This window comes from Leuresthes tenuis, unplaced genomic scaffold (assembly GCF_036924035.1).
Source record: "Leuresthes tenuis unplaced genomic scaffold, fLeuTen1.0.hap1 SCAF_6, whole genome shotgun sequence".
NCBI lineage: Eukaryota > Metazoa > Chordata > Actinopteri > Atheriniformes > Atherinopsidae > Leuresthes > Leuresthes tenuis.
The window spans coordinates 11,725,041-11,984,062 of NW_027325360.1; the positions used below are offsets into that span (position 1 = coordinate 11,725,041).

The following is a 259,022-nucleotide window of genomic DNA, read 5'->3' on the forward strand; positions in this document are numbered from 1 at the left end:
AAAATACCTGAAATCCTAATATCAGTCAGTAACTGGAATACGTATCTCTTTCAGAGGAGTGTGTTAAAAGAAGAAACTTTACAGTGGTAAAAATGCTCCTCTATAAACTTTTTTTCAAACTTGTTGTTGATATTGAATTCAAAGTAAGGAACTTGATTTTTTATAGTGTTCTAACTTGTTAGAAAATGGGGTTGTATCATTTTTTTTCGTGTTTTTCATCAGATGCCATCATCAGGTCAGTTATCTTTATCAAAATGATCTAATATTACATGATAACTTGTTAACATGATGTCAGCATACTGACATTAGCATGTAGCTGAAACAACCAAAAATGGCATAAATAGATGTTTTATACGCTCAGTAAAAGCCCCATTGTGCGACAAAGATATCTTCAGAGTTGGACTTTTACTGGTGCAACCAGTGTTACTGATATGGAAATATACTGTTATTATTGTAAGGAGGCTACTATACCCCAATGTATTGATTATTATTAACTTTTTGGCATTAATGTGAGGTCTTAATCCAGCCATGATTGCCTTTCATTTGTGAAAAAAGATATGATGTGCGTATGGACGCACTGAATAATTTGTCACTGGCAGTTTCCATCAACTCAGTGAATGCATTGATGCACAAAGGAAAGCTCTTGCTAGCACCCGCAACTGCTTATTTTCTGTCCCACAGCTTTCTCAAAGCATCACAAAAGCATGACGCAGCTAGAGTACTGCTCAGAGCTTTTTTTCTTTGCTGAGGAGTGCTGAGGAGTGTGGTTGACTCATTAGAGTCAACCACACAAATAAATAGTTTAATGAAATAGTTTTAATCTGTAAAGTAAGCTTTGGTTTGTAATGATTTCATTGTTACGGGTCTCGGTCTGTGGCCAGATCTAAAGGAAATATTCAGCTTGTAGCAGAGGTAAGACTGGGTTTTTCCCCAACTGGCATTATGACTGAGGTGCTGGAGCCTTGTGATGATCTTGTGATTTTTGAAAAACTTTGAATTAAAAATAACAAATGTGCCCACAACAGCCACATAGTAACAGTCCAATATATCCATCCCTCGTTTCTTTATATCTTTCATGTGACTTTCATGTAATCTTTAAAACTGGAATTGAGAAATAGTTTCACAGACTCTTTGAAGGTCTTTTTAAAGTGTTTCGATCAATATTGGCTGCTTTTACACTTTTTTTTTAGTCTGGTTCCTGTATCTTTAAGAAGTGCTTTTTTTCCCCTGTAACCACTTAACACTGACCTGTGAATCATTAAAGCATACAAAAGCACCTGACTGTAGGGATGAGCCAGTGTTGTGTCTACACATGACAGACAACTTAGCAAAGAATGCGTCATTAATTGTGACTGTAGGTATAGCAAACACAAATAGTTCTTAACCATTTCTTTAAGAAAAGTGAAAAAGTTACCACAACTTGACAGACATGAAACTATCATTGCACCAAAAAGATGATCCCCAAAAAGCTATTAGTTGTAAACTCGGTGTAGCTCAGCGTGGTGTGCAGTGTGTCCTTTTGAGGAAAAGAATTAGAGGAAATGCAAATGACTGGTCCAACAAAACTATCTCCAATAGATGAATAATATCTGAAATGATGACCTTAAGAAAGAGGAAACAGTCCAGCAAAGACCTGACACAGGACCTGAGAGATTAATCTGGTCCATCGGTTGATCCATCTCTCTACCAAATGGCACAAGAACTGGACTGAAAATCAGTGGCAACATGTTTTATGGAGGGATGTATGCCCCCCAGAGCCCAGACCTCAACATTATTGAAGCAGTGTTGGATCATCTTGACAGAGAACGGAACAAAAGGCAGCTGACAACCAAGGAAGAGCTTTGGGAAGTCCTTAAAGCCTGGAGAAAGATTCCTGAAGACTACTTAAAGAAATGACTAGAAAGCTCGTCTAAGAGGATTCAGGCTGTGTTGAAAAATAAAGGTGATCATACCAAATATTGACTTCAAAGCTTGTTAGAACTGCAAAATCTCTGCTTTTGTATTTTTATTCATATGTGCATGTTTCAATAAATTGCTGCACCCATTTAACATTTTCCTGGCAGTAAATGAGAAACGATGCCAGCCTAAGGACTTGTACATAGTTTTGTATACTGCTGGACGTTTAATGAGTAAGTAAGAAACACATTTAAATGTGATATAACCTTAAAAAAAATTGATTTGGAAGAGAGAATGATATGGTTCTGTTCTGAGTGAGGATTTAAATGTGTTTCACTGTATTTCATGTATAAGGTAAAAAGAAAGTGACACAGCAAAATAACACGAGTAAACCCGCTTTACTTTCCCCTCATAGTACCACTGTTTATGGGTTGTGATTTTCCACATCAAACATGCATGATCACATGGCTCGAGCAGCAGGGTTATGAGTCAAATCAAGCCCCGCCCCAGTCCTCTGTTTCCAGGCGACCGACATTTCGGCTTTACGTCAGTCAAGCAGCTGAGTCCAGACGGTGGAAACGTTTACATCAACTCCGAGGAGGTAAACAGTCACCTGGAGGCTCTCAGAGACAAAATAAGGCGAAAAGTGGACAACCGACAGACATTACTCAAGGTAAGGTTGCATTCAAAGTGGCCGCATCTTTCCATTTGGCAAATAAAACGCACTCTGTTCAGTCCTCGAGCGATCACCTCTTTATCATAAAATATAATGGATATGACCTCAGCGGGGGTAATGTAATAGTTACCTGGTATGCTCCATCTTCTAATTGAACGCAGAAGTTTTGTAGCGGTCATACATTGAAGCCCTGTGCTTAATAGGTTACACTATTACCTCCAAAGAGCTATTATGAATATAAAGGCAATCTTTAGAGCTGCTTTTTTCATTCTTAATCTTATTCAGATCAAAGGGTGACGCATCAGATGTTCTCACAAGACCTCCCGGGCTCTGTTAGGGTGAACTGTCGATGCCACACCTAGCCTGCACTGCTTTGACTGGTTTACCTTCAGAGGAGAGAGTCAGTCATTTAAAAGCCAGACCCTGGCCTTATGTCCTAATGTTTTTTCATGAGATCATAGGTGGATATTTACCCGACAAGTCAGCTTTGACCTTCGTGAGAGCGGAGTGGTTCAAGTGTACATTCATCAGCTCCTGGGCAAAGATCTGCGGCTACATCAGGACTAAACTTAAAGTCACAGATGGTTTCTTTTCTGATTATGTTTCTGTGGACACTGCCTTGTGTTTAACTGCCACATCTGCTTGACGGCAAACATTGAACCATTCATAGACCAACAGATTACACAATGGAAACACCTGCTGACTGACCCACAGCCAACAGCTTTCTCACTTTTCTTAGTATTTCAAATATTGACATCAATGCAACTCATTGTGCCTTACGGTGTAGCGTTATAATGGTCATGACCACCGACACTTTTCATAATTATAGATGAAGGAGGAAAAATAAGTTAGAAAAAAAGAGATTTTGCTGGATATATGGATGATTGAATCAGTATTTCAGCGAGTCAGTTTGTGTTTTTATGTTGCTTTGACTCTGGGATATGATAATAACCATGAGATAAGTGATTTAACAGGGTAAATATTTTCCTGAAAGTCCTTACTTATAAATATAAAAAGGATGAAAATGATTACTGCTTTGAAAACTATTGCAAAATATTGATTTATATAACTGAACCATACACTCTATGCAGTGATGAAAAAATTTATATTAATTTTTATCTCATAAACAATATGCATTATAAAAGAAAATTGATTTACAAGCCAGACACTCGGACACAGGCGCCTGAGTAATGGAACAAGTGGAGAAAAAGCCTCTACATAATTTAATCACAGGAAGCAAAGTTCTTGTTCTGCTTCCGCCATTTTGTCTCCACTTAGTGAGCACCAACCAGGACGGTTGATAATTGAAGAGCAAGTAATGTCCTTTCTTCAAGGCATCTTTTAACCCCCTTTTCAGCCAGCTAAAATGTGGCAGCCACTTCAACGTGTCACAAACACCAAATTTTTCCATCATTTTCGGAATCAGGCACTGTGTGTCAGGGTCAGTGGTGAAATGAGGACCCGAATGCTGACACGGATTCAGACAGGAGGCTGTTGAAGAACTTGATTTATTTTGAAGCTGTGACAAAATGCGCTGCCAAGCTGGAACACTGTGAACCTGAACTGATCAAACAAAAGCCTAAGAGGCAACAAAACCTGACTGACCAAGACCTGACAGGGAAAACAAGGTGGTAACGGCGAGGATCTGACAGTGACTCTGATTCATGAGTGGTAGCAGCTGAGGATAATAGTTAGGTGGCAGGTGTGGCAGTGGAGCTATTGACCAGAACGGGAAGGAACTGAGGAAAACTATTGGAGGAAAAGAGAAACAATTCCTTTGATTCCTAGTAAAAAACACTTCCAGTGAGTTGTTTGGCAGGACCTTCAACTTCCAGTTCAGGTCAAATGAATATTCATCTTCTCAGAATTATTGTTTTCTTTACCTTAAATATATAACTTTTATTTACAGGAGATGCAGGTCCTCCTACACAACCTCTGCCAACATTGCACTACCATGTTCATAGTCGGCAATTTCGCTGTTATGGAACAAAATCCCTCATACTAGACTTTAAATCGCCCAAAAATAGTTTGCGAAGGAAATGTGAAGCTATTTTTTTCTCTGAATTCAATATTAATTGTGTATCTCTCCAAGTTTGCCCCACCACTTAATGAAATAACCTGCCACCCATGCATCCAGAGTAATGCATAGCTGCTTGCAATGGTATCAAGGTCCTAAGTGAACAATGTTATTTCAGCTCAACCTTACAGCCAACAGCTATGTGTTGAAACATTATGGTGAATTGGGTGGGAAAAGCTGCATGATGCAAAATTGTATTGATGCTCCGAGTAAATGCTTGGCTTAACAGAACAAGTTCATGGAATACATGACTGAACAACAGCACACAGCAGCCCATACGTTTATTATTGTAAAATAATGCTGTCCAAGTATTATTAACATATATTTTAACCTGTCTCCTTCCTTACAGAGTGAAGATGATGCTGAATTTCCCGTCTGTGCTGTGTCTTTCACTTCTTTTGTTTCATACCCCTTTTTTACTTGCTAAGAAAGGAGGAGGGCTCGGGAAAAGCTTCAGCACAAAAAAGTTCCCTACATCCAACCGAGGTAACACCCACACCAATACAGGCAACAAACATAACCAGGGCTCTACCTCTCATGGTGGATATCCTAAACAGCCCACACAAAATAACCAAGGAGGCAATCAAGGCTACCCCAGGCAGCAGGGTGGAGGTGGCTACTATAACCAGTATCCTGCAAGAGGGTCCCCATATGGAGGAGGTTATGGTAGCTATGGTAGTAATGGGGGTTACCCAGGTGGATACATCAACAATAACCCAAGAAACAAAGTCTTGAGCCCTCGCTATGGTGGTTCCTTTGGTTATGGGGGCTATGGTGCCAGGGGTGGCTCTCCATTTTCCCAATCAGTCCAGGCAATGGGAGTTTATCCCAACGCCCAATCCAAAGGGTTTGGACGCAGTGCAGTAATGGCAGCAGGTGGAGGGGCTGTAGCAGGAATGGCAGTGGGCTATGGATTAGGAAGGTTCCAACGTCCTAATTTCCACTTCCGCAATCCCCAGGAGGAGTACTACTATAACAACTACATGTACAAGAAATATGGTACTCAGTCGTCTGACACTAACGACTACAGCAGAGACTATCACTACATCCCACCCCCTCAGACATATGAAAACTACATGGTCTCCTGCATGAAGAGGACAGACATCCTGCAACCATCCAGTCACAAGCCAAGAGACAAACCAGTCAGTTCCACAACTACAGTTAAGACTACTAACTCTAATACAGTCCCCTCATCTTCAGACAGTGACACAGGCAGCAACTCAACAAAGACCGAAACCTTGTTGACTTCTGCACCTTCAACGCCGCATCCTTTAAATCATCCTGAAGCAGGTTCTGTACCACGAGCTTCACAGACCATTAGCAGCGCTGAAGATGATACAGTCAGCATTGTGGAAATCGGCTACCCGGCTCTGATCGAGCAGCTGAAGGCCAAGAAATGCGTGGAGTTGTACATGGTTTACTCGGAAAAGTACTTGGTGAGACAGACTGGAGAGGCTCAAGGACTGAAGATGGGTTTCCAGGGGCTTTTAGCTGTGGTTATCAGTACTATATTGACGGTAATTAATAGCAACATCCTAATGTTACTGCATTAAAGTCTTGATTTGCAGGGGAAGTGTCCGGGAATGTGCCTCTGGAAAGAAAATGTGAAAGATGATGGGAATTAATTAGAGAGAAATCTCTTACAACTAAGGCTCCTTTTAAAGATCCAACACAGTTTCACACAAAGAATCGGAAAAACTTTAAGTGACTTTTCAAGGACCAGTAATATAGTTTTCACAACCGGGGCAGTCCAGTGAATTATTGTAATATTGGAAAGAAAACCATTATTCAGTCTCTAATGTTTTGGTCATTACATAGCACACAACGAAGGTTGGCATTCGCTGTCAGATGACAGGGAGAAGTAGACTTTTTTCCTAATGCTGAGCTGAAGTCCAATTGTTAGCTTTTTATCAGCTTAATCGTGCTATAATGCATCACAGATAAGTACTGTACTGGCACCCCTAAATTTATAATAAACTGTTTGGGACAGAAAGGCTGAGTACACTGCCGGCACAAATTTATAAAAGACTAAATGACCTTCATGGTATATTCCATGAGGGACATGCGTCCTGTGACAGCCACCAGAAAACAGTGTGACGTTACATTCAAGCAAACCGCTGACATTTTTATTTTATTAATTTATTATTCAGAATTCTTAGCCGGCCCTTTTTGTTTTAATACTGACTATTAAGATTGATGCTGGGATCCACAGTGGACCGCATGGCACAGAAATGTGTATTAAAGATCAGGAAGAAAACAAAGAGAAACGATCGATAACGGTACACCAACATTCACTATACACCTGTAACATTTTTATGATTACAAGGAATTCAAGGCCTCTTGAGTCAAATTACTGTAAATCTACTTATTTATATTTATAACTTTCTGAGTCTATTCTAATTTATGTTCAAAGGAAAAAAGAAGGGGTGACGTTGGTCTTTGTCTTTTTGGCTATGTTCATACTGCAGTTGCAAGTGACCTGAATCCGATTTTTTTTCGCTAATATGTGACCCATATTGCTTTTGACTGAGTGAACAGCACGAGTCACATTGAATCTGACATTTTCGAATAAGAATTGGGCCACTTTTAAATGTGGTACTGAATTGGATACATATCAGACTTTTTTGAATGCGACCGCAATCTGAGCAGCCAGGTCGCATTTAATGCGACTTTGACATCATTCTGACCCGCGCTGCACTGTTTTGTAAATGAATGACAAATAAAGTTAATTGAAAAAAGAAAATAAAGCGTGCCACAGGCGGGAGCCACAATAGTGCAAACTCAGGACTTTGCGATGCCAAACAGGTCGACCAAGGTGTGGTAACCCACCCCCGTTGTGACCCAATATAGCCCCACTCCCACTCGCTTTCTCAAGGAGATGGATCTCCTGAGCGTCTCCTCTTGAAAGTCTCGGGGGAGAGGCGCTGACAAATGTGATGAAAGGTATTCCTCGACATTCTAAAGTTCTGGAAGAATTCTTGCTCCGTGTAACCAGCCACAACCTGATCTCACCACTCCTGGCTCCGACGCCGCATCCAAATACTTCTCTGTGCGGATGTTTCGGTTATTGCTTAGAGCATAGAGCCATCATTAACATGACCGCCAGACAATATTTTTCGCATTAAGCCATACAACACCATTTGCCGTTGCCATGGTCGCTTCCGTAAACACAATATTGGCGTGGTCTATGGGCGTGATGTCATCAATGATCAACTACGCATGCGGGCCACTTGAGGAGCGTGTGCTGTTCACACAGCAATCCGTAGACAGGCCACATTTAAAGACGTAAGGTGAACAGCCAAACAAAAAAATCGGATTTGAGCAAGAAATCAGAATTGTGCATTAAGACCTGCAGTGTGATCGTAGCCTTAGTCTCCATATAAGAAGCATTTCATAGGGTTGGCTTGAGCCTGTGGGGCTGGCGTCTCGGTGAAGGTCTGTAAATATACCGCTTTGGAATAAGGGACGTTTTTCAAGTGCGAGGTGACTGCTTTAACTGTGTGGGCAGTCCAAAGAATCGGAAAGCAGCATGTTCTGAAATGATCAGGTATTACAGGGCTCTTACGTGTCTGTTAATCTTTAACTATTATATCAGTGATGTAGACAGAAATGTTACGCTGTAAGCATTATTATTTGCAACAGATAATATTTACTCATGTATTCACAACAAAACATAAGCGGACTATAATCATATCCAGATCTCACATAAATCTTTTTGTCCTTGTTTGATTAAGGTAACTGTGAGCAAAGAGTGTTTTGGGTTTTTTTTTTGCTCCACTCTTTTTCTGCCATTTCTACTCATGTCCCATCTCTTCTTTGTACAGTGTGTTGGGTCTTTCCTGATCTTTTCCTCTACTCGTCTCTATTTTTCCTGCTCTCCACTCTTTTGCCTCTTTTCTCCACTTTCTGGAGTAGTTTGAGATCACAGAAGTGCTCTTAAATTGTAACATCTCGCATGTCCAAACTCAACTGAATGTTATCCCACACTGCCAGCTGTGTTTATGTGCAGTGTGCTGCATTCATACTGGTACAGGAATGTTTTTAGTCATAGCAGCTGATTACGCTCTAAAGGCGCTCTCTGGAGTTTTTGCTGTAAACAAACTGTTAATTTTCTTTCTTTCTTTTTTTATTTTTACAACACATTTGATGGACATATGCCAAAACATTTGGCATGGTCATTGTTTGATTGAGAATGATCTATACCAAATAAGATGTAGCAGCTATCCGGGCAGTGAGCGAGTAAATGTGAATTCTAATTTGATAGAAATATTAGTTGTTTCACCACTGTTTTTCTGTGCAGCTGGCAAGAATGAATTATCTTGACGCCTTCTCCATCTTTTTCTCTCAGATGTCATCGTGACCGACTCTTTCTTTCATGCTTTTGCTACATCTAAAATATTTGCTTGTCAGTTTAATGGAAACACAAAGCACTTTATGTAACAGGGCAGTGCTTACCGTGTTGCTTGAGAGAGGGCGTACCTGATGTTTGTCAGCATTGTAAAACAGTCAAATTAAAAAGAACTGGACATTGTCACTTGCTGTCAAAAGTCATGTGGAAGTCCACATAAGTTCAACTCATGGCTCCTGCACATCTCTGGCTTGAACATCGACATCTCATATGTAATACTAAGTACTGATGGTTCCACAATTAACTAGACATTAAAACTATCACTGACTATTAAAAAATATCACTCTCCAGCTGCACTAAATAATGATCACTTATGGTTTCAAGAAGAGCAATTCGCTGATGGTCAAATGCCAAATTGAGGCTTCAGAACAGCATTCCACAGCTGACATCATGATGATTCCTTTCTCTTCTTATATGCAGTCTATGCTTTGTTCTTGCAGTTTGCACTGAAATGTGTTTGACTACCTACGTGATTTTATTTTATTTTTATTTCCACAGCAGGCAGTTAAAAGGAATATAAAGCAAAATACCCAGAACTCATTTCAATACTGCATGACTTTGCATTGAAATGTTTACACGCACATTCATGTAAGCTCTGACCATTCACTCTGAAAGTTTTTTTTAAAAAGCAAACAAAAAAAACCTCCTATGTGTCTTTGATGTGTCTGTATGTAGTTGAAATGATCTTTGGTCTGGTCTTAAATGTATTTGAAAAGGCACATGTCTCAATAATCCTAAACCCACAGGACTATGTCCTGAATAAGTGAATTTAGACTGCTGGATACTGTGGGTTTTGGAAAAGTTCAGGATTTGTGTGACTGTCATTGTCGATGTTACAACATTAACTGTGCAGTTAAAGAAGAAAATATCTTTGGGTTGTAACAAGTTGTTGATACAAATGACCTACTGAGTTGTTTCCTATCGGAGGACATATTTACTGTACTAATGGACGTTCTGCTGACTACTGGGGATTGTTTTGCACTTTTTGCTTGTCTGATAAATTTGTCTAATAAACTTTACAAACCCACTTTTGAGTATATTTGCTTTATTACGCGATGAGTTAAGTTTTGCCTTTAGTTTAACGTTTGCAGTGAAAACTGACGATGAAATAGTCAATAGGTGGATGTTTTTTAGTTTTCGTATGAATTAGACCACAAACAATAATAACTAGAAAAAACTAGTTGTTTTCGGCTGCAGAGGACTGGAAGTTTATCCCAACGGGTAAGAAATAAGTTTTATTTGGACATGGTGTAGCTTCCGGGTAATGTTTATTTAAAAAAGGCGTTTTTTTCTGGTAAAGCTGCGTGTGCTCACAGACAGGTTTGAGCGAGCTGGAGAGGGCCACAATCCACCTCTAATTCAGCAGCTTTAAGGCCGCAAAATGCGTAAATGCGCCTGTTTGTTACGGAGAAGCCGATAAATTTGAAGTTTATGGAACTAATTATTCCAGGTTACAAAGATAAACTTATTTTTCATTCACAAAGGAAACCGAGTACAGAAATTAAAACTTTTTCCCTCCATAATCTGTTCCCACAGATTGTTGCCTGATTTCCAATGAGCCGGCAGGTGTGCCTCATCTTTCACTTATTCTCTCTTATAAATCCAGTTTACATGTAAACATTCTTAAAATGGTCATGTAAAAATACGGCCTGCCTTCTTAACTTCTGACATCCTAGATGAGATTTGAAGAGCTTCCATGTTGAGTGCACAGGATACAACTGCGCTGTAAGAAGAATCAGAAGACTGTGAACAAAATGGAGCTTCAAAACCAATGAAAAGATGAAAAACTCTTATGTCTCATTTTAAATTAATATCTGAACCCAGCTGAGCTTCTGTAATACTTAACACCTTTTTTTCCCCTTCTTCCATAGGTAGAACGTCTGAAGATTAACAAACAATAAGTTCCATTTTTCTTCTGACTTTTTTTTTTTTTTTTTTTTTTTACAAGTTTGCTGTGATCCAAAAATAGCTATCGGTCGTCTCAAAATGGTTTAGTTGCCATGGATGACTAGAAATTAACTTTTTATAATAAGCCAGTTACTGCTTTGAATCCCTTCTATGTTTGTTCTGTATTTGGTACAAATATAATTTGGAACAGCCTATTTAGAATGGAATCTTTCTCATGTAGGCTACCTTAAGAATAGCTTAACCTGTTTTACATGCATGACCACACACTTATCCTGAATTTGGAAAGAAAAAGGGGTTGGGTTGTCAAACTTTGTAAAGAAGTAAAGATATCCAGGATATATTGAAACTCCCACGCATGCTTTACAGCATTCTCACAATAAAGCTTTTCATGATCAAGTGGAAACCAAAAGATTTTATATAATGTAGCATCTCTTGTATCCAAAATCTCTTGAATTTGGATACAAGGAGATATTTACATGAAGGATGAAAATAATACGATGCTTAAAGAAGTTAATTTACGTGTGGATGTCTTTTGCCCTTTACTGTGTAGCACTTTATGTTAAATGTACTTTGGAATATCGACATAAAACTCAAGGCAGATGAACAAATGGAGGGAACTGAGAAGGATTGTTATCCTGACCAGCAGTGGTTGAAGGTCTTCTGTAAGGTCACAGAGGAACTCGGTGTAACTCCTGAACAGCTGTAGCCTCCAATCAGTTCACCAAACAGGCAAACACTGAACCAAAATGGTGTGCATGACAGGGCTGCAAAGAGAAAGCCACTGTGTAATATTGTATCACTTAAAAAATAACCAGATATAATATTGTCTAATTTATTCACCTGAGTTGATTTTTCAACTTGTGTGGAAAATGTTTTGATAGTTTAGGTCAAGTTGTGGGGGAAAAAAAAAATCAACACAAATGTTTTTTGTTTTTATTGAAATAAAATTAAACATGGAAGCACATTTATCTCTCCCTTTTAACATGAAAACCTACAAAACCTTAATTCAGTAAAGCTGTGTGCATACGAGCCAAATATTTCAAACATAAACCTTTGAATATGCAAAGTAGGCTTTAAATCATAACAGACAAAAAAAAGTGTTAAAATAATGTCAGTTGATGCGATATATTAAGAAATGGCATTATGTTAAATATGAAGATGCTTTTAAACCTTATCCCAACTTAATTTCTCGAGGTAGATTTAATCTGATTACACACACAGTATAATTTATAATCTACTGGTCCATCTTCTTTCACTACTATTAACAGAATCATTATCACATGTGCAAAAACAGTGGCCACATTCAGGAAGACCCGAGAGAGTGGCCTATAATGCACATAGTAGTTCAATAAATCAAATGATGTAATCTCTCAAGTGTAATCTCTCATCTTGCTTTCTTGTTCAGCAGAAAAAACCTGCAGACTGAAGGATGATGTCATGTTGCCTATTCCTATTCCAGTCCTCACAGAGGGTCACTAAAATAAGACAATAATTAAAGTCAGATGACCTGTGACTTTAAAAATCCTCTTTACCGTCAGGTCACGAGTTATTTTTGGACATGGGTTGGTTCGGAGTCTATTTTTGGGATCTCAGCTCTGTCTCCAGCTCTACACGAGTGCCACCCAGTGGCCCATGAGCAGGGACACGAGGGAGCCAATGACAACCACGATACTGTTGTAAATGGGGCCACTGGAAGCGCCTGTGTAGTACTCCAAATCTCCAGAGCCCTCAGGCTCATAGGCAGGCCTTGAACCATAGCCACCTCCATATCGTGGGGGGCCATATCCCCCCCCATAGCCCCCGTATCCCCCATAACCTCCATAACCACCATATCCTCCATATCCTCCACCATATCCAGGCCCATACCCAGGGCGACTCAGTGCAGATCCCAGCATAGCTCCTCCTATCGCCCCTGCAGCGGCTGCCCCAGCTACTTTTCCCGCACTGGGACCGCTGCTCTGTACAGGTGCCGGTCTGTAGGACTGACCGCCCCACCCCCGGCCGTAACCACCTCCACCTCCTCCTCCTCGGCCGAAGCCGCCTCCTCCTCGGCCGAAGCCACCTCCTCCACGCCGGGCCTCAGAGCTTGGCAGCAGTGTGGCAAGAAGAAGCAAACAGAGGGCCACTGTGATGGGAAGTTTCTGAAGCCCCAACATGACTTTTAACCTGTAAAAAGAGAAGGAAATCACTGAGGTGAGAAGTGAGTTTGGTGTTCAGGTGCATGCAGCTTAATATCAAACACAATACCATCCATTTTCTATACCTCGCCAGCCCATCACAGGGGCTTCTTAAGTAATATGTTAATTATAAATGGTTTGTTTCATGATTAAAAGCCTAAAATCATTTTAGATATACATACATACACAAAACACTTTTACATTTCTAAACTTTTAGAATATGCACTAAGCATTCAGAATATGAGTAACTATGAAATGGTCAAAAGGAAAAAGTTCAGAGGATTCAGTCTGTATTGATAGAAAATCCAGATTTTAAGCATTAATGTAACTGTCAAATTAAGGTGGGCCAACTTCAGTTAAAAGAATGAAAATAAATAAATAAATATGAACAAACTAAAAAGTTAAGCACCTCTAAATTGTACTTCCACTGCACAAGCCTCAAAATCCAATCATCCTCCGACTGAAAAGTGCTTTTAGTTAATATATTCATATCTATATTAGCCAGTTCCTTTAGGAGGAAAACCATTCTGACAAATCAAGGCAACTCTGCCTTTGAGTTATTCTTATCATGATATTAGACTTTCTGAGTCTTTCTTTATAACTCATAACAACACACATCTTAACGTATTCTAATAGATCTTAACCTGTATGTTTCTCTTCCTGAACTACAAACTACAAAGTATGCTTGCATGTAAAAGTAAAATCTCTGTAAAAACCTTCGTTGGCTCTTGCAGATGCAAAGTTCTTACACAGACTAATGAGATGTCCCCAGCACTGTTTTAGTCCCTGTGTGGTATTTTTACATCGCTGTTTTATCAAGAGTGGTAAAGAATACTCCTCTTAATCCAGCTTTGAAAAGCCCATCTTACACAAGCAGTACAGTGTCGTAACAATGAAGCTGACATAAGATCAGATAGCTTTCATAATCTCCAAGTCCTTTTAATTAGGATTTGGCCGACTGGATCTGAGGACAAGGCCTGCTAGATGGATATTTTTATCCTAAGTTAAACCCAGACTCTTTGTGACCTAACCGTAACTTTATTAATACCAAGAGGGGAAAGGATAAGGAGACACATTTGGATTAAATGAATAAAATCCAAAATACAGAAACAATTGAAACGGTGAACGGTTACATAAACACATATTTGTGCTGGGAAAATTAACCTAAAGATCTGACTATAATCTGGGCAAATAGCACCGTTGTATGAGTAAAAACAGCAGGTGAATACTGAGGTTCTTGTGTAATATTTGAGTGCTTCTTTTCAAGGAGAAATACCATAATTTTACCCGTGACGGTAACTGCTGCTCTTACAGTGCAGTAATACAATGTTCACGTGAATAAACCTGTTTTCATATCATCTATCTATGACCAACAGGCTGCCGGACATCATTTACTGTGCTGTCAACAAACTGCACACGCTAATCTGTGTCCTGTCACGATGTGATCCAGCTATAATTACACTGGGTCACTTGAGAATAATCCAGTGACTCCGAGATTAGCTACCACAGGCCGGATTCACATGGATGATAAAATAGTTTTTTGTGTGTTTTATTAATCAGGTTTTCTACAGATAGGCTTTTATTTGTGCCAATAGTATCACAAAAGCGTTATTTTAACTGGCTAAATACAAAATAAAAGTCTAGACTTGCTTACATTAATGAGGTAACATGATAACTTCAGAAAATGACTTTGATTTTCAAAGAATAATCAGTCTCACCTGTAGAGTGACAGGAACACAGAAGCTCCTCTTCTTTCAGCAAAAGCCAAAGTGTGTTAGCAGCTCGCGGGTCTTCAGCCTGTCTGTGCTGCAGGAAACTATGTGTCAGCTTGTTATCCTCCAGACAATCTCAATCAGGTGGAGCGGCTTCACAATGCTCATTGGCTGGGTGGTAAAGTAAGCTGCCGATGCCGCCGAAGTCGCCCTTAAATACCTGCAAGCGTGAGCGCGGCCACGTTTGTGTTTCTAATTCTGTCTCAATTATTTAACCACTTACTGATTAGAAGAAACCAGGACACTTCACAAGCTCTCTGGAAGCTTCCACAGTGACTTGTTTTCTTGTCCGTCTTAGGAGGCGGTGTTGATTTTTCATTTTAAAAGGAAGGATGGAAGATTTCAACGTTGTGCGTTACTGACCAGAACACAACAGACGGACTTTACACATACTCTTTAAGACAATCTTTTATTAAATAACAATCACTGCATGAAAAGAAAAAAAAAAAAAACCTTCATTCTCAAGAGTTGTGGCAGGAGTTCTTCACATTTTAGGGCCTGATAATCCCTCAGTATGTTGTAAAAGACAATACAAAAAAGCAGGCAAGAGTTAAGGGGTAATTAAAAATATAACATGCACACCCTCAGAGTCAAGCAGACAGTCTTAAGGATGCAGTCCACGGTGAGAAGAACAAAAATACTGAACCGATGGGAGGTACGCACAGTCTAAAGCAGACAGATGCAAAGTGCTGTACATGTGGAGACATACTGTGCTGCTTTGAAATGCTCATTCATACGTTTAAAACATTCCTCTGAAACGATCATCAGCATCATTCACTGTGTGTGTGTGTGTGTGTGTGTGGTGGGGGGGTAACGTCTGTGTTTGTGCTTCTTGTGTCACTGTTGGACGTAAAGAATTTATTTTTTCCCCCTTCGATTAAGACATTTCTTTTCAATCTTAAGACGATGATGCATTAACACAAAAGGATAAAGGCTTCAAACATTTGTGTTTGCTTATTTATGTTGTGCTTAAGAGTTTGATGGGAAGCTTGGAAATAATCTCATGTCTGTGTGACGCTCCAGCGAGCAACCGGCTCGTTCATCGTCCCACACAAACCGCAGAGAGCTGGTCTGGATCTGTCTGAAGAGAAGAAGATCTGCCTGCGAGCACACGCGCTTAATAATTAACACGTCATATCTCCTTTAAGTGTAAATGCAATGCATTGCATCTGAACAGTAAGTAGTCCAGAACATAAACCCCCAGCAAAAGCACAAATTTACACTGAGATGATAAATGTGTTAATAAGTGAACTTTACAGGTGCCTGCGGGAGTGTTTTGTCACTTTTTGGCCATTTCCGAGCCCATTAAAGAGTAGAAACGCCAGTAATGACCATCAGACCGACAACAGAAGGATGGTAACAGCATATTTTAAAACTTCTCTGCTGCAGTGAAAAAAAGAGCATCAGTTAATACATTTTTAATCTAATTAATGCAGTGCATTATGGGACTAACTGGTGTCTGCATTTGGGGCTATAAGCAGTTGCTTGTGCTCCGGTGTCACGTCCATAAAAACTGTGTTGTTCCCTTGTTAAGATGCACATTCTGACTATCTGCCTAAAATCTTAAACCCGACATTAAAGTTTGTTAAGTTGACATTAAGTTTGTGTGTTTTGTGCTTTAATAAACCTTCAAACAGGCACTTTGCTCGGACCATACGACAGTACATCTGCGCTTTAAAATGATATGAATACTGTTGGAGGGAGGACAGAAGGCGGGACGTTTCATTTCAGGCTCATTTTGCTCCTTTAAAAAGGTTCAAATCACTCAGAGGAAGAGGAATGTCATTCTGTGAACACTGTGCCTTACAGAAAGGAAGCAGAGAGATGAGGAACAGTGGGTCTCTGATGCTTAGAGAGTCACACTTTGACATGCAGACAATTTAGCATGTTACAAACGTGACTGCAGGTTGACAGATTGGCAGGAATTGTCAGCTGATTCTCAGTCACTCTGTGGGTCACAGCAGGGAGGAAGTGACACTCTTGGTGTGTTGGAGGAAAAGCTCACCATGAGGAGATCACATACACTTTGCACCTTCTGGAAGACAATGGAGCTGCTTTTCAATGATACACCGCAGGTAATTGTACCTATGAGAATGGAGACAGAAGGATAGAAACTTTTCTGTACACTCGTTGTAGTTGATGATAATGCGGAGATTATGCAGAATATGGTATTTCTGTCACCTTCTCCTGAGTTTCTGCACCTCCCTGTCCTCCTCTTCCTTCAACTTGGTGATGAAACTCTGCAGGACAGGCATCTCAAACTTGATATACTGCGCCACCTGGTGGAAGAAAATAACTTTCATGATAAAGCTCACGAGAGACAAATGCGAGGTTAACGCAAAGATTTTGCAGATGCAGGGTGAAGCACAAAAGGAGGAGGAAATGAGGCTCTCTGTATCGAGTGAAAAAGTTACAGTGAACATGTTGATTTACATCATATGTGACTTCTTCACCCAAGTCTTCTTCCATGAGGAAAACTTTGCAGATCTGCTCACATGGACCCTGCATTACTCTCAGGACCAGAGGATAGTCAGTCCGCTTGAGTTTCACACGCTCTGGAACACAAACACAAAGATATTGGTTAACAAAATTAGATTATATAAGATAAATGCAATCAATCACCACTGCTGCTACTGACCCTGTGATACTGCGACCCTGACACATAGAAATCCTCATCTTTATTTATGTCTCATCTTATATTTGGTATCTTGTTTATTCTGCGACTTTAACACCGCAGAGTCCAAAACTAAATGGCAAAAATCTGCGCCGACGTGTGCGTCTTACCACGAAGCTTCAGCTAAGATAGCAAACGTTACAACTCCAGTGACATTTGCATTAATAGTGGAATGAATGCTGGTAACTTTACTGCGCTCAGCCTTAATCTTCACACTCTGGAGCAGCCAGTAAAACTCATAATGACCCACACTCACCTCCGCTCACGTGGACAAGATAGAGTGCGAAATCGTCTGGGCTGTTTTCTATTTTAAACTTGTTGAGGAGAACTCGCAGCACCTGAGGCGTGGTCATGCAGCTGTTGATCCGAACATTAGTGACAGAACCATAAGCAGGTGTGAACACCGATGTCTGAAACAAATAGATGAAAATAACAGCTATAATTTAGTCCAGGCCTGTGAAACTTCAAGAAAGTGCGAGATGACATCATTTGCATTATTTTCAAAGGGTCCAACGACAATGCCACCTTATGGTTGTAAAAGTGGCCGTTGATGGAGAATCGATGGCGTCTGATTTTTCTCTGGTCGCTCGGGGACCTTCGCTGGCCTCGTCTTAAAACTCCGGCATCACTCTTTGTCCGTAGGAGCTGAGCGGCGCTCTCACTGTCCTCTGTGCAATAAATAGGCAGAATCGTACCGGTGCCGTCACCACAACAAGGAATTCTAAACATCTCACAATGCTTTGTAGTCTTTAGTGAAAACCAGACGTACGGCAGAGTACCCAGAGAGAACCGGAACATAAGTAAAAGTTGTGTTACCCACTGTGTACAAGTTTTACGTTTAAACTGAAAGAAAAAAACATTTCGACCAATTTTAACAGAGATTTCTTTCTCACAATAAATTACCAGTTTGGAGAAGAGAGCTTACATAAAGTAGCCGATGATGGGTTAAATATCCAGTGCTTATAAAACAATGATGTATGATGTTGGCGGGGTCATGGAGCACTCATCGCCATGGGAGTAATAGCCTTTATGTGTCAGTATTCATTCATTCTTCAAAGCCATTCACCTTCCAGGTCTTCCTCCGTCACACCATTGTCTTCAGGCTGACAGGCAGGAGGCGTCACCTCCACGGCGGGCGGACTCATCTGCGTCATCTGCTGGCCCTCCGTGTTGCCGGGGGAGCTGCAGAAGGGAAACAGGAGAAAGAGTTTTCATGACAGCTGCAAAAATATCTTCTAAATGAAAGCAGTTAACTCATGTTGAATGTTTCTTCCAACCAAATGTGAGGGAGGTTTCAGCGCAGAACTTTTCACGGTTAGTGGACAGACTTAAACTTTGAAGTAACCATCACTCTTACAGATGTGGATGTCATACACATGCTGGTACCGTCCAGCTGTTTGTTTGCTCTCTTTTTTTATTTATTTTTTTAATTATGAGTTCTGACCACATTTCTTTCAAGTTTTCAACACGTGTGCCTTTTCTTGGAATTATTCAACTGTGCTCTTTTGACCTTGTTCTGTATGCTTTTTATAACAAAATGTCAGCTGAGGCCTGCCATTCTTAATAAGACTAACGTCACTTGATAAAAGGGATTACAGAGCTGATTAAGGGCCTTTGAGTTTATTGACAAAGACAGATGTGTTATAGCTTGGGGCAAAATCCAAGACGGAGCCAATACTAGAGCTTAAAAGGTTTCCTATACATATATGTTTATCTATCTATCTATTAAAAATGTTAAATACAATCTGATCTCTTTAGACAAACTGGATATAATCTATATCTGCTCTCACTGACCTTCCATGTATCACCATTTCCGGTCACTGAGGTGTAACTGGATCTTTTTGGACCACTTACCCTTGACTATCCAGATTGCAACCAGAGTGCCAGGATGTGGAGGAAGGGGGTGGTCGAATTCGCTCGTGGTCATCCTGCATCTGGAGCCTGATAGGTCGCCGCAGGCCCCAAAAGATATTTAGCAAGCCCTCAACGATCAGCTCCTCCTCTTCCTGTTAGGAGGCACAAGCTATGATCAATGCACACACACAAATATAGACACACAATGGACAGTTATTAACCTCACAGAGTCAGACGGTGTAACGGGTAATGTATATTATGTTGCAAATGACCAAGAGCAAAAGAGAAAAGGTCAAAGTCACAGGGATTCTTCAGTTGAAAATGAAACATTAAAGGGATGAACAGACAGGCAGCTGTATCTACTCACTTCTCTGTGGCGTAGTTGCAGATTCTGTCCCTCATAATAGAGGTTGTATGTTTTAAGATGCGAGAGGACTGTTGCCCTGAAGACAGAGAAGAGAGAATCACTGAGGAGAAAATGTTATACCATCGCTTTTGGCTGGAGTCAAGAAAAACACATCACTGGTAACTGTTTTACAAAACATGGCACAGGTGGTTGAACTGATTCGCTCTACGTGTATAATTTGAAATGAATGAATGGCTTTAATTCAATTTCACATGAATATTACAAGAGTAAATTGAATTCATTTTGCAGAAGCTTCTCCCCAAATGAGAACAAACACGCCATTCACAGAGTGGTCAGTAAGTGATTGAACCCTAACCCTGTAATATAACTTACTTATTCAGCTTCCAATGTCTCCTGTTGCCCTTCTGGCTCTGATTTTTATTATGAAGGGATCTTATGAAAGCACCAGCTCTTTGGCAATTACCTAATGTATTTTGGATAATTAGTACCAATGCCAAAATCTGAAAACATTTGGCAAAGAACCCTGATTTGTTTTGGCCTCCTGAATGACCTGCTGATGCCAAAGTCTCTAATTTTCTTTCGAGGACGGCGTACGTTTTCTTTTAACTGTGCATAAAACTGTAATAAACACCAACTACAACTTCGGTCACCGTTCAAAATCCAGCAGAAATAAAACTTAAATCAATAAATAAAAACCCGTAAAATAAAGCTCTGCATTTGTAGTTTTATTGACCAGAAAATGATGATTCCTCAGCTCGGTGCTAGCGGAGAGGACGGTGCATTTACTGACCTTAAATTATGACTTGTGTTATGTGTGCGCTGTGTTTACCGACTGTACAAAATCAAATCAATTCAATAGATAAAACGTACATAAATGAAAAAAGTTGCCGGGGTAACCAACTTCCTCAAAAGACAGAGAAAAACTGGAGCATCTTTGGAAAAGACTTTGACTCTGACGAGATGTCTTGAGCTGCACAGCAGCCACAACAAAGAAGCTTTTTATCGAGACATTTCTATAAATACATTCTTTACAAATGCTCTCTCTTTCTGAACTTTCAGTCTGATTTGTGTGTCATGATTCATTTTACTTACTTATGCTGGTCTCGCATAAATCTGAGCATTTACATCACGTATGCATGAAAAAAACAGTGAAAAATAGCCAACGGACAGAAAACTGTGTGACCACGAACATGTTTTGATGACGCTGACTATGTGTCGATGTGAGAAACCGTCTGGAATCGAAACCTTACTTGCTGATGAACTTGTTCTCTCCGATCTGGACCCCGTCCTGTGTATCATCCATTTTTAGGAAGCATGAGAGGAGCTGAGGAACAAAGATGCATCACAGAGTTAATTTTCATCCATCGGATTGAGTCTCATGACTCCTCATGACAGCCAGACACGAAGAGTACGGCCCTGGGGGGAAAAAACGACTGAAGGAAGAGGAGGAGAAAAAGCTCCAGACCGTAAACAATAACACTAGATCATATCTAATTTCCCCCAGATCCTAGTTAAACCACCTCTGAGTCCCTCAACAAAATCAGAACATTCAGCATGTCATGAAGCAGCTGCTCTGCCCATTTTTAATCTTTGCCTTGCAGTGTTTTTTTCTGTCCTGTCACCACTTTAATTCAAATGTCTACCTCTTCTACACATAAACACACAGCACATTCACACACGCAGCTGTTTAAAAGGGCACTCTGCCACCACCGTGTAGACTTTTCCTTCCTGCTTTGTTGATTCAGTGTGTGACTGTGTGAATTTGGCAGGACAGAATCCTCCGGAAGGAGATGGACAGGTGCGGGACACATGGGCCACCTGCTGCTGATAATGATTTCAGCTGCTTAAAGATTATCTCCAAGCATTCTTCTGACAAAACACATCATATTACCCGTGACTCATGTCTCTACATACAGACACACTGGTCGACCTCCGTCTGGTTGACGTTTCGCCAACAAATCACTCACATTTTTGCTGAGCTCACTGGATTTAACCATTTAACTTTTATTTTCAGGAAGTGAAGAGGACAAAATTGCTGCTACTAGTGTTGGTGGCACCACCAACTGTTCCAGAGTGAAATAACTCAATCCTTAACTGAAGCATAGAACAAATTATTTGTGACAAACAGGCTTTTAGAGTCAGACACAGAGCAAATATAACATAAATATGCATTGCGAGAGCTTATGAGATCTTACCGTAGTGAAGACTGTTGATTTTTTTTGAGTCACCAAAGAGAAGGAGCCGCCTGTGAGGAGAGAGTAAAACGTTAGTCAGGTCGATGCTATACGTTGTCCTCGGGTAGTGAGTAAGTATCAGGGGTCAGTTTCAAACAGCCCACGAGGGTCTTTTCTCTCGATTGTGACAGCGAACAGACGGTGAAGAGCGGGGGTGTTTAAAGGAAGTGCTCCCCTTCCGTCAAATCGCTTCCTCCTTTGCTCAGTCAGTGACACAGGAAGCTGACACTACCCCTTATACAGCCCAAAACTTCCTCAATTCAAACAGCACGAAGGAGCTATCGTGAGCTAAAAAATAAAGCTTAGCCACGTACCATCTCTCCCCGTTATCAAACACATACCTCAGCAGTTCAAAAGATGCTAACAGGCAGCCTTAAACGCAGTGGTGATAAACGACCGCAGGCTGTCAATCTCTGAAATAAATGTGGACAGATTAAATATTAAACACCAATCAGCCAAGTCTCATGCCAGGGCCGTTAATATTTCATCACCTATATCATGCCTGTCATGCAGCCAAACGCTCACCATTGACTCACACAATAAAAGTCATTAGTGTTTAATATCACAGTCGTGATCAAAGGCAGCTGGGCTCGAAGTCTAATTAGCTGGTGATGCCAGTAGTCTGAGACGGACATGTGGCCAGCTGTCAAACCAAAACAATTCAGACGTGACCGCAGGCTCCAGATAAATCGAATAAGACACTTCTCCTTTAAGGCTGCTGCCGGAGCATTCTTATATATAGGGAATGTTTTCCGAAACCTCAAAGCAAGGTTTGACATTAACACAGGGCAGAAAGGATGGTGTTATACGAGGTCACACTATCCAGGGTTCGTTTAGTCACAAAGCACTTTTTCCTGGATGGAAAGTCGACACTGCTGTTCGATAACTGTGAACATTCAGTGCTCATAATTTACAAAAACATGTATTTAATGCCACAGTGTGAGAATGGATCAATGTGTAATCTAGTGAGATCACAAACAAATAAACTAGAAAAATGCATCCAAGCCTCCAGCATCTTAGAAACGCACCGAGGACGTGGCCTGAGAAGTCAAAAGATTTGTGATGCACCTACAGCTCAGTGGAAGTACCACAAGCTACCCCAAAAACATTTTTGTGTCAATATTTGCTACAAGAGATGACAAATTAACAGAATTGAACAAGTGAAAACTGAGAAATAATCACTTCCGAAGCGTTGCTTTTATAAAGCCACATAAATACAAACTTCCACCCACAACATGTTCGGGATTTGAATTATTACACATTTAGATTTCTCTTGATAAAAGCCATGAAAAAAAAACTTTATAAATCACTTTGATGTTTAACTGAAAGTGCTCCAAACTACTGATGGATGGCTTTTGCCTGCTATAACCATAAACGTCTGTGTAGAAATAACCAGTGTAAGATACTGCAGTAGCAGAGCCAACATCAACATATAAATGCAGCCAGACTGACCCATGGCTGACCCAGTCATGTTTCAAATCAGAGCGCTCTTGTCTGTGCTGGAAAATGGTCCAAATGTAGAACTCATTGACTGCCTGAATTCCCCTGTGCCCCATTACAATGTCAGCCAATACCCAGTCTCCATCTTCCCCTCTTATGTCTCATTCGCCATCTATAGCCCAGTTGTTTCGGACCACAATAACTCAGTTCATGAGTGTCCATCCAATTTTTCTGATCAGGAAATAAGGTCTGTCCCCCCACTTTTGTCTTTCTACCTCCTTTTTTGCTCCCTTATGAACGAAGCCGTCCAACTTGTTTTTGAAACTCATGACCACAACTTCCTGACTTTTCTCCCCCGACTCTCTCTCTCATTGATACACTTGCCCCTTGTTTTCTGCCCTGCTGCCTCTGGACCTCCTCCGTCAATGTCTTTGGCTGCCACAGCAGATGAATAGCTCCAAAACTCCGCTTGTCCTCTCACCAACACCACCTCCCCTGGCTTCCTTTCAGCCTCCACATTACTATTGCTCTGCCTCACTATTGTCACTATTGTCATAGCAACACCAAAAACAACCGAGCTCCAGAAACTGGCCCACAACACTGAGCCAAAAATAGTGTTTGTCTCTCCTGTTCCTTACTGGGGTTGTCAAAAATGCTGCGAAGCTCAAGTTCAATCCAAATACAGGTCCTCCAGTAGCTGAACATAGAGCTGAAACAACCGTTTTGTTAAGCAGAAGTAAATCTCAAGCAAAAACTAAAGTCTAAATCTTTGCTCTCCATTTACTCTTTTTATGAGCCACTGGGTAAGAAGATATCAGCTTCACATATCTGAAATCAACCCAAACAAAAGAATATATAATAGAAATAACCCTGTCTACATTGCTCAGACTAGGATTTAGAAGTGCTGGTCAGTGGCGTTTTATGATACTCTTCAACATGGCCATTAAGGTGAATCCCTTGCATGCCTAAAACATTTAAACTAAAACCCATGGAAGGATCTAATGTTGAAATTAAGTGGAGATTAAAATAAACTGAAAATCAAATGTGAATTGCACGCAACAGCATTCACTTTGTCTCTTGTAGCTGGCCATCTGTGTGCTGAGAGGAATCTCTATTACTTGTTATGTAACCTGTTTTAGTAATACATGGCTCTGTGGGCTCCCTGGTAGGAACCACGTGTGATAAGAAAAGCAGTTTATATCGTTTTCTGCTCATGATTTTCGTCGAGGCGTCGCATAACATGACGAAATGAGGTTATGTCTGTTAAACGTTGGGAATTAAACACACCATTAATGACTCGTATCAAAGCTTTGTTTAGTCTATGGGTGTTGTTAAGACTCTTATTAGAAAAATAGCTGCAACTGTTTTGTATTCAACGTTGTAAAATCAATGTAAAGCTCTCTTTTTTTAACAAATATTTAAACTACACCATGAGCGTATCGCTACATCTCCCCTTAGACATCATCACGATAAGCTGACTTAGCTACACCGACCCCAGTGTTTGATTCTTGCCGACTTTAGGAGGTACTCCCCCGGCTTACCTTCAGCGTTTCTCCTCGGTCCCTCTCCTCCGCCTTCCTTCCTCCCTCCGCCTTCGTCTTCGCGTTGCTACTCAACTGTCCGTTAACGACAGACTTCTCGTTCGAATCGCTCGTTCTCCTATCGTTCGAAACAATCAGTAGAGCGCGAGCAGCAGTGCATCCGACGGCTGGTAGAAGCAGCAGGAGGAGGAGGAGGAGGAGAGCACGAGAAGTCCATCTGTTGTGGTGGAGCTCGCGGCACAGCAGCGTCTCGGGGCCCCCGCTTAGCAGCCAATCGGAGACCGAGACTGACGCGCCTTTGTTAGCGCTGCGTGCGGAGATGAATGAAAACATGGCAACAATAGGACAGCCGAGCACGCGCACCCAGCAGGAATAATCATTGTTGTTAATGAACGCCCACATTTATTAAAGGTGAATTCAAGTACAATGTCCGATCAAACTCTGCCCGCACATTTACATCTTAAATAACTGTTTTCTTCCCTTTTATATTCAGGCGTTTTTTTTTGTTTTAAATCGCAGTTCTCCAACAAGAAGAGGAAAATAATTCAGCTCAACTTCAATGAGTCATGACTTAAATGTTGTGACACTTAGACATACCATTTGCACATTTACAATTTGGTATCAGCTTTGTACAGAAATATGCCTCACTATGACACATTTGTATTCGGAAAACATCTATAAATGGAGGCAGCTGCATTCCAGTGCATTAGGAGATTTGTATACCAATGGTAATTTAATGAAGAGCCGACTTGTCTTTAAATCTTAGGGGCAGTTAGAAGTGTCCAGCTACACACCCAGTAATGTTAGAATCTTTCAGTGTAAAATTGTAATGTAACAGATTTCTGTCGAGGGAGATGACTCAATATTCATGTAAGAAACAATTAAGAACAGCAACAGAAACACATAATGTAAGATTTTACACATATCTTCTCATGTGAACAAGACTCAGTAGAATTAAGCTAAAGGACATCCTAAATTAGACATATAAAACGGAGGTGGGAACTTTTCCTGTATTGTCCTGTCCTTAAGTTTCAGTCGACTGGGTCATAGCTCTGGAGGATGTGGAATGGTTCCCTTGTTAGTCCCTTTCCTTCTGTTCTATATCTGTTAGGAGACGTATCACAAATGCACAACATGTTTCAAAAGGTCCAGACGCTGACCTGACCCCTACTTATTTTGAGAAACTGAAAAAGTAGCTAAACAGTAGCATAGGACTGTCTCTTATTTGACTGAAAAGCAAAAGATAGGTTGGGACTACTTCTACTGTTGGCAGTTTTTACTACAAAGTCTGGCAAAAGAACAAGTCTTCCACTTAGGTAGGTTGTCTGATTTTGATTGTATTATACTAGCGATGAGACCGTCTCAATTATTTGCAATAACTTTGAAGGGTTCCATCTAGTTTTGTTGACAACATTGAAAAACATTCTAAATATATGGTGTAAATAAATGTTTGGTATAAGGTGAAGCGTTCACAACGGCCTTTCTATATAATACATGAGTATGTGTCACAGTTTAATATTGAAGCCCATCACAAATATCAGTTTTATGCTGACATAACCAGCAACAAACTGCAGAGCCACCTGAAGCATACTTAGCTTTATTTAAATGTGCCAGAATTTTCAATATGAATCTCATGCCTGAAGAACAGTTTATTAACTAAAAACAGGACTAATTGGGTAAGCATTAACTAAGGTAACTAATAAAGTTTTTCTCACAAACTTCACCCCTGCTGGCTATTTTTCACTGGCTTCATTTTTAGGAGGGTGTATCCACCTCTTCTCTGCATTTCATGGATTCATGATGTGTGGGGAAAAATGATAACGATAAAAAAATAAAAGCTCAGTTGTCACCACCAGGATTGATGACAAAAAAGACAAAAGACCGAATTACTTCTATAACATCTTATTAAATAGTTTTAAGAACAAAGAATAAAACATTTTGATGCTACAATTAGTTTACACAATTTATCTTCCAGAATGTTTAGCAAACATTAAATATACATTTTTTTTAACATCTATTTAAAGTTTCTTAGCTTGTTCTTTGATTTGAACTGGTAATGTGTAACATGGACAGAAAGCAATGTTAGAGTAAAAAAATACAATATGAAAAGGTCCTAACAAACAAAAGGATTCCACCAAACCACAGTTTCAAAATAGGGTCAAAAATGTATTTACTTTTTAAATAAAAAGTACAACAAGATGGTGCGTTTTCCAGCATGATTTAAGATTTAAAGTTATGATTCGTTTCTTACAAATATCTGCTTGCAAAAACATAAAAATGATGTATAAAAAAAAACATTGAAAAAGATAAAACACTTTACACAGAAGTATAATCTTCAGGTAGCGTCCCCTTCAAAATAACTGAAAGGGATCGATGTCTTTGTGTTACAAACCGTATGGTCACCTTTTTAAGAGCCATCTGTTGGTTAAACTGCCTTGAATGTACTTCAAGGCCAGAAAGCCAGGTGTTTTTTTCTCTGTAATCGACGTATGTAACTACGCTGTGAGAAATGCACACAGTCGTTCAATCAACAGGAAGCCGCTTTTAGGCACGCAGAAAACCAATGTTCACCTTGACTTGATGTTGAGCGATAAAGCAGGTTCACTGAGATGCCAATGAACAACAGGCTCTTAATAAGGTGACCAGCAGGTGTCTCCTCCTGTGACCAGAAACATGAACAGTAAGAATTCCCGGGGAGAAAACCAGGTACACCAAACATGACAGCACGTCAATATATTTTCACTGCAGGAACAGAGGGTTGAAACGGAGGGTATATGTAGGGAGATGAGAGACAATGTGATGGAAGAAGTTGCATGAACATATGAGATAGAAAACAAGGTCACATGTTGTACAGGTTATCATCATGTGTGCATGCCGTGTACTGAAATATTCTCTACAACAGGTGCCAAAAACACCAAACCAGCCTCCATCTCTCAGAGATAAGAAACAGGCGATGGCTTCTCCGATTTCTGCTCCATCACCACCAGCTCCCGGAGCAACGCTACAGTGTGGGACAGGATGTCAGAAACATCACCTGGTGTGTCGATATCACACTGATTGTATCTTCAAGGCTGTTTTGTGATTAGTTCCAAGCACAGCCAACATCTGGATGAGGATGGTGAGGTTTCAGATTTATAGTCCTCACCCGGCTCAGCTTCTGTTGTGACTTCAGCACTTGTTATATTCACGTTTCTTACTCTCCATCAAAAATCAAGTACATCAAATATTTGACAAGGAAAATGTTCAAATCCAACATTTTTACAGACCCCGCTTGTTGTCTCCTCATTAGGAGTGTTGGCCATGTAAGACATGGATTAATTTATCTCTCAGATCACTTTACTGCATGTTGAAAAGTACAAGAGTTTGATAGCTGTGGGGGAACCTGAAGGTGAGCTCTGTGTGATGCTACAGAATCAACAGTACTTTTAATGTTTTCGTAAGCCTGTATATTCAAGTTGTTGTCCATCTATTCATTACGATGTTTAATGCCAATTATTCACTCTTCTTCTTCAGGCGAATGTAGATCATTAACAATTGGGCTTATGTCCTACTTAAATACTTACATAAAAATGAACAAAATAAGACAAATTGTTCAATGCTACTGTGAAAATTTGGAGTTTTAATTGGAGGAAAGTGACAACCCTATTTGAGACACTGACTTTGGTCTCTGTAAGTCTGGCACATCAAGCAAAGAAAATGAGCACCAGTCTGTGAACATGTTGGACTTTAACACTAGTTTCTGCGAGGTAAAAAAAAAAAATACATATATATATATATATATATATATATATATATATGACTGTATCAGTGCTGAAGTCACAAAGGGAGCTATAACTACAATCAGATACCAAATACCAAGAATAGTCTCACAAAGCAGTTCAGTCACTTGTCTTCAGGTTGCTGACCAAAAAAAAAAAAAAAATGTCCATGCCAGCTGAATTAGCACTCTGGTGACATTTTAGGGTCCCAGGTTAGTGAGAATTACTCACTCGGACCCTGAACCCTTTGGCACCAGTCCATGTGTGAACAGTACTTGCAACAAAAGGCCGGACTCTGTAGTTTAAAGTGTTTTCCTTATGCTTTTAAATACAACATGCCATGAATGGAATGAAACGGAAGCAACTCAAATCTTCCAACAGAAGTGCCTCTTAAAGCGCTGACTAACTGAGGCAGAGGAGTAGCGGTCAATCGTGGTTTTTACAGGGGATCAACATGTAAACTGATGAGTATACTTCAACACTGCGCCATACTGGGACACAATCCTGCTGCAAAAACATCTGTCAACCACTTTCTCTCTCATAAATAAATAGCTTAAACAAGAGAAGAGTGCGTTTCTCAGTAGCAACAAATGCCAAATGATTCAAATTTTGGTATATGCAAACAGAACAGTAGGAGAAATACAAATAAAGAACGTCTCGCATTTTGGTTCAGTAAAATCTCAGTTCAGTTAAAATTTATTTTGTAGCAGAGCTTCTCTCTGTTGCTACAAACCCTTCCAAAAAGTTATTTTCTAAAATGCTTCGTTTCATCTGAAGGTACACAATAGTCACTCCTTGGGGTCACACCTTGGTTTATAAGGTGAAGCTTTAAATAGCTGTGCCACAGTCTGAGCAACATCAGATGTCAGCAGTAACACATATCAGCAGTTAACTAACTACGGGTTGGGTGAGAGCGAGCAGTGTGCAGATGACCGAGGACAGGGGGAGGAATGTGAGGGAAAGTCATCAACACCATTTAAAATAGTGAAAACTGTCATGAGTGGACGCAGAGAAGGAAAGAAAAGACTTCTAAAATTAAACAAAAAACAACCTTCCTTAATTTTTAGGACAATTATGCTGGACACTGATAGAAACACAAAGTAAGCTTGGATAGCGGCACATTACTGCTAAAAAGATATCCCAAGTGACCCCTAAAAGTGCGAGAGAAGATCCAAATAGAGGATCAGATATCTCTCCAGTCACTGGGTAAAGAGCATTCAACTTTCCTGTCATCATTTACCCACTTTTTTAACGAGCCTTACGTACACAAAGTGTCTCGAACAAGGCCACGTCTATTACGGTGTGCGTCACTGTAGCTTTAATAAATGTACTGCTGTCACCATGACAGTTTAAAAGCTTGTTTCATTCTGCACGAGCCAACATGAAAAGCAAATAAAGGTTATCAAGTCTAAATGTTAGCTCCAGATTAACATAAATCAACCTAAATCCCATTTAACAGCTCAATGAGACAAGCGTGTTGACGTAATGTCGTAACTCCTGCATAATACTGACATGGTAAGGTGATGTAAAGGGGGGGGGGGGGGGTGTTAGTGATCTTTTTGCCCAGACATTTGGGAGATCTTGTGAATATTAGCACTCTCTACATTTAAAGCAGGGAAGCGAGGTTGTTTAGTGTGAGTGGAGCAGATGTGATGCGCTGCTTCATGGGAACAGAGGAAAAGGGGGGGGAGGGCTCTGAAGTGACATTCTAGTTTTGAAATCAAGAGGCAGATAGTGCAAAAATAAATTACACATTCACTCTGCGTGGCTAAGGGCACCTGACAAACTACTACCACCAGTCTGCATGACCCCATGTTGTGCATTGAAGCGCTCAAACTACTTCTACTGAGGCTGTTGGTGTGTGTGCGTGTATCTCGAATGTTGTTGCATAACAAGTTTAGAGGCAAATGATTTAGAACATGTTCCTCAATTGACATAATCCACTCTACTGTGCTTTTAGTAGAAGGTGTCTTATAAAATGACTTGGGGAGCACAAGTTAGCAGCAATTTTGAGACAGTGAATCATCAAACATTCAGCTCTGATTGTCCGACGTCCACCCGTCTTCTTCAGGAAGTAAATTAAAGCACAAACCCGTTTTCTCTTGCTGCATACTGAACGCACATGCACGCACACCGACTAACCTCCACATGGTGACATCTTTTATAGCATGCTGTGACTTGCTATAGCATGCTTAAAAATAGCATAGTGGGAAGTGGGAAAAGACAGACACAAGCTTAAGAAAACACATACTGACAGGGGAGTTGGTGCAACACATTTTCTTCCACACAATCCTGCGCCGCTTCTGTGCATCATTCTCCCATCATTTCATTTTAGTGTACCATCCCTCACTCCCCACAATCAGCCACGTTTAAGATCACTCCAGCCCGTTGGCTATACCCGACTCTCCCCTGGTGCGGTGCCTCCCTCCCCTCCCGCTCCTCCTCCCTTCACCACATCCCCATGTCTCATCCTGCACCTAGTGGCCTCCCGTAGCCTTTCCCAGTGGTAGCCTGTGAACGCAGGGCTGATGGGGATGTACTTGAAGATTGAGTGCCTGCGGATGAAGTCCATTCCAAATGGTAGATCATACGATCTCATCCCTTCCAGCTCTGCTGCACTGAGACCCGAACCACGTTTCAGTTTCCTGATGCCTCGCTCTTCAGGGGTACCTGAGATTAGAGGAAGAGACATTAATCAGGAGTTTCTTAAAATCCACAGTTTAATATTTACACTAAATATGATCACAGAGTCTTCTTGAGTTGTCATAGAAGTCTAAACAAGGTGTCGATGTTGCTGTGGAGAAATTATGACTGAATGCATCTTCTGGTGCTGTAGCCTCTATTTAGTCTTTATCAACAACATGTGGCCATCATTAAAAAAAAAAAAAAAAAAAGACCTAGGAAACACCATCCATCTAATGTCTTCTTTATCTAGACTGCTTAACACAGACATTTCCATGAGAAGATGATCCACTTCAAGCAGCTACAATGAACTGGCAGAAAAATTAATTGTTTAATTAACCACAAGATGGATACTAGTTACCTATTATATATGCCATGCCTTGATATTCATTCAAACCCAAATTTTGTTATTTGCGGTAGATTTTTGACACACATTAAGACTCATGAAACCCGAGCATGTTTTTGTATTAACAAATGCACTGCATTGTATTTTGAATTTCAGGGTTAACGACTGACTCAACTTGTTACGCCGTTCTATGCAAACCTGTACCTGCTTAGGGGTCATAGCCAGATAAGATAGAATTTTCTTCTTTTTGCAAAGTTTTGCATGACCCAAACTGCAATTAGGTTGTCACAATATCACACAGCCATCACATACAGACTTTATCATGGTCCAAAAAGAAAATTAATGTCTACAAGACCTTACCGGGGATAGTATTGTCCAAAATAAAGGCAACCGATCCCCCAACAAACATAGCAGTGGTGAGGAGCACGTTCAGCACTTGATCGACTTCAACTATGCCTGAGAGAGAGAAAGAGACAGAAGATCAGCATTTGACTGTGATAGGCTTGTATCGGTATCTATACTGAAATAATTCATCCCTAACTAACCTTACTGATCTGAAATGTCTTGTTTGTATTCATGTGAAACTCACCGGTGACCAGCGGGTTTTGTTTGAGGTAGCTCGGCAGCATCAGACCGAAGAAGATTGAGAAACCCAAGACAAACAGGTTTCTGGAAGAGTTGAGGTCGACAAATTGCAGGTTGGATAGTCCCACCGCTGTAATCATTCCAAACAAGGTGCAGAACAGGGCTCCCAGGACAGGGTCAGGCAGAGAGGCGAACAGGGCGCTGAATTTACCCACGAGCCCAAGCAGCAGCATCATGGCGGCACCATACTGAATAACACGTCTGCTGCCCACCTGGAGGACCAGTCAGAGGAGAGAATTAAACACTTCAGATCTTTCTGGTACAGAGACTGTAAGAACCTGTTGAGGCTAGAAAATGCACACTTTTGACACGCTTCCTGCTGAATAACACTGATCCTGACATTTGCCTTCACATACAACTCCACTTTGTAATGCAGTGCATGTCAGTAAAGCTGAAATAAAGGCAGCTGTGTGTTACCTTTGTAATTCCCAGGACGCCTATATTCGGACTGGAGGAGGTAGAGCCATTTCCTGTCCCAAAAAGACCATCCAGCACACAGGAAATACCCTCGACAAATATCCCCCTACAAAGGCAGAAGAAGCGCTGCATAATTAACACATTTACAGTGAATTACTCATGAGTTGATGAGCAACAAAAGTATTCGAAAAAGGAGGCAGATGAATGACTGTTACCGGTTAATGGCATGGATGGGAGGTGGAGGAGCACAAGAAAGGCGAGCACAGGCATAGTAATCTCCGATTGACTCGATGATGCTGGCCACTACAGCGCTCATCATCCCGATCACACCTGCGGCTGTTACAGTGGGAGTGCCCCACTGGACTGTGGAGGTGAGAACACAGAGTGGGTCAGGGCTAAGACATGCTTGCTTTCCAACAGGCAGCATCTCTATAAAAGCAGCACTAACCCTTCAGCATGCAACACAACCAGACTCTGTATGCATCCTTTTTCATTATTAGGGCTGAACTGCACTGAAAAAACACACAACTGTCACCTCAGTGAAATTATTTTTCCTATTCATTATCAAATGAATGGAGAATTCAGAGGCAGAGTATCCCCAGCCCTTTTCAAAAACCTTCATCGTTCAGGGATTCAGACTACGACCATTTAGACCCATTTTATTGAGAAGGTGCGGCTAGATTTTCAAACCAGTGAGATTTGAAAATATGTCCGATTGTTTTTGTCTGTTAGCATATATCCACTGAAACATCAGAACAAAAGAGCTGAATAACAAAGTGCAGAGCTGACTTTAGGCTCTCAAGATTGGGCGAGGTACGTGGAAAAATAGGAAACAAAACCTCTTTCAATCGTGAAATGCTCAAGGAGCTTATGAGGTAAGGATATTGCAAAGAAAGTCATGTCATGTATTTTAGGCAGCGTTCACTCTGTGGCCCAACATTTGGGGGGGTAAGAACTAGTTCACTGAACCGTAAACTTTAATTTTCATGAAGACAGCTTGACACAAATTATTCAGGAGCAGATTCACTGAACAGCAGATATGTCTGCCTCTCAAATTGCTGTCGGTACTGTAAATACAATAAAGTTCAATAAAGCCGTCATTCATGTGAAGGAAGCGCTGCCAAGGCCTCTTCAGAAAAGCGGTCAAGATTAAAAATAAAAAAATCATAAAATTGTTGGATTAAACTGCGTCTAAGTTTTGCTTCTGAAATGTTAACTAGTAGCAACAGATAGTTGGTCAGGAGCCCTTCTTAACACACTTACAAGGATAGGGGACTTTGAACCACGGTGCAGCCGAAAGGATCCCCTGACGAGCATCTGTCCGGGCGTAGAAACCGTACTTGCTCTTCTCTGGCGGGAAAACATCAGTCACAGTGAAAATGAAACACAACAGCCACGACACCAGGATGGCCATTATGATCTGTGTGCGAGAGACATGAGAGCATTTATTAGGCATTCATAAAAGAAAAACACATTTACCTGGTTTTCAGTCCTGAATGCTCATTTCACTTTAGCTCAGTTATTCTATATCATGAAAAGGATAAAAAATACATCATCAACTCGAATCAAATGAGCCTGAGGATGCACTGAAAACTCAACCAGAGCAGAAAACAGAGCAATATTCTGTTAGAAAATTAGCGTTTGAATCTTAGCTGGTTATCAAGGTTGTTTACACATTAAAATATTTCCTTTGTGTGTCACCTTTTGGTCAAACAACACAAGTGGCAGTCAGCATCATTACCTACTGCTAAATACTCGACTTCACAGAATATAAGACACTAAATTCTGCATCACTGTGATTTTAATTGTCATTCAAGACATTTTTTGACAGAAAACTAGAGAAGTTAAGGAGCTTTTTCAGAAAAGCTTGTTGTCAGCTTCCAAGGCAGCACTGATTTATTTCAAATAGAAAGATCCCAGCAGAGGGAGGCCTTTTGATGAGACTGATATACGGCTGACTGTTCAGGTAACTGTGGTGTTTTTAATTATTTGACCAGCAGAGGGTAGAAAAAGACTGATTTACACACTACTCAGACACTTCCCAGGGAGAATGAGATTAGCTGTGTTGAATCATTTGACTTAAACGGGCACCGAGCTGTAAAGAAACCAAAGATAATTCTTTACAAGAAAAAGGAAGGTTAGGATATCAAAAGAAAAAAAGAAACCCCTAAAAGGGAGTCCAGACATGGTTTGTGTAAAAGGCAGAAAGCCGGTACTTACTGGAAACATTTTGAAGACCTGCAGCCTATAGGAGGTCCAGCCTTTCTTAGCCCTGTAGACCGGCAGGGGGAAGTGAACGTTCCTGGCATACTGAGAGAAGAGGAGTACCAAGAAGATAGTCCTGCAGACACAAAAAAGCCTCCTCAGTTGGGTGGATCATGACTAACAGCATCTTATTATTTCTTATCCTTTAAAATGGCCCCTGTGAGAAAACTAATCCTGTACGACCATTTTCCATTTAGTCCTTTCTGTGTGACTACAACTCAAGAGGCTTAAGAGGCAATCAATTATCCTAACTGCCTGAGAATTCAGTGGCAATTACGGGCACAAACCCTGTCCCTGTGGAGCGAGAGGAGATGGCAATGACTCAGTAGGAGCTGATGTCATACTACCCGAATATGACAACAGTCTACATGATCTAATGTGTTCTCGTTCTGTTACATTTTCTGCAGCGGAGGACACCCAGAAAGCTTTCTAGTTTTAATGCAGTCACTGCACTTCAGTTAAAGTATGACTACTTCATTTTGTACAAAAGCTATAGATGATAATCAAAGCCTGAAGTCTTCTCATTATGAAACATGCAGCTTTTAAAGACAGGTGGTTGGTGGTTTCCTATGGAAACAGCTTTCATGGAAGACTAAAATAGTGTCAAACAGATAAGAGCATGACATTGATAAAGCTGTAACACCTGTAGGCTCAGACCATTGCCTGGTCCCCCCCCCCCCCCCTTTTCTCATAACGGCGTAATGCCCTGCTGCACTCCAGCATTCAAGCAGAACGACAGAGACATGAGTTCTAGGTGAAATGTCCCTTCAAACAGGTCTTTACTGACACATCAGTGCGTTACTTTGCACGAGAGGCTGTACTCACAGCATAGCAATGCCCCAGTGCTTTCCAGCCCTCTCCCCAGCAGCCTGGAAGCCTGACAGCCCGATGAGGGCCACGGTTGGGGTGATGGTCAGAGGTCCGATGTACTTCAGCAGCATCCCGGGCAGACCCAGCGCTCCGATGCACACCTCGATGAGGGATGACACGATGATAGCCCCTTGTATCTGATGGAACAAAGCAGTTGGAGAGACTCAACTTTCCAGTTTTACACCATGCCGTCTTTGAACTAAACCCACCAAGTACAGAAGCAGACTCTGAGGGTTATAAGGTGTGAGAAATCTGACCTGGATATGAAGTTACCTGACTTAACTCCAGCTGTGAAGAGTCAAGTTACCTTCTAGCTACCTTTGCTTTAGACAGTGGACCTCTATTAGAAAAAACAAAGGCACTTCTAAGCAGCTTTTTTCTTTTAAGACCAAGAAACAAATTCTTTAGGATGAATATCAGCTGATAAAGCTTGGAGCATCATTACTTTTCCATTACTCACCACTGTTGTTTTTACACGGTAAAGCTTTTGATTTTCATGTTGTGCTTTAATCATCTGCAACATTGTTGCTATACACCGTTGTTATATTGATATATTTCCATTCATTGCTCCTAACAGAAAGATCTCTGGGTCAACTTCTATTGTTTTGCACGTGTCATTTAAATAAAGGTAACCTGAGCTGTGGCAGTCTGCAGCATCATATTGACCAAGTGGATGAGGATACTGAGGCTGGTTTAAAAATCCTGCTTGTCCATTTCAAGCCCTGCACAACATCAAAACCTCATGCGGCTGCACTCAGGACAGATCCGTAGACGGTTCTCAAAATGACAAAGCAGACGAATGACAATTTTTTTGTTTGTTTTTATTGGTTTAAATTATTAACTATTTTTTTTAAATACTGAATATTTCCAATATCAGAAAACATCTACAAATTGTATCCCCAAAAACAGCCACGCCAATAGCTTATTAAAGAGAAACTCCAGAATCTGTAACAATATGAAATTACCTGTTTGACACTACAGAAAAAAATAATAATTATTTCTTTAAAGTTAAAGACTAACTCCTGAAAGCCTGCATAGGGATAGCACCCATTGCATGTAAGCACAGCCCAATTATCTTGTCAGTTTGGAAGGCAAACTGCAAACCTACAAAGTATCATTACTTATTTTATTGTCTGGCAGTTAAAAAACCTGCTCGTTAGTGGCTTATTGAGTACGTATCAATTCTTTTCTATTAATAAGCACAAGTGTGAGCACAAATGTGCTGAAAGGACGAAGTGAAAAACAGCTATGGTCAGGAAAAAAAAAGAAAGAAAAACACCTGTAAAGTAGCAAAAAAACTGTCTGTTATTCTGTCAAAGTGCATTAAATGTCTTTTATGGTACTAAAGAAGACTAAGAACATTGTAGCTGGACTTTATGCGCTTTGCTGGAGTAAATAACTATATAATGAGATCTGTAACGAGCAGATAAAATAAAAAATAAATAAAATAAAACATTCAGAAAAAGAATAAAAAAAACGATTTAGAGTTGCTTAAGCCTGGCGTTTTGGCGACATGAATTACTTTTTAAAGTGATAAATAAAGAACTGACCCAGGCAAAAGGAGCAGTGGCACTAAGTCACAACAGAAAGAGTGCTCGCTATAAACGAGGCAATTTTTTCTCAGAGGGGTAGCAACACAGGTCACAGGAGACAAAACATGTCAGTTTAGGCTCAGCACTGATCCATCATGCTGAACATTTGCCTCTGCTAACCAACTGCCTGAGGAGAAAACTGCACGGAACCGTGTTTTTCTTTTCCTTCAGTTAAACAACATTTGAAATCAGTTGTAAGAATCAGAAACAAGCATGTTGTACCATGTCAGCACCACGGTTGACTGAGATGCGGTAACAGGATCAGCGCTCCGAGTGATGACTGGGTTCGTGCTCTCCGCTGTCGACTTTCATCACATGCACTTTCCCCCCATTTTACAATTTGATTCAGTCTGATTGAGTTTTGGCTCATTCACGTCACATAAAAGACAATTACTCAACAGGCTTACGCAAACTGAAAAGGTTAACACAAATTTACAGCATCTGCTATATAAAGCAGACATGCAGAAACAGTCATTTCTCTGTCGTGCAACTGCAGAAATATTAGGTTAAGAAATTACCCAGATGTAAAAATTGTTGTGTAAAACGTTGCATAAGGAGTTTCTAAGGTTAATTTGAATAATCTGTCATGTACTTTTTTTTTTTTATAGTAAACCCTTTACAGAAGAATAGAATTTCGTATTTGCCGTTTTGACTTACCTCTCGTATCCTGGGGTGCCAGATGTGCTCTGTATGAAAAAGCTCCGTCCCATTCAGTACTGGAAGCCCTGTTCATGGAAAAAGATGAGGAAAATAGTCAGAAGATGACAATTTTTTTTTTTTTTTAAGCATACAGATAAACTCTCTTGATCTGAGAACATATGGAGTTAGAATGATAACAGCAGTCTTTATCACGCCTTATTTGATGAGCATCCATATTGATCATGTCAGGTAGAGGAGAAGTATTACCTGTGTTGTTACACTTCCATTTGTCAAGTGACAGGATGGCTCTGGCTGGTGCAAGGAAGGCAAATGCACTGGCCTGGAACAAAGGCAACCTAAACACAAGAAACAATCTGCTCACATATGACTTTTAAAGGCTGAAATACTTAAGTCGTTTCTGTGTAGAAAGGCTGCATCCCATCATTGTGGGAGATACAGAGTTTGTACCATCTTGTTAGCCATTATTCCCGTTTTTAACGCTATTCACAGAAGCAAATCTTCCTGGAGTCCGTTTTACGAAGTAGGATTTAGGGATTTATAATTCATTAAAGCCCTGCCGACTGACCAATCAGTTCTTCTGGACAACACCACCATCATTCCTACAATATCAAGTGGATCCATCTTTATGAAAGAGGCAGATTCTAGACTGTACAGGACACTAAGGCGTGCATTTGTTGACATTAAGAGATTTTAAGAGTAATGCTACTGGGTTGCAGTGAAAAAGCTAAATCTGACAAGTCAACCAAAGACGCATACATGCATGCAAACATATTCAGATTCACTTGTGCCTCAATGATAGGGATAAAATGGATAAAAATCTTAACTCTCACATTATTTTTTCCAAGCCTGCCTCCCTTCATGACTTCTTTACTGCAGCAACTGTGTTGCTTTCAGCATGGATCATGTTCTTAAATTCCTGACATTTATTTAGGATCATAGTTTGCTCAGGTTGCCATGATTTCCATCATTTCTATTCATCCACTTTATGCAGTTTAGGCAACTGGGAGCTACATTTTCTATTGGTACAGTGCGCAAGTGAAAACAAGCCGGAAAAGGAATGTTACTTTCTAAAAATGAGGAAGAGGGCACCGGTGTGCTATTGAGTTATAAAAGTTTGTTATCAATTTGGGTTGAACAAAGAGTTTCACAAATTTACGTCATGCCACCCCTGATTATGTTGCAAGGGTCAGATTGCGGTTGAGCCACTGTTCGGGTGCTGTTTTTCAATAACTCTACACCTACATACGGTGCTTGTATAACTTCCTTCTTTGTAAAGCTGCTCGCTTTCAAAGCAATATAAAAATGAACGGCAGAGACAGTCTGGAGACTTTAGGGTAAAAACCTTAAGAGCGGTGCTATGACAACGTACTAAGCTGGTGCTTTACTGAAAAGCAAACAGAAACTCTACTTCACTTTCATAACCAAAATGTAAAAAAAAAAAAAAAAAAAGAAAAAAAAACTGACAAAAGGAGAGTAAAAAAGAAGAGAAACATCCAAGTGTACTACACATTTCACGTGTGCAGCTAACACATCCATACATAAGCAGGTTACGTAGGTGTAATGCACATGTGCGCCCCACCTTTCCAGGGAAAGCGGCCTCACTTGGCACCATGACTAATCAAACCACAATGCATGTCCCCGCCTCCCTCCACCTCTTTAACAGCTCAGCACACGCTTCAATGCGCCTCACTTTTACATGTCCACACCACTCTTATGTGGCTCAAGAGTCCATCTTGTGATCAAACGGAAAATATACAACTTAAGAGCAGTTTTATGTGTAAATCCTGAGGCAATTACTATGCAACTGAGCTGGTCTCTACAGCAGTGAATACACAAACTCTTATTCTTAAGTGGCAATGATAATACAAGTAGATGTGTGCGATAGTTCTAAGGCCAAAAATATAACGGGGATGTCAAATTGAAGAGATTTGCACGCACCGACAGTCCAAATCATCTGGGAACAGGTGAAATCTGGTCTATTACAGACAGCAAGGATTAATAAGTACATGTCAGATGGGGCACATTTCCCACACGGTTCTGCATTAATTGATGTAAACTAAAAAGGAGAAAGAAAAAAAAGCCAGGGCTTTGCACTTGAATACATTATCTTATGCCAAATTGAATATGTGGAAGGTAAAAGCACAAAAAACAAATACCTATGATCTGTGTGAACACAAACTACGAAAGCAGCATATTCTGTGGTTTTTAATGATGCCATCATCCTGCTCTTTTCCCCACTTTCTCCTTTCCCTCCCTCCCTCAGTCGTTTCCATTCAGTGACATTTCTCTGGAGACAGTAATCCACAGAGAGATGGACAGATAGGCACTGTGTCACCTCAGCTCAGCCCTGCCTCAGAGAGTGGGCTGCTGGTGTGACAGGAATGCCTCTCACGTTGAAGCCAAGACCAGACTCTCGTGCGTCTTTGTTTGTTTCAGAGAACAAGAAAGAACTAGGTTAGACAGGGAGAAGGATAACAACTTACATAACTTCTTAACTTGAGAGCCAACACCCTCCATCAGCGTTTTTATTCTGCCTTTTCATTTCTTTTTAAATGTCCTTGTTATTGTACATCACAGGGCAGGAACTTTTTATATCAACATTTTCTAAAGACTATAACCTTAAATAAGTCATCTTGATTGTTTTCAGTTCTTTTTTGCAGCATATCTGAGCAAAGCATATCTACATCATTCAAGTTAGATAACAAATAAAATGTAAAACTACATGTCAGCTTTTCACTTTTTATATTCTGTGGCATTACAGCAGAATACATATTCAAATAACCCACTTTGTGTTGTCAAATTATGCAAGTTTGTTTCTCAAATGTGAGGAGATCAAAGGCTGCAGAGAGACACCCAATACTGGTGCTGCTATTCATATTATATCATTACCACGTGTATCAAAAGGCCTGAAACTCAATATGTTGCAACAGTTTTAATGCATTATTTATCTAAGAAGTCAAATATTCCTCCAACTCCGTCAGTTTTTAAAGTAATTAAGTCAACTACTTTGCCCATTTTAAAACAAATACGAACATCTTTATTGTACAATCAGGTGTTAAGCACAACAGGGGTTAAAGCCCAGTGTCCAACAGAGGGCGCCATCTTCACTACCAGCTTGACCTGTTACATGTTCCTCTGACATGATGGAAAAACAAGCTGATGAACAAAAAGACTACACGTGATCTTCGAGGAATCACGACGCCAAAGTATCTTAAAAATAAATAAATAAAAAATTGCGAATGAAGGCGGAAATGACTTCAGAGCTTAAGCACAATAGAGACAAATCTGAAACAATTCGACTATGATTTTTGAAAGCATGACAGCCTTCACACCCTGAGACAGTGATGATGCATTTTATGGAGACATGTTGAGCTGTGTTCACAAACAAGGATTTTCCTGAGCTCATGCAGTGCTTTTCATGGCATGCCCACTTATAATACAGTAAATACTGATTATTGTTTTCCAGATGTGAAGATATTATGTTTGTATGATGGAATATTCAAAGTAAACTCTTTTCCCAGGAGGAACACTATCCTGCAGATCGCTCAATAATTTAAAGATGCAGTTTTTTTTGTTTTTTTACAGACTGATGATCCTTTGCTCCTTCTGAGATGCTCAATCAAATTGTTGCATTCTGTTTTTATTACATTTCCTGCATCATCTCAGCTTTTTTGGACTTACAGGTTATAGATAAGTAAAGCTCGATAGCATTGAAAATGATTTTCAAGGCATCCTGGACAGCCGATTTCAATCCTAGCACAGAGTTTCCTGATATATTTGTTCCTTACTTTGACATTATAAGTACGTACATTTCACTTTCGTAACCCTGGAAAAAAACCACAAAAACAAAAAAACAAGTTTCTTTGGGCTTCCCACTGAATGATTGGGAGGTGCGGAGGGAGGGAAGTAGGACGCGACTTGCACACTATTTTTGTAATGACATGAGTCAAAAGCCTCAGAGTTGATCTAAGAAAGAACAACAAGTTACTGTCTGCCTCCGTTAGAATTATGTGACTTTGTTGGCAGGCCCGCTGCACCTCAGCAACGATAATGACCCACAAAGAATCTGTTATGACAAGATGGAAAGATTACGTTTATTAACGAGAATGAAATGGGGCAGTTTACCTCTTGGAACTGATCTCCTTTTATGAAAGAAAAACAACAACTACTGCCAGCCGGACCTGGCTTTCATTAAAACATCTCCCCCTAATAGACTGGATAATATCCATGGCAACTGGTAATGTCTCATGACAGTTGTTCCTCTATTGGTGAAAAGTAGGAGTGATAAAGCCAGAGCGGTTACAAAAATTACACATCAGATTTTATACAAGCAACTTTAAGGTTGCATAAGTGGATTCATGAATAAATAAGACGACCAGCGGATGAGCAGGTTCCTGATTTTTACGATGACAGAGGAATGTAAGACACACATAATGAGGAAGGAAAAGTGTTTGTCAGCAGAGAGCAATGTGACACAAGCTGAAAAATATGTATTAAATGTGTATTCAATGTGGACAACAAGTTTGTGAGAACTAGGTCGAATCGGTTATTCTTGACATGTGTGTACTGGCATGTCTGAAAGTAGGTCTTCCAACTACACAAGCTTCTCAAAAACAAATGCCTGTGGATTTAATCAATTATAGCTTCAGAGTATTCGAATCACTTGCCCAGAAGTGATGCAACACTTGACCAACATGAAGTTCCCTCCTCTGCAGTAAATTTCTCAATTTGTTTAGGTTTTTTTTTTCAGAACTTTTCTTTGCCCTTGTTTTCCCCATCTAAATTTAAAAAGCACGGACTACTTCTGAATAGCCTACTTTCTACTCTTACCAAGGAAAGGTTCAGTCTCAACCGAGAGCAGCGGTTACATGAAAAGAGAAAGAATGCTGATACTTAAAAGGCATGCTCACGCTCAAACACACTCACGAGGTGACATTAAGAGGAAGGATAGAGAAAGAGGAACGACATGCTGGTATGAATGGCCCTCATCTGTCAGTGGCACTCAGTGATGAGAGAAAGAGCAATAAAAAGGATATGAAAACAATGCCCGAATAAAGCAGAAACCTAACCTAACCTAACCTAAACCTAAGTGCAAACACTACAGGTGTCAGTATAGATTAGATGTATTCAAGAAAAGCATTTCCATTCTGTGTTGTCGTTTACCTGCAGCCCAGTGTGGTCTGCAGCAGGGTGGTGATCCCCACGCAGAAGAAGATGGTCCCTATGAGCTGACTGGTGGCCCACTGATCAAAGCCGACGCACATCGCTTCAACGAGGAGGAACGGCACCGCAATAGTTCCACTGAAACATGTCAAGTAGTGCTGGAAAGACAAGAGGCTTCAGAGTCAGAGTGCATATATGCATGTGTGTCTCTTGCTTTGGCATGGCACGATTCTACCGTCAAAACTTGACCCGACTGTAAACCACCTCAATGAAATTAGAATATGATAACACATTTTTTACTACATCTGATTGTCATTTAAAACTTTCTGCATCTTTTATTCTCTCGCCACAACATTAAAACCACTGACAGACACATGGGGTTTTACATAAATACTCGCAAACTAAAACATTTACTTTTATTAGAGTAACAGCCTCCCCCAGCAGGACAGCAGAGAGCCCTGCAAAGACTGCTTTGAAGGGCTTAAGAGTACCTTTTCAAGCAAAGCAGTGCCAAAGTCGATTTATGACTGGTACTAGAGTCCCTTCTAAGTTTGTTCTAGCCGGGAGCCACTCCATCGTTAGGTCAATCTAACAGTCTCTTAAATACATGTTTGGGCAGGCAGTCTACCTTCACAAAAACAGAAAGAGATTATAGTGTTTGTCACATTTTCCCAACATACTGATGCCTCAATATAATTAGTGTAGTTTATAAATGAGTGTTTTAAACAGTGGGTGGTAGTGAGCTTAGGAACAGTAATACAAGCAGGATTTATAAATCCCTTCTCCAGTGGGATCTATAAAACTGGTTTTATAAAAAAAAAAATACGGAAAGAACTAGTTCCCAGTTAGGCTCTGGGTGCGAACCTGAACTTGCACCACAAAAGTGAAAAAAAAACAGGTGTTCATACATCTTCCAAATTCCCCTGTTACTAATCTGATGGCATCTGTGGGAATCCACACACATTCCCAACCCACAACCCACAGGGCCCAAAGGATCTATTGCGAACATATTGCTACAAAAGGCATCAGGACACCTAAAGATGTTCTTTGTCCACGTCCCATATGAGCCGAGGTGTTCAGGCAACTAAGGAGGACCTCCTCAATATCAGGTATGTGGTCCTAATGTTATAACTGATCTGTGGATCTTTGCTTTTCCATTACTTTTTGCTGTTAAAGTCTGTCTGATGTAATAAAACACCTCTTGAGTAAACTCTTGAGTGCAAGCTAATTCACAAAAGCATCATGGAAATTTTGACAGCATTTCACCTTTAGATGAAATCACCTTTTAAATGGCTGTAACGGTCCCTAGACTCATTGTGCCTATAAGCCAAAGAGCAGCTATGGAAAATTAAGTCGCACTCTAACCTTGCAACACCTGGTTTGGATTTCTATCCCATGTGGGAGTAACTTCTGTTTCTATAGGAAGCCAAACCCTTTTTAAACAAAGAGAACAAAATCCTTCTTAAAGACTTGTGTATGTAGCTTAGATGTAAATGACGGTTTATCTTGCTTGGTGGTTTAGAGATTCATTTCTTCATCTTTACCCGGCAGCATTTGCCGTTTCCTCGACACAAATGTTTGTTTCTCCTCCACAGTTTTGATAAATTTATGCATTTAGCGTCAGGAACTGAGATAAAAGTTTAAATTACAGAGTGGCGTTTGTAGGGCTTTGTGTTTGCATCGTTTTTTAGACTTGATGACTTCTATAATACACTTTAGATATACGCTCTTTCATGCTGTGACTAAGGGATTGAGGGAGTTGACACATCTCAAAAGTCCAGTGTCAGACACAAACACAGAGTGTTTCACCATAATGACCACACAGTGAGGGCATTATCCTCAAGAACCACCAGCATGATGACTACTGGGAGCAAAATCCTATTTTTGTGTCTGCTGTCCATCTGTGTAAGGAGTACTGTGAATGATGGGAGGAAAAATACTGAACCGAGGGTGCATAGAAAACAACAATCTACACACCCGAGTTACAATGGACTTGTGTAGGTGGTCTTTTTTCAGTTAATCCATGTGTTGAATTACCTGTAAGCCTAAGAACACACACAGGTACCAGGGCGGGGTGTCCTCAATGGTATAGATCATATCCATCCTCCTTGCATCGATACTGTCTGTGCTGTCAAGCGTCTCAGATATTGAGCTCTATACACACAAAGACATTAAAAACAACACAAATTATATTTTTATCATTTTTTATAACTTGTTTATCTTGTCTTGTACACTTTGCTTTGTGTAAACAGTAAGGCATCACAGACGGATTAAATCATAGAAAGAAATCAAAGTAGGAAAAGAATGTTAAATACGCATGTTGGAACGACATGTTTGAGCTGTCGTGATGAGGCCTGAATTCAAGGAATGAATAGATAGAAGATTATAAGTTAAGAAAGAAAAATGCACCGTCATAGTGACAGCGAGAAAAGAGCACAAAAGAGGAAGATTGTTCAGTCAGTCTCCGACTCACAGCTCATCAGCACCTTTCTGCACACGTTTCTTGTCTTTTCAAATAGAGAGAATGAGGCGAGCTGAGAGACCATGAACAAAAACCACCTCATAAAAATCTGGGATTTCTTTTGTGGCCAAAAGCTTCATGATGTTACCAACTGGATGTGGTGAAATTTTACTGCTAATTTACAAACCCACTCATAAACATACTGACTAAGTCACTGCACATCTACTTAAACTATGCTCGACACCTTTGTGGCTTTGTCCGTACCCTGCTGTAGCTCCAACATGTACCCCCCATGTCTTTTTTTTAATTTACCCAGTTTAACAGACCGTGATTGGTATTTTTAAACTGTTGTGGTTAATCATCAGAACCAGTTAATCAGTGGGCAAAATATTTCAAACAAGCTTGAACAAAGGAAACGAACGACTGGAAGAGTTGCGTTTAACCCTGTAAGACCCACCATTGCAAATTTACAACATCACTTTTAACAATTCTGAAAAAAGGTCTGCAAATGTTTTTTTTTCTTTTCTCAAGACCACATTTCCATAGTCAGCTGGGTCCTATTGTTTGTCCTCACAACGCTATTGGACAGAAGAAGTGTTTACGCACGACTGAATTTATCTGGATTAAAGTAAGTAAAATTCTTTACATTTTTTTTGTGTTTATTACAGTGTGTAGAACATGTACACATTTAATTATCTTGAAAAACGTTCATCAAACTTGATTTAGAGCTTGTTATGTCTATGTTGTAATTCTACAACGTTGGGCCAGAGTGGTAGTCAAAACGGCCTGTGCTCCGTACAAATTGCATAAGGACACTTCTCACATGATCACAGATTGAAAAAAGTAGAAATTTAAAGTGATGATTCATTGTAACTGTGGTATCATCTGCTGGGTTTCGACTCCTTACATAAAATTAAAAAGAAATAGTGCAGCATGGCAGCGTAGTTCACTTTTAAACGTCAATGACTCATTTCACAGAGGCACATTTTATGCTCCCTCTCAGCTGGGAACATACAGGGTGGCTTTTCTTGTCATAGGGGAGAGCCAAGACCACATCTGACACAATCATTTGAGACAACATGCTTTGACAAATTGTTATGGTACCAAACCACTCTTAAATAAGTTAAAGGATGTGGGGAAAAGGCAAAAAGAAAAGAAGAAAAAAAAGACACTTAAAGTATTGCGAAGACTGCGGTTTACGACATAAGTGTCATAACAAGTACAAGCCTGTAAATATGGGCTTAAGCATTTTTAACCATGTGACTTTGTCTCAGTCAGTTCTTTTTAAACTTTGAAACCAACACTTGTCTGGTCACTTTGGATTGTGTTTCACTTCCATGTTTTTACTCTGACGTTACCTTTTCAGCAACTTGATTTTCCTTAGTGTAGATGGCCATCAGCTCGGTGTTCTCAGTGTCTTGGTCTCCACTGGCACTGCTAACTCCATTTACTACCACCTAAAGACACACAATTCAGATTTTTAAAGTTGGCAGTTTGTGCAATTACAGCTACCACTGTGAGCACCTGTAGGGCAGAATGAGGATGTAAGCTCTGACAAGTTATCAGCTGACAAAGCCAGAAGAAAAGGCAGACATGCTGACAGCATCTAAAAGTGTACAAGTCTAAGCAGAATGCTGTGTGAAAGAACAAATACAATGCCAAATCTAAGACAATTTGTTAAAAAAAAAAAAGTAAACACCCTGGACATGAACATGTGCTTCCTGATATATGCAAACTTGTCACCAAGCAAACAAATTTCTTTGCGAGTGTAAGCATGGGCCACGTGCGAGTGTGTGTTTCTCCAAAATGTGTTTTCAGAAAGAGAAGCCCACCATGGAAAAAAACTGATGATAGCACAGTCATCCATCCGCCCACCCGACTCTGCCGCTACGCTGCAGTTCAGAAGAGGGTTTCGAAGACAAATCTTTGCAGCTCAGTCCCGCAGTTACCTCTACGCAAAACACTTTTCGCACGGAAACAAACAAACTGATTCCAATCGTTTAGCAAAAGTAAAAGCAGCAGAGAAGGCACGTCTCAGCAGGGAAACAAGTATAGCCTCACAATGACTTAATGGGACAATTAAATTCAAAGGAAATTTTTGACTCATAATCTAATTTCTTTTGTGTTCAACTAAACTGCATAAAATCTGTAACTTTGCCATTTATGTTTCTAAAGGAAACCAGCAGACTTTAAAAGATCAGCATCTTTTGAAAACAGTGCCGTAGGCATATTCTTTACTTCGGTTTGCATTCACGTAGTCTGTGTTTCCAGAAGGCTGATGAGTGCAAGTTAGCTGGCTTGTTGGATCTGTTTGGATGTACATCAGCCTCTGAGGATGTTCTCAGGCTCTTAGGCTGCTAAATGTCCCACTGTGTCAATCATTTGGTTGTGAGTGACGTTCTTAAGAGTGGCGACAGTGACAAAACGGAAATTGCGACTCCAGAAAAATCCAGCTGATGAGCCTTGTAAAACTGCAGGACCCAGATTTGTTTTCTCTGTGGATTCACTGCTTTGATAAAAATCAATAATAGCACCTCAACCTGACATAATTATAAAACAGGACACATATTTGGCATCTAAAACATTAATCTGCAAAGTACCATAAATTAGAGCACTTCACTTCTTTAATGTTGTACAACTTCACTAGCAGGTCACAACTTCTCTTGGGAAGTCACAAGGTGTTTCCTGGCCAGATGAGATCTATAATCTACCCCTATTGGCAAGTACTACCTCAGAAATCTTCCATAATGGAAGATGTTCAGGTGCCTAAACAAATTCTGTTTTAAACAACAAGGACCAGCAGTTCTACTCGCAGATCCCTCTCAATACTATCCTGCTCTAGGAGAGAGCCCCACCATCCTCTCCGCTGCTGCAGCGATCCTGCTTGTGCTCCATTTCCTCCCTAATACCTCAGCTCATTTGCACCACTGGATTTGTAAAAAAATAAATCAGAGCTGTGTGTTTGTGTGATTTGACTCAGATAAGTTAGCTCTGTTACCAACCTGCCTATTGAGCCACATGAAGCAGCAGCCTAGTGTCAAGAAGACAAACAAAGGAAATGGACGGGACACTAAATGTGTATGTAGAGGACCGCTCGGTGTGGTGGACTCAAACAAATACAGTAACAAAGGCAACGAAAATCCGGTTCAAGTATGTGCACATGAGTCAAAGATCAGAAGAGGGTTTCTGAGCGTTGGGAAAAGAGGACAGTTATTAGGCTGTGTACAAACCTGTCTTTGTCATTTCTCTTGTACGAGCTTGTTGTTTTTAATTGTCTGGTTTCATCTCTATTACAGCTTTCTTCAAATGTGAAAGAGGACATCAAACAGAGCTACGTACCGGAATAGGGTAGAAGTCTGCGCCATGTTTGCTCTCCTCCTCATACTTTCCACCCTCGCTGCTGCTGTCCATTGATTTGGTGGTGGTGTTCTTCCCCACGCCCATCTTTGCGTCTGTAATGTCGTCCTCTTGCTCAGTCCCTCCTGGGTCTTGCTCTGATGTTAACACTGCAGATGAATCCTTCAGTCCAATGACATCATCCAGGAGTGTCTCACCTGCTTAGAGAAAAATAAACACACAGACAAACAGATTCATATATTGACCCTTGTAAAGGCTTCCAATATCCTAATCTCACTGTGAAGGTCTGAGAACATCAGAGAGGCAGCCAGGTCGTACTTCTTGTTGATCAGTGCACACAAGAACTTATTTATCAGCTAAAAAAAAAAAAAAAAAAAAAAAGTATTCAATGTGTGGAATAGGATTGTACAAATAGCTACATTTGCCTTTTTATTCCACACCACACGCTTTCAGTTCTCTTTTCAGCAGATGCAGGTGTTCTTGGTTGCTATAGATAAAAAAAAATCCCCTTGAAAGAGTCTTGATCAGCTAATCACGTAGTCATTGAGTATCCTAATTTCTGCCCAACTGCTCAAGTCGTTTTTCAGATGAAAATGTCAGGAAAGAACAGATTCCAACATTTTAATTATGAGGATTTGCTGATTTTCTTTGTCTATATGCTTCTTTCGACCGTCAGTCAGACAAAAACAACAGTCAAAAGATGCTACAACGATATTAAAGGTCATCTAACATTATCTGTGAACTAACTGTCCAGACTGTTAAGAAATTGTTCAAGATATGAATCAGTGAATAAAATGATCATTTGTTGCAACGTGAACCATTTGAGAAATGATTTGGGCACTAAAATGAGCTCAGCTGGGAAGTTCAACACTGTTGCCAACCGATCACTGACTGATAGACACAAAAAGAGGGGAAGGCATAGAGAGAGGAGAGATTATGAAAAGGGTCGTGAGAGAGGAGGGTCTGAGAGAAAGAAAGCAAAGAGAAATAACAGTTGGGAGATGATTTAAAAAAAAAAAAAAAAAAAAAAAGCAGCAGAGGCAGAAAGAGGAATGTCAGTTTGTTCTATCAGGCGTGGGGAGGTTGTTTCTAAGTCCTGGAGTTGTGTCAACTTCAGTGAAGTTCATCCACCACCCTTTTTCTCACCGTTTTGACTCACGCTCACATACCTCAGTCGGTTTCTTCTGTTAAATTTGCCGTCATTTGACCAAAGTCATAAACGGTTCGTTTCTGTTGGACTATCTATTCAACCAATTCGAATGGCATACAAATATTCAGCGTTTTCAACTGAAGTTCATTGTATATCTTATAAAAAAAGATCTTGAGGTTCTTGTTCATGATCAAATAAAGCTGGACTTGTATCAAAGCGAGAGATTCTTTTGTGCACATTATGTGAAAAGAAAACACTTTCCCTACAAATGATGGACAGTAAATGGAGCTCTGGGCTTCAGATAAACACGATACTGCAAGAGAAATCTTCAATCCTACTGTTGGCATTTCAGAAAACTGGTTTAAACTTGTTTACAAAAACTAGCAGCATCTTCGCGTTGAACTCATTAACCAAATAGAGCGAGTATACAAACCACATCCCATGGAATTAAACTGCATAATGCATGAATGCTCGGGGTCAGCTGAGTGCTGCAACACTCCTTTGGAGCCACCTATAAATATTGATCCAGGCCTCCAAACAAATTATAGTCAGAGGATTGTGTTTCCTTCTTCTCGCTCAACTCCAACACAAAGCTGCTTTATCATTCAAAGGGTTATTCAATTCACTTCACTTTGAAAACAAGTTACCATACCAACTTTGCCCTTCTTGATAAAAACATTGTTTTACCATTACAGCAAATTAACCCAAATCCATTTAAAAACGTTTCATCCTTTCCTATGACTGATATTTTCCATGAGGGGTCGAGAGGCTGATGCTCTTCGTACTCACAGACCCAAACGCTCCAATTTATAAGGTAAATCAAGACTATCCTTTGGACAAGTTTTCTCACAAACTTAACATTCAAAACTACGGTAAGCCTGAGAGTTTACAGTCCTGTATTAAATCTACACAGAGCCTACATTAATGCAGGTGTAATGGTTTGTCTGTGTTGCTCATGCAACCATTTAAGTGCCATTTGGCAGCGAGACAAACAAAGGTGAAACCATTCATTAAAGGATGCAGCTCCTTTTTTTTTTTTTTCCTGTCTTACATGAGTCACTTCGAGTTACTTTAACTAGAAATTACTCCTATGTGCCGTTTGACTTTATTGACTATGAGCTGCACGCTCATAATACTGGTTACTGAGTTTGTACTATGAGCAAGACGAATAAAATACAGCCCATTTTAGATGACTTTAGTATCATCTTTACACGAAAAACACGTTTTCTGCTGCGTTTAAACAGCATACCAAGCAGAAATAAAAGATGATGATCTCATGGCCAATTCATGTCGACCTGGGGAACGCTGCATCCTCCATCTCTCTACACGTTTCATGCCAGCTCTCCCCTGCCAACAAATATAAAAGACTTTCTAAAATTCTAGACCCCCCTGCACCCTCCTAAGCCACTATCCTTGCTTGCAGTGTAAGATGTTGGGACAGGTGTAATACCTAGTTGACACATCCCATCACTCCTGTCAAGCTGGGCGGCTGGGAGCATCTGTGTGGAAGGAGCAAGAGAGAGGGAAAGAAGGAGGCAGTAGAAGAAGAGAGGACGAGAGCAAAGAGAAGAAGAGAAGGGGGAGGAGGCACAGAGGAGAAACACAGAGGGGGGTCAAGGATAAGGAGGGAGGTGAGACAAAAGTTAATTTGACAGATAGCATTTAATCACAAACAAAACGTATTAGTGTGACTGACGTGCTGATTAGAATTCAGATTATAAGGTGGAATCTGGCTGGAGACACCTGTATCAGACAAGTGCCAGACATAAAATAGAGCCTTTCATAAGCGTTAAAGGAGAGAGGACGAGATCCAGGAACGGGCTTCATTTTTTGAGCTGATGTGAGAAATTGATGGATAGACTCATAGCATCAACTTACATTTAACATTTTTTTAGAGCACCAGCTTAACAATAAAAAATAAATCCTCTTTGTAGGGAGATTTGACCAATCAGATGTCATACAGTGATTTAAACAGCAGCTACTCAAATGCAAACTACCAAAGGGCCAGTAGCTGGGCTTTTCTCTAATACTACCAACTCGCATCTTCTTATTTCTTCCTGATAAAACCCTTTTGCATCAGTGGATAATGCCAATGACAGTAGCTGTTACTAAGCTGAAGATGAAACAACTGTCAGGCATCTTAGACAAAATACTTGTTACTCACAAACCTTAAGACCTCACTTAAGAATTCAATCATATTCTGTATACTTTTCTGAAGTATTGTACATGCCGTTTAATCACATCCTGTGGGCTGAATCTGGCCTGAATCCACTCATTTCTTGACTTTTGATCCCAACACACTCCCAAATAATTAACCATTGTCAAATATAATGTTCACGTGTGATAGAAATGATGGCCAGAACTACAAAAATAAGACCCATGTGATAATAAACCACACTCTGTTTATAATGCCATATAATGACAAGTCATCTGTTATACCATTAAAGGAGAAGTTCACCCAAAATCAAACATTTATTCCTCTAGCCTGCCAATAATCCATCTACATTGTTTAGGCGCCAATTGTTTCGTTTTGGAGATTATCGACTGAACTGAACATGATGAACCTGGCTGGTACTTCACTTATGGAGCACTAAAAACAACATTAACATTTACAAAAGTTGTGGTGACCAGTTTTATGAAACATCCATTTTATTTCTACCTGCAAGAAAACAATTTAGCATGAACCACTTTAAAAAAAGGAATTGAACAGTTTTAAAGTATTTCAGCCCCTTCATCACACCACCTTAAAACCATCCTTTTTAGACTTCTGTTACACTTTCATCAACTCAAATTCTTGGCGCTTACACGATCAGGGAAACATCTTTTGTGCCCGACAAAATTTAATAAACAAATCCTATAAGTTTGAGGGCAAAGTCACAACAATATTAGCCATCGAAATCAGTTATTTGTGCATCCCCTGTGAATCACATCTGAAAGAGTACCTTTGTTACTGTTATCTGTAGAGCAGAGGAACATCTCTGGCTGTACTGATGTGACATTTTGCGACATTTGAGTTACTTCACTGCCCTTTTGGAATCGTGGGAGCTTTCTTCTACATAACGAAAAATAGAAAAAAAACAAAACAAAGCAAGTAAATCCTGCAGGACCAATTGGTCAAATATCCACTGATGGAGGAAACACCATCCTGATCGGCAGCTGACAGAAAACAGTCCAAAGGGACAGAAGTCACAGCGACGTTTGTAATTGTTCTTTGACGAGCTGAAACAAAAGAAACTGATGACTCCCCCCCGCCCAATTTTTTTTTGGGACCTTTAAGCACCACCAGAGCCACCGTGTTCAAGTGTATAGGCAAAGGTAGAAATTTCGACTGGTGAATCATCCAAAATGATGGAATTAAAAAATGGTACGGTGCGCCAGAGGAAAAAAGCATATGTCTGATTTGGGTTGAACATTCCCTCTCAGTCGCATTTTAACTGGCAGAATCTGCACAGAGCACATGAAAACTGAGCGAATAATTGACCTCCGTGCTGACCAGCCTCTGGCTCTCACAGCACTGTGCATCAGCTGTGAGATGTGGAGTGTGACAGAAAGTATCCCCGCAGCCTCTGGGTGACTTAAGGTCTGATGAGGCGTGCGCTAACGCCAGAAGAGCAATGCTATTGTAGCATGAAATCCTCAAAGGCCCAGCGTCACTGTTGCCCAAGAGACAAAAACAAAAAACAAAAAAAACACTCACTTTGACTCGTGTGTGATTTCTGTCTGCTGGTGTTGGCTGGGAATACGTCCACATACATAGACACAAACAAAACATCAGACAACCAGCAGAAAACAAGGGAGACATTGGGAACTGGAGCGAGAGAAGGGAGGGTGGAACGTGGTTATGTAACAGAAGAGAAATCTGCAGTTTCATCAAAAATAACTTCACATGTGCGAAAGAAAATGTAGATAAGAAGCAGAGAAGGTGTGTTCGCGTGTAAGAGACAGGAATGAAGAAAGATGGGGGGGGGGGAGGGGGGAAAGCCGTGAAGAAAAAGGAGGAGAAGAGGAACAACGATAACTGCTGTGGTAATTTTAACTCATCCCGGAATACACAGCCTGGTGGACACTTACCGCCTGGATCTATAACCATGGTAACCTGATCTGTGGCTCATTCGCAGGCTTGAGCTGTGATGTGTGGGATTCCACCAGAGAAGGACAAGCCAGATGTTTGCGTTACTGGTTTAATCTAGTACTAAAACACCTTGAGAGTGTGCATCAACGTTTAGACTGTACTGTGCTATCCCTGCAGCGTGACTCCATTCTGCTTCGGGACAAAGATTTACAACAGCTCATTATAAAAAAAGGCATAAGACAGGGATATTTTTTTCAGTTGTAAATCTTCATCACGGACTAAAATCACAGTTGGATAGAAAAGCATATTTGGACAAAGGCTGCGACAAATTAATTTTATTCCATTACAGATTCATCTGCCAATCACCAAAGTGATTGTTTTGTGTCACCACAACCAGATAATATGAACTTTGCTTTGAGCTTCCAACAGAGATTGAGATAAAAATGTAGAAAATAAAATGGTCAATGGACTGTACTTGTATAGCACCACTCATAGCGCTTTCACACTACATGTCACATATTCGCCCAGTCACTGCTTTTTTGTTCATTCACACACATTCATACACCACTGAACACATCGGAAGGCAACGTGGGGTTCATTGTCTTGCCCAAGGACACTTTGACATGCGACCGGAGAAGCCTGGAGTCGAACCACCGACACTTCCGATTGGCAGCTGTAAAAATCAGTTACAGGTTTGAGCTCCTTTTAACAGATTTAAGATTTCAGGCTTTTTAGGATTTCATTTGTCAAACATCAGCTTCTATGCTGCTACTCTTGTGATTTCCTCCAACTTAAGCTAAGTTTATCGTGTATTACTAAAAGCTGTGCAGTTAAAAACAAAAAAAAAACACTGTCCAGGGCTCTAGACTTTAAACTTTTTGCACCGATGAGCCCAAATTTTTTTCTAATTTTTGACTGCATCGCATTCAACACCGCAGTTTTACAAATTCACTCTTTTTTAAAAAACAGCTGCCTGTCTTTTTAGGCAATATTGACTGTTAAATGATTAACGAACAATCTGGTCAACGTAAAGTTCTTTATTTGAAGCACAATTCCACAAGACGGGTAACTAACTGAAAAGTGTTGGTGCTTAAAGTGCTTCACTGAGCTGAAATTCAAACTGAAAACATCTCAAGATAAATGAAATTAAAAAATTGAAAGTGTTTTAAGGACTCCAGTCAGTTACTACACTGGTCACCAAGAGCAGCAAATGCTTTATTTGAGGCAGCATAAATTCCTAAAACAAATACAAAGATAATACCATTTACTTCCCAGATCAAGAGTCTATAATGCTACTTTTTAACCCTTTTTTAAGACTTCAGAACCCTGTTTATGACTTTCGCACGAATCAGGCCTTAATTTAAAATTCTTCACGAAGAAGTTGTCAATCGTTCTTTTCATCTCATCATCTGTAGCTATTTCCACTCTAAAATCTGATGGATCTAGGCCACTCACCTCTCTCTATCTGACCGCAGCACACACATTTTCAAACGTACAGGAATATCCGGACTGCGGCCAATCAGAGGGGGTCCCGTCCTTCACTATCTCTGATTGGTTTAAACCACGTTTTAAGCCTAACGTGTGTCTGTTGTTGAACTAAAGGGAGGCTTTCAGAGACTTTTCTAAAAAATTTTTTTTACTTCAAATGGCTGGTCTCACCAGTGCAACCTCAGATTTTTTTTTTTTTTAATTTTTTGTTTTTTTTAGTCGCACCGTTGAGAAATTAGGTCGCACTCTAGAGCCCTCCTGTGTGAAGTAGTGAAAATTTCCACCATGGACTGAGAGTTAATAAGAACCTAAACTGACAAAACAGCCAAATTAAAAAAAAAAAAAAAAAAAAAAAAAGAAAGACTGAAGACCATAAATTAACTTTATGAATCACTGTACTCTTTGACCTGGACGGATAAAAAAAACAAAACAAACATAGTATAGCGTCTAACATTCTTCTAATCTATAAAATGTTAATAGCTGACGGGTCACATCCTGCTACGAATGCAGTTTATCGGGTTTTGAACGGTTTCACGGATGTCACGTGATGCATACAAACATCCTTTTTAGGATAAGCTGCTTTAAAGTTTCACAATTTACATGTGCTGAACTGCACAATCTGTATTATTCAACCTTGTAAAAGCAGTTACCTTCCTCTGAAGTTTAACAAGCAAATAAATGTCAAGTGACCCGTTACAGTTCAGCTGCAACATCTGACCAAAGGAAATAAAGATAATGCCCTTCAAAGACACGGGCCTATAGTTAAAGGTGTATGAATGTGCAGGTCGCGTGAGACAGCGGGGGGGCAGCGGGAGACACCTTATATGACAGAGTACACGTGAGAGGTTTCCATTTCACCACAGAGGGGAGAGAATGTAAAGCAGCAGCAAGGTCATGTTTACACTGGTGAGCTCCCCGCCAGTCACATAGATAAGATGGGTTTGTCTTAACAGATGTTTCGATACAGAAGGAATGAGAAGGCCCGCCGACCCATATGTGCAGAGTGCGACTGTAAATACTTCTAAATGTGCCAAAGATAGCAACAAATATGCCACCATCACCTTCCAGCTGATTTTTATGAATGAATTCATAAGGAAAACACAAAACAATAAATCAAAAATATAAAATGGTTGTTTTAAAAGCAGTTTTTTCCCCAGTTTTTTTAAATAATTGGAAAAAAGTTATGAATGTGCATTTTCTAATCTGGAAACGGCAAACTGACTTGACTAATGAACAACTATGACCATTATTGCAGATTAATTTTGTTCCTAATTTGAGCTACCACAACAGCGTGAATCATCAGAGTGAAACTAAAATGCTTTTAAAAGGACAAAATTAGTAGCCAAGTAAGCAAAAACACCACAATTCAACCTTAAACTTGGACAGATTTTCTTTTCCCCAGTCGATTTGAATGCTTTGCTTCCATAGTAACCAGCATCCAAACATTCAAATGTTTCAAATCAAATGCAAACCTTTCCTTGACAGCAGTCTGTCTTCAGACCAAACTCACTCCTGACAAAGCAGCAGAATGTTTAGTTCAGCTTCAACCAATTTCATCAACATTGTCTATTCTTATAAAAAAAAAAAAAAGGTCCCTCAGTGACTGAGCAGCCTTATTTTTCAGCATAAAGTATGATTTACCACTACTTCATATAATTTGCTATTCATTTCTGCATAGGCTCTATTAAAAGAAGTGAAGCACTGATGCAGTTTCCACTAAATTTATCAACACTTTCAGAGCAGCATGGTTTTTAGGAGCACATTTTGTGGTTCTAGGGCATAACCCGTCAGCACTACTTTTAAACAGACCAAACTAATCCAAAAAGCTCAGTTGAAACAACCATTTCCTTCTACTTTCCCCTTTGACAAGCCTGTCGGGCCGATGCTGTATTCATTTCAAGGAGAGCATACTTGCTGTGTCATGCTGGCTCTCTGTTGCAAAAACAATTCATTCTTATCAGCCACACACAGATCCTGCCATTGCGTTTGATAACACATGATCAATTACGAAACTTACAAGAAGAATCAAATGTCAGAATGGACATTTTCCAAAAAAAAGAAGAAAAAAAAGAAGAAAAAAAAAGCCCCCTCACATAACCACACGAGCACGTGTTGTGTGAGCTATTCTTGTTTTGTAACCTGAACATGTAATCCAAAGACTTCATTGACTTGCATGTGCAGAGGCACCTCGACTGCTGGACGATTTGTTTTGACGTGTGCTGCTCAAATGTAGGTTAGAACTATAAAAACAGGAATATTTGCCTTTTGGTTTAGCAGCATTTGAGCAGCCAGAAGTGCTGCATCACTTCAGGACTTCTGGGGATCCACTTCAACTCTCTGCCTTCTTTTCCCAATTATGAAGCCCAGAGAGCGATCGGGTCCGGACTATTCAATACACATTTCAAATAGACCACAGCTGCACAAAATTAACTGTGAAAAACTGTTCTTCATCAACAACTTCCAGACTTGGTGTATGTGCAGATACGTTATTCAACATTATGACCGTTCTGAAGCCTTTTAAGGGTTATACACCAAGGAGACGCCCATGGTGGGTTGGACAAACACAGTTCTCAACTAGTGAAACCAAAGAGGACAGAGACTCTCAGCTTTTGGCTGCATTTCCATCCTGTCCTCAAACGGCACCCCCAGACTCGCACAGCGTGCCATCAGCAGCACATGAAAGAGAGAAGTTTCTCACAGTTGTTCTCAGACAAGTTATACTGGAACTGTACACTTTGTATAGGTTGTTCAACCTCCCACAGCCTCAGGCATTTTTCCATTAAGCCCTGCAGGGATATAAGTTGAAAGTATCCATTGTTGCTTGAGGTTGATTGAATCTTTTAAGCCAACGTGAGCCAGACTCCTGCGGCTACTCGCTGTCGAGCAACCAGTTTCACTAATTCGTACAGTTACCGTAGAAACTTCGCTCAGTCCCTTCAACGGTTGGAATTATCAACTGAAAATGCCCAACCCGAGACATCAAACAGACAGAGATTTCAAACAAATAGTTGGAAATTACATAAAAAGTGGGTCACCACAGAGGAAACGTTGCGATTGCACTGCATTACAACACAAGTTAAAGGCTGCATGTGTGCCGACACATTTCAAACGGCAAAACTGGGTTACCTTTCAGTGATGCTCAGCAGCCTGTAATACAGAGTTAAGATACTACACGGTGTAGTGTGCACCTCCAATTCCAGCCGATGTTCACAAACATAATGCAGAGATGCAGCTTCATTTCGTTATTGATTAATCCACAGGTTAGGGTTCATTGGCTTTGTCAGCTCGATGCCAGAAAATATTAGGAAACAGCTCTCAGACGTCTGGACTCTTCCTGGAACACGGGCTGCTAACAGAGGCATTCGGTTTACAAAAAGACAATGTCATACTGGTGAGGCTGCAGTAACCATAGAAAACTTCATGCATAACGGCTCCTCGAATGCTTCAAAGCTTTGACTGTTGCCATGGTAATCAACATTTTGAATCAGAATTTAAATGCTTTGTTTTATAAATGGCGAACAAAATGCAGTAACTAAAATGATTAGCTATACGTCACTATTAATCATTAATCAGGAGTTGTTGTCAGAGGACGTTTAATCTTCGTGTCACAGCTCTTATCCAACGTTCGCAGCACTGACACCATTATGGTGCCAAGTGAGCAACTCAGAAGCAACAGCTGCTCGAGAAAGATGGTAAAAAAGTCAAGCATTTGGATCGAGACAATCATCTGACATAACTCTGAAATATACGAGGTGAAGCCCACAAAGTGGAGGGTCAGACATCCAAACTCAAACACGGTTGCATTTAATGCTGTTGCATTAATGTTGGAGCTATAGAATAAAACACACACACACACACTCTACAGGAGAAGTTTTCAGCCTGACATGAAGCATGAAGGTGTAACAAGGGAGAGGACTGACAAAACAAATAAGGCCAGGAAAGATAAGGAGAGGCACGATATGACGACCATCACCGAGACCCGGGTGGACAGAGCACAGAAACCAGTGACTGACTCACTGAACACAGTCCTCAAACACAAAGTGAGATCATGCTGCTCTACAATGAGGGTGACCACAAGGGACTGGGTTTCCAGACTGACCAAAGAAAAACGACTTAGACAGGACAGCTCTGTGATAATAAATTCAGCGTTTTGGTTTACAGCCTCTTGACCTGGTAACATTAATGTGGACGTACATCATTTTTAACATTAGAGCTCCTAATGAGGATATAGGAGCAGACCTCACGTGGTACACTTCCAGCAGAACGAGACACAGAAAGCCAATTAGTAATCCTCTTTAGTGTGCTGCTACCAGTCCATACATCATCTGTCAGGCTGCTGATTAAATTTTGATGAAACTTAGACATGATGTGGGTCACTGGACGGTTCTGTTTTTTTAACATGTATATATGAATGGCACCAACTGACCTGAAGAAATGTCACGTGACTTAAAAAAAGCTTCAGATGACGCACATTTTTCTTATTACATCATTTATTCAAAAACCAGGCTGCAGCTATTCATCCTGTTCGTCATAAATGCTTTGCGGCATCGATTTCTCGATAACACAGTGAGTCATAGGTGGGCAAGGTCAGAAAAGCTAAAAGATCAGATTTGTTTTCGCTGGCCAACACTTTCTGGCATTTCAAATGTGACGGAGAAACATTGCTGAGAATCTTCCTCAAATTGGCTTGAAGGAAAAAAAAAAAACGCTTTAATCATAACTAATGAACAAAATAGTCACCAAATGCTTTAATCAACAAATCAGTTCAAAGGCTAACTGGTTCAGTTGTGTTGGATCAACTTCTTCTACGAGATGAAGCTTCAGAGTACATAAACAAGTTTATTCTGGATTACTGCCCAATCACCTGTGGTAGATCCACTTGGGTACCTTCAGATAATGCAGACCAGGAGTTAAAAGGTCTTTATGGATCCAGTCGGCGTGACGACCACATTCTGAGACGGGTCTCGCTGTGCTGAAGTCTCCCTCAGATGGGGGAAGTCTTTATTCATGCAGCTTTTCAGGCCTGGGGAAGTCTTCCAGGAGTCTCTTAGGACTTGTGAGAATCACTACAGAAAAAAAAAACTTGAGTGTGCTTCAGAGTGTTTGAGTCTCACTCTGACATAAATGCAAGGTCTTTGAATACTAAGTGAATGAGTAAGAGCGACACAAAGAACCTCTCCTGCACATGTGAAACCAACCAGATTAAAACGACTTGAAATTTACACGGCAAACATTGACGTAAGCACAAAAGTGTGGTTAAGTTGAAATCAACAATAACTCAATGAGTGACCTTTATGGCTTTGTCCACCCACATGTACAGAAACTCTATTAAAAGCTAATTTCGTCCTCTAATGTATTACACCAGGGGAGCCAGATGTGAACCACTAAATCTTAAGTATGTCTTCTCCATTTTAAGAGCGCAGGTTGCCGTAGACAGTAACGGGCAACAGTGACACGATCAAACAGACAGTGGCATTACATTTTTTTTCCTTTGTTAAGCATGGCTGTTTGATATAACAAAGGAGTAATCAGAGAGCATCACCTCACAACCACCACTCACTGGTGCTGAGGGGAATAAATGACTCGATGTTGATTCACAGCTGATTTTAGCTTATGAGGTTAATACAGCTGGACAGTCTGCGTTATGCAACAATCATATGGCATGCTATGCTGCCTTTGGCCCCAAAATCTCCATCTTACTCCATTTCTTTCATCACACAAGCACAACCCGACGCCCAGGAAGAGTGGACGTGCAGTCGCTGATAGTGAAAGTTTCCTTTTCTTTACTCAGCAGCGTGATTGACTAAAACAATGACTTCAAAACAGAAGTGAAAGTTATTTTTGTACAGATGGTTTTTTTTTTCAATAAAAAAAAAAAAAACACCCACATGCTGAACTGTTTACCACACACACACACACACACACACACACCTGCATAGCATGACCCAACACCACAGTGTGATCTTAGTCACGTGTTGCCTACTGCAAACAGGGCAAAGAATGATTTCTACGGCCCTGTTCACCTTAGCTTGGCCCGTCATCCTGTGACGTGAGCCTCTCCTCAAAATGCCTGAGTCAGGGTGACTAGAAGGAATTGTGAAGGATTAAACGTGAAACAATGGCAGTGACGACAGCGGTATTGTGGACAAGACGAACTGATGCTATCTGTCAACCCTCTGATTGCATATTTACGGTCACTATCCATTGAATTTTGTTTTTGTGTCAAACGCCTTTAATGTGTACAAATACCTAGCCAGACATGCCGATTCTAAAGAACTGTAGCAAAGCCTGAGCAGACTGTCGCGTGCACATATAGCTTCTAACTTGTTCTGTGGGAGATCACAGCACATGTTAGTGTAGCTGAACTCATAGCACAGACGGCTTTATGTGACTTGATTGATGCAGATGATGCTGTAGTTGTAAAATCAGGATTTTATTAGAGTTGACTGAGCAACAGTCTTGTGCAGTACAGGCTTAATACAGGCTTAAGTGGAGTCTTAACTGGCTGATTTGCAGTCATAATTCCTGGTACATTAAGAAATAATATATGTGAATGAAACAAGTTTCACTGGCAATTTAGCTGTAATAATATCATACACTACACTATTGTTTTTACAAAATGTTGGACATTTGCATCACCTGAGTGCGTTAGTCTGGTTTTGAGAAATTTGATTTTGAATGATTTAAGTCAGGCTTATATACTGATAACTAGATGTTTTTATACTTTTCTCCTAGTTTCATGAAAACATGCCACTGGAAAAGATACATTTTTCTATCCAATTTTTTATTTTTTATTTTCCGGTTTATGCACAACACTTTTCCTCTTGCAGTTGACAAGGCTGGTTCTAAACCATCTATCCTCCGTGTGACAGTCAGACCACGGGGCTTCGTTGTTTTCGTCATCTGAAATGTTTTGAGGCAAAAAAAAAAAAAAACACATATGTTCAAGAGATCTTCAGATTTAACTCACAACTAAGATGCCCCAATCCACCTTGCAGTCAACCTGTCATTATGACCTCACATCCAGCTCCTGTATAGTCAGCGCTCCCCTCACAGTGATGTGAACTTCGCCAACAGCTCCTCCATTTCTTAGCGATGACACACTTGGGTGGTTTATTGGACAATCCTAAAAACCTGGACATCCTCGATTAGCAAAAGGATTTACCTATCATGGGATTGTACAGGGTGTGTGATTAAATGCACTTTTACAAAAGTTGAGTTACTGCTAACCTGCTAGGGCCACCCTCTCTTTCTAATGTTTCCCCATCCGCAGGCTGGCTATGCCACGGTCATAGTGCTCCTTGATAGTTAAATACACCACCTCCACTGTCCCGGACAGCAGCAAATGACTGTGGTCCTTGTTCTTCTAATGAGCCCAGAGGGTTTCTCCAACCAGAAGCTGCAGCAGGTAAAGATGTGGGTCATGTGCTCAGTGTGGCTGCAGAAGGACACTGCAACAGTCCAATCTGTGGGGAAATCGGTCATCCCCTTCTGCACAAGACGCTGGAGTCCAATCGCAAAAGGAGAGACCACCACAACAGTGACCTGGCAACTTTTTCTGTAAACAGAAGCCCGAGTGGTCAAATGGACAAACATCCTGAAAGAAGCGTCAAAGCAGAGGAAATACACTATTTCCGATCACAAAGCTGCACAAAAACAGGATGCAGAAATCTGTGAGTTGAGCCTTTAGCCTTGAGTTTAAGTGACAGGCGGTGTATCCATGCAAAAATATCCACAACTCATCATGTGATCCCTCAAGTTTACTCTAAAAAGCCTGCTGGAAAACTATGATTCACGCTGAAGATTGTGACTCCCCCTTAATAGATCATGTGCCTGTCTTTAAGTTATACAACAACTTGACTTGTGGCTCGCAATGTAAAAGTAGAGACCCACCGCAGACTGAAATTAAACATCAAATTCCCCTCAGTAAGATAGCTGGACTTGAAATCTTGGAGATGAAATGGTAGTGGTTGAATTCCAACAACAAAAAGGCAAAAAACATCTGTTCAGGTGTGGAAACCAAGATAAAGACTACTGCACAGCCACTGAAAAGATATAAGAGGTGCGGAGGGGGCGTGTTAGCTTGTAAAAAAAACATCTGTCACATCTGAAATGAAAAAGTGAGGAGTCGGAGTACAGAAGAAGATTAGCAGCAGTTGTACTGGGCTATCTGGAGATTATTACCAAGTAAAATCCCAGACCCTCTTATTATGCAGCTGATTACAGTTTGGCTTCATTACAATGTTGTTTTAGTTTTTTTCTTTTTCTATATGAATTTATATTAGTAAACGTTCAGATTTTTATGCCTTTGTTTGTTTTGACTCTCATTTGTATTTAGACCAAAATCAATTGCTTGTGATCTAAAACATCAAAATACCACTTACCCATTCTCAATTTAAAAGAAATAAATTAAATAAAATAATCAGGTTGTAGACATTTGTGGACAGGACATAAAAAATGTGCCACAACCCAGCAGCTTTATAGTTTAAACTAAAACCAAGCACATAGATATTTGCTTATCACACTGCAAAAGGAACTATCACACATTTATTTGAGTATCGTGTCCAACTGATCAGGGATCTTACAGTTTCCTCAGTTTTATGTATGCTGAAGTAAAGGAGAACAAAAAGCCAGTCTTTGGATATAAAAGCCAGTCTTTGGAGTATAATAAATAGCTTTAACGTGCCCTTTCTCTTGTTTCTCATGGTTTAATGACCCTAATTATAAAAGAGACAAAATGAAAAACATCAGTCTCACTATAAAGACGTTTTGTTTCAGCCAGGAATGTGCCATTCATTCCCACACCGAACACACTGAGAATAGCAGTGTCATCCATAAGCTGGTTATATTGAGATCTGTTGGATCTCTCAACAGCTGGGCCCACATCCAAACTTCATAAGGATGCAGCATCTTCAAACACATTTTAGGTGCTGCTACCACAATCTGTTCATTTTACTTTTTTTTTTTTTTTTTTTTTTTGTACCTCATTAGAAATTTGTGTTTAGAGTAACATATACAAACATTACATATTAATTAAGCACAAACTCTAAGCATACATTTGCATTTATCTAACCCCGTCTCCAGGACACTATCATCACCAGGAAACAATAAATCTTAATGGGTAAGTAAGCCTTAATGTCCCAGTCAGTGCCGCCTGGAGACGGTTGTTTCTCAGCAGCTCTACCCTTTCACGTCTGGTTAATCCAAACAAATCATGAAAATGATTTTTACTGGTACATATTTAGCTTTTCAAGACGTGTTTGGCGTTTCAGAGTCACAATAAAGCCCTCCTTATCTGGAAACCTTGAGGCTTCAGGCCTCCGTAACACAGATAAGTGATGGTTCCTGCGTGGAAATTCATTTTCACAATTATTTATCGGGCAGGAGATGAAGGACGAGCTTGACTAATTTGGCCTTGATTTTCACGGTCACGCTAAGAGCATCAGCAGACCCACGGTCACGCCGGCCCACGAAGTCATGTAATCAGCCGGATGAGAGACCCTAAAATCTTTAAGCGTTACGCACTGCCAACCTGACCTCCGGCTGCGACGACGCTCTGACGGCATCCAAAACAAAAGTTTCCAGCCCGCCAGCCTAAAATCCCCATGAATGGAAATTATGTCACCTAGGATTAAAAATGGCACGTTTTGTACTCACCTGCCCGATGAAAGAGAAGACGGAGCCCACTTCCCCTCTTGGGTAACGTTACGTCCGCTGGCTCGTCCCCGTGGTTTGTGTTGCTGAAGCAGGAGGCAGAGACACCTTAAGGCGGAAGGGAGCTCTCACACAACCGCCAGAGATGACGAGAAAAGATCGTCTGCAAGAACCGTTCGTTCAAGGCGAGCTCCTTCCCTTCGGCTATATATTACCTCAATCGTTTTGAAACAGCTGCCAGGCGCGCTATCCAGGGAGTGATATCGGCTTTCATAAAGCCACGGGGGTTGAGCGTCGTCAACACGCATGCCCAAATAACCCGTGACGCTAAGAGCCTGCCTCTTGCCCCGCCTTGGATTCGAGGATCAGCCAATCAAAATTGGCCTTGCCTATGACGCAGTACAGCCTCCCTTCCCAGCAAGATGTGAGGAACAGAGCCTGGAACGGTTTCTGTAATAATAACCTTCCTTGCATAAGCTATTTTTTTAATTTTTTATTTTTAATGCTGGTCCTACAGTTGCTTAACAAGTGAGTTCACTGTATCTTTAACTTATAAAAGAGTGCCTTTCTGTCGGCCTTCTGCTGGGATTTGGGGCATTGTTTTCCACCACAGTGCCACCCGATGGTTATTTATCTGCACTGCCTTGACTGGCCTGCATGCACACGTTTTGGATCAAGTCATTACTGTGGCATAACCTAGTTGAATAACATGGCTCATGCTGCAACCAGTGGTGGAAAGATATAAAGCACGTTTTGTCCAGATTTGCCCTTTTTTAAAATTTAATTTTGTTTATCCATTAATTAATTTATTTAAAATGTTGCATATTTTTTATTATAAGACTTATGCATCTTATAAGGCCGTTTTTTTTCTTATGGTCTTATAAAGCTTGCATATTAAGATGTATTAATGACCAAATACTTTCAAATTTGATTCTTCACATACATTTACTGCTAATATTTACACATTTAACTTTAGCACACATATATTATAACATGAAAAGGGTGTGTGCAAACGCATTGGTTTTTTTTCCACCTCTGTTGAAAGTGATAAACTCATACCACCTGATCTTTAAGAATTTAGAGAAAACATTGCTAGTGATTTCAGGCTAACAGGAGTTACCATATATTCATAAATCGTTCTTTGGTATTTTGAGATGTGATGTCAAATGAACTGAAGTCATACGACAGGTCAACAGCGACCTGCAGGCACATAATCTCCCAACACCACAATTTTTCAGTAAGTGATTAGAAATCAATTTGTTCTGATTCAACAAAGTGCTATCTTCATGTAAGCACAACTGAAACCCAAGTAGTTAAAGCTGTAAGCCCAGAGCGGTTTCTAACTCCTTCATCAACAATTACTATCACTTCTATTTAAATACAGTTCAGTAGTTAATATTGTTGCCACACAGTAGTTTGACACATATGCTGCATACAGTTTGATAATTTATTCACATGTTTAAATAGTCCCCAAGTGAGAGATCATTAATAATAATAATCATTAATAAACACAGGCATCATTTCATGTCATCTCACCTGACCCTCTAAGATCATGACATACATTTTCTTAAAAAAAACTACAACAAAACAGATGTTTAAAATGCCATTAAGTTCAGAGGATCTGGCAAGACTTGTAAGGTCCTCTCTGAATCCTTTGCAGTCATGAAGTTGACTCTTAATGTTAAATTTCATATTTTTGAAAAGCCTCAGAAGTCGCTTCTTCTTTTATTTTTTTTTTAGCTATAAATAAGGTTTTACCTTACAGATGTTATTTGGTTCTTGCTTATCTTTAATATTGTCAATCATTGCTCAGTTGTTCTGTACATTATTTCGCAACTTTAGACTTCCCTGAACTTAGTTCTGATATCATTAGCTGGTAACTTTAGAAGCACTTGTTGTTTTCTTATTATTGTAAAAGTTTAAACTGAAGACAGGACAAATATTTTACCAAGACACATGACGCAGATGCTTTCCTATGGTATGCAACAGGCTCAGTAGGTATCACACAGATAAAAAAAAGCCTTTTACTTAGTACAGTTCAAATAACTTGCTATGAAATTCAGCTCATAAAAAGAGTAAAATTTACCTTATTTTGAAAAAATTACTGCATGATGAATGGGCATATTAACATCTATATTTTTTCTTCTTTTATTTGCAATCAACACTTTTACATAAAGTTTAAAGGAAATTAATACAAACTCTCTAAGAAACTAAGAAGTTCAATACCTATAAAATGTTGGTATTTAAACTTTGGAGCTTTATTTAGGACATTAACGTGAACGTTTTTGCATACAATGCAAAAATGATAGAAGTATATCAAAACAAAGAAAAAATTAACACTAACACTGAAGTTTTTATTTTGGGTAGAAAGTCATCTGTCGTTATTTGTTTAATAACTGCTAAATTTTCAGTAGCATTTGTTCAGTTGCAAATCATTTTTAGGGTGTAATGGCGGTTCCTGCTGGTGGACTCGCTGGTGGAGGCCTCAGACTTTGCAATGATTTCTGCACCAACCACAGGCATAAATACCATGTATACAACTAACTTAACTGCATTAGGCCAGTTACAGGTACATCATGTTTGGTGACAGCCGTGTAGAACCAAACAGCAACCACAGCAGACTGCACAACAGAAACTTACAAAAGTTGTGTGCCAAAGCAAAAGGTTTCAGAAGACGGTTGTAAAGGAGTGAAAAAAGAGTGAGGCCTGCCAACAGGATATCATAGATTTAATAGATGGCTTAGCATTGTAGAAAGCTAGAGGGTAGCACCTGTTATGTACAGTAAGTTTAACTTTTGTTTTGGCCTTGACACAGACAGTTTCACCTGTGTCATGCACTGTCTCTGAGTATGATTTTATCTGCTGCTGCGCTCCCACACCAGATTTTGTCACACAGTTGCTGTTGTTTCCCCTCATTCCTTAAGTTATAGGAAAGAGGCCTCTGCTGACTCATACTTTCAATGGTGTGTGAAAAGGATCCAATAAAGCAGGCACGAGAACATATGTTCTTAATCATACTTTAATTAATTAGGTTTATAATAAAATAGATACATGTAGATATGTGTGTGTATCTGCTCAGATGGCCCATCTTCCAGTAATCCATAACACTATGTACCAAGATTATTTAGAAGCAGTCATAAGAAAGTGATATATTAACACAAACTAGCTAATTCTGAGACTTCAAATTGAACTTTTAACTACTTCTTGTAAAATGTGAACTTGCACAATACTGCTCACTGTGGTCTGAAGTTTGTTACCTGAATTTTGTTTTATTTTTATTCTATTTTGTTAGGTATCAATAAGAGGAACATATCTACAGCAGTTATTTCTATGACAGCAATATAATTTCCCCATAGTGGTTACTGTTGAACTTAACTGAATTTAACTGACTTGTTCACTCACAGTCGAAGATGCTTTGTCACAGAATGCAGAAATAGACACATTAAAAAGAAAAGTCAGGGCAGTTGACAACAACTTTAATGAACCGACATCACAAAGGTCCAGCTCTACTGCACATAATACTGTGGGACTTGAGTCAGCATGCTCACATACACTGAACCAACATGTTAAAGCCTTAATTCAGCATAGAAACACACTTTTAACAGTCCTTTTGCTTCTCCACAGCACTGTACAGATGCACAACTTTTCCAATCTGACCAGGTAACATAATCTTCCAAAACACACACAAAAAAAAGGAAATTTACTTGAACAATCTATTTAAATTACTAAACTTGATAAATATCAAACTGCTGAACACATAAACAAATATTCAGGTCTGGTCCTATTACATTAGTCAGTGCAGCACTGAGAAGACCAACACAATGCAGGATATAATATAACTAATAACTATACATATATACATACACACTGGTTCGCATCAGTAGTGTAACAGGTGCAAGTATCTACAGCGCATTTATTTCAGGCGTGTATAATACATAGTCATAAAATTGTAGTGCAAGCTAATTCACGCCACATATTTCATGACAAACATGCTTTAATTTTTTTTTGTCTTTGTTTGTACTTCATCCAGCGCTCTAAAAGCTCTTGAAGAGACTGCTGGTCCATGTGTGTGTTAGAGCACATTAGTGTTAAAGCTCGTATCCATGTGGGCTCAGGTCAAAGCGTTACTGCAAGCTTGATTCCTTGTTGGTTGCTGATCCTTTTTTCTCTGACTATAAAAGCACAAGGAGCTCTTCTGTTGCACTATCGTGGACACACAGTTTACCCAGGAAGCAGTCCTTTTAATCCACGTTGTAAGATACAGCTACCGGAGCATAGCGGGAAGTAGAAAAACGTCTTGTTTTCTGTATTTTTACAGTACCTACATTATGTACCAGCATGTCCTACAGTATACATTAATGTTAAGTTTGAGGTATGGGCAACGTGGATGAGTGTGCAGCGTTTGTATGTGAGTTGTGCTAATGAACAACTGAGAGCATCCACATTTTTTTATATCACATTTTCAAACAGCTGCATGGAGTTCATGATGTTCTCGTCCTGGAGATAAAGAATATGGAAAAACATCGATCAATGAAAAAGTCTAAAACAAACAAAAGTTCAGTTCACATCTTTTTTTTCTTCTAGTCGATACAGTGACAAAATTCAGGAAAAAACAATTGACTCAGTAATTGTAAATGGAACTATTACAACATGGCCTGTTGTTTGTTTACTGATGCATAAAGTGGTAAAACCCAACCTGATCTATTTCTTTAAAAAAAAAAAAACACACAACAAGAAATAACTTTAAAATGTTCTATTTGTGGCATCTAAATGTGGTGACATTCATTAAGGATTTAGCACACAGACACGATTTAACATTTAAAGAACATTTTACCATCAGTGACATCCTCACCTGAACTTCTTTTCAGCTTGCTCTTATGAGTCCGTTTTCACTGCCCAAAGCTATACTTATGCTCAATTATGTAGTGCTGAAGTCATGTAGTCTCACAAATATATTTTGTTGTTGTTGGGGTTTACTGGTGCCTTTTCTCGTGTATAATCCTTTATAAATGTCAAACTGGTTAAAAACAGCTTTAAAAGAGATAGTTGTGACTGAAGAAAACAGATCTATTAAATTACTTGATGCATGGAAAACAAAACATGCAGTTTGTGGTTTTCTCTTTATTCAAAGCTGTGCTCAAAACTATTTGTTCTGTATCACCTTACTATTTGGATGCATAGATACACTATTATATATACACATATTATACTTTAAGGGCTTTCCTTTTTTAGGAATAGTTTTCTGGTATTGTTACGAAAGAAAAAGCGAATATTAAAGGGAGTTCTTATTCCCTACAGATGATGCTCCTCCCAAACTGCTTGAAACACCTCGTTTGAAGTCCAGACTTCACGTTCAGACGTGCCAAAGTCACTGTGAAACGTGTATTCTCTACCTGGTGTAATATTGGGCACAAAGGAAGAGCACCTGCCTCACACCATCATTTTTTGATCAGTCCGCTGAAAACAAGGCATTATAACCAGAAGGTGAGGCAGCTATGTTTGCCATTTAGAAGACAGTGTTTTATTTTTTTACATAAAGGCATGTAAAACTTTTTTAGTAAATGCTCAAAATAAAACCTGTAACTGAGCCTGATATTGGCTCTTTAAAGTTTTGTTAGTTCTTAAAGGCTAAATTCACTTTATTATCCATATTTTTATTGAAAGATTCTCCAAAATTGCATCAGAGTTATTCAATAATGTTTAGGACTGTGGTAAGTTAGACACACAGACGAATAAACAGAAAATCAGTAATTTACTCATCTACTCATGTATTAAGTGGAAATAAGAGGTGAAAAAGCAGATTTGTTATCTTGTAAAAAATCAACTTGGATCCTTTTTTTTTTTTAAAGTTGTTTCCCAATTTCATCATGAATGATTGATAGCATTTGTGCTGGGGAACTGTTTTCTTTTTCAGTTTCTAAGCAGATGCATGCCAGAGGAAGTTTGAGACCCACTCTACTAATGCCATGTGAGTCAGAGCTCTACGGATGTTTACAGAACAAGCAAACACAACACGAATGAGCCCACATAGTTTAATCTAATCATGAAATGAGGAAGAAAAGTGGTAATCAGAAAATCCTACACAATATGATTCACTTTTTGTGGCCAACAAAAAAAGCCAGTAATCAAACTTCTCTTGTTCTCAATGATAACATCTTCTCCCAGCCTTTCCACCTTTGTCCTCCACTGAGAACCAGTTAACATTTTATAGCTTTCTGCGCTGTAAAAAAATGGTTTTATTATGCTTTTGTTTTTCATCTGCTGCGAAAGACCAGAGACATGATTGCATCAGTGTAGATTCATTGAAGCGACATCAACTGACCTATTAAAAAAAAAAACATCGTGCAGGTTGCATCACTAATGAGCACATCACAAGGAAACGTTGTATTATATAATGACAGCTTATTTGGAGAAGCTGCTAAAACAGCATACGGCACTGTGTAATAACCTTGAGCCACGTCCTCATTTCTTTACATTTTGCTTCCAAGGAGCCAGACTTTATTTGTAGATTTTTAAAGTGATCATGAGCAATAGTTCTCCAGACTTTCTGTGGGTCTTTTCAAGTTTTTCTTTGGATATTGGCTGCCCTACTTTTGAGCACATGGTTTCACTCATTTTCAGTCCAGAGCTTGTATCTGGCCATTTCAAAGGAATAGGTCTTTGATTTTTTTTTAAGACACTTAACTGCAAACTATGAATCATTCAAGCATAAAAAGGCATCTAACTCAACGGATGAACCAGTGTGGTGTCTATACATAGCAGACAACTTAGCAAAGAACCAATTTTGAACTGTATCCTTAGGCACTGTGTTACTAGCAGCCTCTTGCAAAAACACATCGTTTTGTTTTAGTCACACTTATAAAAAATTAAAAGGATAACACAGTTTGACAAATATGAAATATTACTTTTGCACCAACAAGATGATTCCCAAAGAGCTGTTTGCCATAAAGTTGGCATATCTCAGCACAGTGTGCAGTGCATCCTTAAAAATAAGAAGAAACTGGACAAGTGGATGAAAGAAGAAACCTCATCAGAAAGGGTCTCCATGTAAGGGTGGCTGTCAGGAAGCCATTCTTTAGGACGAGAAACAGGGTAAAAAAGGCTGAGGTATGCCCAATGACACAAGAACTGGACCTCAACCTCATTAACAACCTCAACAGATGAATCAGAAATCTTTGAAAAGGCGAACACTGAAGCTGACTGACCATAAAAGGTTATGACTGATACATTTCTGCTTTAACACAGAAAATAGTTTACTTGATAATGTGACGAGTGGAGGTTTACTCTCTTTTCCTTCATGTTGTAGAAATTGTCTTAAAGCACTTCCAGTCTCTCTGGTTTTGGGTCTTGACACAGTACAATGAAAATGACATATTTGGTTTTCATCACTGCCTCGAAAATGGACAGGAATTAATGTTTGCCTGCAGCTGGAGGAAGGGCGTATACAACATGACTGACATATGACAGGTTTTTTTTCCCCTCTGGTGTAGGTGGTTCTGTGTTTAACATACTTTCTGATAAAGTTTATTAGATTTTCTGTCAATCAGTACTGCACAGGCTGTATTTGTCTGGCACATTTTGTGCTTTTTAGAAGCTTTCTGTGTCGTTCTGAGGGGGGGGGGGGGGGGGGGGGTGCTTTTCCCGGACAAGTCTGTGTAGTGTCTGATTAACTACATAAATCCTGCTGTCACTGACACTGAATCAGGGACCCTGAGCTGTTATACACTATTTGTGTTGCTGAGTAACTGTGAGGTGACTTTGATAGTGCAGCAAAGGGCATCTGTTTGTGCGTGGGACTGAGTGAAAAAGCATGAATCACCTTCTGACAAGTCTCTATGAACTCTTCGATAGTCACTACACCATCTCTGTTTCTGTCCATTTTCTGTTGGAAAAAGAAACATCACACGCGTCAGTCAGAGCCTTTTTTCAGAGAAGATGTCTTGTGTATTTGTTGTTGTTTTGTGTGTGTGTGCGCATGTGTGTGTGTGTGTGTGTGTGCATTCGAAACCTGGAAGAACTTGTCAACATGCTCAGAAGGTGCTTCATCCCGCACACAAGGGTAGGTGTACCTCCCCATCATGTCATAGATTGACTTCATGATGGTAAGCATCTCCTGAGGAGAAAAGACAGAAGCAAGTGAAAAAACAATCCGTTTTCATCCACTTTGTCTACCTCGTATCTGACAGACCTCGAGCGAAGTTATGTTTTTCTGGTTTCCCAGTTTGTTTTCCCAAAAATCTCTTGTGATTTGTTGTGTACTCAAATAATCAAACATTATGGCGTCACCTCCTGAGATGGGATAGGTTCAGTTTGAGACTTGTTATCCATTCAACATCTGAGTTTTGAGACTTTTTGCAGACTTTAGTTTGAGAAATATGAACACGTTTTTCAGTTATATCCATTGTAAATTCAACAAGAATTTCCAAAATGTTTGACAGTAAAAAGTTATGTAATAGCAGCTGTGGCACGAAAAAAGTATTCTATTAAAGTTCAATATTGAAATAATAATTTGTTTTATTCTATCAAAGCCATCCACAAGCCCAACCTGGGATAAAGGTGAGGTTATATCAGGGTACCTCAGATGGAGGCAAATATGGAGTGATTCATTAATCAAACCTACATGTCGCTGCACTGCGCAGGAAAACCCACATCAAAGACAAACACTGTCTTCTTAGATATAACAAATGTTTGCACAAAATTGCAACACATCACTTTTAAAAATGGTAGTAGTTTGAATATTGCTATGATCAGAACAAATAAAGAAATTAAATGAAAATCAAATGAAAATCATGGAATGCAAAATCATGAAAAATGATAATCAGCCTTATTCAACATAGAGTGCCCTCTTGTTACCTTGATGTACAGCAAATGCAGAGACTGATAAAGGCATTCACATCACTAACAATGACCAGTAAGTTATTGGTGTCCTGTAAAGTACTGCTGCTACTCACAGCAGGAGTGAAATAAGAGTTATATTAGCTATTAAACATTCTTTTTGAGTCTTTTGAACCGATCGAAACCAAAACTATAATAATGACCAACTTTTTGATTCAGTCAGCAACAGGAACAACACTTTACTGAAGCACTAGTTTTTTTCTGGTGGGGTTTAAACAATGATATTTCTTGGTTGGGTGTATAAAACGATGATGTTTGGGTCTAGAATATATTCTCACTACAATGTAACCATCACCCTCATGGATGGCATTTTGCTAGTTTCCTCACAACAACATTTTGTCACTTTGGTTTGTCTTTAGGCATTAACATAATTTTGTCAAGTTTAGAAATTAAAAAACACTTGGGCTGGTTTAAAAAAATAATTGTGGGTAAGGCTCAAATATGCAGCTGCTAGCACAACCACTAGAGGTCTCAAATATTTTTCAACATGATTAAAGGTCATATCCGACTGCAAGAACAGACAACTCCTGAGCGCGTTTAGGCACGGTGAAAGTCTGCTCAGTTTTCAGGGTCCCTTCAGGCATGGGCAATATGGTAAAAAGCTTTTTTTTTTCTTTTTTTTTTACATGTGTAGCTCGTACTCTAAAAGTAAAACAGTTTAGCATGCCATTCTCCATAAAAGCTTAAAAGCAATGTGTGTGTGTAAGAAGTATAGCTACACTTGGTCTCACAGCTCTGAAGGGTCTCGCAATTCATTTCTTTATTCCCTTCATGGTTACGACCCCAGATGACTCCATGTCAGGCAAGTAAGGAAGAAAGATGACTTCCATGACAGACATGAAAGAGCTTCTGAAATTGCTGTCCAATTGAAATGTATAAAAATGTACTTTTGTTTGCTTTAAATCAACAAGATATAATGTGACTATCATAAAAAAATATTTTTGGTGTCTAAAACTGTTAAAGTTGAGCACAATCTAGTTGGTTGTACATGCTAAATGCAATGAAAGTTTAAACTAGATTGACTAAAACTACTGCACTGTAGTAATGATCAGGGTGTCCTGTCCAAACCTATAGTTTCAGTCAGGAATGAAAACAGAAAGGGGATATCATCTGAATATATTTCAATGGTAATTTTTCATTAACTTTTCATTGTAAAAAGTTATGTGGCCCACTTTCACACACCTCTTTGGTGATGTAGCCATCTTTATTAATGTCGTAGAGGTTAAAGGCCCAGTTGAGCTTCTCTGTGACTGAACCTCTGAGCAACACCGACAGGCCAATGACAAAGTCCTCAAAGCGGATTGAACCATTTCTGTCAATGTCGAAAGCATTGAACAGGAAGTGAGCGTAGGTGGTTGCATCTATGGAAAAAGAAACAGAACATTGATTTAGTCTGCTGCTGAGAAGACAGAGTGAAAGATGCCCTTTACAGCAATCAGCCCCAACATTAAAAGCACTGACAGGTAAAGTGAGTAACACTGCTCGTTGTGTTGCAATGCAATTTTCTTTGGGGAAAACCTGCCCTGGCATTCGCATGGATGTAACTTTGACACTTGCCACCAACCTAAACATTTTTGTAGACCAGTCATTCCCATGACATTGTAATACCTCTCTACTATAACAGCAGGACAGCAGTAAGATGCACAGAAGCTACACTAGGAAGGACCCAGTCTCTGCAGAATTCCATCTGATAGGATTTAATCTGTGTCTGTATCTGTGAGAAGTCCAATTCACAAAGACCCACCCCACAGCCCTCAGGATACTAAGGATCTATTGTTAATGTCTCTGTGTCAGACTCTCCAGCATCCACGATGGTACGCAGGTCTCATAATATGGTTAAAATGCATAATTGTAAAGGTGCCATTATTGCTGAACCGTGCATACAGGTGTTTGAGCATCATATGCTGCCACTCACACCTTCTTTTTTTCAAAGATGGCCTTGTTTAGGTCAATAAGACAAATGACATTCTGCAATGAATATGAAAGCAGACATGAAATAATTAAAGATCTTCCCTTGCACTACTAAATATTTCCCACCAACATCTCTAAGAAAATTAAATGCATCCCTTTATGGTAATCCTTTATGGTAGTCCCTTAAAATACAAGGAAGACAGGAGAGATTGTTTTAATGTCTAACCTCCTTGGGGAAAGAACTGAGAATAGATGGACTTGAATGTCTCCTCATCAACCAGTCCACTGGGACACTCCTGCTCAAGACAGGAAGAGATACATATATATCAGAATAATTCACCTTACAATGGCAATTAAAAGCATCTAGGCAGCATCCACACATACGTTCTTGAAGCCTCGATACAGAGACTGAAGCTCCTTCCTGGTGAACTTGGTCTGTGCCTGCAGCTGATCCAGACCCTCTGGCTGATGACGCACCGTCGACAGTTCCAAATCACTGTCACTGCTATCTGTAGGAGGAAGAGACGGAGCCAGAGAGGGATGTATAGACAGACAGGAAGGGGGGAAGAAAGGAGAGAAAGAGAAATAATGTAGAGAGGGAAAGATAGAGAGAGAAAAAGGAAGGACGAGGCAGACACCGAGTGAATGGTTGCAGGCCAACATTTGGGGGGTGAGGGTGGGTTTACACATTCATCAGGACGGCAGGTGGGGAAAACGTAAGAGTTCAAGAAAAAGAATTTGGAAAACTGTGTGGAAGATCAAAGGGCAGGTGACAAGGAAGTAAAGAAAGAGGAGGGGGTACTTTCTTTAAGGCGGCGGTGTCACCAAACTAGAATCTTTTAATGCATCCTTATTCAAAAAGGCCACTGCAGAAAATCTAAATGTGAGAAGCTCATTTCAATCTGCTTTTAAAATCACAAAGTAATTGTTGCAGCAGTATTGGCCAGCAGTTCACACACGCTAAGAGAAAGCACTGCATAACTGGTAAAAGAAAACTAAAAAAAAAAAAGAGGGGGGCTGTTTTCTCAAAGTAAGCTTGGTTTCTGTTGTTCCATACTCACCATCTTTAGACAAAGAGAACAGAGGAGGAGGGGTGTTGACACCGAGATGAGGTGAAAGAGAGTAAATGGAGAACAGTGGGAGAGTGACAGTAAGAGAAAGAAAGAACAAAAGAAAACAAGTCAAGGCATGTTGGACGCCGAGAGGTTTTTATATTGGTACTGGGGAGTTGAGGGGAAAAGACTGTTGTTATCCAGCAGAGCAGTGAAACATAATTTACACTGGAATGTCAACCAAAAAGCAGCAAGACTGGAACTGAAGCTGGGAGGGGATCCAGTCCGAGGTCACATTATTCCATTAATTTCAGGTTTGTTGACTCCAGTGAAAATTAAGAAAGAGATTACTTCTGAACTCCTAAAACCAGATGATGAAGCTCCTATGACGCTCAACCAATAATTCTGGTTTATTTTCAAAGTAACAAACATTTTTCCTTGAAGCATATAAATGAATTATTAATCTCGGTTCCAGAGTTTCAGCATTAACAACTTTTATCTTTTTCTTCAGAACTTTTGACAACTGCAGACAAAAAAACTAAAGTATGTGGAGACATTTAAATAAATTTTTCATTAACTAAACATTCGTCATCTTGCACTAAAATAATTTGTCCGTTGATCAAAACTCATTACTTTTGATTTATCGTGATTCTGCCTTTTTTTTGCATCTTGGACTTTCCTGTCATGTACATTCTTGTACCAGAATTTTGCCAAGACTTGTGACTCTAAATCTCTTATTTCACTAAAACAGAAATGCCTGAAAACAAACCAAAATAATCCCACACAGCACAATATGTCCACAGATATCAAACATAAACTCAGCAAACACGGTTTATGGTTAATCTTCACAGTCGGTTTCTAAACACTGCTGTGAGCTCTGGGATTACATGATTTTATTCTCTGTTTGCTTGAGCACCGCTGGACTCCAAGCCATAGCTATACTTTGGGAAAACCTTTGGGGAACAGCACCAGACCCTCTCAATTTTAATTTTTTAGTGAAAAAGATTCAAACATAAGAAAGGGTTTGACTAAGTGTTATATTCTACCTAAGATCACAGGAGGGGTGATCCTGTATTTGTATTGCACATGAATTTACTTACAGACTGCACACTACAGACCTGTAAGTTATTGTGTTGTAAGATACATCCACTGACAGTATGGGTTGCATCTGCAAGGATGGTCATGCTCATGTGCCCTGTAATATTAGCTTATAGTAGTAGTTGGAAATAATCACAGTTCAAAAGATCTCAAAATTGTTGCTTACTCCTTCCCCAACTTAACATCTTTCTTGTTGAGTGTGCAAATGCACCATCATCAAATTCCCCTGTATAATGCAGGTTCAGTCAAAGGTTTGAGAAGATATACCCATACCTCCAAAAGAACTTGGGCAGAGCCAAGAGGATCCTACATAAAACCCTGTTGTATGCAAGTCTGTCTCCATTTTATTGTCACGTTTATCAGCCTTTTTTATTTGAACTACAGAATGATTTGATTAGAATCAAGCTTTTCTTTGGCACAAATGATGAGATACTGTCATAAACATGTTTGTATAAGAGTAAAGATAGTCTATAGTCTTTGATAACACAACAGAGAACTGATCACACTATTCATCTTTGAGAAAAGATCCCAGATGCTGTTGTTATCATGAACACAAAAATTTCTTTGGAGTTGATCAATTTCCCACATATTCAGCTTTAGTGCTTTTAAATAATAACTAAAGCAACAAAAGTGTCTTTTTGCACAGCTAAAAACAGACTGCAAGTAATACTCCATTAACTTCTGTTGTGTTCAATCCTAAACATGATCAGCATCTCTGCTTACTTTCATGCTTACTATCATGAATCTTAGTAAGGCAAATGTTTTTTTCTGGCTCAAAATGGCAGTAATTAGCTACAAACAGTTTAAAGACTCCGTGTCATAGGAATGTTACCTGTCTTCTGTTCACTTTTAACATTACTGTCAAAAATGATTGATCACTCTTCTCTGTAACTGCTGGTTATTCAAAATGTTTGTATTTTGAATACAGCTATCAGTATTCAAACAAACTTTCTAATTCTCCCTAATTGGAATCTTAACCTCTGCCAGCATGTGATAATCTACAGCTTTATGAAGTTGCAGGGCTTCTTAAAAAAAACCATTTATTTCTTGCACAGATGGAGCATTCTTGGATTCTGGTTGGTCCACTCCAAAATCCTGTTGCTCTACTTTGTGAATCTTTGTTTTGATTGCACTGACTGTTGGTTTCAGGCCACTGCTACTTGTTATTTTTCTGATATTTTACTCAAAAATCTTACAATAATTCTCTTTTCAAAGGATCAAGGTCCAGTTATCACCACCAAAGCCATCCTGCACAGTAATCTTCACCATATTATATTATATCTTAAGTCTGATAATCCAGTGGACTGTGCACAAGGCAGGTCTTTGAGCAAGGAGGACTCACCTAAACAACTCAGACACACAAAAACTTACCTAGACTAAAAAGACAGGTTTGAGTCATCAGTTCTGTGGACAGATGTGATAAAACAGAGATGGGTGGACACTAGGATGTGGCTATTACTCGTTGAAAGAAACAAAGACCATTCAATTATCATCACAGTTAATCATGGAGATAGGAATGTGATGCTTTGGGCTATTTTCAGCCAGCAGCCTACGCACCCTATATGACGAAAACAGCACCTTGAGGAATGACAGTCCGCAGTAAAAACTGTCCTTGGACAGTTCTGACCAGACAACAATATGATACATAAAGTTAAGAATTGGTAAATATCAACAAATTATGGGTGGTCCATTCAGAGTGCAGACCTGAATTCCATCCAGAATCGGTGGAAGTAACTAAAGACCAGACTGACTGTCTTTACACTTGTAAATCATTACAGAAGTGGTTTCAAAATCCCACCAGAGAAATGCAAAAATGAATAAATAAATTGTTAGCAATTATAACAACAATTTGACGTCTGTGATGGCAAATAAAGTCGAAGAAGAGGTGATTGATAAAACCGTGTGTGACATTTTTAGTAAGACATTTTTATTCAAAGTTTTTCATTTATATTTTAGCTCAGGGTTTTACTGCAATTTCCAGCCAGAAATAGCTCGTTATGCAAATATTTTCACTGTAAATTAAAACTTTGCATGGGGTTAACTCAGTGATCTCAGGGATCACAGACAGGGGTTTTCAATTCTGACACTGCTGGTGTTTTCATGGGATCTGCTGACACCGCAAACTAAAATTAATTTAACCCTTAAAATGACCCTAACGTCAAATCCCACATTATTACTTATCCTTTGTATCCTTCTCATGTCTTTAAAAAAATATCTCTGGGTGGAATAAAATAATCTCTCCAGGCTCTCTCCAGCCCTCTCATTTGACGTCATTCCTCCTTATCCTTACTACCCCGTCCCGTGTTGTCTCACCGGTTTCAGTGATGTCGATCAGGCCCAGCAGGTGCATCAGCTTAAGGAACATGATCACAAGGCAGACGATACCAACTGTCTGAAGTCCCTCCGTCTCCCATCTCACACTCATCTTCACCTCTGCTTCGAGCTTATCTTCCCCGGTCCTTTTCTTTCTTTCTGTCTTCTACATAACTGGACTTAATCTACGCATTCATTGAATCCATTGGTGTCTTCCAGTCTCTCACAGTCTGTTCCTCTTCTTTATCTTTTCTGTCTCTGAAACAGTGTCACTCACTCATCGCTCCTTTTCTGTCACATTTCTATCCCCTGCTAACTCTGTTACTCTATTTAGCCCTCCCCTTCTGCCTTTTTAATTGAGTGTATTTTTTTCTCTGTGCTCTCTTGTGCTCCAAATGGAGCTCACCGGATAACTCCACAACTAAGAGGAAAGTGTGATTGTCCGCCTCCTTCGGTAAGGCCAATTTGTTCAGACGATTGCTGTAAAAATGTCTCAAGGAAGACAGAAAAATTCACCCCAAAATCTAGGAAATCCACAAGAAATGCAAAAAACTCAACCACAAATGTTTTCCTTTCTTTAGTTTGTAGAAGGTAGTTTTGATTCCTCCAAAAGTATCCCTCTTCTGCAGTTGCACACAAAACTCATATCAAAGAGTTCTGTGAGCCATCACAGACCGAACAACTGATCATTTGCTATTTCCTCCCTCCATCACATTAATTTTTCTCGCCTGAAAATTAACCTGTGAACTCCTGCGGAACAGTAGAGAATTCACTCTCATTTTCATCACAAGAACAAAAAACAGACAACAATACCATAACATCACTCTGTATCAGAGCTTTGACAGGTCAAGATGAACAAAGCTTTGAGTTCATTATGCAAAACATGTTATAGAAAATGATCATTTGTCTTTAAGGAACCAGAGAGGGTGCTGACAAAAGGTTAACAGGTGTCCTGAATCTCATTTTCCCTCTCAGCTCCGCGATCCACTTTCTAATTGTTCCCGCATCTCTCTTGGGGTCTGTAGCACAGATATAACGAGTGGAGTCCTGCAACACAGTCATGTAATAAAGAGAGATGGTGAGGAAACGCTCCCTCGGGCCTTGTGACGCTTCTTCAGATCCTATCTCACTGTCTGCCTCCCCCTAGTGGAAACTAATGAAACAGCAGGAACATCTCACATAAACTGAAACAAGAGGCTGTTGTTTAAGGAGGAAACCTCAACCTCCAAAGTGATAGTTTCTCTTTTTATTCATTAAAAATAAAACAGCCAGACTATAGATAGACAACAAACTTCCCTACAGTTAGAATAACTTCAGACTTCTGTAGAAGATCACTGCTGTGAATAAAGTAGTAGAATTCAGGCAAGGCTATCAACATTTCTGTTATCCGGTCTTTGAGCCTCGAGAACACAGAAACTGAAGTAAGCAAATTATATTGCAACAATGAAATAGAAGAAAAAATATAAAAACAGTATTTTAAAAGTTTGAACAAATATGCATTCTATGTCTTATGTTATTTCCTAATAATGATAATAAAAAAAGAGTGACTTTGGAGGCCAGTTTTAATATGCAGCCTTAACTCAGATACCGCCTTATGGAAAATTTTACAAATAACTAGTTTGGCTACAGTTTGGTAATGAGATTAGATTTCTTTAAAAGGAAAAGCATCTTGAAGGGTCTGTCAGACCTAAACGAACAAATGATCGTGTTGGCACGTACTTCAAAGAGTTTAAGATTAAAGAATCTTGACTTATTGCAAACATATAATATTATTAAAAGATTGAGGCTGTCAGGCGACATGGCGAACAAACGCGATTCTGAATTAACTGCAGAGGCTCAGAAACACCAGAAACAAACAGAAACAAAATAATGTAAAAAGTAATAAAATGGATTTGCAAACCACTACATTCTGTTTTTATTTACTTTCCCACAGCATCCAAACTCTATTGGAAGGGATGTTATGCTTAAATGTTTATGTTGAACTGCTGCATCTTTATTTTTGAGTAGAATTAGTAAAATTGTAAGCTTCAATATAAAGTGTTTGTACTGTGTTAAAGAAGCTAAAAGCTATCTAACAGCTGTAAGCAAATTAAACTCATCCCGTTCCTCATTTCTTCTCAGTCTTTCCTTTCAGAGTAGTGATATGACTCATTATTTAAAATATCCACACCCAGAATCAATTGCGGAGTAGAAAATACCAGACATTGGTATCAGAAAGTCTCAAAATAATGCTTGTACATCTCTAATGAGAAGGCTTCCTCTGGCATTGATGTCATCCCAAAATAAACCTGAGCTGGACTGAATCCAAAATCGACATCAGACTGAGACAGCCATCAGCCAGCCAGCAGTTTTGTTTAAGATTAGGTCCCATAAATGGACTTAAAGTATACATACACATACATGCTTAAACATAAACAAGAGTTGATGTGTGCATTTCTAATGGGGCAAATTTAAAAGGATCTTTTGTTTTCATGTTGATAATATGAATATTTTTAAGAAATAATGACCGCAAATGATTAATCTGCTGATTAGTACAATATCTAACCCTACAGCTGATGCTTCCTGTCATTATCAAACATATAATAATGCTTAAATGATCAATCTTCCTGGCATAGAGACTTCACGTGAGTGAGGGGGAACTTTCTCCTTTTGGTGTCCCTCTTTACACAAACTTCCCTCTGCACAGTGAAGCCCAAACCAGGATGTTCAAGAGGGAATCGCTTTGCCTGCATTTTTACCTAAAATGGACTAAAATGTTCTCCAAACACACAGACAGGAAATGAGACAGAGTGAAGCTGATGAAATCTTTGCTTGAATTCCATTAAAAAAATGTTGTTTAGACAAGAACGAACTAAGAATTTTTTTTAAGGAAATAATAACATTTAGTGCTGTAACCATGATGGCAGGAAGGAGCAGAAACCATCTATTAAGTCATAAACTAAACTCTTTTTGCTGTATATTACTATATTATTCTCACATTTCACATTTAAACAAGCAATCGGTGCTTTGAATTCTTCCACAGTGTTACAGCAGGTAAACTGAGAATAAGAAGCCATTTGTTCCCTGTTGAGTTCCTTCCTTCTTTTTTCCTAAAGCAACCACCAGATTTGGACACTACCTTTTAACAGGTCTTATATTCACACATCAGGAACTTTCACACGATTTAAAAGATAAATTTCGAAGCAGTTAAACTTTCCTATGAACATGTGAGTGCAAGTAATATGAAACTAAAGTTATTCAAATTACTAGATCAATGAAAAATGAATCTGTAATTATTCTCAGTGAACTTTAACACCCTACATTTAAAGGTTCCAGTATTTCACTTTCAGCTTTAATTATCTTATATTTTTACACAATAGTAAAATATAACATAAAAAGACTCTTCTTCAGATATATAAGAAACTATTCTTTGATGGAAAAGCTTTCATTAATCAGTAGAAAAATTATTTAAAAAAAAAAAGTGAGATAAAGTGGTAAAATACTTTAAATCTTGAGCTTTGAAAGTTTTTTCTTTTATTAAAGGGAAATTAAATGAAAAGGACAATATATATTGGCTATTGGCCAAATGTTTTTCTTCAACTTTGTTATTGGTTTTGGCTCAGAATGATGTTAATGATACAGTCTCATGATGCTGTAACTTTAATAAAATTCTGTCTCACAGGCTTGTAGGATGAGATAATAGTTATTATCGACTACTTAATTCGCACGTTTGACTAGTGTGAATTTCCTAATGTCCTTACTCCTTCAAGTCAGGGAAAATTTAGTGTAAGTTACAATTTGTTGATAAATTAAAATAGTCCAAGTAGTAGTTTTGGTAGCTTTACACGTCACTGTTTATCTAAAATATAAAAAAATCAGGCAGAAATTACGAGCATATCTAGTACTCGCGGCACCACTACACCTCCCAAATATAAACAATGATGCAAGATGCATAATTCAATATAGCAAAGAATAACCCTAAAAGTCCGAACACAAATTGATTGTGCACAAGAGTGTGACTGTCATCTTTAACAGATCAAAAAATTTTTTAGAACAAAAGTAAATCTGGACCACAATGAGTCTGATAAATCTGTTTCTATCATAAGTCAGTCATCAAGGAGAAAATATCTGCGCCTGTGGATTCTAAAAAGTCAAATGACGCACATGTATAGTGTAATCTTTTTCCTAAATAAAATGCATGTGCATGTAAATCATCAATTCAGTCAGAACCCCTTTCATCAAAAAGATCACTCTAACCATGTATAAGGTAGCAATGTATAGAATTGAATACACTATGTATTTAGTGGTGTGACGTTCCGAAGTACAGTAAGGAGCAGCATCAGTGACGGATGTGCAGGAGCTGTCAGAAGACTCAAAAAAGTACGAGCAACAGCTGGTCAACTACTTGGACTGCCTGAACTATAATGACTCTGGATCTTCCAAACAGTTAAACACGGTGAAGATGATGACCCTGCAGCTGGTAAATTAGTCCCTCTGGGAGATGATGAGGAAAGTGATGAAGAGGCTGGAATGAGGATGAAGAAATATGACGAGAATTTTGGAGGCAACAGACGGATTGCCAGTGTCCTTCAGGATCCTGGAGGAGTAATCTAGGCTCCACATTTAGGTGGCCTCAGAGAAAGCCTGTTCGATACTGCATGTATAATTAATGGGAAGTAATGCTAAACCAGGGTTTAGACAGAGCCACAGTGGGAGGAGGAGGAGGAGGAGGAGAGAGGGGGGAGCTATTGGAAGAATTAAAGATTGGAGAGACTAAGAGGACTGATAAATTATGAAAAGACATTACTGGTGTTTTTGTTGAATTTCTTACTTTATGAAGCAGGGCCAAATAAGAAGCACTAATGTGCTGACTGGAGCCTTCCGGCTGTAATTGTCTTGGCATGCTCACAGCAGGGCACTCTGATTCCCTGGCCCTCAATGTAAAAGTCTAAATCATTCAAAGTATCTGATTTCTCAGATACAGTCAAATGTACACAGACCATCCAGGTTTTTATGCTTATGTTTAAGCAGACTAAAACAACCCATGAACCTTTTCTACACTCTGATGTTGACAGGACAAGGACTGATGCAAAATATTAAGTTTAGAGGTATAAAAACCATACAATTGAAAGGGACTAAACTACAGCTCTGTTTTTATAGAACATTTTTAGAACTTAAAACAAGGATTGAAGGGTAAGACACAGCAGTGATGCCTCTTTTTCTCTTAATAATTGTTATGTTTGTCAGAGCAACTGTACATTGATTGAAATCACTGTAAAAAAACGGTTAGTTGTTCAGATACAAACGATAAGTCTTGTCTTTATCTATTACTATGATTTATCTATCATTGTTGATGGGTTAATGCATAAGCTAAAGTAGTATCAATGAATGTATATTTAAACTTCCTTCTATACATTACTCTGTAATTACAACTAAATTAATAATTGTCTTTCACTATAAAACTTGTATGACTTAAATAGCTTAAAGTAAAACAATGAGGGGTTTTTAAATACTTTATTAAATGTTAAAAACGCAAATGTTGTGTTTTCCACCAAAATTGTGCTAATTTGCACACAATTTCAAGACAAGTATCTGAGCACTGGATCAAACCCGGTTCAAAATTCTTGCTTCATTTTCTTTTAAATTATGCTATAAAAGTTTTTACTATGGGGTTTTTGAAATGTTCTCTTTTACTTTATATTTCAGAAATTACAGGGCAAAGAAATAAGTATCTATTTAAGCATACTGAGTATATCAATATAAAACTGTGATGTTTGGTGAAAATAGATAAATAAATATCTACTGAGGTAAATATTATATTTCTGGGCAAATGAATTTCCGAGACAACAGTCTTTGAAAATACAGATAATAAAAGTCAACATAATTTCACTGGGAAGCTTTATTTTCATGGGAAATGAACTTTAACTAATAGATGTTAACATGAAACATCCCCGGTTGATTTCTTACACTTGAAAGTAATATGTCAAAGGTTTTCAGAAATTATGTGTTTTCATATGAAAATGAGTTATGGTATCATATGCGCACTGATTTCCAAAACAGTGCGATTAACAAAAATCATGTCAATAATTCACTTTCATTAGTCAGAAGAAATCTACAAAGCAAATTAATCCATATCTTAGAGATGATAGGAATAAATACAACAATTACGATTTGATACAATCTCATCATGTATAAAGACGGATCAACCATTTTCAGGTATTATCAGCTAAAATAACATTGAATTTGACCTAGTTTAGAGGTATAAAGCAGATACTGCTTCATTGTCCTTTTTATAAATAATCAGTTTAATTAATATACACCTCCAGCTGTGTTTACTACACTGAGATGTCGGCCATTTTGATAACAGACTTCATCCCAAAAATAACTACGATTTTCCTGACTTTAAAAGCTTACCATAAGGGAACATTTTAGCTGTAATTTTTTTTACTAAATTCAGAAACACAGCAGCATCACTAAATAATTTCTCAGTATTTCCTAAAATTACATGGAACTTTAGAGTTTACAGGAACATTACTTAACACTTTAAAATGTTTCTATATTATCGTGTGGTGCAGAGTATTTATCCCATACATGTGTGGTGTTAAAATGTGGGTTAAAGTGCTGCCCTCGGATGACAATTATCATCAATTATGTGTTGGCCCTTACCTTCAATGGAAATGGGTTCCAGGATGCCAAACTGCTTGAGAACGGCCATAAAAATGATGACAACGACGCCGATGGCAAACAGCTCCATGCCCTGGATCCCCATGACTTCAGTAACCACTTAAGGCCAAGCGTGATCGAGATTATCTAGGACCTGGGCTGGCCCAAGTCACACCGGGTCGTACCAGACAGCAGCAAGTGTTTTCAAAAGAGGTGAGCCAAGAAGTGACAGCAATCAGTCTGGTCGATGGGTGACAGCATGAGTTTGTTTCCAGGCCCAGGACACAGCATGAGAACCAGGCCAGTGAGCTGGACGAAAGCTGTGCTAATGTCAACACTGATGCTGACGTGGAAAATATGTGGAAGCTGACATATATGGAAAATCTCCCCCCGTAGACCCATGAGGGAGAACGGAGGCTGTGTCACAAGCCATTTATCACAGTGGATTAAAGGAGGCGTTTAGAGTCACTTTCCAAATTTTCTTCCTGGACACAAGTTACAGCTCAGCTTTGAATCCAAACAACCACTATCAGTCCTCACAGCATAGTTTGCACTAATAAATCACCCCACAATGTTGGATGAAACCGTCATTAAGAAAGAGAAAAGAATGCAGAGGAGCCTTTGTGTCCATTTCTATGATTTTACTACATGTTATCTGCATGGAGGTCCGAGTAAATGCAAGTGTATCCTTTAACATGAATTACCCAAATCTTTTCATCTTTCATGCCTTATGACAATAAAACAATGCGAACATTCAGAAATAAAGTACCCCATTATAACCACAAACCACATGAGTAACTCATTAAACCTCTGATCTGGAGCAAAAACATTCAGCAAATGCTTCATCTGCAAGCTGAGTGCAGTCGGACTGTTTAGTGTCAGCAGCACTCAATAAAAACACTCTTCTCCACTCTGCTCTGTCCATGCAATCAGTCAAGCTGATCATCAGGCTTACTTTTGAGAGTTGTGATGATCTAAATCATGCACGCAACCATGTTTGCGTCTGTTTTTCTTTCACAGTGAACCTCAGGTAGACCTTTTCAGGATGAACTTGATTGTTCATGATTCAGTTCAGGCTCGGCGCTGCTGTCCAAGTCAAGGTTTACATACGAAAGCTCTGAAGAGAAGACACCTAGTAGCATCCAGGGAAGAAAATCCTGAGAAACTGAGTAAGGAGCTGTAGAGAATAAAACCTCCTCCCTCGGAGTCAACCTCCTCTGCACGTACTTTTCCTCCACTCCCACCTCTCTCTGCAGATTCCTGAATTTTATCTGTTGCTACTTCCAGATAAAACTTCCCCTCGCATTCAGTAAGTGAAGTTTAAAACAGAAGCGCCCTTTCCACATGGAACCTAACATCCATCCTTTTCTTGGTCTCTCTATACTCCACTGCACTTCTCTCTCTTTACCTACTCTGTATCTGATTCGCATCCTGGAGCTTACCCCCTCCTCTTCCTTCCTACACCTCCTCTGTCATAAGTTTGGCCAACCGCAGACTTTCTCTCCTCTTCCTTGCAGCTTGGTCTTTTCATTTTAAACTTTCCCCTCAGTTCTCACATCCACCTCTTAAATTCTTTTACAACCAGAGGCAGCTTAAGAAATATTTATGGTCACTCTGCGGCACAGTTTTAAAGATAGACTCAAATCTGCATAATGAGCAAAAATGGGTGCAAGACTCACATTTTTCCTGCTTTAGAGGAAACCTTTTTTTCTTCTTTTTTACTCTATTTACTGACATATAACTACCAATAAACAGCTGCTACTGACAGCTTGCTGTCGGTCATCTTTTTAAGGTTATTTTGTACCTTTGTTGTTTCATATGTTTTAGCAGTAATCTAAATCTAAATTTAATTGTTGTTTTGCATTTCTTTTAATCAGTTTTGCACCCCTTTGGGGGTCACACTGCGTCTCTGCAATAAATTCACAAAGTCTGAAATAATCTTCCTGACATTTGAAGTCTGTTTGCAACTTTTAGTCATTGTTTTGCAATTTTTAGTGGTCATTTTTGTCATTTTGTTATCTGACCCTGTGATGGGCCACCTCACCTATCATTATCAAAATACATTACTATATTACCTTAATGGTCCCTGAAACATGTGCCACAGGTTCACTACAGACAACTTAGAGAATAACACGCGTGTGCGTTTAACAGGTCAAAAGAGGATACAGTGACTGATGACACAGCATTTTCTAATGCATCAGGTTACAGTGTGTGAATGCATGTTTATAAATTGGCTTGGCCCAAGACAAAGATGGGAGGCCAGAGTGAGAGCGATCAATATCTCTGTGGCGAGGTAGCAGTGGAGCTCCTCCCGCTTCTTCCTCCAAGTTTGTAGACTCTTATTTAGAAATATTGAGGCCACACGCTTAAATCCCAACTCCATCGTTCCCATCACAATGAATTCCTGTGGCTTTCATGTATGTGATCTTCAAATGCTGACTTATGTTTGCATGAGAAATAACTTTGTGTGTGTGTGTGTTTGGTTTATTTTTAGCGTTTAGGTTCATTCTCCTGTATATTGATGCTGTTGACTTTGCATGGTCTTTTGAGTGGGAGTGTTTCTCTGACCAGGCTTCTTTTTTTTTTTAACAGATAGTGCCTGGTGCTGCCTGCTGACACAACAGACTGTAAATAGGGAAAGAGGATCAAGACGGTTTCCTCTCAATCAGACACATCAACAAAGGCCTTCACAGAGAGGAAGAAGACTCTTCTTCACAAGCCACACACACACCTGTGATTTAAACATCATCCCTATGAATCAAATGAATCAGGTGATCTAAAAAATGTTTTGTGGGTAGTTTCTAATACTTAGGGTCTATGAATGTATATATTTTTCAGATAAAATGTTGATATATAGTTAATAATACACGTCATACAAGTTATTGTTTTAGATTACTGAGCGGTGTCACATGGGGATCCTTTAAACAAAACTTTTGTTCATGAAATGCAGTTTCTCATTTAATCTGGTTGCCTTTTCAAAATCTTAAAGTTCGTGGTTACAGAATTATCTCTATATATTTATGTTTGAATGTGGTTCATTTTGTCAAAAGGAGACAAAACACATTCAAAATGTAATATTGCTCAACCTTTAGCTCCAACCCCATAACAAAGTTTAACTTAAAGATCATTTTTCATATAAAACAACAGTCTGCTCATTATAAAGTACTGCTCACACTCGTGAAAATGAGAAATACTTTTGAATCTACAATTATGCTCATGTGATTAAGATTTTTAAAAGAATATTTATTTAATTCTTTTTTTTCTAATATATTTTCTTTAACTATTGATTTTTCCATATGGGAAATGTTTTGTATTTAAAAATTAAATTATTGTCACACTGATTGATATACAATAACTTATCATGATAAAATTTTCGCTTTAAATTGAAAACAGTTACACATCAGTCGATTAAAAGTATTTGTTTTTATCAACAACATGATGTGATGATGCTGCTTTGATAATAATAGACTAGAAGTTGATAAGATAAGAGAATAAGAGAAAGTCACATCCAGTCCAGCCTCTATTAAAGATGAGAAAGCATGAAGAAGTTTTTGACAAACAGATGGGTTGATAAATGATTGTGTAGTTGAAAATGTGGAGACAAAGTAATAACCTGGAGGTGTAACCTAGTGGGCCTACCTGAACGATGGTACCTGGCTGCGCTGTGACCGCAGTGTGAGAGGCAGCTGGGCCGAGAGAGGCGCCTCCTGGCCTCTACAGACAGAGCTGCCATCACAGCTCCCATCCTGCAGCTGAACTACCTCAAGAGAGCCAAATAGGTCTAACAAGGCAACATCCAAACTTTACAGGACTAAATGTAAAAACTTGATGCTTACAAGAGGTTTTAAACAGAAAAGTTCCCCAAGTTTCACACGGAGAACAAAAAAATCTCAGCTGAGGGTAAAAGAAGAGAAGTGAGCGAAGCCGAGAAGTCTGACTCTGACAAACTCTAATAGGCAACTGCTGGCACCGTAAAAGAGGCGACAGCTGAGGGAGAGTTTAGCTGTTGGTGTGTATGTGTGCGAGTGTGTGCATGAGCTTTTATGAGAGGCCACATTTCAAAATCTCTTTGAGTTTGTGACACCACATCAGAGGGTGAGAGAGGGAGGTAAAAAAGAAAAAAATGGACAGGATCAAAAAGCACCTCAGAGCTTCTGACCTTTCACATCACACACGTCGCACACCTCCACATTTCTCTCTTTTTCTGCCCGTCTCACTCCCTTCCTCCCTTCTGATCAAAATACAGAAACATAAATGGGACAACGTCTCCATCTGACAAACCCAGAACAAACAAATTGTTTCACCCCAGACATGTGGATACACTACACTTCAGTAAACTCCATTTATTTCATATGATGTGTATTACAACTTACAGTTAAATGTTGCATTGTTTGCCTTAAAGCTTGCTGGGTGTAATCATTCTCTTTTCTGTCTTTTCAGACTGAAATACTTGTATGATTAACAAACTTTCTGCTGGTGATATTGCCTGAAACTACTATAGCATCAAAATGTAGCCACGAGGTAATGAATTGCAGCAGGATTTTTAGGAGGCAACACGGTACTTCTAACCATCTTGCCTACACTGAGATCTCCCTACATTTTGCTCAAGGCTAAAACTGCAGACTGTGACTCCTTGTTTTGCTTGGATACTTCACAGAACCCAGATTAGGTTAATGCCGCATTTGATTCGCCTTGGAAGTGGGAAGCCACACCTCAAAATTGCATAATTTTTGACCTTTTAATGTTCAATACACAAAGTGTGAAACCATAGCTGCCTCCAGGCTTTGTTGCCTTTTTTATGAACAACAAACACTCAGAGGAGCTTAAGAGGGACAGAAGTTACATTTTTTTATGTTATATTACATAAAGCACATTACCAGAAAGTCTTTGGTTTACTGCCTTCTCTGCCTTTTTGTTTATGGCAGTGATGTTAATGTGTTAGTTAGGAACTCTGACTTGTCATGTCGCTTGCTTTTCTTCATTTCCCTTCGCCAGTTGATAACTTAAAAAACAAAAAACCTGTAGCTTTCTGTCTTGTAAACAAGAACAGATGAAACAGCTAACAACATAAACCATAAATAGACCATATGTATTGTGTATGTATGGTTCAGCTCATGTGATCCAACATTACTATAAAACAGCACCTCTGTATCCAAATGAAAAGTTAATTACATGACTAGAACATAAAAGAAGGCAAAGTTTTTATATGTACTCCTGTGGATTTTGTTTCCTCCTCACATCATGGACATTGCAACTACTTTAAAAAGCCATCTTTATGTTTTTTAAAGCCTGTGCGGTTAATGTAAGATTTAATTTCTGGTCAAACTATTACTCATAATAATGATTCTACTGTAATTCTCTGATCTGTATGATCTAATTTGTTGTCCGATGGTTTTTGCCTATTCATAACTCTTTTGGGCACATTTATTAAAAAAAAAACTGTTCTAAACCTTAGGAGATCAAGGGTAATTCAAGTGTCACTTATTTCACTCATATATTTAAAGAAATAGCAAATTTTCTATATAATGACATGAATTCAGAGCCGTTGCCTCACAGCGAGAAGGTTCCAGCTTCAACTCCCGGCTGGGGCCTTTCTGTGTTGAGTTTGCATATTCTCCCCATGTATGCATGGGTTCTCTCTGGGTACCCCGGCTTCCTCCCACTGCCCAAAAACATGCATGTTAGGTTAATTGGTGACTCTAAATTGTCCCTAGAAGTGAGTGTGAGCGTGCATGGTTGTGTGTCTCGTTGTCTGTGTGGCCCTGTGATGGACTGGTGACTTGTTCAGGGTGTACCCCGCCTCTCGCCCAATGACAGCTGAGATAGACTCCAGCCCCCCTGCGACCCCGAGTTGGATTAAGCGGGTATAGAAAATGGATGAATGAATGATATGAATTCATTGTGGGAACTCCAAAGATTGACGGCAGGGAGCACAGCTGGACATACTACACAAAGCTGGCACCACGCAGCCAGACGCAGAGGAAGACGTCATGTGACACAGAGTGTCCAACGTGTCCTAAGGCGAGCTCAGGGAGGACAGAAACCTCCCGTGGAGCAGAAGGGCAAAAGCTCGCTTGATCTTGATTTTCAGTGTGAATACAGACCGTGAAAGCAGAATTCACCAAGTGTTGGATTGTTCACCCACTAATAGGGAACGTGAGCTGGGATTAGACCGTCGTGAGACAGGTTAGTCTAGGGTCTTCTAGGTCAACAACAGTGACAATAAACCACCAAAAATGAGCTTTTAGTTGTTACAATCTGGTTCTGCATTAAACTGAGAGGGTGGCGATGATCACCGTCGTCGGTACATATCACTTATTGTGATAGAGATGCCTAACTTTGATCTTGAAATAAGTCAAGCTTTAGTCACAAGGACAAATTACTCTGATTATGTGTTGTTAGTTATCAAGTTTAAGTAATTTGTGTGAATTCACACAACAGGAAGAGTCTCGTGCAAACTGCACCATCAGCACTAAAACTAATACACAATTCTGTGCTATGTTTGGTTGAAATCACTGAATGATTTCCCGCTGTGCTTAGCTCACGCACTGCTGCAGTTTTTGATAAAGTGGGAATTAATTCATCTAATTTCCCACATATCCTGCTGTGATCACAACACAAAATGGATGTTGAGGGTTTACTGGATTGCAGTGTGCATTTACAGTAAATCCTACTCAAGTTAATGGAGCATTTATTCCTGGACGGCACAAGCAAAACAACAGCGGACAGAATCTGATTAATATAAAGAGGTTGACAACAGCTCTTCTGCAAGTTAATGTTATCACAAAAGGAAACTTGCTGTGAATGAAGACACCAGTTTATAACACAAAATTAAATTAATTGATAAATTTAGATTTTTAATGGGTTTGAAAACACTTAAAAATCTCTATATCCTTAAACCTAAACCTTAATGATATTATGATTGTATTCATGATGAGTGACAGCTGTTTGGATACAGAAGTCCCTGAATGTCAGATGAAGAATTTTTAGTTTACCCAATACTTTGTTGGTTTTTGAAAACAAGACATCAGTTCAGACATTTACAGGTCACATGGTCAAGTATTATCCTGTCTGTCCACTAGAGGACGTTAGAAACCATACAACATAAAGCCCTGCAGCAGAGCTCTTTGCTAAAGCAATCAGTGAAGAGAGGAAATGTAACATGAGAGAGTGCAGATTATTCTAGGATCAAGTTCACTCTGCTGCAAACCAGTAGGTGGATATTTTATGGAGACAGTTTCTGTGTTTCACAAGAATGTTGTATCAGGAGCAACCAAAGCATACAAGGAAAGACCAAACCATGAAGAATTCTGTGCTAAAAAAGAGGTTCAGAAATGAAAGTTGTGCATGCCAGTGGAAATCTGCTCACTGAGAGTGGATACAGAACCAGCTGCGACTTTAAACACACTGCTGCTACTCCACAGATTAAACTGTCCAACTCTCCCGAACAGCCTACTCCAGGGAATGAAGTGAAGAAGAAAAAAGTGTCTCTATGTTGCATCTGATCTTGACAAGAACTGCCTTCTCCCCACTCAGTAAACAACATCCCAGACCTTAAATCCAGCTCCACAGCAGCTCAAAGCTGTAGAAATAATAATCAGGGAAGAGATGAAAGTGTTTTCAGGCTTTTCTAGCCTCTCCCTCAGCTTATACTGCTCGATGTGTTCCAATTAAAACACAGGCCGGTACCACTTCTATAAGATCTAATCTCCATTTCATGAAATCACCTGATCCAAGGATGTGCAAAGCCTGCCATAGCTGTGTAATTAAAACACAGACTTCATAAGCAAAGCTTATTCCTTCTCTTCTCCCTCTACCAGCTTGTTTTTAACTCATCTGATTTTCTCTTTATTCAGCACCCAAGTATTTATATATTTTTTTCTTTCCTGCTGGGGGAGGAATTAGAATGAATCATCGGAGACCTGAAGCTATCTGAGCTGGGCTCAATTATGACAATTAAAGTGAGGAACTTTCAAAAGGAATAACGATGCAGAGAGGCTAAACAAAGCGGGTAGCAAAATAAAGCCATATTTTGCTAAGCAGGGAGCATCCATCATCAACTCCTGTCTCCCTAAAGAGGATGAGTAAAAACTGCACCCTGAGGTGTGCTCACCTGTCTCCTGCACACACTGCAGGAGAGTCTCTAGAACAAGGGGAACAGCAGGACATTTCCAGCAGACTGGGACACAAGATCAATGTTTAAAAAAAGATAATGAGAAGAAAAATGAGTGTGGATAAGGAGAAGTTTTGATGAAGAGCAAGGGATAACAAGTGCTTATTCAGCTGCTGGTGATATGATGGAGCAGCATGTTTGTTGAACAAAAGGACAAAAGAGGACAAAGAGGTCTTTTGTCTGATCACTGTTGAACAGAAGGACATGAAGATTAACTCGAGAAGGACAGAGTGGAAAAAAGATTAAGAGAACAGTGATAAGACTGCAGGTGCCACTGATTACACACTCCTTTAACTTTAAAATAAAAAGAACCTCCCTGCAGTTAAGAAACAAAATGACTGCGCATCACTTCTTTTAAGTGTCATCTTAACATTTTTGGAGTCCGGCAGGCTCCAAACATTGATGCAGGCAGACATGCAAATTAAGGCAAACTCCAATCACACACTTCAAAATGAACATACTTTACAAGACAAATTGGTCTTCAGTGGAGTGGGTGAAGGACTCAAAAGTTAAGGTTTGTGAAAGTACCAACACATCAGCGTGAAATACTCCATGAAAAGTAAAAGCTGCATGCAAACATGGACTCAAGTACATAAGAATCAGCAGAATGTGCTAAAACGTAAAAGGATATGATGTCTATATGGATATATGAAAGAATATGAATCTCAAGGTTACTACAGGTGCAGGTAGTTTTAACTGCTTATGATCCCAAACTACAGTTCAAAGAAATTTGTCTTTGTTTAGGATAATTTGACATCTTAGGACTTTCTGAGGGGTTCAGAGGAGCAGCGTGTCTTTTAACCCCAAATAGACAATATTTTTGCGTAATGAGTATTGTATATATTTTATAAACTTCACAAGTTATTTAATGTACGCTCTGATAGTAACTTGTAGCCACACATATGAAATAAATCTATGTAGAAGAGTAAAAGCACCATTCTGACAGAGAAAAGCTGAAAGTGTAAAGTAGCATGCGACAGAAATATTCGAGAAAATAACCTAAAATTGAATTTACAGTGAATAAAGGAACTGTACTCTCTACTTTTTAGTGAATACATTCAGCCAACTATTTTTAGAAACATAAATAAAGAGCTTTTACAATGACAGCTATTTGAATTATTTAAAAAATGGTTCAAAGAAAGTACAACAAGCATCAGAATAAAAAGGGAAAATACCTTGAACTACCCTCCCAGTGATGAAGCCAAAGAGGCAACGCAGCAGCTTGCTGATTTCGTTTTCACACTCCGTCCTGCATGAAGTCATCATCTAAAGTTCACCTGCGCCAAAGAGTCTCCAAGAACAATGACAAAAAAACACCCTGAAAATAATATTCAACAAAAAGAACAAAGAGGTCCAAGTTTTAAAACAGGCCAAAAAAAATACTCCTGTTCAATGTTAACTATTAAGGTTGTTGCCTCAGTGTGACGTAGTCCTCTCTGCTTTAGATAAGGGACCTTTTCAAACTGACCTCCCAGTTTGCTAACAGGTGAGGTTCCCTCTGTCTTACTGCTCTTCTTCTTCACCTTTTTCTCCCTCCACTAAACTTGTCCCAGAAGTGGTGACTCACATGAGGCTGCGATGGTCCTGTTGATTCATTTGACCGCAGCAGACAAACCACAACACACTGACACTCATCGACACTTCTGTTCCTGGGGTCATTAGGCCGCAGCGCCGCAGCGGTCACTGTAAAAACGCTTCCCCTTCAAAGTTCATTTCACTTTCTGCTGCAGACAGACGTCATGCAGGCAGAGGCTGGTGTTGTTCAATGAAGAAATCAAATATCTTCTTTGCTCCCTCCCATCTTCTCTCTGCTCCATATCTGACCCAGCTCATATTACACTTTTCATATTACAGTCACTGATATCTCCTTGGTTCATCTCTCGGTTTACTTCATTATCGGACTCTTCTGTTATGCTCTGTGAGTTATTTATGATGCAGACTGAACTTCATGTCTAATTTCAAAAACAAAAAGCACACTGAGCATCTACAGATTTCTGGGTTTGAAGTGAAATCATTAGTGCATGGAAATATAGTTGATAACAGATACAGTTGAAAACTTAATCATTGCAACTATTTTGTTGGCAATCAGTTTGCTAAGTCAACAAACAAATTCAACACGCACAAACAGTACTGACTCTATCACCAAGTGCTGTTCATACTGTATCATATATGTTTACAACTGTTGAGGATATATATATATATATATATATATATATATATATATATATATATATATATATATATATATATATATATATATAATATTTACTGTCCTATTATAGGAAAAAGCTAGGAGACAGCTAAGATCACACCTTCACTCACAGTCAACACCCATTTGAGAGCATCAAGAATGCTGACATGTCCAAATTGACTGCTAAAAGCTTCTTCCACTTAAAGAAGCTGCTGTGCAAACCAGGAGGTCAACTGAGGAGCACAACTCTGTGCTAAAAGACAGTTAACTACCAACGATTGTCTACTACTGTTTGAAAGAACATTAGGAAAACTTTCCTGTGTTTTATTCATATCGTATATATACAGATCATTTAGTAAATATTTGTTACCAGTCAAGAAAGTGAAATTAAATGGTTTTCACAATGAGGTTTCTCAGTTAGTAAAACTGACGGTTAAATCTAACAAATGGAAACAGAAACAGAAACTTGAGAAGGAGGTTATTAGAACAAAACTAATGAAAAAAACAGAACAAACTTAAACCTTCAGACATCCTGCTGAAGATATCTGGTGAGAAGGGTTGAGACAAAGATCTATAAACAACAATGGCTGAAGAACAAGTCCAAATTCTTTCACCCTCTATCATCCCAGTCTTCTAAACATTTTGTCAGAGATTAAAAAAAGGTTTTGCAACATTGAGATTAGGGCATTCATGGAGAACTTCTGGTAGAAGGTATTTCAAGTTCCCTCTCACAGTTTTGGAACATCCTGAATCACTACCATTAATCTCTTTATTTGTCTATTTCCATGTATATAGATAGAAAGAAAAGAAAATTACCGACAGGCACTCTGCATGTATGCACAATGGGAATGTAAGTCCATTAAACCAACATGATTTTTCAATTAACTGAAAAAAAGACTAATTGATTGATATCATCCTTGGCCCAGCCCACAGTTGCAGCCTCCCCATGCTCAGTTTCTCCTTGTGGTTTCTTCACCACATCTATTCTCCACAAACCGTCAGCTGTCGTACTTCCAATCCAGTAGTCCATCAGAGCTGCTCAAACACTGCTCACTGCTCTCAACCTTTTCACACACAAACCAGCACCCACCACCACCCCTACTCTTGCTTGATCACATCCCCATCTCTGTGCTGCTATTTTTAGCTGCTGGCCATTATCGAGGTGAGGGTTTGCCCACTGCCAGTGCTCAATCTCTCTTTCCTCTGCATTGCTGCAATGACACAGATCCCATCGCAAGTATTGTCTTTATTTATCTCCTTCTGACTGCTTGTCTTTTTAAAATTTCTTTATCACTGTTTCATTGTTTTACCCTCCAGAGATATTTCACTGATTCTGCAGGCGGACACATGGGGAAAAAAGGATTACATGAATATATCAAAGACTGAGTATGTGTATTAGGCCACCTTTAAACTGCATTCACACCTTTAAAACAGCACCCCAACCCTCTATGATAAGAAAGTCTGTTTGTAACCAGTTTTTCACATTGTACGACACACGTACCTGACACAAAGTGTGTGTGTGTGTGTGTGTGTGTGTGTGTGTTAAAGATTTTGGTCTGAGTGGAGGCCTCAGATTTAAGTGACCTGTTGTATGATACTCTACATGAGGGTGAAGCTATCCCAGACAGCACACATTCAAGGAAACAAAGGACATAAAATAGATGACAAAGGCAAGAATGGAAAGTAACAAGAAAGGAAAAAAATAAGTGATAATGGGAAGAACGGGTTGGACAGGAAAGGAAAGACTATGCTGGTGAGACTTATAAAGCCAAAAAGAAGTAAATGAACAGTTTGAGATAATACAAATTATACAAAAAAAACCCCACAGGTGAAGTGAAGAAAATGGCAGACAGAAATATACTAGATACAGAGATACATGCTAGGGGAAGAGAAGTAAGGAAATAAGGACACAACAAGAATTACTGAAGGAAACAGAGATGGTGACACAAAGGGGGGGGGGGGGTAGAGGGAAGAAGAAGAAGAGCATTGATTGAAGAACTATGGAAGAAGAGAGGAAAGCTTTTGCACATCTAATAAGTGATAACAAAATGAAAAATAGAATAGAATGAGACTCAGATATTTAACCTACAACTTCAAACCAACATGTGATGATACTGAGAGCAAGCAGGCTGAATATCTTTAGGCTTGAATCTTGTGGGTGAAAGATTAATCGTGTATAATCACACAACCACTAGATGGCGCACTAAGACCCCAAGTCCATGGACACACCAGGACTGGCGCCTCATCCAGGCAACACAATGAATCCACAGAGGTACGGAAAACATTCAAGAAGTCTCAATTAGTCTCTCAGCTGTGGTAATACTTTACAACACGTCGTGCGACTTACTGAGTAATTAGATATGACTGTTTGTTTTTTTTGTTCCTGTAGGCATGTTTGGCTCTGCAGTTGCACTTAACAGGTGTAGTCAAATACAAACACTCAAATACAGCAGTGTGCAGTGCTTCTATTGTCACCTGATGAGGAAAACAGTTTAATCATTTCATTTTCTGAAGCTGTAAGAATATAGTCTGTGGACTATTTAGTTAAGAATAAGTACTGGACCGGTGCCTGATTAATACAGAATGACAGCGTAAGTATGTAAATATGTGTCTGTGTTTGTCAAAGGTAGAAACAATCATTGGGCAGATAAGAAAGAAGCACAGAGGAACTAATGGGAAGAGCAATTTGTGTGAGTAGAGAATATCAATGCTGAACCAAGAGAGTGGACACATTTGATAAATGAGTGTATGTGGTTCAATGAGCTCTTGGTACCTGACCCTGAGGTCAACTGCCCAACATAATGAGTCAGCTGAGCCCTCAGGGACCTCCGCTGGCCAGGAGAGGCCCATCTATTCAAGTCAGCAATCAATTCAAAGATACTTGAGTCACTCGCTGTGGAATCAGACCTCTGGCAGTTTCACCAGCACACGTTACCTGATCCAGACCTCTTTGTTTCTCCTCTCACCTTTGTCCTGTGGCTGCGTGCTGGCGATGATCCATTTCACCAGGCAGCACTTCATCAGAGCTTTTCTTGAGAACCGTGGCTTTTGCCACTTCCCAGAATCCTTCACTCTGCCTGGTGCAGGCTCGACGCCGTTGGCATCTCCCAGCAGGCTGCCATCGACCACCTTGCCATCCGCCTGGAGTGAAGAGAGAGTTCAAGTCATTACGGACACAGGCTGAGATCTTCAAATGATCGAGGAAATTAAATGTGTGCCTGGAAAACACAACTCAGCTTTTGATGTGGAAGTGAGGATGAAAAAGAGCAAAAAATATTGTTTTAATCCAAGTTTTTTGAGCGCTTAGATGCAGGTATCAATCAAAATCCATCAGGATACAAAGAAAGGATGGGAAATATGTGACAGAAACTGAGGAGCTTTGTAAACATTACTCCATCTGTTATTGTCAAATATTGATTCAAGTAGTTGAACTATTGCTTTGTAGTGTCAGATGAGGAAGCCCAATAGATGTTGACAATGTTACTGATGCTATAATTTAGTGTTTGACTGATTATTATAAGTAAATATCATTCCTAATAAAACAAATTACTTTCAAACATGCTGCATTGGCTCTGATGTTATCTCTCCATCAATGTCATACCCAAAGCGTTATTGGATTGGACCTCTTACAAGAAATAACCCATCAACTCTGAAACAAGCTCTGGCACAAATGGGCACATATGAGCAAATCTGCAGACTGAATCGGCTCTAATGGGCAAGGAAAGCTTTGAGAGGAAGGTTATTAGATATCACCAAGGTTGCAAGAAACATCACAATTGCTTGATCTATTTTTGTGATGACAGGCATAAAAAAAGAGCTAGTTACACCCACATCTCATGAATAATATTGCAGGGCAGTAGAAAATTTGAACAAATAGAAGGAAATGCTCACACATTTGCCTCATGATGCAGAGATTTTTTAATGACAAGCCTGGGTTGGGAAACAGGTATCAGTATCAGCCATGAAGAAAAATCAAGTAGGGATGAAACAATAACTGATGCTACAATACCAAGAAGCTCAATCAGAGGCTTACCTATTATATTATTTACAATTATATTTTTATTTGGAATAGAAAAAGTTTTTTTGTTGCTGTATTTGAGTAGGGATCAAACACTGTGTATTACTATTATTGAGGATGAGATACAACAATCTGGCTGCAAACAGCAGCTCCCAACAACCCTCTGACACTGAGTAGATACAGGAAAAAGTCAGGTCATCCAATTGATACAATTTTAAAGGTTATTTGTTCAAAATGTTCCAAAAAGTCATAAAATGCTCATAGGAAGTGGTTTGGATGGCGATTTAACACACAGTGCTTTCAGTCATTCATGTGTTTATAACTTAGTTCAATAAACATATAAAACATATAACAACGGCTTTTTCACCCCTCAGTTACATTCAGTTAAAAACACGACTTCACTTTTATCACTTCCTGGTTGGGTTTAAATAACTTTACTTGGTATGGGTTAGAAAACAGTCGTGGTTAACACAACATGAACAGTGACCCTCACCTTTATTGATGTAAGTCAATAATGCAGATCCAAACACGCAGATGCTCTAATGATCACTGGGGGTCGCATATTTGATAAACATCATTTTAAACCAATGACCTGCAAGAACAAACCAGGAAGGAGTCGCGATGAAGAAAAGAAGCAAGCATTCTCCACATGTATGTAAGTATGCAAGTCACCAGAATTAAGGAAGGGGAAAGCCACTTCTACATTTTGAAATGTCTTCTTTATTTCCAGCTTAACAAGAAGACTGACTCTGTTTGTTTCCATATCCAGCTTCAACTTATCCCCCTGACTCTTACTATGCAAGACCAGCCCCCTCCAACTGATTCACATTCAGCATTTATCCTCTTTCATCAGAGGAGATAAAGTTTTCTGCCCTGATATAATTTTTCATTTTCTCCCCTCCACATCTTGGTAACGCCTCAGTTTGTCATCCAGCAATTGCTGATTTGATTCGATGTGATCTGATTTAGCGAGAATGACTTTTCCTAAACTCTCTAGAAGCTCTATTATGCTGCTTATGCTGGATGCATGCAGAAAACACACAAACACATGTACACACACACAGTCACACGTGGGGAGGAAGATAAAAGAGGTGAACAGAGAACAAACAGCAGCTCTGTTTACTCTGTTGGAAGGAGAGGAGAGGAAAGGATGATGGAGGGGGGGGGGGGGGGGGGGGGTACATACAAACACACACTGTGATGTTTAATGGCTATTTGATCCCATGGGAATCTGATCATGCAAATCCCTCACTGTAAGGCAGAACTCTACCATAGACAGAGAGAAAAAGATGTGAGTAGAACATGGTCTGATCAGGTTCCTGGAAGAACTGAAGTCAATTAGCATAATGAATTGTGGCCTGTATGAGAAAAGGAGCAAAGGACAGCCAGAGGACGTAGGGAAGGAGGATGGGAAGACACAGGGGGGGGGATATATGAAAACGCTTTGCTGAGGAATACATTTGAGGCTATTTCTGTGCAGCTTCCATATGGACAGATGAATAAGAACAGCAAAAGACAAGAGAGGAAAAGGAAGCAAAGAAGACGGACTTCACAGAAAGACAGAACATCTGCAATGATGCAAAGAAACAGAAAGAGCTGAACTGACTTAGAATGTAATAACAGCACACCAAAATGGAAACAAATGACAGAAAAAATTTAATTTACCCCAATATCTATCATATCAAGAAAGGCACAGCAGAGAGGACTAATATGAAAATACCAAACAGCGACTCGTTTCTTTGGAGAAGTCAATTAGAGGTAAGAATGGTTTGCGATGTGGCAGACATAAACTGGAAATAGAGGGCCTCAAGACAAACAGATGCAGACAGACGCAATGTAAACAAAGGAAAATGCAGAGCTACATTAGCTGTTTATTCATGGGCTGCTGGACACACTGGCACGCTCACAATCACAACACATTTTCAACAATATATTCTGCTCCTTAACGCTTCAGCTAGCTTTGTCCTGGGGCAGCACTTCCCTCTGTACAACACCATGTGAAACACACACACACTCATGTCCTGTAAGGCATATTAAAGAGGCATAACTCTCAAAGCAAACACAGAGCAGGGACACTGCATATTACTATGCTCTGCCATAAATGATGAATTATCACTGTGTCACTGTGTCGTTGGTTCAGTGAATGTTGGTTTACACAAAGCATAAATTTTGGCCTCATTAGATGATGTTACCCAACACAGGGACAGTTTGGACAGATCTGTAACAAAAAAAGTTGATTTGTACATCAAAAAAGCCTTCTAAGCAATTTAGCCCCAACAGAAAATAGAAAGAGCCAGATTATCAAAGCTGGCAGAAAATGAGAGAGACATTAACCTCAACTCGCTCATCGAGCTGGATGAAAGCAGACTGGAAGCACAGAGAAAACAGATTTCTGCCAACAACCACGGACGGAGAAAAAGCAACATTTCCTACTATAACCTGTGCAAAGACGGATACATCCTTTACTGAACTATAATTCAAATACCAGGAGTTCAACACACTCTCTGACCAAACCAAAATTCAATATTTACTGAGGGAAAACAGTGATTTGCCACGAGAGCTGCGCAATGTGTCAGAGCCTGAGGGAACGCCACTGGAATAATCCGATAAACCAAATTTGAGCCACTTTTAATTTCTTTGAACTCTTTTTGGCTTCTTTTTTCTTACTATTCCATTCAACTTGTTGCCACCTTGTCAGGCGGCTTCTTTCCTCTTCTCAAAGACAAGTGCCAAAGTATCAAACAACAGTATCAAGCCCAACAGTGTGATGGGAATAGCGCAATGGGGGCTGAAAAAATATGTATTCATAATATTTGCATAGTAAATTAGGCAAAGGAGTAGAGTTAAAGTACATTGGCCACATTGAGGCATCACTGGACTGAATATTTGGATGTATACCAAGAAATGTTTTGAAGTTGTTTTGCTTTGCAAAGTCACTTTTAGTTTCGGTCACGGTAAAAATGTCTTGTTTGAGGTTAAGAAAACATCATGGCTTGTTCCTAATCAGACACTGTAATAACAGGTCACATCAAAATATCCTTTCTCTGGGTTAATGAGTAACAAGTCTCTGTACCCTCAAAAAATGCACAAAAAAAAGGCATAAACAGGTGTCCCCCTGGGGTTAGCTCAATGGCTTGAGCAGGCGTCCCATAAACAGAGGCTTAAGCTCCTCGGCATAGCCGTCCCGCCTCGGGGCCCTTTGCTGCATGTCCGTCAACTTTTTCTCGCTCTCTGTCCCATTAGCTGTCAAGCAACTTTCCAATAAAGGCCACTCATGCTGAAAAAATCAGCTGAAACAGGTTTCCCCTCAAATACATGACTTTAAAAGTGGTACACCACAGTGTCACCAAATGTAGACCATTTAACTAAATTTAATCTTCTAACCTAAAAAAATTACTCAGTGCTTGACCCTTACAGTGAAAGGTTCAAGTGTGCGTTCCTATGATCAGCAGAAATGGTAAGAAACAGCAGTTTTGAACAATAATATTACATGGTAATCAGCCACCACTGCAGCAGCTGCTATGGAATTAGTAACTTTAGAGGTTTTGTGTTCATCCACGTGTAACTGAGTCTGATATCATTCAAAACATAAAGGGATAATTTTCACTCGAGCCTTTGAGTGTCAAAATGTTCTTAATGATGGTTATAATGGGCAATATGGTACGCATACTCCTGGCATACAGCAAGGCTTTACTTCTTGTTTATTTATTGAACCAACAACATCACATTTCATGCATCACTGCTCTCAACATTCTGGTCATTAAAATAAATCTGGGAGAATTAAAGAGGCTCATGAATATATGAAGACACTGATGAAGAGACAACTGACAGAGAGAGAGAGGTGCAATCTTGTAATGTTATACTAGTGAAAGGGAGTCTTCATTAATAAGTGAACAGAGATTAACCAGGCCACAGCAGAGATACATTTATGTCTCTCTCTGATGCTCTGCTTTGATGGCCCTGATCACACGTTCTTGGGTGTTCTCTCTGTAGGAGACAAACTCACCACACAGAGATCCATATGTTCCACGTGGCTACATTTTTCAAGGTCAAAAAGTATTTACAAAACCTGCTTTGCAACTGACAAAAAACCCAAACAAAAAAAAACACTCTGCTCTGATTAAGATAGCTTAAACTTTTGTTGCATGACATCAGTGAACATATGTCAGCATAATACAAGACAACAATCACTGTGTCTGGTCAGAATGATTTTACAGTTATGTACTGTGTGTTTGACTGAGAGGTCAGACTGAGTCTCTGGTACAGATCAAAATGTATCGATCATCAAATGATGTCTCACTCTTATCATTGTATCAGTTTCAGATTGAAACTTTAAACAATTTACTTGCAAATTTAGGGGTTCCAAATGATGGAATATCTTATCCCATCTGGCAAAGAACTGCTTCTATATCAAATGTTTCAAAAGATGTTTAAAAGTCCATTTAACTGCTGTTTTGGAATTCTAATTCATACATGAAACACACTTTTTATCATTACTTATATTTTGGTCTTTACATTGCTATTTTTGTTATTGTCATTATAACTTGTTGTTGATGTTATACATATGATTTTTTTTTCTATTTTCAGTTCGTTATTACTTTATGAAGTTATAATATTCTCTGTATGTTCAATTACTATTCCTTATAATTATGAAATTTTGACTATAGGTGGAGGCTTTGAATAAGCCCATCTGGTTTTTCTGCCTCTCTCTGCACTTTACATTATTTGCTATCTTTGTTATTTCTTTATGTAATTTTAACTGCGCAAAAATGAATAAATGAATAAAAAAAATAAACTGAAATTTTGTTTTAGCCACATATGGTGCCAAGTCCCGTCTACAGATAAAGTAATGAGCACATTATTGATTCTGTAATCAGCCTAATGCCTGACACCTAAAATTAAATCTGTAAATTATGTAAATGATTACTTTAAGTTATTGAGGCTAAAGTTGGTTCAACAGGTTACTGAATCATGGGGAGAGCTCATTTTTTGAAATCCTGTTTTTGACTTTTATTTAATTTATTTGTGGTAGTATTTAATTAATCATGAGTCCTGGTATGAACAACATGTTTTTTTTATTCATTCCTAATACATATCACCTTAGAATTGAAAGAAGGTTTACTTTCTCTTTCATATGACACCTAAACAGGTGACACAACAGGCATGCGCCCACAGTGCTTCAATAGAAAAACATGAAGACAAATATAAAAGTTGACAGAAGAGCACAGACTATGAATACACTAAGATCCAAACACACACACACAATTTCTCTTGTTACGCATATAACAACCACCCACGTATCCATGCTGCAGCTCAGAGATACCATGTTCACACAACAACCCTCAGGGTTGATAACCCCGTGAATCCACAAATATTGGCTAAACTTCCCCCACGAACATCGACTGTCTAATCACATCTTTACTAGATACAAAATATGGTTTCCAATTCAGATTGAATATTTCATTAAAGCAATGTAAAACTGTGTAAGGCTGTGCCACAGATGTTACCTGTCATACGCTGTGTCGGAAATTGTGTAGACATGTTGTGATTACCGCCAATACCCGCCTCTGTAGTAACCATTTATACTGGGGTAGCTTTACAAAGCTTTACCTCATCAAACGGACTCTTAAAAGCGCCACCAGCTGGTGCAGCATCATCAGCAGTACATACCTTCCAATAAGTATCAATTGCCTTGTGTGCTTAGTTTACTATGGTAAGAAATTTAGTCCAAAGCAGTTATGTGACTGAAATATTTCATATCTATAGTGTGAGCACCTGACGCCACATCTAAGCTGTTTTGTTTTGTTAAGATAAGCTGATGAGAGAGCAGTCTCCGAGTGGCAAATTTTATCTTACAAAAACACTTTTTTATGCTTGCATATTTTCTAAAGAATTTAAATTTTGCTTGTTAGTCACAAATTATCCATCACTGCTTTGCAGGCAGATAGATGTTAAAAGTGAAAACACAATGTTTGAAAATGATTTCACAGCTCGAAGCTTCCAAACAATGTTGCACTGAACGTAATATAATAGCCTTCATAATTAAGCATTTACAATAATAAGAATTCATTTTTATTCCGATTCATTGACGTGTGACATGGATCTGTGGACAATATGGATGTTGACCTTTTTATGCCACGGACATGCAGCATTAGCTTCTGTTTCAAGATGTTCTCACAATGTTGCACATGAATATCACACCATTTCTCACACATCTTGTGTGGCAGTTTTCATCATTAATGCGACATATCAGATGGATAAGGAAAGGGTAAAGTACAGGGCAAGGTGCCATCCCTTCACAGCGTGCAATGACACACAAAAAACAAAATGCACAACCATAACACATATGACCTGTTGTGTTACTGGTACAGTGTTTCATGAGACATGGCTGTTTATTCTAAGCAGATGATCATGTATTATCTGCAGTTTATGTCCTCATAAGATTGTTTAAATAACCCACAACACCAAACATTCTTGCTATGCGACTGTTACACATGTCGCTATGTGATGATGCATACTAAGTCTGGGTGTTATATTGATTTTTTAGTTTACTACAACATTGTTTTTGAACTATATGATATCAGATAATCAGATAATACAATTAGACAACTTGTTCTCCCTGAGAGACAGGCCAGTACGTATTTTACCCGCACTCTCAGCGTAGCTACCTCCATACTGGCAACACAGAGAGTTGCAAACTTAACTTCTCCAGATACTTACTGACTTTGCATATTTTGTAAAAAAAAAAAAGGCAGCTAGCCTTAAATCTTGTGACTTGTTGAGCAAACTGTGGATACTTCTTTCTTTGAGAGGTTTGCCGGAACAGCAGGAACACTCACTTATCAAAGCAGCTGCAGGATGATCTCAGCTGTGAGCTGCACATCTAAACAAACTGCTGTTAAGTCAAGCTATCAGTCAAGCTACCACAATCTAAAAATTAAGAATACGAGAGAAGGATTTTGAGTCCAAATTGCATCAAAGAGTTTGAACTATAAATATAAATTCTGAAAGCTATCTTTCTTTGTATGCTAAAGACTGCAAGACTTCATTATGCATTCAGGTGCACCTCATAGACAGAAATGTACACCTAAAAAGCCACGACTGTTGCTCACAACACTGAAATGTATTTCATTAGAAATTTTGTTCTCTTGTTGTTTAAACATTCATTCAGATGAGACATCAAAGGAGTGTTTAAACTGATATGTTTTTTTCACAACTGAAATGATATTTTTGCTACTACAGAGACTGTACACACAAAAAGGACCTGAATGATGGTAAAAATATGTATGAAATATAAAGATTTCTATTATGTACAGCCATTCTGTCTAAAAATACAGAAGTACCTTTTTTTTTGGACATATCACCAAGCTCTAAAGCATAACGTCAGTGTCTTTATCTCACAATTTCAAACTATGGATTGTGATACACCTATGTTTTCGAGATTTGCACCAATGTAACTACAATATGTTGATCTATAAGACATAACAAAACATTTTCTTCTCTCGTCAATCATATCAGATTAACAACACAAGCTTAATATTTCTTTCTGTATTATTTTACTAGTTGCTATTGTTCTTGACTCTTTCATAAGACTCTGATAAGATCTAAATGATCCACAGGGCTACATTTCAAAGACATAACCTGATTTATTTTTATTTGAAACTGAGACTGCATACACAGATACACACACATATGCATAAAACATATGTAACATATGCATGGAAAACAACAGCCATGTCATTAGCCGCTCACATTAGTATTTATGGTGTCTCTTCACCCTGGATGTCTGTCTAAGTCTGTCCTTCACTGCACCATCTTATCACCTCAGCATTCACTTTATTTCACCGTCAATCACTCCTTCTCCATCTCGTCTCCTCAAGCTGAAGCACCTCACCCAACTCTCTCACCATTATGTCCCCTGTCAACCAGCTTCTCTTTAGGTGAGGCATAGCTGCAAACTGGGATCTACTCAGAAAGGAGGTAGATTTAGCCTCTGCAACCCTTTGTGTGCTTGTGCAAAAGAGGAAAATGAGATGAGATACAGAAAGAGAAGCACAGAGACAAGGACTGACAGCGCAAAAGAAGAAGATCACTAAATACCAAACAGATAAATAAACAACAGGATTTCCAGCAGAGTGAAGAGATCACAAATCCCTGTGTTTGCGGGGAGTTTTCTTATTTTGTTTGCATATTGTGCTGACAAGTAACGTGGCAAAGACTTGTTCCTAAGCGAACAACACCTGGAGTTATCAAATAATTGGCAGCGCAAAAATAAAAAAGTGGTGTGCATCTTTAAAAAGATATTCCATAAACTTACTAACGAGTCAGACAGTGAAAACTGTCTTTTATTTGTTTATTCTTTTATTTGTTTATTCCATCAGAGTTTGGTAATAGCGGATTTGTACACACACTCTATGTGGACGTTGAGCATGTGAGTGTTTTGGTCTAATGAGAGTAATCGTCCCAGTTGCATGATGAAAAATGGATCCAAAGAGCCGACCCATAGCAGGGGACAAAAGCTGAACTGTGATTCTTCCAACTCCTTGCAGTGGGATTATCATTTCTTTTGTCAGGATTCATGGAAGAAGTGGACCAAACTACAGACAGCAGGCAGGAGCAAGGCTGATATGGTAACTAACTCTATTCTAATAGATAACAACCGAAGGCGCTGCAGAGCAGGGACACCAAAACAGGACCAAGCAGTAATCCAAAAGACAGGTGAAGAATGTAAATCAAAATGAGATACAAGACCAAACCTGGAGGGAATCTCAGAGACAAAAACAACACGCAATGATCTGGCAACAAAAAAAAAACAATAAATCTAATCAGCAACAGAAACCATGTGCAACACAAGAAGTAAACTAGTAAGCAGGGTAACTAATCTACTGGTCATTGTATATAGATAAAAAGCACTTAACTCACCCATTCAGACAAACACTCACACAGTACTTCTTACATACAAACACACATATATATGTATTTATACATTGATACATATATTTTTATATATATATGCACTCTATATACAGTTCGACTGATGTACATATAGGAGCAATATGGGGCTCAAGGTCTTGCCCAAAGACACTTCAACAAGCATAACTGGAGACTGACCCAGTACGATATAGACAGAGACAGTGTGTCCACTATTCTAGCAAGAACTCGAAACAGTGTTTTGTAATGTGGAAAAATTACCTATATAAAGTCAACTGAAAAAAGTAAGCAGTGATGGAAAACAACAGAATGTATGAACATTTTACGAAAAAATAACAACGTACACAGCAACTGGAAAAGAATTAGGAGCAGAATTACTCATGGCGTCATTAGATTTCCATGTTCTGTGGTCCCATCAACTCAACTTCCTGTTTTATTTTGTAGGTGCTTGTTCAATTTTGCTTGACGCTCTTGTTGCACACCTGGTTTTAGTTACTAATTGCCGCACATCTGTCACACCTGGCTTTCTAGTTGTATTTGCCAGATCACTTTGTGATTTCAAAGTTCTTACTCATCTGTTTCCTGTCCGTTTCAGCATTAAACAAACCTGAAGCCCAGTCATAGGTTGGTGCCTGAACAGTGCAAACACTCACTTTCGCAGCTGGCACTGTTGCAAATGTGTTTTTCAAATGACCTCTTTGAGAGCACATCATTTTGGGAGGAAAATATTGAAATTTATCATACAAAGTAGCTTACAGTAAGCAATTTACTGCAGATTCCACTATTATTTTGCTGCTCCAAAAGAAAAAAAAGTGTTAGATTTTGCTTTTCACATGAGTCAGCAGATCTGGTCCTTCATCTAAAAAAATAATCGTACCAGGAGGGACACAAACCTCTGTTTCCTGTATGAAAGTGCTGAGACTTACTGTACCACCAGTCCTTATCAGTGTTCTTCTACTCTGGTCCTCAGCGGCCGCTGTCTCCTCAACAGCTTGTCCTCAAGTTCTGCACAAGCCTGTCAATGACCCATGAATTTGAGCCCAGTGTATTGAAGCAGAGAAGCATTTAAACATGCAAGGCAGTGATCCCAGAGGACCACAGTCGAGGAACACTGCTGGACTCTTAATGCAGACAAAAACTCCTAGTTTAACAGTAGTTCTGTCACAGCCCATGGTGTGAGGAAGAAGACCCAGGAGGAGAATACAGGACTAAACAGGTAGGAGGCACACAGGTGTCCAAGCTAAAATACTTTATTTTAAACAAACCAAAACCACTGCCATAATAGGAAACCCAAGAAACTGTACTCAAGACAAAGAAAAAACAGAGCTAAGGTGAAACACAAGACCAGCTGACGAGGAGAGATCAAGCAAAGACCAATGAAAACCAAGAAGGGATATACCATGAGAGATGTAAAAACTACTGCAGAGCCGGTGGAGCAAAACAGAAACCAGGTGTGACTCGAAAGCAGGAAGCAAAACTTGGTGCAATGAAAGAAAACAGAAGCACAGACGAATAAAACAGGACATAAACTTAACCAAAACTCAGAACGTGGCAAAAGCTTGAACACAGACAGGAGAAAGGGAAGAGCAAAAACATTTAAATACAACCAAGTCTTATCTATTTAGAAGATATTAACAGAACATGGCATGAATCCAAGAAACCAAAGCATATTAAAACCAAAACTCAATAAAACCCACAGATCGTGACAAAGTTAATTGTGTATCTAGCACATTCTGTTATGAGAATCAGTTGGTGGCAAAGCCTGGTTATTACCTTATTGTGATCAAATGAAACCAAAACCAATCAGTTATACGGTTCACCATCATAAATGTCATGTGGAATGTGTTTGGCACCAACAATGTTGTCATGCCAGTAGAGCTAAAAAAAAATGGTCCAATGTAACATTCTGTTGGGAAATTACTTGATTGTAGTCATTAAAATGTTTGTTTTATTTTCTCTCTTTGTGATTTAAAAACAGCTATATGAGGAGACCCTATTTTTGTGAAGTGCAGTAATATACTTTGCTTAGATTGAAAGAAAAAAATCAAACTCAACAAGTGCGACGTAAAACTGCAAAAACAAACTGCATCCGAAGCAAATCAAGTTTTTTTTTTATGGAAAACAACAACAAATCTGTCACTTGACACCAGAAAAACAGACTCACAGATGCTGGATGGTAGTTAGAGAGCGAGACTGCTAAAGTGTTGGAAATGAGCCACTGTTTGGTTTCAGTCAGCTGAATAAAATCACAATCAGAAATGTCAACTTTACTGTAAAATGATACAAAATATCAGCATAATTGTATGTTCCTGTGACATGGCTCAGTGGGGCTCTACATGTGTAGTCAGCTGCATGACGGTAAAAACATGTGAGCAAGCTGATGGTCGAAAGCTGATACTATTTGTGTCCTGAGAGCTTGAGCCTCTCAGTATGGCTGTCAGTGCAAATCAGTGTGTCTGTGGGAGGATAACACATCCATATGGACTGCTTGCCATGTGTGTATTTGTGTGCGCGTGTGACAGAGAGAGAAAAAGAGAGTGTGTATTATATTGATGTGTGAGCCTTCATGTGGACACAGAATTAATACTCGAGGGAGGCTCTGAGCAATAGAGGAGCTATGTTTCGATTAACAACTCATTCTCCTCCTCTCTCTAACACATGTAGATACACACATCAGATCTTTCTAGCAAGTTTTCCTCTTATATTTAATGTAAATATATAAATGTAGCTGTGTGTGTCTTCGTGCTCACGTCACACTATGTTTTCAACTTGAACAAATAACACTTTTTCTTAAATCAGTGTCTCCACTGTCCGTAATTTCAATCACGTAAATAACTATTCATTGTTAAAATAACCAGCAATAATTGTGTTGCTGCCAACTATCTTTTGGGTTTCATGGATGATTGGGGCAGTTTTCAAAAACCCAACTGGCGTGGATTCTGCCCAGATTATGCACAGCACGTTGGTTATTGCTTGAACGAATTATCACATCCACACAGTGTTATAAATGTTTATACTGCTACTTGAGGCATACTGGACTGAATGCAGTGTTGCATATGAAATTATAATAATAACTTTTTGGTTTCAGTTTTTTGCCATTTCCCTGACCTTTTTCCTCAGTTCCCTCCTGCCTGGTCATCAGCTCCACTCTGTTCACCTGTGTTCAGTTATCCTCAGCTGCTGTCATTCACTAATCACTCTCCCCACAGTATTTTTCGGCACTCTTTGTCAGATCCTCGTCGTCGTTTCATCCATAGTTTCCCTCGGCAGTTCTTGTTCCAGCTCCTGCTTGTTGTTATAGTCTGGTTTGTTATTTATAAGGTGTTTTTGTTTGTACAAATTAAGTTTATGGTGATTTCTTTTGTTTCTCTCCAAACAAACTGAGTTTAGTTTTTTGTTACCTCCTGGCTCCTGCACCGTGTCTGCATTTGGATCCATCTTCCTCACCTCCACAACCGAACCGTGACATTTTGATGAGTCTTATGGTGACAGACCTGCTCGCACACTCTTCCCGACAGCTTTTCCAGTTGATCAAATACAGCACTCGTACAATCTGCATCAGAGATGTGCATGACAGGCTAAAACGACAGTGATGCACCTGATGCACCTGGTATCCTGACTTCAGTTTTGGCACATGCTGCTGTCACAAGGCTGAGGATGGCAAGCGTAAATGAGCCATTAGAAAGAATTGAAAAAAATATGTTTTGCAATGATGAGAGCCCTCTGTTTCACACCCATATCTTGAGAAAATTAAATCATCATAGATATAATGAAAACTCATTTTTTTCTGCAGAACTGTGACGCAAACATCTTTTTCTGTGCTCAGTTTGGAAGTTAGATCAGAAGTGTTCAGTGTCCATCCCTGTTCCCATTTAAGAGGATACAGTTACCAAAACTGTTCAATTATTTAGTGAGTCTTCATCTACCAATCCCTCTACCTAGTTAACAGGTGGGTCCAGACACAATATCAGGTGGAGAACAATGCATGGTGTATGTGTGTGTGTGTTTTTGTGTATGTGTGTGTGTGTGCTGCTGACAGCCTGTCTGGCGTGGCGTCACTGATCCATGGAGGTTGACTGTGTGCAACTGTCCTGGTTGACATGCTGCCCTGTGGAAACCTGTGACATGTATCTTAAAGGAAATGTCATGTAATCTTTAACTTCAGCACAGTCATGAGTGAGATTTATGTTAGATATCCGGAAGTACTGATTAAAGTACAATTATGTAATTGCACAATAAGGCAACATTTCAATCTAACACCAGCTCAATAACTGAATGAATGAAAAAAATCCCATTTGAAAGCCAGTATCAGTTATGCAACAAAGCTACTGCAAGAATTATGACTGTGGTTTTTTCAGAGCAGATAATTCAGCCAGGTAATGTATGTGTGATAGGTAGGATCTCTGGGTGGATGGCTGGCTCAACTAAAACATGGGACTAGACAAAGACTGGAGAAATGTTTCTGACAGACAGCGTTAGAACCAGACTAAAGCCTTTTTTACACTTGTCAAAAAACATGCTCACACCTATTAAATTATGACTTTTGAGTGCAATGAGAGACTTTTTAATCAGCATAAGGTCTTGCATCACATCAAATACTTCTGCAGTAGTCGTGGGTATTGAAGCATCACTAAAGAAGTTATTAATGTAAAATATATGAAGGTTCGTCAACCTATGTTACGCACATTACTGGGCCTGAAACTGCCCTGGACTGCCTAGAAGCTGAGAAACCACAGCCACGACCACACACTTTGGTTTCCTGCCCACAAAAACATTCTTTGGCTTTACAGAACCACCTCACACACCAGCAACTGTATGTATACTTTTTAATGATTTTTTTTTAATTTTCAGACTAAAATCTTGGTAATTTGCAGCCTTTCCAACTGTTCTCTGTTATCCTGTGCATTCTGTTGCACATCACACATACACCATATTCAGATCCTTTAAAAATGTAAATCAGACAAAGTTAACTATGGTAATAACTTATCTATTTGTTTGGTCTTTTTGTGAGCATGTCTGTTAATCACATCAATCATAATACACTAAAATATGCTGTCTTATTCTTGTTAAGTCCTGAAACATTACACTACATTGCCTTTTGACATTTCAGGTAGCTTCTGGAGGTTTTTTTGTCAGCCTCTAAAGCATGACAACAAATTCTCGTGTACAGCTGTGCTTATACAAGGTTCAGACGAAGGCTTCATTTCATGACAATGGTGTTACATGCCACAACTGTAGGGGAGGCCAAAGAGCAAGGGAAAAAAAAGCCAATTTCTGGAGAGATGCTTTAATTGGATTTGGCCACATGCAAATTTTTGCTTGGATTGCTGTACTCAGGGATGCAAGATTAGGCACAGCTTATTTGTTCTTTATAAAAACACGTGTTTACCAACTGCAACGTTTCATATTGATGCTCTTAAGCTAACATCAATAGCCTGCGAAAAGATTGACCAATTTTACTTTTCTGTAGGACAGCTGGCAGCTCGCTCTGAGTCCTTTTGTATGGGATTAACGTTTGTGGTCCACATAATAAATTAGCTTAATCATCTCAGAAAGTTGTGCTCATTAGAAACTGTGGTCCAACAAAGCCTTATTCTGAATGCGCTCTCGACCCCAGAGCTCTGAGCGGAAACGTTACTATTCGCAGTGGGAGAGGATTTGATTGGATTAAAAAAACACACTATTTTAAGTAAAAACATCATTAGCCTGCGTGCACCTTTTTTTTTGTCCAGGTAAACAGTTTTAGCAAATTTAATGTAAATTGCATGGAAACACGCCAATCCAACTGAAATCCTACTAATTTGAACTTTTATCTGGGATTTACATTACTATTGCATGTATATATACTCAGTAGGAGTCGAATGGGCCTTTATGCATCTATTCAAAGAACAGTGAAGTGTAAGCATATCATATCAGTTGGATCTCAACTTTGTATGTTGCCATACAGTAAATGAGTGTAACAGTATTAATTACACTTCCTTAACGCTGGTTTAATACTTCTCTGCCATTAAAAACTGCAGAAGAAAACAGCCAGTTCCCTGCCAAAGCTGCTGCTATCATCATGTGTGGTAACATTTACAGTATGAGGAGGTTCATGTAGCTCAGGTGTCTGCATGTGTATTAAATGCAATTTAATACACACGTGCAAATCAACTTTTAGTCCATCACTCAATATTTGTCAAGTTCCCCAGCCTGTTTGACTGAGGGGTGACTATAACAACAACTACAGCGAGCATGTTCATCATGATGAAGAGTCATTCACACATTGTGGTTCATTGTGTTTCCAACAGTTGTAGAACAACAGATGTTGGTTGGATCATCTTTCTGCTTTTTGTTCTTTCTGTAAAATCTATTGACAACAATAAAAACACTGAACAGAGAGGTGGTTGACATTTGATTTAGTTGTTCAACACAAAGAATTTATGGAAAGAACTGAGTAATCTGCTCTGTAATGATGTTATGAGCTATAAGAGAACACATCAGAGCAGATTCAGCTTCACTTTTTCAGGCAGTCACTCCGATCCTGCCGAACATGACTCAGAGAGGGAAAACAACTAAAAACCCTATTGATCATACAGTCATTCTAGAACAAAATATAAAAAGTGAGTCATCCACTGAAACATCAGGTAACAAGATGCCAGACTGAATTCAAACACCTGCATGTTGATAATCAGAGAAAGGGGGGGAAAGAAATAAATCTATATGTTGAAGGAGAGGTGCTGCAGCAGTCAGCACGATACCAAAGTGATGCTATGAATGATTTCAAACGGAAATAGTTTAATCTGACTTGGATTTAATGTTTCTACTAATGTTGAATTCGACTGCTAAGACAAATCAAAACTAAAGCTCAAATCTATCAGATTAGCTCATTGATAGTAAATGAGTCATTGTGATTTAGCTGTTGGGATTTGTCGCTTTAATCTCTGTCAGCAAATTTGATTATTTGCATTTTCATTCACTTGTTTGCATCATGCAATGAGTTAAGTGGTTTTAGGAGAATTATGTGCATATATTTTTTAACCATTCTCTGAAACCGTCTGCACTGAGTAATTACATGATAAAAATAACATGAAACAACAATTCCAACTCAAAACATCATTGCCATCATGCACGTATATCATTAGAGCTAGATGGAACCACATGAGAAGCTAATATAAAAACAAAAATGCATCCATGGACACTCCAAAAGCCCACAGACCTCAGCCAGCTATTTGAATATGTTTGCCTGATTGATCAACCAGTTTAGTGACTGACTGACTGACCCAAAAATTATTTATGTTGAGCCTAATCAATTTAAAGGAGATTCTGCCTCACTCCTCTTACAGCAACAAACTAGTAAGAACTGTACATGTTCATTCTAATATGAGATAGTTACTTGAACTGAACAGGGCAACTGTGCACAGGGGGCATGAACAACAAAAACAACAATAAAAGAGAGAAGTTAAAGGATCAAAAAAGGGCCATAAAACAGTTATAAAGAGATGCAGAAGGCCCACAAAGACACAAAATTATGTCAAACATCTTTATGACTCAAGTTGGAACTGTGCAACAACCTCAAACTGGCTGTCTTTTTCAGTATGGGTGTCAGTCTCTGGTGAAATTGGGAAGCTTTTTACATGTGTGTCCCCTGGGTTCCTTTTCCTTCGGGAAAACCAACCCCAGGATGTTTGTGTACATCCAGATCACAACCAGTTAATTCAACTGTGGATTTGGAAAAAAGTTTAAGCTTTCAGGGGCTTCTGATGCATTTGTTACAAAAAGGGATTGCCCTGCTTCCTTAAAGGACTTAGTTTGCGTCAGGCCGCCCTTTATTTCAGCCCACCATGAGACAAATTCACACAGAGGGGAATCCATCTGAGAGCATGAATGAGTGAGTCTTTTAAGGTGCTGGGAGTCACTTTATGTTTGCAGGGTTTTCCCTTTCCAGTCTATCACATGCAGACTCAGATGGTGCATGCAATTGATGACTAATCTTTTGAAGTGTTTCTAAGGAAAACACATAGAGGCGCAATCTCAAACATAATCTCACTGCTATTGTTTGGGATGAGAATTTGAGACAAACTGTGAGAATCCGGGGTATTACCAAAACAGAAGTCAAGAGTCAATCACTGAATCACGCACACACGGACAAAAAAAGAGAGAAAAAAATCCCAACGATTGCCTAAAAACCCTGCGCTGAAAACTGATACAACAATAGGGAGGAAAAGTCACGGTGGAGGACGTGATACCCAGTGACACTCGCTGTCGGCAGGATTCCTGCTGCGCGCTAAAAGCGACGCGTCTCATCCATATAGGCAGCTTCCAGCAGAGCTGCAATTACGTAACTTGGGTCCGAAACTCAGCTTTGGGCAAAAGTGGAAGCAAATAAGTCGATAGGGCGCACATAGAAATGTAAAAATAAGCTAAATAAAAATAAAAATAGCAAGTCAGCCAACAAGTCGCCCGACGAGCAGATCCAAGCTTCTTCACTTAACGCCTGTTCGCTTTTTCCACCGGCAATAGTCATCATTTCACTTGTCTGATAAATAAATGTTCGTGTCTTACCTGCATGACTCCCTGTGTTGTAACGGTGATAATGCTGGCTGAGCTCTGCAGAGTGTGTCTTCACTGCGCGGACCCTCAACCTCCGACTGAAGCTTCTCTGGATGCGAAGGAATGTGTGCGCACACACATCCACACACACGGTGACACGGAGGGGTGGGGTGGAGGGAGGGGTGTGCGGCGACCGAGGAAACAAGTAGACATCCATATCTTACAGCCTAATGACACGAGGCTGACGGTGGATTTAATTTGGCTAATGTATTGGTCTGGAACACCCTGACAGATGTTGATGTGAGTTATCAAAAAGCCTCGCAGCTGGTTTTACACATCAGCTCAACGCAATCTGCTGGCTGCGAATAATTCTAACTTATTAGATTGTCATTTTTATTTCTGTGTTTCTGACTTCTCCTCTTAGGAAATGTTAGCTATTCTGATAGTCATTTTCACACTCTCAGCAGCGCCACTTAGTTTAATAAGCTCTCTCTAATGACTTCATTAAGGCTTTTCACAGCTGAGCGGTTTTAAATAATTTTTCAGCTTTTTAGTTTCCCGGCCGTAAAAAATCAGTCAGAAGTGTAAATCCACTTTAGTATAAACGCTAATACAGACCCAACATTTTGTATTTGGACTCATTCGGGTTTTTGTTGTTGTTGTTGTTCCTAGCCTATGATGTGATGTCTCCGTTGTGGAGTTACATAATTGTTTTTTTTCTGAAATGTGATTTCTGTTGTGCTGATATCTTTTCACACCGTTAGCTGTACTGACACTCTTGAAACTAATCAGGAAGACATAGGGTTTTACAACAAAGGGAATAACTAATTATACACAACAGCTGCAGTCATATAAAATGTGTATAATGGTGTCTATCAGTGTGCCAGACTTTGATTTGATTGTTCATATGCTGCTTGTAAATGAGAAATTGGGGTGAATTATTGATTAGAATGCATCTAATAACAACTTAAAGCTGCAGAAGTGGTTAATTATTATAGAACTCTTCATTAACAATTCGTCAATGTCCATAACTGCAGAAAACTCATCAACTTTGCTGATAATTTAAAGAGCTGCCCTGTGACTTGTTGATCCTTTGTAAACAATGTCAAATTTAATCAATATCTGTTCATTAATGCCATATTTCAAACAGCTCCCAGTGTTTGTATATGCATTAAGAGATATTAACAGGATGATAATTCTGGAATATATTAATATGATATAGGTTTTAGATTTACAACTGGGCAAAAATGCAGAATTCAAGCTGCAACATCTGCATTTTTCTTCCACGTTTCATTCATTTCGTTCCTCCTCCATCATCACAGTAGCCAATTAAAACATGTCAAGCCAACAGAGGGAGGTACTTCCTTATGTGTGTATGTGTGAGGGTGAGCAGTGATCATCATGAGAATTATTGATACAGAAATGCAATTAAAGCCCCGCTGGTCAATTCATATGCGCTCCGAGAAGAACTGAATCAACCTTGGCTTTCTGTGAAGCTGCCCGGTGCAGCGAGAAAGAGACTGCAGCATCTTGCCAAATAGCAATCAAGCCAGGTCAAGCATCCTCACACATCACGTTGATTGCATAACGAACAGCCAAGAAACGTAAACAGCCTGTAGGATATATGAGGGTAAGCCATCTGTCCAATTAAACTGACACCTATTAGTCACCAAAGCTGAAGACACATTTCCACGTTTTCACAGGTTCCTGATGGCATCAGAGCTTACATGGAGTTTAATTCTTTACATAACCTACTGTGTATTCACTACTCTTCGAAGAATTTAACCCATGCTTACAGATAATGACCAGTTGGTACAAGTGGTAAAAAGAAAAGCAGCTAATCATCACCAGACAAACTGTGTGGACAAAAATGACTGCCTGCCACTTCTTGAATTCACAAAGATGAGTGAATTTTGTCTTCAAAGCTCAGCCTTATAATTATGTTTTGTTCTTGGTTAGAATTTTGCATCCTTGATACAAAGTATGATTCCACTCAACTCCAGTCTTAATCCAATCTTTTTCTTGTTTCATGTTTTTCCTCTCACCCTTTGTGAATTCATGGCTAACAAATTAAACACCAGATAAATATCCAGTGAGCTGCTGTTTTGTTGGGAAATGTTTGAGATTGTCCAATCAGTCTTTATTTAGTCAGCTGGTAATTTGTACAACAGGTACAAGAAAGTTGTACAATAATTGAATTAAATTCAGAAGACGGTTAGGTATTGAATCTGTACTGTGAATTTCAGATTTCCTTAGCAGAATTGCAAATATTTGTCTGTTTTTGATGTCCTTTTCAGAATATCTCTCTGATCTAATGATGGGGACAAATATTCTTATTGAATTTCAAAATTCTCCCTTGTGTCCCCCATCCTTTTGGTCCCATGGTTGTTCAGTTTGGCCTTGTAACTGTGGCGCTGCACTGACTGATATTTGGGATGTTTTCACTGGGTGGAAGTTGTAAAAGCATGGTTTGATCATTGTATTAATAAAATATTGTAGTCAAAAACTTCAGCTCAGACTCTCTTTGACTCTTTAAATAACACAGAGAACCCCTCTGATTCCTTTTATCTGAGTAAGTATGACCCATGTGAGCTCTACCAGAATATCTTTACATGAAGAACTAAAACTACATCAACAGTTTGAAGGCTGGACTAAAACTGAGCCTGTAGTTAATAGAATTGAGATCCTCTTGTACCAAATTCTGAATCCCGTTACACAGTTCAATTTAACAGCAGGATTTAGTGTTGGCATGCGTCCCTGATCACCAACTCACTTTAAAGGTTTATTCTTGGCTAGTTGACAAAAGCCGTTACACATCGGCTGGACTGATGTGGAGCCTTCCTGTGAGTCACATGATCTTTTCCACTAAAGAAAGTTTTGTCTTCAAGGATTTCTCTCATATTTAAAGAACCCCTCGATTAGCACTCTACTTAAATACATTAATGGGGAATTGTGGAATTTCTTCTTTACAAGAAAATACCTAAACCCCCTACACTGTCAAATACATTTTAATGCATCGCTTACAATGATCCAGTTCTACATGAACTTCACACTGAAAGAGATGATGTGATGAAAGGGATGATGTCAAGGTCTTAACATGTATTTATCTCCAAAATGCAGAGTGATGGTAATAATAAGACATAGAGGGACTTTCTCACATTTTCTTTCAATGTGAAATATTAAAAAATTGTTCAGGGACCACTCATGGACACCTCATTATTTATTTGACTTTTCCTCTCTTGTTCCACTCACATCTCTGTGCAGTGTGTAATAAAGTGGTTTTATGTTATTAATGCTGAAAAATATTTTGAACTGTTCTTCTTTAAAGTGATTTGTTGGGTTTAACTCCTTCTCTCTTCCATAACGTCTCTGGAAAGCAAACCCTGCGAAAATACACATTTGACCATTCTCATTCAACACAACCAACGCTTCTTTTTGTCCATTCAAGAACAGAAACATCTGCGCATTTTCCTGCCGTTTGGTAAGAAAAAATACTCTGCTGACTGTAAATGTTCTCATGATGTCTAACACAGTGCAAATAGTCTGGACCAGAAAGGTCAGGAGAAAGTTATACTTCCTTTAACTGAAGCTCGTATCTCTAAAGTGACTTAAAGTGGATTATTTTTAAATAATCCGAAATCTCCATCTCCAACTCTCTTCTGCTTTATCGTTGCCTTGCTTGCTTTTCATAAATAACAAACAACTGCCCTATCTGTTCACAGCTGATGTCCAATGAATAAGTGCACTGGATGAGCACCATTTAGAGGCCAATGAGGGGTTAACCGTGTGTTAATAACACAAAACCTTTTCAATCTTTTTCACTGCTTTTTCTGTTCTTGTTATACTCAACTTTCTGAGTTGAATATTTTATTCTTTAAGCCTTCAACTTATCTATCAACACACACACACACATTGAGCATTTGTCTTTCTCACAGTGAGAAAGGATAACAGTTATCAGAGGGAACTGCTCAGTAGGACAAACAATCAGTCCAAAGGTCGGCTCCATCTAAACTCCACCAGCTCACACAGAATAAACATGATGAATACAGCTCATGAAGATTGGCAGCAGCCCTCTGATCCTGGTGAGGGGGTTGGGTTTTCCGATGGGTGAGTTGAGCTGTTGAGTTGAGCTGAAGATGTTGCTGATTCCCCCCCAAGAAGCTCTGCAGTCCTCGCTGAGCAGTACAGTTTACATCAGGTACACATGTTTTCATGCAGCACAGATGAGTGAGAGCATGGGATGTACATAAAAACATACACACCTCCTTACCAGGATTCTGAACATGAAATAGTTGTGCAACCAGACATCTCTGACAGTTTCATGTAATGCAAAACCTAAGCCTGTTAGAATTTGCAAAGGTAAATGTAGGTATATAATGTTTTTGGAACTTTATAAATGTAGTAGTTTAACATCTTTTGAGCCATTATTGTGAATATGCTACCATCTGTAGCTTTTACACATTCTTTTGTGAGCTTATACACACTGCGTCAATAAATTCCACTTTACAAGGCTAAAGTAAGAGTGTGTATTTATTAGCTGTTTTGTGAACATAAGAAAAACCTTCTATATCACAGTCAGCTTCTCAAACTGTAGGGCATCTCCATTGCCCTGTCTCACAGACTCTCTTGGGAAATATCAGGCCAGTAAAACAGCTTGTTTCCATCAGCTTCACCTCCATCAAACACTCTCCTTTTATTTCATAGATGACTTTTGACTCATTGTAAAGGTCATATCCATTTATCTCTGCTGCCAGTTTGATCTAAAATTGAGGTCTGCAGGGACCAGCTCACAGAGGGTGTTGGTTGCCTCATAGCATCACGCAGCGCAACTGTTGTAAAGCTAAAGGGTTTTAGAGGTAAAGCTTTTTCTTTTCTTTTTTGTCATCCATTCAGTTTGACAGGAAATGTCATACATGAATGTGTGCACTCATGGTTTTCTGGCAACACATAGTGGAAAGTTATATGCTATATGATATTTCAATCTGAGAAAAATGCAGTTCAAGGAATGACATATGGCACAATATGGCACATCTCACTCACTCCTAGGGTCAAATTTAGAGTCACCAATTAATCTAACATGCATTTTTTTGGGCGGTGGGGGGAAGCCGGAGTACCCACACATACATAAAATATTCACAGCGTAATAAAATATGTACATGTGCTTCCTTGGCAGTTTATTCTGCTTATCATAAATATCATTATTTATCATGTTTTGCAGTTTTGGAGTAAGTATTTTACAGGTGTAAGAGGTGTGAGAACAGCCTTTAGAGAATTAAGCTAGTCTGTTTCAACTGATTCTGAGTTTCGAGTGATCACATGAATGTCCTTAAAATGAACATCAGCCAGACAAGTAAAACACCTGGAATCAACATGACCAAGAGAAGCAGTAGAGATGCTGTGTTATGCAGTTTTACCAGCCCAAGGCTGCACCACAGCACTGGTGTACTGAGCAAAACAATCACCTAAAGAACACAACTCTTCCCAAAGGAAATGTCAGGCATTTTTTCAATGAACTAAAAATAGAAATGAATTCATATCATTGTGCCATTTTTTCCTTTCCACATAAACTAGACAATTGTTTCCTACGGCGGATTAGCCAAATAAAATCCAACAGGTTCCCACAAAACAAGAATCTTCATGAATCTACACCATGCACGGCAGCTTAAAGTCTGTCACCATGAAGGCAGAAAGGGATGGTGAATGTGGGTTGATCATCAAAGTAATGCAAATTTCTTTCAGCTGCAGGCGGAGATTCCCCAAGACAGAGCTTAACAGCTGGAATGACACAGTCAGTAATTTGCCTTCACCTATGGAAGAAACCGAAGAATGACAGAGATTGACACACACATACACATAACAGCAGCAGCTTGAGACTAATTCGTCCCTCTGGATTTCATGTTTCTATGGAGAAGAATGTCTATTTTTAGAAGCGATATAAATAGATTTATCTGTAGCTCCAAAGCTTGGAATCATATCTGATATATACCCAGCAGCCTTTACTAAATGTTTTTTTAGTCTCTGTTGACTTGTTCTTCAAAATCAGACATCAAAAGTTTAATCCGCTGTGATCCTGAGAGTCTATGTGAGTTACATTCAGAAGCATGAATGGTTTACTCTGAAAGTGAGGACAATGAAGTGTAATCTGTCTCAGTGACATTAGTGGTGAGCTGCGTGGTCTCAGAGCACACTGACACTCGAGATGGCTAGAACAACACAAACAAGAGCTTGGGCTCTAATGAGTAAGGAGCTGCGTCCTCCTCGGTCACATGAAACCACAAAAGCTTAGTGATAACAAACATATTTCCACACAGAGGATTAGTGTAGCCGGAGAACAAAGCCCAACCTGTTTTGTTTCCTAATATCTGGATCTTAGATAACTAAATGACAGTGATTAACAACAACCCCTTTAACACACTTTCTTTATCGCCAGGCTTCAGGAAGAGGACACAAAGCAACAGAGGGACACCAGCGACTTACTGTGGAGGCGATGTGGGGGTGACACAGGCACCAACTTTGTAGCCGTGGAAACAGTTGCTAAGTAGCAAACTAAGGCAACCCCAGACGAATGGGTACAAAGATCTGATTGTAATGGGAAGCAAGGAGCTGGAAAAGAGGAGAGAGGACGGTATTCCAACAAGGATGCTCAGAGTTACCGTCATGAACAAAACTCTGAGACTGAAGGAAGTCATAGAGGTGACTGTTTGTCTCTTGCTCAAATAGGAGGACAAAATCATTTGTCCAGCAGCAGTTAGAATGTAAGATAAGTACAGTCTGTCTTACAAAAGATTAATTTCACTTTCCATCACAAATTTTTTTATACAGAATTATTCAAAATGTTCATAAACAATGATGAAAAACAGCTAAATATCCCAGCTGATGCGACAGTATAACACTGTTTGTTTTGCCAAACAGCTTTATGTATCTATTTACAAGGAAGGATGAAACGTGTCTCAGTTTATCAGAAGAATTTTGCTGTCTGATATTTCAATGAGCAGTTCATTTGTGCTGTTAACATCTTTGGCTTTGGTGAGACTATTTGAAACCCTGACACTCAAAGCTGAACTTGTATAATCACAAAGACAAAAAGCTGGCTGTTTTCTTGCTTTGAAGATTGTTGATAATAAGGTGCAAAGCACTGTGAAATCTGGGGAGATGGGAAAAAAACACCAAAGAAAATATACCCAAAAAATGCGAGTTGTTGATGAGTTATATCTTACCAATGAATAATCAAATTTGTTCTTGTTTAAAGGAAACAAATTATGCCCCTATTTAACATGTTGCACAATTTCCTGAGGTCTTACTGAAACTTGTGAGACAGACCAAATTTCACTTGGTTGGAAGCACAGCAGCACTTCTCTCAAACCTCCTGAAGCACCTCTCCAGAGTTTGGCCAAGTGAGCAACTGCTCACCCCTTCTCATATCCTCCCTTCCTGGGGTTGCTCTTGAAAAAGTCACTTCTCCTTACCATGACCACTGCTGAGCAAGCAGCTGTATCAGTTTGAACCAGAGTCAGACCCTGAACATGAAGGAGCTCAACCATCAAGGTTTTAACAGGACGTCAGTGAAGGGTTAGTTTATGTATGACACAAGTTGACATCAGTGTGCTTATGTACCTTACCTGTCATCAATCCTGGGCATCCACAGTGCAATCTAATGCAGAATATGCAAACTCAATAAAGCTATTCCAGTCATGCCATAAACACACTAGCTCTCCATATAGATTATAGATATTTACACTATTGATCCGAGAGGGAACTAGTTTAGTAGTGTAGCAGTAAGTTAGCAATTAATGCTAGTAAACAATGCTTTCTTATCAATAGTAACGGAACAAGCCAGAGACCTACACAGCATAACTTGTGGTAATGTTTGTATACCGTTAATTACTACATTTCAACATTTTCCATAATCATTAAATAATTTACTTGGAGACCTATATCTTTATGAGGGACATGCTGAGGTGCAATGTTAACATACAAAGGGTGGCACATGGTGTTCAATGTAGCAAACGAGTGAGGAGAGGACTGATGTTGTTTCAGAAACACACCTTATTCACACAGCTGCAGGTTGTCTGAATTATAGAACGTCACCAATGAACTAGGACGCATTTACTTGACAAAGTAATGGTGCAACAATAATGTTAATCTTTCAAAAAGTAACACCAGAAGGTTGGTGTTCGTCATCCTCGGTACCTAAGCTGTTAGCATTAGCTACTGGTAAACGGAAAAAAAAGGGAATAAATAAACCCAGAGAAACTATTTCTGAAGTTTTTACATTTCCCTCATCTAAAGTTTGGGCAGTAAGAGTTGATCTGACTGATCCCTCTTTGCGGCACTATTTCTTCAGCCCAGCCTTGGGCTGGACCAAGTTGGTAAATCCATCCAATTAAAAGTGGCTGCTGCACATTCACAGTCTTTTGCTAACTTTTGTTGGAACATTGCCCTCAAATATAATTTATCCACTGGGCTCTTACATCCTCTGAGGCTGGTAGCAGATGTAAAATGCCTGCTCCTCAGTACAACTGAGAGCAGAACATTTCCAAGCAAAGCTGGTTTCTTTTGCCTCACAGGTTGAATACATGCTCTCAAGCACAGGAAAAAGGAACCTCTTTCAACAAAGCAGCCTGATTGTTACTAACCAAATAAAGACATGTATGAGGTGATGTGACACTGGTGTTTACGATTACCTTGATAGTTTCATTACATTATCCAGGGTGGCAAACTTTATCATGTCACCGAACAAACAACACCAAACGAAGGTCACAAAAAAAATGTTTAATAGATTTGTTGATCCACAATGCAAAGTGAATCTTATTATAATAAAGGCTGTAAAACTGTGGGGTGGCTGTGTTTCTTTGAGTGCACTCCTATAGGCCAAATAAAGAACTTTGTAATACACAATACAAGCAGTGAAAGAATATGCTTTCTTTTAACTTTTAAACTAATACTGTTTAAGTCTTACGTACGCCAAACATAATGGAACCACACAGGACACAATCTCTGTCTCCTGGATGAAACTCTGATGCAGTATATCACGACTGAGCATCCAGCCTCCTATTTATTTTGTGACTTTTTATAACTGCAAAGAGAAACTAACTTGACAGCTTGTGACATGAAGGCAGACGAATAGAAAACTAGAGCAAAAATCACAATCTGTTATAATAAAGTATTCATTTTTGTGCTGGAATAATCATAAAAAAGGAATGGCACATTTATTATGGATGTAGGTTGAAGCAAAAGATTTCTTTAAAACTGGACATAGCAGAGTGCTTCATTTGCCTTTATTTTAAAACAAGGAAATTAAACTAAACGTTAAAGTTAAATAAGAAAAAGTCGTGGGGACTGAGATTTAAGTCTCTTGCATCGCCCTTATTCTTTATTAACTCAGGTTTTTGTTTGTTCTTTACTCTCTTTCAGACTATGGGAGGTCTTTATTACCTGTTCCAGGTCTGAAATGAATCATAGGTTTTTAAAAAAAAAAGTATTTTCCTTCATTAACCCTGCACAGCATGCTGAAGGGTATCCAATGTGTTACTGTGTGATGCAAGAGAGCCCTGACAAAGCATTAGTATGTGATATGTTGGGAGTGAGACAGCACTCACCCCTCCATCTTCCTGCCCATATGCATTGCCTTGTCTTCTCCTTTGCTACTGTGAAATGTGAGTGACAGAAAACAGGGACAAGGAGGACATCCCATTAATATGCTAATCCATGCGGGGATGACTTCAACACACGGAGCAGAGTCAGAAATACATGTGTGTCGTCTGTGAGGCAAGCTGTGTAAAATCAAAGCTCAAGAGGAGGAGGAGGAGGAGGAGAGTGATATGAATGAACCTTGGAAAAGGAGCTGATAAAGCTGCATAAAAACTAAACCGGTAGATTTGTGGAGAGGGAATCCTCGCGTCTTGACATAAAAAAAAAAGAAAAGAAAAAGCATCATGCTGCCTCAAAATTTTTTAAATAGAAAGAAAAAATCTGACATATTGAAATAGTGGTTTAGTGTATCATGCACTGTATGTCATTGCCATGTGCGGCTTTGCTCGTTCTTTGCTGGCATCCATAATCTATGTGACCTGCTCTTGTGGGCAGACAGCAAAGCACTGAAGGCTTATATAAGAGTGTCAAGTCTTAGAGTTGGGATTTACCCTTCAGGACTACATTGACTGGCAACAGGAGAAAACCATCAGAAGATAAAGCTGTTTACAGAGAAGAAAACATACTGCTGCATCTATATACTGTACAACAGCTCAAAACAGACATATGATTCCAGTGTGGATGTACTGTAGGTTGGTGGCAGTATGACATGGTTTGGAAAGATGTTGCCGGTGTTTCCAGTCTCACTGACCCAGAGGGATTAACCAGAACAACTTACTCTTACCTCTCTGATGCATCGGTAGACTCCCCCTGCCTCTCAAAGTCAGAGATAGACAGCCAGAGAGACTGTTTCAACCCATTTCCCTTATCTCTCTGGCTAAAATCCCCTGCCTCCAGAAAGCAATTTAAAGCCCAGAGAGAGACAGAAGAGAGAGAGAGAGAGAGAGAGAGAGAGAGAGAGAGAGAGAGAGAGAGAGAGAGAGAGAGAGAGAGAGAGAGCCACAGAGATGCAGGAATGCAGCCTCATGATAACGCTGCAGAATTCAGGTTTAATTCAAATACAACAGGCTACATCCCATACAGATGCACATAACCTAAAGAAGAATGACACTATAAAAGAGGTACAATGGCCAGCACTATTTTGAGCATTTCACATTTATTCTTATTCTATCAACAACAGCAGATTATTTGAATGTATGACAATGGTTGGATGAATCATGGTTTACTTTTTAAGTGTATTATCATTTCCCCACAATCACAGACTAATCTAAAGATAAACCAAAAAGGGGTCTGGACCACCAAAAAACCACAGTCGTTTGTGAGCTGCAGTAAGTTTAAGTGGGCAGACTCTCTGTGACCTGATTTTGTCAAAACTTTCTCTAACCATCAAGTATGACTCAGAATTACAGCCTTAATAGTGTTATAAAGCATGTCTGAGTGTGAAATTGTGGCCAATTAAAAAGTGGAAACCCCAGTCAATTGGAACGCTCTTCACTCTGTTCCAGGGCGTAATTAATCTCAACCTGGATGGCAGTGGTTAATTAAATATTAAGGCATCTTAAATGGCTGCACTGTCTCGTGGCTTTATCGGTCACTTCCTAAGATGACAGTCCCCTCTTGTTTCCCTGCTCTCCATTTGGAGACTCACTCCCTTATCTAAAACAGTGGCTCTATCAGGTGAACCCATGCACAGCTGAATGAGACACATTGTACTTTAGAAAATAAAGTAAAAGAACAGCTTGAGAACATTTCAGTACACAGTAAAACGGTGGGTTGTGAACTGCTCTAAATTTAGACTACAGATATGCCAGTATAAGGAATTCTAAGTATTTATCATAAATAAATCCAAAAAAATAAAATCCTCTTTTCTTTCTGCTAGTGTAAGCTCAGCCCTTTCAGGAAATGTTCCAGAGGTGTCTGGGATTATAATGACGGGCAATCTACTGTGAAGTTCTAATCTGCTCTGCCAGTAGTCTCTATTCAACCTTTTACAACCACGGCCAAAAGGAGAATTTCTTTTCTTTATGGGACTATATTAAAAGAAACTAAATGCATCATCTAAAGGAAAATACTGAGGGATTATTTACCTTTTTGCAGACAGTTGTCGAAGGCTGATTTTTACTGTGAGGTGGCTGTGAAATATGAAACAACCACCTTGCCTGGATTGGCCTGCTTTCACCAGAGGTAAGAAAATCCCTCTATAAGCACCTCTAAAGCTCACTAATTAACACATGACATTTTGTGTAATCCATACAGAAACTGAAGCATAAAAAACAAACAATTTGCAAATGACCAGAAATGTCCTCCAAGCTTGTTGCCAAGCAACTGCCGAACGGGAACCTTCCATAAAATGTTGAATTGCCCTTTCTAAACGTATATTTAATGCACAGTTCTCTGTGTGAATTAAGGGGTGGGGGGTGGGACCATTACAATAAGATAAAACACTATAAGAAGTGAGCCTCAGAGATGTTGGCTTGTTTTTGTTGCATTTGAGTAGAGCAGGCAGCGACTTTAAACTGTTTTCTGTCTGTACGCCAGCTGGATTAAGCTAACTAAGCGTTAAACCTATTGTTTTCCATTCTATATGAAAGAATAAGATGAGTTTATCCTTATCTTCTACATCCCAAATGCAAGACTAAGAAGTTATTACAGCCTAATATTAGACAGTGTCAATGCTAAGTTCACTTTTTGGCCTTAATGTTGTCCTTTGTATATGTTTGGCTAAATTAACTTGTGTCCTTCTCTGGCCTCTCTGTATGTTAACTCTTCAGTGTCCTGCTCTAGTGTTTGGTAAATCACACTTTTCAGTGACTGTACTGTATCTTCATGAAAATTCAGGCGGTTAACCTGTCTGATCCATCTCCACCGCTCTGTTTAGATATGTAACTCTAAGAAACCTTTTTCCATTGCAAGGACACATCAAACTCCCATAAAAACAGTTTTGGACTTTATGACTCAGTTGGCTCATAACAGCAGTCAGTGTAATCTTATAAAAATTGCATTACTAAAGTGTGAGTAAGCAATGGAGGCCAGAGAAAAAACGATGTCTGCATTTAACCAGCAAGGAGGATATTTGTATATTCTTCTGTTTCCTAAAATTGGTGCTTTGCCTGCTTGTACAGCTTTTCTCTTAGGCTGTTTTCACAGATGCATTTCAGCGCTAAAATATTCCGCAGGGGCCTTGTTTGAAGACACAAACGTCTGCAACATCCACTCGTGACTTCTTACTCAGCCAGCCACCTCGTTAGTGTGAAAGGTTTGCGAGTTGGCCCATGTGAGAATATAGAAACATATTTTCCAGCACAGAAATAGTGCGTGAGTGTGCATGTTTTTAGGAGTTGCTGCTTCATACTGTTTTTTACTGACCTGAATTACTTCACAGTAACTCGTTGACATTGTACATATATATATATATATACATATAAGTGCTACTGATGATGAACAGGGATGATCAGGGAGCCTCAGTCACCATTCTCAAAGTGCAATGATGAAATACAAACCCTGGTCAAAATGATGGAAACTCCTGGAGGATGTTCATTCAACTTCTTTAATTAGTAAAAGTCTAAACAAACACAGACATAGCACAAAGCATTTGTATTTAATAGCTGAAAAATTAGGCTTTGTTAGACAAACTTCACAATTCTTTTTCTGTTTAAGTTCCTCCTGCTTTTATGACTGGATTCATGGAGGACTTCACTCTTCTTCACTCATGAAAATGATTATTCTTCATGAATCATGTTCCAACTTTCTTACAAAGTAGCGAACAGATCAGCTCTGCAGGATGAGCCTGCTGTCATGAACCTTTCTTTTTCTGTTTCCACTTAGGCTCGGATGGAGATGTGGACTGTGTGCTGGCCATGTCAATGAGACTTTCCTGAAGAATAGTTTGAATCCTCTTTGCTCTGTGGCAAGAGCCATTATCATCCTGAAAAATGGCTGACTTCCTTTCGATTGATGCAATGAAAAAAGTTTCAATGCTTGTGCATCTACTGCAGAGATAATGACTGCCATCTTCTTTATCTGACATCAACCCCATATCATCAGTGTTTGTGTAAATTTGCCTGTTTTCCCCAGGCAGTTCCGCCATCTTCTCCTCATCCAACAATGCGATTCATCGTTCAACATGTCTTCATCCACAGTCCATGGCTGTGCAAAAATGGTCAAATTAAAATTTTTGGTATGTTTTGCAAGCCAGAATGTTTAGCAATTTTATAACATAGTTTTATGTCATATCTGTTTTCTTTTTAACAAAATAAAAAACACTGAAAAAACATTGTCACAGTGGAGTGAAAGTAAAATCTAAATATATCATCCAAATATAATCTAAATGTAAGCATATTTCATTATTATCATACAAAATGGAACAAAACAATACTTTTATATGTCAACACAACATTAACAACACTTAACACAGTTTACGTCTTGTTAGCATATGAAGATATTCTTTAATCTGAGGTTTTTTTTGGCTTTAATCTTAAGAATCCAACATTTTAGCTGAGTGTACTGCTGCATTATTATTGTACAACCTGTATTATAGTTGATAGCCTCAATGGTGCCCAGTCTAGATGCAACTTAAACTTAAATCATCATTTTGATTATTTCCAGCAACATAGCAAATCTTTGCTTTCATCCATATAGTGACTTTTAAACCCACTAAACATTAAATCAACATACCATTGACTGTATTTGGAAGTATCAAAGTTAATTTTGTGTCATAGAAAAGGCAAATAAAGACAGTTGGATTATACGGAGGGATCAGATTTTGGCATTTCACCTGGTAAGGTCCATCCTTTTCGTGCCTCCTTCTATTTCCTTCATCATATCTGACCATTCTGACCGTCTTTTTACACAAATAAAACAAATCGTGGTCAGGCACAGGGTCGTGCCAGATGTGTCTGTCAGTAAGACTGAAGCTTTGGGAGGATTAAAACTGCCCGGCCAACATTACCCAACCTCCTGCCCTCCAGCATACTGATTAACAACTAGCTGCAGACAAACACATTTGCTTCAGTCAAGTATCTCCGACATTATGTGAGCTCTCAGATTACTCAAATGTTTGTTCATTTTGCTCACAGACCAGCACTGGCAGCCCGGGAACACTGAATGTACCCGACCCCGAGACCCATGGGAACTTTCGTGATGTAATCTCTGAAGCCAGGCTCGATGTCCAAATCCAGATTATTTGGTTGAATAAATGGACAATAGCAGAGCAGATTCTGTCATGAAGGACAGAGTTTACATAAATTCTACTTCAAGATCACGAATATTTTAAATTCGTATAGTTTGTTATACATTGTTTATAACGCAGTTTCACCCACAGAAAACCGAATGCAGGGAAAGATCACCATCTAGTGGCTTTTTTTCAGATTACCACACAAACACAAACCTCTATACATCTTTGCAATGAAAAGATTTCATCTGCTTGAATTCAAATCTAAACCCGGGTTTTGTGGTATATTAAGCACCTTTAGTTTACCCTCATCATAATCTTATAAGCCTCAAAGGAGAGTCACGATCATGTTTTGTAAAACTACATTTAGAAATTCAAACAGGCACTTTTATTGAGATATTTTCTGTTTCTCTCTAGTCGATTAAAATGTATTTTTCCAGCCTACGTCTTTTAGATGTGAATATTAATTATATAGATTAGATTTAAGTCACCTGAAATGGTCTCCTCAGCAGAACCTGGTGACACAAGTTTGGTAGAGATGGAATAGAGCAGGTGATTCTTTTATGTTGTATGTATTCGTGTCCACAAACGTCAAACACAAAAGAGACTTTCAAACAATTTGAATCATTTAATGTGGGCTGATCTCAGGAATACAAAAACATTTGGAGATGACTGACAGTGCGAAACCACAGGAATTATTTACAAATGTGTTATCTACAAAAAAAAAGAAAAAAAAAAAAAGAAAACGACTTGAAAACTGCTTCCAAAAACAGGCAAAAAGAGAGAAACTGAAGGAACAAGTGATCAAGTGCTGGATTTTACTGAGAATGTCGAGAGCAAAGCCAGGAGAACTGACGCTTCCTCGCATTATAACGACGACACAAACCGACTCGCACAAACTGCGATCGTCCTCATCGACAGAAGATCAGAAACCTCAGAGATGGCATCAGATCACTTCAGTTCCACAGTAACCCAGGAAGAGTCCCAGAACATCTGCTGCTCTCCACTCTCCCTTTTTGGTTTATTACAAAAAAAACTTAAGAAGTCTCCTCGTCGATCTTCGGGGCCAAGTAGTATTTGACGTGTCCCATGTCAGCAATCTTGTACTCCACCACTGAGGAAAGGCAAAACAGTTCAGTTTGGGTCTCAGCGGATAAAAATCAAGAACTTGACAGTTGTTCAAGAAGGGCACAAGCACTTACCAAGGGGAATATCAGCGGACATACTAAGGGTGACGGTTTTGGACAGAGGTGTGGCCTTTGTGAAGAAGTTCAGGTAATTCAGGGCAAAGATCAGCTGGACAGGTTCATTCATCTCAATAGTAACCTGCACAAGAGAAAGTGAACGATCAGACTCAACTATAAGCAGGTAAAAAGTTAAAAAAGTATAAATAAATAAATCTCACTGTCAGGTGTCATAAACTTTAACTGACGTTAATGTTGCCGGAAGTTGATGTAAACAATACAAAATAATTTCTACATCCAACATGTGAGCGAACAGTTTTCCTGTGATTTACCCCCAGAGTCTCCTCGACACATTGACAGAAACTTGAAGCTACACCAGTCAGATTGTATAAGATCTACAGCAGTTTCATCTAGTTTCTGTCAGGCTCTGACTAAGTGCTGGGTGCACATCACTGATTTAGTCTTTCATACTCACAGCCTCATCCTCTTTGTCCACGTTGCTGGTCTGGGACAGCTTGACGTTTCCTGTGCCCAGCTCTCCTGAAGCAGAGAACTTCACTCCATCCTTGGCACATGAGATCATGACAGTGTCGCCGATCTGAGACAGGTCACGGCAGATACGTGCGAACTCCCCAGAGGGCATCTTCACCACACAACTGTACTCCTGCTCCTGGTGGGACAGACGGGGGGACGGTCAGAAACAGCACACAGGATGAGCACGACGATCACAACGGTCAAGGGAACAGTCACTGATTACTTACTGGAATACCGAGTTGCTCCACATCCAGGTCCATGAGCTTCATCTCATAATCCGAGACCTTCTCCTGATCTACAGGAACAGAAGCAGAGGTGACGATAGAGCAGAGCAAAAAGCAGCCGAGGAGCGTCAATCAAGCAGAACACTTTTTACGGACTTACTGAGGGTCTCGAAAACGAGGGCGAGCGTGTCGGCGTTGTCTTCTGCCCTGAGAGTGATGATGTCCTCGTTTCCTGCACACTTCAGGATCTTCGACATACTGAAAGAGTCAAAAGTTGGTTACAAACGACAACAGGGGACCAAAACAAGAAATCAAACTTCAGTAGCAAAAGTGAACACTGAAACTTTCACATAAGTAACGGCTCAGTTAAGTTTGTGCAAAAAATACTTCAAAGACTAAAAACTGCATTTTTATGATTACAAAATGCATAAACATTTAGCCTGACATTTAACAGTTTTCTGACTAAATCAACTGATTAAATGTGTGAAAGAATTTACAAAATCATTTATTGTTCAAGTTATAAAACCGTGCAAAAGAGTTTTGGGGAAAACCTAAATTATTCTAAATTTATAAATGAATATTATCTAAACTCTGGACTTTTTAAAAAAAACAAACAACTATTTGAACACATTTGATTGGACATAATGATTATGAGAGGCTTTCATCTAATAAAGTGGTGTAATGTGTAATGTTACACCGCTTTAACGGAAGCGGAAGTGGAGGTTCCCGGGTTTAACAACAATTCCCGCCAAGGCGGCCGGCGCAGCAGTTGGCGCTCAAGTGACGTCACTACACACTTACAAAGTAGATGGTTTTCCAAAACTGCGCCAAATGTCATTTCACCGCTAATTCGTTCCCCTAGTTTGTCGTTCGTGAATAAAACCCATAGGCAGCCGAACTTTAGAAGCTGACAGTAAAGAGTAAATTTGTTTAGTGTTCAGCTCAGTGCAGAAACAAGCCCGGGCAACTCCGCCAAGATGGCCACCTTTTATTTGCTTTACTTTGATTACTATATGATCAAAAAAATTCTGCTGACCAAAGATACTGAGGTGAAGAGCAGATCAGGTGTTTGAAGTTTGTGATGTTTTTAAACAAACAAAGAAAAACTTTTCATAAGAGCCAATCTCGAATGTATTTCCCCTCCTCTTTACATCTGCTTATACAACCCCCAAACTTCAGCAAATCAACCTCCCAAATCAACTGCATCCGTCAGAACACGCGCAATTTGTCTGTCAACCAGCTAAAGATAGACTTTTTTTTCTTCCCCCCCCTATAAAACTGGAAGTTTAGCTGTTTCACCTGCTGAGGTTGACTCCCATGGCGAGGTTTCTGTCGCAGCGGTACGAGTCGAAGCCATCGTGCCGCAGGGTGAGCTGCACCAGAGAGACGTGAGACGAGTCCATGCTCTGCAGAGAGATGCCGGACGAGCTGACATCCCAGCAGGCTTCCGTGATCAGATCCTTCAGGGCTTCAAGCACCTTCTTCAGGATGGAGCCTTGGACCAGGCGAGCCTCAAACATGGTTGCTGTTGAGTGTTACGTCTGCGTAGACCGAAGAGAACAGTTTGCTTTCGACGTAGCGTCACTGCGTCAAAATGGAGGCAGCAAAGTGAAGTTATCACGAAGCAGAAGGGAAAACAAAGTCCTAAGAGTTCGGCCTTTGTCGGTCTTTGTTATACGCTGAAACAGCAGCAGCCTCAGGTTGGTGAGTCTTTCACGTCGGACTGGTCTTTTTGAGCTGTCAGCGCGCGCTAAAGTCCGCTTTTAATAAATTTGCGTCATTACGTCATTTCCGTACGCTTGTGCGTAACATCCAGTTTCTGAAGCGATTTTGGCCGTACAGAGCTCGAGTTTGCAAACCGGACAGAAATGGGCAAAGAGTCTCTTTTCGTACATTAAACAGTCAGGTAAAATTCCTTTTATTTTAAATTTGATTTTAAACAAACGAACAAATACTAAACAAATGAATGAATAAGCCTTAATAAATCTTGAAAAGCATAAATGAATGAACAAATGTCTATAAATGTGCTATAATTCAACAGAATGGTGATAAATGTTTATTGCAAATAAGGAAATGTTTCTATTGATAGTTTGGAACCTTTTCCAAGATATGTTATTTCAAAGGTTGAGGTCAAAACACAATTAAAATGATAATATTGTAGTTTCTTTTTCATGTTTTAACTGACTACAGTAGTGAGCTGGTAAATTGATCCCAGATAACAACCAAATTTGCCTGAAAAGAGCACTGATGGATTAAATATTTTCGGGATGCCATAGGGAAAGTTGTTGGGCCTTTTTTCCACTGAACCCTCATCAAGTAACATGAAATATAAAAAAAAAATAAGTCTCAGACGGAGGTTTATTTGTACGGCAGTAGCATTACATCCTACAACTGTCAATTGTAGCAAAAGCTACATGATGTGTCAGTTAGATTAAGATGAATATATTGTGTTGATTTAGCAGACACTGTCATCCAAAGTTGATTAGGTCTGTATAAAAGCTTTTAAAATGGCAAATTTTTCCTTTTAACACTTTAGTGTGAAAAAAAAAGAAGAAAAAGAAGCTATGTTGAGACAACCGAGTGACTGTAAATTGTTATTTTTTATTGATCAAAGAGCAGTACTCTGACAGACACACAGCCTAAAAATCACACAAACACGTCCCCAGTCTGTCGCACACACACGTAGTCAGCTATTATTTCCAATTCAGTGATTTAAGCCCTGAGAGTTTACTGATTCAGACCAACAAACAGGCTTGTTTGACACTTGATTTAGAATCTTACAAAAGAAAGTCTGACACAAAAGGAGCTGGAGGCATTAAGAAGTGACAGTATTACTTTGTTGTGGCAAGTATTTCACTTATACTTGGACATTTAGAAAGTAGTCTTGTTATGGTATTTCTTTAGAGACTTTCTGACAGGATGTAGTTGGCTGCCATGGCAATGATGGGGGCTCCGGTTGGAACACCAGGGAAAGGACCACTGGACCCAGCGATATCAATGTGGGAGTACGGCAGAGGGAGGTTGGAATCCACACCATGCTGCGATGAAATTTCAGGCAGAAGCGAACGACACAGATTAATCATTGCACTCCCTCCACGTTATAAACATGCAGAGGAAACCATCTGACAGTGTGCGAGCACCTTTTCGAGGCCAGATGCCATGATGAGGAACGCTGCAGGGGTCTGATGTCCTCGGGGCGTAGCGGAGGACGGCAGGTTGTTGCACTGCAGAATGTCCTCGTACTCAGACTTGCCCTTGTGGAAATCGTAGTCCTCTCTCCTGATACTGGACACCTCAAACAAATCTCCCAACACCTCTCCAGCTGTGAGAAAGGAGAGTAATATGGTGGAGATTAAGCACTGTCTGCGTGCACATGCACAGTTACAGTCAGACAATATTCAGGGGGGCTGTACCACAGGAGGTTGAGGGGTCGTTTGTTACTCAGAAGCTCATTGGTTTGACTAACTTCCCCACTCTACGATGTTGAAACCCACAATGCTCCAGTTGTATTTCTCGCTTATACGTTGCTTTGGGAAAAGATGCGTCGACTAAATGAATATAACAAATTCACCATATTCTAACTGAGAGAATGCTCCGTTTATGTTGTGGACATGTCGAGGGATCCCAGTTCGATAAATGAGTCCCACTCACATTTAACATTACATCTCACTGTGCAACTGGAATATTTGTGCCCACACAGTGTCTCCTTATCACTGAAAATGTGGACCATTACTGACATTTCTCCCTTGCCCAAAGAGTGTATTATTATAGCACCGATTCTGCTGCGGGAGCTGTTGTGTTGCCAGATCTTGTGACAGAAACAAGCAACCCAATCGAGGAAAATTTGCCCAAAACAAGTGAGTGGGTTCTGAAAAAATAAACCTGAAGATGGTTCTAATTAATGAAGCTAGCAACAGTGAAGGCAGCGAGATGCGTCGCCAGATGCTGTGAAATAGTACAGACGTAGAATAAATGGTTAAAATGCTTTAGATTTACAGACAATGCATGTCATTAATAATCATATCAAACTGACTGAAAGAAAAAAGCTGTTTGAATTCATTTGTCAACGAAACAAATAAAAAGCTGACTGAATGTGCAAACAATGAACACCAGTTACTACATTAACTGCTCCAGCGCCAGTTAAACTACAACTGAGATGAAGAGAATGATGATCAAACTGCGTCTCACCTTTCTGCCACCGAGCAGCATTCCCGCTGCGATGGGCCGGCCCGTTGTCCATGATGATCTGCAATGACAAGTTTCAAACTGTTCTTATGCGAGGATTCAGTTATGAACTGTAGATCTTTAATTGTCTCTGGTCAGTGAGTTCAAGTTCGTATTTCAGCAGGACTCACAGAGTAGTCGGGTCCCATGGCTCTGATGGCGTGACCCGTCAGAGTTGCAATGGTAAACAGCTGAGGATTAATCTCATTCATTGCCTGGAAAGAGATGGTCACACTCAAAAAAAGGATGCAAATGAGGACCAATCAGTGCAGAAGTGATTTTAATAAGTTGATGCTGACCCTCTCCTTCATCTCACAGAGCAGATCCACCATCACCATACGCCCCTCGGCATCAGTGTTTCCCACTCTCACTCTACGACCCGCACGGGAAACCACCAGTTCATCTGCCACATAGCAATCTAAGAAAACACAAGAGCAGCTGAGAGGAGGCGCAGAAACATGGACCACTCTGAGGGGCAGATACGAGGCGTTCCAAACTGACCTGCGCCCACGCTGTTCCTCACCATGGCCATCGAGCCGACAACCTTCAGATGTTTTGGCTTCAAATAGGCTAAAATCTGTACAGCGAGAGAGGGGAGTGAGAGGTGAGGGTCATTTTAAAATCAATCTTAAAACATCAAGTTGAACTATTCTGAATAAAATTCCCAATTTGCAAAGACAAAAACATTCCTCTCTTTGCACAAAAGAAGTTTTTTGTTCATCATGACACAGGAGCGTCCAGTGTTTCTGTCCTGATGACTCACAACTGTTGAATCTGCATTCCGAGTATGAGGCGTTCCTTGAGGATTTATTATTCAGGCGAGGGGGCGTGTGGGTCAGTTACCTGGAAGAATCCAGCAACAGCAGCAGCTCCGCACTTGTCTCTGTGCATTCCAGCCATGATGCCACCAGCCTTGATGTCTGCTCCACCGGTGTCGTAGGTGATGCCCTGAAATCATCACGCAAGAACCAACCTCAGTTTACAAAGTAGTGACACATGCAACACGTGTTAACAGTCCTTCCTCAAATGTATTCCTAATCGATCTAAAGGCAAGTTTCTTCATCTCATTTCTGTTTCTCTTGTTCTTCCAGAGGGAGCAAAGGAATCACAGACTCACGGAGCAGGCTGACATCCTCAAACAAATTAAGATGGATCGTCAAGATGAGACGGAATTTTACAAGCTTTCCCTTCATTCTGCCCAAGCTCTTTAATGACCTTTATGACACCTTTGATTTTAGTAACTTTTGTTGGCCGGTCTGACTGAAGCCTTTCACTTTTATTTCCCAGGCCTTGGCAGCAAGCTTTGCTTGTCTTTTTAGTTCATCTTTTGCATTAATGTCAGTACTTGAAGATACTCTACTTGGATCCTTTTTCTAGTGCTAAAATATCAAACGTAACGCAAAATCCAATTCATACAGCCCCTTTAACAAAATCACTTTTTAAAGAGTAGCCCAACAGATTTCAGTGCAGTTGCTTCCACGTGTGCAAAGGAAACTGCACAAACAAAAAGAAACATTACGCATGACTTACACTTCATTGCCGTTTATGTTCAACAGAACATTTCACTCCCGAGGTCACCCCACCCCTGCAATCATCAATGTCAGGTGAGGTGAACTGGTATGTGCAACCGTTTATAACCGCGGAGTCAACGCCCAAACTGACACGACCATCACCCGAGTGCCAGCAAACGTGGCTCCTCCACATACCTTTCCCACCAACATGAGGGTCTTTTGGATCGGTCCCTCTCCACAGTACTGCAGCTTTATGACTCGGGCCTGATGACGAGGTACACCTGAGGGAGGAGGAAATGAATATGACTTTTTTTTAAAGAAAAAAATAAATAAAAAAAACATTTGGCAGCATTGGAAATTCATGTTTGGGACAACAAGATGTTGTCTTACAGTTGGCACAGCGGTTGACTGCAGCCAGACAAGGATATTCTTTCTCCAGAGTCTTCAGGTTGCCCACCACTTCCACCTGGAAGTGAACACAGACATGAGGCTTGAAAAGCAACTAAAGAACCAAGTGCTTCTACATCTTGCTTTCTCTCTCTGTTTGCACACAGGATACAACAGCCCTCCTTACGTTTACAGGGCTGTTTTTGAACAGTTCCTGGACGTACTCGGCCACACGAGGAGCAGCCATACGTTCCGGGTCTGAGCCGCCAATGTCCCGACAGGCCAGTCTGAGGAGCAGAAACGAAGACATCCAGTGAGCAAGTGATCAACAACGCCTGAGAAAATTTGGGGAGTGAAGTGAAGTACAGTATTCGGCTCACCTCCCACTCTCTAGAGCATTTGTCAGCTCCACCAGCCTCCTTCCCTGAGCCTCCTGGGTTGCCCACAGCCCCAGAACACACACTTTGTAGTCGGAGGATTTTATCTTTGCCTCTCGGACTTCAAGTGGCTTTTTAGGGAGAATAAATGGAGTAAAAGTAAAAGTGAAAACATGCATTTTTCACGTTTGCAAGTAATTGACCCTGTTCAGACCAAAAAGACTATCTGATTCATGCAACTATGTTTAGTGTGAGCCTTTACAGGGCTATAAAATGTGTCTGGAGTGATCCCACGAATACATTTGATTCTACCAACCAATCAAAAAACACTGATAAACTGGCTAAAATGAGCCTATTTTAAACTGTGCTATTCTCATAAAAATGTATCCTTGTCAGCTTCAACGGTGGCAACGTCAATATATCTGTACCCAAACTAAAAGTGGTACTTCAGATATTCAGTATTGCACTTTCATGAATTTGGGGGACTAAACTTCATAAAACTGGTGCAGCAAAAAATGACACATCCAAACTTTTTGTTTGTAATATTCTCCAAATGTTATATTTCCTATAAAATAACCAAGATGCTCAACTTTTCTGCACAAGAGAATATTTTCTTACCATGTAGAGAGCATGAAGGCTCCCCAGAGCAGCCACCAAGGTGCTGTTCTTATAGTCCTTGTGTGGAGGGCACACCAGCAGGGGGCGCTGCATGCCGGCTTTCAAGGCCCTGAAAGGACAAAGCAGCAACGAAAGCTGGATGTTAAACAGCCATTAAAGACATAGAGATGGGATGTCCACATCTGGTCCTCGAAGGCCACCTTCCTGCAGGTTTTAGAAGTTTCCCCTGCTTCAACACACTTGATTCAGATCAATGTATCATTAGCAGACTTATGCAGAACGTAACAATCTTTTAAAGAGATCCATTTAATCTGAATCAGGTGTGTTGAGGCAGGGAAACATCCAAAAACTGCAGGACAGCAGCCCTGAAAATAATCAGCTTCTGTTAACGGACCGTTTCATGCCGTTGACTGCTGCATCGTTAAAACGTCTGATGTCATCGTAGTCGCGATTTACAGGGCCGGTGGAGGAAAACACCAGCCGGTTACCAGGGAGACCAGGAACCTTAAGGACCACCACCTCATCCCCCAGACCACTGTCCACCTAGATTGTAACGCATCATCACAAACCAAGACAACATCACCAAAGAGCACCAGCATCATCACGTTCAAGTCCTCTAATGCTGTTAGGATGAGGAAATGGCTATTTGATGAGTCAATGCACATTTCTAAATATATATACATTTAAAAAAACAAAACAACTTTATTACAAATGATAGACACTTTACACAATCTTAAAAACATCTTTCTTTAAAACTACAGCCTACATGTGCAACAAATGCACATATTTTTACTGATAGACTTCGCAATTGATAGTTAAAGGGGGGAAAAAGCAGAAGTAAAACTAAATTAAAAGAAGTAATATGAGTGCTTGATTTGTTGCACAAGAGCAGACACTTACAGAGCTGTAGTCCTCCAGTGGAGCTTTCAGACACTCGAGCTCGGGGGGCAGGGTGTCATGGCTCTGGGTCACTAATATGATGCCATCAAAGCTAGAAAGAAGACCAAGCAATCATCTAACGTGACTATATGCAAAGAAAACAACGTACCCACAAGCTGACAGCTACAGAGGAAGTGCAGCATTCCTCTTAATACTCACTTCTGGTTCTTGAGATCAGTAGTCCACTCGGTGGGTTGGACGCTGGACAGAGAAACAAAGTGAAGTGTCAGCAACAATGTTTAACAAACAGTTGACAACATCTCTCAGATCGAGTGATGAAACCAGACTCTTTATCTCTGACTAATGTAGGTTAATGATAAGAGTACATACAACCAGCAGGACCTTTGAGATCTACCCTATAAATAATTTTGAATAACTTCAAAGTCTGAGGTGAGGTTGTGGCAAAAATCTCTGCGTCTGGGTTTAATCTAGTGTCTTTTGACTTTGAACAGAGTATGCACTTTATAGGGTGCAATCACCTCTGAAGGAGATATTTGACAATAAAGCAGATTGGTTTCCCCAACAGGCAGGCGTTTTCGGAATCATATGACACAAAATCGAAAGCGTCGTCTCAGCAAATATGACTGCACTCTTGTACTGGAAACCGAATCCAGATTTGTATAAACCTCTAAAACAAGGAGGGAGATCAGATTCTCCCACTCTGATCTGTGAAAAACTAAACGTGTTGAGTTGGCTGCAGAGCAAGATACATTAAGTAACCCAATCAAAGAAAAACAAGACAAGGGGAAAAAGTAGCATGGACAATGGGAAAAAAATCCTTATTAGGACTCTTCGGTTGTTATTCATTAGCATTACAATCTCACCTAGCGGAAAGCTGCACGTGAGGTAACCGTTTAAACCTGACAAAAATCATTTACAATCGTTTACAATTAAGCAAAGCCGTTAATCCCACCTGGTGCACATCGTTGTCCCTCTTCTCCGGTGTCTTCGGGGTAAAAGAGACAGCAGATAACTGGTGACAACCGTTCTTCCGTTTACGGCTTCACAGTCAATCACGTGATCTAATAATCTAAAACTTGTGCTGCCTTCACGACTAATGTAGATAGTTTTTTACGAGTCTCAGTCGGAAAATGCTGCTTTCGAACAATAATAGTTTTTAAAAATGCCATGCAGCGCGTTAAAAACGTCTTATCAAGAAGCCAAATGGTGCTTTAGAAATTAGTTTATTTAAAAGACGAAATTTTTGTCAGTAGTTTGGTCACGCAAGATGAAGTTCCCACTGCATTTTAATACACACCTAAAGGCATTGCAGGGAATTGTAGTTTCAAAAAAATGTTACACTATTAAAAGCGAGAGGCGGCGTTAAGAGGATTACAATAAAAATAAAGCAGCTATTGGATTGTGTACTTCATAATAATAATATCATAATGTGTTGTCGGTTGCGATATTTTTCTCACTTTTAAATAGAGCGACCGTACGGACTACAAACGCTAACCGGAAGTAGTTAAATGTAGCGTTGTCAGTGCAGAACCGATTCACAGGGGTGAGTATTGACAAGTAAAGTACAAAGGGCAGGCTAGGTGAATCAGGTGTGCTTGTTGGATAATGTGTTGCAGTGGCACATTCGTCTTGTCAGTTCGTTAATCTACAAATAAACTGCGAGTAGCAGGTAGGTCGAGTTTTGCAGCTACTGACACACTGTGGTTGGGATTTATAACATGAAGAGAGTTGTGACAGATGCTGACATTGTTTGCATGGACACCATTTTGGCAGTTTCTTCTTTGCAAACTAGTTTTGGTTCAGGCCACATGTTGCTCAATCTTGACTGATTGTTCTCATCAAAAAGTTTCTATGATTCTATGAGTTTGGCAGGAGTTTTTTTTTTTCTGCTGAAAGCACAATTCACATGTACATATATTACTTATTTATTTGAGCTGCTTTTAATTCACCTACTTCTTCAGCGGCTGCTGTATTTGGGGGGAGTGTGAAGGGGGGGCCCGACACACTGGAACAGAGATTTGTTAAACAGATCGTCTCCAGAGAGGCCGAGTTAAGAATGTATTCTCTGAAGATGTCATCTCAAACACAGGAGCCCCACAGGGCTGTGTTTTATCGCCCATTTTATTAGTAATTTACACAACTGAGATAACAATAATTATGTTGCTCCAGTTTCCAAACTGGAGCAGTGGTGCAAGGTAAGCTCTTTGCTAGATAATGTGGGTAAAAGTAGGGAACTCATTTAAAATCAAATGGATTCACTTTCATCATTGAAACTGTGTTGCCAAACTGGAAACTGTTAAGTGTTTTCAAAGTATTTAGGAAGACATTGAGCCTCACAAGTAGTATAGATGAAATATGTTAGAAAGCCAGCCAAAGGCAGTTTGTGTGAGCTTGAGACAAAGCATTCTAGCTTTGAATACGGACACCTGAAATGGTCAAACGGAAACAAGCTGAACACGATTGTAAAACAGGGGAAAAATAGTTGGCCTCCAGCAAAATACTTATTAACTTTGCTGTTCAGAGCAAAGCATAATGGATCAATAAAGATGACACACAACCCCCCGTCAGGAATTTGAGTTACTGCCTGCAGGGCGGCACTAAAGAGCACCCAGAAAAACGTATACAAAGGTTCTTTTACCTAAAAGATGTGAAACAAGTAACATCAAACACAAAGTGTAGGCTGTACGCATGGGATGGGACGTATGAGGGGACAAGTATGAGCACAAAGTGTGTTCTGTAGTTTTGTATTTATGGATCCATTTTTACAGGTGAGACCAAAGACACATTATCTGCCCTGGCTGGACAATCTAGTTCTTCTATTCTATTCAAGCACCTTAAGTTTGGAGATTTCTAACATTTTAGTTTACCGATTCAGCTCATTGAAGTTGTGGTCAACTGTCGGTAGAAATCTAACAGAAATGTGACATTTATCATATACACAATACGTAGCTCTGCAGGAAAGACAAAAAAAAAGGATTTGTTAAAAGCTGAAACGTGTCTCTTGAAGGTTTTGCTGTAACCCACTGAAACTAAAGCAGTAAACCATAATCTAATTAAACGTTTATCTCCTCTGTTTGTTCCCCTTCCTCCTCTTTTTCAACAGATGAGACTTCCTCTTCGCTCCTTTTGTGTCTTTGGGAATTTGATCACTCAGAAGAAAACAGCAGCGGTACAGTGGAGAGGCTTGAGTGGTGCAGCAATGCGTCTGGTGCAGTTTCGTCGCCTTGGTGATGGAGATGGCATCAGGGTGGGTGTGGAGCAAGGTGAGGGGCTGAGTGTGGTGGACCTAAAGGCCTTTGACCCCTCCATGCCATCGACAATGAGAGAACTACTGGAGCTGGGAGACAAGGGGCTGGAGTGTGCACAGAGGTTTCAAACACATTCCTACTAATTTCTCAAATTGATCTCAATCATCACTTGTCCTTATTATGCTAAATGCGTGTATAATTCCTGTTTCCTGCCTCAGAGCATTGGCTTCCGGTCAGTGTGTGGTGGACCGAACACACATCCAGCTGCTGTCCCCCATTTTGGCCCCTGAAAAAGTGGTGTGTGTGGGTATGAACTACAGGGACCACTGTTTGGAGCAGAACGCCCCCATCCCAGACGAGCCAATCATCTTCAGCAAGTTCCCCAGCGCCATCACTGGGCCATATGATGACATTACTCTGCCCTCAGAGAGCCAGGTGAGAGCAAGCAAGCCTCACATACTAACTGCATATTTTTTAGTATGACTGTATGAAAATAGTTGAGTGTTGTGGATGTTGGGCATTTTAAGATGGCACTTCCTCCCTTTCTAACGCATCGGCTGGCCGACTGCATCCAAACTAAAATCAGAACTGGGACCACTTAGCATTTAGAGAATCCAAGCAGCTCTGATCATGGCTGCCATTTACTTCTGGTCATCATTTCACTCAGTTAGGAACATCACAGGCTGTTACTGTTTGACCAAAGCTAAGGTTTATATTCCACAGGAATAGTAAAGAATAAACCTCTGAGGTCAGAGACCAAAGTAAGTATTCAGTGAAATATCATAATAACAGATGGCTTTTGGTATTTTAAGAACAATGCAGTTGTCTATGAATGAGGATGATAGCGGTTTTTTGTTGTTTTTAATTCCTCTGAATTCTCTCTGTTCAACTGGGAAAGTCTGAGCTACATCATGTGTTAGACTCGTTTGTTGTTGCCACAGCAAGAATCACTTCGCCCTCAGTTAATAACAACTTAGAAACTAAGTCTGGAAGGCTAAGTTTGGGAGGAAAAACTGAGAATCTGGTGCAAAAACAGTATTTTATTCAGCTAGGAAGTGGCAGACATGATGAGAGATGTTTGAGTTCTCTATGAACTTGGATGGAGGCTCAGTACCTCATTTGTTACTTTCTTTAGCACAGGAAACATTGAATCGTCCCTTATTAAGAAAGGAGATAATTCCGCCCCATAATTGGCAGTGATCTGGTTTAAGAAAATATTAGGGATTTCTTTCTTTTTTTTTTCTCACCATACATTGAATAAAATTGAACTAAACTGGATTTCACTCTGACATTAAAGGAAAATGATAAAAGAAGAATATAAGAAGTGATTTCTTAACAGTACCCTATTTAACATGGTAGTAATGCATGTGATTACACATTTGAAAAATGGAGAATTAAATGATTAATTTTCCAAATAAATGAGTAAAAACACGTCCATAACTTCTGATTTGGATACATTAAAACTGAGCGTCCTGCATTACCTTAAATTAAGCATCTAACATAGTCAAGGCCATGTTATATGTATTGATTATGCTGGACCACTAGATGGCACTGTGGTACAACGGCAGCTGGCTGAAGCTTCACATCAGCACGTTTAATAACTCAGTTGTTATCCCAGAACAAAGATGGGTCTATGATTCTACAGATTGACACTTGATTAATGTTACTTCATAATGATTTGAAATGTGTCAGATTCAGGAAAACTGTACGAGGAAATGTTTTCGTCTCTTTCATGGGAGGCTGGGGCAGGGTGTCGGAGAAACAAATGAGGGCAGAATAAGGTTTTGTCGGTGTGGTTGTGATGTGCTGCAGAGAGCATGAAGTACAGACCGTGTCCATAAGAGCCCCTAATTGATCAGTTACTTGGCACTCCGTTCTCTGTTCGAACAGCAAGTAAATGTGTCAAAGAGACAAGATTTCATTGTTTATCGTCCCCCTGTTGAAATCTTCAGCTGGGATGAATCGAAAGGTCATTAAGAGGTTTTGGTTCATTTATCACTCTTGTCAAAGCAGACACACTAGGCAGGACGAGAGATCTGTTTTATGTTTCATTCTGTCAATATAGGGTGATAGCCTGTCTGTAAATCCTGTGAATGTCTCGGTACTTCTTCTCCCTGCGGAGATAAAGTTTGTGGAAGAAAATCTAAAACCCACCCTCATGACTTTGATGAGATCAGACAGCAGAGGTCGAGATGAGGTCCCAGTGAGTGTTTTGTGTTGAAGCTACTGTATTAACAACACACCACATGGGTTCAGCATCACATCTATCAGCCAGCTCGCAGCCATTGGCCACAAACTGTTGGAGATCAGTCCTTTAAATTGGCGAATGAACAGAACGGTGACACATCACCTCTCCCTGTGGGTACAGACTGCTTTATTTTACTGGCAGCATCTTATAACTGGACCGGACACCAGCTGCTAACTTTTTTTTTTGTTTGTTTTGGAAGAAAAATGCAACCAAAAGTGCTTTAGAGGGGAAAATAAAATGGAGAAAACAAAAAAATAGAAGCTGATAAAAAGGATTAGCGAGTTAAACATAAGCTCTTTCAAACAGGTGCGTTCACATCCCAGTCCTGGAGGGAAAAAAATGAAATACCCTGAATGAATGGCTGCTGTGACGTTTAGGCGAGTCTGCCAAGTTGGCATCATTTGATAAATGGTTGCTTCTCTTCCTGGTGCTCTGTTCAGCATTTTTGATTTTTCAATCACAATTTTAGGAAGAGAGAAAAACAAAAAGCAAAGGCCCAATTTAAAAAAAACAGCGTCTCCCAGAGTCCCCGCACGCATGACATCACAGACGCACATTGAAACAGCGGCCAACGAAAGCTGCCCATTCAAACAGAACTTTGGTGTCTGTCAGCCTTACATGGAATTTTAACACATTTTTATGCGTTATACTGTTGCAGCATTTCTTTATTTAACAATAACTGTAATAATCAGCTGCCAGCAGGAATGACCTCTTTGTTGTAACAGAGCTGAAGAAATCTGACTGAAGACACTGATGTTTCAACACTGTTATGTAGTGGGTGGGCAGTATTCTCCAATATGTTAATCAACTTATGCAGCATTCTTCTTTGTACAACCAGGCCCAGGAGCTCTAGGGCAGTCCCCAGCACAGAGCCAACCTACTTTATCAGTTTGTTCAGTCGCTGGTTCTGATGCTGCTTCAAAGCAGACTGCTCTCTCCTCCACATAGATCGAGAGGCAATGCGGCGCCTCAGTGCAGACACTGAAGGAGCTTAAAAAAGTAGCCTGTTCTGTGCCTTGCAGTGTTGCTCTTTCAAACAGTGCCCAACATCAAAGTTCAAACGAATGAGAAACGTAAGAATTTTCATAATTGAAATGCTAACAAACAATGGAAGAAGAAAGCTCAAATGCATTCGTCATAACCAGTGACAGAAAGATTGAATTAAATTCTTTGAATTGGAATTACATGGCAGGATTATACAGCAAAACTGTGGCTGTAATTCAGTTGTGAAATCATTCCCTAATGATTTGCTCTCCAAGTTCAGAAAAAGCGTCCTGCAGAGGTTTGTAAATGTAAATGAGCATAAACGTCAGTTAGCTCACACAAAGACTCGTGGGCCGATCCTCAGTTTATCTGCAGCAGATGAACACGCATCCTGTAAGGTACACAGCTTTATTTGGAGATTATTGTGAAGGAGACAAAGATTTAGTTTCCCGTCGTGAGGATTAAATTGGTCTAAAACAATGTTTTACGACGGGCAGGTCGCCATCTCTGCATCACGTCAGTGTTTTTAGCTCTCAGCCATATGGTGCTCAGCCGCTTCTAATTGGTTGGTGAACGAGCTTAAAAGGCATAAAACAGAGATTATTAAGATGTTTCATTCTGTAAAAAAAGAAAAAGAAAAAGGGAACATTCTTGTTTTCCTTGCCGTATCCATCAGTAAATGCTGTTCAAATCCGTTAAAACCATCAGGCTCTTGCACTTACTTTTTCACAACTCAACCCAATTAAAGCCGGCTTAACGTTCGTTAAGTGTTGTGACACATTTGATGCTTCTGTTTGACCAAAGGAAGTGGACTGGGAGGTGGAGCTTGCCTTTGTGATTGGACGGAGGGGAAAACACATCAAGGTGAGCATCGCATCTCCAGGTCTGACGTGCTTTAGTGAGGACTCTGCTCCGCCTCCATTTATACTCTCTATTTGTGATTCAGGAGGAAGAGGCTCTCTCCTACGTGGCTGGGTTCACTGTGGCCAATGACGTCAGCGCACGCGACTGGCAGATGAGGCGCAACGGGAAGCAGTGGCTGCTGGGAAAGACATTTGACAGCTTCTGTCCGCTCGGCCCTGCCTTAGTAACAACTGATGCAGTGAACGGTGAGAGGAAGGAAGAAGGAGGTGTGAGGCAGAAAGGTGGAATTAACATCAGTCAGATGAGTCATGTAATTATCTCTCATTTCTGTGGTTGCGTTTACGTCTATGAAACCAAGACGATGATAGGACAATGCTGGAATACTCAATATACTTTAATCTGAATATGTCAGGCAATTAGTGATGACTAAGAGATGTCATCACAGAAATGCTAAACAAGGTTTTAAAGTTTTTAAACATTGCAACAACAGTGGACAGACCTAAACTGGTGATCGCAGACACAAAACTCACCTGTGAACTTACCTGTGAGCACCAGAACTGTCTGTTTTAGGCCTTTTCAATTCAATTCAGTTTTATTTATATAGCGCCAAATTACAACAATTGTCATCTCAAGGCACTGAAATAATAGTCCAATTCAAGCCAATCGGAATTCAATTCATTGTAATCATAATCCAATGAAATCCAATAAATTGATTTCAAAACAATCCAATTCATTCATATAGGGCCAATTAAAAAAACAATATCCTAGCTAAGGAAACCAACAGATTGCACCGAAACTTGTCTTCAGTCCAATCTCCCGTCCTGAGCATGCATGAGGCGACTGTGGAAAGGAACGACTCCCTTTTAACAGGAAGAAACCTCTGGCAGAACCAGACTCAGGAAGGGTGGCCATCCGCCTCGACCAGCTGGTGTTTGAGAAGACAGAAAAGAGGGGGAAAAAGTTAATAGCCACAATAATTTGAGCTGCGTTTCCATGCAGGCATTGTTTGTCTTGGCTTTAAATAGTTAATAAATACAACAAAAACATGGTCATCCTAAAAATGACCTCATCAATGATGTGCAATCTAACTTTCTAATCTGTCTGTGTGGCAGCTCTTACTTTCGGCCACTACAGGTGGCATCCATGAAAGAAACAAAACAAAACCAAACGCTGGCTGGACTTTTGGCACCAAACTGGAAAAATAAAGTAAAAACATTCAAAGAAGCCTGATGTTTTGTTTATTTCAAAGCTCAGATGGGGTCCAGCATGTTTGGCATGAGCCTGGCCAGGACCACCACCGACTTTGAATTCAATGTCCTGACAGTGAAGCATGGAGGTGGAAGTGTGGTGATATGTAAAAGCTGTGACCAGGATGATTCTAAAATACAGGCTGTAAAGGCAGCTCCCAGTGTCCTACAGCTTGGCAGTGGAGGAATATTCCAGCATAAGAACGACACATGGATAAAAGTGAAACTGTGAAACACATGACCCGGCCTCACGTGTCACCTGTTGAACATCCTTAGAAAAGTGAAGCAACGCAAAAATAACTGGTCAGACTTTTAGTATTGCAGGTTGAATGATACTGGACAGGGGTGGATACAAATATTTAAAAGGACTCTGGTCTTGTTTGCTCTTATTTATATTTGACATTCTATTCTTTTAATGAGGTATTTTCCAACCGCAAAAATAAACTTTTTTTTTTTAAATGGTAGCAGCACCCGTGCACTATTATCAGGGGTGATCGTCTAAAATAAAGACATCTTTTTTTTTTTAAACTATTGTCTTCCCTACTTCTTGTGACATTTTTCTTCCAGATCCTCACAATCTGGGCATCCGATGCCTGGTTAATGGAGACACAGTCCAGAGCAGCAACACTGATCAGATGATCTTTAAGACAGCAGCACTGGTCGCATGGGTCTCAAAGTAAGTCGACTTGGTGTAAGTGATTCCGAGAACTGTGTGCATGCGGGAGAACTTCTCAGACGTCGCCAGTTTACACAAAAAGGCAAAACTCCCATTTTCAGTAACACAACTTCAGCTGAATTCCTATGAAGGGAAAGTTAAAAATCAAATCATGTCAGAAACAAACACAAAAAAGGAGCAGAATGTGATCGAATGATCATTGTTGATCTCAGACTGAGTTTAAAAATGATCGTCTGGAGCCTTCCTCAGCTGGTTTGAAATGTCAGACTCTGGTCTTTTTCTGCTGCTCCACACTGTTTTTTTCCCTTCTTCTTCTCAGGTTTGTGACGTTAACTCCAGGAGACGTGTTCCTGACAGGCACTCCTCCAGGCGTGGGCGTGTTCAGAAATCCGCCCGCGTTTCTTAAGGTGATTCATGCACGACGAAAACAACAGAACACAGAGCCAACAGAAAGTTCTCCGAAACTGATCCCATGAAACAAAGATTGAATTACTTGGTAACGCATCCTGATTGTGTTAGAGGAGGAAAACAGACACTGATTAACAGTATCTCAGGGGCAAAGATGGTGATTACAGCATCATTCTGTGGAGATGTTTCTCAGTGACAGGGTCTATTTAGGATGTTGGAAAGATGCATGTGGAAAAATGTAGAGCAAAGCTGGGGGTAAAAGCGTTTGCAGACCACTCAGGATTTCAGATGAAGGTGAGATCTACATTTAAACAAAAGTGATCAAGAAAATACATGAGTGCCTTTAGTAAAAGGCTTTCAGTCTGGATCCATTACCTGAAGACTTCTGACAGCAGCTGCGCACCCAACATGGTGGAGCTCGAGCGTTATAACCATAACAATTAGGGGACATTTCCAGAAGAAAAGACGTGGTCATTAATGACTCCAAAAAAATTCCGTTCTTGTTTTGTAATTGTGGAGAAATGCGTCATCTGACTTTCTTTACTGCATAGATTTACAGTAGCTGAGCTACCGTTAGGTCAATTTGGGTAAATCGGGTTCATTTACATTTTCTTTTCAACATTGTGATCGAGATGTTTTTGGGTTTTCTTGTATTGAAGAATTTTAGAGTGGATAAATGAGAAAAAAGAAGCACTGGACACCTTCAAGTAGCTGCGCAGCAGTCTCAATATTCATGCCCAAAGAGCTTAAATTATTCAAATCAAAGCTCCTTCTTTACTGCAAAAGACCTTCAGGAAGACCCAGCACACTTTGTAGAGCGGGTGTGCTGTTTTACTGCTCCCCCCCCACTCGTATGTATATACCAACTTTGAGAAAGAGAAATCAAAGACGACCTTTCCTGCGTCCTTACTTTAAAATTTGTCATCTTTAGTTTGCTAGCGAAACACGTAGAGTCCTGTGAAATGATGAAGATGGAACTTCAAGGTTGCAATCAGCAAAAACCAACTCTTCATCAACTTTGGGACGGGACTGAACATCCTTTTGGATGCAAGGGGGGACAGTTTTCTGGTAAAGGGAAAATTGGAGTGTGTTAAGTAGCAACCCATTCTAAAAGCCAACCTTCAAGCTTTGATCAGGGGTGCTAAGACTTTTGAATGTCACTGTAATAAGGCAGTAGTAAATGCATATTTTAATTAGGTGCTTGTTTTTTTCCCTTTTCCTTTCAGAAAGGAGACGTGGTGGAGTGCCACATAGACCAGTTGGGCTCTATCATCAACAGAGTGATCTAAACCCTGATCCAGAAAGCTATGAAGGAACGTCAGCTGTTCAATCATCTCGTTACTGATCACATGCTTCTCATGATTGCCAAAAGCAGCAGCTAATGTATGAAAATATACGTTGCTTGATAACTGCTATATATGTAATAGTAAGGAGGGAAAACGTGGTATTTTCACTACATGCAACTGTGCAATTAAGTGACTCAACCACTGAGTCAGTGATCACCAGCTGTAAAAGTGTCCATCAGCAGCCACCCACTGGTGCCACACAGCAGAAACTGTGAACCTCCTGACTTATTTCAACATGCTGAAAATAAAATAAAGAGCGATTCTAGTCATGTTTAATATTCAGGAATTTCACGTAAATGTTTAATAACTAAAGAGAGCTCACATGGAAACTTTCTCATAAAAAGACAGCAGATACTAGAATGTCATTAAAATCGGCCACAATCAGAATTTGCCCTTCATATATTACCTTAGGGAAAATTCCCAATAATTACTTTTATTTATGTTTCTGTGTGCTTTGTTTTCTTCTTGCTGAAATCACATTAGTGTCTTTATTTAAATGACCGAAAGCTTTATGGAAATTCTCAGAATGAATGCATCTGTTTACTTTTTCTGTGGCGTGATGAGGTGGAATCTGGTAATTGAGTTTGACCATTGAGTCGGCAGTAATTTGTGGAACGTTAAAAGTGGATGAAGTTGAAGGCAACTGCTGTGCTGAATATGAATTTAAAAAAAAAAAACAAATTGAGGAAATTATAACGGCCACTGCCACAGTAGCAGATTTTTTTAAGTTGCAAAATTCTAATTACTTGTGTCAGAAATGTTTTTCAGCTTTTGCAAAGGACACTAGAAGTAATGGCCTGACAATCATTACAAGGAAATTGTTTTTTCTATTAGGTACTCTTGAAGCTGTTAACCATAGAAACTTTTTTTTTAAAACTATATATTCTTTCCTTTTTGGAGAAAAATATCCATCAACACATGATCTGATTTCTTAAGATGCACACTGATCGTTTTAGTACATTTTAGACCAATTAGCTTTGAAACTATTCAAACTCAAACCCGTCTCAAATGTAGCCCATGGCTTGGATTTGGGTGATAGTTCCAGTCAGTGAAAACCATCTGCAGGTTTCCTCAGTTTGAACACTGGGTGGCAGTAAAGTGTTGCAGTCGCTGATGGCAGCGGAGCTGCTGCGGCTTCATTTTGTGCAGGAGACAGAAAGAGCTGCACTCACTGCTAACTGTACAAACAGTTGGGCTGTAAACAGCAAAATATTAATGCTTGGCAGAAAATGTCCCCATCAAAGTGAGGCATCGATCGGTCTCGCCTTCGTGATGTCCAACGGTTCATGTCAAATGCTTTCCAGGTCTGACTCAGCAGAAAGTGATCTACATTCAGGACGAGAGCCACTGAAAATGATGAGCAGTGTGGAGAGAAGCACATTTAATGTACAACTGTAAAGAGTTAAGACAAAGTTCGAACTCTTGTTTACTGTCAGTTTGATTATTCTTTAACTTGACATTTTCAGGTGCAACAAACAAAAATGTGAGCAGCTTTTATCAAAACGGAAACATATTCAAAACACAAGGTGCGCTGGGCAGCATCGTCAAACAGCCCTCAGCTGATTACAGGGACTTCATAATCCTCGTCTCCTGCGGCTTTATGCTAATGCTATTACTGGGGATGAACTTAAAATCAATGCCTCGTGGAAGAAATCAAAAATGCAATTACCTTAAGACATGCTTATTTCAGCGTGTCTTTGGGTTCTTTTTTAAACTGAACAGAGGCTCCCTGACAATAAAACAAGATGAGGTTAGATTCTCCAACAGAACAAAGCTGAGTGAAGGTCTTGAGTCGCGCTGCACACTTAAACGCATTAATTGTAGAGGTACTGTGAGATGAAGCGGTGCAGTTTCTGCCTGTTCTCTGACAGCTGGAACAAAGGACTGACACCCAGGAAGATGCCTCCCGTCTGACGCTCCTCCAAAAGGACCTGAATTGAAAATAATGATCATAAACACAGGTTAGAGGACACTGCAACCACAGTCCTTTCTGTTTAATAACCTTTATTTGAACAGTATGAGGGCTCAGCTTTTTAACTCGAGAAGTGTGCTTTCCACACAATCAAAAAGTCTAGTAAGAGAGGAGATGAAAACAAAACCCTTCATTACACTCAAGAGTAGAAAAAACAAAGCTCAAGATGTTACATAAAAAACCCTTATTATTCACTGAGCTAGGTCTGAAATAATGAGGCCAACTTCTTTCACAGTTGCCTCAACATTAGAGACACATTTCCTCTTTATTTGACCTGTAGGTCCATCACGCCTCTGATGTCAGGCAGAATTAATGTCAGACAGTAAAGACAAGGATGATAACGACCAGTCCTCACTGATAACCTCGATAATAAACTTAACAACTGCCACAGGGGATCTTGGCAGATATATGGGTCAATGATGCTCTATTTTTAAAGGAAGTGACTCCAAACCTGCAGAGGAAACCGAAGGGAACAATTGTCTACTGATCTGAAAGGCTGAGTACTGAATTACTTATTCATTCCAGCAGAAATTTATATATATATATACAGAAGGATACGTTCATAAAAAATATTGCATCTTTTCAGTCTGTCCTCTACAGTGGATATTTTCCCTCCAGATGCCAGTGTTAAGCCAAGCACCTGGGGTACAATACTCGTTCATTATTTTCTGCTGCTGTTTGCAGAATCTGCAGATGGCAGAGACAACACATGCTTGTATTCTTATCTGTACAACAAACCATTTCCTACCTCTGTTCCATCAACTGTATGAAATACAACTTTCACAGACGTCGAAAGTGCCACCGTGTGATAATCCTTCACAATAAACAGGCAGACTTTGCGGTCTAATCAAAGTTTCCGTGGTCCTGCATGTTTTCATATCAGACCATCGCACCACCCACAAGAAAAACAGGAAACACACAAGCGAGCAGTCCTAACAAATAACTTTCCATACTTGTCAAAGTCCAGACAAGAATGCAGATAACTTCCTTCAGTCATCTCAGCAAAACTCAAACTTCTATGTAAAACAAACAAAAAACCCAAACTTTTCTTACAAATAAATCCTGAGAGCTCTTACTGATGTGTTATTTCTTCTAAAATTATATTAGAAAGTATTTCTAAGGCAGGAAATCCATCCTTTTGTAGAGTTATACTACTAATACTGAAGTAAGTTGTAATTAGGTTTAAATTTTAGGAGGTTGATTATAAATAAATAGACTATTTGTTTAAAATATATTTTACTATGGCTGTCATATAAATGCAGAGAGTTGAAAAGTCTCGATAATGTGCAAATTTCTTGAGCCAAAACTCACTTCTTTCAACAAAACATGTAAAAGCATAAATGTGAACAGTTTATGAGGCAAAATCCTTGCTGGAACAATTCCAATTAACTTGAAAGTCAATACTTGCTTCGACCACTTTTATCCTTTAACACAGCCTGAACCCTCTCAGACGAGCGTTCCATCATTTCTTTAAGTAGCCTTCAGGACTCCTTCTCCAGGCTTCTTGAAGGACTTCCCAAAGCTCTTCTTTGGATGTCGGCTGCCTTTTGTTCCATTCTCTGTCAAGATGATCCCACACTGCTTCAGTCCACTTCTTGTGTCATCTGGCATTCCTAGCCTTTTCTCCCCATTTCCTTTCATTAAGAACGGCTTCTTGACAGCCACCCTTCCATGGAGGCCATTTCTGATGAGGCTTGGGCCAACAGTAGATGGATCAACTGAAGGTCCAGATGCATCTCTCAGGTTCTGTGTCACGTTTTCACTGGATTTTTTCCTATTTTCTTTCTAGGACATCACTTTCAGATACTGTCCATCTGCTGTAGATAGTTTTATCAGGTGTGACATTTCTTCTTTTCTCCTCCACTTGTCCAGTTTCTTCATACTTTTAAGGTCACGCTGCACATTGCGCGGAGACGTGCCAAGTTTTCAGCTAATGGCCCTTTGTGAATCATCTTGCTGGTGTGAAAGTACCATCTGTTTGTCTGTCAAACTGCTATCAAATGATGTCTTTGCAAAAGGCTACTAAAAACTTCTTTTTTTAAGCTTGAATAACAAAAAAAACAACAAAAGCAGGAAATGTTAGAATAAAAAAAACTTAGATCTACAGAAAGTCAGGAGAACTATTGCTCATGTCCAATAGAAAAGATATGAAAGTCTGGCTCCTTGGAAGCAAAATGTAAAGAAATGAGGCTCAAGACTTCTACACAATACTGTTCAAAATAAAAATGAAGCATTGAGAGTAATACATCACTGATTACAACCATTTTCATTTGAGGAGGTTTTGTTACGCTACACAAGGACAATAAATCACTTGTGTCCCTGGCCTCGTGAATTCTTTTACGATTGAATATTTCTGCCAACAACAAGACTGGATATGGCTGGCTTCTATTTTTACAGCATTAAAATCAGGTTGAATACATGCTTGTGCAAAGCTCCAGGCTCCAGAATATATTGCTTAAAAGATTATTAGTTTATCAGAGAAGATGCAGCATTTCAGGTCACCAGGGAACAGAATCATTTTAGAACTGAACTTCTGGACGGCTCGATTGGTGCCCTAACTTTCAGTTCTGAGTGAAGCTCTAATTCTCAGCTGATTTAATAGACTGACATAAACACACACGCAGACACACACAGTTTGTCACTCACCCCGAGGTCTATTAGTGTTCTAACTGCAGTGTGTGCTGCCTCCTCTGAGCAGCTCTCTGTGAGATACAGCACAAAGGCACACATGAATCAAAAGAACAGGCAGATAACCAATATAGAAATCCAGGTCGGGATAACAGAACAAAGCCACTACCAGTGGGACTGTAATTTTCATAGATGTATTATTGGGGGGTGCCATTTGGGAAGATTCTCACTGTCTTTTGTGTTATTTCAGCAATGTGAGAGCATGTGATGTGAGTGTGGGAGCCGCTCTGTGTTTCCTCTTTAGTCTGTGCAGATTTGTTACAACACACACTGAATCAGTGGGAAAAGACAAGGTGATAGGCTTTTAAAGTTACGACACAAAGAAACCTTTGTGTGAGTGTGTGTATTCGGGGAGAGAGATGTCAGGTCGAGCTCACCGTAGTGCTGTTTCTTCTGATTTGCTGTATCACGGAGGTAGGAGTGTATCTGAGACACAAACTCTGCTTCTGCAGCAAGACAGACAGGAAAATGAAGGCATTACTCCAGCAAAGTGTCTGCTGAGATAGTGGATGGAGTGTTTATGCTCCAGTGATGTGCTACCAGGCTGTAAATTTGTTGCTGGTTCAGTCGGTCACTGCAGATAGTTTAGGGTGAAAGTAAGAAAATCTGAGCAACGTCGGCATTCAGTCCAACTCCAATACTTTGGTTTAAAAGAGAACATTAAATTAAAAACCCTTTCATTTTCTTTTTGTCTAAACCTTAAAATAAATGTGTCAATTTTAAAGCAAAGTCTCTTACCAGCTAGAGAAGTGCCTATGAGGTCCAGAGCAGCAGTGGTCCAGCACAGCGCCCTCAGATGTCCAGCTAGCATACTGCAGAGGAAGAACAGCATCTCTGGACACTGACTTGGCTGGCTTATCTATAAAATTAGGCAGCGAGGCACAGCAGAATAGGTTACAAATGGTAAAGTCTGAGTGAGGGAGTGTAGCAATGAAATCATTTCTCCAATAAAAAGAGTTGACAGTTCAAATTTGCCATCAGGAGGATTAAGTATGTCTGCAGGATGCAGAGGTATCACACTCCGGGACTGCAGCATTTTAAAAGGGAGTCCCGCTGTAAATCTTTTTGAACTGCTGCAGGCTAAAAGAAAATTCTCACCGTAGCAACTACACTGCACAACAAGATGGCAAAAGTATTCGGACACGTGTGATTTTTAGGTCCATCTCATACTCAAACCCTGTGCAATCTATGATATCAGTCAAATGCTCGGACAAGACTACTCATTTGAAGGTTGTTTTCTTTACTTTCACACTCACTTGGCTCTTGTTTATCTGTTGAACTCTGTCCTTTAAATACCAAGATTCATGATTATGCCAACTATGTGTTGTTCTACATTTGTAGATCGCTTTGGATAAAAGTGTCTGCTAAAAGACAATGTACTGGAAATGTAAAAAGTGTAAATAAAGTAAAAAAAAATCCTTAGTAGGAATTTACATTCAGTCTAACTGACCACAATATGACAAATTATTGTTCATCGATTAGTGTCTAATGTGTCTAAAGCTTCAAATAGATGTGTTTAATTTATTTACCACAGTAATTATTTCACTGCAGGGGAGCTGGATGCTAACCTGACAGCTGCCTTAACACTCCACAGTGTCAAAGTGTTTTAAGGACACTATGGATTTTATTCCGAACCCAGGATGAATCCACCTGATACTGGTGACAGATCTGTCGTTAAAGCAGTTGCTATAAAGTCGTCAGATAAACTACCCCTTCTAGTCCAATAGACGAAAGCTTAATAAAGTCTCTAACAGTGAAAGTTGAAAACATCACATTAAAATGTGCTTATTTAGAGTTTCCACAAACATTTCTCTCAGGATTTCTCTCATTTCTCAGTGGTGTTGATTAAGTCTGGTGAGGTTAACTTCTGGATAAAAGTAAAACAGTCTCCACAGCGCATACCATCACAGATCCTCCACCTTCCATTTAAATTCAGACTCAATTTTCATGGATTTAAAGTAAATTAGTTGTGTTTCTTGGTCTAAGCAGTTCTCTTCCTCTTCCTAATCGTCCTCAGGAGTGGCAGCTTTTCAGCAGCTCGACAGGGAAGGCCTGACTCACACAGTCTCCTCTGAACACTTGATGTTAAGAAGTATCTGCCATTTGAACTGTGGGAAGCATTGATGTGGGCTAATCTACCGCAGGGGAACTCCTGGTCTACTTCTCCTGAAGCGGGCTGCTTGAGAGCAAGTTTTATCATGTTTTTTTAATGGTTTGTGTGACTGCACTCGAATGAGACATTTTTTTATTTTATTTTCTGAGCTGACTGACACTCAAGTCTTAATGTAACAATAAAACATCACTTGAAAGAGTGTTCACATCCTTTTTCCTACTTGTGTAAACGTCTTTATCTTTCAGTCCACATTGCGCTCCTTTCTGAGAGTGCTCCAGCTATTTTGAGATGGGTGTTGTCAAGGTCGCTTTTTTCAGGCAACCAATCATAGGGGCAGAAAGTACAATCAGAAGTGTCCCAGAATGATCAACTTGTTCTCGCTGGGTCTAACGATCTGGTGGGCTTGACATAGGCTACAATGTGTCAGACAGAAATTATGACAACAAAAGAAACTCTCATTTACGGCACCTGATTGGTCAACACTAAATATCTATGCTGGTAATGTTCATAATTTGATGGTGATGAGCCTTAAACAAAATGCAGGTGCAGCAGATCACACGCACTCTCTGGGGTTATTCCTCTCTGAAAGGAGTCTTAATTAAAGTTGTTCCAAGTTCAACCTTAAACAGGACTAGATCTGGGCTCCTTTAAAATGGCAGCACTTACACAAGACTATGATATTTACTGTACTGTGTCTCTGACGCATTGTGTCATACACCGACCTTAACCTGCACTGCGGCTGTCAGAATGAGTTGCGACGAGCTCATCCACTGGCAACAGGAGCACAAGCGTCCACCCTTTGGTGCACATGGTGGAAAAATATACAAACAGCAGGCTGACAAATAGATCATTCGAAGCCAAGTGGGGAAACTGCTTCATCATAAACAGCCAAGTGCCAGAGTCTTTGTTTTAAAGATTGAGTTAAAAGTTACATTTGGCAATGAGCAAGGTATTTAAACTGGGGATTTAATGAAAGCACTGCCATTATAATAATTTAACAGAGAAATAAAAGAGAGCAGAGATTACATCTAAAGTGCAGCTGGTTCTGTAAAACTGTGCTGTATACCTTCGGTATCACACAGCCATATTAGAGAAGTCTCCTCAGGGATGATTGCAGCAGGTATCATAATCTGCTTCTGTCATATCCACATGTGAACTTGGTCTAGATGTTGGAAGCTGTATTTTTTGTATTCGTACTCGTTAACAAATTTTTTTCTTTCACAAAATGTGCTTAAAAAGGCATGAATCAAAGTGATATTTCACTCAGCCTTTCACTGTAAATGGAGCTCCTCCAGTTAATGAGCAGGTGCCATTTAGCAGATAAGGCAAATTCAAGCTGTGCTTAAACAGTAATTATGTGAAAATGTAACATTTAAAATCCTATGAGCACAATACAATCTAAAATCTTAAAAAAATAAGCTGAGCAAAATCAAAGTGACAGTTATTAGTGGAGCTGAAAATGCTTTGAAATGAAAACTTTCTGTTCGAGACAAAAAAAACAAGGTGAGACAGGTTGCTTTCTAAAAAGAAAACATCCTACAATCCTTATTCTAAAACATCAATAAAAACAGAAGGTCACAATTTGCAAATACAATAAACCAAAGTTTTAATCGCAATAGAAAATAGAACAGACCAAACAAAAGTTGGGGCAGGGAAAACAAAAGGGTGGAAAAACATGATATGACTAATGAGACAAGAGCACCTCAGAGAGGCAGAGTCTCTCAGGACTAAAGCTAGGCAAAAGTTAAAAAAAAAATAAAATAAACTGAGGACGAACATCAAAAAGATGTTCCTCAATGTAAATTTGTGAAGACTTTGATTATTCTATCATCTACAGTACATCGTCAAAAGATTCAGAGAATCTCAAAACATCTATGGGCATTTTTCTACCGCAGCAACGGTTCGGAGGCAGAATCCAACTTAGAACAAGTTCTGTTTCCACCACCAAACATTTTCTCCAGCACCAAAATACTGGTGTTACACAAGCAACTCTTTGCTGGGCTACAACAAAGAACTGCTTATGCCAGGGGCTGAGGGCAGGATTACTGACCCCAACCAGAACAACTAAAATATTGTGAATGCCATATTTAAAAATTGAGTCGATGAAAAAACTATTAGGCACTGAAGCAGCAGTGAGTGAACATGAGCAGTGTTCCTCTCATTTTCCTCCTGTACAAAGTTTTATATCGCTAGTCGCATGCAGAGAGCTGCATTCACAATCACCGCTTGCAGCTACATTTATTAAGCTTGTAGAGAGTTTTTATGAAGTGAGCTGGTATTTACAGATCCCACTTGAAGTACCATGCATTATTCCTGCTTGTATTGCCATTCATAAATACCAGCTGCTTACTGAAGAAGACTTGTGATATCAAGACACCAGTTTGCTGGGAAAACAAGACGAGCATTGTTATCCGTTGTTTTGGTTTTTTTTGTGAAGATGTAATGACACGGCCTGATTGTGGAAAACTCAACCCGTTCTTAGCTAGAGCCAACCTATAACGTGTTCTATTATCAGCCGTGCATCTGCTTTGGTCATAAAGGGGGGACCTGGACACCTCCTTTTGCTTCTTGAAGATCATTTAATTCTCATCTGAAAAGCTTCCTTGATGCTAACCAGCTGGTGGGGAGTTTCAGGCGTATAAGCTCAAATTGGGACATTAGGAGAGTTGTTAAAGTGACACAAGAGAAACTCAAGCTGTTTTATCACATAGACACCAGAGATGCTCAGGAGAATGTGGGGACAGTTTGGTTTGGATTCTTTTGAGAGTTGCTGTTCACACAGTGGGAGGCTTTCTGCTCGAGACGTGTTCTCGGGGCTGGAAATGTGAGGGAGGGGGTGCTTCTGGATGCTTATGTTCTGGAGATTGTCTAAAGGGGCTGGATGGAAAATCTCCACAAGAAGTCACCCGTAAAACATTTCATGACTCTAGTGTTTGTGAGTAAAAATGGTTTTAGACACCCACCCAACCTCTGGGTCTTTCAGATAATTGTCAGCTGTGAGTTGTTGACCAACTTGTTCAGGTCCAAGGCACGAATGGTTGTGAAACTGCCTGGAGAGGAAAGTCAAGGTTTCTTTGTACTGCTGGTCAGGTGATACCTGAGGCCACCTCTGTTTAAATTAGATTTTTCTCATCTCACATGAATAGTTTCATGAATAGTAATCCTCTTTCAGACTGTCTTTTCTGTCCACAATATGTACATTACTGGCCTCCAAAGAGTGTCTCCTCTCCTTGACATGTAGCAGCACCGCTGTCTTGACCTGGAGCTGGTTTTCCAGTTTCAGCTGAGGGTATTGTTGGGTTGTGCACCAGGATATTGTGTTTTGAGAAAGTCCTAAGTTATAAAATGACTCCCCATAATAGTCAAGACCTCTCTGCTAGATGCTGTGCTGCTCTGTCAAGATTACTCAGCTGACTTGACAATGGCCCAGTTCGGGTATTGGCAAGTTTAAAATGTTTCCTTGATGTTTTTTTGCTCCTTGTCCCTCAAACAGTCAGCCCAGTGTTGAAGAGTTCCAATGACAGCTGCCGGTGTGAGTGAAAAAGGGGGGTACCTGATATAGATATGTGACAACACCGTGGTCAAAATCCAAACTCATGAAGTAGAGGCCTTCACTGATTAGATCAGCTTAGTAGACAGAAGACGAAAGCCTCAACACTGAGGTACATTCTGCAGCTACACAAACATATTGGTGCCTATGAGACTGGTAGCCTTCAGATCTTGTAAGGCACCATCAGTGAGAGAAGACCTAGGACTGTGAATGAGTTAGTCTCCAAAAGGTCTAACAAATAGTCTACTTGGTTCCTTGGCATTGGTCGACTGTTGTTAAAAGAAGAAGGGAAGATGCATAGTGGTTAACAAGGCCCTCTTCCAATAAATGTTGCTGCCATCAAACTAAAGCCGAGCTAAGATTTTTCATGAAATAGTAAGTTAAACATTTGATATGTTTTCCTGTGTTCCAGCATGATTTTAATTTGGGTTAATGAGATTTGCAAAGACTGCTGGGTCCAACACCACTACAACCACCATCCTTCAATATTAGGTCATCAGAAGGGTGCTTCTGTTTTGTTAGCCATTGCATCATTTATCCAGCAGAGAGTTACTTGAGCTGTTAACCGTCTTTATTTGAGTTTCTCTGTCTGTTCAAATTAGACACATCATGAATTATTTACTTAATTTACACATAGAAAATGCAAGTGCGTTTGGAAAAACACAAATATGTTTGTGAATAAAATAAATCCCTCAAAGTTTGGGTGTTTGGGAGTAAAACTAATCTTTGAGCCTCCACAAAAGCAGGTTTTTCCTGAGAGTTAAGCACTGACTTAACTTGGACTACTGCCAGGCTGCTGTGAAAGACCACCTGAACTGAATTCATCCAGGCAAAAGTGGGGGTGGTTAGGGAATATCTTCTATCACTCGGTACGGAGGTGTTTGTTGTTCTCATTCAGAACCTGATCAGAGGGCAGCGGAGCAGAGGCGTAGAGTGAGAGCAGAGTGTAAAAAGAGTGTAAAAAGACTTTGAAATATTGCGTAAACTTTGGCAGGGATCTTTGTTCGGTGGACAAAGATAAAGTCAGACACATGTTTGTTTACCAGTGTGGGTGGCAGTGGTTTTACTGGACAGCTCAAGTCAACCATCAACTTTCCTGTGGCAAAAGCAGTAATAAATGTTTTTGAATGGATCCGTTTTAATAATTGACAAGCTATTCATGATGCTCTGTATATTCCGTTTTAAATAAAGGTCAATAATGTATCTCCACAAACCAATATTATAGATTGTGTTTGAAGTACAAAAGAAACAACAGAAGAGATGCTGCCTCTTTTTCAGCGCACAGGCTTCCGGGAGAACTGATAAATGATTCAGAGCTTTCAGTTTTTCAGCTTTAAAGGTCTCTACTGGACAAATATTCGCATGAAATGCAGGCAATATAAAGAAGAAAACAGGTCTGTTTTTAAATAAATAGGTAATCCAGGAGGCTGGTGACTCAACATTAGACTTCTCCTGTCAACAAGTTGAAGTCTCCTTGAATAACACCTCAAATATCTACCACTGCTGAACTAGTGCCTTACAGGACAGTGTTATACACGTGTTATACATCAGCTTGTTTTATCTTGTATCACGGTGTGGGGAGAGTAATCCGTTTCTACATCCCTCAATGAGCACTCGCCTGTCTATCAAGGACAAAAAGCAAGTGTCGCTTTCAATTTCAGGGCAAACACAAGACTTCTTCTTTACAGGTAGGAGTGCTTTTTATGAAAGTAATACCACCATATGATGTTGTTGCAGATCTCAAAGCCAACAGACACACTTTTTGAGCTAGAACCCTCCAAATGACAGGAAAATGCCCAATAGTGCCTTAGATTTTGAGGGAAAACCAAAAGGTAGTCGGCCTTTAACTTGCCTGTTGGTTCACATATTTTACAGTGGAAACACAAACGCCACATCGATGTGCACAAGAAAGCTTTGTAGCACCAAATCCGTGTCATTAGTATTTAGGGTTTCTTTCCAAATAACAGGTTTTTGTTATTTGGAAAGAGTTTTACCTAATTTGCCTTCAAAGAAAAATTCACAGCTAATAGACATTTATTAATAAGCAGCATACTGTGATAAATTCAGCTTACGCTTTTAAGGAGTTAGCGGGAGACAAAAGGATGGTCAGACTCAGCAATCCTACCTCAGTTTCTCTGGAACCTGCACAGTAGTCTAGTTTAGGGTTACACAAGTTTCAGTTATATTCAGGATTAGTAATAGGTTTTCAATATTCTCGGAGGTAATGGAAACACAGTTTTGTGTATGTGTGAATAGGTGAGTGGGAAGCAGATTGTAAAGCGCTTTGGATAAAAGGCCTATATAACTGCAGTCCATTTCCCAGAATGATCTAATAACACCTGAGGCCAGAATGTCCCATCATTTGTAATTTTTGAGAGCTTGCAAAATGCTGCAAGTGCATGACCTCTTTTTTTTCTCATTTTGGATGACAAGCTCCATTTTAGTCCAAGACAATTCACACTTTACCCATTTATTAAATATATACACAATGTTGTTGAAAACCCTGAAAAGCAATATAAATACAGGGGTGTCGGGATTTAAACACAACTTTAAAAAAAATAGCACCAAATGTTAACAACTATGACCTCGTAAGACAGGGAGGTCACAGGTAGTAAGACTGGCTGCTGTCCACTTTAAAGTAACTTCTGTTCCTGCCTGCAGATTATATAGAACAAGTTTACAAAGAAGGAATTTCAGGATAGTAAAAGCTGATCATGTTGGAAGTGCACTCAGCACATTTAACACTCATTGACTATTGACGTTGCTGTTGGTTTCAAATCAAAACTCTTTAGTGAACTTTAACCTCAACGCTGGCGACAATGTGTGGAAATTCACTTTGTGTTATTCTTGAATGGTATCAGCACATTCTAATTATACAAACAAGTGCTGGACACATTGTTCGACAGTACGAAGCCTCTTCATTTTAAAACAATACCCACAGCATCAACAGTTCCTTACTTTGTAACCAGAGGGCTGAACGGAGCAACAGCAGGTTTACTTTTTCTGCCAATCAGCACGACAAAAAAAAAAAAAAATCTTTCAAGGTTTTGATCTTTTAATGTGGAAAGAAATTGAGAGGGGATTGAATAACGGTTCTACAGACGTTATCCTAAAGTCACTTGACAGTTTAAAAGACTTACACTCCAAAGCCCTGTGGAGCAGTGGTTGTTTGGTCCCTTTGAAAGAAACCTGGCTTTGAAAAACATCACATGTGACAACAGTTAGGCTTCTTTCAAAGATGACTCGCACCACTAATTTGCATTCAAACTATGCGATTCATCTGTGCAGGAGCTTTTGTAATGTATATTAAGTTACTTCAAAGTTCTTTTTCATGTTGTGTTTCTGGTATTTTTGTGTCCTGTTGGCAGTTGCTCAAAGGGTTTGAAACATTTGTCCCATCTTATAACCTCGTGTTTCCTTGTGGCATATCAAAAAGCTAAAGTGGCCCAGAAAAGCTGTGTATCTACCTTGTACGAGCGCAGGTCCTGATCCTCGCAGTCAGAGTCGCTGTGATAAGGGTCGTCACTGGTCGCCCAGGTCAGAGTACCTTCCCTCTTCCAGAAATCACAGATGGGAACGTCTCTGGCCATCTACGTAAGATGAAGTACAAAACAGACTACTAATGGAGGCGTCCTACACATATAAAATACAGCAAAACAAAAAAAGTCTGAATAGGGTAAAGAGCACTTTTATGCATGTCTGTGGGCTTTTTTTCTCAGACAACCTAAATGGACTACGTCATATCTAACGAAAGGGACAGCTCCTTCTCCTCACTTTTTGTCCTTTCCTTGCACAGACTTGCTCTAATAATACTCTTGAGTTATTTTAGTAAGACTCCAAGCTGAAGTTTTTAAGTTCCCTTAGTCAATTCTTGGAAGCTTTTTGAAAACAGTCCCTGGGGTGATTTTGTGATTTTCCATTTCAAAATAATTTTGCATTTGCTGTAAACTCCCCCTGAACTCACTCCGCACCTTTGTGGACTATATATACTCCACCACAAACACTGGACTAATGGCTATTTGGAAACATTTCACATATAACAGTGAGCTAACGTAAGATTAAAATAGGCCCGTTTTGTGAATATGACCCTCCGTCATGCTGCGGGGCATCAAGAATGGCAAGTTCATCTATGAAAACCCTGCCAGAGGGTTCTCTCGAAAAGACCAGAGTTATCTGCCGTTACTGTTGACGTGATTGCGTTGTCACAGGAGGACGTCAAGTCTTAAATATCACTTGCTAGCAAAACAAATGGCTGATGTAGAGATCCCCATTCCCTCGCACCAAAGGCAGATCCCACGGAGTAGTTTGGACAACTCTAGCTGCGGTAAGGTTAAGCAAAGTTACAATGTGTAAGATTAGTTTCTTAATGTGTGAATGTTATTCATGTGAAAGAATGTTGCATTCGGGTCAATACGCCCTACTGTTATTGCGTGTTGGATCTGAGGAATGCTGCAGGTTTATATTCAACACACATCAGATCAGATGTTTGAATAATGAAATGAACTGAAGGCAACACAAACAGAGCACAACTTTTAGAAATCTGTAAAGTTTCTTACTTCTTCCATGATCAAGATGCCACAGCGGACCAGACTATCAACAGCGTCCAGAGCAAAACTCTGGGACGACTGACAGGGCTGGAGAGAGCAAGAATGGGTTAGCTCGATGTGAAACACAGTTCAGGTGTGAAACACAAGGCAAAAAAACAGCTTCAGCCCATCACCTGTCTGAGAAATACAGTGAGAGACAACTGGCAGAGAGCATAAGGTGCACGGTAGAGACGTAGCTGAGATCATAGAGGGAGAAAGAGAGGTGCCCGGCAGGGGGATGAGAGCGGGGGAGATAATTTAATGTGAGAAATGGGGTGAGAAACAAAGCTACAAGCAAAGGAGACAAGAAAGAGCAGCTGCTGAAATGAAAGGTGGGCAAACAGAAGGAAAAAGTATTACCAGCTCAGATTCTGAGCCCTTGAAGTCAGTCTGATGACGCACGTATATACACAACCGCGCACACACACCCACACGTGCACACAAGAATACAATCTAAAACCTCTCTCTGCCTGAGATAGAGGCAGCAGAGCAGGATGAATGGCTGTTCAGCTCCATTAAACATCCATTGAATGAGACACACTGGGTGTGTATTTGTGTGATATGAATACAAACTCACTGGCATGACGCCCGGAGGCAGGAGATGGCAAAGCTGCAAGGCTCTCTCCGTCAGCTCAGCCTGGCAGAGCACCACATCAAACTCCATGTCACCTTTGACCTCCTCTCCCTCCACACCGTCAGTCCTCACTTTGCTGCTGACACCACTGAAAACCACCTCGCAGAGCATGGCTGACACCGCACACGCTACAAAGAAAAACACCTGGCTGTTAGGTCAGGGACATACAGGTGTTTGGCATTATCCAAGCTAAAACAGGCCTGTAGATTACAACTTAACATGACAAGATTTGGTTGAAATATCTCAGTTAGTGACTGCTGCCTCAGTCCTGCTCCACCAACAGACTCAAGAACTCTTTTGTCCTATCTAACACAGTCCTGAGATAAAGAATTGGTCAATGAGGTTTCCACAATTCATTTATGCCACTAGTCCTTATTATCCAATTTTTTGTTGTGCTGGTGGGAAAATCCTAACCAGACTGTTTACATCCCTAAACCTTGCCGCCTTCCTATGTTACAAAAATTAAATCGAGGCAGTTTTAGTTATACATAAACCATTTTTAAGGCTGAGTTTGGCATTTATAAGAAGGCTCTTAAATCTGCCAAAAATATCCAAACAAGTTGTATTTATATAGCGCCAAAACGCAACAAATGTCATCTTGAGGCACTTCAATAACACCGTCCAATTCAAACCAATTAGAGTCCAATTCACTGTAATTATAATCATAATCCAAGCAAATCCTATTTGTTAAATTCAAAATGAGTCCATTTCATAGATACAGAGCCAATTCAAAAACAATTTCGTAGCTAAGGAACCCAACAGATTGCACCAAAACTTCTCTTCAGTTCAATCTCCCGTCCTGAGCATGCATGAGGCGACTGTAGAGAGAAACAACTCCCTTTTAACAGGAAGAAACCTCTGGCAGAACCAGTCTCAGGAAGGGTGGCCATCCGCCTCAACCAGCTGGGGTTAGAGAAGACAAAAAGAATAGGGGACAAGAAACACTGTAACACCATTCAAAGGATACCTGCTGAGACAAGTTAATGACAACAATAATCCCAAATGTACATAATGTCATAGGAGGACATAAAAGGGGGAGAGTAAAGTGAGGTGTGACATAAGAGGTCCCCAGCAGTCTAGGCCTATAGCAGCTTAACTATGGGATGTTTCAGGGTCACCTGAGCCATCCCTAACTATAAGCTTTATCAAAGTTTTAAGCCTAGTCTTAAAAGTGGAAAGGGTGTCTGCTTCCCGGACAGTTACTGGCAGCTTGGGAGGCAGACCCTTAACTGAAGGGTTATCATACTCTTAGAAACTCTGGAAACCACAAGTAAACCTGCAGTTTGGGAGCGAAGTGCTCCGTTAGGAAAATACGTAACAATGAGCTCTTTAAGATGTGATGGAGCTCAGTCATTAAGAGCTTTATATGTGAGGATAAGAATCTTAAAAGTCTATTCTGAATTTAACAATTCAGAGCCAATGAAGAGAAGCTAAATCTGGAGAAACATGATCTCTCCTGTTAGTTCTCATCAGAACTCTGGCTGCAGCATTTTGGATCAGCTGGAGGCTTTTCAGAGAATTTGTGGGACTGCCAAATAATAAAGAATTACAGTGGTCCAATCTGGAAGTAACAAATGCATGAACTAGTTTTTCTGCACCACTCTGCGACAAGATGTTCCTGATTTTTACAATATTACGAAGGTGAAAGAAGGCAGTCCTGGGAACCTGTTTTAGCTGAGTGTCTTCAGCATAGCAATGAAAATTTAAGCCATGCTTTCTAATAATGTTACCTAATGGGAGCATGTTTAAAGTGAAAAAAGTTAGCCCAAGCACAGAACCCTGTGGAACTCCATAACTTACTGTGGTGTGTGAGGAAGATTCTTTGTTTACAAGAACAAGCTGTAAATGTCTTGAGTGCCTTTTAGACATGTCCCATTAGTACATTTGCATGCACTGTTATGGTGACTAATTCAATGACACTGCTGTGCTCGTCCCAGTACACAAACACAGGTGGGAAACAATAACCGACCTAAATGTGTCCTGAGTCTGCTACAACAGGCGGCAACATGCCCCTTTTCATCCTGTTGGTCTTTTTCCAGTTGACCTATGACAATAAAGACTAAAAAAAAAACAATTAAAAATGAAAAGAAATGAGCAAACAAACAACTTAAAAGATGGCAAATTAGTACCATATCGATCTGTGAGTTGGACAGCTTTACAGATGTGTACATCTCATACACGCTGTGTGACTTATATTTTTATTTATATATATAAGTAGCTTTGGATAAAAGCGTCTGCCAAATGCATAAACATATTTGTTTTATCTAAAAAAATGAGTTGCATGTTAGCGGCTTCATCTGTTATTCACAGAGTGCCGAGGCTTTAGGTAAAACAAGACTCCCTGCCGGAGTGACAGGGTGCGCTACAATGACTTTGAAAAACTTGATTTCATTTGCCCTGAGGTGTAAATATATTCTAAAAGCCCAAGTTTTAGTTGGCCCAACACAAAAAGTAAATGTTAATTAAACGCACCAATGTGGTGCTAATGGGGGAATTCGTTAAAAATTGCAAACATAACTGAGGGAGAGTAGGTAAAAAGAAAGATTTAGTTAAGATGATGCCACACAATATCCATCGGCTGTGTGTTAGCTCATGATACAGTCTCTGAAATACATTTCTTAACACATCGGCCAAGGTTACCAACAGCTTCAGTATTTTTGAGATGATAAGGTGTTACCTTGAATACAATCTTTAAGAGGCCAGAGAAAACTTTGAAGGTAAATGCTTGATCTGAAAAATTCAACAGGATTCAAGGCAAATATGAAGATTTAGGACATTTTCCAAACGTTTCAACCAACTGAAATCTCATCAGACTCCTCACTTCGCTCTCTCCACAGTCCATTAAGTCTAACTCCTACTTTGCCAAAGATTGTTTCGTGTTTGTGCATCATTTGAGCAACTGTAACAGTTTGGTTGGACGATTAGAGTGAATTTCAGGCTCTGAGCCAGTCACAGGCAGAGCATGGTGGGAGACAGTTTGCTCGTTGAATGACAAAACAATGCAGCAGAGATTCTCAACACAGTTTAGGAAGTCATAAAAGTGAAAATGTACCTGCATTTAGCACTTAGCAGGTGTTCATTTCAAACCTTGACACACTGCAGCCAATTTCCAGCTCTAGTCAGCCTTGTGAAGACATATTCATACAAAGGCCTGCGTGGGTGCAAGTGACATAGGGAGACTTGTTTTTTTGTCATCAAGTTTGCATCATTTCCTAAATTTTAAGAACCAGAGGCAAGTGGTTGTAAAATATGGACAGCGTGTAATTGGACTTCTGTGAGCTTTGAGCTATTTGGCCACAGGCAGAGCTGTAGATCACCGTAGTTGTGCTGCACAGGAATGTTTGTTAGGCTGCAATTATCCTTTCAGGTCAATGTGTGTTGGCTGTACGCAGAAACAAAAGAGGTTTTCCATCTCTCATGATGCACATCAACTGTTTGCATAAAAAAAAAAAAGTGAAAGCTACATCAAGCAATTTTAAACATTTTCTCATGAAACAAAGTTAATCTGAAATCTGCCTTTCACATCAACGGCTTGTAATGCTCGACTCTGAAATGTAAGAGAGCACTGATGGAAACAAGTCCACTCCTGTCCTCGTGTCACTTTTAGAAGAATAAGTAAAATAAATAATTCTAATTCAAAATGTCATCTCCCAAATTGCTATTCCACACTGACATGCCAACACTCAGAGTAACTGCCAAGGCCTCCCACGGAAAATAAGGAGCCTGGAGAACATTTGGATCTCGAGATGTTATTTAAGCTCATGTAATAAAGAATTCTGTTAACTACACAAAATACATGAACTAAAAGTCGCTGACCTCCAACCGCTTCTGATATGAAGGTGTGTGTCACCGTCTGGGCCTGGAGAGAGAGGTGAAGCGTGGCAGCGGGAGACGGGCGGGGCACAATAAGAGGGTCGGACCTAACAGAGACGGAGCTTTCAGCGACAGAATATATAGGAATTTTCCTTTTATGTTTATTGGCATGTTTCTTCTTCCTTTGATAGTAAACCAACCTTGATGGTGCTGCAGCAATGATGAGGTGAGGGGCGAGCAGAAAGAGGGAATAGTGGACAACCTCCACTAAACTCCCCCCAAAGCCTACATCTCGATTTCTGAACAAGAGCTCCTCCGTGAGCCAAGCAACGTCACGACACAGCGTGGACGCTCTCACGCCCTGTGGAGCGGAGGAAGAGGGGAACATTTCATGTCGAAAATCAAACAGAAACATTAACCATCTGGTGACGTTAGTTATAGACCTGTGGGTACGACTCAAAAATCACTGTCACACTCTACCACCAGCTCAAAAATCAATTTTGCTTATGAGCCTCTCGGAGAATTTATGTATACTTAGAGGGGCAGAGGCAGAATTCAGTTCATAAAGCACCAAAGGGGAGCTTAGGGGACACCAACACAGGAATTAAACATGTACCTTGCGGTGTCTGTACAGCAAAAGACTGGACACAAGGCTGGTGGACATGACAGCTGCGCAGGAAGTTGCCGCTAAACAGACATACAAACATAAGGTTTGCATAAGATTAAAACAAAAGGCTGTAAAGATTAATTTATGATTCAGTTATGTAATGCTGGACTTACAGAAGATGAGGTGGAGGATGACAGCAACACTGAGGTCTCTCTCTGGATGACTCTGTTCGGACACATAAGAAGGCAGGAGCCACGACATCCGCCTCTTACCAAACACACTTTTAGCTCTTAAAAGGAAAAAGTGAGAAGAAAAGGGAGGATGTTTGTACTATTTTCCAAGTCTCCGTTAACATTTCAGAAATTATTTAATAATGTCTTTTTTTTTTTTTTTTTTTTTTAACTACGAAGGCCCAAAAAGTGAGTTAACCACAGGAAATGCTGTTTATTTGTCACCGCACTTAATATTAGCCGGCGTTCTCAAACATATGTCCGGAAAACAAAAATAACGATCGCGTAAGTCATGAGTCTTTTAATAAAAAGCAGCAACAAATAAATATCCAAATAAAACACGTTTTCATCAGAACAATAAGGTTTTTTTATGTCACTATCATCACTACATCAGTGGCTATGCGGCCGCATTTCTCATAAAGCAGCTGTTCAATGTTTGTTGGACTGCACTTGCTGTTACCAAGGTAACCACAGTTTTCATGAAGCAAGGCAGAAATCTGAGGGATTATAATTTCATATAAAACCAACAATATGCGAGTTTATAGAAAAGACCCACTGTAGGCCTTTAGCCATTAGAGAGTGTTGCAGTGAATCGCAGTCATTGGCGAGGCAGTCGCAGAAAAAGATCAAACAAATCAGTGTTTCCAAGCATTATTTCCTCCAACTGAGGGGAAAAAATACGGAAAAGCAATATTCCATGTAAAATCTGATAAACCAATCAGTGAATGAGTGAAAGCCGAATTAATCAGAAATTTACGCATTTTACTTGTTTTTTTTAAGCCTTTTTATGTGAGGCAACGCCAGCTCAACATGACTATTATATAGGCATCTTAGCTCTGTGTGTGTGCGTGTGTGAGATACGCAGAAGAGTATCAGAGTGTGTGTCTAATCTTGGTTTGATGATGTATAAGACTTACTGACTATGACACTGTTCATCCCAGCCAAGAATAGATAAACTGCTCTGACTTTGTGCACATTAGTCAATAAATATTCATATGTGAGGACTTTTCATTTCTCCTGAGCCACTCAAACGTCCCCAATGCAAAAACTGCACAGGAAAAGAATAAAAGTGCTTCAAAAAGTGAAACCTCAACAGCCAGCAGTAGGTAGCACAGCATGATTACTGCGCGGACATGCACAGAGAACTAAAAGTGTGCACGTGCTGATAACAATTTAACTTAACCACAGCTCTTTTCCTCTACTCATCCGCCTTATTTTTCCATTCAAGCCATTTTTTCGGCAACGCCCTCTCTTAGAAGAATTAAACACATAATGGAAGAAGCAACTCCGCTCATTAGACGCTGAGCAGAGATTGAGCGGGGATGTTATTTTCTACTTGTTATCTTTTTTGCTGGCAGACTGTGTAATGCTGATGGTAATTGGATCGGGTCTAAGTGGATGAAACTCTGATCAGAGGTTGCATCATATCTGTGCCAGATTCAAGGTTCAGAGGAGAGTTCTTCAAAGTTTAAGATAAAGAAACTTCAAAGATGTCAGATAAAACTAAATCCCACTGTGGTTTGTTCACATACAGTATTAACACGCACTCGTGTATGCAGGTGGGGGTTTCATTACCTGTAGTTGAGGATAACAGGCAGCAACAGGTCCTGTAGAGGGAGCCATTCATCTACTCTGCACCTCCCAGACTCGCACATCTCCTACACACCAAAAGGATGACGTACACACACATGCACTCTCAAAGATCTGGAAAATAATGGCTATAAATCATTTAATACTGATGTTCTAGTCAACTAAATTCAGAAAAGTAGGAGAAGTCTGTATTCCATAACTTTTTGCTGCATCTCATTCTTCCAATATTAACAAAATATATGTTTCCAGATTATTAGATATACGGCGCAAAAACTAATACTGCCCGATAAAGCTACCCTGTAATTAATCCTTCTTTCAGGAAAGTTAGAATATCCATGTGGCCAGAGACGCATTAATTTGGATTTTAATCACTTTGGAGGCAGCAGTTTGTGGGATACTGACTTATGTTGCATAAAATGAGACGGTTCTAATATGCTTAATATGATATTGCTCCGTTCAGGTGAGTCTACATTTCTTTTTATGCCTCAAAGAAGCATCTGCTGAGGATAGAGTTTAAACAAAATAACATTTTCCACACTCATTTGCAAAAGCAAATTTTACTTGAAAGGCCGGCAGGGTTTACAATGAGGCGTACTGTTTGGCAGTTCAAGTATGAGTAAATCAATGGCACTCTGTCATGGGGGGAGCCAAGACGAGCATATAGAAATCTTTATGCTCGGAGATGATTCTTTTGTCTATCTTGTCTGGCACTGAATGTGAATAATCACTGAGTAAAAGAACTGTCAAGGTGCTGTTAAAACCCTAACTCATGTCTGCACTGATATCTGTGATATTCTAAAGACTCGAGACAAAAACAACACTTTGCACATCTATCACCAGAAACAGGCACAGTAAAGGATAAATCAATCAAAGATGGCGGAACTGACTCGCCAAAAATGATTCATTTTCAGCATTTAGGCATTGGACCTTCTTTAGGGTCTCAAACCTAAAAGTTTGGGAACAAGTAGTTCTTTAAGGATATGATCCTTCTGCTTCACACCTTGAGAGAAAAAGGCTGGGCCAGATGGATCCTCACACTTCCGTTTGGTTTCTTCCACAAAAGAGACCACAGCCACTGCAATGCAGATCTTAAATCCACCTGTGTGGACACATTGTTACGTACAGAAAGTTAGTCAGTATGTCATAATGAAGTCTTTGTCTTTAGGAGGGATGTTCCAACAGCAATAAAGCTAATGAGCAGGATGTAGTGCATGAGAGGCACTAAGATAAACAGCCTGTCTATGAGTGTGTGAAAGAACTGTGTGCACGGTACTTTATTTGTGTCATGTCTGAATAACAGAAGAGAATTATGGGGCAAGGTCCTTATTATTGCAATTAACACAGAGCGACACCCACTCTTTAGTGAAGTCTCAAAGTGCAGATAACAGAGGGCAGGTTTAATGGAGACTAATAGCCATCGCCATTTCCTTGAAAAAATTAACCGCAAACCTCAGCTCATCAACGAACGCTGGCCTGAGAGAAATTAGAGAGCAAAGTTGTGAGAGGCTCTAAAAGCTGGATCATCACTGAAATGTTTTTTCCTCTAGACCTTAGGTGGGACACTGTGAGCCACACTGATATTCTGAGCCTTAGTGAGAAATATTGATTGTGTGGTACGAAATGACTACATTATAACGGCCTGGTTTGTTTCCGTTATGGAGAGCCAACAGACTTTTGTGGTGGGGGTGTGATGATACAGAGGGCCTGTACTTTTACTAACCTGTTGTGTGCCTGCAGTGCACTAAGCAGGTGGAGTCTGCACACAGCTGAAAAAGTGGCTCAACTCAGGCGGTGTGTATGCCTAGATTCAGATGGTGTATACAAACAACCACAGGGAAGCCTCAATGCCAAGCAACCATATAATCCTACACTGACGGCTCTGTCAGATCAGTGTTCCACGTAAGTCCAAGTCTCAGATACAGAGACTGGGGTAAGAATGAAACATTTTCTGTTTGCAGGACAGCTTTCACTCCTGACAGTAATCTAATCATTTTGATACTCAACATGAACTCAAACTGGGTGATTTTTAAGCAAGTCATATGAAGCCTTTTCAAAGGATTTTGTTTAGCAGATTTAGGGATTTTTTTTAAAGGTGGGCCAAGGGGAAACACAGGAAAAGTGAGACATACTAAATTTTAAAACAACCAGGAACTATGTCTCATTGTTCAAATTCAAATGAGTTATGACTCTGCAATTTTCAATTCAAACTGCTACATTAACTGACCCCATGAGCTACATGTTATACCAAATCCTACCACCACAACTGCTTCTTTGGATGATAAACAACCCAAATCATTTAACCAAACTACTTTAACTTCCTGTTTGTCGTCAAACACCAGTATGCACTTGTTCCTTTTGCCTCACACAGCATCTCTGCCCCATATGTCTTTCTCTAGAAGTCTGAAAAACCCTGTTCAGTTACAGATGGCTCTTATTAAGTGTGTGTGCTTGGAAGTGTGTGTTTACACGCATGGACCTTTATGTTGGTCTTGGTAACGCAGTCATACGAGATGCCCACAGGGACCAGGCTGATATCGGGGACAGATCCCTCTTTGATGAGCTGCCTGATGCGAGCCAGCCACTGGCCACCCTGACCAGACTCTGCTGACACACCAACACTTAACGCCTGATCCTCATGTAGCAGCTCACGTAGCAGCTGAGGAGGCAGAACAGAAGGGAGGAGGAGAGAGAATGATGACAAAGAAAAAGGTCTGAAAAGTCCTGGCAGGGATGGAGCTATTAGCATACAATAGCTGCCACACATTTTAAAAAATATATATTTGCCGTTTAGCGAACCAGACCTTGAAGGCAATACAAAGACACACGGTCAGAGAATGGAGGGCGGCTGAGGGATGACAAGTCAAAACAGAGGGAGCAGGATAAAGTGCAGAAATAAAGAGGGACTGCGGGGAACACTTTATGACATTCAGAGATACTTCCCTTGCCTCAAGTACTGTTTTCCCCTTACAGACAAGGAAAATTCAATTACCATTGAACAGCAGCTAAGCAGACCCACACTCAATAAACAATAAAGGTCTATTAACACTGAAATACAACCGATAAACAAGCCTGCCCTCTCACGCAAAGCCAATATGCTTACTCACATAAATGGTCAATGAAAAAACCAATAAACTAAATAAAAATAAAAAAAACTACTGCGTCACTAATAAACAACCTTCTTATGCGCCACTGTGGCCGCTGCCTTGGATATTAATGTCAGATTGGTTTATTTTATTGAGCTTTGTAGTCCAATATTGATCTTCATAAAGTCTGTTACTCCTCCAAATGAAATGTGCCATTAGGACAATTGATACAAAGCACCAACGGCTTCTTTGCTTATCACAAACACAACGAGTTACAAATGACTATCAGATGTTATCATCATCATCGTTTTCAAAAAGAAATGCAGGCACCTGAGCAAAGAGGAGTAAGAAGGTGCGTGAATCTATAAAAGATGTGAGTGAGAGGGTGCAGCAAGAAATGCAGACTATGAAAAAGAGAAAAACTTTCCATCGGAGACAAACAACTCGTGCAGACCTGTCGTGTGCTCACAATCCCACCAGCCACCATGGTGTTTTTTTTACATTTCCCCACCCTCTGCTTATTGCATTCTCACTCCAGCCAACTCCGAAGCTGAAATCTCTGCAGCACAACTCAAGCCCCCTGTGGTAATTTCAAGAATGAATAGAAACTGGGATGAGGCTAAGGAGTGAGGAAGAGAAGGAGAAGACAGGTTGTATTCTGATTGAGGAGTTGGCTGTGAAAACACTGCACCCTGGAGAGCAATGTAGAGTATCTGTGAGAGAGCATGAATTGAACCGAATGCACAAAAACTAACAGCTAAATTATATTGACAGGTAGCATTTTTACTGCTTCGCCTGCAATTTCATATAGTTACCTGCTCTCTGGATCTCCTTTTAAGCACAAACCTCATGAGCTTTCTCTCTGAATAAGGGCCCTGTGCCAAGTTCCTGGTCTCACATTCACAACCAATAAGCACCTTGAACCAAGAGGGCTATTAAGATAATGTGCTAACTTGTATCAACAGTTTAAGAGTTCAATTAAATATCATACTTTGCAGACATAAGTAAAAATAACCCTAACTGTAAATCGTCATTTACCAAAGCATTTAGGTTATAGTTCAACATTAACTTTGAGCGATAATTCCATGCTTTGATATCAGGGCATTCACATCCAAACTGGAGGAAGGATTTAAACTCATTGATAAGCATAACCCTCGTTTTCAGGGAGATCCCATGTAAGTGAATAATTGACCAAATCACGACAGACCTTGTGGGAACATCAGGAGCAGCCAAATAAACTGTTTGGTATATTGTGAGTGAAAAATAAAGGATCAGAATCACCGATCAGAATGCACAAAGGCTCAAATATCACAGAAATAACTAATTATTATCCACGTCTACCTCAAAGAAAAGACACTCGTAAGCCCAAAGCATGATGCAAGGCATAAATCATCATCTGTTACACAGGTACAGGTGATGTGATGGAGTCAACATGCACAGTTTCCGTCGGCACAGAGACATTTGTTGTTGTTTTTTAACAATGTGACAGAAAACGCTTTGATCAAAGCTGATTGGAAAGTGCAATGAAACAGATGAACACCGATCCAAAAACCTGCAGTTTTTGAGTGTACGGAAGTTGAATATTGGGCCAACTGAGCTGCATTTCACTTGCCGAAGATAAAACTAACTGAGGGCAGCGTAAACTAGACAAAGCATCACATCAGGCAGTTTTTTCCTAAAAACAACTCTTTAAAAATCAACATTTTATTCAAAGACATGTTCATTTGTTTAACTGCATTTGGGCACCTAACAGAGGGCTCCGCATATAAAAAGAAATTCCAATTATTAAACCATCCTTTGGATCTCAGACACCTCAATTCAAAGAGCCTTTAATTTTCCTGTTTTATTTGGAGTCTTTATATTCAAAATGTAACAGGAACTTGAATGGTAAATTGCTGGAAATAGATAAAACATTTTCTGTCATGACAGTGGCTTTCTTGACTCAAAAATAGCGATGCTGCTTTGTCAGTTGGTCCAAGATTTTGCCTGAAACTGAAAGATCTCAGCAGCTATTCCTCTGATGTTTGAGGAACAAAAATGTCACTGTTTCTGTGAGGATGATTCCTGTTGACTGCTTCTATACTGCTTTCTGTCTCTTGAGGCACTGTGAGCTTTGCAATCAGTTCAGTGTACGTTTATGTCTCCAGGATGACTGCACAGACTGGCAGTAAACAGTTACAGGGGAGAGTAGGTAGAACAAATCATTACTGATGACTAAGTGATTTGCATGATTCTATACGCTGACAAATCAAACAGAACAAGTAACAAATCATTTCAGACCTGTATAAACTGGCAGGGATGTACCAGCAGCCACATCTCACGTATGGAATTGTCAATGGAAAATGGTACTCATCACTCCTCCCATGCATTTCTTCTTTTTACAGTTTACAGTGGCAGAAATGACGGATGCTTCCAGAATGAATGGTTACATGACATTAGCATGGGTCAGTTTACCTACTGGTTCATCTTACCTCACACTCTCCCACATAACTTCGAGAATTTCAGACTCAATGACTTCTCATTGAGTGACTTGTGGATGTCAGACACTTAAATAAGCTCATAATGCAGCTGGGAACTGCAGCTTGTGTGCGACGCCGTACTAAAGCAAGATTAAAACACACCAACTGTCTGTTTGCATGTCTGTGCAGCCTTTCACAGGCATGAGTAGGGCTTCTCCGTGTTTTTGTCTAGATTCCTCAAACACTTGTGAACTTCTACAGAAAGAAAAACAAACACAAAAGCACAACTACATGTACCTTTACCCACTGCTTAGACCAGGTGTTCATGTAGAAAACACAAGCAGTCGGTAGTCAGCAAACCTGAAGACAATTAGCTCACAATTATCCAGGTTAAAATGCCAAGAGTCAGGATTGTTCATGCATCAATTAGACCGTTCAATAGATAGATAAACGGGCCTTGGGTCTTTTCACTTTGGAGCAATGGTTCCAGAAAGTCATGAAGAAAGAGGAAGAAAACAACAGTGAAACGGTGCAGGAGGAGGAAGAGGAGAAAGGCTAAGCTGACAAGATCAAGACCACAATTGCAGTGTATCTTTTTTGTACCTTACAGTACATTGGTTTGAAGTAGCACCGTATTTTGGGATAACCGAAGAAATAAAAAAGAAAATTGTACTCTTATAGAGGTTTTATAGAGGGCAAATCCATAAGAAGCTTCAGTCACGCCTGATTTTTGGTGTTTTGAATCAATTCTGCCGCCACGCAAGAATATGCTGTAATGTATGTGTTTGAGAACTTTTCTGCTGTCTGAGGATAAAAGTTTGATTTTTAACAAGCTTGAATGATTTCAGTGGAGAAGTTAGTGTTGACATGGAGGTTGAACATTTTGGAAGCTGAGAGTGCAGCCACGGAGAATCATATCAAGATTTTTACAACTGAGAACAACTGAAAAATAAATGACGACAAATTCTTCAAACTCTGATTTCAGGTATCAAATCGTAAAAATCAACAGAAATATCAAAAGGTACCTGCACCTTCTACTCCATCCCATTCATGAAAACAAAGCGTTGGACTTACAGAAGTCATGAGTGGAGAGTACAGCGGGTCCATCTCAGCTTCCAGCTCAGTTACTGCAGAGGATGGCAGGAGGATCACACCTACTGCCTGCAAGACTGATCTGTGGAATAAAGGAAGGACACGTATGCCATTTCAGATGCTTGAAGTAATTCTGCATTTCTTTCTGTGTTTAAAATTTATTTGTGAAGCCTAAATATGGGACTGTAATAAACTCAGCATCTAATTTCTGGTCTAAAAAGGTGTCTGCAGGATTTGTGGGAGAAAACAATGTGCTGCATTGTTAGTAGCTTGTTCCTGCAGCTCAACTTGCAGTGTTTGTGTGTGTGTGTGTGTGTGTGTGTGTGTGTGTGTGTGAATATACCTTAGGAAGGAGCTGGAAATGCGAAGAGGACAAACAGTGTATGGAATTCTCAGATTGTGACAGAAGAGCACGAGAGGGATAAGAGCGCAGTCCATGGCGCTCTGACGCACATACACATAAACCAGTGGAGAGCTCTGAATTAGAGAACAGAAGCAGCCTCAGACAGGCAGAATTCCTCACATTTTCATTCATTATGTCACACAAAGATCGGCTGTGCAGAGGTGACTAACTGTGAGCTCATGTTTAATCAGTGTGGCGATCAAACACCGAAAGCTTCAGATAGCATCAGACAAAAGGAATGTCAAGAAAACGCTTTTACCGTCGGATGACAATCTTCAAACGAGTTTTACTCAACAGCGAGGTGATGGAGGCTCAGATCAAGCATATATGTGCATAAATTGCTTCATGAACTGAACAGCACGCCATCTAAAGTGATGTTTTCTTCAACTAACAACTCAAGAGTATCTCAAGTAGCAGTTTTTCTGGTGGAAATAAAAAGCTGCTATTGCAAACTTAATCATTGTGAAGTTGTTGCTGAGATAAAGTATCGTTGTGCTTCAAGGACGATGGTGAGGGTTCAAAAAACCATGCAACCACAAATGTTGCTGTGTTCTCCAAACCTGTAGGACAACTACTCCACTGCTTTGTTTTTGAAAATCTGACAAAACCAAAACATTCTCACTAAACCGACTTCTAAATAACTGCACGAGCCTCCAGGCATCTAGATCAAGGCAGGCGAGTCATGGCCACATGATCATCAAACACTCTGAAGTCCCCTATTTGATTACTTCTGGTAAATGATTGTGAAATTTCCAGCGGAAAGAAGAAAAAAAAATCGACAATCTGAACACACACTGGAAAATAAACAAAGATGCACTGAATCAATAATTCAGAAAGGAGGACAGTCTTCTTGGGACAAATCCCAAATATATAATAAGTACCTGGCAATGTGTTTGGTCTTCATTTTCCCCAATGCTACATTTCAGCGAGATCAATGCAGAAGAGATATCTGAATGAAATGCGCTCATCCAACACCACTCCTTTTTTTTTTAAAAACCATTATCTATTAAGGCAAGCGTGAAATTAGAGTTGTGTAGTACTCAGAAAATAATTAAGTATAGGGAACAAAAGACACACTTTTAAAACTTTGATGTCCCCTTACTGAAAATATTCACACATTTCTTGTTTATCCTGCTTTGTGGCAGATGAGCACAAACAAGCCTGCAGCTTTTTGCCATCCCAGTAGATGACTGAACATAGCTTCATGTTCCACTTTGACCTTGTGAATAAAAAGAGTACCGTCCACATTTTGATAAATGAATCGACACCTATCGAGGCAGCAGTTTGAGACACATTTGATCAACAGCAAATAAAAGTGACAGTTTCTTATCTAAAGATGCGTGTGTGGATTTATGGGTGCTCATACCGCTTGTGAGGCTTTGTGTAAAGCTGACAGATGGCTGAGGTTAACTTGAACGCTGCCAAACACTGAAGCAAACATCTTCAACATCGCCCAGCACATGAATCTAGTTAACAGGGGATGGTGTGTAGGGGTGTTTAGAGAAAAAAAAAGAAAGAAGAGGAGACAAAAAATTAATGACTGGAGATAAGGAACACGGAGCACATGGCATACAAGAGAATAATGGACAGACTGCAGCGAATCTAAGAGAAACAGCTGCCAATAATGTGAGTAAGCAAAAAGTAGCTTTAATAAGAGAAGTGAGGATGGCTGCTGAGTGTGACAACATGTAAATGAAATGGAAGGGAGTGAGACGGCGTAGGGAGAGTAGGGATGAGTGATGACTCGGGGAGGAGAAAAAGCGGAAAGTGATAAAGAGGAAGGGGTGTAAGGGTGACAGCTGCAGATAGGGACAAAGGCAGGGGATGTAAATGAGAAAGGAGAAACGGGAAGAAGAGGAGATTTTTCAAACGAGATTCCTTCGACCACAGGACAGTCAAAAGAGTTTCTTCCAGTGGGGGAGCCAGAAATTTCAACTCAGTTTCATCAGACAATAAGAGAATTTTTAACACCGTCTACTGTGGCGATAGGAACAGCATCTTAGGAGCTGACAGATTCATAGCACCTTATTCCGCCTTAAAATGCGACAGAGGGCGACTGGAGTGGTTGCACGTCCTCACGGACACGTTTACGCTTCACCAACTGTCAGTGAGAAGCATGATGAATGACCGATGGACTGGATCAGTGGTCCTACTGGAAGCACAGCAGTCTCACCAGCATCTTACATGTTTAGCAGTCAGTTTTGTCCATGTCTTTGAGGGGCCAACGTTCTGTTTATCCAGAATGTAGCAAAAAGTGTGGGCATCTCTTCCACGTCCAGGGATTTGAATCTGAAAGCTAATTTCCTGCAGTCGCATTACAGGACTCTGGAGCAGGTTTTGACAAGACATGAAACTCTCTCAGTGTAATCATTTGTAAAACTGTTTCTACAAATAAGAATATGGGGGAAAAAAAACCCACAAATGAATAAATAACATTTTGGTTTGAGAGAAAACAAATTCAACCTTCCTGAAATTATGAAGCTCTTATTTAGATAGTGGAAAAAAAACCCACAGTGGTTTAAATTTTTCATCTTCTTGTTCATTTTCCTTTTTTTTTTTTTTTTTTTTTTTGCAATTACGGTGCACCGTTTTGTTCCTATTTCTATCCCTCAGAGCACTGACTCCCCCACTGAGTGGCCTCTTCTCCATAGCAACTACAGCTGCAGCCGATGGCCGTCACCAATAAATATGGCAAAAAGCACAAAAAACAACGGCACGATTGTCAACGTCTAAACCCACTTTTTTTTTTTTTTTTTTTTAAGAGGGCAAAAACAAAACATCAATCTGTTCCTAAAATTGTTTTAAAATTTGTGCTTTTGTTAGGGCTATTTTCCAACACATCCGGAGCTCTGGTAGGTGTTCACAAGGACAGATTAGATTCAGATTTATTCAACTGTGTTCTTGTAAATTGTAATAAAACAAGCAACATTTGTTGATGGAATGTTATTCATTGTTTTTTTTTTCCAGTATTTTCAGAGGATTTAATGCTGGTAATAACAAAGATCACTCGCCCTCAGTCATAAATATATTGAAGAAGTTTCACAAGATTCTTCTTTAGGATCATCGTTTCGAGGAAAATAATTAGAAATGTTTGTACAGGTCAGTCAAACTAATACTGAATTTAATGCAGTATTTTCTAGCAAATCATATGCAAATCATCGTTTCAAATAAATTAACAATTTAAAAAACATTTCTGAGCCTCACCCCGTTTGTTTACAGACGCACACGGACATACGCACAAACCTTAAGAGGCCAGAGGAAATGCAGGTGTTAATGAGGGGGAGGAATGGTGGGAGACAGCTAAGCTGCCCCTGGCCGTCCTCCCCCTCGGGTGCTTTATGGTCTGCTGCGAGCACCTCCTTCAACCTGAAACACATGGTCACAGGACAGCTGGGTTGAAACAGCACAAAGCCTCGTTTGTGCTGCACTTACACAAACATCCGCCTTCCAGTAAGACGACAAAAACAACAGCATCCCTGAGTGACACGGTTACATAAAGCTTAAACTCAATTACACAGGAGGAGGGCAAACAACAGATACCAACTGAGAACTCAGTGACAAAGATAGGGAACGTGTGAACAATGTCCCAAGTTATCCCATTTCTCTTCATTCACCCTGCACAGAACCCGTGATAGGCTCCATTTTCTGTATCTTTGTTTGTGTTTCTTATCTGCTTTCGTCTTTTCTCTTCCTGTCACCCCAGAGCTGTAGCAGCCCGTTTCATTTTCTGTATCTCTGCCCATCATTTATTTACACTCCTGTGGCATCTCTCCTCCTATCGTCCCTCTGTTTCCTCCCCTCAGGTACCTGTTGCTCTGACAGACTCTCTCCAGCCTGTTGTTAACAGGACTCCCATAAACCTTGCACCCACTCACAAACAGGGCACAGCACACCCTCCGCACCAACCAGCCTCGATATCTGCAAGAAAAGAAAAAAAACAGATGAGTCAGAGAACCGTCCATGAGTCAAAGTGCTTGAAGAGGAAAGATTTGTACGGGTTAACCCGAGTACCGTTGATACCGTCACTACCTGGTTTGCGTCTCGTCGACACTCAGCAGGTTGTGGAAGCCAAGAAAAGAGTTTTGTCCAAGCTTCTTGCGCTAAGCAATGACAAACAAAAAAAAAACAACAGACAAATGGTCTGGGTGTCACGATCAAGCCCAGGTATTCAATGGCTGAGAAAGCTCAACGGAGGTGATGAAATAATATCAGTTTGACAATTCCTGCTCCGCACAACATGACACAACATGCAAAATGAATGAGCAGCAAATTATTCACAGACACAGGCTGCAACACAGAAGAGTCCCACAGCAGTCAGACAGAGCTTGTTGCTGTGGAAGGTCCCCCACTACGTCAAACAACTCTGAAGTACCAAAGTGGCAGCGGTGATAGGAGACGCTTTCTGATCTCTTTAAGCACAGAATACACCGGACACTCTTTTGTCAAAGGATAGAAGATAATGCCAACGCTCTTTACAACTGCAATTTTCAAAGTACTGCTCAGTTATTTTCATACAATCAAATCCTTATGAGAGGGAAATTTGATGGCTCAAACTACAGCTTTTGTGGCTTTTTATACCACATTTGTCTTTTTCTTTGATCTCCAATCTTGGTTGTCAAGTGACATTCTCACTGGGCTTTTGTTGTTCATGTACAATGCCTTTTGTCTCATATTCTCTCTCGAGTCCTTATAAACTCTCCGTCGTACCTTACGATGCCAGTTTTGCTGACTTGCAGCTGTACGCCTCGGACGTCCCAGTCTTATCCATCACTCTTTTGCATCTCCTCAAACAATTCTGTTGCTAAATGTTCTGTATTCCTCCACTTTTAAGTCCTTTTGCCTGATCTGTAAAGATGCTTCACTGTTTCGCTTGCTTTTTTCTTCTGTTTGCAAATATTTTTAAGCCGCAGCTGGATGAGCTTTCGCAGCCACCGCATGAACAGGCCCAGACAAAAAAACATTTAATTGTATTAATAACATTAATAACAGCGGCTTAAGGTTTCCATCTAAATTAAAACATCTATGGGAACATCATTAAATTCAGCAAACCTAGCCCAGCATGCAAAGTCAGTATCTTAGTAGTCATTACAGGAAAGTAATCTTTTAAGATAATATCAATTTTATTGTGTTTTTTTTATTTTTATTTAGTTGGTGTAGTTATGTTTTCTTACCAGACTGTCCGGGGTACACTGGTGGCAGCACTGGCCCACGGCTGGTCTAAACTTGCCAAGACAAGGAGGCACAGTCCTCACCTTCTTCTTGATCTTCAGTTCCCATGACAGCTGAAAAATAGGGGAAACAATATGTTGTCATTTATTTATATTTGGCACCAAAAGAGCAAGACCTTCCTGTAATGTTTTTTTGTGATTTTCTAGAACAATAGCTACATATTTTCAAAGTATTTCTTTGGATAGTGGCTCCTTTTTCCACTCAAATCCAGTTCAGTCTCTTTGTTTGTAAAGACACTGACCCAACTCCAAGAACGAACCGGTGTTGTGTCTAAACCAGGCAAAAAATATACCTGCCAGTTGATTCCGCCTGTTGTTGCCCTTTAATTGTTAGCAGATATCTACGGTCGGTAGGACAGAGAGCAGAGCTAACTGGGAGCTCTCGTCAGCACTACCACAGGTTGGATAAACGCATAAACGCATCCTGCCACACTCTTGCTCTAGAGCTACCGTTGATTTTTCACAATAAAAGATCATTAATGACCTCTACATCCCCGCAGGACCACATTTCTGATAAAGTCGGGACGAGGAATGTCGCACAGCAACGTGTTCACATGGTAAAATGGACAAATAGCCCACCGCTTTCAACACTTTTCTCTGGTCATTTTACGCCATTCAAGCAACATATCAAATGGTTAGGATAGAGTATGGTGGAGGGTCTCCTCCTATCACACTATATACCATCAAAATGACATGGTTAAGCTTAGGGCAATGGGACAGGGCAGGAAGTCATTTCCTCAAAATATGTTATGTAAAATGACACGCCAAAGTACATAAAAAGCATTGCAATAACACACCAAATGACCTATTGGGGAGATGGTTTGCAGACTCGACCACGAGGTTTAAACATTGCACATTTTCAGAGACAGATGCACTGAATGCATGCAGCCTTGTACATAAATGTACAAATCACAGTCTGCAGAAGGCAGTGAAACAACTATTTAAATCACTATATTCCAACGTAATGTGAAGAAAGAGCTGCCGTTCGCTTCATTGGTCACATTTAGGGGACGAGAACCAAAAAAATTGACATTTTTTCACCTAAAATGTACTGGCCATTCACACAAATACTGGTTTAATTTGATTATGTTTTACTGCTCATCTGTGTTCATATTTATTGACAGTTTATTACAACCTATACAGCACTTTGGTCATCTGAGGTTGTTTTGATGTGCTACAGAGAAAGTTTGACATCACTTGACTTGAGTGAATGATTTTTTTTTTTTCTCTTTAAATTTCTACTTCACTGCACAAGGTTTTTCAATTTCAAGTAAAATGGTAGTTTGGTAATTATTGAACCTGTCAAAAAGCAATGCATCTTCAGTAAAGCAGTTCAGATGAAAAAAAAAAAATCTAAAAATGTTGCCTTCAAGCCTAAATTTTGTGCTGGCGGCGCTGCTGCTGCTGGCTACACATAACAGGCATCTTAGAAAAGAACCACTTTGTTACCAGCAGCCAGTCACAAGGAATCAGCATTCATTCCCATTCTGTAGTTCTACTATTGATAACGCAAAAGATACAGAACAGCATCTGAAGAATCCAGCAAAGACCTAATACAGGACCTGAGAGATGCATCTGGACCTCCGGTTGGTCCATCTATTGTTCACTGACTCATCAGAAATGGTCTCCATGGATTGGTGGCTGTGACTCTGTAAGAAGCCATTCTTAAGGAAGGGAAACAAGGAGAATAAGCTGAGGTATGCTCGATGACACAAGAAGTGGACTGAAAGTCAGTGACGAGTTTTATGAAGGACTTAATCCTCCCCAGAGCCCGATCTCAACATTATTGAAGAAGTGTGGGATCATCTTGACAGAAAACGGAACAAAAGGCAGCTGACAACCAAAGAAGAGCTTTGGGAAGTCCTCCAAGGAGCCTGGAGAACTATTCCTGAAGGCTACTTAAAGAAATGACAGAAAGCTTTTCTAAGAGGGTTCAGAAAGTGTTGAAAAAGAAAGGTCCTCATACCACATATTGACTTTTAAGCTTGTCAATAGTTGTACAATCTCTGTTTTTCCCTCATACACTGTATTTAGATTTGTATTTACAAGTTTTGATTCATTTAAGAACGCAATATGTTTTGGTTTTGATGTCCATTGTACATTTTATAAGCGTTTTTTTCACTTTAAAAGAGAGCTTTAACGTTAGCCTGACAAATATTTTTAAATTAAATGCATGCAGTCCGAAGAATAGAGCCACCATGCACCCCTTTCTGCAAAAGAAGCAGATGTGCAACAGGCGACTGCCCTCACTGAGTCAGTATAATAATTGGTTTTAGATTGGTTTTAGATTTTTTTCATTTACTTTTTGTATGAATCAGCAGCAAAGTTGAATAAAAGATGCATTTTTCATTGAAGTACCCATCTTTCTTGAGTTTATTATCATTTGCCACATAATTAAAGCAACTTCATGCTAAATTTAAGAAAAAAATTATAATTATCCGATTAGTCGACGAATCGTTTCAATAGTCGGTGACTAGTCAACTATTAAAATAGTTGTTAGTTGCAGCCCTACTGGCAATACATAAAAAACGAGGGCTGGCTCAACATTTTCGCACAGTACTGTGCATTGGATTGCAACAACACCCATCTATACCCAAATGTCAGTTCAGGAACACAACAGTCCTGCAATACGATCCTCCAGGTAACAACGTAATTTCTATTTAAACTACTTTATAGGTGTTGATATAGCGGCTCTGTCATTGTGGAGGCTGCAGTCTGTGCAGCTTTTGGACTATATTACATTATACCGATGGTTTTTCTTATATTTTCTGGAACAAATAGCAGGGTGGTACCACCAATAACATAAGTCATGAACACGAACACTTCGATTCTCTGATGTAATTTTGAGTTTATTAGAATTTCTTTGATGCTGTGGATTGGTTATAAGCTGGACCCACGTCAGCATGCAATAACATGGCAGTGTAGTAAATATCAACATAAATCCTATATGAGAACCAGCACCGTGCACTCAGTGCTCATCAAACAACCAGGCCACGCACCCAACGGGCCAGAATCTGTACCGTTTACTAATTAAGAGACTTCAAGTCTCGTCTCGACTTGACTGCTTGTCAGTACGAATATTTGATTTACAGTATGATCACAAACACTAACGGATTGATGATCAGGCTCTGTGTGTGGTGTTGTGTGGTTGGCGAGGATTCAGAGTGATCTCCACATTTCGACAAGATGAGCTAATGAATCAATGATGGCTTGAATGATGATAGATTTCAGAAGACTGAGTCAAATGCCACGAAAAAGCCGATTTAAAGACAAAACATGACACCAAAGACAAAGCTTAGATTGAAATATCAATAATGCAAATAGCCATACTAGCTTACAGGGACAGTGTGAAAAGGAGGGCGGGCGAGAGAAACAGTGACAGTTCTAGTATTCATGAGGTGCTTAGTAAACCTTTGAACATTTCAGCTAATTTTCTGACGGGCCGACATGACTCACTGATGCATCACATTCTGGAATTTGGTAAACATCAAAAAGAATTAAGAATATTGGGCCGTGCGTGTTCGCTAGCGATTGCGAAGAACAAAGCGTTTGAGATTAGTGCACACTGGGTAGGATGGAGAGAACAGTGAGAGAGAGGCATGCGAGCAGATTTCTTACAGCCGGTCTATTCTGCTGAATTGGTAGAAGGCCCAGGTCTTTGTTTATCTCGTCATTCTTCTCCTGCACCATGGTGAGGCTCCTGCAGATTTAGGCCTTGAAACCTATCAAGAAAAAGATTGGGAGAAAAGAGGATAATAATGGGGGTCATTTTTAACACTGTGCGTCGTCACAATGTGATGGAGTCACATGGTGGGAGAGGACACAAACATGTCTTTTTTTGGGAAGTGGACCTTGAAAATACAAGAACTAATTCTGCAAATTTACAGATGGCTCGGAGAAATGACTTCAATCATCCAATTTAAGAAAATGAAGACACAACCACACACAAGCTCAGTGCAAACATTCACTCAGGTTTCTGTGTCCTGGCAGGGGAGTGTTGGCCACACTCCAATCTATCACCCAATGCCCCTAGCTACAATTTCATCCCTCTAACCAACACATTTCCCCCCCGGTACCATTTTAAATTCTCTAGAATTCCAAACCTTCCTTTCATTCTTCTCAAGTTAAGGGAAAGCTGAATCTTGCTGATGGTTTCATTGAATTGGTTTCTCATTGTGTTGTTTTATTAGACTCGTGGCGAACTTTAGCTTAAAGCTTTTGTGCTTACTTGTGTATGCAGGTAGGAATAAAACAAAAGAATCGTCATTAAAGAGGTTTGACTTGGAGAAGAACTTGAGGCTGTCTTTGCTCAGCAAAGTCCAGGTGAAGCAGGGGAGACACGTGGGTTATAAATCATTAAAAGCAAGGCACATAGCCATAAGCTGAAAACAGCGCTTCTGTAACTGATGCTGGCCCCATGCTCATTCAGAAATGCATTAATGAGTGTTTGCAACATTAGCTCTAAGTTACTTAATTGATAGCACTGACTGTGCTGGTCCTCGAGAGAGTAATCATCTGAAATTAAGGTACAGTTACTGCAGATCGGTAAGAGTTCTTCACACTTCAAGGAAAAAGCAGTCAGAAGAAAACCACCATCCTGAGAGAGACTTCCTTTGGATTATTTAAGGCTTGTTTTCTACTACAAAAGGGTTAGGACGTGTTCTCATGTTATCAACTCCTTTCAAATATATCTTTCTGTGCTATATCCATCCGATTCAGAAGTCTCATTAGGCTCAGGGAGAGTTTTCAAGGGAGCATCTCTGTCTCCTGCTCCGTTGACCCCACATTGCCTCATTAAGTCTGCTAATTAAAACCTAAGCCTATCCAGTTTGGGAGATGCTCCATTTCAACTAGCTCCAAGTTCTCACATTCATTACCAACTCCAGTGGGAACAAAGACATTGATAAGAGCTAACCAGGGCTGTGTGATGCTTCACAGGTACAGCGGTTAATGGAGGAGACGAGGCAGTAAAATGGGGAGTAAAGGGTGTAAAATGGTGAATTAAAAAGGCAGAGAATCAGCCAAGGCTCCAGTGGGGTTATATAAGCCAGCCTGAAGGGAATACAAGACCAAGTGGATAGTCTTGTATTCCCTTTAGACTAAAATGTTGGGAAAATGAAGGAGTTCATTTTACTTTTCAAAACCCACCGTTTCGCAAACCAATACACAAGGCTGGAGCAGTATTCAGCTCTCGCACTAATGCCAGCTTGACTCTTGCTCTTGTTGAAGTTCATCAATCAATTACAGTCTTTAATTAATATGCTGCGGTTTACTAGAATGATAGCCATGATATAACTTAAGTGGGCCCATGATGGAAAAAAAGGGAGTGAAAATCAGGGGCCATTACGAAATGCCATGTCAGATTAGAGAAAAGATTTCATTTCACAGACACAACTGTACTGAGTTGGTGAAGTAAAGCCTTTCAAAACTGTTCAGTGATCAGCTGGGCATTTGAACACACTTAGCATATATTTGAAAAAGGAGTCCCATTCGAAAAGTAAATGACTAAAAATTAATCATGTCTTTGGCAGTTTGTGGGTGGGCTGCCAAGTGGATACCCATGCAAGTATGAGTGATAAAGGAAAACCGCTCATATAGAACAAAAAACAGGCTGAAGAGATAAATACCAGAGCAGTCAACAAGCCCAGTCTCAAGGAAATACAGAAAACTACGTATTTGTGCTGGCATGCACTAAATCTGAATTATCTGCATGCTACCAAGCTCAAATTTTAACAAATGTATTTCAATGGGGCGTCTGGTTTGGGTATCAAAACCTCTGGAGGGAATCCGATCTTGACCCTTCCACTTGGCAGTCGGATCCGTTGCGCCATCCTCTGATCCCTCCGGCCTCCATATGCAGACTTTTCCCCCCTCTTAAAGGTGATACAGGAGTCAACGTGTGACTATTTCACAAAATGCTATGACACTGTTTTACTCACTGTCGCACAAAAAAAAAAAAAACAGCTGAACTCATGTCTGTGGACATGAATCCATAGATTCAATTTACATAACCGGTTCAACTGCTTAAGACAGGCTGTAACCAACTTAAAATTAATTCTATTATTAATGCTTCTAGAGTGATGCACCAAAGACCTGTGACCACATCAAATATACCTGATTTAATCCTGCAGTTACACTCATTGTAAACCAGTTTCAGTTCCTCACCGACAGTGAATGATCAAGAACATGCTAGCCATATGTTAGCTAGCTACAGCACTTTCAAGAAAGAAGTAAATAAATTTAAAAAAAATTAAATAAAAAATGTTTTGTATGCAGACAAATGAGCGGTACCTGCCTCTGGAAACAGACCGGCAATGTTGAACACAAAAGTCAGCGAGTGGCCAAATTACAGCTGCAGCTAGCTAATTAGCCTGATGACCTGTCAATCAAATCTCAAAGGCAACTCGCAGGAAAGAGTCATAATCCATTGTTTTGATATTTTTATTAAAGCCTTTTAGACTCAATCTATTCAGGAAGTGACACATTTTAATTCAAATTAAAGCGATCTATGTAACACTTTTTCCTGTGGGCTCGCAACAGCTTTTTAAAAGTAAATACACAATCTTTCCATAACTTTCAGGAGTATCTGACAAGAATGAGTTGCGTGATATTAGTCAGCTTATACTAATCTATCTTCTGCAGACACAAAAGTAATATAAATGAAGTGAGGGTCTATTAAAGCAGTGCCATTAAGATGTCTGCATCCGTGGCAAAAATCCCCAATACACTGCAGACTAAAGCCATTTTCACAGGTGAGCACCGGAGATAATTTGACTTTTTCCACATTTGCATTTCACAAACATCTCTCCATGGTGAGTTTTTCCTGTTCTGGCGATGCGCAGCATCACAGGTGGATATACAAGTGGGGGGGTTGTCTGTCTGGATTGCATGAAAAGATCTTTGACTGTGGCTAAAAATGGTGGTCTTACATAGTAGAGTGAGAGAGGTTAGAAGACTTGTGACCAAAGCCAAACAAAAACGCACCACAGAAATAAAAAAAAATTTTTAAAAAAGGAATTACAACATTGAAGTGAGCGGCAAACAATATTAAATCTCAGCAGTAAATAGGTCATTTTTCAGTCCTTCAGCCCATTAAGCATCAAATAAAAGCCACTATGTTCTCATACATATGCAGCCTCCCACTATCAGCTGGTATCATCATCATAGGGTCTCCCTCACTCAGTGATTGTAAAACCTAAAGTGTGGAAGTTTTACCAGAGATAATGATCCTGCAAATGGCGGGAGAATCCAGCTGCTTCACAAAGCACGGAATCAGACAGAAGCAAGATTAATGTGTTGGCAGATGCTGCAACTCATCTGTGTAAAATTTGAGCAGCTTGGTTGGGATGATGATTAAGTCCACCTCCACGTATGGATCAGAATATTCAGATGTGATCCAGAGGAAAGAGAGTAAGAACCTCATAATCTCAATGTGAAGATCACAGACGGACTCGGGATGTGAATTACAGACCAGAGAGGATCTAATTGGACAGAAAGCAGCTTGTGTCTGAACTAGAGAAGCCTCAATCCTATAGAGAAAGGAGGGATGGTCAAGTCATACATCCTGTGAAGAACTGCAGTTCATTTAAATGAATGATCAACTTTGCTTCAAATAACCACTCAATTAGTTCCATTATTTGGTGTAAAACGTCTTAAGCAATCCGTGACAACAATAATCGAGACTAATGTTTACTGCAGGCAGAGAATATTAACCTTAAGAAAGGGATAAATGGATAAAAAAATATATTTAATGGTATATTATGTACACAGAGTTGGCATTAACAGCTCATCTTTGATGTGCTTATGCTCCCTCTTAGACAAACCAATGGAGTGTGAAGATTCTGCTGAGCAGGCAAAAAGAAAATGCCACAGGGACAACAACGTAATTGGCTTATATTTACAGTCTGCGAGTAGACCAGGCAAGTGAAAAAGAATGCTAATATGGTAAAAGTACACAGCTGTGTGCACCTGGCTGGGGCCGCACCACTGCACACACACACAGAAAATCAATTTGTGAATCAGCGCTTGTGCGTCATGGAGCCCGCGAGTTCCATTGATTTCTGAGAACAAAAGGAATTCTATAACTTTACTCGGCTCTCCTTCTGCCTGTAGCGGCACGAAGGTTTCACTTAATGTCAGTGGTCCAGCGCTTCAGAAAATGCACATACAAACATGCCGGCAAGCGTCTACAAACCTTTTTAAGTTGATTAAACAGTTGCATAACAGCAGCTCATTGAACCCATCTGATTAGATTCGACCCTTTTCTATATTTATGGGGTAGCTTTTTAAGTTGGTTTGCTTTCTTTTCTTAATTTAAATTTAAATGCATGGCTGGCTCACAATACATTGATGCAAGATCCCCTTTGAAATCTATCTAAATGACCACATAACCCTCTTTTAGAATGAAAATCACCGCCTACACAGTGCGAGAGTTTATGGCTTTATATAAATAACTGCATTTTGGATCAGTCACAGGATTTTCATTTCATTCTCACGAACCCAAACGAAGCTATTCGGCAAATTTTATTATTTTATTAACTTTCTCTGCTAGCAGGTGTGCCGAGATCATCTTTCTGCATCACATCATTAGTTACCGTTGACATTCACTCTCTTGTTCAGTGCATCCAGAATTAAGCTAGACATGAAAAATGTGTCTTTTTGCCCTGATACAGCAGGTGTTTGTTTATTTCAGCTGTCATATGGGCACCAAGTTAATCCCCATCATTAAATTATGTGACTTCAACAAACCCACAGCCAAACGACTGAAAGCTTTAATCTAAAATGAATTACTTGAGAAGTGCAGCAGTGTACAGACTGAGCCTGACTCACATCTCCCCGGGTCTCATTGGTTCTGTTGTGAACTGTCACGACAAGGAAATTTGCGCCTTTATGGAATAAGCTGCACATGATGAAGCAGGTGAGGTGTCGGCTGACATATCGTACAGTGGCGGGTTGTGGACATGCAACGGTAAACCTTAATGTCCTTTTTAAAGAGCTTCAAAGTGCGAGAACAGACAGAACATTATCTTTATGTATGGGCTCAGTCGCTACAAATTCAGGCAATATGCATTCGGATGTTTGTATCAGGTACAGTGCTGTTGGTAGACTTTCTTCATGTGCTACAGAAATGCATCGTGGCACACACCTCCAACAGTCTTTGTGGCCCTGCCTGTCTTGTTTCCAAACGCACTCTCCTTAGCTCATAAAGTTTGGAGCGTTCCTTTTTTTCTTTGGCTAGTTAGCGAAAATAATTGATAACACTATTCAGTGATATGTGGACGCGAGGGGGGCTATTTTACATTTCAAAGTATTCCAAACCAATTTTGGGACAAGCCAACGTCCCCTGAGAATGTGCACATAACGCCCCGACACTGTAAATGAGAGGGGAAGAAAATTAAGAAGGCAAACGTGGTCGAGATAAGAAAACAAACCAGGTAGAAAAGACTTATGAGTAACAGAGAAAGTGTTAATGACTGGAACTGAGCTACATTTCAGCAAGTATATGCCCTTTTTTTATTTAGTTTTAAAATAGTTTCTAAAGTTAGTCTATAGTTTTTAAAAGTAGAAGCGTTAATAAACTACTGTATAATTTCCATTTAGCCAAATCATTGACTACATTCAGACTGCATGTCCAATGCGGCCCAAAACATGTGAATTGAGCATAAAGACCTGCAGTCTGAACGTAGTAATTATCAGGTTCCTGAGGCCAGATGTGTACACACAAAAATGATGTAAAGACCTTTTCCCACACATAAACGGGTCTTTATCAAGCAGGAATATGCAATGAGAATGGAGTGAGCCTCACACACGTTTCAGACCATGCCTGTACATCATTTGAGTAAATTAGGCCTCATGTGTTCTGGTGAAAATGAAAAGAGAAGTGATATTTCAACATAAAACAAAAGAGGCCATTTCAACGAGCTCAGACAGGGTTTCTTTTTTTATCGTTTGATTTTATAATACAATCGTATTAAGCTGTGGGTGCGTGTAATGGAACATTTAGCCTTATGCTTGTGTCTCATCGTGTTTACCTGGTCTTATTTTCGCAGGCACAAGATACTCCAGTAAATCATTTATTTTATTCATTGTTCATTCTGTTTTGCACACTCCACACGGCAGGAGTGGAGCTGCAGCTGCAGAAACCAGAGATGAGAAGAAGTTGCTTGCATGGCCTGATACATGGACAGTTTCCTGTGTTCGGGTATAATACGACATGCACTAAAATCGTAGTTCAGAGCTACACTCTCTGAAGTCTTGCTCTCTCGTACAAAAACTATTCAATAAACCTGCCTGAGTGCTTTTTCCCTTTAACAGTGCTTGGATCATTATTATTTTTTCCACCATAGTGCTGTAAAGATGGTGCACCAGGAAGGATGCTCTCACGTCATTGCAGGGCCTCCTTAATGTAACTTTAAAGAGAACGAATATCTTTTCTGGTACAGAATTTCCTCATGTGCTGCTTTAAGCATTCGAATGTCGTGTAAAAAAACAAACAAAAACACCCAGCAGATATATCACGCTCCTTCTTCGCATCCATCTCAACCCCTGATCATCTCCCATCCTTCCAATGCCATCCCTGCGTGAACCCATGCGCCTTTTGGCCACTTGTTTGCTTTTCGATCATTTCTCTTTTCCCTCTTCAGGGTCTTTTGCTCTCAGCACTCAGAGCCGATTGTTTCTCTCATTGTTTTGTTCTCATTCCAGCAGCTTTTATTCTGGTTGCTATTCCAGAACTGAGACAAACTCCACTGATGGGTGTCTCAAATGAGGCAACGTCGCGCTTCTTTGTCGCCGCTTTCAACGTCGTGTCTGTTAAAACAATGTTTCCATACGTGCAAATCGTAAATCAAAGGAGCGTCCAAATCCATCCAAGGTTAGAAATGAAAGCAGAGATAAGGCGCACCTGCAGAACGTTTGCGATGACTGAGATTTGTGAAAAAAGAACCATAAGTACATATGATTTAAAATCTTCCTTTGTGAGGACTCTCAGCTAAAGTCATTAAATCAGACAGACTCGTACATCTGGGCCCTGGAATTGTGCAGAATTGCCGTTTTTTTCTGATACTTGAACAGAATAAAACACAATCAACAGTGGGAAGACAAAATGTCATTTAAAAAAAAAAAAGAGGCCAGCTTCTGCTTTTAACATGGCTTCCACATCGTTTCATTAATAACTTTGTATTCTCTTTGGGTGACCCCGCTGTTCATGTCCCTAAAGAGAAAGGCAAAACAGATTGTCCCTCACACGTCTTTTCAGCAGAGAGAAACGGAGCCATTTTCTGTGACTTTTGAGGTTTACTCAGAGGAAAAACATCAAAGCGTTCACAAGACTGTCCAACACATGTCTAAGAGGAAAAAAGGGAGATGCTGTAGGCTTGGAAAAACAGAGATGAGATTGTTTAATACAAGCAGGATTGGATAATTACACTGATCAACATGTGTTTAACTAATAGGATCTGATGATGATTATCGAGTCATTTTCTATCTGATGCTGTCAGATAAAAAGGATCCTGCCTCGCTTTGGGTTTTTCAAAAAAAAAAAAAAGAAGCCCTAATTACATGTCAAAACACATCTCTTATTTTTTCACTCCTTCTCCCCAAGCTTTAAACAGGTGTTCATCTCTCCTCCACAGCCGCAATGTTTTATCAACTACTGAGAGATACGAGACACCTGCGCCAACATATCAGATGGTGAAAGTTGAAAACCCCGCAGCAAAGCTTCTTCTACGCTTCAAACGCACACAAATATGCAAGTTTATGCCACACGATCGCCTTCGTGCATTCTCTCAAAGATGTGCAAACCTCAGAAGCTTAAATTCAACTTAAAAATGTAATCTGCAAACACTATTACGCAACGCCGTGTGTTATGCAACTGGCCGAGCTGGTAATTAATTTACAAATATTGAAGAAGGGTTGACAGCTTTTACGCAACAGAATGAAATGTAAGAAATGCATTTATGTGCAAAGGCGAACATCAGACTTCTCAAGAGGCTCGATAACAAACACTGCAACCGCGTCTGATCACCAGTTACTGCCTGATAACACCCGTCGTGTTGGATTCCCAACAACCTTAAATACGTCTCCATTTAATCTTTGATCTGTAGTTATTCCCAGCCGCTGTCCACGAGGAGTAGAAACAAGATGGAGAGCATACACTGATCTGAGCGATAACTGCATGACTCGCAGGAAAGCCTTGATGAATGTGTAGCATAACTAGCATTCCTAAGCGAGTGTAAATAACTCACTTACAGGAGCAATCCACGGATGCAGGCGCTCTGAGTGACCCAAACGAGACTGATAGGTTTAAAAGACAGATTCATCACAAGTGGACGCACCTAAATAACAACTCCTAACTTCTCCAACAGCATGGAGTCATTTTCTTGAGCAGATTTCTTGGGAGACTTCTCCTGCATAAGCCAAGAACAAGCAGCACAGTGTGATTTGTTTGGTGTCCAGCTCTGCTTTTCTTTGAGCCACTTCACAACATTTCACAGTAGTTATAGTTTGCAGATATCTATTAAAGCATAAAGCTACAGGAGGAGGGGGTGTAACCAGCATATATTTCAGTTATCAACTAATTAGCCAATCATCTCGTCATTCAACATGAATGGAACCAATGATTCTCAAGAAACCCAGTTTACTTATCATTTTTGTGATCAACTTTGTTACGAATCGTTTTACATGTATATTTAAAGTTAAATTTAATTCTATCATATCTCAGGGGCATTTACTGTTTTAGCACAAGTCATATCTTTCTAATTAAAAAAGATCACAAGTTAAAGGCAGACAAAACAGCAACTGTTTGAGAGCGCAGCATTCAAGCTTGGCCACGGGCCTCTGCTCGACAAGTCCGAGTGCGTTTAGAAAGTGAAAGACTGCAGTCAGACGCAGAAGAAAGCAAGTTAATCAGAGAAACAAAATTTATTCTATCAATTTGTTTGTCAAATGTTACTTTCGAAGGGCTCTTTTACTTCAAATCACCGCCAAGAACAAGTGATGACGGCCCATAGTCCTGCTGTGTCTCCTGTTGTCAGCAGCATCGGGGGGGGGGGGACTGCTTCACAGCAAAGCAACCTCCAACTGTTACAATGTATGCGTGCGCAAGAGGACACAACTCTGCAGTGCAGAAAGGAGCAGGGCTCTGTAAATGATTCGGAAAGGTAAAAAAAAAAAAAAGTTATAGGCTGGTTTTATTGATTTTTGACCCAAAACCCTGAATTTCAATGTGAGCTAACTGTTTAGAACTATGTGTGCATATTGGATAATCATGATTAAGGTTGAAAGCTTATAGAAAGTTAGAGTTATTCATTCCAAATACCAATCTGCAGAGAGGAAGGAAGAAGAGGGTCAGCTGGCTCACCGTGACGCACGCCTCACATCAACTACAAGATTCCAGTGACACTCCCAAAAACATGTGTTTTACCTGGAGACAGTTAAGGCCTTGCAAACGTCAAATACCTCAAAAAATCTGCAACAACTTTGACTTGAGAGGTTACTACGCTAACTCACTGACTTTCAAGGCTTTTGCAAACTGCTGAAACTAAACTAACCAGTTCTGCATATCAACAACATTCCCTGCTCGCATGCAAGTATTCCGTTTAAACAGCTACTGCAAGGTTGTGGCAAAAAATTTAAATCGATCAATTAATCGACCGGTTTCCCCGTATAGTAAAGGTATGTTTATCATACTTAATGGATCCATCGAGTTAAAAACCCAAAGGTGTTCCATTTACAAACACAATAAATCCATTTCTGGACTGGGTCAGTAAACAGGGAAGTTGTGTAGCAACTTCATTGATGATGTCTGTAATTCAATAACAGTCTCATTATCCAAACGTACATCCAGGAGATCTGGATGATTAAAGGTAATTCAATAGAAGCACTTCACTACCGCACCCATCATTTCTTTAAGGCTGGAAGCATCGATCACACTCACACACACACACACACAAGGGTGACCAAACTGTACGGAATCATGCATTTGCAGATGCAAACTCAAGTAACTCTTGTCAGATGAGACAAAAACAATAAGCTTTGACATACAATCACGAGTTTTACTTCAGTCAGAGAGCAAGGACATCTGCATCTGTGTGCCCAAGCTTTTTTTCTTCAGTGGTGTCCAAGTAAGACATGAATAATGGGTGACGGAGTGCCGTATAATTATCTGTATTTGTATTCATGGTCGCAGGAGTTAGAGTGATAGCATACCAAGAGGTTGACAGCAATGGTAAATCAGAACAGAAATACAGACCTGCAAAAGGCTCAGACAAGCTAATAGTCTTCGTGAAATAGGAATTACTTCTAAAACAGCACAACGAAGCAATAAGACATGTGAGTAAAATGCTAAGCATTGGACACCGAGACCAGCAGCGCAGAACGTGATGGAAATCTGGTGACCGGGTCGACTAATGGAGCAGGAAGACCCAGATGTCTTATAGCAGAAAACACTCATTGAAACTCCATCCACGCGATGAGAGAGGTGCAGAAAACGCACTGAAACAGAGCCACGCCATCGAAATTCTGAAGGTGTTTCTCTGCTCAGGGTGTATTGGAACATAAAGTGCTACATGTGCACATTGAGACGCACACGTGCGCGCTCGCAGAACAGAAGACGGTGTGAGGAGGAAAGAAGAATGCAGAGAAAGCAAAGTCTCTCCGCTAAACGTGGGTGAGTGTCCAAGACGAGCTGGAGTCAGTACTTTCTGAGAGTGACGGGTAACTGACCTCCGCAAATAAGTTCTTTCAGAATTTGGACTGAATTAGTCCAGATATCTGTATTTGAGTCTGAAGAGTGGTGTAGAAAGTAACGACACTGCACAGACGGTGTGGGTTCAGCTATGTACACATTGTGGTTAGTTTTGGGCAAATGAAGCAAAAAATGAAAGCAGAGTTACTCAAGTTTCCCTCAAAAATCCTGGTGTATCATCAGGTTCCCAACGTTAGTAACTCAGCTAAATTATTTTCTTTTATACATCAACAATTATCTTCCACTTACGGCTCTGAGGGAAACGCAGCCATCCCTCTCCTAGGTTCTTCCACACATTATGAAGAAGAGGCTGAGGTACAACTTTAGCGCTAAACGTTGCAAAATCCTCTAAAATCTAAATCACTAAGTGCTGCTTTTAAAGGAGAAGTCCCGTCAAAGTTCAGTCATCGCTTCAATGACGGGAAGGTTTGGTGCGAGTTGGTTTCTTATTTGTGAAATACACACTTTTATCGCGACATTGTTCCATTGTAAAGACGTCAGTCTAAGCAGGAACAGGAGAAACACTGAGGCTCAGATTCTGGTAGACTTAAGTTGCCTGGACTCTACACTTGTTGTAAAGCAATTATATCAACAAGGCAATTATCTCAGTCTTCAGACAGCTCCGTGTAGAGCCGGAAAAGACAAACGGCTGTGAGCTCGCCACAGTGCGAGGTACAGCTTTATCATGAAGGCAAACGCAATAAATATTCAGAATATTGAGCACTGAGCACAAAATTAATTATTAGATGAAGGAACTTCCATGAAAGGAGTCGCCGCATTTCCACGCAAACATCTCCTCTTCTTCAGAGGAAGATGTGCAGCGTAATCAAACGCTTTATAAAAACTATCGAGGGAACATGTGACCAGATTGTTTCTGTCAGCTAATGGTTTCAGCGCAGAGAATGAAGTTTTGATGTAACTTGTTTTGTCTGCATAGACGAAACTCTGAAGTTCTCAGACTGGAAACTTGTTCAGTTTCATGATGACAAAGCAAGTCCATCTGCTGTGGAAGATAATGTTTTACATCATAACGTCATTATCAAAAACTAGTATCACTGACCTGCGGTTCAACAGCATTAGCTTTACTGCTCAATCACAGCGCTTTATTGAATTAGTTATTCCATCTCTAGATTTCAGATAGCGATGATTTTGTGACCTAAAGTAGATCATCTTTTCATTTGTCCGTCATCGGTGACGTTTGAAATGTCTGTTGTTAGCCAACAGTTGCAGAGAGAGAAGCCCTCTTCAACTACGGGGCTTTTGAAACATTGAACATTTACTATGTAAACCTACCGATACCCATCACATCAAAACAAAGTCAATTTCCTTTACAAAGGTTGATTTCGCAAATCAAATTTTCCTCAGGAGCAAATTAACTGCAGGACGGAAAGTACCTCAATTCCGAGCGGTTTGTAACATTAAACTGCGCCTCTCTCCTGTGTGCAGCATCTAAAAGGGTAACGTGAATGTGTGCGCAGCTCTGCCAAACGGCTCAGAAGCTTCCCGAGTAACACAGAAAGAAGGCAATTTCGTGATGTCTCATGATCACATCTTTAACAGCAAATTAATCTAATACAATCAGGGCTGCGGGATCTGTGGTTACTTCTCAGAGTGAGATAGGGAGACATGTGAGGGTCATTAGGTGGGCTCAATGAGGAGCCTGTGGGCTGGCAAGGGTGGGTATCTTACATGAATTCCTCCCCTCCACATTCTCCCTCTTACTGTGGGTATATGGTTTGAAGAAGACAGTGGTGTCACTGTTTACCTTTTTGCCGAGCTGTATCACTTCTACACAGAGGGGGGAAAAAAAATACCAAAACCTTCTCTGAGGCGAATTCTCCGAACAGTGGACAAGTTATTCAGTCTTGTGAAAACAAGACAGCAAACATCCAGCAGAAACATCTTTAATCCAGAGGAGACGGGGCGAAAGTTAGAATGATGTTTTTCATTCAGTTTCAAACGGTCTTGTCCTGAGAGTTATGGGGACCAGATTCCAGCAGAGGAAAACCAAAGCAAACAAACAAAGAAACACAGCTTCCTTTGTGGATATACTGTTCGTTGCAATAAAGACAAAATCAAAGGCTTAAGAGTTACTTAAGAGCATGCCATGAAAACCGAGGACATGTGACAAGTTGCGTTTGCTATTGATGCAAATAGATTACTGCAGCAAACCATGAAGTGTTTACGGGAGAGGTACACAGGAAAAACAAGCAGTGGTGTTACAACATTCAACCTGCCATGTATTTAGTGAATTAGCCAGTTGTTTAGTTCTCATTTAGTAACTAGACTGGAACAAATGGAACGTGTCGTGTTGTGTCTGAATAAGCTTGGCAACTAACTGACAGGTCACATATCGTCTAATGTCTAATACATGAAAGCTAGGGTACAGATTATATGATCTGTAATGGAAAATAGAGACGAGATTGAGAGATTCACTCCTGCCCTTTACGCCCACATCATCCGCACACTGAGATAAATGCTAACACCGGTGTTTGATCATGCCAGAAACCTTTATATTACAATACAAGTTTTCAGCCATATTGTGAAAAGGTGGCAACTCAACCCCTGCATCTTTTCTAAAAGGCATCACATGTACCAGCAGTAGAGTTATTCAGAGGAGCCACAATGGTAGCTGTGACAGATATCGCTACTCCAAACTGACCTCAATTCTCTCTGGTTCCTGAAACCAGTGTATCGTGAAATCCACTTTTTCGTATCCAAAAATGTTCCAAACCATTCTAATCAAATTCATATTTAAGATAAGTTCTGATGACTTAGTTCTCATGGGACAGGTTTAGATCTGTGACCAGCTGGATAAGTAGCCATAAATACATCTGTAAAGAGCGGTGGAAACCAAATCAGTAGACAATGACATCAGTTATACTACACTCCTAATTCCCACAATTCAAAAGCACGCTGCTCACAGCTTACTGTCTGCTTCCACTGGACACCTTTTGGTGTTTTCTAGAGTCTGAGTTGACTATGACGAGCAGAAAAATGAGCGGTTACTGTGCCGACTCCTAATTTGTCGTTCATTATCGCAGTTATGGGATTATTGAACACAGCAGCGTCCGTTTAACCGACGCCGTTTCAGTTTACATTCATGCAGTTTCCCTGATTCTAGTGACAGGAAAACAAACTGTACAAGGCTGAACTAAACCGGCCCTTTTATCTAGAGATAAAGACATAAAACGCATTCATTATCAAAACAAAATCAGCTTCATTATCTCGAGATAATGAGATAATTAGCATGTGATCTTTGGAATAACAATATGTAAAAAAAACCCTTTCAAGCACGGCCTTCTCTCTCAGTTTCTGAACTCTGAGCTCTTTAACAGTAAAATCCAGTCTCTGCTCTTCTCCTATGTCTTGCTCGTATACTCAATCTCTTCTCGAGCTCTTTCAGGCTCCAAAATGTGCCTCACGAAAGGAGGTGTACTTGAAAACAATAAAGAGGCCCAACGTTTTAATGGTTCACAAACTTCTCTGGTGATGTTTCAAAGTGAACGCACTGGGTCTACGTTTCGATGACCTAAAAGCGCTTTGTCTCCATCCCTGTTCTTCATTATCTGGTGCGTCGGTTTTCATTTCCAGTAGCACAAACACGGCACTTCATTTTAAGTTCAAGGTTTTTGAAAAAAGAAAAAATAGGTTAAGGGCCTGTAATCTGGTGCAAAAAAAAGGAAAAAAAAAGAAGAGGATTTCTGTTGGATTTTGGACAAATACCTCTTTTCTGGAACTTGGAGCTCTTCATTTTCTTTGGATTTCGAGGGACAGAGAGAGCAGGCCTCGTGGCCAAGTGGAGTTTTGAGAGAGAGAAAGTAAAATAAAGTGATGTATGATGAACATGCTTTTAAAAGTTGAAGGTTCAATTAAAATAAAAGGTACAAAACTGTACAAAGCTCTTAAAAGGAAAGCCAAAATCGACCAGTCGGGACTGAAAATAATCTGACAGTCTGTCAAGAAGCTGTCTCAGTTTTGCTCTCCTTTGCTCCACAAATTGCAGATTAACGACAAAAAGAAGCCTCGGCACAGCTGCCCCATCACAGTGTCAACACTGTGAGAAGGCGAAGTCACGGAGCCGGTTTGACACTTGCAGCCCCCATTCTGACACGAGGAAGGTGTGAGCATAGCAGATGCTGTCGAGTCACCCGACGAACGGCGAGGATGTAGAATGGCGCTTTGCTTACGGCCCTACAGATGCACACACAGTCCTGTAAACGGCATATGAATAGATTCCCCATGTGCAAACGGTAATAGATTTGGGTGTCTGATGCTCGTGGACATTAACAGCTGAAAATCTCTCAAAAGGGTGCTTGTGGAGAGAGAAAAAACAAAAAAAAAAACAAAAACAAAAAACAAACGATAATAACACATTATGAAAATAAATTTTCCCCAGGGCGAGCAACAATGAATGAATGAATAAGAGTCACACTTATGTTGCATAACGCTCAATAGCGCCTCTCTCTCATGTGATTTCATGAAAAAGAAGAAAGAAAAAAAAAAACAACCTAAAGGGTATTTATTACAAGAGCTTTGCAGAACAAAGAGTGCTCACATTTCAAGCTCTTCCGTCTCAGTTTCAAGGACAAGCAGCCCGGTTTAAAACAAGAATTAAACTAAATAAAAAAAATAAGAATCTAAAAAGTAAAGGAAGTACAGTTTGAGAGAAACACAATTCAAACCATGGATGAAAAACGGTGTCTCGCTGGGTGACAAAATTCATCAGGAGAACCTTGATGTTTCATCTGGTAAATAAAAAAGAGCCGCATCTTTAACTCAGGCAGAGGTCATCTGGACTTTTTTCATGTTGCCTCCAAACAACTTTAGAAAGTGTACAGAAAAGAAAAAAAAATCAAAAAGAAAGAAAATCACTCGCCTCACGGAGGTTTCTGTTCAGCATTCAGTCACCTGTGAGATCGATTAGCCACAGATTGCGATGCAGGGATGGTTTGGCTGGCCTGCTGTCTTCTGTAAGAGGCGTGAGAAGTTTAAAACTCACCAGGGTCAGCAGATTCTCAGCTTCAGCACTACTCGTTTTCTTTCCGAGGGTAACCTTGTTTTTCCTCCTCCACGCTCTCCTCGCGGGCCTTTGGCACCGGCACTATTTGTGATCGCATCCTGTAGATACGCAGCTGATATAAAGTAAGAGAAACCTATTCGGGGAGCTCTGTAAAACACAGGCAATCAACATCCTTCTTACCTGGGTGGGGGTTTCATTTTGGCAGCTCATCTCGTCTGCTGGATGTGGGAATTGCTTCTGGTAGAACCTTCCAGAGAAATCCAGTCTGCAGTGCAACATGCTACACATAAACGCAACAAACTCGGATATCTTCGTGGCCGTGGTTTATTTGGTCTGGGCTCACGCCGGCTTGGATTTGCATGTTTCCTGAAATCCACCAAACCAATTAGAAGTCGAGGGCAAAGTCCAAATCCTTACGAACCATCTATGCAAGTTTTTTAATGAAAATTAGCACAAGAGGGAGTTACAGGCGTCTCATTACCTCGGTGGGCCTTTGTGAAAATGTAACCTGACCCGCAGCAGCATTTAATGAGCATCCCTCAGGTCAAACGCCAAGTTATTTGCAAGAACATACTTTTTCAGGGTTTTTTTGTGTGAGTGTTAGTGTGTTCGTGTCACTTGACATGATGAACAGTCGTACAGCTTTGCCTCTTAGATAATTAAATGCGTCGTGCTATTTTAAAGGCAATTTGGGGGTCATTATGAACACTTACTCGTGAGCTCTGAAGTCAGTGAAGATAATTCTGAGGATTCACAGTATCAATAAGCCTCCTATTGTTATGAATCGTTGCAAAACTGTTAAGTGTACTAAGTGCATTTTAGATGCACCGCAGGTATACAATTACTTAAAAAAAAAACAAATAAAACAAAGATAAGTGCTTTTTAATAAAAGAATCGTCTCCTAAGCCCACGTCTGCTCAAAATACTTCAAAAATGTATCCGCTGCATTTTCTCTGTTTTCATCCTCTTGCTGGAGTGGAGGTGTGGGATAGTGGGTGTACGCCGCGCGCCAACATTATTCCACAGAAGGCAGGAGCAGGTACAACAATATTTCTGTTTACTCCTTCAATACCTCGAGCAAAAAAACACACCAGATTGTGTGAAACAGAAGAGACTCTGAAAACTGGAGTTTGGATTTTTCCTGCGGTAGGCATCAGATGAACCCACACTGCCACAGAGTATTCCACAGTATGTATGGCCTTGCATTCAAATACGCAAGAATTTTCACAAAATGATTGATTTTGGTCATTGTAGGTGGGGGTGGGTGACTTATAGACTTCCTGCATAGAAAGCATTCCTGAAACGATGCTTATTGCTTTGACCTTTATTCGTCTATCGTTGGTTTCAAAGCACCAGGCAGTAGAGAAGAATTCCCTCCGTTTCTCTTACCGAGGGGCCGTTATTATTGCTCTCATAATCACGAATGATTCCATCTCCTTTTCCATTGTTGCGCACTCAGGAGCATCAAGGCCAGCAGAACTTAAACAGGAAGGAAGACCGCTGCAGAGACATTCTTCATTTGTTTAAACGCCCCCTGAAAGATAGATGCTCGTGTTTTTTTCATAAGCTATATGGATTTTTTCTTCTTCGAGCGTCTCCCCCTTAATCTGAGCTACATTCATTTGGGCACTGGCAAAAGCCATGAGTTGTGCTGCTATTGCTCCAGCAGGACGGATAGGTAAACTGATAGAAGTGATTAATAAGAGGAAGGAAGAAAGATGTGATTGTGTGACTTCAGTTTCCAGTGAAGAGGGCTCATCTCCTGAACAACTTGACACTTATATCGCACCCTTTTGCTGGTTTCTTTATGAATAGACCTTTTTTCTTTTCTCACTTTCACCGCAACTGTACAAATCTTAGTAGCCACAACAGACAGAGCTTTGGGAATACTGACTTTCTTTTTATCTTCTAATGGCTGAATTTAAAGCAAAAGCTAAGCAGAGACTAAAAAAAAAAGTCTATCTTTAAATGAAGTGGTCTCGGTTTTAGGGTTTATACAAATTCAAATGACTAAGCCGAAGAAACTCAGGGATGAATTATTAAAATCGCAACAGTCCAACACAGATTTAGAGGTTTTCCTGCCAAGTCACAAGGTTACCCCACGACATGAGGTCTAAATCACCTAAATGGACCGGACAATTTCATGCATGGTAGGCAATTTGCAATAATCACAAACCACCCATGACTTCTGCTAAAGCAGCTGCATAATTTATACATTTACAATATCACAATAGTTTTAGCAGAAGGAGCAGACGCATTCTGCACCTATATGCAGTCAAATTCAATTTTAATCCAAGCATTAACGTTAATCAGTGATGATTGGGGGCAAAGAGAGGCTGTAAAGAATGCAGTGCATTGATGCTAGCCTCCTTGTGCAATTAGTGCTTCAGATATGGCATAATATGGATGCCGACATAACCATCTGGTAACTTAGTCAGCTCAAATAAAAGAGGGACACAAAAGCAGCTCCTGATCCTTCACAGTTAATCAAAAATATCTGCAAGGCTAATGTGATGGTTGTTGTGACGAACCGAGAACATAGAGCTTAACAAGCTCATAATTTAGTCGAATTGGGACGCGCACACGCACACACACACGCACACACACACACACACACACACACACACACAACACTTGAGAATGCGTGTGCATACTGTAGCTCTGTGAGTGTGTGCGTATTCTCACCAAACACACGAAACCCTGAGGCTTCTGGTCCTCCACTTCCAACTTCAACTGTTAGTCTTGATTCCACACCCTCCCTTTTTTCCCCTCGACCAGCTGTGCAGATGAACAACCAGGAGCTCAAGAGGAGAACCGAAGCGTCTCCCAATGGGTAGAAGCACTTCTAATTACACTACAAAACACTGCTTTAGCCTCTTCTGTCTCACTGTCACGCCCGTCTTTACTCTTCTTCTTCGGCTCCCCAGTCACTGCACCACTCCTTGCTTCTCTTTAATTTTTAACCACCACGACAAGAAGCCAAAGTCTCCTTTTTCCCCCCATTCGCTGTTATAATACGACACACGGACTTTCAGCGATTTTCTGTGACATTTCCTTCTCACCATCATCTGTCTTTTCTTTTTTCCTGTCTTGCCTCTGCCGTCATGGGCTGCCTTCCTTTTCATTACTCTTTCCTTCATTTCTTTTCATCTTTTCCCTTCTGTGCACACATCCTCCTCTGTCTGGTAATAACGTTTGCCTTCTCTTGCTCATCACCTCAAGCTTGCTTCTCATATCGCAACAACTCAACACGGCAGTGGTTGTAATATCTAGAATCTTTGAAACGAGGGCTGTTTAACCTGAGGCTTTCAGTGCATATCAACAGGTTCATGTCATGGATGCTGTGACTCAGCATCTCATTATCCCATTTCTGGCCCTGTGCGTTTTCCAAAAGGATAATGAAACTTTGCACGGCACAGACGCATTCTGAGGTATCTTTGAGGTTCAACACAAGCACCTGTCAAATCAATTTGTTGACTGACAGAAAGTGAATCAGCAACTACGAATTTTGGTCGTTTTTAATTCAAAACTGTCAATCATTTTCCTGGCTTCAAGCTTTCAAACGTGAGGGTTTGATGCTTTTTTTAAATTTTATTGATAACATTATATAACCTTTATTTAGTCTTCCTTATTTTTTTATTGATTCATCATGAAAACACACGGTAAATGAATAAATGATGACTTTTTTTCTCTTTTTTTTTAAGGTGGAAAATGTATTATTTAGTTACCGTTTACTTTCAGGCAGCTGCTGCGTCCTCACTGTAAAAAACGCTGGTCGGGTTGCGTGTCCAAGGTCACAGATTTTAGAAATCTTGCTTTCACAGACCTGAAGAAAAATAAAGAAACTTTAAAAGGAAAATACGAAGCCATTTTCTTCTCCCATCGGTCACTGTGGTTGGGGTTTCATTCACAACACCGGTCTGGTTTGTGATCCAGTAGTTCTTCAAATTGAACATCCAAAAACCTTTATTCTCAAAAGGCTGTTTTCATTCTTAAAGAAAACAACTCGACTACTATTTGCCAACAACTCTCCGATCTCGAGCACCTTTTTGACACAAGGCCCAAACCTGGTGAGAGCACAAGAACAATGTCCTGATCCGGTGGCATTTTGACACTGGCACAAACGCTAAGAACTACGTATTTAAGCTACTACTGAAATAAGAGTCATTTAATACAACTGGTCACTAGCGTTCATCTTTTGGAATCTAATTATTTGTCTTTTTATTGCCAGATTTAATGGAGTGTGCCTTTGAGATGAAAACTTCAACAAAAGGCTCATCAAACCTGAGCTTGTAGATGAAGAAGCAGCACTCTTCGTATATAATTTGTAGCTTCTGTGCGGTGTTCCTACGCACCGCAGCTGGCTGAACTTTGTTAGATTATGTGCTGGATTCAGGTCCTATCATAGGAATGGAAAACAAGTGTGAACAAATTAAAAGAATAAATAATGATACTAAAGACGAAACGTCAAAGACGCAAGTTCCTCAAATGACCAAACAGACGACCACATTAAAATATCGAACTTCCCTGCAGAAAGTTCACCGCCTGGTACATAAAACCTGTTTTCCCGTCACTGAAAATAGATCAAGGTTCAAAGACGTGCACTGCTATGAGCGCATGATGAATGAGTCCTAAGAGTGGAGGTGCATGGGGTCACTGGGTTCTCAGTCAGCTGTATCCCTTCTATGTCATGTCAAGCTGCCCTCCCTCAAACAATAAATAAGTCAATTAATTATTAGATCAAATAAAACTCATTTTAAAAAAGCCAAATAACAAACTTGAAGCCTGAAAAGCTCAAGCTTCCAAACAGATTACATTAGATTATTTGCACCCCCCCCCCCATAAATCTTTAAATTCCTGAATCTCATTTAAAGCAACAGGGTTGTTCTTGTCTTGTTCAATTATTCCCTGTAGCACTGCTCACTGCGGTCAACGGCGGGCCGACAGAAGCACAGATATGGTGGGTTGCAGTGAGCGACACTGACAAGCACCCAGCCCGCCACTTCTTGCCCTCTGCCCCGGTCTCCATCAGTGAAACAAGCAGGCTGGAGACATACAGCAGTTTATATAAGTCTTGGAAAACCTCTGCTCCTTGTTGTGCTGATATTGCTTTCCTGCAGCACTCACTTTATCTGCTCTCACAGTCTATAAATCTCATCCAGGCACTCCTCACTCCATGCAAAAGCTCAACTTTTCACTCTCAATCAAATGCAGTTCTTTCCCCCCCTTCTGTGCACATTTGTTATTGTTGGTTTTCTTCTTCTTTTTCTTCTTCTTCTTCGAACATTTACATTCACAGAGGAAATACAATAGCCTTTACTCTCGGTAACTTTCTCTTGACAAATAGCTCATCTGTGGCCATTAGTTTGTTCAATTATTTGGCTCATTCTTTTATATCATCTTACTCTTTTTTTTTGTTGCATTTCATCGCTTTCTGCTCTCCATTCTACCCGACTCTCCCCTCTGCCTCATGTCGTTTATTTCTCCTCCAGGAACCAATCTAGCTGTGATTGATCCACTCATCTCTTCTGAATTAGAGTGCCAGAGGAACAAACCATAGTATTAACACCACCAATAAAACTGATGACAGCAATAAAGAAATACACCGGCATTATCTGCACTGTTGATATAAGTAATGGTGGGCGAGTTATCTCGGACGGATCTCATTTCTGACTCTCTCTTGCAAACGCACACAAACAAACACTGCAAGTGCACACACTGCCAAGAAGGTAAAAATCTATTCAAAAGGTCAATTTATGTGATAATCAGGTTATAACTCTTTAATTCATGAAGGATCCTGCTGAAGACAAGAAAAAAAATCCAGAGTTACTGTGGCACCAACATCAGCAAGACTCCCAGGATCCCCCTGCTGCTTACAAAGAGCTGACAGGCAAGAAAATAGTTGGATAGAGGAATTGATATTGAAATGTGGTCAAATCCTCTCGTCTCAGCACATTTAACTCATCCTGCCTCAATCAATATGACCACGGTCAGCCAATTGTCGATCTGTGTGACAAATTAATCCCTTCTGGCGATGACAATAAGACAAATAACAGTATCCAGTACAGCTAAAGTTAATGTTATAGTGGAATAATTAAGGAATTGACTTTGTTAACATCCACATTGTTGTAAGATTGAACACACAAGAGTAGAAAAAAGGGGGTCGCTCATTAAAAAAAAAATAATCAGCTAATGTTGAAGCCCTCAGTAACATACAACAAGCAGCAGCAGTCAGGCCCATCAACCACCCAAGGACCCCCCCCCTGCACTGCCACCACAAGGCCAGGATGGATGCACCATCACAAAAAATCATTCATACTAAAGAAAAACAAATGATAGCAAGCCAGAAGATGAGCTGATCAACATACAAATAATCAACAACTGAGATGACTGGTTAACTTGGAAGATTTTCTAAAAACTTTCAAATCTTTGATTGATTTTCATAATTTCAGAATAATAACAAAAATCTGAGAATCTTTGTTTGCAGGTTGGTGGGTGAGAACTAAGACTTGGAAATAACAAACATATAATATTATTTATACCCAACATGCAGAACTTAAACTACAGATGTCAGTGGATTTGTACAACTAATTAGCATAAAAGCTGTTGTAATTTACCCACAGAAGCATTTCTGACCGAAAATGCTCAAACTAATTGAGTTTTACAATTCATGTGTTCCAGTGAATAGAATTAGGCATAATAGGCACAAGACTCCAATCAGGCTTCAGCTCGGTCCATCAATGGTGTGCGACCTTCTTTCAAAATTAAAAACTAAATTTAGCAAACAGAGAGTCAACAGATAAGGCTACTGACTCAACAACATCACACCTCTGTAAGGCGTTCATTTCTTACTGAAAGACCACTGTGCACTTTAGTTATTATACTTAAAGTAGTTCAACAAAGAAAACTACTTCCAGCTTGAAAAGTCCCTATGAAGGTGATGTTTTTCAAGTTTTCCTGTTTGCTATGACAATTACAGCGACTTTTATTCCTGCTACACACTAATGTAGCAAACTGATCAAATAGAAATTATGTGCTTTGCAGAAGATTGCATTTAAAGGAATAAAGAGCTGTAATAATAACAACGAACAAGCTTGTGCATCGTCTGTTTTTAGGGAGAAAGACATAAAAATCATCCTCCTGCCCTGCAGGTCGACGACCCCAAACGTCACCAACACTTAGATTGATTTAACCAATAACTCAAGCAACAGCTTGTTAAGCAGAGACCAAAGCTTTCCATATACCCAACTCCCTCTGTCTCTGTCCTTCTACCCTTATTTGTTTGCAGCTCATGACAGCCGTTAAAACTTGTGATGCTGAAAGAGCTGCCGACGGCTCTGATGAAAAGAGGAGAGGGGAAATCTGCATGCGCACGTCTCGTGTGCAAGATGACAATCAACCGAGGAGAACTTGGGAGTGTGGTCATCCCATGCCTATTTTATGCAAACACATGCAATATGAATGCAGACGTTACTGAATTTTTAATGAGTGTCATTCGAGGGCCAAATGTGGGCCAGGGTGCTTTTAATTGAGGAGGAATGATTCGAGCGTCAGTATTCGGCTCGCCAATTTCTCCAACTCAGATCATCCAATACCTAAAGAAAATATGGGTGAAAGGATTTTGTCTCCTCAAACTGTGTCATCACCAGTCAGGTCACGTGAGGCTTAGAAACTTTGGCGCTACACTTCTCTACACTCCCCATAGTTCAGTGATTGGTCCAGATGTCTCAGAGCTGGCCGGGACAGCCACTGGCTTTCTGAGGTCTACCACACATTAAAAAGCTGTGATGGTTCCAGGCCAAAAGAAATGAGAGATGGTCGTCTACTGAAGAGCAAAACTAGTGGCAACAAGATAGATGATATAACATCAAACACCGGTTTGTGGTCCATCACAAAGGTTCGTGTTGCTCTCTGCCTAAGACTTATTAATTATTAATTGGTTGCTTTCAGAATCAGAGCACCAGTTTCTCATCAAGGCCATAGTCCAGTAGCCTTGATATGAACACATACATATTCAGTAGCATGTCCACATACTAAGAAATTAAGCAATAACAAATGCACAAGAGCTAAGCATGTTGTTACGAGCTGTTAAGTGTTCACAGGTTCATTTACTTCTGTGGGTGAGACGCTTTAAGAGCGGTCTCTTGTGTGGATTATCTTTACCTGACATACTTGTCAGGGCGGTACCGGTCCTAATCGGCAGTTAAGTTAGAAAGGTCACAGCCGTGATGAGTGCGTTTAAGTGCGGCAGAGAAGAAGAGCACTGAGAACGGGGAGCATGGCAACAGCGTCAACCTGCTTAAATTTGCATGAAATTTAATGTCCTGTTAATTCAAGACCAGTAATAAAAGCAGTGAGTTAAGAGATTATTGAACAGGTGCGAACAACCAAATTAGAAATGTTCCTTTTAACGAAGCTCTTTGTACCACAGCAGCGCAGTCTCGCATAAAAGTCAACTATACAACACAGCAAACCGACTAGAAAAGCTGCCTATATTTTGCTGCCTCCTGCCTCCCTTAAAGGTCAGCACCATCTAGATGGCTATGCTATTTGTCAAGTGATGCAAATTTGCTTGTCGAAGCTTACAAAGTTTGACTCGACACAAACAGGGGCACCGGGAGATGAATTTTGCGCAAGATTTGTAAGATATTAAGAGGTTAAAACAGCCACACAGATAACGGCAGAAACTCTGATTCGGTCTGAAGCAGGAACATTTGACTTGGCCGGGTGCTCATTTTAACATGACTGTGCAGCTTCTCAGGCATCCAGGACACGGTAAACCTAAGAGCTTGAATAAGAGCAGCTGGACTTCTTTTTCTTGATTCTTGAAGATGTTTCATCCGAAAGGCTTTTTTTTTTTTTTTTTTTTTAAATCATTTACACTTAACACAACAAAATGTATGAAATGATCATGAGTATGAAAACAGACGCGTTAGTTTGGTTGACGTGTCCTAACCTGGTGGGAGAGAATACTCCGCAGCATCGGGAGAGAAAAACTGCTCTTGCTTTTGCTTGTACCAGGAACAAGAACTGTTATTTCTGCTCAACTTGGGAAGCAAATTAACTCCACTGGATGCAATACGTCTGTCTGCATCTCACACTTGACTTGCCTCTTTGTGGCAAAATGCACTCAGGGTTTAAAAATAAATCCCCCTTTCTCAACAAAAAAACATTTGTTTAAATACCCACTCATCAAATTCATTACTGAAGCAGCACTGAATTTAACAGCCTGTCCTTAAAAGGGTTAAAACACATGACAGAAGCAAAGGGTGACTGATTCTAGCAAATTACCTTTTTTTTTTTTTTTTTTTACACAGCAGCTGTGTGCATAAGTTATTCATGAAGGCCTATGAAACTCAAAAGACTTTGCATGTACTTTATACATTTGCCAAACAGATGTTTTCCTGCCAGTAAGACAGCTACAGCGTCTGATACTTTAACCTGGCAATTTGATTTCACTCTGCTGACACACTATATTGCCAAAAGTATTCGCTCATCTGCCTTTTCATATGAACTCAAGTGACAGTCCATTCTTCATCCATAAGGTTTAATATGACGTCGGCCCACCCTTTGCAGCTATAACAGCTTCCAACTCTTCTGGGCAAACTTTCCACAAGGTTCAGGAGTGTGTTTATGGGTTCATGATTCGTCACTGCAGAGAAGCGTCTCCACTGCTCTAGAGTCCAGAGGCAGCGTGCTTTACACCACTGCATCCGACGCTTTGCACTGCACTTGGTGATGTGTGGCTTGGAAGCAGCAGCTCAGCCATGGAAACCCATTCCATGAAGCTCTCTACGCACTGTTCTTAAGCTAATCTGAAGGCTACAAGAAGTTTGGAGGTCTGTAGCGATTGACTCTGCAGAAAGTTGGCGACCTCTGCACCCTAAGCGCCTCCGCATCCGCTGACCCTGCTCGTGGCCTAGCACTCCGTGGCTGAGTTGCTCTCGTTTCCAGTCGCTTCCACTTTGTTATAATAACTCTGACAGTTGACTGTGGAATATTTAGTAGCGAGGAAATTTCACGACTGGACTTGTTGCACAGGTGGCATCCGATCACGGTACCAAGCTGGAACACCTGAATCTAATCATTTGGATGGTTGAGGGAACACTTTTGGCAATACAGTGCATGTGTGAAATAATATCAAAATATAGTCACTTGAAATGTTGCTATGAAATGTTTTAATGACATTGACTTAATGACAAAGCTGCTTAAGTTCATGGAGAAAAGTTACATTACTCTGCATTTTACATGAGTAATCAATTCAAAATGCATACCACTGAGCCAGCTCTGAATCGGTATCAATTCAACAGCTGTAGTAATCAAAATTTTGAAAAGTAGCTGGAAAGATGGTGCTGCTACTGGTGAACATACATGAGTCTTATCCATCCGCTGTGGATGAAGAGGCTGCCCCTACGATGGCGGTCATGCTCTCTTCTTCATTCTGTGCTCGACTGTCAACTCCATGACAAGCGAAATGCATAAAAAGGTTGAACCATCTCCAAGAATTACATCATAAAATACCTACAAATATGACATTCTATAACTCTGAAGAAGATAAGTGTGTTTGACTGCTTTAGCTCAGCAGCTTTCGGGCTCCAAGGCCGATGGGATTTTCCCAAAGTAAAAATTATACTGTCTCAATCGTATCAAATTACTCTAATTTAGCGTGGGATTGTGTTGCATTACACGCAACTTCGCTGAATCCAGCGCATTCATCAGATGCTTATGATGTGGGACATTCCTGCACACAAAAATGACAATATAATTTCATGATATGCAGCCAACACTCACAGCTGTGAGGGATGCAGAAAGAATTCAAAGAAATTCTGTAAGAAGGGCCCGCTTTCATTCTGCTGGACACACATGTGCGCACGCCCTCAATGAAAGGCTTCGAGCTCTTGTTCCATCTCTCTGTAACACAGACTATATACAGAAGCCTTTTCTGGTAATGGAGCCATCACAGAGCAGCATACACAGTTAAGCTGTTGTCACGCAAAGAATAAAAACTGACATTGTTTTACAAAAAGTCTGCCAGACTTTATGTTGCATTCCAGCGTCACTCGTAAACCGAATAATCCACACGTGGACAGCCAGAGTTATGGTTTACAGCAAATGTTTTTCATCTGCATCGTTCCCACACAGAGACAGTAAAAGTAATTAAATTGGTACCCTCATTACAAATATTTGTAAAAAAAATTAAATAAAATACAGAGATTTTTATGGCTTTATCAGAAGGCTCCTACTACTTATCTTTATTTGGGAAATTCTCATGTTACAGCAAATTAACAGAAATATACAAATAATTAACAAAATACGCAAAAAAAAAAAATGTTCTACACATTATTAAACATAACTCCATAAAGCTATGAGAGTTCAAAGTGCTGCGCAAACTTAAAAATACAACAAACGTCGAGCTAATAGAAGGGAAATGATGAAGAACACCAAGTCTTTTCAAACAAATCATTCACTGGCCAACATTGTAGTTCAAAGAAATGACCACAAACCGCAGAGGGGGAGACAGAAAACTCTGCGTGTAGTTCAGAGAAACCCTCAAGATGGAGGAAAGCACCAAGATGTGATCCGAGGTAAGAAAGACCAGTGCCAGACCTCCATATGTGAAGCAGGTGAGGGGGGAATTCTCTGATGAAGTGTGACGGGTGGATGTCGTAGAACCAGTTTGTGAAAGCACTTCCTGATTTCAGCTGGCAGTTGTTTAAGGATACCGACAGGTACACCTGGTCAATGTGAGGTTTGGTGTGGATTGGAAGATGTGTCATCACCCCCTTTAGGTGCTTCTCCCATTTATTTATTCATTTATTTTCACATTTCAATCAGTAATTTACATATTTCATTTAACGGACTCTGAGAAAAAAGTACTAGATAGTTGACTATTTTTGGGTCTAAGTTTCAGCTTGATGTCAGAGCCAGAAGTTGCACAGACTTGTTACCTTCGATGCTCTGTTTTATGCTTTATGTTAATTAGCTGTAGTCCAAGGCTCATTTTCAGGTTTTCGGATAGTGTCGGCAGCTTAAATATTAGCAGCAGCAGCATGATCTGTTATAAATGAAAAGACAAACCGTGCTGTTTTCAAGGTTCTAGGTTCAGCTCAGTGCTGGCCTTCCTGGTGCCAGAGGTGACCACATTTTGAGGCCCCTCTATATGAAAATTCATTATTCAGTGAGCCGTTCAGCAAGGGAAAAAAAGTCACTGGACAAGGTTATCCTCTCACTGTATCTTTGCCTAATTTCAAATTCAGATAATGCAGCATTACTTGGTCTTGCTTTGCTATTAACATAAAATGTCATTGTGATCGGACACACACACACACATTTATATATATATATATATATATATATATAAATAAATAAAAACACACTGCATCTGGAAAGGATTCCCAGTACTCCACTTCTTTCTTAAAGCCTTATTCCCAAATAGATTAAATGAATCTTTTACCTCAGAATTCTACGTACAATAACCCATAATGACAACGTGAAACAAGTTTGTTTGAAACTTTTGGAAATGTATTGAAAATAAAAAAAACTATATATATATTTTTACACAAGTATTTACAGTGTTTGTCAAGACCCTCAAAAGTGAGCTCAGGTTCATCCTGTTTCCACTGATCATCCTTCAGAAGTTTCTACAACTTGATGCAGTCCACCTGTGGTAAATAGAGTTGATTGGTCATGATATAAAAAGGTCCCATAGTTGACGGTGCATGTCAGAGCACAAACCAAGACATGAAGTCCAAGGAATTGTCTGCAGACCTCTGAGACAGGATTGTATTGAGGCACAGATCTAGGGAGGGCAACAGAAAAATTGCTGCAGCGCTGAAAATTCAAATGAGCGCAGTGACCTCCATCATCCATAAAAGTAAATAGTTTGGAACCACCAGGACTCTTCCTGGAGCTGGCCGCACATTCGCTCTGAGGGCCTTAGTCAGGGCAAAGAACCCGATGGCCACTCAGACAGAACTCCAGCATTGCTCTGTGGAGGGAAGACAACCATTTCTGCAGCACTCCACCAATCAGGCCTGTATGGTAGAGTGGCCAGATGGAAGGAAGGAAGCCACTCCTCAGTAAAAGGCACAAGACAGCCCGCCTGGAGTTTGTCAAAAGGAACCTTAAAGACTCAGATCATGAGCAATAAAATAATCTGGTCTGATGAAACGAAGATTGAACTCTTTGGCCTGAATGCCAAGCCTCATGCCAGGAGGAAGCCAGGCACTGGTAATACCGCCCCTACAGTGAAGCATGGTGGTGGCAGCATCATGCTGCGGGGATGTTGTTCAGCAGCAGCAGCAACCGGAAGACGGGTCAGAGTTAAGGGAAAGATGAATGCAGCATTGTACAGAGACATCTTCCAATAGCCCAACGGCTCTAAGCACACAGCCAAGATAACAAAGCAGTGGCTTCAGGACAACTCTGTGAATGTCCTTGAGTGGCCCAGCCAGAGCCCAGATCTCTGGAGAAATCTGAAAATGGCTGCGCACCGACGCTCCCGATCCAACCTGAACAAGCTTGAGAGGATCTGCAAGGAAGAATGGGGGGGGGACACTGCCCAAAAATAGGTGTGCCAAGCTCGTAGCATCATACTCGAAGAGACTTGAGGCTGTAATTTCTGCCAAAGGTGCTTCAACAAAGTATTGAAACAACGCTGTGAATACTTATGTAAATGTTTTATTTTTTTCATATTTAGAGCACCAAAAGCTTGGACACTGAGGAGAAGGTGGTGGAGAGGTGCAGCGGGCCGAAGTTCAGGCCGTTCTGGACAACAAAAGAGAAGCAACATTGGCTGGAGGCTCATCTCGCTGCAGCGCTGGACAGAAGACGTCTTTTGTCCCCACAGCCATCAGGCTTTTTAATCATCAGCTGGTTATGTTCATTTCATTAACTAGAGTATTTATTTACTCATCTATATATCACTGTAACACACTTTTTACAAACTTTGGATTCTTACTGCATCTGCTCTGTCCATCGTTTTTATGCTGTTATAATCACTGATTCAGTTGGTCGTATCTTATTTGATTTCACTTGGTTTTACATGCACTTGATGTTTTTATAGGTGCATGTGTGTATGCATGAGCTGCGGGGCAATTGAATTTCCCCAAAGAGATAAATAAAGTGATCTAGTTTTGTTTTTAATAAATTTGCAGAAGTAAAAAAAACAAAACTTGTTTCACTTTGTCATAATGGGTTATTGTTTGTAGAATTTTGAGGTAAAAGATGAATTTAATCGATTTGTAATAAGGCTGTAAAAGGAAATTGTGGAAAAAGTGCAGCGCTGTGATTTTTCAGGATGCACTGCATATATATCAAATCATATACAAAGTAGTTTGCTATTGATTTCCAATTAAGATTTAAAATCATTTATTCATTTCAACCAGTCAGAAGTAAGGAATTACGATTTCCCATGAGTATTAAACGCACCATCTATATAGCACCAGCAAACTGCTGTTGCAAAAACAGACATCGGTAAAACATACATATGCAATAATTCTTAAAGTTGCCACTGAAAACTTAAAACACACAGGAACTGAGCAACACTGAGTTAATGGAGCCAATATATGACGGAGGAATTATGATGCAAGTTCTGAATGGTGTTATCAACCGGCCTGCTGTTGTGTTCTGTGGAGTGGCTTTTAACAACTTGGGCCCATTCAGAAGCTGATGCAATGAGACTAACCCTAAAAGAGAGACTGGTGTATGAGCAGCTATCCATAATCCAACTGCAAACAAGAGATATTGAAGTCTTTGATCATTTTTTATGATATCTCAGTTTGGTGTGTAGTCTGAACTCTGCTATTTACTTTATACTTTCTCATACTGTAATACTGTGCTCCAAGGGTTATTGAGTACAACAAATCCAAAGAACAACGGATGCCTGAGCCAGAGAGCGGCGGAGCAGAGTTGAGAGGGTCACTCCATGCCCAGGAAATGGAGATGTAAATAACTGGAACAAAACTCAATAGCGGTTGTATCTCTCCATGTTTTTTCTGATCAAATGTCACAGATATTCCATAAAGACCTCAGGGAATATTTTCAGCTCGTAACCAAAAAAAAGGACATAATACATCTCCTTTAATTGTGCACCCTGCTGTTTTCCACTAATCAGCTGATCAATCCAACACACCGGGCCTTCTCAGGAAGTGGCTTTTCTTTAAGACCGGCTCTAAAAGGAGGAGCTGAAGGAGACAGGAAGTGCTTCAGAAGGGTACATTATGAGATAATGTGTTTTCTAACATGAAATCTTTTAAATCTGCTTAAACAGAAAAATAACAAGTTAAATGAACAAAAAGCACAAGTCTTCCTGAACAACCTATTCTTGGATGTGACATATAAACTGGACGTTGAAGAGGATTTTCTTTCTGAGAGCAACCAAACTTTATGATGAGATCAAAGAAAGAATTGCAATAAAAGCATATTTTTGAGGGCTGGAAAATGCTGGTTTTATTGCTTTTCTCTATAAAAGTTTCAAGCTGCTGACACGGCCTTTTATAGATTTATAATGCACTTTGTGCATGAGTTTTAAAAGCTATTTATCTAGCCATGAAAAAGCTTTGGCCTGCATGATTTCATAACAGTGAAAATATTAAGCTCCCTTGATTTTCAGGTGGCAAATATTTTTACTATTCATCATACAAGAACATATTCATCTTTCAATGCATGATGAAGGAAAGGGACTGTTTGGATAAACATGTCAAAGAGATGCAAGACCATTGCATCAATGATGCTCTATTTCCTGTTTGTAGGCATAAATCAGCCAAACCTACATCTTTATTCCCCAGTCTGAACAACCAAAGTAAAATAACATATTCAGTGGTTTCATTTGTTATGTACTTCTCTCTGGTAAAACTTACTCCAGAGTAGGTTTGTATTTTTTTCACACATCAACGCACCCAAGGAGTGTATTTCTCTACTGTATACATATGAGTTCCGGACTCATGAATATTTACATCGTTTGTGGTCCAGCTAGTTGGACTTTATATTTCAAGGGCTTGTTATCATGCAGAAAAACACTTGTGGAGTGTCCGTATTATGGGCACTGACCGCCTGCATAAAAATGTGTCCTGGCTGATGAAAACAACCAAACAGATGGAGTCGACGCCCCACGGATGCACGAACCGTGTCGCGCCAACTCTGGCTACTGTTTGTGCTCCAGAGAGCCGTTCGGTCCCTTTACGGCAGCCTCTGTTTGTGCGGGAGTGAGAAACGCTCTTCTAACGAACAGCTGGAGCAAATCAGGATTCTGCACCCGGCACCGAGAGGTTCACTGACAAGTGATGCATTCTGCAAAACTACAAGATTTAGTGTTCTTATAGGTTTATTTACTTAGTGTATTTGTGAGGAGTGATATGTGCATGCAGAGCCAGACACCAGACACCCCCGTCCCCGTTGCTGGTTAACTGACAGATCTAAGTAAGTCGACTTGTGAGAAGCTAATTATTTGTAATTATGAGTTTATTATTACCAGCAGCATTAGCTCCTAATTTGCTCGCTTAAGAGCGATTCGAGTCTTGATATATCTTGCAAACGCAGCACAAATGATTTGCACTGAAATCATTAGTCTATTCACCTTGTATTTCTGTGTTGATTGCATTTACACCCATGTTGAGGTTCATTTCCACTTTAAGAATTCGGCTAAATATATCGTCCTTTTGAGATACTCCAATTGAGAGAAAATCAGGAACCAGAAGGGAAAGATTTACACATGTTAATTAGATGGCTCCCTCTCGCTCTGGCACTGAATAATCAGAACCATCCAACAAGTGCATTTCTGTTCTGGCCTCTGAAATTGCAGGCAGAGACATACGACAGGAGAAGAGTAAATTAGGGCAGCTGCAGTGGGTGCAGCCCACAGAGTAGAGACCGGGTGCATCAGGCCAGTGAGTGGGACAACTTAAGGAGGATGACCTTGATTATGATCAACCAACAAAAATGGCCGGAGGGAGAGCTAGAACAGGCGAGAGCAAGAAACCATCATGGGTGGGCCACGGTTTTAGAATGTTCATATCGTTCTAAAATAACATTTTATGACTATTCAAATATTTTACAAACAAATAGTTTTCACAACTATAGCCATCTAAAGTACAGTTTTCCTTGTTTTTACGGACAGCTGATAATGGCACAGTTTTTGAACACTGAATATGGTACTCTAGACTGAAAAGTCCTCCTAACTAAGATCATTTTGAATGTATTCTGCTCAGAGATACACCAACAGCCCAGTGCCTATATTACTTCACCAATTTATTTTGTTTTTTCCACTATGACTGAGTCTAACCTGAATTGTATATTCATTTCCTATACTTGCAAGCTAGCTCAGGGTGTCAGAGTGCATGCATGTAATTTCAAAGTGCATGGAGCCATGGTTATATTTTCTCTGTGCAGCCATTTGGTAATTTGAGGAGATCCTGAGGGGTTACACACTTCAAGTAGCACCAGGACACATTTTTACACATAATTGGAAACCAGAGCATCTAAAGTAGCTTGCTTGGCTTGCTTTAACCACAAGTATGAATCAGACAGACGGATGGATGAGGGCAAAGTCACTGAGCTTCGACTGTCAGATCAAACAACTACATTTACAACACACAGCCATCAGTCTGTAAAATCTCTTTCACAACAACCGAACCTGCTTCACTCCGTAGATAACCGGTTTATTTAGGTACCATTAAGTGTAGAACATATTCTTTATTCCCATCCAGGATTTTATTTCCTCTTTACTGAGACGTGACGAGGAGAAAATTGCACCATGAGCTACTAGACTGCTCGTACATCGTCATCATCATCATCTTCACAAATTGGCTTTAAACCTGCGCCCTTTTGATGCAAAAGCTCATTACTGTTGCAAAATATTTATCCAGTGGTATAAAGAAAGCTTGAGCTTATTGTTCTAGTAATGAGTCACATTTTCCCTACAATACTGATTCACTTCCAACTCAGCTGGGTAATGTTTAGAATCTAAATCTTTCTTTAAGCCACTGTTCAATGCTTGGTCATGCTCATAAACGCACTCGTTTCACAGCTTCTCTGCCTGCTAAGGCTCCTATAGATCTGTTCACCACTGGAGTAGATGCGAGCGGTGCCTCTTATTTCTAATTTTTCCTGTGTCCTGATGCAGGCCGACAGGGTGCACAGCTTACATAAAGAGATGGCATACACAGAAACCACAAGGAACCATGTTAGTTTGTCCCCTTGGGCTATATTGACTCACTCTTCATAGATCCTGCGTAAGGCCTTAAGGTCTCATTCTCGCTCTCTCCTTCTTTCTCTCCTGCTTGCTCCGTCTCTTCTCTTTTGGCTCTCGAAGACTTCTCATGCTGAGTGTTTACTTTGATAATAGCAGTGTTTCACTCTGACTGGTACTGGCAGGGGTCCAGCGTTGCTCTCGACAATCTGATGGCGCGTGGAGTGCTTTCAATTGTAGGACTGTGACATAACTGAGAAATTCAACGGGAAGCCCGACATGATATTTCATGACTTCCTGTTTAGCAGATATCAACAATCTCCAGCCAATACCAGCAGTCGCTACGATGCGTCGTGTCTGTAAAGTGGAGCCACAGTTACTGTGGAACCAGACGACATGTTGCTCTAAATATAAACAGATGAAGTGATTTGTGATGAGCAGAGAAAGCTTTATGTACTCTGACATGTAATGCTGGTGAAGTTGATACATGAACATTTTTTAAGTAAGAACTTTAACTAAAGCTCTATTAGTGATTTTAAAGGTTGATGGGTAACAACTCATGGAATCCTCTCGACACATTTGTTTGTAAAAACGCTCTGAAATTACGATCATAAACCTGAATTACTTTCCAAACACTTCAGCCCCATGCAAAGATTTGCCAGTGAGAATAATGATGACGCAGCCTGGCTGCCTGGAACTTTGTCTCATCTCCTGCGAGACGTGTTTTTACTGCTCATAATGAAATATGGAACCCTGAAAGAGAGAAATCTGGATTTGTCCATTTAATTGCATACAGGAATAATACATAAGAAATCATCAGAGGCCTTAGAAAAGCTGCCACAGCACAAACTGCACAAAGAAATCATGTGCTTTTTAAAGACGGTTATAATCTTACCTTTTTTTTATTCCTACTTTCGTTTCCCCATAACTTGGAGGAAGTTTGGTGAACAAGGAAGAAAAAAAAAAGTTTAAAATCCTCATAAAGTGGAATTGGATTCCATGACAGATACGAGGGAACTTTCTGATTTTATTACTTGAGTTCTTCTGTCTATTCAGATAAAGTACAAATAAAATTCAAACTACTTTATTACTACCCTCATATCTTCTTTTTACACCCATAGACTCACAGTCTTATTCTTTTTATCATCACTGGGCCACTGCCACTCAGACTGTATAGAATTTTGTTCCTACACTTGCCACATTTTCTGGCCAAGCCCGTTTGCCTGTTCTATTGGTATATACTGTAATATATGCAAATATATGCCTTACTTTGCATGTGTACTGATTTCAAACGAGGGCAACCTTCCAATCTTTCAAAAATGTAAATCACAGAACGCAAACTTACAGATAAACGAGTAAATTCCATCTCGTGTCTGTTTGTGAGCGTGTTCTTTCATCACATATAGAAATAGTATAGAAAAATACAAAGTGGCTTCTGGAGGCGTTTTTGGTCAGCTTCTAAAGAATGACAACAAATGTAAGCCGTGCATGTACATGGTTAAGAGGGAGATTTGTTTTTACAACAGCGATGTTACACCCCACAACTCTACGGGGGAGTTGAAGAGCAAAAAAAAAAAAACGGCAAAATTCCAGGGATGCTTTAAACAGCTAATCTTAATGCAGTCACGCTCCTGTTTCCGAAGATTCTTCCAAAAACAAAACCCCGAGACTGACCCTTACCCCGCAGTGGTGCTCAAACTCCATTTTCAGATACAGTGTATAGGATATATACTGGACTTTTCATGTCTGAAAATCAATATTCAACTGATGCCGAGCCTTGCCGCATCCTAAGCAGATGATGTATGACAGAGAAGCCCCACATCTCTATATCTCATTCTACAACAGTGCCAGGAATGAAAAGGAAGTAAGTGCCATAAATACTGCATGAATCCCTAGCTTCAAATACCTGACTCACATCCTCAACAAAGGTCTCACTCCAGGGTCAATTTGGCATCGTCTCCCAGGCTGACAGCTCAAACAAAGCAAACCAACACAGATTCTGGCATCAAGTACACCAAAACATTTCTGAAGTCCTAACAACATGTCGCATATGCTGCTTTTAAGTAATTAATTCAAGAGCTGTGTAGCCAAAGAACCCTTTCTTTAAGATGCATGCAAATTAGTGATGCACAAAGACATCAGCGTGTCATCGGTATTCTCTCACTAAAGCTTTAATATTAAATGCAAGCATTCTGGATATCAGCTCAAATAAAAATAAAATAAAAAACTGTGCATCCTTCATTTACAGTTTCGTATTGAAATGTAACAAAAAATACATACATTCGACTGGTTTTACATGATCGATGACATGGTTCTCGCTGCACAGCGGATGCACACCGACAAACGTTGCACTGAATGCCTCCATCTGCCAGTGGGCCATCACAATGAAAGTGGGCATAATGATATGTACATTTCACAGCAGGACACTTGATGTTCTCTGTAATTAGGTGGAAAAAATATGTGCATATGTCAGAATCAACAATCTGTCAGAATGAGCTTGAAAATAACTCGAGTATCCACAAAAATCCAGCGCTGTGAATCATCGACACTCATCTTCACATATGTAACCCCTACACAACACATCCTGTGTGTGACACAAAGGTGAAATGATCGTGAAAAAACAGGAAAGAAGAGCACATGTGGCACTACAAGCATCACAGAGTGCAGTTCTGTCAAGCCATAAGTGTGGTCACCCACTCAGATTTATGGGCCAGCTCAACTGCCTTGAATTGTGTATATGCAAATGAATTAATTGCAAATTAATGCCCATCTGCTAGTCACTGTCCTCCACTGTCTGAATGCTGGCAGTTCTGGAAGCCTCGGCACTGACCGGGTTCGAGCATGAGTGGAATATTTGCCGCTGAAAGCAGCCCTGTGGGTTTTATCAGCCAGGAACACTTGCAGGAAAAGCAGTTCCACTTACCAAGCTACAGCAACGCATTCACGCACAGTGACTACCAAAAATCGATCCTGAGACCAACGTGAAGAGAAAAAGCTGTACCTTTATGCATGTTTCAGTGATAAGAGTTCAACAGGCTGCATTTCTGAGCTGTTGTGGAACGCAGTGGTGCAACGTGTAGTCATCTGTTAAAAAAAAAAAAAAAGAATAGAAAATGCAAAAGTAATTAAAGGGCAAAATAGCGTGGATTAGCAGCCTCTCTATTCGTCCGACACATACGGTTTGACATGACAGGCGAGATTAGCTTTTCAACACCTCTGCAGAGTGCCTGCAACTGCAAGGATTGGGTTGGCTCGACTATTTTTGAGACTACTCCACAACATGGACACAAATGAAGTATTAGGATTATTATTAGAAATCAATCTTTACAAGTTTCTCAGCCTCTTTCAGAAATGCTTCAAAATTCTCTCGCAGCACCCGAAGCAGTAATTTCTAATAATAAAATATTGTCTCTGAAATCTCCTTTCGCCTGTGAGAGCTCATCGGATCCAGTGAACTAAATGAGGTGCTCCTCACAGATGTTTATGTGATCCGGTGTAGAGTCTCTTCTGGCATGTTTCATGTTGCATTTTGTGTTGACAGTTCTCTTGGTTAAACAGGTTTTTTTGTGTGTGTGTGAGTTGCAGCTAAAGTAAATAGTTACCCTGGCAGAGCTTCGAAGGCAGCGTCAAAAGACGTATTTAGGAAATTTAAGCGACTAATCGCTCTCTTTAAAAACGTGAGTCTGCAGAAACATGTCAATCTCGTTCAAATGTATCACTGTAGCTCTAAAGGTACGGTGACACACCTACAGTGAAAAGTTTAGGTGCATCACTGCGGCCATTATGTGAGATAACCGCGATCCTTCCGGCATGATTACCATAACCATCTTGGATCGTGTTTATATAAATGGAAGCATCAGACTAAGAAATATCCCCCATTGATATATCCACGCCTTCCACAATTAGAAGTTTGATTGGTGCTTCTGCTGAGCTCTAAAAACACCTGAGAGGAGAAAAACTGACAACAAAAGTCAAATTAAACTGAGGTTAAGCACATCTTGCATTTAAGTGACCTTTATTTATTTATTTTATAACATTAGTATTTACAGATTCAGTTTGGCCCCACTGTGGGCACATTTTGGGAAAAAGAAAGAGCCCCATAACAATTTTGCAAGTTTCCAGCAAAAAGGCATCGGCCAATGGCTCTCATACCACCGATCTGCCTACATCTCGTTATTACATATCTCGACAATATTCGTGGCATAAAATTAATAGGAAGAGACTAATTGTTCATGAGTAATTATGTAACTGCTCCCTGGCTGTGGCAGCTCTATAGTTCATGTGGAAACTGGACTGCATCAATTCCAGATGAGAAGTTCTTCTCAGAAGAATCGGCCCATCCTCGTTGGTGTGCTGCTGATACCAGATACTCACAGAGTAAAAAACACACTATCTGGTATCAGCAGCACACCAACGAGGATGTTTGAAAACCGAAAACACAAATTTTCACCGTGCAAATACAATAAAACATCATTAAAGAGCACTTTTTCCAAAGGACAGCCATTTCAAAATGCATTCCATCAAATCCTCAAACCCCAAAATAATATTAGTCAGAGTTAAAATGGAGAGTGGGTGGACTTTTCCACTTAACCCAAGGGGCGGGCATCCGTACACCGTTCTCTCCCGTTAGAATCCTCCCAGCACTTTTTGTGCGCTAAATGGAATTTTCAATGCATTTGTGCCCCAAAAATGACCCCGGTTCACTGTTTTATCTTGGTCCTTTTAATGTATTAAAAGGGGTAAACGCATAGCATTTTGTCTTGATGAAAAACAGGAGCTGTCGGAGCAGCAGAGCTGATATGATCGTAGGGGCACCAGTTTAATTTGGTTTGAACAAGCATTTGCGCGTCTGAACTTCTATTCCATTTATTCAGAGACATCCTCTGATGCTCCCGACGCTGATGAAAAGAGAAAGAAAATAAACCAAATGAGTGAGCTGGGTTTTATTTATTCATTATCTTTTTTAATAAACAAAGCATTGTTTCAAAATAATGTATTGTTAAGTGCTCTGTCCTCCAAAATGCCACGTATCCAGCGGCAGATTGAGAAAGCATTCTGCTTTGACTGACTACACAGAAGCCTCTTCAACTCTGAACATCATGTTCTTGTTTGCAGTAGAGTAGAAATAACACACTTCTCTAATTGTATTACTCAAGTGGCACCCGAGACAATTAGGCTGATGGGTTCATATCCTGCTGTTGTTTCTATACAAACTGCGTCAAACCTCGTCTCTCGGAACGGAGAAGATAGTCAAAAAGTGGATGAATATTAATGACAAACTGTTTATTTTCCATTTCAAAACATTACGTGCAATTTGCAAGTTGAGCTATTCAAAGCACATGCAAATTTGATGGAAATCTGGTTAAAGGTCACATGTGAATTTAATGTATTTCATGAGACGTAAATGCAAATATTCAGAGGAAAAGTCATTTTACGTACAGTAGCTCTGCTCCGACATCGTGACAGAAAGCTTTGACAGTGAACTTTTGGTAGCTGTGCTAAAGTTATTTGGTACTATCTGCGATTTTCAGTTGAAATCTGCAAAAACTGGAGCAAACAGAGCTGGCTTTCCTGCCTCGATTCACTTTGTGTAGGTGAAGAAACTTCAGGATTATTTACTCGGGGATTCTATGAAGTTACAAGTGGGACGAAGAAGCCAGAACCGTGTGAAATTAATAGTGGACAGAGGTTCACCCCATGCAACCGAGCACTTCAACAGTACGTCTCCAGCAACGAAAGCCTGCCAGGACACTTGTGCACGAGAACTGAACCGACCTTGAAGGATCAATGAGATACAGCCAAACAGTGACAGGAACAGTGCACCAAAAGCCTTTAATCTAACAGTTCATCTTTCATGTCTTTTCCTGAAGAGACGGTAAATCAAAACGTAATTTTCGCTCCGACGTCTCTGACATCGTAAAATGCAGCTTTGCTTTCTTATACGGAGTGCGATGTGTGATTAACAGCCCAGCAGCTCATGCTTGTGTTTTTGGTCCTTTTCAATACTCCACTGCTCCAGCAACAAAATTTTTTGTTGGGATACTCTGATGTGTATTGGCATTCATTACAATGACATCGTTAGCTAACATCAGCAACTCACCAAGTCGCTGGTTATCATAACAAATACGTTTCTCAGCTATGGCCATTATTTTCCTCTTGGTCCTTTTCTGCTGTTTTTGACACCATCAGGCTCATAATCTTAAGACTGCAGCGTGTCATGTGCTTGTGCATCTACTTTTTCAATATCTTCCATATGTGGATCCATATTTCATCTAGCTAATCTCTGCTTAGCTTGTTAGCTCTCATGTTATCTCACTGTTTTCTCAGTATAAAAGTACAAATAAACCTGAACAGCTGGAAATGTCATTATTGTGCATGAGCAAATATATCATTCAAAAACATTGCTCTTCTTCCGACACCTAAAGAAATCCTTGGGGTTGCTGAAAGAAAGAATGATGCTCATTGATCACCACCGCTTGTCTGAACTAGTTCCGATTCCGATGCTTTTATCTAAGTTTAAAGTGTAGTGTTTGAACATTGTATTTACTGTAACTTACTGTGCTTCCAACTATGATACAACTTCAGCATCACCAGGTTTCCACAACAGAAGGTAATACATAATAAATAAGTCCAACCATTAAGCAGGCTTTGGGTTGTTTACTATGGGGAAGTGGAACAGATCCTTCAGTGTATCAAAGGAAAATGTTATGGCCATAGCAGCTCAAGTCTTTCATTAAAGTTGTATTTTTGTTGTTGTTTGGATGTTAAGTACATCCTACAGTGGCACATGCTATTTTAAGATCTCCTGTTGTAAGCCTGGTATCTTACCAACAGGGTGCATGGTCAGCTTAGAGTATTTTGACAGTTGTCAACACTGATGTACTATGAAATTTAAATATGCAGACAAAAATCACTACCTTTTGTGGAAAACTGCAGGGACACCCATCAACAGGAAACAGACTTCCCCCTGTGTGGGAAAAGATCACCTATTCCATTTCAACTTATTCCTCCTAAGCACTGCCTCCTCACCTGTTAACCTGGGAAAGGCTGCGTTATAACTGTTATTACCTCCATAACACCTGAGCTGACATAATGTTTTTTTAAATGCGAGAAAAGAGACGCAATTTGCAAGAAAGACTTGATGTCTGCAGGCTAACGAGATCTGCTCTGCCTGGGATTAGTCGTTTCTGATCGAACGCAAATCAATGGGAACACTTGCTATAACGGTTACTTAAATAAAAGGGACTACCTTTGTTTAATCAGGATTGTCTCCAGGTTAACTTTGTCAAAGTGTCAAAGATACCTCATAATCACACATTATCCAATGCAGTTATGCTGATGAATAAGACTAAGTTAGACAGTGATTTGTCCTCTGTGTGTAGAACAGTGAAAGACACTTAATGAATAGTTGTAATGTGATTTGTTTGACAGTCCAGTCACATTTACACTCTGACCTTGACTGATTGCCTGATGTCCTATAGCTTCCTAAGCTAAATTTCCTTAAATCTGACAACCACCCCCCCACCCACCGCAATTCAATCATTTATTATTCCCTGAATGGCATTACCGTTTCTGCACATACATGCTATAGCATCTAGATGGATGGATAGAAGTTGATATATAGATAGATATTATACACTATACATATATACTACCGTTATAATACCAAAAAAATTTAATTAAAAAAATTGTCATTTCGTTTTTTCCCATGGCTATTTATCTATTTGTTACAAAGCTTTTTAAAAATATTTCTTTTATCTATTCAATGTTGATTACAATAGCATCCCATACTTTTTGGTTCTTCTCCATCTGGCTTCTGCACAGGAGCCTTCGACTACGCTGTCAGTTCAACACATCTGTTAAAACACATCTGTTAAAACACTGTTTGAGTTTATATTCGGCAGCATAGACAGATGACGGCCAATTCCAGCTCAGCGAAAGCCTTTAATTTTTATGTTTTGTTAGATAATTCAAATTTTACTTGAGCACAAACATAAGTATGTTCAGTCTTGAGCCCCAGAAGGGTCTGACTTCCGTTTACAGCAGCAGATAATATAATTATGCTTGTGTATGCGGGGCGCCACTCCAGTGAGTCCAGCAAAAATAAAACTCAGCCATTAACCTTAGGCAATATAATAACATCTGTTTGGATCTTTTTTTAACAATGCTGTTGCCCTTCTGCCAAATTGAGAGGCGAGCCACAAGTATGAAAGCAGCGTTGTCAGCTTGTCTGTCAACCTGTCTGCATGTTTGGAAGATAACAGAAAAGTCAAATTTGATGGAGGATGGACAAAGAAAAGAAAACTCAAATTAAATTCATATATATTGGTGCACATCTGGATCATTTTCATTCAAGAACTAAAATTAGAGCCTTTGGCCTGAGCAGAGGATGCCCTCCTGTAGTTGTTTCACAATGCTGTCCTATTCATGTACTCGATTTAGTTATCCCATTATCCCCGTCATTAGCCTGATTTCTTGCCAAACATGTTTTTCTGAAACTGTCTGGATCAGAAGTCTTAAAAAGGTTAAACCCTGAATCAACTCTGCCCTTCGGTGTGTTCTCTATTGGACTAATCCTATTACGAACTGTAATTCAGGACTAGCCGGGAGTATTGGTCAGTTATTGAAGTATGCTTCTCGGCCCTTTTATTTACCGATTGCATGTTGACTTGTGGAAATTGTTTTTATTGTCACGAAACAAAGAAAAGCAAAACAACAACTTGTAATATGTGTACAGCAAACATGGAGTGGCCCTTGTGTTACATCATACACAACTAAAAACTGAAGAGAAACCGGCAGGCAGCAGACGCTCACTGAACCCCTCCAGAGGAGCAGTGAAGTCCTAGCTGGCTATGAGAAGGTCAAAGGATCACAGAGAAGTTTCCCAATTTCATCACACTGAATAATCAAGCTCGGTCTGTCACAGAAAATGTCAGATTTCACAGCCTGGTGGACTACTTCCAGCCAGCGTACACTTTACCATCCAGGACGAACATATCAGAGTGCAGCACAAAGCATCATCAATGAGTGGCGCAGAAAGGTGTTAAAGAAGGTTAAATACTGCATTAATACTCAAAGTTTTACAACAGATTGTCTCCCACACATCTACACAAACCCTCTAAGTGACGATACATTCAATGCTGATACTGCCAACAGTCAGAGTTAAGGAGTACATCAGGTGAGTATCACCTTAAATCAACAACCACTGGTCCTGGTCGGGATCTCTGCAACTTACTGAGGAATCATTGGACTGCGGGCATTGACAGAAACTGTTTTCCTGACATTTATATCTACCTTTCACAGCCCATGGTGATCCCTACCTCCTCATCTTCGGGCCTGATTAGTGTGAGTGTTTTGTTTCGTAAAAGTTACTTGCTCTCCTTCCAAATCCTGTCTTTGCTGATGCTCGGCCCACCTACCACCGTGCCCGATTGGACCGATTCCCGGCGATGATTGCCAATCAAGATGAGATAATTACCGTCACCAGCTGGTATAAAAGCTCAGTCAGCCTTTCATTCATCACAGATATGAAGTAATGTGAGCAGCCCACAGATACGCCTCTTGTTACAATATATGTATATTTATTGTTCAACTGGTTGGAAGCATACTGCTGATTTTGCAGACTCATAAGCATGTACTTTGGTTCAGCCATAGTCAGCACTTGTTACTAGGACAACCTCGGTGTGTTTTTTGTCTTATCTGTATTAAGGCATGTTTGTAGTGCCTGAGACTGGGCCAGACTTAGTTAGCAGTTAGAGCACACTCAAATCCTCACTTAGCTTCTTTTACTGCGACTCATTGGGTGCAGGGGTAATAATCATTGTGTTTATGTCCAGGTACTTAGCAAAGCATTTTATCTCCCTCTTTGTTTTTAGATTAGAGCCATAAGTTAACTGTGTGAGTATCCATTTTGTTCTTCTAATTGCACTGATTTGTTAACGCCCACAAGCCCAAACTTTCAGTGACAGTTTTGCATTTGCTAGGCATCTTTTGGTTTGTCACTGAATAATACAGGGTTTTCCCTTAACCAATTCTGTCTGGTTCAAACGCTGCTCACCCTTTTCCTAGCCTGAGCCGGGTTGTAACAGTGCCTCGCTTCTCGGCCAGAAACATTGACAAAACAAAACCTAAAGGCACACAAAGCCTGTATACCTGGCCGTGCCTGAGGCTGAGATTTAGCAGCAAAATGACAAAATGGGGAGGGCACCAACTGATATTATGGTTGCATACAAACAGGTTTGTTTTGATTTTATTTAATCATACATTTTTAATGAAAAACTGAAGGCACGGATAAAATGATTGCATAGTCTACTGTGCTGCCCACGTTACATGCGAGCAGTCACGGGACAGGCCAAATGCTTTGGGAGCACACTGTTTACCCCTTTGTCACAGTTTTAAATAAGCTTTTAAGAGTCTTTACCCCCCACAACTTATAAAATTGGAAAAACGTATGACCGGGGGATAGGGACTACAAAGGCAAATTAAGAGTGTTTATTCCCGCCTTTTCTCCCCAAAACAAAGCACCAAAGCAAAGCAAAGCACAGAAAGACAAAAAATTAAAAAATCTACCGTTTGAATACTGTCAAGATCAGAATAATGAGTGTACACTTGGTTCGTTTAGGGGCAGCTAATTAAACAGGAGGCGACTGTGTGTTCAGTGATTGGAAAAGATTGGCTCTGCAGCTGTCAAAAACATGAATATTGTGAGTGTGACGATTGTTCTGCGACTTCAAATACTGCATTGTGTAAAATACATTAGTATAGCTGACATTTTGGTTTACTGATGAGAAAACTCCAAACAGGAACTGCTCATTTGTGTGGAACAAGATGATAAAAACAAAATAATGGTTTCTGAAATAGTCTTCCCTCCAACAAACCTGGAGTATTCAGAACTTTTCTATTTTGCCAAGGATTTTAAAGCGAAAATCAGACAAATTCAAATGAAATACTGAATATCTGATTTAATATTAGTGTTCATCCCTTTGATACGAGCGGATTTCAATTTTCATAATAATGTTTGTCTTTTTTAATATTATTACTTTCGTGAGATGCTAATTAGCTAAACGAGTCACAAACTAAATGTTTACAGAAGAGTGCAACTGCTCGGTGTTACATCTTGTGATCGCATCCCCGTACAACTGATGCGTCTCTGTCTCTCTTTCTCATGACATGCATCCAATCTTAAACTCCACGTGACTAACATATAGCTTTTGGTGTGACCATCAAACTCATAGAAATTCAAAGAAGACTGCTGGGACCTCTTCAACCTTGGTAAAATATTCAGGGAAATATTGACGTGTCTACTGAGATACGAATAAAAAATTAATTAAAAAAACATCACCATGCCATAACTTGGCTTTTTCCAAAACTCTACAGCTCCTCTGCCAGAGTGTAAGGACAAAAGCCTGTTATATGAAGACACTGCCAAAGCCACACTTTGTATTCAAAGCAGCTTCTTAGAATTCTAATTGTTTTTTAGAGAATTTGAAATTAAGGCCACAGTAAATGCAAGACAGGCGTGCAATCCTCAGAGCGTTTTCCATTCGGCAGGAAGGACGTTGCAGCTGCTTGTCGGCCCCTACACACCGCACCTGTTTCTGGCTTCTTCCTCTGTTCCTTTTATACAAGAGTTTGAGGTAGCCATCTGTCTGTTATGAGAGCATATACCATGCCTGCACATTAGAGAGGAAAACTGGAACTTCAAGCGGAGTTGCAGTGCTTGTTTGTTGAAAGAACAACGAGCCAAAAGAAGAAAATTACAGCAAATGTGTACTCTGGTATGCCTTTTTTATTCCCTTATGAATATCAAGTGTAAACGGCTCCAAAGCTTCTCATCATAAAAGACTACAAACATACTCAGAAATGAAGTTATGTCCGGAGATTAAAGGAATAATATTAAACTACCATATTTAATGTGAAAGTTCTTACAGAGATATGGATGAATAGCATCAAACTCCCCGTATTTGTTGGCCAAAGAAGCCGAATCAGTTAGAATACAAAGTTGTAGCCATGACAACTGAGAGAGCCTCAACTATGGGTGACAGTGACCTTTGACCAAATCACTTTAACGTCATGGTCACTGTCAAATGTAGTTTCCAGGGTTTAAATTAGAGTTATTTGCGTTTAACAATAGAACATAATGCTTCTGACCAAGGTTACTATCAGTGCAGAGGGATAGAAATCAAACATTTTTTGTATTCTCTACAGTAAATGGATAAAAAAGGAAACGAAAACCAACTGCAAAGTCTACAAAATACAAAGAAAAAAATCTTTAAACTAGATGTGATTTGTTTAAGCTTTAAGCTGCACTAAGACCAAGAGAGTGGACCATACAACTCCAGTCCTTGCATCTTTAAACTGGCTTCCTGTCTGTCACACAATAGATTTTAAAATCCTGTTGGTTTATAAATCTCTCAATGGACTAAAACACATCTCAGATCTCCTGGTCCACTATGAACCAACCAGACCCGTCAGGGTCAGGCCTGCTCTCGTACTCAGAGTTAGAACCAAAACACAGTGAGGCAGCATTCAGCTTTTATGCTCCACACCTGTGGAACAAACTCCCAGAATGCATCAGGGCTGCCGAAACTCTCAATTGCTTTAAATCTTCCAAGATGGAAAACCTTTTTATTTACTGCTGCATTTCAGTAATCTAAAACAATGCACTGCAATCTTTATTTCTGGTATTCTGTTTGACTTATGCGTCTATAATTTCTGCTTCTAAACTTAAATCATATCTTACCGAGAGGAATAGGAAACACATGTTGCCTGAAATGAATTGTGAAGTCATGATGCTTCCCCATCTTTACACGAATGTTGTTCATAGCCGAATGAATAAGTACCACGACATGATCGATAGAAGGTTGGATTGGGTTATCAGCATCACTGATACTGCCTCCAGTAATTGGTGATCAGACCCCAAATTCCTGAATGAAGCATTCTAACCCGATGGAAGGTGATTTTATCAACTCTACAAGCATTACAGAGGAGAGAGAAGAAAATTGAGTAAAGGTAGAAAAGAGAGAGAGAGAGGGCCACTTGTGCCAGATAGTCCAGATTTGGGGGGGTAATCAGCAGCAGAGGGGAATGCCAGGCACGAGTTCCAAGCTCATACAAACGCTCCTTATTTTTCTCATTGTGTGTAAGGAGCACGCTCACCCTGCCCAGGAGTCACAGCAACGCACGAGATCCAACAGAGAAACAAGGGAAAGTCACACACATCAAACAAACTGTCAAGCTTTACACAGGAGTCAGAAAGGAGCATTTTACCAAGCAATTCATTAAGAGGGGAGGGGGTAATAGTTCGCTGACAATGCATTCATTTAAACCCATCAGGCTCTTTGTTTCAAGATGCATGGTAAAGTTTACTTATGTACAACCCCTGGGAAAAACGATGGATTCATCACACTTAGAGGTTTTGGTAAACTAAACAGAGAAATGACACCAAACAAATGTATTCAATAACTGAACAATCTAGATCTGAAAAATATCCCTTGAAAAAAAGGCAAAAAAAATCAAACAAAATCTATGAAAAAAACCCTTTTTACTACAATGGACACACACCATGATAAATGGGGCAAAGAGACCAAAGACAAAGACTATTGAATGAAGCAGGAAAAGAATGAGACAAAGAGCCAAGGAGCGAGTAAACTCCAGGCTGGCTTTTACTTGGCAGAGAGAACCAAGAATAAAAACAGGAAGCAGGATGGCTGCACACTTAACTTTGTTATCAGCAAGTAATAACCAATTTGTTCTCTTCTTCTGTATTGTTCACCCTCGCTTTTCGCCGTTTGTGGGTTTGTACGAATGAAAAGATCATTTCAACAGCACTCTAAACTTAAACTTTATTTCAATCAGTCCCATTCCTGCAATAAAACAAGACAATAAAATAACTTAAATGAAGTTTAAGGGTGAAAAATTCATTTGGCAATGTTCATGCATAAGATCATTTCTACACATGCAGCTATGCAACAGGTCTTTGGTGCGTTTTGGCGCCCTGCATCACTGCTGATAGGATAAACAACACAGCAACAGCTCATCCCTGTCACCTTCTCCAAAGTCTGAAACCTTTCCTTGCGCACCTTGAGCTTACCACTTTTACTGCTCCCTTTACTGTTCCCTTAAGTTTAAGGGTGACTGGCTGTGTGTGTACGCGTGCATGTGTCACATGGGGAGTGTTTTTAGTCGAAAATTTGTCTACGATTTCAAATAGCATCTTCGGTTGAAATCCACATCCTGACCTGCGAGTCTGCAATACAAGCAACACTGAAATAGTTACAATGCACATTTTGTTGCACATGTGATGTCACACATGCCATGTTCAATGAAAATTAGAAAAAGCAAACCTTTTTACGGTTTGACTTGGTATTTACCTTTTTAGAGTAAGACTTTAGAGTCCCTGCCTGCTGTTTTTATTCTCTTTATTCCCAAAAAATAAAATCAAAGAGTCAATAAAGGCTACCGCAAAGTTATCGCACCACACATTGGAGAAATAACACAGCCAAACTAAGGCCGCAACACAAACTTTCAAGTAATGTTCTTACATAACAACTGAAGCCTCGAAGAATCAGTCTAACTCAGAGCGCTCAACTCGTAACTCCAGCCAAGTTTTTTAAGTTCAATTCAAACAAGTTCTGTCTATTTTCACAAAGCACAAAAATCCTCTTCAATTAGTCCATAAAGAAATCAGCTCCACAACCTTCAGGGAGGCTAATGGAGGGAAAAAAAAGGAAAAGCAAACGAGGAAATTCTCTCAGAAAAATCAACCGGTTTTATCTTCTCCTGTGAGGGAGAGGAAGGAGCGGCAGCTCTGCAGGGTTTAAGAGGAAGGGATGATGGCAGGTGGATCAACATGGGACATCCCAGCTGTGAGGGTGATCGGTAAACAACATCACGACCTCACTGACTGAACAACAACCAAGCGTATTGATCTACCAGCATTCAGTGTCTTGCACTGCTCATCTGCAAGTTAAGGAATGAAGCTCATATGGATAAAGACGGAAAGAAGGCGCCTACTTAGAGATAAACCCACAGGAGTAGCATGAATGGGGGTGTTACTAAGGGCTTTGACAAGTGACAAGCTTTCAATCTTTTCCACTTGTCACATATCATAGTATTCAAAAATATATCTTGTAACATTACCCTAACCCACCACTTGACACTTTTGATGGATCTTGGCAGTCTCTTTGCTGCATGACAACAAATCTTCACCATCAGCTGTCCAGGCGTATGGCTCAGAAGGAGATGAATGACCAGACTCTGGTGCTTCTCTAAGGACAAGCTCACCATTAGATTAATACACATAGCACTGAAATGCCTCATCTTCATATAAAATTCCCTCAGCATTACACAGACGGATTCAGTGAATATATGTTTATTTGATTACAAAGACCCCATGCTAGTTAATTTAAAAAGCTTTTTGAACTCTTCAGGGGGAAGGGAACAACACATCCCATTTTAATTACTCAATCAGACATGTGATTTGCTTAATTATGCATTCTGAGTTTGGGGAGTTGTTTAATTGTTATAAGAGCACAGGTTAACAATAGAGCTTTTCAGCTTTCAGACAAGAGGAGGGAGGACAAAGGGTGATCGTGAACAAAAAAGCTGCATGCGGTGGAAAGATAAAAGAAAAAATACCTTTCAAAAAACTATCTTAATGACCCTCACCTCCTCCACATTGTATTACAAGCCCACCTCTTATACTACAATCACCCTCCCTCACTTTCTCTACCATTAACGTACAAATATGCCTAGTGAAAACTCTGGTAAATCTGCCAAATCTCCTGCCTCTGCTCATCTTTGTGATGATGACACTACCCCCATTATAGCTGTAAAGTGGTGAAAAGTGAAGAAAAAAAAAGAAGAGGGATTTCAGCTGAGGAGTGGCAAAGGCACATATTGAAACTAGGGAGACAGGAAGAGACAAAAGGAGCAAAATACATTCAGTGAGTCAGAGAACGAAGTGCTTTGGAGTGGACATGAGCCGGTTTCCAGCTTCAATGTATGCAATGATTTTAAGAAGTCAGAGTTGCAAAACCATTAAAATTCTCTGTCAAACCGCCCTGAAGTATGAGCTGCTCACTGTGGCTCAAAGACAGAAAGTGCATCTCAGTTTATGTGCTGCATCGAGCCGCAGGAGAAGAAAGGTAATCCAGCACTGAAGTGGCTGTAAAGGGGGCCCAGAGGAGCGAACACTCATGATATCACAAGCACGGGGAAGCATCTCTCATCACTCTTTGTCAAATTCACGATAACGCTAACACCTTTAGGCTGAGGCCGAAAACATGGCTAATTACCAAGCAAACATCATCAACTTATTACTGCAAACATTATTTAAGAGAGACAAGAGGTCACAGATTTGTGTGAAGTAAGTGCTTTTACTCTAATGGAATGATCAGATTTAGCGGACGTCACTTCTATACGTTTGTTTATGGTTTCCACTGTTGTGCACATCTGCTCAAACTGAGTGAGTGATTATGAAGGTCACACACATCAACACACTCACACTATCTTTAATTAAACGAGTGCATAAACACTGTAATAACAGCATCAATATAGTGATATTTGATTAGCATTTGAATTCTGTGTATTATTTGTACTTTTCTACCATCAGATCCCATAATACATAGTTTAATTGTGTATCCAGTACAACACATGTGTGTTTACTCAAGTTCTTTATTTCAATATTAATGATACGATGAAACCACTAACCTGTCAGAATCTCATACCGACTCGAGCCTAATCTGGAGTAATGTGACAATAAGAGAGGCTTATTCACAACTTTGAACGAACACTCAGCATGTCCACTGTAAATATTTTAGAGAGAGGACTCGTGAAAAACCATTGAAGCTACTTTCTGCCTCAAAAAAAAAAACAAACAAAAAAAAAACAGTCTGGTTCTCCAGACTCACGTAATGCAATTATGTGAAATCTAACTCAATTTGGAAAGTTTCTAAAGAGGTTGCACTTATTGCCCAATTAAAATCATTTTTCTTGGAATCATATTGTCCAGATATGAAGTGTGAAGTGCAAAACTAACGATGCACTGCTCGCAGCCACAAGGCCCATAGTTACGAGAATATCACCCAGGTTAAAAAGACCAGACCAGAGTCAATTCAACACGCTTTCAACTGCATTCTGCAAGATCTGGCCAATGGAGGACTTTCAAGCTGTATGTGTATGTCGGACTAAATTAAATATGAATTCTTCAACTCTGCAGAGAAAAAAGGGTGGTTTTATGCAGTCAGCGTTTGCTGTTTTGGTAAACCGAGACCAGCAAAAGGCTACATGAAAAATTTAAATGATTACTGAGGTGAACTAAACACCCGTCTCTGTGTTAACTGGCCTTTTAAAGCAAGCTTGACCTGGAGGGAGAGACGGATTGTTACGCCTTTCCATAAAGTCTTTTAAACATGTCACATTTACCACTGAATATCATTCAGAGCTAAAAGTTGTTAAATAGGATATGTTCCACTGAAATAATAATGCACTTCAGAATGTGATATTGAAGTGACAATTTATTCATTCGTCTTTTCTTAGCCAAAGAGAAATTATTGAGAGAAGGATAAACGACCGTGGCAGGATAAAGATGACAGAAAACAAAAGAAAATCAAAAAAAAAAGAGAGCAGAGGATGGAAAATACAGACTCCTCCTGGATCACAAAGAGATAAATTGAAGGATGAAGGTCTTCATCTGCTCAGCGGGAGAAAAGAGGAGTTTCCCGTCTATGAAAAAAAGAGAAGAGGTGCTTTACACCACTCTGGCAAGCAAGTCCTTTCAACTCTGCAGCGCAACACACAGTGGAAGACCATGAAGCTCATAACACAATCTGGCTCGCGGGCTGCAACATAAAATGCAGACTGACATGCGCTTATAAAAATAAGGATTTTACTGAACAAAAAAATATAACCAAACTTAATATCCACTGTAATGCCTGTGGGGATGCAGGGGGGGGAGGGGGACGACACACTTTAAACAAAGCAATCTGGACTGCACTGGAACAGCACAATATTATATTTGGTACTTTGGTATATTTGGCACTTTAATGTCCCATTGAGCTGAGATAAGAACAGCCACGGAGCAAAATCAGATAGCATCTTCATCAATTGGGACAGATTCTATACATCCTTGAGGTCTGCCCTTCCACAAAATCTTAATAAACCTCACAGATAAAACCTGACATAGACATATACATATAGACACGTTGTGAGAGGAGATTAAACAGGCAGAGGAAGAGAGAGAAAAGCTCACAGGGAAGATGGGATGATCGCCTGATGAAGATAAATATAGTAGGATGCTGAGAGGAAACTCGAGTAATGGTGAAAGGGCCTTTTGTAGTTCAAACAAAATTACACATTTTAAGATCTAAGGCAAATGCTGCATTTACTTGGAATAGGAAAGTAAGGTAAACGGACAGGAAACGGTCAGAAAAAGAAATGTTGCTAAAGCTGACATCTCAGGTGGCTGTGCAAGAGTGGGAAAGAGAGAAAAAAGGAGAAGAGGAGGAGTTGAGACAGTGGAGAAGAAAAGCATGTTATGTTAGAGATGGAGAGAGAAAAGTGACAGGCAAAAGGACAGAACGTGGGTAAAATGAATTCATGTAGGCAGCTGACGGACAGTTGAATGTCAGGTTGGCAGTCATTTCTGTAAACAGCGACACTGCATGTTCTCATTTCATCACGCTGCATAGACTAGGAGACAAAACCAGCAAGCAGTGGGGAGAGATGAAAGAGAGGCGGAGTTAATCAAAGACAAGGCAGAAGAGACTGAGTCAGGCACATTTGAGGTCATTTAGATTCAAAGTGTTGGAGATCAGAAACAGCAGATTCTAAAAGCTCAACAGACGAGAGCGGAAAAGAATTTGTGACAGCAGGAAGAAGCACAGCCTATATTAAACTCCTCATGCTGTAAACACCTAAAGTCACGAGGCTCAACAGCAGAAATAAAAAGAGACATTCCTACCACGTTGTTAGCCTGCTTCAAACACAGTCGCACAACTTTTTTTGCTTGTAATTACACTTAATATACTTCACGGAGCTCGTCAGAATAATCGGCACACCTGAATTTATAGTAGAAAACTTAACTTTTGAAAGAAATCAACTACTTTTGTATAAGAGTCGTTTAATAAAACATCTGAGGTGACCGTACAAAAGCTTAAAAGAAAAAGAACACCTCTGAAGTTTGAGTCTTTTTGCATTGGCAGATTTTGGCTCTTCAACAACTTTAGGTAAGATTTAGGACACCTTTCTGGACAGCTTGAACCTGGTTACGTTGGGAGATGTGTCCAAGTATAAAATGTACTGATAATATTCTGGTCTCAACTTTGCTTTGATTCCTCCAACACTTCCGCCATAGACAGCAAGCAGACCCTTAGCATGACATTCTCTCCACTATGTTTTACTGGAAGAAGTGAAAGTGATTCTTCCTTTTTCTGTGGGCGATGCACTTTGTCTTCTGGCCTTCAGAAGAAATGATATAATCATAAAAATGTCTAAGACAGACTCATAAAGACAAAACTAATGATCAGTTATTTGTTTATGTTTATGCATTTTTTGGGGGGTGGGGGGTTTGATAGGCCAGGATTTGGTGATTCTAAATTGACCCTGTCTCTTTGGGGCCCTGTGATGGACTGGCGACCTGCCCAGGGTGTATCCCGCCTCTTTCCCAGAGTGTATCCCGCCTCTATTCCAGGGTGTATCCCGCCTCTTTCCCAGAGTGTATCCCGCCTCTTTCCCAGAGTGTATCCCGCCTCTTTCCCAGAGTGTATCCCGCCTCTATCCCAGAGTGTATCCCGCCTCTATCCCAGGGTGTATCCCGCCTCTTTCCCAGAGTGTATCCCGCCTCTTTCCCAGAGTGTATCCCGCCTCTATCCCAGAGTGTATCCCGCCTCTATCCCAGAGTGTATCCCGCCTCTATCCCAGAGTGTATCCCGCCTCTATCCCAGAGTGTATCCCGCCTCTTTCCCAGAGTGTATCCCGCCTCTATTCCAGGATGTATCCTGCCTCTTTCCCAGAGTGTATCCCGCCTCTATTCCAGAGTGTATCCTGCCTCTTTCCTAGAGTGTATCCCGCCTCTATTCCAGGATGTATCCTGCCTCTTTCCCAGAGTGTATCCCGCCTCTATTCCAGGGTGTATCCTGCCTCTTTCCCAGGGTGTATCCTGCCTCTTTCCCAGAGTGTATCCCGCCTCTTTCCCAGAGTGTATCCCGCCTCTCGTCCAATGATAGCTGGAATAGGCTCCACCAAAGAGGCGGTTCCTGCCTCACATCACTGTCCTGACACACAGAAAACCAGCATAGAAGAACCAGCCACCACCGGAGTGGTGACAGCACTGATCGTTAGAGTAGAGAGGTCAATCAACAGCAACACCCCCCCATTTGGCCTCTGCCCTTTCACAAGTGTTACAATGTGCCCCGAAGGTAGCACTGGCTTGAAAAGGCATATGTGAAAGATTTCAAATCTTTTAGAAACTTTCCCCAGATAAGGATTTACAGACTTATTATGCCAGCTGTTGAAGGTGGTAGAAGCTTCAATTCCAAACTTCACTTTAAAAGAAAAGGCTACATCTGAACTCTACAGCCACATTAAGGCCCGGGTAAAGTAGTCATTCAAGTAACCCTTCTACGGGATATCTGTACTGATAAGTTCAAGATAAAGATGGAACCTTTTTATCTGAAAAACAGTTGCCTTATTTTCAAAAAGGGAGCTAAAAACGATGTAGCTACTTGTATCAATTAAATAAAATGCATCTATTTAGGTTTATATAGAAATGCGATCATAAACCAGTGAATCTCACACCATTATACCTCACGAATGAGGTTGAGAAAATGCCAAAAGTGTGCAAACTGTAAGCAGTAAAGTAGCGACTGAAGAATCTGAAATTAAAAAAAAAAAAAAAAACTTTCTTTTCAAACTTTTTTTTTTGGTAAATAGGCAAAATGTGCATTATTTACACAGTTCTGATGCCTTCAGTACTGATTCAAGTGTATAGAACAGTCAAATTAAAGATAATAAAAAAAAAACCTGTCAGTCACAGCCAACACAGGTTGGTGCAGGGACTGCATAATATTTCTTTAACTGAACAAAAATTCAGGACAGTCAATAACAGTCAGTCATCAACACAGCTGGAAATTGTGAGGTTTCCAACACATGTTAGGGCTTGTTTAACTAATCTGAGATTTAAAAACATAGTTTGCTTCATTACATGGTGCGTCAGAATGCTTTTAGCCAATCAGACAGACACAAACACACAAGAAAACTTTCCTTTTTATCAAATGGAATAATAATCAACAAAACCATCACTATTTAAACCACAGGTCAACATTGATTACCACCAAATTAACTTTCATCACTACAGACAAAGGCAAAAAATCCAATTGTGCGAGAGTGTACTAACAACCTTAAAACAAGTATTGTTGAGACAAAAATCAATCCATTTTTCTTCCAGGAATGTATTTGGCTTGAGGTCATAAAGTAGCAGTCTGCTACATGCACCCTTTTACTTCTAACTGCCAACCACTGCACCAGAGTGGGAGAAATCTGTGGGAGTGACCTTTGATGAAGCAAAGCATTTCACTCCCTGTCCGAGTGTTTAAAGGTTTTATGTTAAGGTCAAGTGTAAGAGACTCATATCAGGTGGGCCCCCCTGGCACAGGATGGAAAACTATGTGCTGTGCACTACACTCTTGGACAAAAGGGTCCCAAGAGAAGGATGTAAGGCACTATATGTAGGACTCTGAGTGGTATGTTGGCTTATACTAATTTATATCAATATCTCTACCAGCGTAAGCCCTTTTTTCCACTTAACTTGGTTGTGACATAATCTGGCTACAAAGCAGCCTCAAGAGTTGACTGCAGTCCACAATTGTGTCTCCACCAGAAACATTACATCACATTTCAAAGAGGTCTCAGAAGCTGCTCAGTGCGCCGCTCTGCTAAGAATACATGGCTGCTCTATTTCTGAGGGAGGCCGCGCCAACAGCTACGGGTTAGACAAGTTGTAGGGGAAGTGCGACTCAGGAAGTCCTCAGAGAAACCAGTCGAGTTTAAAAATAAAAACACCTCGTGCAGATTCTACATCAAATGTCACATCAGCGCCATTGATATAAGCCATTACAAAAGGCCAACTGGTCAGAGAATTTTAATCGCGTATAGCAGGAGGTTTGAGAGTTGGCAAACACGAGGTGTTAGACGACCACAGATCCTGTTCAGTGCTTTTATGAAGGACAACACAAAAGAGGTTGAGGTGTGGAAATTATTTACAAGCTTTTGAAGTAGAAGGCAAGTATCGGAGATGTTAGATAAAACAGAAATACGTCATTTTACACACACGAATGTGAACTGTAAAGTTAGACAAAGGAAACACACTGTGTGAGAAAGAGAGGGACAAGATGCTGAACACCAGCCGATCCCTCTGTGTATTTGAGAGAACGCGTGAGCTGAAAACTGGCTTACAAACGGGGCTGTGCTGACTGCTCAGCTGGAGATAGTTTTGACTTGCTGTGAACTGTGATAAGCAGATCAGGCAAGAAAGAAAAAAAAAAAGAAAGAAAACTTTTCTTTGTTTTGTGTTTAATTATGAGTAAATCCACCCGGCCGTAGGAACTCTCACACACAAGCATTTCTTTTTTTGGTTTGGGGCTTTATGACCACATCTCCCCCTTTTTTTTAAGAAGAAAAATGACTAGTAACATCTCACATGAAGGCTCTAAAAGTGACAACTTCAATAGAAAGCAACAACACCGGCTAAAAGTTGGATTAGAATATAGAAGAAGACAGAAAATGATGACTGAAAAGTGTCTGTGTGGAGCAACAAGAATTTATTTCAATGTTGTTGTTTTTTTACATTTTGCTGTTCTGTTAAAACAGAAAATCGAGCACAAATATTGGTTTAAACTTGTTATTGCAAGTAATCTTTTTTGGAAGGGTTGTGGACTTTTTGCAGCCATTAAAAACTGCAGATGGTGAACTAATTCTGACAGTGATCATCTCGAAAATATGAAAGGATCCTCGGATAAATAAAAACACACGAGGCATTCTAAAAGAATTGCCCGAGAGAAGATTATAGAAGGATTCATTCTACGGTCAATCTACATGCATAAAAAGCTCACACCTGAGCTGAGAAACCTATTAAGGTGTAACATAGCTGCCTTTGACTGCCACAGTACAGCTCTGATCTCCATTACCTGCGCCTTAATCAAAAAGCACATTGTCCTGCTCTTCAAAGCTTCGAGGTGGACTAAAAGAGAGACGATGAACAATGAAAAGTGGAGTGCAAAAGGGAGAACATAGCATGAAAAAGGAGGGGGAAAAAACAAGTGGAAGACGAGGGGCTGAAATCCTCTCTTTTAACAGAGAGTCCTCTGAAGTGACTGTGACATTTCAAAAGGCCAGACTTCCTGAGAGGCATTGACTCTTCCTCCATTAGAGCAAGTTACTCCATGATTACACATGTCAATAACATCTGAGCACAGGCCCAGTTCTTTATACCACTATAATGCATGCACAAATATTAGGCAAGTGATTACTCTGACCCCCTTATTTCTTTGCACATTTTCTGTCTTTAAGCCCTATCAATTTGAGCGCTCACTGGTTTTCATTAGATATGCATTTGTGCAATGAGGGAATGCTTAAAGGTAGCTTCATTGTCACAGATAAGATGAGCCAAAAAAGAAATGGAACCATCACGGAAAAATCTAAATTGCAAAAACGCTTTCAGACAAATGTTTTTGAACATCCCACCTATAAAAACAGAGAGGGATGAATGTGAAATGTGTGAAAGAAAGAGAGAGAGAGAGAGAGAGAGAGAGAGAGAGAGAGAGAGAGAGAGAGAGAGAGAGAGAGAGAGAGAGAGAGAGAGAGAGCGGAGAGTTAACGTCAGCCTGTCCAACAGTTCTAACAGCTGAGGTGGGAGCGATTAAAAATGCAGAGCTCGTCATTTACCCGTGTCTATCCAGTTAGCAGCTTGTCCTCTCCTTAGCTCCACTTTGTTTTAAATGAAAGAAACAAGCATTCATAGTGAGATGACAGTCCCAAGTCAATAAATACGATGATCAGAAAGCAGTAGGCATAAACATAAAGATGTGACAAAGAAGGAGCGCTTTGTACTTTATGTACAGTAAAATGCAGTAAAGTTGATTTAAGCTGTGCTTCCTTTCTATCCTGCTGGTCCTGTTTTCAGTCAAGTGGAAAAAATGAGTCTGAAGCTTGTTATCAAAAATGTTTTATGCCTTTAAATTTGTCATTTTGCTCTCTGTGGTATAAGAAAAGGGTCTCGAGTATAGAATATTTACCATGCTATCGGTGCAAAGTTTGAAATACAAGTGTTATGATAACCTTATTATTGTCTAAACCTCCTAACGACCATCCAAAAGCAATTTGATGTTGTGCATTTGTCTCCTCTCGCCTGTTAATAGCGAGCAGCTTTTCTGACCACACGGACATGTGATCTCATCATAGGTTTTATGTCGTATTCTGTTAATTAGGTGAACCAGATTAAAATAAGAGACACCTTTGGGACACCAAATGTCCCAGCTTCGTAGGGCTGTATCCCACTAGTTACTGCAGCATGAATCCATGAAAATCTTGATTTTAGTTAGATTGTTGTTGGCCAATCGTCTGTAGCAACAATAACTCTTCATGATACGTGATAATGTGGAGATGCGTAACATCACTTTCAGCTTTTTTAATGCTCAGGATGAAGTAAGAGAGGAAATATTGCACTGTGTAAGTATTCATCATTATGATCAGATGAGCTCAAAGCTTTGGACACGCAACCAACACGGAGCAAAAATAACTCCCAGGTTACATTGCCCGTCTCAGACCAAAACACCCAAAATAGAATCCGAGTGGTCGTCATCCATTTATCCCATTTTTCCAGCACATGATAAGAAAAGGCATAATGTCTCATTATTTGATTTTTGATTGAATGAGCGAATGATAAATGGACTGTCTTCCCCTCACAGTGCAGGAAAGAAGACATCACATCAAGTAATAAAGGTGCACAAGAAGTTGCTGCTACATAGACAAAACATGCTTCACAATAGTTTTTTCAAGGTTGTAAATAAATCCATGTATGAAACTATTCAAAGCAGTTCTTAAAGAATCCTTGGTAAGTAAGTAAAATACAATTATGAGTGCTAATGCAAATTGAAAAAAATATAACCTTTTGAACACCTTGTATTAGTGCATTATCATAATACAGACGCGCTCTAAACTATATGGGCACACCTCTTAAAAGGCAAATTACAGCTACATTCAGTATCTGTAATGTGATCAATTACAATAAAGACCTGGTTTTTCTTCCACATAAACTCTAAACCCATTGTATTTTCGGTTCAGCTGAACGCTGCTACTGCAGCTTTATAGTAGGACTGCGAGAGACAAATCCAAACAGTGACGTAAACAAATTAGCCTAAGCGTTTCTGTTTAACTCTATTAGGGAAAGAGTGCCAGACTGCCAAAGCTTAGTCACATGGCTGGGATGTGATACTGGTGCCCTAATGGGAAACATGCTGCTGCCACACAGTCTTTAATTACAGACAAAGTCCTCTGACAGGCCCTTGTGTGACCTGGCAAATTCACTACAGCGGGCACACATATGCATACTGAATGAAGGCTATACTCTGGTAAAATACTTGAGTGATGTACAAAATCAATGTAATTGGCCTACAAGATAGAGGCACTGTGGCAAGACAATCTGTAATAATGATAGAAAAATCTATCAACCCCACTCTGTACCTCTCAGTCTTCAATCATGAGCTCATTGTCTCCGTCCTTTCAAGACTAATTTATGATTCTGAGAAAACCATTAGCACAGGGCCACACAGAGACTGGCACTGGCACAATGAGTGCAGATAGCCGTGCGCAGCCTTGAAATATAAGTGCTCAGCTGGTGCTGCAGATGGCAAACAGACCTGCTTGGCTGGCAGAGTTTGAGAATGTCACTAGATAGCTATGCTGCTAAGTCATACATAAAATAAAAAGACTTATTCTACCATCACAGTCCTAGCATCCATACTACGGAAAATGGCAAAAAAGAAGGAATATTCAAACTAATATAATATATACGAGCAAAAGAATTCACAAATATTTGCTATTAAAAATCAAAGAGTCCAATACCTTTTCCTCTTTTCCTTGTCAGATGCTTTTTTCCAGTTTTTACTTAATTTTGGTCCATGCACAGATGAATATTGAACGGTCTTTGAAAGTGTTCTCGGGACTGACTCACCCGCCATCATCGGCACTCACCACTGTCAACGGTTCTTATTGGGGCCATAAAAAACATGCAAATATGTTCACCCTTATACTGTCGACTTGAATAAGAAAAATTTGTAAAAGAAAAACATAATAATTCCAAACTTTACCCGAACCAGTTATCACTTTACTGTTGGATCGATAATTGAAAAGAAAAATCATAGCTAACAGGCAAAACTTTGCTTTAATTCCTACTGTTTATTGCTACGTTATAAATCGTGAGGCGTCCTGCCACTAACGGACAAACTATTCTTAGTATACAATACATGTATAAATAATTATTCATAAATAATCAAAGTGGTTTTGTCATTGTGTAGAGTTACTGCTCTGGGCATGAGTGAGCGAAGCTGAAGAAGCCTCTGACTGAACACACTAAGCCACTTGACCACTACAAAAGAGGTTGTGCAGCATCGTCAATGATGTTAAGCAGCTTTTGCGACGTTCTTCTTTGCATAATCATCACCGGGTGTTCGAGGGCAGCCCACCGCACAGAGACAACCGTACCAGTTTGTTTGGCTTGGTTAAATCACAGGCTCTGACCCTCACTCGACAGATGGCTGCAAAGCAGATTGCACTCTTTACCAGACGGATTGAAGACGGGCAACATCAAAAACAAAAGCACCTAAGTTTCCTCAAGAAGTAGAGTCTGCTCTTTCCCTTCTTGTAGAGAGCCTCAGTGGTGCACATCCAGGTGAACACCCAGGTACCTGCAGTAATCAACCACTGCTACGACGTTAACACAAATCTTTGCCCGTTTGCTGTACTGACATATGACCCTTGATCATGATCAACCAGTTGTTAAATCATTGCTAACAGCAGGTTAAAGACTATATCTGAAGTTCCAAGTCAAATTACATGAAATGTGACGAAAAGGCTCGTTACTTTTTTATTGCTTTGCTCAATATGAATGTTAATGAAGCAGGGGTGAACTCATTTCCAAGCTCTCATACCAGCAGGATAAGGAGAACACCTGTTTCACTAGAAAACTCACAAAGATCAAAGCCTCTGGGATTTTCAGATACACTGAGGACTTCTTTACAGCTTTGGTTTCACTCTACACTGCACAGCTGACCTAACTCACAATTTAACCCAATTCAACTGAGGCATAAAAACGTTTTATGCTTCAGCTGAAATCTGTGTAAAGATGATGCAGCCAGAGACAAATATGACGTTGGAGTTCGGCTGAGATAAAATGAGATGTTATCTCTACCATCATAAGACTAAAGCCTCTCAGAGTGCTGGAAAAGGATCACAGCTTCCACTCTATTTCTGACTAAACTGTGGAGAGGGTTTATCTTTAGAAACTGGTTGACTACATATAGCTGCATGCTTATTTCTAACATACTGCACTCATTCAAAAGCAAGATGATGCATGTGATGGAATCAACAGAAGGAAAAATACAGATATAGAAAGGCGATATCTCAAAACACATGATAGGAAACAATAAAGAAGGACAAGGAAATAAAAGGTATAACATACGGTCTTATTTTAGGCCTGAGTAACAAAGCAGTTTCTATAAACTACTGAAAACATAACACAATATCAATAGGCAAGAATCTGTGGCCATATTGCATGTCCACACCTGAACATTGGGTAATGCATGAGGATGGATCAAATGGGAATTACAGATAAGAGCACAAACATTAAACATTAGTCTAAAATATTTCATTCCTTATCCATGAGACAGTAAGATCATAAAATTGAATATTTTTGTAACTTGACGAAGAATTAGTTTGAGAATTCGATAATTAGGCCGTGGCCATGTGTTGCTAAGATGTGTTCAAAGTGTAGAAATGCACAGTAATAAGATATTTTTTGCTGTGGTCACACCTTAGTCAGATGCACACGATCAAACAGCATGAAGAACAACTTCGCCCCCGTGTCTGCATCTGGTGTCTGTATCAAAGTGAACTAACAGCAGTGCTCGAAAAAAGGAACTTTCGGCATATTAAGATTTCCACGTCTTTTTACGGCATTAAGACACATGGAGTGATTTCAGTTTGGGTAAAAGCACAGGGCGGGGCGTAATTCCTTCACAGTACACACTGGTCTACAAAGACGCTGTCCTTAACTTTAGTCTTATGATGGTAGAAAAGGCACAGATGTCCTTGTAGACCCTTTATATTAAGGTGATCAATGTAATGTTCGGTAGATTCATAACCTCACACAAAATTACCCAAAATAGTATCATATCCAAGACTAAACTTGAAAAAAATGCCTTTCAGACAAATGCAGCAGCATTAAAACAGCAACATTTTCTGAGTGTGACCAACTGACCATTTTGTTGCAAATAGTGACGAGGTTAAAAGTTAAAAAAAAAAGGCACAGATTACCTGCATCTCACAGCCTTTAGGGCCACCAAGTTCCAAAGATGTGACTTAAGTTCCAGATGGTGATTTCATTTATATGCCCTGTGACATTTTGTGGCCAAAGTTTAAAATGCAAAGAGAAATGTAATTTCATTCAAAATTAGGGTTGTCAACTGATTCTAATCTTTAAATGCAAATAATTAATAATAATTTGTTCAAAGTTAACTTGTGATTACTCGCAAAATAATCAGACAATGTTGTAAATGGTAGCATACTAAATATTTTTGTTTTATTTGACAATCTAGAATTATTCATAATAAAACAGTCTATAAAAATTACTTTTACATTTACAACAAAACCGCACCAGATTAGAGGGCCCTTTAAGTGTTCCACATTATCGGACTGAGGCTAAAACAAACTCTGCAAGTATCTTGAATAACTCGATCACAAAAGCTCCTCGATGCTAATCATTTGCTTCAAAGTGAGATTTAATTCTAAGAAATATGTGCTGATCAGTGGTCGCCGTTTCACATGGACAGTTTTTGCTGTTACACAACGTGCGCGAGTGCATTCTGCATTTGTAGCGGTTTGATTTGATGACACAATGAAGGAAACAAGAGAAAACAAAGAGCAAAATCTGAGAAAAAGACAAAAAAAACAACTTTGGGACCATTTCAAACAAAAACCGAGTTAGCTTACCACAACGTCACTGCTTCAGCATCGAGATGCTAGTAGAGAACATAAATAATCTTTTCCTAATTTCTGTTGAAATGTTGCCAGAACGTCCCGCTCTTTAAAGGAATATTTGAATATGGTACATAAATCCACTTCTTTTGAGCCGCGGTTCAATACTTTGACTTGTTTGCATTTTCTGAAAAATAAACCAACAAATCGTTCATGTAAAGACGCTCGTTTTGCAGTATACTCCCCGTTAATGCAACAGATTTTTACAATTTCACACATCTAAAAAATTAAAGCAGTCACATTTTTATAAAAACCTTCAAGATGAAATAAAGTGCAGAATTTGTACTTTTGCAAATGAAAGCATGTGCATCAGGGGATAAAAAAAAAAAAAAATTGAGGAATGCAACAAGCCACGACTGCCGAAAGTTTCATGGATTTTATTCTAATGGCTTTACTTTCTTTAATCTTTACAGCTCAATCTGCCAGCTCACCAGTCATAGGCAGTCAAGCTAAAAATTTGCCAATTACAGTCACCAGCTGATCGATGCCTTCATACGAATATCTGAATATCTGAAGTATCAAAACAGTGAAATACTTAAGGCCAACCTAAAAACAGTCAATTTCCCGGCGAAGGGGAGATAACGTAGTAACATGAGGAAATTACTCATGTTTATGTGCACCTTCAGCATATATATATACTCAGAATACTAGATTACTAAAGTTACAACATGTACAACCGTGCAACTACACAACCAACTCATCAAAAAGTACAAGGAAACAGGCTTAATTTGGGTCTGGACCTGGATGGTGATATTCCAAAAGAAAGTCGTACAAACAACCAGTTCATCTCCAAGAAATACGCTCACTTGTTTTCTGCCATGGAGTGTGTTTTATGGGTCACTGCAAAAAGAGAGAGCCTCCTAAAAGCAATATTGAAAATATGTAGACCCATTTGTCAAATCATATATTTTTTTTAAATATAATCACCAATGGACTGGAGATATACATATCATAAATCTCCAGAGGGGTCCCGTGGTGGAATGAAAATATTGCCACTGGTTATAACTCAGTGGAAACAAAATTGGTTTAAACAACAGAGAAAATAAAAGAAATAAATCTTCAAAAAAAATAAATAAAGGAAATAAAAGGAAAGGAAACTGGCACATGGCATCGAGAACTGAATGAATGTAGCAGAAACAACAGGTGAAACATCAGGATTATTGGAGATTATTTAAGAACTGTGCCTTAATGCATTTCTACAACACAAAAAAGAATATTCAATAACAAAAAACAAATAGCTCACACCACATTTCTTGTACTGAGTAATAACCCTCTAACATTATCTCTGGCATATGGCTTTATATTGACAATGTTCTCTTAAGAATGTGCCTCTAAGCTGCCAACCTCCACCTTGCAATAATTATTCTTCCTCTCACCCACCCTCCTTCATGCCTCCTCTGCTTGTCTCTTGCATCTCCCTCACCACAGCACAAGGCTACTTAACAGCATCTTAACTCCAGTAATAAACAACAGACTAGTCATTCCCCTATCAATCAACATCCCACCGTCTCTGCTCTGAGTCTCAGAGGCTTTGTAATTTCTTAGTCCTCTTGAGGTCTGATTTACGCCCTTCCTCAACGTCTATGCAGGCTTATGCTCTCCTCAAAGCTTTCCCTCTCCACTAAATCTCTGCTGTGTCAGCTGCTCCCCTCCTTAATCGGAGAAACACTTCAGTTTTACCTCTCCAGCAGCCATCCCACAAAAAAAAAACACCCCATTATCCAGTTGTTCTCTATAGAATGCAAAGGAATTCACTTAAAATACTGCTTAATCAAACAACTGCTACTGAGAATCCCTCATGCATATTTAATAGCACCTTAAATATGAATCTGATGAAAATCTAATCAAAAAAGGAGACTAAGCAACAGAGATGAGATCTTGTGCATAATATGAATAATGAAATGCCCACACAATACTTCATAATAGCTGCTAAATACAACAAAACCTTTCCATGAGAAAATAATGTAGACAACACTAATAAATGCAGTAAAAATTCTACCTTAGGCTGCCCATACTGTACCACGCCTCCTCCATTAGAGGTTTAAAAAATTACTGGGATGAAAAACGCCAAAAGCAATCATCAATTTACTCTTTGAAAGAAAAGGGTTTTAGCCTACAGCCTCTGTCTCAAAAGAATTGAATTAACTAAAACTTCTGATATTACATCTCTGAGCCAATTTAATCACCACAGTACAAGCTGTAAAAGAAAGCCTCATCTTACTGGAACATTTTTCAAGCCAAGTATGTTTCTTTGTGTGTGGATCAGGACAACCTGTTGAAAAACGACTTGGTGCTGCGTCTAAACGCAGTGAACAACAGCTCAGATGGTACATCACACAGAAAACAGAGAAAGGAAGATGAGCCATTAAAAGGACACATCGTTTAAGGGTCAAAAAGGCTGGAAAATAAATAGATAAAACAAGCTGAGCAAACAGATACGAAAACAGCAATACAAGTGAAATAATGAGAGAAGGATACAAAGATCACTTATAGCGTCGCAATCATACTGTTAGAGGTGAGATGGGCCATGAAACGGTCCCAAATGCCCAATTCCACAGGTCCCTCGCCCCTTAACCTCATACGATGCGGTCTTACTCATTCAGAGCT

At 39.9% G+C, this 259,022-nt stretch overlaps 8 protein-coding genes across 15 annotated transcripts; 2 read left to right on the forward strand and 6 right to left on the reverse strand.

The window, feature by feature from the left end:
- The first annotated feature begins 2,424 nt into the window (after window positions 1-2,424).
- On the forward strand, window positions 2,425-10,084 carry LOC140309665 (uncharacterized). Its single transcript, XM_072387611.1, has 2 exons — window positions 2,425-2,569; window positions 4,999-10,084. The coding sequence occupies exon 2, from the start codon at window positions 5,006-5,008 to the stop codon at window positions 6,200-6,202; it is 1,197 nt and encodes a 398-aa protein (XP_072243712.1). The 5' UTR covers window positions 2,425-2,569; window positions 4,999-5,005; the 3' UTR covers window positions 6,203-10,084.
- A 5,701-nt stretch (window positions 10,085-15,785) lies between these two features.
- Window positions 15,786-25,281, reverse strand: rassf2b (Ras association domain family member 2b). Of its 2 annotated transcripts, XM_072387613.1 has the most exons (11): window positions 25,025-25,281; window positions 22,005-22,054; window positions 21,060-21,133; window positions 19,810-19,885; window positions 19,443-19,594; window positions 18,655-18,770; window positions 18,114-18,256; window positions 17,845-17,998; window positions 17,348-17,469; window positions 17,096-17,193; window positions 15,786-16,999 (listed from the first exon to the last, which is right to left on the reverse strand). In XM_072387613.1, the coding sequence occupies exons 3-11, from the start codon at window positions 21,110-21,112 to the stop codon at window positions 16,930-16,932; spliced, it is 984 nt and encodes a 327-aa protein (XP_072243714.1). In that variant the 5' UTR covers window positions 21,113-21,133; window positions 22,005-22,054; window positions 25,025-25,281; the 3' UTR covers window positions 15,786-16,929. The 2 variants fall into 2 exon arrangements, with proteins under 2 accessions (XP_072243714.1, XP_072243713.1); XM_072387612.1 differs by lacking the exon at window positions 25,025-25,281 and having other exon boundaries at window positions 22,005-22,438.
- Window positions 25,282-26,912: 1,631 nt separating this feature from the next.
- slc23a2 (solute carrier family 23 member 2) lies at window positions 26,913-65,894 on the reverse strand. 5 transcript variants are annotated; one of them, XM_072387632.1, is made up of 16 exons: window positions 65,608-65,894; window positions 51,841-51,889; window positions 49,223-49,437; window positions 47,242-47,340; window positions 45,460-45,576; window positions 43,423-43,580; window positions 38,506-38,594; window positions 38,257-38,324; window positions 35,963-36,144; window positions 35,093-35,213; window positions 34,136-34,292; window positions 33,088-33,235; window positions 32,873-32,978; window positions 32,400-32,667; window positions 32,171-32,266; window positions 26,913-31,452 (listed from the first exon to the last, which is right to left on the reverse strand). In XM_072387632.1, exons 2-16 carry the CDS (start codon window positions 51,887-51,889, stop codon window positions 31,175-31,177), a joined length of 2,151 nt encoding a protein of 716 aa, XP_072243733.1. In that variant the 5' UTR covers window positions 65,608-65,894; the 3' UTR covers window positions 26,913-31,174. The 5 variants fall into 5 exon arrangements, with proteins under 5 accessions (XP_072243733.1, XP_072243732.1, XP_072243734.1 ...); XM_072387631.1 differs by having other exon boundaries at window positions 49,223-49,440; XM_072387633.1 differs by lacking the exon at window positions 51,841-51,889.
- Window positions 65,895-69,067: 3,173 nt separating this feature from the next.
- On the reverse strand, window positions 69,068-119,466 carry kcnip3b (Kv channel interacting protein 3b, calsenilin). 3 transcript variants are annotated; one of them, XM_072387614.1, is made up of 8 exons: window positions 119,373-119,466; window positions 100,846-101,020; window positions 76,795-76,919; window positions 76,637-76,706; window positions 75,682-75,860; window positions 73,613-73,717; window positions 73,424-73,486; window positions 69,068-70,101 (listed from the first exon to the last, which is right to left on the reverse strand). In XM_072387614.1, exons 1-8 carry the CDS (start codon window positions 119,376-119,378, stop codon window positions 70,054-70,056), a joined length of 771 nt encoding a protein of 256 aa, XP_072243715.1. In that variant the 5' UTR covers window positions 119,379-119,466; the 3' UTR covers window positions 69,068-70,053. The 3 variants fall into 3 exon arrangements, with proteins under 3 accessions (XP_072243715.1, XP_072243717.1, XP_072243716.1); XM_072387616.1 differs by lacking the exons at window positions 100,846-101,020; window positions 119,373-119,466 and adding an exon at window positions 87,519-87,931; XM_072387615.1 differs by lacking the exons at window positions 100,846-101,020; window positions 119,373-119,466 and adding an exon at window positions 80,874-82,018.
- A 15,260-nt stretch (window positions 119,467-134,726) lies between these two features.
- pcna (proliferating cell nuclear antigen) lies at window positions 134,727-137,742 on the reverse strand. Its single transcript, XM_072387617.1, has 6 exons — window positions 137,363-137,742; window positions 136,224-136,321; window positions 136,067-136,134; window positions 135,781-135,975; window positions 135,324-135,447; window positions 134,727-135,235 (listed from the first exon to the last, which is right to left on the reverse strand). Exons 1-6 carry the CDS (start codon window positions 137,581-137,583, stop codon window positions 135,159-135,161), a joined length of 783 nt encoding a protein of 260 aa, XP_072243718.1. The 5' UTR covers window positions 137,584-137,742; the 3' UTR covers window positions 134,727-135,158.
- A 908-nt stretch (window positions 137,743-138,650) lies between these two features.
- LOC140309679 (putative aminopeptidase W07G4.4) lies at window positions 138,651-145,131 on the reverse strand. The gene is made up of 16 exons (XM_072387635.1): window positions 145,033-145,131; window positions 144,279-144,320; window positions 144,081-144,171; window positions 143,575-143,723; window positions 143,181-143,289; window positions 142,566-142,693; window positions 142,373-142,472; window positions 142,189-142,264; window positions 141,994-142,079; window positions 141,131-141,235; window positions 140,789-140,864; window positions 140,587-140,705; window positions 140,419-140,502; window positions 140,252-140,309; window positions 139,204-139,385; window positions 138,651-139,101 (listed from the first exon to the last, which is right to left on the reverse strand). Exons 1-16 carry the CDS (start codon window positions 145,041-145,043, stop codon window positions 138,964-138,966), a joined length of 1,554 nt encoding a protein of 517 aa, XP_072243736.1. The 5' UTR covers window positions 145,044-145,131; the 3' UTR covers window positions 138,651-138,963.
- A 501-nt stretch (window positions 145,132-145,632) lies between these two features.
- Window positions 145,633-155,377, forward strand: fahd2a (fumarylacetoacetate hydrolase domain containing 2A). Its single transcript, XM_072387636.1, has 8 exons — window positions 145,633-145,749; window positions 147,184-147,449; window positions 147,547-147,763; window positions 151,365-151,424; window positions 151,507-151,669; window positions 153,239-153,347; window positions 153,667-153,754; window positions 154,982-155,377. The coding sequence occupies exons 2-8, from the start codon at window positions 147,184-147,186 to the stop codon at window positions 155,042-155,044; spliced, it is 966 nt and encodes a 321-aa protein (XP_072243737.1). The 5' UTR covers window positions 145,633-145,749; the 3' UTR covers window positions 155,045-155,377.
- Window positions 155,378-156,552: 1,175 nt separating this feature from the next.
- On the reverse strand, window positions 156,553-192,839 carry gpat2 (glycerol-3-phosphate acyltransferase 2, mitochondrial). Its single transcript, XM_072386856.1, has 22 exons — window positions 192,768-192,839; window positions 189,093-189,203; window positions 187,951-188,021; window positions 187,729-187,839; window positions 187,165-187,287; window positions 185,288-185,387; window positions 183,862-183,995; window positions 183,501-183,600; window positions 179,361-179,540; window positions 177,885-177,983; window positions 176,870-176,952; window positions 175,238-175,353; window positions 175,074-175,144; window positions 174,658-174,818; window positions 174,461-174,564; window positions 170,588-170,772; window positions 169,981-170,058; window positions 168,892-169,014; window positions 160,500-160,620; window positions 160,139-160,207; window positions 159,720-159,775; window positions 156,553-157,032 (listed from the first exon to the last, which is right to left on the reverse strand). The coding sequence occupies exons 1-22, from the start codon at window positions 192,837-192,839 to the stop codon at window positions 156,916-156,918; spliced, it is 2,385 nt and encodes a 794-aa protein (XP_072242957.1). The 3' UTR covers window positions 156,553-156,915.
- Between the last annotated feature and the right edge of the window lie 66,183 nt (window positions 192,840-259,022).

Excerpts from the sequence above, each read along its gene's own strand:
- slc23a2 (XM_072387630.1), bottom strand. The coding sequence starts at position 65,557 with ATGGGGATTTTAGGCTGGCGGGCTGGAAACTTTTGTTTTGGATGCCGT. Across the intron at positions 47,341-49,222 it reads CAGACTTCTACCCTATTCCG|GTGGTAGTAAATGGAGTTAG; the intron begins GTACGTAGCTCT and ends GTGTGTCTTTAG. Across the intron at positions 32,267-32,399 it reads ACAAAACCCGCTGGTCACCG|GCATAGTTGAAGTCGATCAA; the intron begins GTGAGTTTCACA and ends TCTCTCTCTCAG.
- LOC140309679 (XM_072387635.1), bottom strand. Across the intron at positions 139,386-140,251 it reads TGCTGCTCGGTGGCAGAAAG|CTGGAGAGGTGTTGGGAGAT; the intron begins GTGAGACGCAGT and ends CCTTTCTCACAG. Across the intron at positions 139,102-139,203 it reads TGGCATCTGGCCTCGAAAAG|CATGGTGTGGATTCCAACCT; the intron begins GTGCTCGCACAC and ends ATTTCATCGCAG.
- fahd2a (XM_072387636.1), top strand. The coding sequence starts at position 147,184 with ATGAGACTTCCTCTTCGCTCCTTTTGTGTCTTTGGGAATTTGATCACT. Across the intron at positions 151,670-153,238 it reads AACAACTGATGCAGTGAACG|ATCCTCACAATCTGGGCATC; the intron begins GTGAGAGGAAGG and ends TTTTTCTTCCAG. Across the intron at positions 153,348-153,666 it reads CTGGTCGCATGGGTCTCAAA|GTTTGTGACGTTAACTCCAG; the intron begins GTAAGTCGACTT and ends TCTTCTTCTCAG.
- rassf2b (XM_072387613.1), bottom strand. The coding sequence starts at position 21,112 with ATGGATGATACACAGGACGGGGTCCAGATCGGAGAGAACAAGTTCATC. Across the intron at positions 19,886-21,059 it reads GAGAACAAGTTCATCAGCAA|GGCAACAGTCCTCTCGCATC; the intron begins GTAAGGTTTCGA and ends CTCTGTCTTCAG. Across the intron at positions 17,194-17,347 it reads GTGAAGAAGTCACATATGAT|GTGGCGCAGTATATCAAGTT; the intron begins GTAAATCAACAT and ends TTCTTCCACCAG.
- LOC140309665 (XM_072387611.1), top strand. The coding sequence starts at position 5,006 with ATGATGCTGAATTTCCCGTCTGTGCTGTGTCTTTCACTTCTTTTGTTT.
- gpat2 (XM_072386856.1), bottom strand. The coding sequence starts at position 192,839 with ATGGTGCAGGAGAAGAATGACGAGATAAACAAAGACCTGGGCCTTCTA. Across the intron at positions 187,840-187,950 it reads GTCGACGAGACGCAAACCAG|ATATCGAGGCTGGTTGGTGC; the intron begins GTAGTGACGGTA and ends CTTTTCTTGCAG. Across the intron at positions 179,541-183,500 it reads ACTCTCCACTCATGACTTCT|CTGCTACGTGAGCTGCTACA; the intron begins GTAAGTCCAACG and ends CTGCCTCCTCAG.
- pcna (XM_072387617.1), bottom strand. The coding sequence starts at position 137,583 with ATGTTTGAGGCTCGCCTGGTCCAAGGCTCCATCCTGAAGAAGGTGCTT. Across the intron at positions 135,976-136,066 it reads TGGAGCAACTCGGTATTCCA|GAGCAGGAGTACAGTTGTGT; the intron begins GTAAGTAATCAG and ends CTGTCCCACCAG. Across the intron at positions 135,448-135,780 it reads TGGACAAAGAGGATGAGGCT|GTTACTATTGAGATGAATGA; the intron begins GTGAGTATGAAA and ends TCTCTTGTGCAG.
- kcnip3b (XM_072387614.1), bottom strand. Across the intron at positions 73,718-75,681 it reads ATGGCTACATCACCAAAGAG|GAGATGCTTACCATCATGAA; the intron begins GTGTGTGAAAGT and ends TTTTCTCCTCAG. Across the intron at positions 70,102-73,423 it reads TCATAGAGACTTGTCAGAAG|GACGAGAACATCATGAACTC; the intron begins GTGATTCATGCT and ends CTTTATCTCCAG.